Below are 288358 nucleotides of genomic sequence, written 5' to 3' on the forward strand. Positions count from 1 at the left end.
AAAGTGCAACGACGTTACCTGCTCATTAAGTTCCTGATAACCGGGCTATGCCCCGGTGAGATGCTACCTCATCCTTAATGACCTTTAAGAACACAGACGGATTAAGGGCGCGGTGCAGAGCAGGCAGCAGGCGGAGCGCCTTCCCCCCACACGGCGCACGGCCGCCCCCTGGGGGTCAGCGCCGCACGCTGCGCTCCGAACCAGCGAGGCTTCTGTTGGCTTCCAATACAGCTGTAAACGAGAACAGCCAGCGCCCAGCTCGCTTCGGTGACATAGAAGCGAGCTAGCTACCACCAGGCAGCGACCACCGCCTCCTCGAACCCACGTTCACCTTTCGGGACAGCCCCCCCCTTCAGAGTAAAGTTACACGAGTGCCGCGCATGCGCCAGCCCCGCCTTACCGCTGCCGATGACGGAGACCGACGGCGCCGGCTGCCGCAATGGCGGCCCGCGTGCTGATGGCGCCGCGCAGGTAACGGCCGGCTTGTTCCCGCGCTCCCGCCTGAGGGCAGCGGCGCCCCGCGGTCTCCCCCGCCCGGGTACTGCCGGGCGGCGGCTGTAGGGCCGGCCGCCCCTCTAGAGCTGAGGAGGGGTGGGAGTGTAGGTGTCTAGCTCGGGTTCGGCTCGCTTGGCTGCGTGCGCTGCAGCAGGGTGCCGATGGCAGTCGGCTGAACTCTGAGGTTGGGGGACCGTGACCTCGAAGGGGCCATAACATGCGTGCGTGCTAGCTTGCTACAGCTGAGTCCGGTCCCAAAAGATGACCTTGTGGAGGACGGCAGGCCGCCAGAGTGTGCTGCCGCTGCACGAGCTCAGCCGGGCTGCTCTGTGTGTACACAAGGTGCTGAGAGACAACGCTTTTGTCTAATGTTAACATAAGCCCGGCGCCTATAGTCAAAGTCCAGCGAATGCAATAGCTCTAAATCATTAGAGATGCTGCTACTTAGCAGAAATAGCCCCCGGACTCCTACTTTCCTTATTAGAACCCAGACTTGCAACTTCAGAGCTTGAAGCTGGTTAAATACACAAAAAGCATATACTGCTGTCTGCCATCTATATAACAGCATACAGTGACATCTCCAACCAGTTTGATCTCAAGATTGTTCTTGATTAAGCAAAACTAGAACATAAAACAATCCTGACTAGGAAGTTTTCAGAAAACTCCTGAGCTATGCAAAGTTCTGCGTGCTTGGGGATTGTATAGCTATTTTATAGCTACAGCTCTTAACATTTCTCTTTCAGACTGAAGCCATTTAACAGACTGCAAGTAATATTACAGCACTTGGTAAGAACAGCGTGTTGTTTGACCAAGGTGGGAGCTTTTGGGACTCACTCCTGAGACAGACAGCATGTGCAACTTAAAACACGTCTGTCCAGAATGCTCATGCATACCATTTGAGCATAACCTTGCCCATATCTTTGAGAACTCTCTTATAACTGCCTATTAAATCATAACTCAAAGTCCAGTTATTTTGGCCTTACCTAATTTTGTGCTTTGTTTCCATGCTGCCTGCCTTGTATTTTCCCCTTAAATATCATTCCACTTAGAAATCAACCATGAAAACAGTTTAGTGAGCAATTCTCTGCTGTTAGAAATTATACACAGTCAAAGCTGTGTGCACATGCTGGCAGTTTAATACCACAAACCTGAAAGATACTTGGAATTCTTACTGTAATTGTTGCAGATATTTTCAAAATGTCTGACTTATACAACCATAGATTTTTGCTTATTTGTTTGGTTTTTAAGTATCCTCAGATGTCTTTGTCAAACAATGTATCACTCAAGATCTTGTGGGAGGTTTTTTGCATTAAGTGGTTTCAAGAGAACTTTGTAACAAGTACCAATACTTTAAGTACAGTGGGAAAGCCTTAGCAGGGAATTCAAAGTGTATATTTTTAAATCTTAAACTGTGAGCTTTGAGTATGTTTCCATGAACACTCTTGTATGCTACTTAAGATATCAAAGACATTTGCTTTACGTAGTGTTTTTGCACTTACAGAAAACATGTCAGCATACCGATTCTGCAGCTGATGTTCTGTTGCAAAAGAGAGGAGGCGCAGGAATAATAACTTTGAACAGACCCAAGGTTCTCAATGCACTAAGTTTGAGAATGATCCAACAAATTTATCCACAAATAAAGGTGAGTAGCTGTTACATTATCAGATGCCAGTTTTAAGATTCAGCCTGACATTTCTCACACATACTTTGTGAGATCACTGTCCAATGAGCTCAGGTCTATAGGATGGAAACCAACAGACAATTTTAAGCACATTAGAAAAAGATGTCAAAGCAAAAAACTGTCTGACAAAAAGTTAAGTTCTAGCATCTACACAAATAAGACACCCATAATAACACCAGGTCTGAATCAAAGGCAAGCAGCTGTCAGCATTCATACATTCCTGTTGGCTACACCCAGCTGGTTCATGCATGTGTTCCAAGCTATACATATTCCTAGCCAAGCTCTTAATTGAATGCATGCTTGACTGGGAGGCTGCATAGTTGAAACAAAAGATACAAGTCATTAGTAAGGAAGTTGCTTTTAGTTTTGTTCCTTAAAGAGTAGCTTTATGGAGTTACAGGCTGTGTTTCTAAAGATAGTGAAGTAATGTGACATTTTAAGCACGCAAGTAATCCTTTTTTAGTTGAGTTATGTTATTTATCATATTCAGGAAGTCAGACATGAAATACCAGTGTAGGTTAGTTACCTGCATTTGTATCTTGGTAGATGGTTTCATTGCTAATTTATGCATTCTTTGAAGAACATTTATAGAAATACTGTATCTGTAGTACTGCATACTGACTTGATTTGAAGCACAACCTTTAAAGATAGCATTATTTTCAGTACAGTTGCTGGTACACAGAAATATCCTGTCACAAATATGTCTGTGCACAAAATTGACTCGATCCAGTCCATGGCTGGCACTGATTGCCATCATTTTGACAGTGCTACACATCTTCAGTTCAACAGAACTGACTAATTTGAAACACAGTTACTGTATCTCCTGCATTCCTAGTTTTCTCCCTCATCATTGCATTCCCCTTGAGATTTCCATAAGGCCCTGCTTTAGGGCGAGCTGCATGTCTTCACAGATTAGGAGCTCTCCATAAGCAGCTGTGCTGATCTCCGGAACCAAGGCTGAACATGACAATGGAGAGGGAATCAGAGATTCCTAAACAAACACATATTGCCCTCTGACTTGCTTTTAAAACAAACTACTTGAAGTATGTTATTTTTTCATAAAGCAAATCATTATCATGTACTGTCCATAGACAGTATATTTTTATGCATAGCCTTTAATCTAATGTGGGAACATTTACATCTCTTTAGGCTTGGGAGCAAGATCCTGAGACTTTTCTAATAATTATAAAGGGAACTGGAGAAAAAGCTTTTTGTGCTGGCGGTGATGTTAGAGGTAAGGACTCTGAAACCAATTCCTATTCCTTCATACGCTGTTCTAACAGCTCTCTCATGATAGCACAGCAAGATGTCAGAAGTCAGCAAGGCTCGTCTCTCACTGTTTTGTAACACGGGTCCGTTTACCTGAGTCACAGTAAATAAAGGAATTCAATCCACACAAAGTAGTAGCTGTGAAGGATGTGTCAAATGCTTGCTTATGAATAACTGGCAATAGTAGCCAATCAGTACTGGAAAGAGAGGGTTCTTATCTTTTCCTTCCCAGTGTTTCCTTATTGACTGCTTCTCTACAAGACATTTGAAGCGTCTCAATAGGTAGCTCTGTTGCTATTGAATAATTTGTGTCTGACATTTGACTCAGAGATGGGAAGATACATAGCTGAATCAATGTATTCATGACTGTTCTGTAACTACATACAATATGAAGTCTCTAAACAGTAAGAAATGGTTGTTTAAAAGTTTATGTAAACGAGCAACACAGGTGGTTGTTAAATTACACCCCACTCTTAACATTTTTTTCCATTTTTAGTATCCAGTCTTCAGTTTTAAGTGGCTGGTCCACATAGTGATATAAGATCACTGCAAGCAAGGTTGCCGACCATGACAAGAGGTCTTATAGTGCAGCAAGTATACTGTACTCTCTCAAGAAGTACGTGACAAATTCCCCATCATAATGGAAGGCACTCTATTTTGATAGTTTATTTTCATATTTCAGTTTGGTAATTTTGGTTGCCCAGGTAAAATAAAGCAGGATTATGTTGTTGTTTGCTGTCAGATAAAAAAATTCTCATGTAGTACTTATTTTTGTGCTTTTTTTTTTTAATGTTCTATTAATCCTGCAGTGTTCTTAAGAACTTTTATTTCTCTTAAGCTATTGCAGATGCAGGAAAAGCTGGAGACAGAATGACACAAGATTACTTCAGAGAAGAGTATACACTGAACAATGCCGTTGGTATGTCTTATAGCTAATTTTAATGCAATATAGCTTTTCTGACAATGGCTTAGAATTTAAGTTCACTTTCTCTCTTTTCTCATCCATGAGTGATAGCATAATAGAATGTCATTTTATTAAAAAATGAAGTTCAATACTAGTTACTAGTAATGTAACATGTCATTTTGATATTTTGCATGCAGTTTCTTGTGTATAACCTTTCACAGCTACCCCATCCCATCCCATCGTTCTTGGTAGTTACAGTTCAGCAACGGGTGATCTAACTGTTAGATTCAGACAGATCAGTTCTGGATTACTTATCCTTGATCTACTTCAAAGGCATAAAGAGATAAAAATATACACATGGAAATATCATTAACACTCCAGTAGACAGCAGAAGATCAAGTTATTTTAAACCTTTCCATTTAAGTAGGCTTCTCAAAGGAATGGACAAGCTACGAGATTGCCTTAGTTAACTGCAAAGAACCTGGGGCTAAGCAGTTTTACAAGTTAGAGAATAATCAAGTAAAGGAATATTGATATTAAAGGATACTAATTCTTTTGGGAGGAAAAAAAATTAATGTAATAGTTAGAAAAAAACTAATCAGAACACATTTTAATTGAATACAATTTGGTTTTTAAACATCTGGAGTATCTAGTATTAGCCACTAGAGGAGAGGAGGTGAAGATGTTGGAGAATAAACTTACGTTGCTAGAAAAGTATAGGATAATAGTTACTAGAATAAGAATGTCTGAAAAGCTGTTTTTATTTCATTTGCCATGGTTTAGCATTTTTTACCATGCTTTCTTGCTTTCAGCTTGAGGCTTCTTGTAAAAGCTTAGTATTGGTATAGCAAACATTGCAAGAACACGTATTCAAATGCTTGTTTGTTTGTTTTAAGTGATTAGGATCTTTTATACCTGAAGTGCATATAGTTACAAAACCTAGATTTTAGGTAATTCTAGCATGATTGTATTCCTTTAGGATTGAGATTTCTACCAGAAATAAATACTTTGTGTTGCACTCTACGACTTCAAATAGACAGGGAAGCTGCTTTCATTGCAATTGTTATTGGGAAGACATACCTTTAGGGAAATTTAGTTCAAAGACTATCATCTGGAGCCTATGTGCTATCTTATATGTTCATGCAAGAGCAAAGTTAAAGATTCAGTTCTCTTATTTTGTGAATAATAACCTTAAAGACTGAAGTGCCTCATAGCATATTTTGTTTGTTTTTAAACATGGGTGTAGAGTTGCAGCAGATACTTGTATCAGCAATCTGATCGATTCTGAGAATGAATTTGAGTTGTTCCATAAACAGTAATTGAAAGCATCAGGTCATCAGTTTCTTACCTCCTAGAAGCTCCAACAACATGAACAGATAAAGTCACAGTGCTTTAGGATAGCATCTTGACTTGCACCACATTAGGACAGGAGCACGCAGCAGAATTGGCAAGACAGAACACGTTCGCATTGCAGTAGCTGGTAGTCACGTTTTAGCTTAAACCTACTCGGGCTTTGTGCTCAACTACTGGTACACACACTGTACTCTTAATCCAAGTGTAATATAGGGTGAAAGGGGAACTGTTGTGTTCAGCTTCCTACAAGGCCACTTACGATAGCGAGGTAAAGCTGAATTATCCGGAGCTCAAACTGACACTTCATGTTCTCTTACAACACTAGGAGTGTACTAAGTCAGCTGCTTGGCTTTTCTTCATATTGCTTAATAATCACATGGAGCAGCTTCACTGTAAGAAATATATTTTAATAACGATTTTCTGTCACTCCTGCTGAATTAAGACATGGGGAAATGTATAGTTAACCACATTCTATTTTTTTTTTTTGGAGAAAAACCAATTTTGTACATTTCTTGTAGGCACTTGCAAGAAGCCATATGTTGCACTTATTGATGGCATTACAATGGGAGGGGTAAGTTATGTACCCTGGTATTATACCTGGTATAGATTGTTTTAAAGTAATATAATGTCATGTACCTGAGTTGCATGAAGTACACACAGTATTTCAAATATTGCAGTTGAAAAACATTTATATCTAAACTTTTTGCATCTAGCTTGTCAGACTCAATTGCTGCTCTTCTACCACTTCTGTTCTGTGATCTCTAGTGCAAGTAAATCCTCTGAGGATCTGGCAGCAGTCTTGTCATTGCAGCAAACACCACCCCACGGTTTTTGAAACACGAGTTTAGTTTTCCACTCCATTTTTAATTTTATTTTTATATAGTTGTATTTTCTAGTAAAGGACGGTTTTGAAAACACTAGGAAAACCTCATTCAAAGCTTTATTTTAACAGATGTCCATACCGTCAGTTCTGCATTTTTCTATCAAGTGACCTGGAAGTGCTTTTACTGTCTCACCACTCCATTACTTTCAAATAATGAGTTACAATACCCTGATTTTCTGTTCCAAAGTTGCACCTTATTTTTAAAGCGTATGACTGGAAGAGGCTCCATCACACTGTGTGCTACACTCAGTGCTAATAGTTGTTTTAGCAGTTGCTGGTACTAAATAGTGTGAGTAGGCAAAACCATGCTTTTCTACTTCTGTGTGGCAACCATTTGATCCATGTGCATCATAGCAGGGAAGAGAGTACAATAACTCAGAGTTAATTTCAACAATGACTTGACAGTGATGGCTGTATGCCATTTTGTCACATAGATTTACAGGTGCTGACAAGTATTTCTGGACTGCTAATTACAATTGCTTCAATACAGTTCTTGATAGAGACTCTTCTTTTTCCTGAAAGTTAAGATTTGAAGGGGCTCTGTGTTATGGACTATCAGTAATTATGCTGGAAAGCTGCTTCAGTGTTTCTGCTGCCTCTTCACTCAGTCAGTGAAATTGTTCATTTGTTTTCATTTTGAATGTTATAGGCCAACTTATTTCATGAAATTGACCGTTTTTATTGGGTTGGATCATAGAGTTCAAACCCCCTCAGATTCAGATTATTGCCTGATGTACACTGAGTTAGAGGGAACATTCCTTCCAAGAAAGAAATTGCTCTTTCTATCTGCAGAGGTCTATATAGCTGTTTTAACTTGGATATTTGAAACATGGCCTATGACTTAGGTTCTGTGTAACCGCTCACATCTGAAGAGGACCTTTCACTGCAGAACCTGTTAACTACAAGTATTTGTTGTCTTACTGGGAGAGAGAAAGTCAGGCTAGCTGTCTAGACACTGTTTTGGTTATTTGTTTGGATTTCTTTCTTTTTGAGACCAACTCTTCAGGCGTTTTTGTTTTACCCTTTTCTATGCTGCAGTCTATTCCTCTGCACTCCTTATTGCTCTAAGAAATTATGTCATCAAGTAACTTGGCTTTAGGCAAAGTTTAGCACAAGTACGGGGTGAGCATTGAAGACCTGTGAAGCTTGACATTAATTGCTTTTGTCTCCCACCTGTCTGAAAACATTAGTGTGGTAATAACAGCCTAAACCACTACTTTGCAAAAGGCGTTTTGCCTTTTCTTACCTCAGGCCTTATGAAATAAAAATAAATAAAAAGATGAGATGAACCACATAGTTGCAAAGCCTGTATGCTTTGATGGTAATGAAGTGTGTGTATTAAGAGTTTTGTTCACTCATCGTTCTGGTCTGCCAGGATTTTGGTTCTCATTGCTCTATTTGAGCCTTTGCAGTACCACTTCAAGGTCTCAGACTCGGATTATAGTTGACTTTCATGTTACTACAATAAAGCCACCCAACATAGTCTATTTAAATTAAGTTCATCAGAGACAAGGTGCAAGAAATAGAACACAGCATGGTCCTTCACCTGTTGTGACTCTTAAATTTCTCTTTCCTTGCTCATTTTGTCCATTTTGGTTCTGGACTTTTCAGTTAATGATCTGAATAACTGACATTTGGTCTATTTACTCATTTATTCTCTGCTGCTTAGCCCCAATGATCTTGCTAGATGCTTTTATTAAGAAAAGCCAACTATGAGGAGCTATGAAAATAAAACTGACCAGCAGCCTAAGTATTTTAGAGGTCCCATAGATTGCTCAATATGATTGTGAGCTACATGCAAATGGAGTGTTCAAAAGGCAAAGTAACCTTGAGTGCTGTTTTGCCCATGCTAGTAGAGATGCAGTTCACTCCAAGATAATGGCCTCCCTGCAAGAGTGCACCTTGTCATCAACACTTATTTTTCTCCTCTCATTTGCAGTCCATGGAGGTATCTGCTGATAGTTTAATAAAGGAGGCACAAAGTTGTATTCCATAATACCTATCTGGATTTGTGTGTTGTGTTAGTTTTGAGTTGCCTTCCTTTCAGACAACTGTTCTGATTGGAGCAAGATCAGGTTTCATTTGTCTAAACGAACCAATGCTTTTCCAAGAGAAATATGTTAACTGCCATCATATTTAACCCTCTTCCCTACTGCTTCCAGCGTTGGCAACCCAATGAGTAATGACCTTAAACTTGAGGCTGCAGTGGCTGTTTTCTGTTGTGGTACAAAGGCTTTCACTGTAGCAAGATTTTTAGATTAGGCCCACCAGAACAGCCCTTTAAGTTGCCATATTCATAGTACTATCCTGTTCTGCTCCTACTGTAATTATTCACTGTGACTGCATTCATACAAAGGGGCTATTCATGTTATAATTAGATACTCTGTTTTAAATTATTCTGATGCCAGTGATCCGTGTTTTTGACACAATCAGGTCATACTTAATCTATTTCATATGCTCACAGTCTGACTGTCTTAGTCCTACAAGGGGGAGGGAGCACTGGTCACTGACAAACCACAGTAAACAAACAAGGAAATAAAGCTAATGACTCACATTTTATTTAGAAGCTAGTGGTTGAGGTTTGGGCTTAATAATCATGAAACCTTCAAACACTTCAGATTGACTCTAGGCTGCTTATCTATGAATAGACATGCAAGAAATCAATGTTAGCTGTATTTAAGAATGCAAGTGCTCTTTTTGTGTCACTATGATTACGTAGTGCACTGGTGTTCTGATTACTACTTCAAAAACTAGTCGTGTATTAAAAACTCAGTTACTGTGTGCTCAGATAGTTCAAGTTGCTGTTGATTCTTAACTAGCTTATATTTGTAATAGAACCTGGAATTCTATCTTCTGAATGCAACTGGTTCCACTTCAACACTGCTTAGAAGCTGCTAAGTGGCACATGGGGGAGCTAAGCAGCCATCAGGTGGGGCTATGGAGTTTATTTTCTGCACTTTCTACCAAGTCCTAGAGCTCATTAGAAACTGAATTCCATCTAAATGTGTTCTTTAATCTTTTACCTATTTAGCTTCAGGATTGTAGGCTCAACTGATAATATCTGATGAAGCAGATTTGGTGGCATTTTACTAGTAAAAATAGTTAAACAGTCTGTGAATACTACATTTACTGTTAAAGGGTGGATGCTGTTGAAGGGCATGGCAGGCATATACTTGTGTTGCTACAAATCAATAATCAAATTGTAGCTGCCCTTTATCCAGTCTTTTTAATTCAAAGAGAACAACCTGAGCAGAATATTTAACAACTAACTGAGATATTTTTAATTGTCTGTAAATAAATTTCTAAAATTAAGCTGCTTGGTTCTATTAAAGTCCCAGTCTTCTGGAGACGAATAGAATGCTTTAAGCCCCATCAAAAAAGCCTGTTTTTAACTAGGGTTTTGTCACTTAAGTTGCTGAGTTGGAGAGGAATATTTTTAACCTGTTTCCTAGCCAAATGAAATGAGTTAGATTGATTAGAGTATTGGCTTGGCAATGTTAGAACTTAAAATTTAAGGGGAATACTTGTTAGCATTCAGTAAGGAAATTGAGTAAGAGTAGATGGTGGTACATCCTATTCAAAAGGACTCAAGAGGACACTGCTGTTAGTTTATTGAGTAATCTGTAAAGGCAAATACAGAGCACTGTCTTCCTTAAATAAGATGATTTTGAAACCACTTCAGCTAGGCTTCATTTCAGAACCAGTGCTAACACTAGTTATTATAGTTACCTCTGTATGCATCTATGTTTTTCATGTTAATTAGGCACAATCGTTAGAAAGGCCTGCAGTAGTTGGGCAGTTGAATTACCCATCACTCAGTACTGTTGCAGGTTTGTGAGCTTAATTATTTCTAAGGCCAAAGTAGGTCCTAAAGTATTTCCTAGTAAAAGCTGTTGCTCATGTGGAAGTATTTGTGCCTTTGAACCTCTATATACAGGATTTAAGCCTTCAGTCTGACCTGATACACAGTTTATTTGCTAGGTTTATATTAGGAAGTTAGACTTAAACTAAGAAGTGTAACCTAACCCTTCACAATTAAGGCCTTGAGTTTAAGCATAAGAAAACAACTTACTGTTGAACAAATCTACTTAATACAGTAACATGCAAAACTTTAAGGTTGGAGGTAGAGTTTGGCAGGGATTCCAGTTCACTTAAGCCCTTTCTGCAGCCCTCTTCTTCGAGTTATTCTGACAATCTTATTTCCTGCTAATCACATATGGAGAGATTAATGGGAGGTTAGAATTAGAACATAGCTTACAACTTGGAGATTTCTCAGCCTTGTTTCCACTCTCACTCCCCCAGGTACCAGGTGACATGGTGATAGCATGCAGTGCTGACTGCTTTATTCTCAGCATGGAGAGACCTCACACGTACTTACTGTCAGTATAAGAAAGCAACTTGTGAATTGACTCTTTGGGCTCTTGAGTGGCTTTCCATTAGTTTTGTCAATACATCACATATCACATATCTTTTTTTTTTTTTTGCAAGGGCCTATCAAGTGAGAGTCTACATCTAAGGAACCTATATAAAGCATCCTTAAGGTAACCTGAAACAACTCAAATAGTTTTCTTCAAGCCCGTGTTAGTCACTCAGGTAGCAGTGTCCAGTTTGTTAAACTTAGACTACAGAAGAGCTTTATTATTTTGCACTTAAAGAAGGGCTAGACATAGCTTGAAGACGGATTAGCAGATTTTCAACTAATGCATTTACAAGTCTCCAACATCAAGAATAGATTTTTTTCTAGACATCCCACCCTAATGGTTCATTTTTCTCCCACAACTTCCCTCATGCCTGATTTAAAACTTAAGTGCTTGTAGTCAACTCATTCCTGTCTTACTCACAACTCATTAAGAACCTTTTGAGGTACTTTTATTCCTTTCTCCTAGCCACTCTACTTTCACTGGATAAGACTAGTTGTTTGCTCTTTATTATAGATAAAATGCATTGGCCTTCTTGCAAACCGCTGGAATCACTCCAATTCCTGCACTTAACAGTTCATTACCAAAAACCAGACCATATTTCAGCTGGGGGACTCATCAGCACCAAATAGAGCAGAATAATTATCCCTCATGCATTATAGAGGTATTCTATCCCAGATAGCTCATGCAAATCACAAATGCTAGGAGGCCACTGCATCTTCGTATTCTTTAAACCATTACTCTTGCATTGCAATGCTATTTACTCTTTTCCTTACTAGGCAATTCCTAGCTCTTCCTTGAATAGAATTTGTACATCAAAGAGTTAATCCTGTTGAATTACCCTTTACCTGATACACAACACCAAAATACGTTTCCTCCATTTGCCATTGCCTTTTATAGCCCCAACACAAACAGGTTAGGCTTCCCAGGTATATTAAACATAGAGGCTACACTTCTGCCCTTTGGTGCCCTCTGTGGCATGATATCCTAATAAGCTCTTTCTGCAACAGCATTGCATTATTACTTATATTAAATTTATGGTTGCTGTATGATCTGGAAAACATCAAGTCATCTGTTGCATAGAAAACAGGCTTGCAGTCTCTGTATTTGATTTTACTTCATTAAACGTAGCTGCTTTCATTTTGTTAATTTGTTTTATCTTTATTCCAGTTTCTCTTAAATGAGATTAAATCCTTATCCCACCTCAGTCTTTATCCTCTCAAAAATGTAACCTCAGAGTTAAATAGAAAACTCAGTATTTCATCATCCAAGCAGCTAATGAAAAATATGAATTAAGCTTTTCTTAATGGTAGGCTTCCACAGTGCCTCAGATGAGGTGCCTTCTCTTAGGCTGAGAACTGCTGATATCTTAAACATTTTGATGTCATTGTGCCTTCTGTTCCATAGCGATATCATCTAGGCTGTGTTTTGTTAGTTTGTTTACTTGAGGAAACTGCTGTGTAAGAGGAGATATCATCAACTCCACAGCTCAGAACAGGAAGCTTTTCTATGATTTTTTCTGAGCAATAACATCATTTTAACTTAGACCACAGCCATTTACCAAGTGGCCAGCATTACAGATAGGAACAACTCCTTCCATTGCGGAGGAGTTCTTCCTTTCTGGATTACACATTCAGTATCACAACTGCAGGTTGTATAAGGTGTAAACTGAGTACCTCACATACAGCTTTAACTTCTCATTCTGTCTGCACAGTTTGCTTTTCAGCGGAAGATTCTAATGACTTCTATTGTTAGAGGAGTCAGAGTCCTCTTTTGAGTCAAAACCCAGTACATACATCTTTAAGGCAGAAAACCTCTGAGCTGACTTTGGCACATCAGCGACATAATTATCTGCTGCATCACATAGGGCCTATTTGTCTTAATGAAGATTAGGATAGGATCTAGGAGAAACATACCGTTTTACTGCTCTTCCATAAAGAGGAATACTTCTTTTAGGTTTTTACTTGGCCTTAAGCAATAGACTCATCAAAATTCTGAATTAATTTTTTTGGACGAGTTTGTAGTGTTTATTTCAACTCAAGCCTGGCATCTTATTGAAACTACCTTAAATGTTCTCACAAGTTACAGTCCCACAAAGGAGACCCTTCACACTACCTAAGTATCTACAGTCAGTTTTAGTTTAATTTATACCCTAAAAGCTGCCCTGAAGTAACTGTCACACTAAATCTGGATAAGCTGCTTTCCAGTTCTCTCTGCCCTGCTCATCTAATTCATGTGCATGTACTGCAGAAAAAAAAAAATACACAACTTGTGGCCTGTTTGTTGCAGTTACTGCAAAACAGAACAGATTTCGCAAACAAGTATCTCTTGTACCCTGAAACAAACCTTTCTGATACTTACTGGCATACTGCTTAGCTTTTGTAATATAGGATGTTGAAAACAGCACTGGAAGAACTAAATGAGATTCCCTCTCTGCTGAAATTACAGTGTCCTTACCATCTGGCATGTAGTTCTGCCTGCTAAGCTCCTCTGACTGATCCTGGACAAATGGCACTCTTGGCTTTGTAACTAATTGAACCAACACAGCAGCAGTTTTTGACATCAGTAAGAAATAACTACTGAATTCTCTGTGATTTGCACATAGCATTATTCCTCAAAGGGCTAATTACAAAGCACCGTATCTTAAATTATAGATTTGATAATCATAATGCTACAGCAAGTAAAACTCCACTTCCCTCTCACACCTGCAATGACTGAAATATTTCATGTAAAAATACAAAAAGGAATGATACAATTATTTTACACCTAGAAAGGAAAGGAGACTTACTTAACCGACATGGCACAGGTGTTATTATACAGTTGTACTGCACTTAATTTTTTCGTATCACAGATTAAATGCCCTTTGAATTTCTGTGCAGTGTAACAAGGTAGTGATCATATCATAGAGCAAACATCTGAGGCTCAAGTTGAGGTTTTAAGGTATACTTCCTAAAGAGGTTTGTGTGCGAGTGTGAAGCCTCTGCACGTTTGCATGAGGTTTCACCCATAGCTTTACGGAAAGCTTTCCAGCCCTTGCACTGCTCAGTGTCTTAGTGGAGATCTGCACACTTCTGCATGGATTATTCTTTCCACTGGATACCACTTGCTCTTGCTAGAAGTTCCACTACTTACCTTATTTCTAGGCCTTCACATAGGGTCTCATATTGAATGTGTTTTCTCATATCATTATTTCCCCTCTCCTTCCCTTTGTTGTAGATCAAGAAGTAATCGGAAGAGAATCACTCTTCCCTACTTCTTCATCCTTTCATAATCCTGATAAGCTTTCCCTCTTCTTAGAAGAAAGTAAATATAGGTTTTCTCCTTCAGTTAGTTTTCATGTCTGTTTACAAATCATTTTTTGTTCCCAGAGAAGCAATCCATTGTGTCAAAACTCTCTTAAAGTGTGCTTGTTCCCTAAATAACTATGCTCCTGATTAAATAAAGCTCTGCTGCATGAGTAGAACACCACAAGTAGTATTTCTTCAGTTTCAACAGAAAACTGAAAAGCTGAGTTGTTTGTTGGTTACACCTTTCTACACCCCAGCCTTCACTGCAGATATTAAGAGGTGCATATTAAACCCTCTACAATTATTTTTTGCAGCAGCTGCATTTTTAGGTGATTCAAGGGAACCGAGGGACATCTTGTTTCCCAGAATTTTAGAAATAATTTTAAAATCAAGCTGGTCACTAAATTTAAGTCTTAAAAAATAAAATACAGTTGTGAACAAACAACAAGATCAGCCTCCTTACTGCAAAGGTACATGTTTGACTGCCCCTACTGCTTGTAAGTATTTGGCATTTGCCATCAGAAGGCTGGATGCATACTAGGGGATTAACTGCAGGTGTTAATAACAGCTGCTGCAGACAACTACCCTAATAGAAATAGTTCAAGTTAATCATAAGTTTCAGTTTGTGATAAGAAAACAAAAAAAAGAACATTTTGAAAGCATTATCTAAATTCCACTCCTAAAGGACAGGCATTGATGTGCAACATTGTCTGTTTGCTTAGATTTCAAGTTACATGGTAAAAAAAAAAGTTGAACTACATAATTATTATTAAAGTAGTTGAATCAAGTTTGTTTAAATAACTAGGAGTCAGGATAGCAAACTAGACTCATAGATAACAGCTCTGCTCACAAAGAAACAAAACAGTTTCTAACAGGCTCTCAGCAACACCGGGCAAAGCATTTACAAGTAGGCCAACACATACAGAAAGAAGAGTCAGACTCACCAGCAGACGAAGGAACTATCTAACCACACAGCACATCTCAAGAAGCAACCCAAGAGATGCTTTCCCTTCAGTGGCTGGCCTTTATATGAGCCATGGGGTGTGCTCCACTCTCAGCTCACCCCTTCTGGGTGATCACAGGTGCAAACAATTTGTGCTCCCTGGGTCAGACACAGCCCTTCACCAGGTGCTCCATCCCCACTTCAAGCCCTAAACTAACAGTTCCCCTAAATCACCATGCAAAATATTCGTAAATTAGAGTGGTTTTTTTTTATTGTCATATTTGAATCTGTGGCACTGATATAAGTAAGCTTTTGGAAACATGCAGTGTCCTGTGCCATGAGGCATCAGAGTATTCACCAAATACTGGCTAGCATTCATAGCACAGACTACCTTATCGGTTTGACCTTTTCCAGGCCATCAATCCAGCATGTCCGGATCCCTCTGTAGGTCCTTCCTAATCTCAGGCAGATCAGCACTTCCTACCAATTTGGTGTCACCTGCAAACTTACTGAGGGTGCACTCAATCCCCTTGTCCAGGTCATCAGTGAAGATATTAGGTGACTCCAGACCCAATATTGCCCACTAGAAACACCATCAGTGACTGGTTGCCAGCTGGATTTAACTCTGTTCACCACCACTCCCTGGGCCTGGTGCTCCAGCCAGCTTTTTACTCAGTGAACAGTACATTTGTCCAAGGCTATGGGCTGCCAGCTTCTCCAGCAGAATGCTATGGGAGACAGCATTTGTTGAAGTCTAGCCTTTCCCTCATCCACCAGGCAGGTCACCTGGTCATAGAAGGAAATGAGGTTGCTCAGGCAGGACCAATTTTCATGAAACTTTGCTGGCCGGTCCTGATCCCCTGATTGTCCCGCACATGGCACATTTCTCTGATTCACTAAGTCATCTTGCCCATATCTATGGATAAAAAATGAACTATATCATTAGAAATGGTCCATAACATTAATGATGAACGAAGACTAATTTTGTATTTTTTTTTTTATATCTCTTGTGCTTTCTTAGGCAGTGATTCCTTTGCAGTATTAGTAGTCCCTACACGGGGAAGTGTCATTTATGTTTTTGCTGTGAGACAGGTCTGCTTTTCTGTCTGTGAACAGATGCTTATTCAGTCAGTAACTCCAGTGCGCGATGCTGCAGGTGAATATAAGCACCACTGAGTTGTGATATGTTTCAGTGGGATTTTGTTGTGGTACTGGTTTCTGCAGTATCTTCCTTAAGTACGGTGTGTTCTCTGACTGACTAACCTGGGTCGTCATTCTCAATTGGAGATAATAGAGCCTCTCATCTACAACTTAGCTTTGAAGATTTATAGTAGCTGTATCTCATTGCTCAATTTATATCAGTAATTATAACTTTTATTCCACTAGAAGAATATTAAGGTTTTGTATTCACCATAAAAAATGGAAATCAATTCTAGATTTTCCAAACAGTGCCACATAATGACATTAGAAATACGGCATTGAGTAGGAAATCATGTGTATTGAAAGTAAAATTCAGGTATCTTATTGGCTTTTTCAGAAACCAGTTTATGAATTTGACCAGAAATATGTAGAAGATTTGTTTATATTATTATATTATTATATGCCTTTTTCAGATACACTGACTCTAGTAGACAAGGTGTAACACACTGTATTTATTAGTATTAAGATATTAATAGCTACGCCTATCTATCTGTAACAATACATTTTCAGACCACTATTTCTGCTTTTATGTCTGCTTTTGATTCAACCATATAGAAACACTACAGAAAGGTCAATTAAATAGGTTGGTTGTTACTTAACTCCGTCTCTTTATGATACAAGTTTTAAGTGTCTCTTGCAAAATGAAAGCATTCGGTTGCCAGTGGGGGAAAAGTTTCTAGCCGGAATTAAGGTAAATCATCTGGATTAAGAATCAAGCCTGATTCACCATAGAAATATAATGACAAAGTCATTTACGTTGGAAAAGAACTTAAAGATTCTCCAGCCCAACCATCACCTAATACTTCTCAGTCCACCACTAACCCACACCCCTAAGCACCACATTCCCTCGTCCCTTCCATGCCTCCAGGGATGGGGATCCCACCTCCTGCCTGGGCAGCCCATTTCAATGCCCAGCCTGCACTTCCATGAAGAAATTCTTCCTGGCTGCCAATTTAAACCTTTGCTGACGCAACAATTTGAGGCTGTTGCCTGATGTCCTTTAAACTAATACACGTCTGTCCTCTGGATTAGACAGAGAAGGTGAATCACGTGCAGTGAATGCATTAACTGTGTGGGAAGCTGCACATAAACATATAACATACAAAAGCACACGATCATCAGTTTAAGAAATCACTGGGCTTTGTACTGCACCTTCAAAGTGTTAACTCGTTTTTATCTCCTAGTTTTATCTTAACGTTGGATTATTTTGAAGTGGTCTTCAAAGAAGTATAGATGTACGTGTGCCATTTTCTTTACAGTGAATAAGGAGAAAATGCAATTTTAAACATTTAAATATGCATCTGAATTAAACTCTTATCTGTGCTATAAAACTTGAGGGCTATCTCAAAAAGAAAACAAATCCAATTATGGCCAAGTCACATGAGAGAGTGAAATCAGATTTAATTACTTCTTTCAAAAGAAAATTACTTCTTTCAACCTTCTATTAGCAAAACTCTACAGTTATTTTTATCACTATGAAAAGGAACAAGTTGGAAGAGAGGCTGTCTTCATGGAGTTTGCACTCCATTCTTTATTACTTAGTTCTCAGCTGAACATGGCAGTCCTTCCTCTTATGCAAACTTCTGATTGCCCAAAACATAGGCCAGAAAATGTTTTATGATAGAAGGTGCTTGTACTCAGGATTAGAAAAAAACCCACAAGGTTATCATTAGAAAAATCAAAATGGACTTGATTTATTTTATTTCAAGTTACCTTTATAAAAATATTGTCATTATTGCTGAACACGCATAAAAATAACAGCAGAAGTATTGTGCTTTCTCTTGCTGTAGGAAGGGCTTTACTCAATGCAGTGGAAATAATGCTGCTATGACCTTCAAAGTATTGGAAGTGTTGAAGGCACAATTCCACTTGATTCATGAATTCCAGAGCTTTTTTATGAGTGAATGAAGCTTCACACAGAGGGCTGCTTTTCCTTTGCTCCTCAGATGAGATCTACAACCAGTCAAGTTAGAGAGGGACAGGTAAAGGATAAGACATTGATTGTACCCTATGCAAGTAAGATTGAAGTATTTGTCTCCTTGAAAAAGAAGTTCCTCATGTATGGACTTGGCTTAGTCTCTGGATATCACATAAAATACAAGGGCCAGCAACCTTAAGTGTCTGTTTCTCAGGAAATTAGACTGGAAGCTTAAAAGCTTCATAAATTCATATTAAAATCTGAGATTGGCAGTTACTCATTTTACAGGGAAAAAAAAAGAAGCTTGAAGATGTTTTCAAATTTAATCATACATCACCCTGATGGAATAAATGGTGGCAATTAATTTCTTGCTGGGCAGAACTGTACGGGAGGCCTGGAAAGAATGCTTGAGAATGATGCAAGGAAATGGATGTCGTTTTTATTAGCATGAGATAACTTGAACATTGTAATGCAAAACTCATCCAAAGAACTCTAGAAAAAGTGAAATGAAAATACATTCTACTCACTCCTTAAAAGCGTATCAAATATGTAATGCTGGTCCAAGCCGGTCTTAGAGTCCTGAGGGAACTGGCTGATATTCGTGAAGTCATGGCAGTCATGTGAAGGCCCTGGTGACTGGAAAAAGGGCAGTGTCACTCCTGTTTTTAAGAAGGGTAGAAGGGATGACCCAGGGAACTGCCAGCCTGGGAAGAGTGATACAAAACAGCCAGCATGATTCTGTCACCCAATTAATCTCACTGTTTTTGCTGGAAAGTACAACATATCGTGAAGATGAAGAACCCTAGCTGCATAATGTGCTGTTTTTCTTAATATCTAAACAACTGGTGATGTTACTTAAAACTTGATAACGGAAATTTATCAGTGAGAGGAAATTAAGTAAGCTGAAACAGTGGAAATAAAGAAATATTGGTATAAAGACACTTCTCTTGAAATATTCAAAAGATAGCATTTGTCTCTAAGTAGAATCTAATGCAGATTTTATATTGATATGTGTCCTGTAGATGGTTTTAAAAAGTGAGACTCCTTTACCCAATTGTGGTTGTGTCAAGTATTGCCAGTATTCTTGATGGAAGTGACCTGAAAAGTTGTAATTGTTTCAGATAACTGTTTCTCTTTAAATATGTCACTTTGCCTGTCGAGCACTTCTCTGAATGAAATTCACCTTTTGTGAAATGAAAATGCAACTTTTTCTTGTGCCTTGCTGCTGCTTTCTGCCTAAATGAGGCAAAGGGAGTTTGATACTTAGCACTGTGGGTTCTCTTTGTGACTTGAAGAGCTGCAGTCCCCAGGTTAAGCTGATTTGAGTTTCTAACCACAGACTTGGAGTTTGAATGGGTAATGACTGAAGACTTTTCCTGCTTAGAATATTTCTGTATTGATAAAGTTGGTAATCATCACATAATAATAATAATAATAATAATAATAATAATAATAATAAAATATTGTTCATTTTAAAGGCGTTATAGTTACAACTTCAAGCAACTCACATACATTCCAAAAGCAGTGGTTTTTTTTGTTGTTGATAGTTTGAAGCATGTGCAAAAAATGATAGATGAGAGAACACAAGCAAAAGAACGGCGTCTCCCTGAGTTGTCAAATGGACAAAGATTCACAGTTACTGTCACTTTGGGCTACTTGTAGTTAATCTCCATATGAGTCAGCAATCTTTTAAAGCACAGAAAGCTATTTCAGTCAAATCCTAGAGGCAGTATAATGCTTTGTCTTTGAACCCGAAAAGGCCTTTTAATATTTTGTCGAGATGTGCATGGAAATCTAACATTATTTAGTTGTAGAGGTAGCATAGGATAATGGTTGTGATTATTTTTCCTGGTTGTAACCATTTCCTTGGTTTGGGTTCCATGTGCAGGGAGTTGGCCTCTCGGTCCATGGACATTTCCGAGTTGCGACTGAAAAGACAGTTTTTGCAATGCCAGAAACAGCAATAGGTAAGTAGATTTTAACAGGTTATCATACATCAATGTGAGATCACCTTCATGTGAGATCATTCATGTTCCCCTTGAAGGCAATACTGGTAGCATCAGACATGTACATCCACATAGACTGTATTACTGTCTGTCTTCTGGACACTTGTTAATTCTTTCTCTGTGTCTAATTCCCACCTCCCTGCTTAGCTGCAAAGTTTCAAGTTATACCCCTCATGTAATTAGGATGAGATGCAGTTGACTGAAACTAACGGCTGTATTGTAAGTATTTTATAAAGGAGCTGGAAATGACCACATTTTGAAAGTATTTTTTCTTTTAAATCGATAAGAACTTGTCTCAATTTTGTTGGTCACTGAGGTTCTTGAAACAGGCTCTAAATGTCTAGCTTGACAAAAACTATCAGGATGCAATTTGTTAAAAATAGAAGTAGATGTGAGGAACTAAGGATTTGCTATAACGTGAAAGCAGATAAAGTCAGAAGATCCCAGTGCAAATGAGTTAAACCTTATTATAATTGGGGCTCAGCATGAGACAAACCACCTGATCTGCACTGTTAATGAAACAAATGTTGACATTCTCTTTTTTCTCGTGGACTATCACTGTGAGGTCCATTATAGTTGTGTACAGATTATGTACAAGATAACACAGTTAGATTGTTCCTTTTAAGTAGCATCCTATAACTTTTACTTTCTGATGTTTGACCCTACAAAAGCTTAGTCAACTTTGAGATGTGTGATAGAAAATTTTATGTCCCTGAGCTATGTAAACAGAGCGATAGGCTTCAAGAAAAGTCAGATCACAGTGAACCTTCATGTGAGATCATTCATGTTCCCCTTGAAGGCAATACTGGTAGCATCAGAGTATCCACATAGAATGTATTACTGTCTGCCTTCTGGACACTTGTTAATTCTTTCTCTGTGTCTAATTCCCACCTCCCTGCTTAGCTGCAAAGTTTACAAAGATTGCTTAAGAAAGACTAACGGTGCAGTTCTTTTGCATATAAAATTATTCTAATAATAAAGACACCTTCATTTTCTTCTTCAAAGGTAAATACGCACGTAGTCTTATGCTAACAAAGATGATCTACTTTACATACATTTTCTGTGTATTCAAGGACTTATTTAAGCAAAAACAGACTGTGAAGATGCATAAAGTAAAAGCTTAGATCTTGCTTACGAGGGAAAGTAATTAAAACCCTTTTAGAATCAATTAAAGTAAAACCACTGAAATCTGTTTGGATTTAAGGGCTTAGCTGTTTTGATCTTTGTGGTGTATGTTTAAAATGTCTGGCTGCTGAGGGACTGTATTAGTGGAATTGTTTGTACGTTCACTTTCAGAAGACATTGTACCTTTCTAGTGAAATGAAAACAGTGCTCATTGAGCTGCTACATTTTCACAGCTACTTACACACACCACCGTAAATAAAAAGTGACATTTATATGCCATTTTGGAAATAAGAATAAAAGTTCTAGATGGTAGGCATTTCCTGCTGATTGATAGAGATAATGTTGGAATGCAGATTAAATGTGGGGGGGTGTGGACAAACCTTCCCTGGTGGGAAGAACAACAGATGAAAGTATATTGTCAGAAATGGGCTGCTGGAGTACTAGCATGTTCTTGGATATTTAACCATTCTATAACTTTCTGCAACTCATTTACAAACAAAACTCCAAGAAAAGGTGAGGCGTCAGAGCTCAAGTTGCAGGTCGGTGTTACAGACATGGGCCTCTGGCCTGGCCTGCCCAGTGCACATTCATTTTCTTTTCAGACAGGGATGTGAGGATCCCAATAGCTAGCACAAAGATCTGGGAAGCAGTATTGAGAGAATTAAGGGAAATACTACAGGGACAAGAGGAATAAAGAGGAAAGGAAGAATTTGAAGAGGAAAGGAAGATGGGATCCTTGCATGGGGTACAGCAGAGGCTCTCGTGGACTGCTCTTAAGCAGGTTTAAGTGGATTAGCTGCACTCTTAACTAACCCTGCTTGTCCATACTGCTCTAATTAAAGAGATCTTCATTTAGTTTAGTTTTACTCACCTCTAAAGTGACTTCAATCAATCAAATTATTTAGAATTAACTTTCCCGCGTATAAATCATGAAGATGGGTTTTCCTCTGAAACCTTAAGGAAATTCATGGGACCACAGGGAGAATAATGCTTCAGCACTGATGCTAAAGCATGGGTATTTTAATGGCAGCAAAGAAGAAAAGATTGTTACAGCCCTGATGGATAGGGAGAATGATGTAACTGACGTTTTTTCTTTGCAATGGATTTGTGAGAGAATTTTCATTTTGAAATGAAGGAGTTTTTTTGCAATAGTAGGGAATCCAAGAGGAGACAGATGAGTAGAAATATGAAATGAAATGACGGTCTTTGCATCAACATGTCTCAAACTGAGGAAGGACGATGCAGAGTAGCCTATTCATAAAGTGACTATAAGCGAGAAAGAACGTAGGTGATGAAATAGAGGTAATACAGCTTAGGGCTCTGAAAGGCTGCCAACGAGACAGTGAGTATTTTAGAAGAGCTGCAAATAGAATGAAGACAGTTGTCTGGCACATCTGTAAGTTATGTGCCAGTAGAAATGATGCAGTTTGGAAGGTGTTCAAGAGTTTGCTTTTGGGAAGGGTTTAGATGATAGAGAAATTTGCAACCAAGTCAGAGAGAAATCGTGACAGGAGAGCTGTGCCCAAGTTAGAGGTGGAAGTGAGACAAGCAGAAATGCGTGCTGAGTTAGGTGCACGTCTGGGACAAGTTCTTCTCCCCTCATTTTCTTTTTTGTTTTGTTCTGTTTTATTACAGGCCTTTTCCCTGATGTAGGTGGAGGTTATTTCTTGCCAAGGCTTTCAGGAAAGATCGGCTATCTCCTCGCACTGACAGGATTCAGGCTGAAAGGAAGAGATGTGCTAAAAGCCGGCATCGCCACGCATTTCGTGGAATCAGAAAAGGTAAGCTGCCAACTGGAGCTCAGCAGGGCTCAGCCTGGCACCGCCGTGACAAGTTGGAGTGGCTCAGCACACCGGTATGCACTTAGCAACTTGTGCAGAGGTACAGTCACTGTAGCTGGCCCTGCTCTGTGAATGGAACTGGAAGGTACTCTCAGGTGTCACTGCAGTGCTTGCTGGCTTGTGACAGCTTTGCTTGAAGAGGGAGCAAATGCCGCTGTCATCACGATTCTGCTGTTTAAGGGCATGATTTACTGGGCATAACTTTGTCACTTCAAAAGTGGTACCATATGTCTTCATCTTGTCTTACTATCTCTATCACATCCGTCGTTTGCTTTCTGGACGCAATCTAGACAATGGTATCTGAAATAAGAGGTTATTTACACAACTGCAGAGTCTCTAATTTAGATAACGGCCAATTAATGTGTTCCTTATCAGTCTCCTTAATAACATCCTGTTTCTTACAGTGGCTGTAAGAAAACGTAAAAATCAGCATATTTGATAAAGTCGGTCATCATGTTCCTGTACTTCAAGTGGTTATAAGTGTAGGAGAAAAGACATCTGGTTCTCTTTTGCCAAGAAAAGACCAATGACTGTCAGTGTGGCTGCACCGTTGGAGCTGGCTAGGTACGCAGGCTGGCAGATACCACTTGGAGCACTATGTGGTTGCCAGGCTTCCTGCTCTCAGGATGGCTTTACCTGCCCCAGCTGCAGCATCAGGAGCAGAGCTTTTTGCTAATCACTGCAGACATACCTAAACCTAGGATCAGCACTTCTGAAAAGTGAACTCCAGCTCACTTGGTACTTCTTTAAGACTTGGCAAAAAGATTGTGTGCTTTTTAAATTATTATTATTACTATTTATTTTAATTTTTTGTAATAGCTGCATAGTTACAGATGTATATGTAATACACACGTGTATTTATACTATATTGTACTATTGTCATAGCAGTAGTAATTCAGAAAGTACATTCTATTTTACTTACTCTTAATTCTTATTTTCCATAGCTACCTGACTTAGAGAAAGACCTGATAGCATTGAAATCTCCTTCAAAAGAAAATATTGCAGACTTGCTGAGCTCTTACCACAATCAGGTAATCCAATTAGTTACTGAAATCAAGTAGAAATGCTACTTAAGTGTATGTAAGTACAAATTCTTTTTTATGCTCCTGATTATTTGTTCTGTGGTGACAAGATAATAGGTTTCTGAACTCCTTGTACTCTATGAAATAATACTTTGCAGCACAAACACCCACAGAAAATGTCTGCCTTTTCTTTTCACTTTTTATTCATTTTGTATCCTGGAAATTCCTACTGTGGTCAGCAAGCTTTCTCTTTCAGTGTGTATATGTGGGTTCTCAGCTGGTAGCATGATGATGCAGAAAAAACATTGCTGCTTATTTTTTTCTGTTATCTGATTTTTGGCATTTGCAATTTTACCTTGCAGAAGGTAAAATACATAGCCAGTAGCAAAACGTGATGGCAAGCACAGGCTGGGGAGTTATCCTCAAATGAGACAAATACAAACATAATGGGAAGAACCACGGTTGTTCTCCAGAGGCTGCAGGAGTCACAGAGCCAGATATGAAATGCTAGGCTGCTTGCTTGGAAGTGGATGTTTTCTCTTTGTTGGCCTGAAGAATTGTGCTACCTTGATGCCTTTGATGTGAATTTTAGCATTCCTGTGATACAGACCATCTGCAGACAGGGTTTGAAGCCTGAACTTAAGGGCTTAAGTTGTCCCATTAATTCTTCAAATATTTTATATGTGTGTAACCTTGAAATAAGTAAAAGTCTAAATGAGTACAGCACTTATTTGGAGGATATTTATTAGCAGAGTGCTGATCTGTCCTCTTGAAAGCATTTGAGATCTTTAAAGCAACATTTTCAGGGAGAAAAATGTGCTGTTTTCCCAGTGGACAAACCCATCATTTTTGGAGGCAAATTGAAGTAGATTGCTAACATGTAATTGGTATTTGTATTAGTGTCATGGAACCGTGGGCATGACAATGAATGGGTTTATCCAGTGGCTGCTTATTTCAAAAGGAAGGGAACTTCTGGAGTCTCGCTGGGTTTCCCTTTCATCAGTCATCCTGTCTTGCTGCCCAGTTGATTGGATTTAAAATGAGCAGTGCCTGCTCCTCCTGCTTCTCTTTCGGAATTGCTACGTTCATAAGTAAAGATTAAATAGAAAAGTAATGTAGATAAGCTCATTTCCATAGTGGCACCGAATATTTTGCTAAATTGAAAGCCCTGAAAGAGGAGTGATTCTGCATTGCAGTGTGCTGCTTTACAAGATGACATTTAGTGCTTGAGAGAAGAACCATACGTGCATTTTTCCTGCTTTGCTCTTTTCTATGTGTAAATACATACGTGTCTGTCTGGGAAACCAGACATCTCTTTTTCCTGTCTTCAGTATTCCCTGTTTTTTGAGGAGACTTATCAACATGTCTTGGTCTATTTGATAGAAACGTATCGATAGGATAACCATGATTACCCGTGTACAAGATGACCATGCAGTCAAATGCGTGTATGTCACAGCTCAGAACCAGCCCTGCAGTGAGATGACACCTCTAACACTCACAACATGAAGCAGGAAGATCAGTATGCATATTGTAAAACAAATTCATTAAAAACAGCTTACAAACATTACATGTTCATTTATCTTTCCATATTTCTGACGTTTTTCACTACTGGTGGGCTTTTCAGACAACTGATAACCAAGTCAAATATGTATTTGCTTTTTAAATAGACCAAAATTGACCAAGAAAAGGAGTTTGTCCTTGATGAACATATGGAGAAGATTAACAGGTATCCAAAAATCTTCTCTTTTGTTCTTTTGGGTAGGAAGCATGAAGATAGATCCAGAAACAGTGTTCTCCAGATAAGGTGAAAGAGATGCCATGTAAAGATTTGCTTTTGGTGTGCCTTGTGTGAAGCTCATTAAATATTTCAGTCTTCAGCATATTAAATACTTGAACATAGTAGCCTGAGTCATACACCATTCTTTTAAACAACATAGCATATTAAAATAGATGTTTTGTTTTGAAGGTGGATGGAGTTTTGTGGGAGTAATTTTTCAGTTGGAAGGGAAATGTTACACGGTACATTCATGTTCACTGGTAGAAGGTCGTTTCTGTTTCTCATTTCTCTGTTCCTAGCATTTCATAGGAGGGAGGAGGGCTGAAGCAGTGAGACAGATAACTTATTAATAATTTTTATTCTTCTTTTAGTATTTTTTCAGCAAATAGCATGGAAGAAATTGTTCAAAAGTTAAAGCAAGATGGTTCTCCTTTTGCCATGAAGCAGTTAGAGGTAATGCCTTCTCTGTTATTTTTGTTAGAGGTTTAAGCTGGTTCTGTGCTTTCCTGCTGCAGAGCAGTCAGTCTATAGCTGCCTTAGTAATGCAAAAATGAACAAAAGAAACCAACACTCCGTAACCATAACCAGCAAGACACTGACTGTGATCCTCAAGTTCTCGTGTGCGGTTGGTTATGTGGGATTTCCTGTCTTTTCCTCTGACAGGAATATTCGTATGTGAAATGACAAACTGTAAATGCCATTGTGTGTTGTACAGAAGTGCAATCTAGTGAAAAACAAATGCCCTTTTCCCTTTTTTCCCACGATCGGGGGATGATGGTAACAAAGGTTCCTTTTATAGCTTCTCATTTTATTGCCAGGGGTTGGAATAAAACAGTGCCAGCACAGTGTTGTTCATTTACTTCCATTTCAGATATCTCATCTGGGCAAATAGCACGCCATTTATCATCTAAGGTTTGTTGGTGGTGGTGTTGTTGTTTTTAATCTTCTTTAATGCCCCTTGACTATAGTCGTCAGTCACAAAATACACGGTATTAGTGCAAGCTTCCTGCAAGCCTCAAAAGCAAGAAGCAGCTTACATGTAATCTCTGTGTTTTCTCTTTCTCCTGTTACGTACCTGGATGTAGGTGCTTTGTGAAAGTCTGTCGTCAGGCTGTTCAAATACTACTTACAGTGGGACAGAACACAAGCATTTCTCAGGAAAAGCTTTGTTTAAACTGTCATTACTTCTTACAGTATCATTATGTCTTACAGAGCCCTGATTCGTAGTAAAACAAAACATGTCCATCATCTACAGGCTTTCATTTGGACAGGAGTATAATTCTGTGATGCAGTATTGTTAGAATTAGGCATCCTGTCCCCACTCCTTTCAGGATGGTCCCGGAGCAGCAGTGTGTTCTAGAATTACTCAAAGTAACACATACATTTCTGTTCTTCATTAAAGATTAATATCTTGCTGTTGGAACTCTCAGACATTTGTGAGAAGGGAATTTTGGAATTATCTTTGTGCCAGGCAGCACGGCTATTACTTTGCACCCTTATGGTGCGGATTACAGAAGCAAAATAGGATGAAAGAGGAAGCTATTTAACACTTGTATTCATATTCTGTTAACTATCAAACATATTTTTGGATATATTGTTGCATACTTAGTTTTATTTCTTAGGACCCTATTGCAGACTTTTTCTATTATACGATTAATAAATGAATGGCTGTCACTCCTGAACAGTTCTCTGAACAGCAGTATTTGCTCCATATAAGACATCAGATTTTGTTAACATAAATTGCTTCTGTCCACTCAGAAAGCTGAGAAAAAATACTTTCTGGTAGGGACAAGGTTTGGCAGTGTAAACACGTATGTTAACTTCAGACAAATTTCTAACATCTTCTGTACTAAGCAAGAAATTGTTTGTAGAATTAAATACTTACCTTATCCTTGTGGATGTGCTCTGATGTGTTTCTCTTTGGTGTCCAGGTGCAGGAACAGCAGCGTTCTGCTGTTAAATGCAGAGACCGGGAATGATTCAGAAATAGGAATGTTTATTTTGTTTCTTTTTTCCTGCTATTTCTTTTGATATGCATTAGCCAGCTTATTGAATAGGCCACAACTGAAAGCTTAGTTTGGAGTTACTCACTGGCACATCCACACCTTGGACATAGGGATACTTTTGAGCATTCATAAAGTGGAATTTCTGCATCTGCTGTAATTCATGTACGCTGTGAGTTGTGCCATCCTTGCTATCCTCTTCTGTCCACACTACAATACTGTTGTTTTTTATTTCCAGATGTGCCTGCTTGGTGGGCTCCCACCTGTCTGATACTAAAATAGACTGCACAAATAAGGAGCATGTAAAGTTGTTAAGCCAGTCACAGTGAAGTACTGACTTCATCCGACCAGAAGTGCTAAGTGGGATCAAAATCTGCAAAGCATCACATTTGAGTTCCTCTTCACACGATGCTTTTATAGAGCTTTTCGGGGGGCAGGTCAGTGCAGCTACTGATCACCTTCATTGTTAGTGAAGGACTTCCAGGGCAGCACGCAGAACACTGCAGAGACTGTAAGAAGGAACAGACACCATGCTGACAGCAGCTGGCTTGCAGGGATGTAGACACCAATCCCTGAAACTCTAAATGAGTGTGCAGTAGGTGGGTGAGATAGATGGTAGGGATGAAGCTGGCTGGTTTCCTAATAGCAGCGAATTCAAGAAAAGAAGCATTTGCACTGTTACAGACCAGTAAGTGATATATCTGTCCCTGTGTAGCTTTCCAGCAATGCTTTGGCTAGAGCTCCTTTTGTCAGAGCTTATCCAGAGTCACTGTTCAGCACAGACCAAGGAACGCTTTGGTATTTCAGGAAGTGAGTGATAAATGTATTCACCTATTGCAAGACAGGTGATACATTGGACCTCTGGGGTTTCTGTTTCTTTTAACTTACAACAAGCCTTCCCCAGGGACCCTCAATAGCTCAGGTTCAGGTCAGAAACTGTGATGGCCTCGGAGACAAAGATGTTCCAGCTGTTTTTTCTTGTAAGGCACTCCACTGAGTCAGAGCCAATTTGGTCATCTTAATTTGCTAGTATCTTATTGGAACTCAGATATGTTGTAAATTCAGCTTTGTAGCTTTCAGGTTCGTTAACACTGAAATCAAGATGGTCTCAGAGATGCTGATACAGAGATGCATAGATGTCAGATACTTCTATGACAACTCCTTTGCATTTTTGTACTCCCTCTCCCACGCCAGCCTATCCTGTCTCCTTTTCAGGTCTGTTCCCAAGCACCAGTCCCCTCCTCCTCTTTGTACAGAGGATTTATTTATAGATACACACTGACTCATTTTTCTGCATTACCACCTACCCATTTTCTTCCCTTCTTCCTCTTCCTTCAGTTTGATTTGTAGCAGTGTCTCCTCCACCTCCAGCCTCATTGATATGCTGAGATAGGCAGTGCTGTGTGCACATGACTAGTTAAGTTAATCTTCCCCTTTTCAGTTTTTTCCCCCTCATTTCATCTACAGAAGCAATGTGTTGCCTTGTGCACACCACTTGGCTTGGTCTGAGCAAACACATTCTGATACAGCTTGAAACCAAGCAAAGGAGAAAAGACGCAGTTCAAGGGTAAAGCCAGCAGGCATGCATTAAGGGAAGAAAGGAGTCCTGTTAGGAATTGCTACACATCTGAGACCTCTATCATGACGTAATTAAACAGGCATAGCTGGGTTCTTTATCTGCTGAAAGGATGCTACTTGTTAGCTTCACCAGGATTGGTTCTTTCTTAACTATTTTCTCCCTCAAAAATGGTCAACATCAGCATCAAGGAGAACAATAGAACCAATGCTTTTAAGTCTCAATTCCACAGCGCCCTGCTCGTACAGCAATCACATGTTTTCCAGCTTAACTGGGCTAAATGGGTCACTGCTGTATCAGCTGGTGTCTGGAGAGGGATGAAGAGTAATTGAGAGCCAGAAAAAATGTTGATGTTGATGACTGGAAAGCTGCCATTCCAGTCTGTGGGTAAGGAGTCTAATGTCTGCAATGAAAATAATGTTAAGAGGCAAGTCTTCCATCTGCCACTTCTCAGTAGAGTGGTAAAAATGTCGTAATTAACTGGAAATGTCTTTTATACTGTGAATAATAAAGAGGTTTTAGTTGGGCTTGCAGGAGAAGGAGGCACGTTTAGATTAATAAGCTGAAGATCAGCAACCATAAAATGTAGCTTCTTTCCTCAACAGACCTGAAGGCTTTGAAGCTAAGTACTGTTTTATTAACCAGGTTTTTGTCCTTCTCCCCACCTCTTTCACTGTTTACTGGCACGCTGTTAATTGAAGGATAGTCATGAGAGCCAGATTTACAGCATTTGTTTGTATGCTTTAGACGGATCCTGCCTGTTGTGTAATATTTATAGCCTGTAGCTCTGTCAGAAGAAGGAAGAACTCCAGGCTTTCTGTCAGCAGAGCAGGGTAGGGCTGAATTACTGCACTGTCTGCTGATCCCATACAAGAAGCCTGTAGAAGACAGACATGCACCTTGGTTTGATATCTTTTGTGTCATTTCCCCTCTCCCCAAGATTTTCTTCTTGTTATACTGCAGATAGTCATAAAACAAATACATAAGTTCGTGGCTAACCTTGATGGTATTACCTTGCTATTCTATCAAACAGCTTATATGTTACACCACAGTAATATCAGCTACAGCATCAGTAACATCTAAGAGCTATTCAGACTGTATGTATATAAATATATTCTCCAAAAAAGAATACAATTGCTTGTAGCAGTCGCCTCCACTTCTAAAAAGATAGACGTTAGGAAACGTCTTTCAAACTGCGCTAGATCCTGTAGCTGGCAGTAGTTGGATCAGAAGCGATGGGAAGAGTTCTCGGCCTCCCAGAGGTGCTGGCCTGCTTCCCAGAGACCTTGGTGTAAAGACTGTGCAGGTCAATTCACTGAGGATGACAGCATGGTGGCAGGGAGCAGGAGGACTGCGCAGCCTGTAGAGGAGAGCTCAGGCAAGAGTGCCATCCTACAAAGTTCGAAATGCAAAAGAAGGATTTTCAAATGCATCTAAGTTGAAGAGTATGGAAATAATTGTTCATGTCTTCCCCAGACTATGAATAAGATGTCGCCTACATCCCTAAAGCTGGCTCTCAGACAACTCAGAGAAGGTGCTTCCATGAGTTTACAAGACGTGTTCACAATGGAGTACAGACTGAGCCAGGCGTGCATGGTAAGCAGGAAGCAGAGAGCTGGCTCTGCAGCCAGGGTTGGGGCAGATCTGTCAGAAACAAGTTTTACATAGCTTACACCAAGGGCTCCCATTTATTTCCAGCAAGTTACTTTAAAATAACATTTTTATGCATGTTATTAAATGAATCAGATGTATGTGAGAATGTGGTGTATCCAATTCTGTTACATTTGAGTGCCTGCTGGTATCTTCACCAGCTGCTTCCTGATAATGGTATTGTTGCTCCATGACCAGTATAGCATCCTTAGCGATTTAAATGTTTTCTCTTCATCAGAAAGAACTGGATATTTCCAGGATTCCTTTAACTGCAAGGTGTTCTAAGTGTGCAGAATACATACAGCATTGCTGAAGGTGAGCTTCTCTCTGAAGATCCCTTCGTCCTGCAGTGCATGAAAGCTGCTTGCTCAATAAGAGATGGATGTTAGGAGTTCTGGCTGTGTTTAAGCAGATTATGTAACTTTTTAATGAAGAAAGCATGAGTAGGAAATAATTGCACAAGTAGAAATTAACTGAATCCTGAGAACTCACATGACAGACAGAAGTGGGAAAAGGAAAGAGGGGATCAGTAGTTTATTCTGTTACAGCTTGGTCCTTTGTCTTTCAGAGAGGCCATGACTTCTATGAAGGGGTTCGAGCAGGTAAGTGCACATACCTGCACCTTTAGTTACCCAAACTAAATATTCTACCACCTCACTGTTGTGTTAACCTCTGGAGATAGAAGCGTATGCAGCAACAGCCCGAGAACACTTGCCAGCTTGCTTTATTTTGGCTTTTCTTGGTCAAAAGGTTTCACTTGGTACAAACTAACAACTACGTTTCCTCTGTGATCTCACTGTCCTTAAGGGTTGTATCCACCGATTAACACAGCACTGTGAGAAGGTTTCAGGAGGGCATTGGGAAAGTTCTTAAGCATATTTAATGCCAAGACTAGTGATTGCTAAGCTGGTCCCTTCTGTGCCAAGTGGTAGTGCTGCTACACTACTGTGGTTTAAGAAACGAAGACTGAAAGTCAGTAACAAGTATTTGCATAGAATGCAGTTACAACAGAGATTGCTTTTGGCCGTGTCAAAAATTCCTCTCAGTGAAGGTGTCTCACTGCAATAAAACTACGTCTGTTAAATAATTCAGCATTTTACAGCAGTGTTCAAGATAGATAGCAGTAAGAGCAGAGCAGCAGTTCAGCAGGTTCATTCAGGGGACAGATGCCCTTGATTCTGCTGCTGATTCAATGCGCAGTTTGTCAAACCCAATGTCACATCTATTAGAAACTGCAGGAATTATTTATGTACTATTCAGCACAAGATGAAACAAAACAAAAGCATTTTCTTCTCCAAGGAGCTTACAGTACAAGACATTTGTATAACGCTTTGGGAATAAGAGGTGGGAACCTGGCTTTTAGTTTTCACACAGTTATGCACTCAAGTATGTACTGTCACCTCCTCCTCACTCTTCATATTTGTCTTTAAAATCTACTTGCATAGCAAAGGTTAGTTTGAGTATTTCATGTCAGTAACGCTGTATTAAAGACAGCCTAGGGATGAGAGATTCAAAGTTTTGCACGACACAGGACAAGCTTCTTTTATTAATTAGTCCTTAGCACTCATTAACAGGCACTCCTTTTAGGATTTTATCACACGTTGAGAAGTATGTACTTTTCATTGTGTGGTAATGGGGATAATGATATCTTTAGGAGAGAATATTCCTACAATATATTCTGAATCACCATATAGGTTTTCACAGCTGCTGAAATGAAGCAATTTTGGAAGACACAAACCTCAAAGGCTGGGAGTTGGGTGAACACCAAATCAACTCCTGATTTGTAACTCACAGTGCCATTAAACCATCTGGGGACAGGCAGAGGACAAAAGGAGATTGCTTCTCACCATGCAGACTGTAAATCCCACATGGGGCTGTAAAGAAAGCAGCTGCAGGAGCAGTGGTTGGGTACCTTTCCTTCTGACGTGGGATGATGAAGCAAAGGCATAATTGTGTCAGAAATGGGGAAGGAGAACAGATTCAGCTGCGCTGACCGGATGGCTGAGAATAAGCACTTGAAGCACTTCTGAACTCGTTGTATATATGTTCTCAGATTTGTCTTACATTTGTTGCTTTTTTAGTAAGATCTTTCTCTTGTTTAAGAGTCAAGGAGAATCTGACTGTCATTATTGCAGCTAGGTCTGATCTCATAAAAATCATTATCCAACAAGGTGCCAAGCACCCCATCTTTGATTTGCAAGTGACTTCGCTGTGCACTTCACAGGATCAAGCAGATTGAGTGAAAATGAACGCATGTGTTTGTTCTTTGAATTCCAAGCACTTCATAGCCAACTGTTGACCCCCACAGAAGGATCTACCCACAAAGTGGACTTAAAATATAATCATCAGATTTTAGTTTTTGAAGAGGGTCTTTCAGTAACTGTGGCTATAGGTCATGTTTTAATGACAGCTTTTACCTACTTCAAGCCACGTTTTTAAACAAAATACTTCCCTAGCATATGTAGTAAAAGCTGACACAAAGGTTTTTAAACCTACTCTGATCTGAGGTCAGAATTGTATTTCTCTTTTTGCCCAATTTCCTTTCAGACGGGCTGAGAACCTGCTGCAAACCATCTCTTCATTTATGTTTCTTGTTGTTCGTGCTACTGAAGAAAAGCCAAAACCTTAAAGCATTTAATACGTGGATCATGCTTCATCCGTAGGGCATGGGATCTTCCCACATACCAGTAAATGTGGTCTTTGAACACTTCAGGGATCTGTAGTTCCCTTCAATGTACAGAACAGTACATAAATTAAGGAATGCACAGCTCTGGGTGACTGCCAAGGACCCGGAGGTCTTTCTTCGTCAGAAGGGCAGGCACTTTTGGAGTCAATACCTTGAACACATCCAGGTGACTACAGCCTCAGCAGTCTGGGAGGACCAAAATGTCTGAAGTTACCCTCCTATTTGTGCACTCTAGGTGAAACTGTGAAGGCCTTTATACAGTGCTGATCTTGCAGAGATGGTATTTCTGCACGCAGCAGCGGGGTGCTGCTTCTGCCCTGCAGTGCTGGCAGCTGCCAGCCTCACCCCCGTAGGAGGGAGCAGGCAGACAGTTTTCATAGCAGCTCATAGAATCTCAGGTGCTTAGAAATACCAGTGTTTTGACTGTGCTGAGTGAACATAAGCAGTCGAACACAAAGTCTTGCAAACTCATTCCTACCTTTTTTCTTTTTCCTTAAGGAACACAGGAGCAAATCCATAACCATAGCACTGTGTTACTTTTATCTTAACGAGCTTCCCTCCACCTACCTCAGAAGTCCCCAGAATTCCTGTTCCATTCTCGTGCAGAAATCTCAAGCTGGAGAAGAACAAAATATAGAGAAGTTATTGCAGTAAAGGAGAGCATTCATAACACTGTTAGATAATAAGTACTGGAATTTAAGAAAGGTGAAACATCTCATAGGAGGTAGCATTAGGATCATTCAGTGTGACCAGCTGTCAGCCTGGCTGCTGACCCAAACAGATCATTCTGTCTGACTGCACAGTGCTGCCGTGCCAGTGAGAATTACCAGCAGTGACTGTGGTGTCTCAGATCTGAAGCTGTAGCAGTGTGCAATGGACTTTTCCCCTATTGCTCTCTAATGTAAAGCATCTCCAGTCAGTGCTGTCTTTTGTAGGGGACAGATGATTTCCGCCAGTCTGTGATTGTGAATTGAAGAAAATAATAAGTGCTATTCCAGTGCAATAAACATAAGTGATTTGGGATGGTTTTGACCCAGACCAATCAATGGCTTCACATCACCACACGTGAAAAGGAAAGAAGTGTGAAAAAGTGTAAAAAAGTTTGTAGAATCGTAACTTTTCAGTAAGAAAGTAAATTAATTATAAAATAAAAGCACACTGCTTTTGAAGAATTACCCACATCACTTCTACTACAGCTATGTAATGAACTTCTACTCAGTGCTTATTTGCATCCAAAGAGCCCTCAGTCCTGAACTTGAGGAAGAATGGGGTCAATGCTTCATTCACAGCTCCTCCTTTCTTTGAAAGCTGTAAGAGGAAAAGTTGCAGTGTCCTCAGCCTCAGCAATTACTGCAAGTTGTCCTTTGAATGAGACTTACTTTCTGGGTGTTCTCTGAGTGGTGCTCAATAGAGGGAGAAATGTTTCTTCTGCAGAGCAGTCTTGATGCCATGCCTTCTGCAGCTGTGACACAAGGAATGCACTTTGAGAATCGTGTACCTCATTGCACTTTCCCATGCAGATCGTTCATTGATGATTTTCATTTTCAGCGGTGCATTTCCCAGCATACAGCGCAAACTATATATATACACAGTTGTACAAATCCTCACAGTTGGATCTATACAGCTCTGCAGCACTGTCAGTATTCACAATACTCCTGAATTTCCCACAATGATTCTGTGCTGTGCTACTTTCTCATTGATTATTTCAATGATCAGTTTATCTGGTGCATTTAAATTAGCCACAGGAATCTTCTGTTCTCTACAGAGTCCAGTTTGGCACTGGAAATCCTAACACTATTGGAGCAGTTCTTCTGGGGTGGTCCAGCACTCCTTGTGGCTGGCAGCCCTCAGCTCCCTCTCTGCACGGGTGACAACTCAGTAGAGTAGGAGGGTGCATTCCAACTGCTCTGTCTTTTGTGAAGCACGCTGACTTTTCTCTCTGGTGTATCTCTGTAGATCTGGGTGCAACCAGAACTCATCTCAGTTACAGAACGTAACTGTTGTGTTTCTCTCCCCACTCCACAGTGCTGATTGACAAGGACCAGTCCCCCCGCTGGAAGCCTGCTGCTCTGGAAGAAGTCAGCGATGAATTCGTGGACAATTGTTTCAAGCCTCTGGGAAACAACGACCTCAAGTTGTAGAGATCATATCTACTGACATCTTACACATCTGCTTCATTTTATGCTATAAAAACTAAGAACAGCGTGATGAAGTATGACGAAGCTCTTAGCCAGCCTGACTTGTAACTATTTTTCACTTTCAGTACCATTCTCTTTTGTTATGTAGCTGTAACGACAACATGATTACATCTCTGGTTAATAAGGGGAAAAATGACTTGAAGGCAAATAGTTATTCTGACTGCTGTTAGACAATGATTAATGTTCAGCTTTGGGCCTCAGCCATTGAGGGGAATCTTGCGGGGAGACAGTGCGGCTCAGGGATGGGCTGCAGAGCAGGAGCTGAGGAACCCATGGTGTTCCTGGCTCTGTTGCTGGGCTGTTGAAGCAAGATTGGGCCTCTGATTCTTCTCTGTGCAATGAAATTAAGATATACTTAAAGCATTAAAACAGTCGGAGCTACAAATGCCAGACATGCTAATTTCATGGCGTTAAGTAGTCTTTTAAATCAAAGGTCAGACTGACGTATGATTATTAGTCTGAGAGCAAGGAATTATTCTATTGATTTAACATTTGGTCTGTGTTCAGCATTGCCACGTGATGCAGACGATGTTTCAAATGTCATAATAGCGTCAGAGCCCCGAGCACTTTTCTTTCCGCTGGTAAAATCTATTTTGTAAAAACGCCATTGATTGAATTGCATAATGAGCTTCTCACGATTTCGAGCATTGTTGGAGCTTTTCCTGCTCTCCCAGTGGCAAAGAAGTCACTGTCTCCAGCCTCCTCTGCCTGCAAAGGAGCACGTTGGCTGCTGGTGGTCCAGCAATTCCAAAGGCAGTGGCCCTGATGCTCACGTGGCTGCAGCGTGGCTGCACCATGCCGGCTGGCTTCATTTCTCCTTGTGCCCAGCAGCGTCCTGAGCTGGAGCCGTCCCTGACTGCTGGGTGGGAAACTTGGGACAGGTAGGAGGAATGCAGCAGGATGCACTGGTGATAGAGAATAGTGGCAAACAGAATGCCTCCTGCCACACAGACCCTGAAGTTCTTTAACACAACAAATCTTCACAGGTGTGTCTGTGGGGACCAACATTTAAACATTCATCAAAAAAACACTCAATGTTCATTAAAGGTCACTGAATTCTGTCAGTAACAGTGTTTAAAGTTCTGTGATACAACCAGAGCCCCTTGATACTACTAACATACTGTAGAGAGGGGACAAGACTTATTTTTCTATTGTGCATGCAAAGCACAGCTACAGATCTTTGTTCAGTATGAAGGCTGCACGCTTTTATATACTCAAGCAAATTGTACATCGGTACCTCTTCTGACTTGTTTCCACAGTTAGAGACAGGTTACAAATGCACAATTTGGGAAGAGGAACCACTGACATTAAGGAAAAATCAGTCTTGCTCAATACCATCAGTTATCAGCACTGGGACTAAAATCAGAGCCATGGAATGGTTACAGAGCTCCCAGCATTTGGCAGCTTCTGTTACCAGCAGCACTGGTCAGTGCTGGCTAAGAGCTCTTTCCTTCCTAATGCTGTTGCCTGGAAACAAAGTTCAGGAAATTCAAGCATCAAGGTGAACTAGAGTGTCTTTCAGAGAATTAAAGGTGAGCACAATAAAGAAAAATGGCTCTTTGCATTGTCACTAGAATCTGGAAAGTAAAATTAGGAACATGTCAGCTGCCATGTAACATTGCTCTGTACATATTTACAAGAGAGACCCTGGGTTTATTATTAAAAGTAGCTGAGAGGCTTTGTTAACACCTTTGGGATAGCTTCTAAAAATACGACTCAAATTTCTCACTTACCTGTGCCGTAAGAAATACAGACCTTCCTCTTCTTTTAAAATTCTAGATTCTTAAACAACTACTGTATTTTAAAAAGAACTGGTCCATGCCTCTATTCCTGTACAAACACTACAACTGTCAGCTGCTGCATTCATGGAATAACACAGTGATCCCCGTGGTGTAGAGATTGTCCCTTCTGTGCCTGAGAGGGACCTGCAGTATTTTAGCTGCTGCTGAACCAGGAAACAGTGATGTGCACATCTGTGTGCTTCCGAACTTGACGTGAATCATCTGGAGCTCACAGTAATGAGACCCTCTCCAACTTGTGCCTTTTTACCAAATAAAAGTCGTATAAGCAGATGGCCATTTTCATTTTATTTGGTTCACAAGAAAATATTTTCCACAAAAAATCTTGTAAAAATATAATGTAGTATGTTTTATTTGAGAGTACGGATGTATTGTACTACAGAAAGGTCAGTGGTACAAAGTTGTGCTGCAGTTAGTGTGCTCCAAAGCATTCCTAGGATGTTGTCAGTCACACACAACCCACTCAGACCCTGCGTGTGTTCCACAGAGAAAACACAAAGCACACAGACACTGAACTCCAAACAGAAGGACGTGTGTATGTCAGAGCACACCAGTCCCCTGCCAGAGTGCCTTTATTGTACTAAATCGAAGAATTGGTGGCAACTTTGCACTAAGAGTGGCTTTTGAAGACTGCAGAATAGTTTCATCTAAAGGTAAGCAGACAGATGGAATTCCATTGAGGTGAAGAAACCTTTATTATTACCCATTTAGCATTAGGCCTGTTGGCACAGCAGCACGGCCTTTCCAGTCACTGCCACCTATGGCATGTGCACAGCCCAGTGGCCGGGCCCAGCCTGGCCAGTGCGAGTCAGCAGCAGTCGTGTGCTGAGCTACCAAGAAGTACTTCTGATCATTCCTTCTGGATACACTTCCCACCAGCTGAATTTCAAGTGATGCTGTTTGTCAGAAAGTTTGCAAAACAGCTGAGCTCTCTCTCAATTCACATCTGAGAGTAAGCTGAAACACTGCAATGGTCCTCCTTCTGCTGCTTACCGCTGCTTCAGAATCGTACTTGTATCAGTCACGAGGACTGTGTGTGCCTTTTAAAAATAGTAACAGTGTTTGCCAGTATGGAAAGCAGTTTCCTTCTGCAAAATGAAAACATGAAATTGGAAGCACTTGGATGCAGGAAAAAATGACATGGCTGATACGTTGGCCTTAACAGAAGAAGGAGCAAATGGGTGCTGAAACAACACAAGCTTCCTACGAGGCATTCACTTTGCCTAAGATGGCAGTGGAGCGGTAGGAGATCAGTTTGTTTCCTCCTCCCAACCCCAGAGAGCAGAGCAATAGAGGTCAGGCCCAAGGCCCCAGAGAAGAGTGGGGCTGTGAGTTCTGCAGCACTGCTGATGAGTGCAGCAGCCGCTAGCCTGGGGCCCAAGGCTCGCTCACAGCCCTATGTTCTGCTCAGGCCTGAGGCTCCCACAGCTCAGCTGTGCCTCAGTGCACGTGGCTCTACCCGTGGGGATGTGCTCAGCCTACGGGAGCAGAAGCAAGGCAAAGGCCAGCAGTTCTGAGGGTGTGATGCTGGATTGAAAGCTCAGCGCAGTGCAGCTGTAGTCCCATGAAATCAATACAGCCCCCTGACCAAAAAAAAAGTAAAAAAAATACAAAGCAAACAGCTTTGGCCTGAACGCAGCAATTAGATGTGATTAAACTCTTACTGCAAGATTTTAGAGAATAGCCTTCATGCATTCGCAGAAGCCAGAGCATCTGTTAACTTAATTACAATGCACTATTTATCAATATCGTAATGTTTCTCATCGGTTCTGTTAAGAGTGGAAGTTGAATAGGATCATAATCCATATGGTTCCCTGAATACTATTTGGTTTTATAAAACGCTTCTCACCGCCTTCGTCGTTTTGTGGTTTGTGGGCCTGCTCGGGTCAGAGAATCAAAGTGAAGGTTACAACAGCAGCTGCCTTTGCTACATAGAGGTCCTGCTTTCGCTTCAGCAGAACACAGACAAGTTTGCCAGGCGTACCATTCTCGTCACCTACAAACAGGCCATATATTTTTTATGCAGTACATAAATATAATCCATGCTTCGTTCTTAAGCATCTCGGGGGCCCCTGCGGCAGTGCTCCTGCAGTTGCAAGGCAGTTGCATTCTTCCCGTTTTCTTTTTTAACACTACTTTCTGATCACTCAACACGTACAAAGACAGACAACACTCATCATATGGCTGATAACGAACAACACGTGATTAATAGGTTCTACTGTATTCCACAGGGTTTCTTAGCAATATAGATTAAAAGGCAATTTTTTCCAGCCTCTCCTTGCAAACACACCCAGAGGAGCACTCTGCTCGGTCACAGCTGACTTTACTCAACTTGCACCAGCACCAAACACGACCTGCTGGCAGACAGACGCTCGCTGAAGCCAGACCAGGCTCAGGGCACATCGCTCTCAATGAAAGGGATGTCGCTGTATTTGCTCTCTGTCACTGCCCACTGCTTCACTGCCTGATCGAGAATCTCATGGGAGAGGCGGTGTGCGTAGTCCAGCACTATGGCGCTCGACGGACCTTTCTCATCCACCATCCCTGCTATCAGCGACGATTTCTCCCCGGTGCACCCTTCGTCACCTTCCCTGCTCCCTTCCACACGGATAGCGTTTGATCCCGCAAAGGCATCTTTGGATTTGATGCATCCCATGGTACATTTGAAAACCCAGCTGCAAAATTCAGTTCAACAGCATGTTTTCATAACCTGGAAGTGGCTCCTTCCTTAGTTGCACAGCGTTGCTCCTTCTTGCCAGGGGTTGCACTGTCTCCACCAGTGCTTCTTTACTTCTGGATAAATCTGTCAAAACAGTGTTTCACAGAAATGCAGTAAATAGTTCACCATTTTCAGTGAGCTCAAAGAGGAGCTAAAGTGGTTGCAGAAGCTGTAAAACCAACTCCAATACATCTGTGCACGGAGCATCTAAAACGTGTTTTATCAGTACTACAGTCACCAGGCAGAGTCCAACTCGAATTCAAGCTTCCCTGGAATGCAGTTCCCAGAGTGTGGCATGAGCTGTAAGCCATCTATAACAGTCTGTCTGCAATATAACCATACAGGTCTTGGGAATAACATCTGTTTCTTCCAAACAGATGAGATAGTGCTGCTTTCCTCAGTCTGTACACAAATACCATTTAACTGCAGCGACTGCTGCTGCTGCTAAGAAAGTAAAACAAAGAAGAGCCTCACACAGACAAAAGCAGCAGGTAACCACCACCTGAAAGGACTCGAGTTACATAAATGCCAGATCTGCTCACCTTGCCAGAACAAGCGCTGTACGAAGCACACGCTGACATGACCTCCAGGTCTGCTTCACCAGAACGTGCCAGCAGAAAACTCTGCCTTTTTCCCCACACCTGAGCGGGTCCTTCAGTCGAACTGATTGAGAATCTGAACTGCTGAGCCCCACATTCCACTACATGCAGCTTTGTTACTAACCTACAGAGCAGTTTCTCAGGCTCTTTCCTCTAGAGGGGCACAGCAGAACTGTACAATTTGCCTGACGTCGCTTGGCATGAGCTTACCATTCCCCAGAGTTAGTAGACTGCCAGCCAAAATAAAGACTGTGCTGCACAGAAACCAACTGTTCCCTACGGTTTCACCCAATGACGTCATACTGAGGTCAGCCAAAGTTAAACATTTTTTTGTAAATAGCCTTTGAAAACATAATTATGGCAAAGATATTAAGCTTTGTTTATTTCCTTTATGTACTGAGGGAAACAGGGGCTCCAATCCAGTAACCTGATGCCAGGCAAATACTGAGAGAGGAAATCCCATTTGCAGGCAGGTGACCACAGAATGGCTTAGGTTGGAAGAAGCCTCAAAGATCATCTAGTTCCAACCCTCTGCCATGGGCAGGGCTGCCATTCATCAGATCAGGCTGCTCACCCAGAGCCCCATCCAACCTTGACTACCTCGAGAAATGGAGCCTTCTCTGCTCAAGGCCCACAGGTAGGACAGCACTGCCCCAGCCCCAGCCCAGCAGCTGGCATGTGCGAGTCAGGCTCATGGTGACAAGCTTCTGTCCTCCTACAGGAGAGGACACTCGTGAGAAGGCCCCTACCTCTAGAAGGCAGCTTTTGGAAGCAGCTGTGAAACTGGCAGCCCCAAGCACTGCAGTGGTGGTTGGTGCTCCTGGAGTCAAGTCAGACCTGTGGGACTTCCGAAGCCACAAAACATTTTCACACCTTTTGCTTGTTCTCAGAACATCTCAGCACTTTAAAGAAACATCTGTAAATCACTTAAATCAGTGCAGTGTTTATTTTGACAATAACGACATGATGCAGCAGGTACCAGTGTGTTTTAAGACTAAGCGATATGGCCATCAGACCTGTAACATAGACCCTGCCTCAAGCATTACTAGTTTGACCCAACACAGAAGATAGTTTAACTATCGTTGAGGTTTATATTTTAAGAACTTGTTATTAAATGGGTAAAAGAAAGGATTATCTTAAGTGCAAAAGAAACTGAATATATATCCCTGAGGAGGTTTATGAAAATCCAAGAGATTCATACCCGTGTCTTTCAGCCACGTGCACCAATGCAACTTATAATGCTGACAGAACGTGCTTACAGACCAGAGGCCAAGGAGATGTCTGAAAGCCATTCAGACTCTGAATAATTCAAATCTTCTAAATAGTTTTGTCTCGTACATTTCTAATTTCAATATTTATCATTAATAAAATATAAATGAAGTAATTTGCACTTGCAGTTCTCAAGCTCTACATAGCTCAGAGCATCTCACATGGTAAGGAATCACTAGACAGCACTGCTGATCCCTGAGTTGCAACCTTTAACCAGACCAAGGAATACACAGGCTTCTCCCATGGTGCACAGATACCCTGCCTAATCCCTTCTCATTATACTCTGCTGGTGACAGTCAGAAGTTTCAGATTAGATCTCATGACACCCCTAGACTTGGCCAGAACTATAAATACTATAAATTTAAAACTCAGCTTCCCCTCGCCATAGTTTGAGCGCTGTCCAAATACTCTATGCCATAGGTGATATATTAGCATATTTTTGTCACTTTCATCTCTCACATTTTATCTAATGACTATCTGAATTATCTACGGTTATAACCCAATCCTTTTCTATATAATCCTTTTTTTGGTGCTCTTTAGAGAAGGTCTGTTAAATATCAACCAGTTCTTCTACTTTATCCTGGTATTAAGATGTGTCGGCCCTATAGCTGGAGATTTCCTTTCCTCTTTTTGAGCGACTCCAGCAAATGAGTTAGATGGAGGAAATGAGAGTATAAGGACAAGCATCTCCTAAAGCAGATATGGAGGGATTCTGTAGGCCAGGATCTTCTCCTCGAGGACTTCCCACCTTCTTACCTCCACCTTTCATTTGGGCTAACTCAGATATGGGTGTGACTGTCTGACATGGAGGAAGGAGCAGGCTAGAAAACAGCTGTATAGCAAGACATGCAAGACAATGAAATTGTTTCCTATTGATTACTAGTTAGGCTTAAAAGCAAAGTTATTGACCGTGGTTTCAATCGTGGACTGTTGCTCGTTTCATTATTCATGGGGTGCAGTACTTTCTAAGTCAGCGCAGTAGGTTTTATTGTTTGTCTGCTCTACTCTAGTTAATAATTGTTGGCACATAAACGCTTGTAAATGAAGTTGTCCTCCATCTCCTGACTGATTTCCCATTTTTCTGACAGCCACTGCTTGCACACGTAGGATAAAGCACTGTTTAAATCCTCTCTGCCTACCTCATCTCCACCATTGTTCTGATAGGGATTTTAACGCCTCTGGCTGTCTCACAAAGCACACATCTTTGGTAGAGGTGAGTTCACGTTACTGCTGGCACAATGTTGCACTCAGTAGCTGCACAAGGCAAAGCTGGCTGACTAGAGTCTGTTTCAGCACCCAAGCTCTTGCCTGTGGCTGGCTGTGTTTCAGAAAGCACTGCAGGGATGGTTCCAGGCTCAGGCCAAAACCTCTGTGGATACAGCTGCTCACCTGAGAAGCTCTTGTGCTTAGCTCGAGGCAGAAGTTAGTGTGCTGCTACCTGCTCTGCTGTACTGTCATCCAGGAATTAAAGCAGCACTGCTGCAAATCTTAACAAAGATTCTCTTCTTAAGGATCAGTTTTACAATAAGTGAAATGTTAGTTTGTTTTTCAGACAAACTAAACCAACAGGTTGCTGGTTCTGCTAAATTTCAGTCAAGCTCTGATCAGTAAGGTCTTAAATACCTCATATTTAACTTCAATACTGCAAATGCCATGCGTTGTTTTAAAAAGGGCCTTGAGAACACAGCCCTGGAATTTCAAGTACAAGTTCAGGTGTGGTTTCCCATTAGTTCCTACACGCTCACACACTGCAGTAATACAAAGAAGGAAAGTCCTGCGGGAGCCGTGCTGTGCAGTTGAACTCACCTCGCATGCAAGGACCACGCTGCCTCTCTGCCAGTCTTCCTCAGTGCTTCCTGCCAAACCGAGCTCATTTCTAATCACTGAAGGAAAGAAAGCAATGTTAGAAAGATGCCTACCGTTTCCTACCATACCACAAGAACAATGGAAAAATGTTAATAGCACATACACGGTCTTATTTTGATAAAAATGTTCCAGTATTAAAATCTTCACTCAGAAATAATCACAAAAGGATAAGCATAAGCCATCCACCACTAAGAGTTTTGTTAGCCTCCCTTCATACAATGAAGGGAGGCATAAAAGGAAGTTTTTGTGGCTTGCAGCAGCTCAAGCTGCCACAGGCAAATAAGTCCCAGCTCCCGTGTACATGGTTTCCCTTGGTTAGACCACTGAAATATCTCCCTGAAGAGCAGTGCTACACTGCAAGGAATCACCCTCTCCAATGCTGTTTTATCAGTCAGCTGATTAAAAACAAGTCCTACTTTTGGAAACAGCTCTGCGTAGCTGCACCCAGTGGAGCACAGTGGGTGATTTCTGCTGCCAGAGAACTGGGCTCCTCACTTCCCAACGTCCCCACGTAACGCCCTGTAACAGGGAGGCTCGTAGGTCCTTCTCCAGCACCCGTGAGGAAGGAAGCTCTGTGTGCTACTTACCAGGGACCTGTCTGCTCTGAACAAATCATCCCCCTCGTCCACAGCACAGATCGCTTCACGACTGGGACTCTGCAAAAAGAAGCCAGACATAAAACACTGCTCTTATCAAGTCAAAGTTCTGTATTACCACAGAGTTAAACGAATCCCTCAGTGCTGGCCCTGCGGAACTATGCTCGCCTGTTCACCCACAGCGTTTGACTTTCTCAAAGGCAGAAGGATGACGCAGCACTTCAGACATCAGGCTGAATGGCAGGCTGCAAGAATTTATGCCCGGCTCCCAACCCCAGGGCCACTGCGGGTGGGTGGCTCCCGTCCCCAAGGACAGGTTGGGCAGGGTGTGGGACGAGCGCTGTGCCAGGCAGCCAGTGCCCTGCCTGCTGCTGAGCTTAGAGCCCTTTTCTCTCTTCCCCCTCTCCAGGTTTCTGCAGGGAGCCAGGCCTCTATCACTGGGCACAGAGGGACAGTGGTCAAATCATCACAGTGATTTCAGCAGGGCACCGTAGTACCCCGGTGTAACTAAGTCCAGCGGGAATCTCTTGCTTCCTTGGACTGTTCAGACATAGCAGCTACACAGTTTTCTGTGCTGATGGGAAAAAAGGGAAGTTTAATGTTTATTATAAATGGTGCAGAATAGGGATAGAAATGCTGGGAAGCGTTCAACACAAGTTCTCCCTGTTATCAATAATAAAAATAAGCAATAGGACCTCTAGTACTACCCAAAAGCACACACCTGCAGAGATATCCAGCAACTGCTTACGCATACCAGCTGGATGCACAGCTACACTTAGCAGAAGTTCTCAACCTTCCAAAAAACGGCACGTGATTCTTTCACTCCTCCTAAAGAGACTGGAACATTACATACAAAGGGAACCAAATTCCCCTCTGTTTCCAGCTGAGTGTCTTTTCCCAAACTCAGGTAGGAGCACAGCAGAACACGCTGCTCAGACCACGGTTGAGCTGAGCAATGTTCACCCAGGATGCAAACCGGCAGCACCTGGGCAGCCAGATCTCCATACTGCATCTCATGGCAGCAAAGTTCAGGCCCTCCATGAGATCCAGCAGTGAGACAGAGCACAACCAGCCTGCCTTCCCTCTGCCCAGCAAGGCAGGACCTCATGCTCTGAGGCACAAGATGTGATGCTCATGTATATTCTGCCCTCCTCCCTCGCGGTGCTTGCTGCTGGAGGAGATAAGCGTTGCAGGTTGGGAAGGGCTGGATGCTGGAGACAAGCCGCTGCTGAGCAGGATTAACATGTCAGTGAAAGTTTTCTCCTTATCTCCCTTATGGTACACGCTGGAATTTCAAAGCCTTCCCCCCTACTGTGGCTGGAACTGATTAACTCCAGCAGGCGTCTAAGCTGGTCTGCAGCTGAATGGGGCGGCAGCGCAGGCCGGGGGAGCGCTTTCCTTCCTATCTCCCTTTTGAGAGCCAGGCGTGACCACCAGCTTATCCTAAACGGCTTTTCAGTAAGAGGATGGCTGATGGAGCGAGCAGAGGCAAAGGAAGGAACCTTTTGGTCAAAACAGCAGTAATTCAGAAAACGACAGTCAGGCAGCAAGTGCAGCTCTCGGCAGCCAAAAGGTTAGGTTTCATCCAGGAAAAGCCTCGTTGGAGATATTGAATGCTGCGTGCATGGTAGCTCTGTCCTCAAAGGCTCCTTTGCCTTAGCACAGCAGCGGGTTGGGTTCAGCTGGGAGACGGCCTGAAGGTGAGGTGAGGAAGACGTTGAAAGCTTCTTACAGGCTCACTTAATGTCGCTGCTTGCCCAAGCAACGATAGAAGAAAAGGTAGGAAGAACCTGATGCTGCTGAGCTCCTCAGGAGCCCCGTCTGCAGGAAGCCTGGCCAAAGCTGCGGGAACCCAACTGTCGGAGTCACAGAGGAGCGCCTCCTTCAGGGGAAGGAGTAGCCGATGGCTGCGGAGATCTTCAACTCCTCAAGAACCCAGACCCAAATCCCAAATGATGCTCAAAGGGGCGAACGGAGACACGACGTAGTAAATGGATGTTATGTTTTCAGCACGGGTGTAGAGCTGTTTCCTCGAGCAGTGTGCAAAGAAACGCATGTTCGAATCCCCTCTCGGCAAAGCCCAGAGCACCGCGAGCATCGGCAAAACCCCACACGCGTCAGGCTGCCGCCCCAGAGCCGGTGGAGACCCCAGCAGGACACGCGTGGGGCACTCGCCGAGAGCCCTGCAGGAAGGGCAAGGCCCGGGGAACCCGAGGCGGGGACCGCCGTCAGGTACCTGCGGCAACACCAGGCTGCCGGGGCGGTGAGCTCAACAGAAGAGCCGCTTTCCGATCCCACGCAGCACGGCACGAGGCGACGCAGCCCCGCGTCCGCAGCCCCAGCAGCGAGGAGCCGAGCAGGCGGCCGGCAGGGCGGGGCGCGGCCGCATTCCCCGCCGCCGTGGCATTCCCCGGAGCCCTCCTGCACCTGGCGGAAAGCAGGGCAGGGCAGGGTCGGCCCGAGGAAGAGCCACCGGCGAGGCAGGGGGTCGCAGCGCGGTGCTCGGAGCGGCCGCAGGCTCGGAACGCCGCTTCGCTAACGGAGCGATACCAACCTCTGTAGTTTCCGCTTTTTATTACTATATTTAGAAACCCGAATCCGACTCCCACCTCCCGAACCGCGAGGAAGCACGAGCTGCCGCTCAGCTCCCCGCGATTCCCGGCGCGGCTTACCGGGCACCGCCGCACCCCGCCAGGCGCTGGATCGGGGCTGCCCTCGCCCCGCCGCCGCCCGTCCCGGCTCCCTCCGCAGGAGCTCGGCGATCCCCCCCCGGCCCCGCTCTCAGCGCCCCGCGGCGCTCCGAGACCCGCCCGCAGCTCGGCGCCGGCCCGCCCCGCGCACACCCCACGGGCGCAGGGAGCGCCCCGCGGCCACCTGCCGGCGGGCGGCGGGCAGGGAGGCGGCGGCGCGGCCCGGCCCCGCCCCTCGGTGGGAGCGGGCGCCTCCCCGCCTCCGGCTTTGCCGGTCCGGGATGAGCGCGGGGGAACGCGGCGTCCCTGCGAGGCCGGGACGGTAGGGATGCGCGGGCTGCGGAGAGCCGGGCCTGACCGCACGCAGCCCCCAGCTCAACCCGTCTCGGGCCGCGGGCTCTACCGCTTCGCGCTCGCTCCGTTTCTCCCTGTGTTTTTAACCCGAGTACGTAAGCTGCGTTAAACGGGGCTGTATGAAGACAGCGCTGAAGGACCACGGGAGCCAGCAGCCCTCTCCAACCGGCACCTGCCACACCGTGCCCCCACCAACTCCATCTGTGCACGCAGCCATGCACCGACCCTACGGGTTGGAAACAGGTGCGTGGTCTGAACGTGGAGATTCTTAAGAGCTAACACAGACAGCGACCGGAACCCCCAGTGGGCGAAGCGCCTACCCGGCACAGCCTGTCTGCCTGCCCTGGGCCGGGGGATACACTTCATAACCAGAACACAGAACCGGTATTACAAAATTACATGTTTCTGTACAGCACAGTTTTTAGTCAATTGAAGGCGACGGCTCAAAGAAACTTTTGTTTCAACATGTGCTAGCTGCTCATCTGGAAATGGAGATAAGATCTGGGAAATCTGTCAAGATCAAGCTTAGGAATGTCTCGAACGAGTTAATTCACAACTTCAGTATTCATTGCTTGAAGAAACACAAAGTATTTTCAATAAATTATGTCATACCACGTCTCATTGAAATACTATTGAAAATCCCACATTTAGAAGACAAGCTGGTGTTTTAGGGAGGAACAGGGATGAAAAAGTTAACAAAAAACCATTAAGCTAGAAAGAGCGTAATGATGCTTTTGTCCTCTCTTTTCTGCTGTGTAAGGCCTGAGAGTGCTTCCCTCTCCCCTCTTCCCACCCTTTCGGTCAGAAACCAAGGCCTGCCTGAAACAAACCTTGCCTCCATCATGTTTATACGAATTCTGTCTTCTGCCATTCTTCAGTAGTCTTATCTGCAACCACCGATAAGATGAATGCTAAGAAGTGAAAAGCACAGCTATCTGACTTAGGTTCTACCTTTGGTAGTGCTTTTGTCATAGCTAACAGATGCTGAGGTAAAAGCTGGCCTAAGGGAAAAGACTTAAGGACTGAAGGATGGCACCAAGCAGCCTTTTACACAAAGGGCAAGAGGAAGGCAGAGATTCATTGCCATTGGCATTTCTAGTCACACCAGAAATAGGAGCTTGGCAGGTTGGGATGCTTTTGTAATGTAAAACCTCATTCAATAAGCACTGTGTGCTCCAGACACACAACTAAAGGAAAAATTGTTTTCAAGAGGAAAAAAATTACTGACAATTCAAGACTATTTTTATGTCTTGTGTCACATACCAAGTAGTTTCATTGTAGTGGACCCTCTCTGAGACTATAACATCATAAAAACCTAATGGTTTCCTGATGCTTCCATAGCTGTTTGCCATGGGGAACACAGTGTTGGCTGCTTGGGTCTCTCTGGATTGCAAAGGCAGCTTATGGGCACATGCCCTTAAGTGAAGGCAGAGCAAAGGCTTTTGAAGAACTCAGAAATAGCCAAAATAGCTTTTAAAATAATTCTGTGAATTAATTCTCAATCAAAATGACAGTATGCTTGAAAGGGGGTAACTTCTTTCAATTGAAAATTGTTAAGCACTTCAATTAATAGAGACTTGTTTGTGACAGTCCGTGTCAAGAGAAGTCAACTGTCTCAAACACCGGCCTCCATCTTGGTGCCACGGCAATACAGAGGCATCTTCTCCCTTCTTTTTAAGAACATTTCCTAAACGCTGACTCTATGTCAGCGGTCTGTGTAGAAGCCAAGTGCTCAAGCATCACATTCATCATGAAGGAAAACCAAAAGCACAGTGATAAACACACCCCAGGAGCTGAGGGAAAAAGGCAGCAATACCTTTTGCCTTTGTGCCTGAATGAAGCAGGAGGTGACGTTTGCAGCAGCTCTGAGCCTGACCATCGGTGGTCATGAGAGGTGGTGGGGATGCTCCGTGTCAGCCTTCCATTGCCCTGCAGCTCGGTGTGGTTGGAGGCGGCCTGTGCAGTCCTGTACAGTCAGGCACGTACCCTGCAAGCACACACCATCCTCACCCTGCAGCCACTGCTAGAAAACATAAAGCATGGAAACAGAAAATACCAGATATTATTATATTTTTTGCTAATAAGGCAGTGTACCAGCCAGAGACATATTTCTGATTTATATGCAAGACTTTTTTTCCTCGTTTGCTCCACTTCCGAGCCCAGTAACACAATGCAGGCCTGCAGCACGGCGAGGAGATTAACTGAGCATGAGGCATTAGAATATTGCAAAGAGGATCAGAAGAGATTTGTGGCTGAAAAGCCACACACCAGAATTACAGTCAGCTGAGAAGCTGGGCAGACAGAAAGTGCGTAAATAGCTTAAATTTAGAGATCTTCTAAAATAAATCCAAACGTTGGGGTATGTGCTGCAGTGTGTCACATCAGCCCTCCACATGATATGAAGCTGCACACAACACCAGCTTCCTTCAAAATGGAAAACGGTATTTTTGTGACAATCAAATGTTACCCAGCAAAAAAGCAAAGTCACAGTAAACATGGCCACGGATGTGCCAAAACCTGAGAGCCCTGAGACAGCAACAGACAAAGCAGCAGCCTTGCATCATTTGCCACACAGTAGTAAATAATACAGAGAAATAACAGCGATGGAAGTATCCCATCTTCTCATAGCACTCCCTTCTCCAAAGCAAAAAACCACTACCAGGGTTCCCAGGACAAAAGATTTTGAAATAGAATTCAAAATAGGAAATTACATCTCAATTGAGATAAAAGCGTACTTCACTACTGCAGCCAAAGCCACGGATCAGCAGTGACATGCTAAGTCCCCGCTCCTCCCAATCCTCTAGCAGCTCCGGGCATTCACATGCTTAAAACAGAGAAGTAATGTGTTTCAGAGGATTATCATACCAACATCTGTACTCAGCCTTCAAATTTTCACACTGAGATAAACCATTACAAACAACAAACAAAGAACAAGCGTAAGTACAGAAAACAAAGAGCAAGTACAGAATGAGAACAGATTTTGTACTGTATGGGACCTAGCTGGGATGGAGAAAACTGTTTGCAGTCACAGGCAGGGTGCTGCATTTTGGATTTGTAGCTACAGCAGTGTCAGTAACTCGCCAGCAGGCAGGAGCCTGGGAGAGGACAGCCTAAGGGCCCCAACTGTATTGTGCCATCCAACCCAAACAGCGCACCAATGAAACAGGCAGGCAAATGGCCTCCTTTAGAGCACAGGGCGAATGGATTTGCGAATAGGAAATATGGCAAAGATGCCTTGAAAAGGAGCCGGGGAAGGCATTTGCTCATTAGGGCACAGACCGAGGACTGGAGGAGGAGAGTGCTATGGAAACATCCCTCAGGGAGGCGTATGGGCGGCTGGATCAGAGCTACTGCTGCAAAGGATGGTTTCATTCTCTTAGATTGCCTTGTTGGCTGAGATCAAGTCCTGTGTACATTCTCTCCTACACCAAGAGTACCTTCTGCAGTGCAAATGTCAAATAGATTCCTTTATGAAGCCACAAATTGTCTTCTACTGACACCAAAGTGGAAAGATAAATTTGGAATTCATTTTCAGAAGAGTCTAATTTACTAAGAACTGACATCATGATTACCATGCATAATTAGTGTGTTGTTATCTGCAGATATTATCCAATATCTAAACAATCTAGCTCATCTTATCTGAGGCTACTGTCCCATATTTTGTATCCTTGCCAGCATATCAAGAGGTTTTCAGTTGCATCATATTAAAAATCAGCATTCTTGCACAAAGTGAAATTTAGAGAGCAGACATTAAGCAGCAAGAGAAAAGATAATGTTAAGGGCATAAAGTGAAATATACACCTGCATACAGATTTAACAACAAGGTACTTTTCTGGTGGCACATATAGAAATATTACCTATAACCACATGGCAAAGAAGAAAATAAAATTGATTTCATGTGTGGTATATGTAAGTCCCCTAATTGTGCAGTTTGGTGTCAGGAGAATAAAAAACCTTGAACACGGTAGAAGTGATGCTCTTTGGGGAATAAGTATCTTGAGGAATCACGAGCATGAAAGAGCAATTTAGTTGAAATAAAGGGTAGTTATGGACAGCTTATGTCAGGTTACTCTCTACTGAGAGGTTCAGCAGAGCATGAGTACTTGGCTCAGAAGCCCATTTTTTGGATATGACCCAGAGTTCTGCTTTTAAACCTCAGTTTGCCCGATTTCCAGTTAATTTTGTGACACCCAGTTCTACAGCAGATATGAACATTTTGTGGGGCGAACACTGGGTGAGGATAAAGCTGGGATTAAGACCTGAGCTGCTGTGGTCAGTGACAGGGGCTCCTTAACTGAGCCAGGGCTTGAGCATGTCTGTCAGGAAGTGTCAGACATCCTGTATTCACTATGGGATGGAGTCCCAGGCCTGAAGAAGGAAACACATACACATATCTATAGTTTTGTACACAGCTAATATGCAAAATACAAATAATAACTCATGCCTTTTAAACCTGAGTGTTGTCTTTCACGTAGTTTCAGCACATTCATACATGGTGACATTTTCTGATTTGTTAATGTACTTAACATAGGAAAGATAATACCATCTCCAAGACGCAAACAGATTGTAAAAAATCCAGCAAAACCAATACAAACCCAGGTGGTCTGACAACAACACCAGAGTTTAATGTTGGAAATTAACTCCTATTAACTGGAATAACTTGTAGTTCTTCTTTTAGCTCTCCCTCCTTCTCCTCCCCCACAAGTCAGAAGTCAGCTCTTTGATGTCTGAATTTGACACTGTTGGTCCCACATAGTTCCAAGTTCAAGATCCCACTGGTGGGCTGCACAGCATCTTAGTCGCTGGAAAAAGTGCAATTTCCACTGCTAACTTGTGTCACTTAGCACCAAAACAAGCCTGCATTTAGTGAATGAAAGGAGTCATTCCAGGAGCTCAGCAAAGAGCCCAAAAACACACAGTCTGACAAATTCTTTTCAGCAAGCGTCAATAGTACAGACAGACACATTATTTCAAGGCTCAGTTCTCTTGAATCAGAGAGAATGAAATGGAATGAATTGCTTCAGCCAAACAAGAGTATTTAGTATTTATATCTATTTCATCCATGAACAACATCACATAATATCAGCAATTAAATACCAGCTTAATTTCTCCAACCGCTGCCACATGTCTCTGCTTATGTCGCTACTTAGTGGCTTGCAAAGGTCTCATCCCTGCAGCATCTTAGCACACCACTGATTTTGCTCTCAAAACTGTCCTGCAAGTGGAAAATTATATTTTATTTTTAATGGTTGAGAGGGGAGGGACAGCAAAGGGGAACAGGTGGGGAAATCTGCAAAACACATAGGCTTCAGTCTGTGCGTACACACGGAGCGCTGAACTGTTCTGGACACGCAGGGGTACCACTGCTTTTATCTATAAAATAACAAAGGCTATTTAACAATTACTCCTTTTATGTGGATTTGTTCATGTCTCACACAGTCTGAGAACAGAACCAGAAAATCATGCTTTCATTTTTTCATAACTGCTCCTTATGGCAAGATTTCATATCATGAAGCAATGAGTTTACATCTGTGTAAGTGAATAACAAAATTCTCACTGACATATTAGTCAAGACCCAAGCTTTAAGATTCCTAAAACAAATAACCTTTCCTCATTGTCCAATCTGAACACCTCTGAACTTTGTTAATCAGCTTTTTCTATGCTGAAAGATTGATCCTAGGCAACTGCAACACGCTTACATTTGCAAACAACTTGTTACTCATTTTAGTATTGGCGTGATTTTAATTAAGGGTTTTGTAATTTTCTTTCTAAACTATTTGGACAGAATTCATTTAAAATACACTGGATAAAAAGCTGCTATAAATAAAAATACTATTTAATGAAGATGGATTATTAAATTGACTTTCAAGATTATTCAAGCAACCTGTTCCAAATACATCAACAGTGACAAAAAAACTTAATGACTGTACTAGTGAATGGCATGTATTATTGCATGGATACCACGTCATGCTGTTATGATATTTGTTTGGTTTTCAGGTGATTACAGTTAAGTGGAAAATATTCCTCAACTTTTCATTAAAGGGAGGAAAGAATGAGAAACATCTGCTGTTTGGAAGGATGCTTGTTTGGAAATGATCTTCAAATGTTAGCCTTCCCAGGAGCGGTAGCGAAAATCTCTCTTCTGTCTCTTTGCAAAAGCAGCCTGTGAGCCACGTACATTATCTCGGCCTGAAATTTGTAAGAGGGAAGACTTACTTCAGTGTTATTAGAAGTTTCAAGTTTCATATGTGTTCTTCAACTAATTTCAGGTTCGGTTCTGCTGTGAACATTGTGCACCAGTACCAGGAACGGTGCTGGAGTGTTTCATTTAGGAAATTATTATTGAAAGAAGGTCCTGCTTGATGCAAAAAGGGCGAAGGGCACTAGGATTTGAAGACTGATATCTGTTCAGATCAACAGATTTCATTATTTCAGTACTTCTGGGTCAGGCTACCTTTGGAATACGTTGCCTTTTGCGATATCTTAACTCTCTGTATGTCTGCTTGTTGGAACATAGAGTTGCACAAAAGATTTGGTTTCTTCAATCAGCACTATAATTGCTTTTGAGTTTTCATCATGCTTCATATTTATTATGATTACCCAGTCTTCGAAACAAAGGTGCTTTACATTCTCTGCATTTGACTCTGTCTGTATTGCAGGCATGAATTAAGACTTCCGTCAAAAGATGTTTACATCCTTTTGGATATTGCTACAGCTTCTTTATTCTCCCTAGCAGAAAACAAATCAGATTTTAATGCTTTTTTCCCCTTGTCTATGGATTTCATGATGGTAGAAACGTTTACAAGGGCATGTCAGTGAACTTCCTAATGAAAATGAGTACAACAGCATCTATAACCTCCACTCCCAAAACATAGATCCCAAGGACTCAGTGCTACAATATTCTCTAGAAGGCTCTTTGAAGATTCTCAACCACTTTTTAGAGTGATCCCTGAATGCTCATCAAATGAACAAAGCCTGTTTGAGCTTCTTTTTTTTTTTCCCCCTTTTTCCTTATATACACTTTCACCGCTCTTGTGCATATAGCAAATGGAAAATCAACTAATTCTGACTTCGTCCCTGAAGTCTTTGCTGCACGGCTGGCAATATTATAGGTGTTATTAAGTATAACCACCACCACACAGTACTAAAAACATCAGCTTTTTCTGATTTTACCTTGTAAGGAAATGTAGATTTAAGACCTAATGTAGAAAACCAAAGTCTATGCGATACAACATCACATCTCAGAAATTTGGATTTCAGTTCTTATACACCGTTAAATTACACTTAAGGAATCTCACCACTACAAGTGCTTACTATTGGAATTATCACCACAGTAAACTCATAGTATTTAAAGCAGTGCAGTATTAAAAACTATTGCATATACGTATTTTTAACTTAATATTCTACTTTTTAGGTAAATATAATCTGCTTAGATACAAGACACTTTCATCTCATGAAAAAAGCCACAACCAGCGCCAAAAAAACCAGCTTGGTGTTCTTTTTAAGATCTGAAGTTCTCACCATGTTTAACAGTGGCTAAACTGGAAATGATTCCTCAGTGATAGCTTCCTTCTGCAGACTTGCAGAGCAAATAACTCAGCTGAGATGGTTGAATATACAGTCAGTCAGAGAAAAGAATTGTTTGCAAAGCTTATAGGTTTTTATGTATTATTATTATATTATTTCATATATATATATGAATGTGTATGTGTGTATGTATAAATAAATATATGTGTATATATATGTAAGATCTATATCTATATATCTCTTAACTGATGTGTAGGTTTGTTTTTTTTTTTTGAAGTTTTCAAATACCTATAAGCACAATGAGTAAATAAAAGGCAATTGTAGTTGGTCTGTATTTGTAATCAATACATTCAATCAATCAATACAATCAATCAATACTGTAGTTTGTAATCAATGGATTCCCTGAAATATCACAGACAATTACACAGAATTGATGGCTATTCTATCTCAAAACAAACAAACAAAAACCTTACATGACTGGAGCAGTTTTGGAAACTGAGGAGAATGGAAGCAAAAAGGATACAGAACTGGATCAGTCTGCCTAAAGTCGAACAAATGGAGGTACTTATTAAAGATAAGAAAACACAATGTAAAAACTAGATCATGCTCTGCTTTGGACAGAGAAGATGTTTTCTATTTTGCATAGTAAATGTATAATAGATGGAATATAATACAATAATACTATACAATAAAATGGAAAGGAAGAAGTCCATAGTGGTAACGAGGTGTCTTTACGTAACACCTAATTAGACGTCAGAAGGTGCTGCCTTCAGAATGGATTCAGAACACCCAGGTTTACTGTAATATGCAAAATGAAGTTCGGAAGGGCTAACTGGTCTCATGATTTCACGCAGAAGCCAAGCCTTAGCAGAGACTGCAGAGATGTATGAAGCAGCAGACAATTTTGCATGCTTACACAGTTTGAGGATTTTATTCTGTGTTAGATACATAGGCGTTATCTCTGATTCACAGCCTCACCAGTCTTATTCTGCAGGCTTACCAGGCTTCTTTAAATTAGTATGAGCAAAAAAAAAAAATCCAACAATCTAAATTCTTCAATCTTGTCTGATTTCCTCATAGGGATGCAAAACCTGCTCTGGAGGCATATGACTACTTCGACACTCCTGAGAATTACACTGAGCTCCATCAGCTTTCTTATCAATTACCACTTGTTAAAAAGATTCATGTTTAATTTTGGTTCTTTATTACAATACATGCTCTTCGTAAGACCACGGGTAGAACGACAAAACAGGTTTTCATAGACAAAACAAGCAGAAAAAACCACAAACCTAAATGGACATTATTTTACAGTGACTACTACTATTGAATTTTTTGATCTGCAACTGATATTTCAACTTCACTGTTTAAGTAAATTTGCCGTGGAAGTAAAACGAATAGGAGTAGATACAATAAAAATGATTGATTTTATTTACCATGCCCAAAAACTGACCCAAACCCTTTTGTGACAAATCAAAAGCGTGCACTTACCACAGTAGAAGCGCTGGCAGCTCTGAGCAGCTCTTCCTGTCAGCACAAATCACACATTAGATTGTGACTCCTCTATAATTCAACACTGGCTGAAATCATGCAGCGTTAGTCCACTTGGGCAAGCTTCTTCCAGTTCCTTGCCTTTTTTGCTGCCTTTGTTACCCTTTTGTAATTCTGTGGAAGAAAGAATGTGATAAACGTTACCATAAAGCAATATCCTGACGGGAAATCTGACCTACCCCAAATTCAGATTTACATATAATGCTTCAGGCTTAGCCCTGTATTGGTGGAAGAGAGATAAATATTCATTTACCACTGCTGCAGCCTGGGAGAAGCAGAAAGCTACCACTCTCATGCTCAGTGAATAATACTTTAGAAATAACTTCTTGTAGCAACTCTGTCTATTAGCGCTGGTTCTCAAAAAGCAACTCTTCCCCAACAACCAGCTCCAGTGGGTCAGCTCAGAAAGTTTGCTGGTTTACAGGAAATAATACCTTCTCTGAAAATCATAACGTAAACATTAGGAGTAGTTTAGGACTTAAACACTATATAATCTAATTGAAAGGAACACGTCATGTTTGCCTGCATGGAGAAATTACGGAACGTAGTGGGGACTGTCCCACTATCTAAAAACTAGGTGGTCCTACTACAGTGAAAAATATGTTTTGATTAAATGCTCTCCAGAAAATCGAAATAAAACTGTGCTATGCACTGGTTGTTACTGCTACTATTAAGAATTCCTGTGAGTTTGTACGTGCAGCTCTTTGCCGTGTTTCACGAAGGGCTAACACAGCTCCAGGCTTCCATTCAAAGGCCTCTTGAAACAAAGAGCATCTTATCTGCTTGGTAGAGCTTTCCAAGGTGCTATGCAAATAACATCCTTCCCATTGTCTTCTGGCTGCTTGTGTTCAGTATGACACAAAGTACAAGCTACAAAACTGGCTATCAATTTTTCCCTTTCGGATCCACTTTAGTAGTACTGAATGCCTGTACGATAAGTCTAAAATTAACCTTATATAGTAATGGTCAGATAATGAGCTGTTAATTTCACTGATGACTGGCAAACCATTTTTGTGTTATTTTTTAAGTACAACATCCTGAAAGAGGATTAATATTAAGTTGTTCCGAAAATCATGCCTCCTATTTATTTCCATGGAAACTACAACAGATGCAAAGAGCACAATAACACTCTCTGATAGTGCAAATTCTCGGCTACAAAACATGGTTTTTCAACATGGTCACCACCAGTAGCTGTACGTTCTCAGGCTGCCCCTCTGCTGCCATCTGCTGCACAGCAACAAAAGAATATTGGCAGTAAGGTTCAGTCCCTACTGCCGTACCACCAACATTCACCTCTAGCTTCATGGGCCGGCACAGTTGAAAGTAGTAATGTTAATGTTGCTCTAGCTAGTAGGAAGGGATATACATGAAGGAAATCTCTTTTATTACATCAATAAGTGAAGTATCCACACCACTCAAAATATCCTGGTGCAAAGTTCACTGGGCATAAAACAAGCTTTGTGCACTTACCACAAAATCAGCAGTATACAAACAACTCTTTCTATTAATCTGCGTATCCTAGAATATTATTTCTATTAACTCTTCCAGATCTACTCACAAAAAGCCCTTCTTAAAGTTAGCACATACAGCATGCCTATTTTGGCTAACATCATGCCAGCACAACTTAACACAGAACTCTGGAGGAACACTCACTGTTGTATTTCAGATCTGTTACATGAATTAAGTTTGGTAAGCATTCTTTCAATTATTTGCATAGCTGGTGAAGAATATGAGACGGTCTCATCATTTCCATGAGTCCACGATGCATGTCCATTCAGGCAATGGCAGGCAGCTATTCAGTACCAAGTGCTGAGTCCTAAGTTGTTCTACGTATCTGCAGAATGGGTAAGATGTTTTGAAAGTCTATTACTGAAGGTGAAAAAAAAAAAAAAAAAAACACAAATCAGTCAATTTCTTTGTGGTTAATCCTGATTTCTCGTCAACCACTTGGCTTGTGCTGCAAATTAGGGTGCTTGATGAGAAAGAGCTTGAACACATCAAAAAAAAAAAGTTGTAAGTTTTTAAAGCAGCAGCCTTTAATGTGAGAAATTGGACCTGTCTGCAAAAGGAGCCAGAGACAGTTCCCAAGAGAAAGGGGCAGGCTAATGCTCTAACCAGTGCAGGTTATTTTCCTTGAGTTGGTGCTCTTATGGGAAGCTTCATAATGGAGCTCATAAATAAGAAACATCTTTATTACATCAACAGGAAACAAGCAACAGAGAAGAAAACATTTATAAAAGGAGAGACAGTAAAAGCTGAGTTTTTATTCCTATAGAGCAGACAATATTAAAAATATTCTACAAACAATGTCATAAGACCTCTGGAGTTAAGTTAACTTCTAAAATATTTATGTTTACAACAGCTAAATCAAAGCATTACAGATGAAACCCTGAGGCTTGACCAGCCAGCTTCTCTGGTAGTTATGTCAGCAGCCAGGACAGAACTCCGCAGTGCATTCCGAGTGTCTATTTCAATATAAAATGACTGCACTGCATTGCTATTGAGAGCATTACAGCATGACTTGTTATGTTCCATTCAAAAAGGTTCCATTCAAAAAGAGTTCTGTGAATGCATTGCCACCACGGATGCACAATGCTGGAGCAATATGCCAGGCCTGCAATCACAGAAAGCTCTTTTATTTTAACCACTGGAATTTGGCACATGCATACACATTCACTGTCCAAAGTTGCAGAACATTTACAAGACTTGATTTCAAAGCCAGCTTTTCCATTTGCTAAAAAATAAAAAAAAACAAAAAAAAAACACAAGTAAAAGTTGTCTTCACCACTGCTTATCATACTGCTATGGTTATGCTTATCACCTACAGACAAGTGGGTACTCAGCCTTGCAGGCTGTCCCCCTTCTGCCTACACCTGAGTTCAGCAGAGACGAAGTCATGGAGTGGGGCCTGTAGCAGAGGCGGAGCACAAACACAGGGAGATCTGGCAGAGAATAGCTAGAGGTGGACCCACAGTGATCTCATATGAAGCCATCTTCAGATCAGAAGGGTTAATTCATTCAATTATGGCAGTGGGCAAGATTAAGGACAGTCACTCTAATGTTGCATTATGCAAAACTTCATTTTCCTGGATTTCTTATAACATCTCCTAAGTTTTAACTTCACGTGTACTAGGGAAAAGGAAGAGATGAGACAGGCAAGAGGGAAAGGAAGAAGAGGGAAAGGAAGAAGAGGGAAAGGAAGAAGAGGGAAAGGAAGAAGAGGGAAAACAGGGAAAAGTGTAGAAAAAAAAAATAAATAAGAAAAAAACTCTTCAGACCCAGAGCAGTCTGGATCTCCGGGTCCCAGTGGGTGCCATTCCCGCAGAGCCCAGCAGAGGACAGGCCGCACACAGCAAACGACTGATTGCCAGCCCGAAAATCCCCTCTTCACTTTAGGGAAGAGAGTTGTTACCGTTAGATAACAAAAGGAAGGGCTTTGGTGCTTCATACGCCTTGGTTGTGCATAAGGGAAACTCTCCCCCGTCCGCACCGGCTCCTAATAGGAACAGCACGTTTCCCAGCACACGGTGGCCACGCTCCAAGCAGAGTGCTAGCATCTCACTGGGAGGGCTCCCGGCTTCACACCTCCCAGGCTGGCGATGACAATCCCACCACCACCTGCAGGTTTCTGCAAGGATTCCATTGTTTTCCTCAATGCCCAGGAGATGACGTTCCCTACTTGTTAGATGGCACTGAAAGCTGCCTTGGACAACGACTGAACAGGCACATGGATTTCAATCGCATGCCTGCACCTGGGGTCATTCTGGTACCATTCCCTCCATTGCTCTGTGACTTAGGCCTGGTTTTCCTCAAGTATTTCAGTAAACATTGAATATTTACGTCAGGAACACTGGGTAGAAGTATAAAAGATTCAAGGCTAAAGAGAGCGTCTTGTTACAGGGAGGGAGCCTTCAGAAATAAACATGTTTAACAGGGCACTACTGTAGGATTTGTTTTAAGACTGATAATTAAACACCGTAGTGAAGGCTGCAGAATAAAAAGCTGAAAACAGAACTCAGAAAAACTGGAAGCATTCACTTTAAGTGCATCCTCCCTTAAATGTTTTTAAGAAGTCCAATGGGAATACATTTCCCTATCTGCTCCTAAAATTCATTTCCACTAGCATATCTGGTCAGTTCCGCAGCAATGATGTGGGTTAATGAGCACTGGAATACGCAGAAGAGAAAAACACAACAAGAACATTCTAGCCCTGCACAAACATCCAGCCCTAACTCGCAATCAGGAGAAGATAGTGAAAAAAGAAAGCTGTCGGACACCAGCTGAAGGAGACCCAATGTCATTTCCCTAAACTGTACTAAATTCAGCTCCTGGGCAAGCTGAGAGGTACATCAAAGGCAAGCATTGCTGCAGAACCAGTTTCCCACCCACTTCATCCACTGCGTACTTACATACCGCTGCTGGTGAGGAAGTCCTGAGCAGGTAGGACTCCCTACCTCTCTAAGCTCCTGAAGTGAGGAAATCATCTGCCAGGCAGAGTGAAGTTTTGCCTTGGTATTTAAAATGCAGACGCAGACCCAAGTATGCCTTGAGAGGAGACTCCGCACAACTCCAGATCCATGAACATCTTGGTTTTCCTGGGAAAACAATGGGAGAGCAGGAATTGAGGAGTTGCAGCAGATCCCATTCAGATGCCAGAGCACCATGGCATCTGTATCCAGCATCACGCTCTTACGTGAATCCTGCTCTCTATTACGTGGAACTCAAAATTGGTGAAAAGACAGTGAACTTTCTTTTTTTTAAGTTAAAGCAATTAAATGTCCCTACCATCAAGCAGCTGATGTAGCAGAATGTTTAGAAGGTTATTTATGACCACATCTGTAGGAAAACATACAGAGAATAACAAACTATTCTAGGGCTTTTGTTGCCAAGATTTCTTCCTAGCTACAGATTTCATATTTTAGTTAATGGTATTAAGTACAACTAAAAGTGTGGTTATTTATGCCTTACGGTAGCTGCAGCTTTAATTCACTTAATGCAATTTTGGTGATGTTTTTACAGCTTTTTGTTATTGTGTTATCTCTGTTTCATTAGACACTATCTCATATGTACTATCAAGTTCTATAAAACCCCTTACATTTCAGGTGCCTGAGAGAAGGCATCTGGTGAGTTAAGACAGTTGGGCTCATACCTCATACTTAAGCACTTAAGATATCTCAACTCCATTACATTTCATTGTATGTCTAATTTTTCCTATTTAGTAGTAACTGTTCTAACCAAAATGATTTCACAACCATTATGCACAGCTATAATAGCAAATAAGTGAGAAATGTATCTAGTAAAAAATAATTTAAATGGATTTTCTCTCCCTTTTGATACTTTATTATAGAAGCTGGAGGTTGGATTCTGCAACTTCTAGAAGTCCTTTCTTACACCTACAATTCTGTGATTCTAAAAAGTGATATAAGGTGACTGAATGGTTATCGCAGCCAGACGTCCAGGAACTTCCTCATAATATTTGTTTCAAATTAGGAGTAGAATCCAACTGGTTCTGAAGTAAAACAAAAATCATTGTGAGCAACAAGTTGCATGTTTACAGTGCATTTAACAACTTTTGAGTTTTCATTCAAGTTCTACCTTTCGCAGTAAACCTATTATGGGAATAATTTCATGTAATTTAAATAACAGAAAAATGATGAGTGAATTTCAAGTATTCTAGTCTGTAAGGCTGTTTGACAATCTAGCCTACAACAGAAGGAAGATGCCTGATCTCTGGCACCGTTATAACCTACATCCTTCTCCTTCCCTGCCACGAGCTTCCTCATACTCTTGTAAACTCTTTCTCAGAAATGGTCTGGTTCCCCTTCATTGCCATTGGGTCCACCCCTGTAACAGGCTCAAATCCCATCCTGTCCTAACTACCTTTTCTGGGTTGCTGGCCAGGCAAGGGATGATACAGTGTAGATAGTCCAGAACTATCAGTGCGTTGACTAATGACTACTCGCATGCTGACTGGCTAATTAAAGGCTGCCAAAAAGGATGGGTAATGGTTGGGCTCTGCTTGCCTTCTCCTCGGGGAGGGCATTAGTAATCTCCTTTTCCTCTACACAGTCACTGTTTTTCCACCAAACTCACAGTAACACAGCGTCTTCAAAACCTCTGTATCAGTCATGTTTGGATTTGGATTATATTTTTTTTTAATTTTCTTTAGGTTTTCCAACGAGTATGAAAACTACTGGTGTAAAGCAGAAAGCCAGAAGGCAGCTGACAGACGAATGTGTGACTTTTCTCTTTTGAAAGAGACGCATTCTTATGTTGTTTGATTTTGGGGGCCTGAGTCATGATCTTTGAATAGCCAGGGTTGGGAATACTGTTCACTATTGGCAGGCACAGCGGGTAGAATGACACAAATCCCAAAGATAATATTAAAATGCCATAAAGTTCAGTAAGATGTGCATTTCATTTTTAACTCTTCGGTTTTGCTGATGTTAACGGGCTGCTTATTTTTAAATCATTTTTGTAAAATAATTTTTTTGGGAAATAATTTTATCTGGTTACTTACATTTCACTTATTACTTACTTTTGTCACCTACATCTGTAGCCAGCATTATCCTTCAATGCCACAATGAAAGTCATAAAGAAAAACCCTTTCTGTATGCATTGTTAAAAAAATTGAGTGCTTCAGTACCTTCTAATCAAATGCTATGCCTTAAGCTCTCTCCAAATTCTTTAAGTCTCATAGAAAAGAAAAAGCAACAAGTAAAGATGAAGACTAAGTTATTCTACTAACAACCGTGCATCACCATGGTGGCTGAGAGTAAGCTCTGCTCTTGCTCAGAGCTCAGTGGCATTTTCAGGCATGAAAAATAAAGTATTTTCATCCTGCAGTCATAAACAAATGCATTATTGAGGGAAAAAGAGTGGCTTTTTTGTTTTCTTTTTTCCAGAATCGTTACGCAACATGGACAGAAAATCACGCATTAGTTCACAACAAGCCACAGTCAATGGAAGACCTTGAAGGAGAAGGAGGAGGCCAGGTACAGCACCAGGCAAGCTGCTGCACAGCACAAAGAGGAGACATGCTGATAGAGGCATTTCTCAACAGCCACTTCTCTTGTCCCTTCTCAAACATGATGAATGGCTCCCAGCCAGTCTGTCAGAGCATTTAATGATTCTGATTTTAATGACTGCATCAGTGTTCCTACTACCTGTTTATTGATGGATCATCATTCCCTTTGGAACTGAATCTACTGTGAAACTTGGCACTATTGTTAAGGTTTCCACTTGGTTAAGGTTTCCACTTGGGGGTAGATTCCCTTTTATATTCAGCTCTCTAGTCATTCTGATTAAAATAAAATAGCTTCATTATGATATGCATTGTTATAATACGTTAAAAAGAACACCACGACCCAAAACAAATCCCTTTTATAAACCTTATAAGTTGATAAACCTTATAAATAGTCTGAAACTGGGTTAGCGATTTTCAAGATTCTTTACGTCAATCATCCTATCCACCATTCATAAAGATGTTTTTCCAGCACTTGTAGCGTACTAGCCTCTTACAAGTGCAAGAATACTAAAAGTCTGTTTAAAACAGCATGCTGTGAACATGGCATTGCAAACTCAGATCTCTCCTAACTAGTAGTTCCAGTGAACCATGAGCCCATTGATGTTACCATACACTGAGAGCACTGACAGGAGCACCTTGTATGAAAATAAACGCTCAGGATATAAGGAGTCAAAATGCTTGCTCAACCCATGGATTTGGCTGAAATGAAAACATCACAGTTAGACCCTAAAGCTGTAGCAAGGAACACGTGAGCACATTACATTTATTCCTTGCATCAACTCTACACCATGAAAAGACCATCAGTTTAAATGGAATAAACAAGATTTACGTCACTGGCCGTGAGCTGAATATTAGGCTCAGTTCTGTACCATGCAGTGAATTTTTGTGCCCTGGAAAGGTAATGCAAAGTAACACAAATGTCCAGGCAGAAAAAGAGCTCTTGGATTGTTCTGTGAAGTAACATTCTTCCTATATGAACATATGCAAACAAAACCCCATATGTGCCACGCTTTCAGGTGTACTCATTATGGAAAAGAAACAAAGAAAAAAAAAATCAGTGAAAAACTGACAGATGGTCCCAATTTAAATAGGCAAACTGTGACTTTTTGCATGCAATTCTGGAATTTGTTTTTGTTCTAACATATAGACTCCTCAATTCCCCAAATGAAAATGAATTCCATTTTTTGTTTGTTTATTTGCTAGCAGCATGTCTAGCATCATCTACATTCATCTAAAATATTACAAGCCATGACCTGTAATTATACAATGCTGTCTAGGTGTATGTCATGCAGAAAGTATATTAAAACCGTAATTTTAAAAATATAAGTGGGATATAGAAAACCTACAGATGCTTGAATAGAAAGCAAAGCACACTATCACTTCAGTTGGCATAATACAGAGGTATACTGAACTGAAATAAAATAGGATATGAAAAATGAAGATTTATTGACAGAAGGAATTTAAACAGTTCATGTAATTTACAAATTTCAGTAACAATGGAAAAAACAAGCTCTGTAATATTAAAATTGAGTAGCTAATGATATTCCTTAAAAATACCTTTGCTACTGAAGGTCTTTCAGTATTTCATTTGCTGCCCAGGATTTTGCTGACAAGGCAAACTTCCTTTACTTAAGAAGTGTCTACACACTTCAGTAATTCATTTTGATACTAAAGAGTCAAATAATTACCCCTTAGTTTTAGTCATACGTGTACAAAATCTTTTATTCCTGCTTATCTAGCATCTATCAGAAACACCTATTACAGTTTTCTGAAATTTTAACTGCTTAATACACTTAAACTGTTGAACAGCACAGATTCCTAATGTTTGCAGTGTGTTTATTATGTACTTATTCCTCTTCTTTACAGAAATCCCTCAGAATTTTACTTGAGATAGTACAAACCTTCAGTCAAAATAGTGACAGAATCCTAAAGCAACTCTAAAGAAAGCTCTGCCTCAATTCATAGTGCAGCTATGTGTTCAGTGTTTATTTAAGAATGATAGTGCTGTCTTCCAGCACTGCTGCCCATAGTACTTGGAAACATATCCTTTCAGTATGTGAAGACGTATCCTCTATGAAACCACCAGATAAATCAGTTCACCCTTGGCTGTAACTAAATGCTGTCTAGTGACTTGTGATCGACAGGGCTTTAACCTCTGACAGCTAGATTCATTGTTGGGACAACAACCAATCGTCGGTTTTGACGACATGAGCCTAATCAAAGTTGGAGTATAAAAGCCCCCTTGGCATATATAAGGCACACCAGTGTGGCAAGCCGTCTCTCAGATTGCATTTGCTTTCACGGATCTGTTTAGAACTGAAAGAAAAAGGGAAAGAGGGAGAGGGGAGGAAAAAAAAAAAAGAAAAAAAAAAAGGAAAAGCTGCAGTGACTTTAAGATCATGCAAAAGCTAGCAGTCTATGTTTATATTTACCTGTTCATGCAGATTTTAGTTCATCCGGTGGCTCTTGATGGCAGTAGTCAGCCCACAGAGAACGCTGAAAAAGACGGACTGTGCAATGCTTGTACGTGGAGACAGAATACTAAATCCTCCAGAATAGAAGCCATAAAAATTCAAATCCTCAGCAAACTGCGCCTGGAACAAGCACCTAACATTAGCAGGGACGTTATTAAACAACTTTTACCCAAAGCTCCTCCGCTGCAGGAACTGATTGATCAGTATGACGTCCAGAGAGACGACAGTAGCGATGGCTCTTTGGAAGACGATGACTATCATGCCACAACCGAAACGATTATCACAATGCCTACGGAGTGTAAGTAATAACCCTGCTGCTTTCGTCTCGCACCGCTCCTCCGAGAGTTGTCTCCGTGCTGTAGAGCCACACAACTCCTTCTCAGGCTCTCCCAACAGGCTGCTGGCTGGAGTCTGCGGAGGGAGGGAGGAGAGTGTATTTCTAAAGAATTTGAGTCAGGTTCAAATGACCGTGTTGCGAGCCTTTGTTTTACTGTTCATTTTTTCGGCTCCTTGTAATGTGTGTGCCCTGTAGCACGCTTAGGATTTGCCTAAGTGTGCTTAGAAAGCAGAAGGACATCTGCACAGTTGGCTCTGTTACGTGCAGCATTCAGGATGTACCCTATTGCAGATAGAAAGTGCAAGTGCAGCTAATAAGATAACTTGATTTTCTGCATGGCATTCCACCCGCTAGTGTGTTTGAAAGCAATAGAAGTGAGTAGAAATACAGCTTAGAGTAGGAGACTTACCTAACTACAGCATGTTACAGCAAGTGTAAGCATAGAGTTAAATTCTTGCTTCTTTGCTGATCCCACAGGCTAGCACCACCCACCTCTGAGTTAAAACTGTATACTTGAAGCAAATCTACGTGTAACCGATTTAAATGTTAAAATGTCCACATTATAGCTATCAGCTCCAGTACTCGTGCCAAGGAAGAATGAAGGCATTTACTGAATGAGCAGATTCTAAGTTATCTTCTGAGTGCTAAACATCTGCTACGGCTCCTATCAAGTATCTTTTGCACAGCTAATACTATAGTATCTTATGTTCTTCATCAGCTGAAGTATTTGGCTATGGCAGCTGTTTTTTAAAGTAACGCTTAAGAATATGATGTCAAAAAGGAAAAAGATGTCAGGACATAAGGCAGGTTAGCAGTTACAGATGCCTACGGAGTGTAAGTAATGACCATCATTACCATACGTACACTAGAATAATATCTGCTCCTGTAGTCAGCTAAAATGGACAAAAAATTAACTTCATCTGAAACCCTTTTTTTAACTTTAGTAAGATGCATACTTAAACAGGAATACATTACTGCAGCCTTATCGCTAACTGCTAGCCGTTTTATTCTAGCCTATTATGTACAAAATTTCAAAACTATTTTAATTAAACCTCTATATAGTCAAAATGACTGGGGGAAAGTCATTGTGCTTTATTGCTCTATTTTCTTCTTTTTATAAGAAGCGTTTAAACTACTATAAATGTGCTACAGAGGCAGTTATCTTAAGTTATCTGATTTATGAGTGTCAAAGACCTGTACCATTTAAGATGAGTATTATCTGTTTTATCCTGGCATGGAGATACGCTATCATGACTAGGTAGGACAGCTGCATTACAGGCTACAGCAAAGTGGAACGAAGCATTGCACGTGACTTTCCTTTACTAATGTTGAAATGCAAACAAATATTCAGATTAGCACTTGTAATTTTCTTTCCACTCAGAAAAGAAAACGAAGTGTTAAGGTAGTTTGCACATAGTTGCCCCTACCTGCACGATACACAGCACCCTAAATTTATTTAGTAACCTAGAAATTGCTAGAGGTGACAAATGTTGAGTCAGCTCATGCTAAGTTGCTGTTGCCTTATGAAGGTCCTCAGACAAACAGCAGAAGTGGGCTTGCAGTAGTCACCATGAAGTTGCATTGGCTGTGCCCTGTCCTCTGACAAAATTTGTCTGGGAAAGAGACTTCTCTGCAGCTGCATGGGTCAGCCCACAGTGCTAGTGTGATGATCAGATCCTTGAGGACCAAAGGAGTCCCTTAGCTTTTCTTCTCTTGCCTACCATTCCTGAATTTCTGCCCGTGCACATTGCTCAACTCTGCATACCTTCGAAGTGCAAGGGATCACCTACAGTTACTTAGTAAACAGTTAGCCAAACCATCTTCTAGCCTGCTGACAAAACAACCATCAATTCCTTGTCACGTTATGTTACTTATAGGTGACAGTATAATGATTATATTTGCTGTAGGATGTGAAGTGCAGAAATGGAATGATATTGCATCCACTTTGTTACCAATACTGTTTATATAATATTGTAAGACATCCTACATGATCTAGAAAAAAAAATGGGTTTATATATGCATATTACTTTTTGTTCCCTGTTCAGTAATTTGTTCTTTCCATTCATTTATAGCTGATTTTCTTGTACAAATGGAGGGAAAACCAAAATGTTGCTTCTTTAAGTTTAGCTCTAAAATACAATATAACAAAGTAGTAAAGGCACAATTATGGATATACTTGAGGCAAGTCCAAAAACCTACAACGGTGTTTGTGCAGATCCTGAGACTCATTAAACCCATGAAAGACGGTACAAGATATACTGGAATTCGATCTTTGAAACTTGACATGAACCCAGGCACTGGTATCTGGCAGAGTATTGATGTGAAGACAGTGTTGCAAAATTGGCTCAAACAGCCTGAATCCAATTTAGGCATCGAAATAAAAGCTTTTGATGAGAATGGACGAGATCTTGCTGTAACATTCCCAGGACCAGGTGAAGATGGACTGGTAAGTCTTTTTTAAAAAAATCTCATTTGAATACCCTGGATTTTTTTTTTTTTTTTAAATCATTGCAAAGTGATTCAGTTGTCTTTTAAGGATAAAAATGGAAATACTGCTTAGCGAATGTAAGATAAAGGTTCTATATACCCAATTCTTTCACACTTTGCTCTCAATTAATGGCAAAATCATTCTGACATTCCCGTGCCTCCATTTTCCTGTTTGAAAAATTAAGATGAATTGCATTACCTCAGGGTCATGTTGCAAGGCACCGACTGGAAAACGTTACTTAACAATGGATGGTACTATCGGAGTTACACTATTTCCAAACTTGAGAGCAAATACTGCTTAATGTGAAGATATTTTACATAAAGAAGATAAAAGCAATTCAACTCTTTCTGTGATAAGAAATTGCTCTAAGTAGCATGAAAAGATTTTTCATTCAACACATAAGAGAATTTCTCCCTATTCTGTATGCGTTTGTTTTCCATTAATGACAGTGAGAATTATCTATGTTTATGAATCCTAAATTGCGCATCTTTTATCAAGGGACAGAATGATTAATTCCTCCTACTAGAAATGTAGGAGTACATAAATTCTGCTTGATACAATAAATCCATCATAATGATGAGAAAGCATAAAATAACTTGTGGTTTCTTTCTGCATGATGAACATAATAAATCTAAAGCATACCAGTTTAACCACAGCATTTCCCTTGTTGCTTCCCCAAATTGCTAATCTACAATCACAGCTGAACTTACCAAAACAGCTGAAACAACTAAGAAATTTCTGCTTTTGAATAAAGTACTAAGAAGGTAGTTTTGCTTTTACTGCTACACAATAGATCATTCTGTTCAAGTAGCTATGAGATGTTTAACTTCATAGCAGTGTAATGCAGTGAAAAGAATCAAGAGGAAAAGCACATCTTAATTGTAGATCCATCACAAATCTGAGTCTTCCATAGTTCGAAGAGGCCACTGAGATATCAATAATGGCCATACCACTTCCACCCATTCAATAGTACCCAACAAGGCATTTTCACACATGTGGATAAGCTAAGGCTTTTCCAGAGCTATCATCATCTGTAAAAACAAACAGAATCAAGAGCAACACAGCGATAGATGCTTTGCAGTCCACAGCAGAGGACGTGTATTTTCTCATTCCTCCAGCTCCTCTCCAGCCACTCTCTGTAGTGGGATGCCCCTCTCCATCACACCCCTCTCCAAATTGGTTACTTTTGGAAAAAGGTTTTCCAGCAGCTGGACAATGTACTGCCCTAAAGGTGTGCGTCTTGAAAGGAACCAACCTGAGCAGCAGTTAGCTGGGCTGTTATTTACTCTGGAGGCAACAGCCTGGTCAGTGGCAAACAGGCATATTGCTGAAATGGGGCAGAAGAAACTTTGGGAACTTTTTCAAACTTATGATTACGAAAGTTGCTGTTTATTTCTATTCTCAGTTAAGGACAAAGACATCTTCAGTAGGAAGCATGTGGCTCAGAGATCTGCCCAAAATGCCCTCCTGGCCACAAGTCTCTCTCAGCAGTCAAAATATCATCTGTCCCTCCAAAGCCAGTGCAGCATGTCCAGCCCTCTGAGTAAAAGCTGTGAAGTGGAAATAATCTGCACTAGCAGGTGAAACTTCTTTCTACCACCCCTCCAATCACTCCACCAAAATCTAATTAGAGAGATTTCCTATTCTCCTTGGTCTGGAGGAGAGGCCTTCCCTGATATCCAGAAAACTCCAATAGAATAATGTTTGAATGGAGGACATTTCTGACAGACTCACAAAAGGAATCGAGCACACATTGGATCCTGCCCTTTAAATGTGTGGGGTTTTTTTGTTTGTTTGTTTTGAGTTTTCTCCTCTATAGGAGAACTCCCAAAAGGAGAAAGAAAAGCTCTTACTGTAACAGTAAGAACAACAACAGCTTAAGTAGAAGCCCAAGATCCTCATCATTTCTGAAACTTACTCCTAGCAGTTAATAAGATACAACGATAATGGTGATTTCAGGAAGAGATAGGCAGAAATTAACTCTCTTTGTGGAAAAGCAGCAGGGAAATGCTGGTCTTCAGAATGAAGAAAAGAAACTATCCCTGAGCAGGGAACAAACGTAGAAGCCCTGGATGAGGACAAAGTTCTCAGAAGGGTAGAAGTTCAAAAACGTTTGCAGATGTTATTTGAGAGTATTAATTTGATACGTTTGTGTCAGAAATATCTATCTGCATGTTCTTACTCAAATTACATACGCCTACCTTGTTAATACTTCCGATTCCTTTTCCTCTTCTCTCAGAACCCATTTTTAGAGGTCAGAGTTACAGACACACCAAAACGGTCCCGCAGAGATTTTGGCCTTGACTGCGACGAGCACTCAACGGAATCTCGATGTTGTCGCTACCCGCTGACAGTGGATTTTGAAGCTTTTGGATGGGACTGGATTATAGCACCTAAAAGATACAAAGCCAATTACTGCTCTGGAGAATGTGAATTCGTATTTCTACAGAAATACCCGCACACTCACCTGGTACACCAAGCAAATCCAAGAGGCTCAGCAGGCCCTTGCTGCACACCCACCAAGATGTCCCCTATAAACATGCTGTATTTCAATGGAAAAGAACAAATAATATATGGAAAGATACCAGCCATGGTTGTAGATCGTTGCGGGTGCTCATGAGACCATCGTGAGATCCTCCACCTCGTAAATTGTGGAAGCCACCAAAAAAAGCTATATCCCCTCATCCAACTTATCAACTGTGAAATTACGTACGCTAGGCGTTGCCAACATCCATATACTGTACAATCATACAGACCACATATAGCACAACACGAGCTGCAGAATGTGAACTAAAAGACAATAGAATTACCTAAGGGCTGGCTTTGAAACAACGGACAAAGAAGCTACAATCAAAATAATGGGATTTAACAAATCAGTTTCTTACAATGTGAGGGAATCAATATTCAGTCATTCAGATACAAATTTATACGCAGTTTTCAACATATGTTGGTAATCAAAAGTAAGCTCCTTCTCATCTGAGGACAGAAGGAGCAGGCTACTAAATCAACTTCTTCACAGCTTCACTTAATATTGTATTTACAGAAAAATATATACCGGTAACATATACACCACTACACAATACCACCAGAAGCATCCTTGAACACTTGAATATATAGTGCAGAGTTGTGATAAGATGAAATTCCATGTAAATGGACAAATCCTGAAGTTAGGGATGGTATATTGTATTTAGCGTGTTTCCATTCCTTTTTTTCATTAGTATGTTAGTAATCAATGGCAATGGTGCTACGTAAGCAGGCTGAGTAAATAGAAAGATAGTTATCTAAGTGAAAGAATTTGGAGTAATAATGAATTTGCCCTATCCTCAGGTACACTATTCAACATTCGCAAGAAAAAGTTATTTTTTAAAGGAAGGTGAACAGTTTTCTAAATGTAGTAAAACAAAAGGCAGCACAGAAGTCTAACGTTCAAACCATAATCCCATATTGTAATCTGCCTTTGCAACATCACCGTTTGCACTATGATAAGGCCAATGCAAATAGTTGGTTGCTACAGACATTGTTAAAAAAACACTTTGATATAACTGACTTGTGTAATATGTATGCATCAATATTTTGTAAATAAATGTTTATTTTTTAATCACTGTTGGTATATGTTCATTACGAAAAGAGTTATGTTAATCTGTACGTTAGTTTAATAAACAAAAACCAGTATTCTCTTCATAACATAATTTCCTGGTTTTTAACAGTAATATGAAGGAATAATGTTGAATGCTATACCCATAAGTAATTATACCACAAAAGACTGCTGCTAAATGCCTATTATTATAGTGTAAATTTCGCAGCCAACTATTATCTTCATTTGGGTAAACATAGCAAACAGATTTCCACCCAAATTCTATATTTTTCCCTGGTGATAAAAGGATTGATTGAAATTAAAATGTTTTTGTGCTTATGTAACACTTTTTGCTATATTGTAGAAATCCATTTTTAACTTTTCTTTGTGCGAAGCCATCGTAGAATTGCAACAATAATTCATTTTCCCCTATGATGTATTTTTTGCATGGGCGGTAAATATTTTTTAAAAGGCAAACAATTTTGCTACAAAGAAATCATACAAGGATAAAATTTTAAGTTTGAGTGATAAAGTTTGAAACTTAAACTATGAGCAGATTTTCAAGCATTTCTTTTGAACTACGAGGAGTTCTGCTAACGCTGTGCCCAAGCATCGCACAGATGTTCACCTTCTAATGTAGTTCATCTCAACAGACCTCTGGAGCCCTTACGTACACCGTCAGTTTAGATTCCCAGAAGACACAGAGTAAAAACAGTCTCAAGCAAGCAGTCAGCCCACCAGCAGTGTGCAGGATGTGAGCCCTAAGGCACACCAAAAGCCTGCTGCACTGCTCAGAGCTTTCCATAGCACAGCACACAGTCGTTAGCTGAGCTTGTTCATATGGCAGCAGCTGCAGAGGTGGCAGCACGTTGGAGCTGATGGCAAACAAGACACGGCCAGACTGCACTGCAGTGCTGATACAGCACCCACGTACTGACTTCTAATCACAGTAGCTAAACTGAAGCTAAAGCAAATGCAGTTACCTGATATAAGGACATCCTTGGCTGTACCCTGCTGGTCCAGACCCTGCCATTGCTGCCCTCCTGCCTGCTCCTCAGCTCCTGCTGAAAACCGTGCTCTGAAGGGAAATGCTTCCAATATGCTTAAATGGAGCTCACGGGGAGCTTAACTGCTGGCAAAGGAGCCATCACCACCAGGCACGTGTAAACTGCAGCTTTTCACAGAGGTACTGGTTTGCTAGCTATGGGCAGATCTCAACAGAACAGCTACAGCTCAATCACATTCACAGTTTCAGGTCTATTTTCCAGTTCCATAGAGTCTAGGTTCATTCTTCTGTGGTAGTTGGCTGGTGGTTTTATTTTCCTTCCCCCCTTTTTTTTTTTTTTTTTTTTTTTTTTAAAAATCAGAGATTACTAAATTGTCTCATTCTTGGATGCAAACAAGTTCTTTTGGCCAAACGCCTTAAAAAAAGAAGTTGGCCTGAGACTTGGACAGCCCAATCCAGGCGGTTACATTTTGTTAAAGATACAGCAAGAGAAAACATGGCATTATAAAATGAAGTACCCAACAAACCCAATAGCCAAACGATCCCAAGTCCACTTAAATATTTAGTGAAAAAAATTAGAAGTTAGGATATAGTAGGTAGGTAGAAGGCACTAACTAAAAATGTTATTTATATTACCTATGAATTTCATCAAAAATGTCACCAATAACCTCAGTCTAATGATCCAAGCTAGCTGGCATGTTAACTTCATCCCAAGAACAACACTTAAAGCAGCAGCATCTCTGCACATCACAGCTATCTGTGCACTGATGCAATAAGACACGCAGCAAAGATGTGCTCATCAAACCACTCCTGCCACTGCAGCTGCCCTGTGAGCAGTCTGGCCATAACGCTCCCTTGAAGTGTGTGTGTTTCGTGTTTTGAATCAATCCAATTGGATGTTAACAAACTCTGGAAATGCTAAAGCTCCAGTTTTCTCTCCTTCTTAGCAAAGAAAAGCCCTGACAAGATTCAAAGGCCAGTTTATTACTTCGTATAGGCATGAAGTACTGCTCTGCTCACGCTTTGCTGTTTATATAAAATAAGATCTGACAGTGCCAGCATCTCCTGAAGCTAACTTGTATGAAAAACAATAGAAAAAAGCATACAGTTCATTCAGCATTAAGCAGCTATGAAGCTAAACTGCAGTGAATCTTCTACAGCCTCTTGTTTGGTACACCAGAAGCACCGACATCAAGAAGCCTGGAAGCCATCTGTAGGTCAGGTGAAAAGATGGGCAGTGAGCTTTGCAGCACTTTGGGTGTAAATCTGTCTGACCTTCTTCAGCCTTGTCTGCTCAAGCTCGTTTTGAAGCTACAGGAGAGACTTCATTTTCTTCTGAAGTGGACATGATTCATTTTATGTCTGTTTTCAAAACGGTACAGCTTCCAGGGAAAATAAACCAGCTGAGTGCCCGTAAGTCAACCTGTAACACATCAGTTCATAACCTAAAGGCCATCTCTCGCCACACTCTCTAAATCTAATTATCTATGCAAACAGCTCCTGCACAGAAATATCTTCCACTAGAAGTCAAAAACCAAATTAATTTCCAACCTGTTGCTTTTCTATTATGTATCATTCTGCACTGAGCCATTAGAAGCAGAGGTAATCCCTCCAAGCACTGAAAGGATTCAGCCAAGATGAATCCTAGCTGAGAAAGGCAATGAGAGGTGAGCTGATTTGATCTGGGGGCTTTTCCTGCAGAAATATCACCACTTTTTTTTTTTTTTTTTCCCCCCCTTCACCAGTTTTTCACCTGAGAGAAAACAAAGGACAGTTCTAGCTGAGCAATGATATTATGGAGATCACACTGTGAATTCTGGTGCTACGGAGCACTCTGAAGTAACGCTCACCTTCGGACAGCACACACAACAGCACACAGACAGCACCTTTGAATGAGAGGCTTATCTCACTTTTGGCCAACGTTGAGCCTCCCTCCCGCCAGCACATTCGTCACCATTTTTCATGTCGTTATCCGTCAAGTTCGGCCCCGCTGACATACGAACCAGGCAAACCGAACACCTGGCTGTCACGCATTATAGCATCAGGTTGCAGCGCGGCGCCAGGTGGTCCCACGTCAGGCAGATGCCTGCAGGCTGAGGTCAGCTGCCTACTGTATGCCGCGGGCCGGCTGCGCTGACACGTGGGCAGTGCAGCGAGGTGCTGAGGAAACAGCCTTCTCCTTGGCTGTGCCTGGCACCTACCGCGGTAGGCAGGAGCTCCACCTCGCCCATCGGTTTCTGGCGTGTTGCTCACATGTCACTGCTGGAACGGCATCTGAAACGTTTTTGCTGCTTGGAGTGCTTTGGAAACACGACGCTTTAAAAATTTCTCCAACTCAAATCCTGTAAGTTTTTTCCCTCTTATGAGTTTCAAGAGTCTTCTGCACTTGTGATCATGTATATAGGAATGTTTAGGAGGAGAGCATTGATTTTTATGCTGCATTTACGCTGCTGCCTAGAAGTCAGTATGGCAAAACCTATTTCCTGGCTTGTGGACACACCCTCTGTCAGAATCAGAGTATCAGTCTGTGGGTACCAGGCTTCACACCCAGCTTGTCAGTCACCAGAAAGGTGCAGAAGAACCCACAGCATTCCTGTGACCACCTCTGTATGAGTAGGGGCATCCACTAGCAAGGTCACACCAACCAACACTAGCAGAACCTCCTCTTTTGTATGACAGCTTATTTCAGTTCTCCCATACCTTATCAAAACTGGAAATGCTATCAAAGCATCCTTGCAGATTTAACTTCTCATTTCTAAAAGGATCTTACCCCTCTGGGTCATACAACTGCCTCAGCTTTCCTTGTCAACCAGTCCTGATGTAGATCCAAGCTCTAGTTGACTCAATGATAATCTCTTTTGAACTTATCAACACCTTAGATTTGTTCATTTCTGTCAAAAATATTATCTGCTAGCAACTTTGTTCTCTTTTTTTTTTTTTTAACTCCTTTGTTCATGAAAAAAAAAAAGCAGTAAAACTTTCAAAAGCCAACCAAATTTAAGCAAAGACAAAACCTGAACATGCACAGAAAGTCCCGGGTTCCAGGGAAAGAAAAGTATCCCCAAAAGCCCTTATTTTAACTGCTTCATTCTCACAAAAAAAGGGGAAAAAAAATCTGAATGGATTCATTTCCTGTCTTTCTTTAAAAACAGCTGTCTGAGGAATATAGAATTAAAAATAAAAAAGGAAAAAGGTCTTTTACTGAAAAATGTATCAACTATTAGCAAAATGACCTGTTTTAATGATTTTTCTTAAGTATTCTTTCATCATACGTAATCTGCAATAGGGAACAACATTTTTCTTGGTTTTATTTCAAAGCACAGATTTTAGGCAACACAGTATTGGCCTGGTAACAGATCCTAGGCAGCCCTGTGTTCTTTTTGTGCCATCAGTGACAGTGGCTCTACTGGCACATTACCATTACCTGCACGTGTTAAGACTGCTGGCCTTTAGAAAGATGCTGCCAAAATCTCTCACTGTTCATTAATTTCCATTCTGTTACGTCTCTACTGCTGTAAGTCCATCACTTGTACGGGAAGCCATCTCATTAAACGTGTGCCAAACTGTCATTGCCCCATAATCGTATACAACAGTCCTTTTTGTTTGTACAGCGGATCTCTAAGTAAATTAAGCCTACAGTAGGTACAGTGCAACCCTTTCTATCTGTTGTTTGGTTTAGATACGACTAAACTTCAGATCTTCAGCTGAAAAACAACTAAAAATTGGTTCCACAAATTTCTTTCGACTGTGATTCAGCAGGAGCTTAGTTAGAACCAAATGTGATTACTCGGTTTTGGCTATGCAGCCTTCACAAGGCTTTCCCAGATCCGCTCCCACGGACACTAACGCTGATTCAGAAGCCAATTGTTCCCTGGCAATGTTGCCATGGGTCTTGGTTAGCAGCAAACACCGATGTGTCACACACCAGTATCTCTCTTTTAACATAATTTTAAAGTCATAGAACTCAAAAGCATTTGAGTTGAGAGGGACTCTTAAAGATCATTTAGTCCAATTTCCCCACAGTGAAGCGGGATACCTACACCTAGATCACCTAGATCAGGGTGCTCAGAGATCTATCTAGCCTGACCTGGAATGGCTCCAAGGATGGGGCACCCAACCACCTCTCTGAGCTACCTGTTCCAGCACTGCACCGTCCTTACTGTAAACTTCTTCCTTATATCCAATCTAAATATCCCCTCTTTTAGTTTGAAACCATTTCCCCTTGTCCTGTCACCACAGAACCTATGAAAGAGTCAGTCCCCTTATTTCTTATAGCCCCCGTTCAGATACTGAAAGGCCACCCTAAGATCTCCCCAGAGCTTTCCCTTCTCCAGGCTCAACAGCCCCCACTCTTTCAGCCTGTCCTTGTAGGGAAGGTGCTCCATCCCTTCAATCGTTTATGTGGCTCTCCTCCAGACATGCTCCAACAGGTCCATGTTTCTCTTGTGCTGAGGACTCCACATGTGGGCATCGTACTCCAGATGAGGTCTCATCAGCACAGAGTAGAGGAGCAGGGTTACCTCCCTTGCCCTGCCAGCCAAGTTTCTTCTCATGTAGCCCAGGATACAGTTGGCTTTCTAGCTTGCAAGGACACATTGCAGCCTCATATCCAAGTTGCCGTCGATCGGTACCCCCCAAGTCCTTTTTGGCAGGGCTGTGCTCCATCCTTACATCCCCCAGCTTGCAAGGGGGGTTGCCACAACCCAGATGCAAGACCCTGCATTGAATTTGTTAAACCTCATGAGGCTCTCCAGGGCCCAATGCTTGAGCCTGCCTAGATCCCTCCCATCTTCATTATGATGGAGGAAAAAGTGGCATTCTGTGCCACTTGAGAGGTCCTCTAACTGTATCCTCTGCTGTATTATCGCTATAAATATTAAGACTTGTTCTAAGTAGAAATGCAACTTCAGTCTAGATAGAAATATCTGATGTGAACACAAACTAATTTACAATAGCGATGATGGAGCAGCAAGAAGCTGGATGTATGCCTGCAAGTCAGCTGATCAGGACCAAGCCCTTGAGCTTCTCCCAGTAGAGCTGGTGAGGCTGAATCTGCTGGGCTGGCTCAGCTTCTCTCCACAAGCCTCACACTTCATTCTCTCTGCTCCTTCAGAGAGCAGAGTTGCATAAGGTACATGTTAAGGGCTTAACAACGTGGTTAGTACTTCTGCAGCAAGGAAAGCAAGTCTTCAAAGCAAAATCCATTCCCAAATATGCCACTACATTCAGACAAGGAGCTGAGCCCCCGTAGATATTTGACCTACCAAATTGCTTGTTTATCTAGAAGAAGTACCCGAGTTGCATTTAACCAGTTCAAACAATTATATTTTTATGAGGCTTATGCAGAAAGAGCGATCCTTTTTTCTGATAGAGAGAAGCAGGAAGAGAAAGGACTGCTGTGAAATCCCCCTCAGCTATCACTGGGGTTCAGCAGCTGGCTGCACAGCTGCCTGTGGACAGGTATGAGTTCCTGTGATGGCAGGGCTCTCTTTGTAGGGCAGCTGTAGCACCTACCTGACAAAGAGACCACAAGCATGTTTGCCAGCAGTCTTGCAAAGCAATGAAGATTTGAACCAGATTATTTGGAAGGTGGAGAATGTGGGAATAGGAGAAATACCCTTAAGTGCGGGGCTGTTACAGCTCCTGAGCAAGCTGCAAGGCCATAGGGTCCATCTCAAGTGCCTGTACCAAAACATCATGCGTAATCCAAAAATATACAGGCAGATGAGGACTCCCCAAGCATTGTTGGTGTCAAAGAGATGCCTCCTCACACTGGAGACATCATGGTGAGTGTCTGTCGTGGACTGTCTGCTTAACATGTGAAGAAGCCTGATTTTAAGAACTTGAGGAAGCGTCATGGCCACAAGTTTATGGGGGTACTTGAACCACTCCACACCTGCTGCTAGAAACAGCGCAGCCAGGCACCAGCTATCCCAGGGATTGCTGGCCTGTGGCACCAAGTGGGCTCACAGTATAAAGCCAACCTGAAAGGCAAAGTTGCCCGAGAGGACTCACTGATTCCCACACTGCCTTGAACTGTCCTGCCTGATGGGCAGCATGGACAGGAAAAAAACCATTTAATAAGTCAGCTCATTATTTTGATAGCTATTTCTTTACTTCTTGTGGCTGCAACACTTCTGAGCTGTTTCCTGCAGTGAAGACGGCAGAACTGATGTCTGAAATCAGTGAAGTGCTTTAAAACCTTCCCTTTCAGAGTATTGCTTTCTGTGTTTTACCTGTTCAAGATGTGCTAAGCAAATAGAAATACGCATTAAACTGAGCAACGTAGCTAGGAACAGTTAAGCTCAAAGACAATTTCAATAATGGCCTCCTGTCTCTTTCTTAAGCCAAAGCATAAGGTTTCTGTGTCCACAGCAGCCTTCATCCATCCATGCAAATACAACAGGATGATAACAGAAAGCCAAATCAGACAGTTGGCATTCAGTGACAGCATCTTTCGCACTTTCCTGTATTGCCTCTGTACTGCCAACTTCCTGGAAAAAGAATCACCAAGTTTTCATCCATAATAGTTATTTATCTATAACAACAAAAACAAGCAAACAAAAAAAACTCCACTTGCTTCCCTGTAAACTTGGGAAAACGTGGCAGAAACCAAGATCTTACGGTACTAACTTTACTAACTTGCTAATGAGATTCAGGGACCTGGCACTGACACTATTTTTTATTACTGAAATTAAGATAGAAGTCACCACGTACTAGATCTACGAGAGGCCTCATTCTACTGGCCATTGCAGTGTGCTGGCACCCCCGGCTTTCAACTTCTTCTGTTCAAGAGAGTGACACACTTCACATTCGTTACAGAATGCACTCTACATAAGAACTTAAGTTGTCAAATATCCTACAGGTAGCATCCAGAAAGTCAGGTGGAAAAAGCATAATGAATTCATGAGACAACTGACCTCTTACATATTAAATTATTTTTTCTATAAAATAAGGCAAACCACATCTCAAGCAGTATTCTCCTTTAGATAGTAAATAACTTGGTAACTGCTCCTTTGGGACATGATAAGGTGATATATTCATGGATTAGCACCGCTGAAACCCTCCCAGAATTCCCAGATTTCTCCTAGACTCCTATCCATTGTAATAAATACAGTAGATTGGTATTTTCCAAAAAGTTATTCCTTAAATTTTATTTTTCAACCAAAAATTTGGCAACATATAAAAATTCAACTCAAAAAAGAAAAAGTCAATTTGAAACAGAATCATAGAATCACAGAATATCCTGAATTGAAAGGGACCTGCAAGAATAATGAAATATAACACTTGATTCCAGAAAGAACCACCCAAATCTCAAACCCTATGTCTAAGAACATTGCCAAGCTCTCCATGAACTCTAGCAGGGCTGGGGCTGAGTCCATTGCCCCGGGGAGACATTTTATAGAGTGCCATGTAACACATGGGTGCCAATCACAAGCATCCACTTGTCTGAGTCCTGTAACTGCCTATGTCTTGTTACCCCTAGCACTAAAACACTCCAGCAGAAGCACAGCTGTATTTTTGGAATAAAAGCTTCCTTTGGTTGTTCAACCTTTTACCCTAAGTTTTAAGTTCTGTACTTCTTTTCTTTTGGATGAGTACATTCTTAACAGGGCAGTTCTGCTAGAACACTGCAATCCAAAAATCAAATAGGACTACGTTGTTTAGAGCAGTGAGAAAATGATACAGCTCCATTCATTAGGTAGGAAGAGAAATATTTTTTTTTTTTCAGCCTTTCTTTCAGTTAATTTTTAAGCCTTCTCAAGTATGATGGTTCATAGGTGGCTCAGGTCACAAAACTTCTGACATGGCCCAGGCTCAGCGTTAGACACTGTATTGTAATCTTTCTGGAAAAATTATTTTGAAACAATTGCACTGAAATGTTTGAAGTTTATTTATGTTACTTAACGAATAATACTTTTTAATGCTTGACCTCTTGCAATAATGCTTGGCCGGCTTGATTAACTGGAAGAGTTACTGGCACCTCTACAAAAAAGTTACAGAGAGATACCTTCTTTTGTTTGACCAGATGGTCATATCCCGTTGAACAGTAAAACAACAAATAAAATCCATTGGACTCAATGACAAAATCATGGGCTGGAATCTGAATTTCATGATCAGTTTTTCTAAGGGAGGTGAAAGCCTTCAATCCCAGATTCCAGTTGTGCTAAAGTAATCGGATAATCTTTATTCTTATACATATGGAAAGAATGTAAGAGAAGACTGCCGTTACAGCTGCTTGCTTTAGCACACTATGGAGATGACTACTAATAAAGTGTAGTTCACCCCAGTAACTTAGTTGAGAATATCAGGAAAGCTACACAGCCAAGTGGATGGAAAGACACAAATAATTATTTGGTCTGTACTTCAGAAACCAGGCATCTAGATTTCTGGTTAGAGCTCACAGTATACCCACACAGTTTTCATATAACTGAAAACTGAACTGGACACATCTGTTAACAAAAATCAATTTTCATTCACTCTCACTGCCAGCAAGGCAGTAGAATGTGGCTGCCCAAAGACAAGTGTCCAATTGGCCTTCTTTAAATGCTTTTTTGGTATTTTCTATATTTGGTATTAAAATCTGATTATACATAAACTCGCAGGTGAAGAAGTGGCTTTGCAGGAGGCCTCGTGTTCAGTGCCACACCATAGCCTCCTCCCTCATTAAGAGCTCAACAAATTAAGAGTAGGCTATAATTCACATTAAATGATGCTTACAGAGCAAAGTTCTGTCAGGTTTACTCACGCGTTGTTCAGTGCACTAGAACAACGCTATTTGGAGACTATTGATTGAGTATTCCCTGAGGAACACATACTTATCTGAGTTGACACATGGCCTCAGAGACCTTTTTCAAAAAAGGGGCAAAAAAATGAACCTACGTTCCATTTACCATCAACAGTGCTACACAAATAAAGATCTCAGTACTTGCAGATCTCACTGCAAGGACACAGTGTCTAACCTTACTGTCATTTCTGATGATACAGTGAATATGCTTCCTAACATGTTCTCCTCCCTTGCATAAGTTAAGACAGTAAGTGCTCCTGAAACAAACATATTTGGTTACGCAGAATAACATGTTTTATTTAACTGTACCCCCAAAATATTCCATCCTCTTTGGTAAACAGTAAAATGAAGCAGCAGGAGAAGGGAAGGCTAAGAAAAACTACCGTGCTCAAATTTTATCTTTCAGTGCAACGAAGCAGAACCAGCAAGATCCAAATATAAGCAAGCATCTTTATCTTTAGGATAGCGCAGATAAGTAACAAAAATCATTCCTCCCATATTAAAGCATTATGCTTGCCCTTCAAAGTACTATTCAAAAGGTAAATTGGCTCCTAGAGCAGTAGTAATTGACCAAATCCTATTAAAGCTCTTATTTTTTCCTCTTTCCTCCACACAATTATTTGTTGTTTAATATAGCATACGTTTACTGTAGAGGCAACATAACCATGTGCAACAGAGACACTGACTGTTCAAGTCAGGTTATATAGTTTTCAGATGGACTAAGTCATGTCAGGGCAAGCCCAGTATCATTCCTCAGAGCAATACATCTATCCCAAGCACACCAAGGATAAGATTATCCAAGGATTTTCACTCTCTTTGAAACTTCCTTTGCAATTTAGGTCAAAGCCTGCCACGATGCTTTCCCTCTTCACATCACCTCAATGGTGCTGACACCTAATCTGATTGCACAGAGAAGTAAGAACTTGCCAGTCTATTTTTCTGAACCTGTTTGTCACCAACTGATCACTAGCTTACATTCAATTGGAAATCCAGTTTCCATCCCTAGAGAAAAAGAAAAACAACACAAACCTATCAAGTGATAAATTAACTACGAGAACAGTGCTGCCAATAGCCCACTAACAGCAGAGGCTCAGCGCTACTTGTCAAGAAGAACTGTAACCATTTCTTCAGAATAAAGCATTAGCAGAGAGCTATAACAGAATAAACTATGGAGGCCAACACTTGTTTATAAAACTAAGTGTACCTCTGTTCTGGAAGAATTACTCCTTTCATATACAAAAAAGAAAAATAAACTCTAAAAAAATACTAGAGTATAAAGCACTCCTTGCTTTAACAAAGGTGAGTAATGCCTTATCACCATCCCTTTGCAATAGCTTTTTTCCTTTCACAGTAAAGGACCGATACAAACAGAAGCCACAAAATAGAAGCCTTTTTTGTACTGCTGCCAGCTGATTTGCCTTTGTTCATGACCTGTGCATTTTATTGGGTTACTTCTGCCTTTCTCAATCTCCTGATCCATAAAGACACCCACAATTAGTAGCCCTGATGGACTGCTTCCTATGATTTGCAGTTTTTAATCTCATCTTTTTTTGCTATCCACCATGATTTCTCCAAGAGAGGCACAGCCCAGGGATCTCCTTCAGTTCTGGGCAGCACAGGCTTGGAAGGCTGAGACATGAGCAACTTTCAACTTCACCCATGAAGCCACCAACACACCCACATCTCCCAGGCCTCACGACTGCCCTTGCCTGGGGACCAACTTACTCCACAAAGAGCTATGCAGCAGTTACCTCTAAACCCCAAAACAACTTGCTCCTCTAATTTTCACTGTCCTGTTACTTCCATAAGATGTGTTTTATTTCAGCCTTTGATTTTTGCCATTCTGCTGTAAGCTTGGAGGCCAGCCGTTAGGAAGGATGGTAAGCAAATGACTCTGAATGAGATAGGTACAAGAATTAATTGAATGTGGCTAATTTGGAAGCAGTTAGTATGGTTTTATTATTACATACTGTTTTTAATGAAAAGGAAAGAAACAGAGGGAAAAACAAATAATGAATTTTTACATTAATAGCAAAGCTTCTGACTCCCCCTAAAAAAATTACTTGAAAGAGGTCATGATTTTGACATGTCAGTACAAAACTCAAGTAAACATGATTTGGCCTCATCTAGCCAAAAGCTTGTTGAAAAAGGATGGAAAGTATCAGGAAGTAGAGATTTTTAGTATCCTGCAGGCATCCATTTGTTGCTCCAAATCCTGTTCCTGTAATGTGAAGCATTCCTAGTGAAAGAAGACACCTGCTTTTCCACGAGGCAGTTCCCCTATGGGCCGTGAATAATCTGATACACTTCAGCAGGGTTTTTCATCCTTCTGAATCCAGCAGTAATCCAATTTAAAATACAGAGTGGATTTTCCAGGGTAATAAATTATATCTGTTATTAACATAATGTTTTGGACAAACTTCTCTTTACCAAGTTAACTGGAGTTTTTTAAGGACCTGCATAATTCATCAACGTGGTTTTGGCATCCTCCTTTCTCAGTACTGATAACGAGTATTCCAAGCTGAAATATCACTCTGAAATAAGCCGACGTGATATATTGTATTAGAAAAGTTCTTATCATGAGACATTAGCACTGTTATGTACAGAACCAACACTCTGAAACAGCTGTAGAACTGAAAACAGAAAGCTAAACCATGTCACATACTTATTATTAGTAAATTCAGTATATGGCAAAACAAATTTCAAAATCCAGAAATCCAAGGATAGAAGAAATGCATGTTAAAAATTATCTCTACTTACACTTTTAAACCAAGTGATCCTGTTCAAGTTTGTTTAAGTGTTCTACACTGAACTGAAAGCAATAATCTTCTGTTAGCAAATGATACTTTTACTTTCTTGTTCTTCTGGCCTAAGAAATATTACAAACTTGCATATCTTTCTAAGATGTATAGATCAGATGCGTGGTTACAGATGCTCTGCATATAAGGCAGTGACAAAAAGAAGCTACATCTGTGTTATTACCACACCAAAACTAAGCACGTTTACAGACTGCATGACCACAGTGAGTCCACCAAAAGTAATTTGAGAATAAAATACTGTTAAAGTTTTCTTAATGAACACAATGTAAGCATATGTCACAAACCACCCTGGATTAGAGGCTGCAGTTTTGCTGCGTGTTCATGAAGCATCTGAAAGCAACTGGTGCTATCACAGTGATGCTAAAGAGAATTCAGAGCTGATGCTGGACTGTCCCGCAGAGCACTCCATTTTCAAGGCCAACATCAGAAAGCAGCAATGGTGACAAGCTCAGGAGTGTGCCCTTTTATAACAACTGTGGCTTGGCACTCTAAGTGAATTTTCAAGTAACTGTTTTTAAATCTGCATCAAGCAGTAGCCCAGAGCTTCTACACAGCTTCCAAAAGAGTAAAATCGTTTGCAAAAAAATATATATTCCTTTTTGAAGTTCTTTTTTGTGAAGCTTCTTGCGAAATCTATTTGATGATGTTTTTTAAAGTATTACTTTACATGACTACATCCATTTCAGCAATGCAGAACAGATAATGAAAATCACTCAATATCATTGCCTTTCCAGCTGCAGTTCAAGCTGAAATATTAAGCTATCACATAACCCTGGCCACTCTCCAGGCAGAAAAAAAATGCTTTGCACCTGTTTACAAATGTATGTAGTCATTATTCATCATTACCTTGAGTCTACATCTGATTAAATACATTTGAGCCAGCCTTCTTTTCCACTACACCCGTTTCACGGCCCTCTTACAGTCTAGATGAATCCTTAGTTCCTAAATGGCAGAGAATCCCAGCTGCACTTGCCATTTTATTTTCCTGCAACAGTCCAATATCTGTATATCAATCCCTATATGCATTCATCCAACATCTCCTTGAAAATCTCTGAAGCTCTCCCCACTGCAAACCTACCTCCAACGTACATAAAAGCCTCTCAGATGTCTTTTACCAACAGAAACCGCCGCACTGAAGATCACTACTATTGATCACACTCCCCAGTCTCACTGTTTTACAAAAGCATCCCATCAAGTACAAGCATGAAGAAAAATGACATCTTTATTTAACTGGGAAGAATTCACAGAAATGCTGACCAGTTACACTTCGCATTGTCAGCATAACAACTGTTCTAGAAGTTTAAGTCAGGCTTCGAGTATTTTGGAAGCATTACACAACTTGAGAATTGAACTCAATTGCACAAACCAAACATGATGACAATATTTAGTTACTTTGGAATCATAATATGACATAAGGAACTACTGGGAAAATTTAAAACAAATGCAGTTCCTTTGCTGAACACCATCCAAGATGCTGACATCGCTGCTTTAACCAAAAAACATTGGAGGCTTCTTGAGAAATAAACAGGACCATATGGAAACTGTGTGAATCTGACAACATGAAGATATGAATTATTCCAATCATCATTTACCAGCTATAATCAACCTACTTTCCCTTCATTTGTCAGATTGTCTTCTGATCTTAAGGAATACCATCAAAGACTGTATTCACAGAATAGATCTCGGAAATAAATTTTTCCCATACAGCTTGTGCTTAAACTGCATACTTGCTGTATACCTGCAATCAGATTTCTAGGAATAAGTTTCAACTCCGTATTACTTGGAAAGCAGGATATGAACTGCACTTCAACAGGGTTTTTGTTTGTCTTTTAACTGTACTTCAGATTTTTGAATAAACATTGCTTCAGTTAATTGGGATAGAGAAGTCAGAAGAGGAATCATTGTAATTCTACAACTGCATATAGGCACTTATTAGTACAGGAGTGAGTGCCCTGGATTCCTCAAGTGACTGCCCACAAAAACTCTCATCCATGTAACTAAAAGGTATTTACACTAAGCTTCAAGATAGAGCTCGCTCCTACTTCAAGACTGAGGGTAGAAAGAACTAAGAGTCTCTCCTACAGCTCTGCCTCAACAGGTACTTGGAAATAGCAAATAATGGTTTTCTCTGCATTGAGCCATAAAACAAAAAGGCATTTACATAGGAAGTGACATCTGGATCCTTTCCAGATCACTTCTTCTGATGCAAAGCCCCAGTCAAGGCTGTATCTTTTTGCAATTTGCAGAAACAGTCAGAGGTTTCCCAGTAAAGGTACGGTGACATAAGGGACACAAGGCTCCTTATAAGTGCCCATGGGCAGCTGTTGGGAGCACAGGAAGGTGCACCACGCAGAGATCCAGAAAGGACACATACAACAGCCTTCTACCAGATGCTCTGTCCTACACCTATGCTGATCAGGAGGGACAAAACAGGCTGCATAGACAATGATGAACTATTAAGGGAACGTTTCCTTTAGATGTTGTATGGGAAAGAGCCAAAAAAGCCAATCCCTTTTAAACCTGCTGGTGCTTGAACCGCCAACAAAGGCGAAGAGAAGACTTGTAAGGAGATAATCAGTCCCAGGGGCAATGCAGTCCATGATATGCCTGGTAGTCCATAATATGCATGGTAGGAGAGCATGAAGCACTGCTAAGGTGAGTTGGAAGAGGAGAATAAAATGTGGCTGAAGCTACTTATCTTCAATTCTTCAGTTACGGAAGAGAAAAGGGCACTCAGTGCAGGTGGAGGCAGTGTTATTTTGAAATCGCCAGCCTTAAGTCTGTGCAACTTAGATCAAGAAAATTATGTTCACATATATAGTAACACTAGAAACTGCACATTTCCAGAGTGAGGTGCACACTATTATACTTGAGCAAAGCAGGGATTTACCAGATTTTACTTACGAAGCTAAAGGAAAACAGATGACTGAAGCATGTGAGAGGAGCATAACATTTGTTTTATTGATGCCTGTCTACAAAAGTCAAGGTTGAATTTAAATTGGTGGGTGACCAGTTAAAGAAAAAGAACCGAAAGAAATCCCAAAGATACTCTCAAGGAGAAAGAGAATAGCTTTTGGACAAGATGACAAAACAGTCTACAAAATTTACTCGACATCACTTAGTTTGTGATGAAGTCTTCAGAGCATGATTTCTCGTTCAGATCTGGGATCTGGCTCTGAAGAAAATCAGCAGAAATCATTTATATATGAGGGAAAAAAAGCCAAGTCACAGTAGGGTCCGGGAGCCACGCTGCTCCCACTTCTGCAATTGGTGGCTTGGCCGTGGCCGCTGCTTGCCCTCAGTGGAAAGATAAGATTGGAAGAGTGGGAAGAAACAGGAAGGTTTTGCATTATGCTGTTATTTGCAGTGCCAGCAACAGCCAAAACAGATTAGTCGGTGTCCAAATTCAAGAGCACGTGCTTCAGAGCCAGCTTCCCAGTTGTTCACCATTTATCTACCCCTCATCTCCTCCTAACATAGTGTTAACTATTTCAAAACTTGATTAAGTCACCCTCAAATTACTTAGCTCCATTTCAGCTGAAGTGAGTATTCCTGGTATGACTGGTTTTCTCAAGAGCGCAACTAATTCTCAGTGTAAATACCCACCTGTCTCCACAACCAATTTCACAAAACGGTTGTAAAAAAAGGGGAATTTAGAACAGTCATTAAAGACAACATCCCCTAATGATGTTGAAATTTTGGACTATATACAGAGTTCTGTACACAGAACAGTTGTTCCAGTGAATGGCAATAATAGTACACTCTTCTGGGTAGAATAAACAGTCTTCAGAACATGAGGAGGTTGGGGCTCTAAGAAGAAATTAGTTTCAATGCTTGTTTTTTGTTAAAAATTTTTTCCCCCCACATTGACTAGCACAGTAATACTGAAAACTACGTCCCCTAAAAGTTTAATGCAAATCTGCTGAACTGAATTTTGCAGTTACTTTAGAATATTCGTTTAGGAACCCATCTCTTAAATTACATGCAAACACAGAAGGAAATTGTTGAGTGAGGAGCGCTAAAACAAGCAGGGAAAGAGGTGTAACGATATAAATAGGATGGTTGGGGGGGGGGGGGGGAGAAATGGTAGGAACTTGCAAGGAACAGAAAAGAAGCCCAACATGGTCTTTCAACCTCAGATTAAAGACTTAAAAAACTGGATTTATATTTCAACAAAAAGATATTTCCAATTTGAAGTTGCTCTTAATAGCAGTGAATGCAGGGGAAGAAGGAAGCTGTAGCTAGAAGGAAGGATGGAGAAAAGGCAGCTGCGGGTAACTAAAAGAAAGCAAGAGTGAAAAAGCCATGCATGGGTGGAAGAATCAACTCCTTTCTAAAGGAAGAGGCTGCAAGGGATGAAGAAAGCAGCAGGAAAAAGCAGGAAAAAAAAGAAGTCAGGAAGCTGGAAAAGAAATTGTATGAACAGTAGAGACTATTTGCTGAAGTAACTGAAACATCAGAATTTAAAAGTTTACAATAAGGATAAATCTAATATACTCTTCGGATATTGACTTGTGACAAAATAAATATGGTGCTTAAACTAAAGGAATACAGACACTCAAAAGTTATGTGGGTGTCAAGCAGTGAAAAAAGTTAAAAGGAAAAGTGAAGAAAATGAAACAGATGCCCAAAATAATGGGATATGTACCTCCACTTTAACTAGCTATGAATCATCTTCCACTTAAATAAAACCTTTCAAGCTCATATTGGAAATAGAAGCCGGTATAAAACTTAAAAGGATGCTGATCTGCCAAAGATAAGACAAACATGTTCAGACACAGAGAAAGATGCTTAGAAATCTCAAGTACTTTTGAAAACTAACAGCAAGAGAAAGTAACATTATGCCTTATGGGAGAGCATCAGCATGAATAAAGCTGTTTAGATTTACTAACACAAACTGATTGGAAATTGCAGGTTTCCTTTCATAACAGAATAACAGCTAAGTGCAACTCAAAACTGCATTGCTGAAATTAACTTCAAATGAACATAAGAGAAACTTTTCACAGCACAGTCATATTTTATGCAAATGTTTACCATTATACATTTAAATTACACTGGTAAATTAATACTATCACATTATCATAGGGGTCAAAAGGGACCTCTGGAGACCACCTAGTCCAACCATCTGCTACAGCAGGTACAGCAGGAAAGTATCCAGGAAGATGTTTAGCATCTCCAGAGAAGGAGACTTCACAACCTCTCTGGGCAGTCTGTTCCAGTGCTCTGTCATCATCATAGTGAAGAAGTTCTTTCACATGTTTATATGGAACTTCTTGTGTTCCACTTTTTGCCTGTCGTCCCTTGTCCTATGGCTGCACACCGCTGAAAAGAGCCCCATCCATTTGACTCGTGCATTTTAGGTATCCATAAATAGTTATGAGATCCCCCCAGCCTTCTCTTCTCAAAGTTGAGCAGCCCCAGGTCTCTCAGCCTTTCCTTGTACAGGAGGTGCTCCAGGCCCCTACTCATATACTTACGGCCCTCCACTGGACTCTCTCTAGGAGATCACTGTCTTTGTCTTACTGAGGAGCCCAGAACTGGAGACAGGTGTATCATTACCATGGCAGAGTACAGGGTGAAGGTTCACCTGCCTGACCTGCTGGCCATGCTCTTTTTAGCACACCCCAGGGTACCATTGGCTTTCTTAGCCACAAGGGCACACTGCTGGCTGACGGCTAAACTGTTGCTCAGCAGGCAGCCAGGTCCTTCTCCGCCGAGCTCCTCTCCAGCAGATCAGACCCAAACCTGTACTGAGGCACACGGTTCTTCCTCCCCACGTAGAGGATTTCACAGTTGCTTCTATTGAATCTCATCAGGTTTCTCCCTGCTCAACTTAACATTCTGTCAAGGTCCCATTGAAGGGCAGCACTTACTTCTGGTGTGTTAGCCCCTACTCCCAGCTTCGTACTGCCAACAAACTTGGTGAGGATTAACTCTATCCCCCTCTGTCCAGGTCACTGATGAAGATGTCAAAACAAGACTGAACCGAGTACCAACCCAGAAGGAACACCACTAGTTACAGGCCAAAAATAATTGTCAGGAGTGGGATTTGAACCCACGCCTCCAGGGGAGACTGCGACCTGAACGCAGCGCCTTAGACCGCTCGGCCATCCTGACTCATAGAAGTTATAGTACTAATTTTTTTTTTTTTAAATTCTAAATCGTAAATTGTTTCTAAATTATAATATATTTGAACTGGTCAGGGCAAGAAAACTAAGCTTCCCTTTGGAGTTAAAAGAAATAAAAATAAAATCTATTAAACCTTGACCAAGTAGGGTTACATTTAATCCTGACTACATAGTGAGTATAGTCTGCTTTCTCTGCAACAAATGAGCTGTAGAGTACATTGAGCTACATGTGGTATCAGCTACTTAATTCAATTTATTTGAGCTTTCTTCACAGCTTAAAAAGAAGGATAAAGCTCATGGCATTTTCTTTCACTGACACGCTATGAAAGATTACACAAGATTTTCCACTTAAACTTTTCTAACTTACTGAGTCACAGCAGGCTCCTATTTATTATTATTCTTGTTATTATTATTTTACATAGTGAGGGTTTTTTTTTTTTCTTCAGTTCGGTGATAGTCTTTCCTTGTTTTTGTTTCCTCACTTTAGAACTTCCAAAACGCTCCGGAAAACAACAGCCTGAGGCAGGAGCCAAGACACAGAGATCCACACCGACTGAGGAAATAACACCAGGAACCTCTCAGAAGCTTGAGGAGTGCTTCATATTCACTTAGATAGAGTCATGTATCTATTTCTGAGTTTCTGGCACAGCAATCACATTTCCTGTGCTATAGGAAAGATCACCTACAAAGTCTTCAGCTTTCCCTAACGCCTGGGGAGCAGCTTTCCTGCTTCTGAGACCACCTCAAACTATCTCCTTGAGTTGGTCCCTTAGCAGAACAGGACACCAAAGCAAAGATGATCAGGGATCTTCCGTTTCTACTCACAGCATATGTGCTGTCAGGTGTAGGAGTGGAATACCTAACCTAAACAAGTACTAACGCCAGAAGCATGTGAAATGCAGTGGCTATCATATACAAAAGAAAAGGCAAAGCCATTTTGTATGCTTTCTGAAATAGAAGCTCAGTTCATTCTGCTTGATTATGCCCTGTCCCTGGAGATGTTTGAGGCCAGGTTGGATAGGGCTCTGGGCAGCCTGGTGTAGTATTAGATGTGAGGTCGGTGGCCCTGCCTGTGGCAGGGGGGTTGGAGATTCACGATCCTTGAGGTCCCTTCCAACTCTGGCCAGTGATCCTGTGCTTGTTGACTGTACAGAGACTTCCTGTGAAACACACGTTTGTGATGGGCCACTCCATGACTGAAGGGAAGAGATGAACTAACTTTCAACTAAATAAATACCAAGAAATTATCATGTGTCATTTCCATCACGGACACACGTTAAAGAAAATCCCATATTTAGGCAACACTGGTTTTGCACATTTTACATATAAAAAGATTACTTCTCTCTTTTCCTAAAAGCTGAGTACTAACTCCATATTTGTCTGCATAGAGATAATATTAAAATTCATACCAATACACTTCCAATCAGTATGCATTAATTTAATTAAACTTAACACTGTTTTTACAATAGAAGCCATTTCTGGTGTACAACGACTGTAGAGAAAACCAGCAACTGTTTCAGAAGAGTGTTTGGATGATATTCTGAAGGTCACAACAAAATTCCTAAGCACAGAGTGCATCATATACAGATGCTTCAGTTGAGGCAAAGCTCACATTAGCCTTGCTATGTAGTCCATATTCTTCCTATTTTACAGACTTCCTGTAGTTTGACCTTTTCTATCTGAAAACCTCTGGAAAGAAGTTCAAGAAGGAATCGGAGCAGTTGTTGATCCTATCTCAATTCTAGGTCTGTTGCACGCAGTTTACATGCATTCAAGGCTGAGATTAACCTACTGCACTTTAGAAAGCAGATAATTAAAAAAAAAATTAAGCATCATAAATTACATTCCATCCCAAAGGATCTTAAAATGCTTTATAGGCTATGCACACAGAGCACTCCATCTGTCACCCAAGGCAAGTACCTCTGGGATGAAATGCAACAACTGTTGCACGGCGAATGGCAGCAGAGAGGAAGTGAGGAATACCAGCGCATCGAATCGGAATTGCAGGGGGAATTTAGGTAGGAAGAATGCAATTACCCACTTTGGAGCCCGGCCAGACCATGGGGGTTAAAGTCTAATAAAGAACCCTATGAGAATTTTAACAACCCCTCGTGCTCAGGACCTTCAATTTACATTAGCCTTCAGGAACAAGGTTAACAGCTCCGCTCAACTGGTTTCACACGCTGCCACAGGACACGGGGAAAAACCAACTTCTGCTCCTTCCCTGCAGCTTCCACCCAACTACTAAGCAGATTAATACTACTTAGTCTGCAATGTGATGAAAACGCAGTGGAAGGCAACGTGATTGAAAGCTGCAATGAATCAGAGTACTTCTTACTGATCCTTCAAAAGCTCTACAGGAGGAAAATACTTTCTATTCCACTAAGTCCTCAAATCCTTGTAATGAAACCATCTGAGGTCATCTCAGCAGGTATGATAATGTTTGTGAAGGTGCAGAGAGAGGAAGATTCACAGTGCTAACATCAGAAACAGATATTCTTGCTCCAACAGCAACGACTGAGAAAGAGCACATATGCAGATCAGGTCCTATCACATACAAAGGAAGCAATTGTCACAGATAACGCTTTTAAAATGTATCTCGTGTAACCACATACAGAGGTGATGCTCAAGTAAGCCTGAAAATAAAAAGCAACAATGAAAGTGAGAAAGATGAGCAGGTAAGAAGCAACACAAGCACATGGCTCATCTGACTTCCTCTCAGACCAATGGCATTTTTGGGCTATAAAAAAAAATTGCAGATGGGCTTCCAAATTTCCTTCCTCCGAAACAACGTATCGAGTGAGGCTGTAATAGAGCACAGCCCTTCACTCCCATTGAACTGAAAGTATTAGGAACAAATTCCAAGGCACCGCCAAACACCCTTTGAAACTGTTTACATTATGTACCCATAACCCACAGAAGTATCTTATTTCTTCAGTGAGGTTACACACAATTTAGAGATATTTAACCTCTTAGCTACAGACTAATGCAACACATCACACATATTTTCATGTCATTGTTTTGAAACTTTTACAGTTTGCAAGGGTGCATTTTATTTGCCTTTGGCTAATTTGTTTTGTTCAATGAGATGAATGAGGAAAGTATCGTGGTATTGTTGACAAGTTCCCATCAGAAATCCTTACTCGCTTCATCTTATTACTTATTACTGTGAAAGAAGTGAGGTAAAGAAGCAGCAACCCAAGGCAGAGCATTTGTGGCAGTAAATATCCCTCGGCAATAGCAGAAGCGCTGCGTATCACACGGACAACGCTACTGCTGCAAGAGCTCTGTGATTTATGCTAATGAGAAAAGCCACCTTGACGAACAGAAAGCTAAGGACAGACCAGCTCAGTGCTGATGCAGATTTTGAACATTAGGTTTAGATTTCACAGGAAATACCGAAGACCAGTGGTTTCAGGAATCTTGCAACGCTGGTACATAGCTGGGAGTCTTCACTGGAGAGATGTCAGTCAGAGGCACAAATCACTTACGTGCCATTTGTACCATGTGGTTTTATCCCAGGTCTTAGCAGCTCTCCTGCATCCTCTGTTGAAGATGGGATGGTTCCTGCTTTTTAGAGAGGATTTGCAGACCAATCCTTCCACTACAAGGGCGCTCTTGAATAAGCACATAATTCAGCCTCCTCTGTAAGATCATCATGCACAAGTACTCCACAATACTGCAGTTGCAGGAGAGGCTTGCCTTGCTCTAAGCTGACATTTAAGCAGGTCTTGCCACAGAGTTCGTGTGATCTTTTCCTCCACAAGCACCTCTGGTACAACTTCCAAGAGGTAAACAAGCATTCACGAGTCTATTCCTTCGCTGACTTTCAAGGTTAAATGAGTTCCCCAGTCCTTAAGGATCAAATTTTCAAAAACACTTGGGAACTTACTGAGATTTCATGTGCTCTTTCCCTATAGATTTCAAAGCAATGAGAAAAATACTAGCTCTGGTTTAAAACCTGTGTCCTTAGTACATTCAAAGAAAATCAAAACCAATGAGGTCTCTTCTGGAAGGCCACAGAAGCAGAATTTTAAAGCAACACTTGCACAATTTCAAAGTTAATCTGAGCCAAACAAGAATACAGAACAGCTAGTACTCACATACAGCAATGAGCACACTTGCACTTATTAGGTCTTGAAAGAATCTGCTTGGCATTGCCAGAAGTATCTCCAACTCTAATGCTCATTCGTCAATTCACCTGAAATACGGAGAATTTTATTGGTCATAAGCCCACCGAGTGTCTCTTCCTGCTGACTTCCAGAGAACAGCGGGGATCCATTCAGATCGGAAGGCTGACCAGCTTTGCTACTATTATTTCACATTAAAATACTGTCAAGCTCTTCATGCATTTGGCCTGAACTGCATTTTCTTTCAGTACATACCACTTACATTTTGTACACGCAAGTTCATAATTCATGATCTTTTAGCTTGATACAGATCTGCTCCACCTGAAGGTCTAAATCCATTCTAGCCCAGAAACTGGTTTAAGTAGGTATGTTACTTCCAGAGGTAAGCATCTTTCAGACCTTATAAAAAACGGGTCTCAAATTATTAACTCAGGTCCTGTCCATATTGACTACAAAGAGATAATGTCAACTCACTGGCTTTTTTGCCATCAATAGTGATTCGAAGAAGGATTTATTTATTTATATCTGCAAATGGTCATATCCATCAATTAATCTCATGCTTAAGATTTTACTTGACTAAACAGAGTGCTAAGGGCCAATGAGCCCATTTGCCATTACTCAAAATGCCCTCCCTCTCCAGCATCTGAAAGGAGAACTGTACTCACACGTATTGCTTATTCATAAGCTTTATTCATGCCTCACATTAAATGCAACAAATATACTTACGTCAAGTGCTACAGGATTGAAAAACACTAGTTATGCACAGAAAATAAAACCTAAATCCATATGGAGATAACTCCAGCTTGGATTTAGGGAAGGCTTCTACTTAGGCTGCCAAGCAGAAGACTAGTAAGTGTTCCCACAATCATGAAATAGATGATTAAAATAAAAGTGATTAGAAAATGTTGCTGCTGACTGTCTGGCTAAACTGTAGAAATATATATGCTGCTGAAACCTAAGTAAATGGTTTAAAAAAAAAAACCCCACTTCTGAATTTGCAGGGTCAGCACTGCTAATTCATAGCAAGACCATGGCACACTGAGGAGGACTTTTTTTAATTCTCTAAATATATACCACCATACAGATGCTGCACACTATGACACGTACGTACAATAACTAAAGAACTTGGACACCTTCATCTAGTTATTTGCAGTGACATCTCAAACAAAATCACACAAAATAACCCTTTTTGGGTTTAGTAGAAGGTGGGGTAGAACAAGCAATGTATTCTGCCCCATTGATTAGAGTGAACAAAAGTGGCCATGATCTTAACACCTGGGAAAAGTCAGGGCATGCACAGCTGGCCGCGAGCTGGTCACACATTCCTGAGGTTACAATTACTACCAGTGTTCTCAAACCGGGCTCACTGACGAGCAGTTGCAGATGGCCAAAATGCTTATGTGTGGAAATAGCTTTACTCAGCAAAATCTTAGAAAAATAACGTATCAATAGGAACACTTGTATATGTAGATGTAGCATTTTTCTCAGTGATGTTTTCGTCAGTTAGCCCACAGGTCATGTAATATAAACTGAAAACAGGAAATCTTTTGTGTTGCATGCCATATACATCACTCGGTACCAGAGTATCACTTTCTGCAGCAAGCAGGCTTCCCGTGCAGTTAAAGGAGGGAAACAGGCTGCACACAAGGTCCCATTCCCAGGTCTGCTAGCACTGGGACAGATCAGGGCTCCACGTGTTGGCTTCCTGATGGGTCAAATGGGTGTAGTGCTGCTCCCACCCATGTACACAGCGCCGTGGTGCAGACACGGGGGTGAGCAGCACTGAAAGCCATCAAGTACAATTTCAGAATCTTTACAAGTACCTACGTGTTCCCCCTTCAGTAATGACATTCTACAAAGATGTTACAAAAACTGCAGTGATCAAAACTCAACTGAGGTAAAATCAGAAACACGGCCTGCTGAGGCACAATTACATCGAGCTTAATTTCAAGCTATTTACTGAACCATCCCTGCAAGATGCTCCTTCAGTCAGGTTACTTGGGAGCCACTCAACCAGGTGATATGTTTTTATACGCAAGTTTGGACATTTTGTATTTAAGAAAGGATAAAAGCTCTCACTGTGCTAAAGAAGTACCTCGATGCAGCACATAACTTGAATTTGATGTTTTCAAACTCCTTAGTTGAATGTCCAGCAGAATCTATATCAGAGTTATACCTTGTACCTACAAATTAGCAGGCTTGCCACCAGTGGAGCCAGAGCAGGTAACCATGGAAGAATTATCAATTGAGATTTCAACCCATAGACACCAATGCCTATTTGGACCACTAAATGCAATCTTGTTTTCCAGACAATGGAACAGCTACCTTTTCCAACACTAAATATGACAAAAAGTCATCATCTGAGTACAATTACAAACATTCTGATCGCAGAATTTTCCCTGTAAAAACACAGGAGAGCCAACGTACAAGAACATCTCTCATCTCTGCTGTCCTCTAAGCCAGCACCTTGTTGCTGGGATTACTACGACCCACATCTTTATGCACACGGTCAGCAAGACCAAAAGGTCACTATGGTTTTAATTTACTATTTGCTATAAAACTCGTATCGCAAGCAGACTTGGCATTCATTTCTCAGGTATTGCACATAACTTCAAGTCAACAAACGGCAAAGTTAGGTTACAAATCACTCAGTGCCAAGTCCTATTAGTAATTTCTGATCCAAACCAGCGCAAAGCTCACCTCCCCAGGTGTCACCACACCCTACATTGCACTTTCACAGAGACAGCTCTATAAAGATTAAGGTATTTTGCTAGGATCAAGTGAGCAAGACAAGACTGTTGGACAGCCATAGTCATAATATTCTCCTAAATGAGCAGAGCCTGCACACAATCCTTGTTATCATTTCACTTACAAATCTTTTTAATAAAGTCGTTTTAGTTCAAAATGTATTTCCTAAATTTCAAGGTTAATAACCGTGAGCATCAAAACCTCCTCAAAGAGTTTGCTGTGAGATGAATTTTAACTGGTCTATTCCCTTCTGCATATTGAGATTTTCAGAGATAATTTTATTCAGCTTGTAACTACCAGCACAAATGCTGATTCTAAATATATCTGCTGAACTCTAAATGACTTCTGTTTATAGAAATAGGACATAACAAGCCATTAAACGCTCCTTACAACAAACTGCCCTGTGCCAAAAAACTTGTTGCAAGTTTTTAAGTTAAGGACTTAGGCTGACAATGTTAAGAAAACTACTAAGACAGTTGTTATTGCAATATACTGTACCTTACAAGTCTTAGTTAAGAATTTTAGTTTTAATTCTGTATCCACACAGGCTTGCCAATAAAGAAAAAACCTGCTGGTGCTTGAGACCATCATTGCTTAGCGTGATTTAAGGAATCAGCACAACACTTTGTTGCTATACAGCATCCAGGTAAGTACAGAAGGATGAGGGCACACCTAGTAACAAAAGACTGCAAAGTTCTTGGTGACTCTTAGTACTATTTGTTCTAAAACTTCAGTCCAAAGGACTCTACAAGGAGTTCCTGATTAGGTGAGAGTTAAGCACAGCCAACTATTAGCCATTAAGTTCATGCTAATTAAACCCAAAAACCTGAAAGCAGAAGCTTAGCTGCAAGAATTGGGTTTTCTGTTCCCCCACCGCAACTCTGCCTCCAACTCAAGCTGCTGATGGTGTAGGAACTTCCATAACCTAACAGCAGTCAGTGCCCTTCTCAGCTTATAGAATCATTAAGGTTGGAAAAGATCTGCAAGACCGTCTCCCGCAAGCGTCCACCTACCACCAATACCGCCCCCTAAACCGTGGTCCTTCATATCACATCTACAGTAAAGTTTGCTAATAGTATAAAAGGCCGCAATTCTGAAAGGGTGGAGTCCACCTTATTGCTCTCTTGTAGTCGATGCAAAAATCGCATTTACTTATATGCAGATGTAGATGGAAACTGTCAGCTCAAATCCATGCTCTCTGAAGGAGCTGGCAGTCTTTTCACACGCTCAGAGGTGGGAGCAAACAGCAGAGTTACAGCTCTCTTAAGTGGCAACAGATCACAAGCAAATAGTTTTCAAATGCAACGTTTTAGGAGCAATAATGGCAGCTATCCTGTATAAAGGAGGATGCTACCTTGTGAGAGAGGTAACTGAAGCCCTCTGAAGAGGGAACATTTTCTAAGAACTAGTTTCACACGTCTGAGTAACTACAAACAGGTTCTTATAGTAACTTATACATACCTACGCTGTCAGGGAACAATAGAAATTTAACTGACTAAGTAAGAGTCAAACTCTGTTTGTTTTAAGTGAAGAAGAACAGAAATCCCACAGCACATTGCTTTGAAACAATCTATTTATTACTAGTCAGTTCTGGCCCAAAGTTTGACAAGAATCACTCCTCACAGCTGAAACCATTTGCCTTTCAACAACTACTTTACATGAAATAAACTCAAATTGTTTCCAAAAGGATTTTCCTTTACTTTCTCCAGAAGTTAGATGACAGGACTTACTCTAAACCTACTGAATGAATACAAGAGGGTTCCTCTTATTATTTAATCAAGACAAATTCTCTCAACTCTTCTTAAGACCACTCATTCACCTAGTAGAAGCAGTACCGGGCTAATAAGAACAGAGAAAAACATAACATCTTCATTATTTTATATCCTCTCAAATCATTTTATGACTGAGCATCTTTAAAATCCTCCAAAAATGAGTGCAAACTGCACTTCTACCAACGTCATTTTCTCACTGACGACCTGAGAAATGAACACTCCTATAAAATCACCTCTAGCGAAATGGTTGCTCCTCACACGAATATTCTAATTTGAACAGGCATTTTAAGTGTAGAGACATGAAATATCGGTGATTTAAAACAACTAAAAATGTTATGATCCAATTACTGCCGAGTTACTCCATGCATGAATGAACAAATTGACCTGAGTTTGAATACAGTATTTTAATAATGCAGCTGCCATATTCATTGGTCTCTACGTTTCCTGAAAGCTAATCTGCCAAATAAGTTAGAGTATTAATCTCCTGTGCTTCCGTTCTTGGAGTGCTGAGTTAATAATGCTCCACACTTCCATGTTATTTCTCTGAAATGTTGTTTTTTAGAAATATATATAACATACACAGATACCATAACTACAACATAAACACATTTTCATTTGAGGAACTATCCACTCTGAGGAGGTGAGTGGCAAGTACCCATTTCTGCACAACCTCAAGTCAATTTAGGCACTGACTTTTAAATACTTGTTTTAGCTACACGTGGTGTCTGCAGTTGTGAGTTATTTTTTCCAATAAGCCGTCAAAATCATAGTCGTTCTGTACTTCAAAACCTCAGTAACATGACACATCTGTCTCAAGGCATACAGAAAATAAACTAGGGTTGAAGCTATTTTCACACCAAACAAAAATTTCCATGAGCTACTTAAAAGCCTCATTTGTACCACCTTATGAGTGCAGCTCCAATATGCAGTGATTTGAAGTGCTGGATCTGATTGAGTCTGCTCTGGCAAAGCTTTACCCACGATGCCAAGCAACAAAGGAGAGTGAAATTACCAAGAAAGAAAAAACCATTCAAAAATTCAAAATTCAAGGTTGTTTTGGCTGAGTAATTCCAACAGAATCAACAGTAAGTAAAATTACTGATGTGCAAAAAGATATGCCATCAATTGATAAAAATTATGGTACCATTGGATAAACATTCACATCAGATACGTAGATAATTAAAAACCCCTAAGAATTCTGTAGCTGCAGATGACAGCACTATTACAGTTAATATTTAATCATGAGATTGTGAGAATGTTCAGTAGTGGGGGACAGGATTAACATATTGCTTTAAAACATTCCATTACTTTCTGCATCTGTTTACTGATAATAAAAGAAACAGCTGTTCTAAATGTAACATTAACAGGTGTAAACCATTCATTTGAGATTTTAAAACAATAATTCTAATCTATTTCCTCTTTAGCTATTTTGAAATGACATTACGAGCACCCCTCCTATTAGCTTACACAATTAACTAGTAATTGTTTAAACTCTTCTCATGTCCGCAAAACATATACATGTGGAGTTAGCTTCCTTCTCGTTTTGTGCTAAAGGCTCTGTTCTTATGCAGCGCACATCCTGAACTAATTCACCAGATGTGTTCCATAAAATGTTTGGTCACACTATTCAGCAGCTTTCCTTTAGCAACTGTTCTATATCAAATTTACTGTAAAAAAAGCATCATAATTATGAAGTAACACTGTATCAAATTCACAGACCTAATACCTCACTATGCGTAGTTAAACTATGAATGATAATTGAGCTTGAAATTGTATATTTACTTTAAATAAGTCCTCCAAATCATCTGCAACAATGTGTGCTTAATTCGAAGCCATTAACAAAAGATTTAACATTTCCACCTTTATACTCTTCATAATTTTAGATATGATACTCCGTGCTTAAGGGAAAGAGAAAGAGAAATTAAAAGCCACCTCTGGTAGGTTTCCATTTGAAACATTAAATGAACATCCCTTCATCTTATTATAGGTCTTAACCCAGTCTGCTAAGTGATGAATATAGAAGAAACAGATTTTTAAACTCTTCAATACTGCTATTGTAGCAAAACAAACAAACAAAAAGAAAACCAACAATGAAAAAAAACAAATGCAAAGCTATAGGTTTGCCTAAGAAACATGCACACAAAACCCAATCAACCAGAAACTAGGCCAGATTACAAAAGATACAACAATCTCTGAAGACCAAATATTAACAAACCTTTTCAAAAAAAAACAAAAAAACAAAAAACCCTGTTGACCTTGATGCTTACTTGCATGAAAGTAATACCAGTACATTTTTTTTTAATTTTCTTATAAAAACACAACAAAAACACTTGAAAACATGCAACTGAAGAATTATCAGCTGTGTAACTAGAGCGTTGTTTGAAGGTATTGATTCAATTGCTAGATACTTTCTGTATCATACTGAAATACAGAAAAGCCCATTTTAACAACATGTGTCATAGAATTTTCTACCAATTACTGGCTAAGTGCTCCTAAAATAAGTCACCATTCCCTGTGTTTTGCAGTTATTCTCTGCACTGGTACTGCTCATACTGAAAAAATGGAAACATGTATATCCATGGAAATAATCCAATCCCTTCACATGCACACTTCTTAACCAACAGGAAGCAGAAACTTCATTATTAAGACTCTTCAGACATTTAGCAAAGAAACAAGTAGAAGGTATTACTTTCATTGTGTGCTTATATTTACAAGCAGGAAATATTCTTCCTTCAGTAAGGTTCTCCTTTATTTAAAAATTGTTTAAGTATTTAAATATTGTTCATGGTTTCATATTAAGACACAACTTCTGAGAATTTGGGGGAGGTGGACACTAGAGCTGGAAGTGCACCAGCATAACCAGCCAAAAAACACCATACACACAGTCCTTCTGAGAAAAGAGGAAAGCTACAGTGAGCCAGATGATTAAAAAACCAAATAAACAAAAAAGCTTTAGCCTGGAAAGCCCTATGTTACTGGACAGGAAACGCTGCTACCTGCACTAGGCTGATTTGGGGAAGGGGAGAAGAGCACTCCATGAGAAGTTTCCCACATGGAAACACTTTGCCACACTGATGACTGGAAGGAGAGCAAGATGCTCCTTCATAACCAGCCCCAGAGCTGTCAGTTGACCATTTTGTTAGGCAAATTTACACAAGAATGGAATGCCAGCAGAGGGCAGTGCAAATATTGGAACTCCCCTGAGATGCCCAGAGAGGGGCAGGTCTGAGGTGCCCTGCCTGCTTCACTGCAACCTGTCCTGCTCCAGCTGATCCTTTAAGTTGAGAGCCTACTAGTAACCAAGCTTCTACACCTCTTTGAGTCTTTCACCTCTCAAGCATTTGTTCTTCCCTCCAGATAGGGAGCACAGTTCAGGGCTGCTGCCCACCAATACTCTTGGTGCTCTAAGGAGACCCTCACAGCCTGTCACATCACCCAAGGGCTAAAAGACACCAAAGGATAATAGGCCTTTCAACGCAAGAACCACTGCAACAAAAACACTGTTTGGCTTCTCCTAAACGATCTAAAGCCATCACCAACTTCCCCTCAGCACAGCATCAGAACAACTCCCCATTTTAACTCGCAGTGCCGCAGCCGCCATTACTGAGATGAGGTTCAGCCTCGTCCCCACAGCGCCATCCTGGAGCACTTACTGCCAGCACCCAGCCTCAGCACCCCACAAAGACTAAAAGAAGTTGACCAACTACCTCAGGGCAATATCACGAGGTACCTTCAGAGCAGAGAACAACCAGCCTGGTCAGGAAGGCAAGAAAGAAGCACACCTGCACTAAAGAAATGCCTGCTGCTCGTTTGTTGTCATGGCGACGGAGCCCAGCTCAGCACCTGTGCAGATGCTGGCCATATCAACTTACCACCCACCTCAGCAACTGTTAAACTCAGGAACTGCTATACAGGCTAATTGAGATTTATATTTATATATATATATCACTTATTGAGATTAACGCACATACAATTAATTACTCTTCCTAACTAATTAAAATCAGTGTACATATTCATTTAATTTCTAGGAGACTCCACTTGGTGATCCATTCTCTGGATTCACTTTGGCATTTCTCATGGCTAGGGCTGCTCTTTCAACACTTAACAGTTTGTTTCCAAACAAGGGTAAAAATAAACTGTAACCTTCCGCATCCACTGCCACACTGGGATCCTGTTTTCTCCTCAGAGCCAAGAGTCACATCTAATTCCTGTGCCTCCATACACCTACTCACTTTCACTCTGAAAATTCACATTTTCTGCAGTGAGTGGCATTTACAGATAACGTGTACCTAGTTTTCCACTCATGTTCTCGTTACAAATTAAAATACCTTGCTTGTACACTCTCTTGGTCCCTGCTCTGTTCTCCTCTGCCAGTCCTTGTCCTGCTGACCCCACCTTCTCTAATGACTTCCTGCCCACGGGGTTTGTCTTCAGTGTGAGTATAACCAGTTATGCAGTGTACTGCTAGTCCTTTGATGGGGCTCTTAACTCTCTCTTTCAAGTCATCCCAACACACCAAAACCTGTTAAGATCTTTCACAGCTGGGAAACATAATGCTAAACCAAAAGAAAGGTGGCAGCTGCTTGATCACCCCAGGTTTTGGATGCATGATCCTCTTGCTGGTTTTTCAGTCAAGCACATCAACCCCATGCCTTCTGCAGGTGTCTCCAGGCCAGGATATTCATAGCTATGTCTTAAGACTCCCTCAGCTTGACAGCAGGTATCAAACCTTCCCCAGAAAGAGACTACTGCTTTCCCCTTTACACTTAATTACTTCTCTTGAAGGCTCTCATTGCCTAGTTTTTCAGCTGTTCTCAAACTAACATACGACAGGTGCATGAGAGGTAGGGAGCAGCAAAAGAGGAACTCACATATTCCTTCTGCTCATATTCTCACTAAGATGGCAATAGGAAGGGAGTACCTTGTTTGTTACTGCACTTCTGCTGTTGCAGTTGTACTATCCTCCCATCTATCAGGGGAGGTAATAAATACTACTTGCTGTTGCTTCGTTCATTAGTTCATCGCTGTTTGGTACAGAGCAATATATCAGTAATTTACCTTTTCACAGTAAGCATTTCCTTCGCTGATACTCTGATATTCTTGTCCATAAACCAGTGTTTAATCAATGGATATACAGATAGTGTGTGTGTGTGTGTGTGTGTGTATGTATGTACGTACATTATACATATTAGCAGGAGCTTGACTAATAGATTTTATGTTGGAGAAATAAGAGAAAATCACTCACCCTGTCTTGGGCTCATGAAATAAACTCCTGATGGAGCAGATCTCCACAGAGCGATCTTTCTGCATTGGCAGTCGGCTCTTAAATGGGTCTAGGAGAGGTGGAGCCAGGCTCCACCCGTTCCTGCAGCACAGGTGAATTGCCTTCACCTGTGCTCCCATGGCTGACTCATTGCTTGCCTCAGGTGATCAATCAAAGGTTCAGGCCTTGATTCAGCAGCCCCATACAACCAGCTTAGATTCAGGCTTTTCAGCAACCTTTTAACCACTTACTTAGCAGCCACAGAAACACTGCAAAGTTAGGTTAACTCCCATACTTACACACTACTGAAATGTGCTGTGACAAAACAATTAGGGATATACACAAATTTACAGGTCATCTTTTTTGAAACTTTTAAACATACTCTTCCAGAAACATGTTGCAAAGAAGGCATAATCTAGTAAAATTATGGAAGTAGCCTACTGATTGAAATGTAGGAATAAACGCTACGTTATGGTAGAAACAGAATGAACAAGTTTACCACCGTCAGCAGCTCTTTATATAGCAGATTTCTCCCTAATTATGCCATCCTCTTCTCAACTGAGGACTATTTGCTTCCAAATGGCAAATGGTTTATGCATAGCATTGCACTATCACAGGTGTGTTGACATCTGCTTTCAGTGCTAACCTGTACTCTCAGGACTCTGATCTTTTAAATAATAAGCCAGTTTTCGTTAATCTTAAGTTTTAGCACTGTGCTGAACTTCTAAGAATCACAACTTTGCACCTGAAGGTTAGAAATAATTGGAGTTATTTGCATAGTTAATAGAAAAGCTTTTCAGAGATTGAACTCTAGGACTTCAATACTCACAAAATCTAACAGTTTACAGATAGAAATGCAACAACATAAGTATATGCCAATAACAACCATATATGGTAGGGCCACATTTAAATGCTTAAATAACTTACTGCTACCTGGCTTCCTTTAAAAATTAACATATCTTGTCATAGTGCAATAAATTTTGCCACGCTCTGTTGAGAGCAGCTTATAACCATATCTAAAAGATTCTGATATACTGATATTTTCTAAATCTGCAGTAGTGAGAAAAGCATCAAACCAGTTGAGAACATTTCTTTAATAAATTCTTTTAAAAAATAGTGGATCTTTTCTCTACAATATTAATTTATTTCCATTTCTCAAGTAGCATTTGAATTTAAATTAAAAAAAAAAATCAAGAAGGTGAACTTCGATAATGAAAAGTAACTATACAAAAGCTTCACACAAAACGTGCTGAAGTTACAGAATAACAATCAAAATTAAGCAAGAGAAATCTGATCCCAAACAAAATGTTCCATTTACTGAATAATTTCCTTGGAGTTATGGCTTGTTAACTTCTGGAATATCTGTTAAGTGATGAAAAAAAGGACGACCATGAACACAGCCTTTATTTTCCCTTCCAAGCTGTTGCTTCATCCTGTAAATTGTGTTTTCTACATCTTCTTTTGACAAATGTAAGGGCAGCTGCCGAGCTAAACGCACTGCTTCTCCCTGTGGAAAGGAAAAACAAAACAAAAAACCCAACAGTTTTAAAGTTCTGCTTTGTAATATGTTAACCTGGGGCTATCAGAAAGCATGAATTAAGCACTCACTGTTGAAAAGTCACTGTTTTCTTTTACATTTATATACTCTGAATCCCAGAAACACAAATTAAACTCTAAACATATCATACTGGTCATTTCATGCTCTTCTGTGACAGTCACACACAGCCTACTGGTTACGTTTGCACTTTTTCTGTTAGGGTCCCTGTGTTTCTGAATAGCTCAGTTTTTCTGTTGGTGACAGTACTGCCTGAAAAGATTTAGCAGTTCACAAGATGCATTCGACACCACAAAATTGTGAACTGGTATAAATTAAACAAATAGTTAAACAGAGTATTAAAAATACTATCGTGAAATATTAGGTCAATGCTGTATTAAATATATACTACATGCTATCATCTCACTGTACTAGAAATCAAAAGTGACAGCTAAACACTGCACTACTAGCAAATATCCTCAAAGAATCAGTAGACTCAAAATTAGTTTGTTTCCTGCTGTTATCTTAGGCTGTCATGCTTTCACAAGGCATGAAACCAACATTTATCATTTTTTAATATGAATCTTTTCAGCGGTTCCCTCCCAGCCCTCTCTTCCAAACAGAAAAACGATCACTGTGGACCATTCTCTACTTAGGAAGGCTTTTTCTTTGACCATTTCTCTCTTTTTGCTTCTGGGTTTGCCAGAAGATAGCCAAAGAAGAAGATATGCCGATTACTCCAACTTAGGACAGAAACTGCATCTTTGAACATGAAGTGATGGTAAAAAAAAAAATAATCCAGGGCTTACTTTTAAAATTTTTCTTTTTCACGAATGCAAGCCATATATTTTCCAGGGAATAAGCACTTTCCAGCTACTATTGCTGCTGAAAATTCTTTTGAACTGTTCCTCACAAGATGGCCAATTGCTTTTAATAATGCTTTGATAGTCTCTTGAGATACACCTTTACTGTACCTTCATACACACACACGCGCTCTCCTTTTAAACACTAGCATTCACGCAGATCGACTCCATCCCAACTTCACCTGACAGACAGGTATTTGTAAGTAGAGAACTTAAAGCTTCCACCTCCAAAGGAGGTTACATCCCTGTCTCAATGTTTAACTGACTCTTTCTTTAAGAGTACATGACAATAGCTCACCTGCTGCAAAGGCAGCTGTACATTTACTGACCCCAAAAAGCAGCAAAAGATTCGTATAATGAATGTTCAAAAGGTTAAGTACATATTCCATGTAAATGTCTGGGCCTCACTATGTACCCTAATTCAGAAAAACACATAGGCAAGAGCTTGTATAAAAACAAGCTTAACGTATACTTCGGTATTCTTTTGAACAGATATCTCAAGAACTGTGGCTTAAGATGGCATTAGTAAACTATCGAGAAATAAGATAAGAAATTATGGAAAATTACTTCTTTTAGTTATTCCAGCTCTTACTAGTACCATATTTATTAGCCATCTCTGTAAATTCATGCCTATTATTGTCTCTGGGCAGACAATTTTATCTACTGCATATCAAACATTAAAAAAAAAAAAAAAAAAGTAATTCTGGTTCCAACTGTTGCATAACAACATCTGAAAGAAAACAGCTTAAAGATTCTTTTAGTAAAGTACGGTTTCTCTGGCTGCTTGTGAATAGTGCTGGCTGCTGGTAAAGAACACATGGTTTCCTGCAAAACTTAGTCACTAGTGCCTTGAGTAGAGTGGACTTCTGAGACTGTCAGTTGTCAGCATGCGCTGCCCTTAACTTCAGAAGTTATTGATGCTAACTAAATACAAACATTTGCAGAAGCATATGGGTTTCACTACATGTGAGACTTCATTTTTTCACTTCAATGTCTTAATTCCAGTGACAGCTTGCTTTTTTGGCAAAGAAGATTCCCTTTGTCTCTTATCCCTTTCTGGAATGAATCATAGGAATTATTCTTCGTCAAGTGGAAATGGTGCACTTTCTGCTTTTCAGGACATGCAACTCTTTGAGGTTCACACAAGAATTAAGTTTCCGTCAATGCTTACTCTTCATAAACTAATAACTTAAATCATGTTATTATTCCTTCACGGATCTACTTAGGAGGGAATAAAAGGTTGATTACTGTTCTGGGTTCAACTGCATTGAAGAGCTTGAAAGCGATTTTATGACTTCTCTGTATTCTAACAAGGAGAAATGCCTTTCCAGTATGAAAACTGCATATGCAGAAAAACCCTGTGAGCATAAACTCTCAGCATGTATTAGATTACAATGGATGACTGTTTTGTGGCATGTCTGATGGAAGTATTTTGGTAAGCAATGCAGAGCCCATAGACCTCAGCGAGGACCTGGCATTCTCCTTTTCTAAAGTAACTTCTGTTCAGACAAGAACTACATTAATTAAAACGGAAAATTGAAAAAAAGAATCTCAAGCTTCAAGATTTTAAAGACTTGCTATGAGCTTAGCTAGCCAATCTTTACAAGTAAATTGTTATGTCTTACCTCCAAGTAGTTTATCACTTTGAGAGGTCTGCATTCATATACTTCCTTTGCATTTCTATTAACTACTGCATTCAGAATTTCTTTCAAATCAGAAACACCGTAATAGGACAGACAATTAGCCATTCCTTCTATTTCCATATGGCTTTCTGTAGCTGAAGCACCTGAAAATACAAAAAATAAAACAGCTTTGATTTCCACTCTGGAGCAATTCAGAGAAAGTTAAATGGATCTAAAATGGCTTAATAGATTAGTACAATGAATTCAATGCAATTAGGAAACCTTTTTTACTTCTCCTCTGAGAAGTATTTCTTTGTTCAAGGTTTCAAAATGATGGTTTGTCCATATTGACATCACAAGCCTATCAGGTCAATTTAATTCAAATCCTAGCTGGTGCTGTTGAAATGCTTAAAACCTTCTGCAGCATTTCCAGCTTTGAGCATAGCTTTAATTAAAGCTTCTATAGCTTTGATTAAAACATACGTTAAATTAAATTAGAAGCTTATAATAAAATACAATTTAATTTGAAAATAATTAAAACAATGTTGGCCCTATTTTCTCCGCAACTGGTTTAAACATCTGTACAGTTCAATTTCCATCATAACAAATTCAACTTCTACTAAAACAAAAAGCACTGCAGAGAAAGATCTGAAGCCTGCATATCTAAAGTCTCGATGACAGACTTCATATACACTCACGTGACACCACTACAATTTAAAATGAGATTAAATCCTCCCTTTGTTTTGGCTTAAGGTGGGAAAATCACATACATTCAGCCTGGATCATGAACGACTTTGTGAAGTCAAAGAAGGAGGAAACAAACAGACTGGTATAATCTGGACTAAACTAAAGAACTGCAACAAGGGATCGTTGATATTCCTAATAATACACAAGCTATAGCACTAGAAGTATCTGGAGATTTTAGACATTATACAAAAATATACATACAATGTAAGTCAAGACAATGTATCAGCTATTGCAATTACACCGTTATTATCCACGACTGGTCATTGTTAATGTGACAGTAATTAAATGAGATTGTAGATGAACAGAAGGACTGTATAGTTTAAAAAAAAGTTGTCTAAATATGGGTATGTCAGAAAGGTAAATAATGCTGATGGAGTTCTTCAGGCTTTGTGGCAAGAGATATTTTGATCAGAATGGGAATTTGACACAAGGAACTAAGAATCACATAATCTCATTCCAGCAACGTATTTAGCACCACTTCAAATTTGGAACTTGACTTCCTTTTTCATCCAGTATTGTTGTCATCCTCTTCCTCAAGCTGTCTTTCCCTAATCTTAGCTAGTAAAGCCCGACATTTTTACGCACTGCTGTGAGCCTGCAATCAGAACCAGCTGAAAGCAACACTACTGAAAGTTGGCCAATTTTTAAAGACGAGGTAGGATCACACACAACGCCAGTATTTCTCCATAAGAAAGGCTGCAAGAGACCGCAGCAAAGATAATCTGTTCTTAATCTCCTTCACCACTTCTCTTCATTTTTATGCAATTTTTGTTTTAATTTAAGTAAGACTAACCTTGTGTTGCCGTTTCAGATCACTTGCTTACGCTAATCTCTCTGCAATAACAGCACATCCTACCTCACAGCTTTTCAATAATTTGCAATATAGGCTACCAAATGCAGGACACAGACCTTCGTTGCATTTAAGATTTTCAGCTAAAAAGTTTGAATCCCCAGAGCTACCCTTAAAATTTCACGACAATCAGATTCTGGACTTGCAAAGCAAATTTTTGCAAACGCAGAAAACCAGTCAGACATGCTTCCTAATGAGACTGCTTGGAACTCACAGGTTTTACCAATAACAATTTCTCTGTATGTAAATTTTGACAGTCAGATTTAGCTTCACAATACTGTTCATTTATTTATGAGTCAAATCAGACTTTAGAGCACACCACGAGAACAAATACAAACTCTGAAGTCTCCTTCTCTGGTATCTTCTATTTCTCCCTTTCTGCTTACGTTCTTCAGACTGAGAAGTAGCGCACCGCATGCTGACTAACATATATTTATCTGCAAGTCTTTGCAGGAATTCAGACATTGGCAACGTTTGATGATATAAGCAGATGTCCAAACCTCAATATACTTGTAAATTTTTGACAAAATATACATTAAAATTTTTGAGTACTCAAACAGCAGTCTTCAAGCAGTTTCCATAGTGATTTCTGTGAAATGCTTTCCAACTTCCACGGAAAATATTTCAATGAACAAATAAACTAGTTTTCAACTGACTAAAAATGTGGATTTCTCATTGCTAAAAATTTCCCCTTTGTCTGTCCAAACAAAACATTCACAATCACCTTTGGATAATTCCTTTTCGATGGCCAGGAAAATTTGTTCTCTTCCAGCTGCCACCTAGATTAGGTGACACCATAAGACTACCTAGCTTACAGACTTTGATCAAAATCAAACTGAAGTAAAGTAGCAGCATGATTTTCCACCGGTTGTGTACAAGCAGCAGCTTGTATTACCAAAGGAGGCAGGTTGTTTGTCTGTTACAGCTCTTTGAAATCTTGTAAACACAGCCCTTGTATACGCGTAGTTTGGGTATGTGTATTCTATTAAGATTACAGCTCGACTCTAAAATTTTGCCTTAGTTCAAGGCACATAGATAAAAAAGGGTAAGACACGGTGCCAGTTCTCAGTTCATTTCCACCTAAGCATTTACACCTATCTCAAGTTTTCACAGAGGGAACAGATTTGTTGTGAACATCTGTATACCATAAATATGATAAGAAGAACTGGATGGAAAGTAATCCTTCTTACTTCCTGAAATGGTTCTCTGTACATAGCGACCACTGCAAGCTATAATCAGCAAACAAATGCCAGGAGGAACCCAGAAGTAAAAGCAGTGAGAGCATTCTCTCAAAGGCAGCATCACTTGAAGTCTCAGCAGGGCCAGAACATTGAGTGGGCGGGAGGGTGGTGAAGGAGGACTGGAGCTCAGCGTCACCACTTAAGAGGATCACAATTGGCATGTTCTACAAAGAAACCATTGATTTTGCCTAAGTGACATTTATGGCAAGAAACTTTTTCTGAGTTATTTCACAACATGTTTTTCACTGTCAGCTATCCAGAGAAAAATCTAGTTAAAAACTCTTTAGAGTGCTGAGTAATCAATATAGAGGGAACAAAGAAACAAAAATATTGGTCTACCAAACAAGACAACATGGCACATCCAATATCTAGAACACTTAAAACAGCTTTGGTTGCAATCACTCAAACCAAAGGTAAGCTACCTTCTCATTTTACAGCAAGAGAACATTGAAAGGACAGACGTAGCCATAAAAGAAACCATACCCAAGCATGGTCTGAAACTCCTGCACTCTTGGAGAAACTACTGTCCAAAGGCTGGACTCGTGAAAAAAGAAAATGTTGCCAGAAGTTCAATGACTTCCTAATAAAACGGTAGAACAAAATCAGACACAGAGTCCTTGTTAGGAAGAACAAGGGTATGAAGTTATCACAGGAGTTGAATCAAGTCTACATTAAGAAACAGCAATTAAAAGAAGATTTATGAGAGCTGACAAATTGGACAGTAATAGGGTTAAGGACCAACTGATGGCATCACAGACTTATTCAGAAATATTAATTAAAAGACTTGTTTGTTTGCAAGAAAATATTATTAGGGATACAACCGTCACATTCAAGTGCAAAGATAAAGAAAGGAAACCTTTGCTTGTAAAAAAAGAGAATTTCTGTATATTAATACATACTCAAGAAACAAAAGCCTGAAGCAACTTCAAGTTCAAAAACAACTGAGCGTCCTGTTCATAGGCTGTGTCTGAGTTAAACAAACAAAAAGCAAAAAACAAACCACAAGACAAAACAAAGGACACTGTAGAATGTTTAATGAAATGAACTTGCTCCCAAAGTTATCAAGTCCCACAGAATATTCAGGTGGAAGTTTTACATCAAGATTATACAAGGATATTTAAATTAAAGAACCTCAAACTACACAGACAAATTTTCCAGGACAGACAGTTAAGGAGCGTTGATAATTAATATTCATGTTTCTGAAAAAGAACTTTAATCAAGTGTTTGTAACAGAAGTAGATAGTAGTGCATTTCAGGGCTAAGTTTAAGGGAAAATAATAAGGAAAAGAAGAAAAAAAAAAGAGGAACTGATGAAGTATTAAGTAAAAATCCATAGGTCAGTTGGAAAAAATGGCTGGGTGAAATTCCATTTTTTCTGTCGGCATTTCTACCTTCATCTGCAATAACATGCTATAACAGAGGCTGTAACTGCCATAACATCATTAACAGAAGCTTATAAATATGACTGACAAGCCTCAAATGTTATTAATGTCTCATTCAAGTAGCTAAAATATAAGACTGTGACTAAGAACTGAAATAGATTACCATTCCTCAGATGTGCCGGCCATATAGTAACCATCAAGTCCTTGATTAAATGGTTCCTCAACCTGTATAGTGCACGTAAAACCAACAGAGCACTGTGTGTACTTTCATCAAACTACAAACTAAACAAGGACAAGGTTCCTCACGTGACTTCACTTACTTAATTTTATGCAGTTAGGGACGCAGGAAAATGATTATTATTTCCTGGTTACTACGCTGAGTCCTATAATGTTATATCATACAATTTCACTCTTGTACTACACAAACTATTTTAAAAGTAGTTTGCATTTTCCAGCTCCACAAGACTGCTCAGCAACTCTCTTCTCTTGTTATCTGGAAACACTCTTCAAAAATGTTAACAACAGATTTATTCACATCCAGCTTAGAAGGATGGGAAAAAATAGGAAGGTACGTGAGCAAAAAGGCCTCCAAAGCCTTCCTCCCGTATTTGTCTAGAGACAAGTTGTTGACCTGCTCAGTTTTTTATTTGCCTGACTGACAGCTTCTTAAGAGCTGTCTCTTACCACAAGTACTTGATTCCCTTAATGATTGAATCTAATTGCTTTCATGAGCACTTCTAGACAGCTCGTATTATTTATCGCAGGATTTAGCCACTCAGAAGGAAGCATCCTTGTTTTTGCTGTACATGGTTCAGAAAAGAAAATAGCTTAGGCTCTGTTCTTCCTAAGAGCCTGCCTCTGACAGAAGGAGTTACTGTACATCCCTTTTTGGTACCTACTCTTAAAAGATCCCATATGTTTGAGCAGATCTGTCATCACTGTACATATGCGGGGATCTGTAACACATGAAGCTATAGCATTTCTAACAGCTCTTATAGTGAACCTTTTTCTCTGAGCTGTCACAGCTAGGTACTGCCCCCAAGGAAGTTTGCTTTTCTTGGAATTCTGCTGGAGAAATCCTGCCGCTCAGAACTGATTCTGGGTGGGTTGCCTCTGGATTTCAAACAGCATCACTGTAAATTATTCTTCAGAAAAAAAATCTATAAGCACTTAATTTTTACTGCTAAGCTGAAAGAATCTCAGAGAGGAGACCAACCTCTATCAGAACAGCTGATGATCCTCTGACCCACTCTTTACTGGCCCCTTTGGGCATTGTGCTACAATCCTGATATGAAAGAAGGCCTGTAACCAGTTCCATCTCCTTATTGGACCTCCTCAGCTGCTGAACAGAAGAGGGACAATCAGCTGAAGCACTCGCTCACATAAGATTCTGCAATTAACTATCATCTTGGAAGAAGCTGCCTTGACTGCAGAAGTCTGATCAGTTTAATCATTCTGCCAGAATGGCAATTCAGCATTTTGAGAAAAGAAATAAAAATGTCATGAGATGTTTACGTGTAAAGAGGAGGTTATACCACCAGCTACATACACTTCCTTTTTTATTTATGTTTTCTGTTATCAGTTTCCATTAATCACTATTGTATATAGACGAATAAATCTCTGGCAAAGTAATATAATCTTAATGTTTAGGAAAACAGGATCTCGGTGCTTTCAATGATAATGGAATGCAGCATAACAAAATAGACGTCAATTAAATCATTAAATCAGAAGAAAAAAAGTTCAGTAAGACTAAAAGACATTAAAACCGTCATACCTTCTATCACTTTTATCTTGAAGCCATTTGCTACAAGCCTTGGATCTGACAAATAACTTGATCCATTTAACGTCTGGTAATCCTTCTGCATTTTGTGAAGAGCATCCATATAGTGAGATTCACCAAGAAGACTAGGAAAAAAAGCAACACCGCACAAACCAACACCCGAAGGGATAAAAAAAATCGTTAATTTTAAAATTAAAACTGCTCAGAAAAATACATTACAAATGTCAGATATCAAGAGTGATTATGATTTTGAAAAGTATTCAGGAAAAAAAGCAGTCTTTTTAAAGAAGAAATACAGAATATCAACTATTTACATATCTTACAGAATGACCAAGTTTAGACAAATAGTAATAATTATGTCAGCCATTCCATAATCCATGGGGAAAGTCAGCTAGAGTGAAGCTGTGACAATGTCGAGCATTCACTTCCCCCCTCTGGGAGAAGACATTTGTCTTCACTACATTTCCAAGTGTACTCATTTCTACTGGAAAATGACCAGACTTGCTCATTATTTGTTCTTTTGTTAATCTGTAAGAGCATATTTTTATGTTTTGTACACTTAGAGATTCAAAGATTCATAGTCACAGAATTCGTGAACAGGGCCTTACCAGCCTACTCTAAGTAATTATAAATAACGAAAAGTACAATTTTTTCCTTATTTGTACTCTACCTGTCTGATAACACAACTGGCTCGTCCAGTTTCTCTACTGGAAGCATATGGTTCATCAGCAATCTTTTACGCAGCAGGGCTTCTTCCAATCTGTATGGATTCAGCAACATTAGCTTTTTTTCAGTAGCAAGTATCCAGATATCAGGAAAACTCTGGCGACGGATCAGGCAAAGCTCATGTTTATCCGAATCACTCTTCTCATGCCTCTGAAACTGAGGTCTACAGGAACTCAGAGAAAAAGGCACTGTAACAACTTTCACAGGCTGAATACACTTTGATTTCTTATCAATTCGAAAATGCAACATGTTGTCAAGCTTCTGCTGGTTGGGTGGAGGAGTCTTCAGCCTGGGCTTCTGTTTTTCTGTCTCCTTTACAGGTCTGTTTGCTGCTTCCTGCATGGCTTTGCTAGCCTCTCTGTTGTACCGCTCCAGGTCTCTAGCAGCTTTTATTTCATACCTTAAAAAAGAGAAGAAATGATTTGAACTAATCAAGAAATCACAGACTGCAACCGCTAACACACGAAACCAAAAGACAAGGCAACTACTCCTAGCAAGGTAAGAACTCCCATGGGTCACTCAAGTAGCCACATCAGTACACTTTCCACTATGACTGGGGTGGAAAAGAGATCAGGGACTGTACACCTACACCTCTACCCAGTGAGGATGATGAGTTTGAAATTTTCCTTCATTATGACAGCCAGGAAAATTTGAATTGTTGAAGGGGGATACATAAACTTCATTGTACAATCAACTACAACAGATTGTCTTCAACCTCAATCCCAGAACTGTGTTTAACTTGAATTTGCAGTGAGACATGTCGTTTCAGAAGTTTTGTCACAGGCACATCCAATCCTATTCACAAGGCCGCTTGAGCTTCCAGAGCTCTGCAAATTTCAAGTGGAGTCCTCGCATTTAACTACGAGTTTGGAGGTTAAATAATTTCATAAGCCTTGGGCTTTATTTAAGGTAAAGAAGCACACTGACTTCAAATAAGATCAGCCACATGAATAAAAAGCATTCAAATCCAGAGTAGATATGATTATCACAGAATTCTAAATAATAAACTTTCAGATTTTTCAAAAAGTGACTTGATAATGAGCCATTCTAAATGCTGTCTTGATAGTTAAATCACTATACATACTAAAGCTCTAAAACCTGAAGGGATTCTTAATGAGCCTGTAAACATCAAGATGATAGCTAAAGCTTTATAGATGGTTTATGCTCACCTCCTACGTATGAGCCTCACTTTTTTGAAGGACAAAGGAGCAATGTGCTACCTCCTCCTTTTGCACTGATTTGATACTCCACATTCTGTCAGGTTATTCGTACCAATCTGACCTCCAATAAAAGGCAGCGCTATCATACGTAAGTATTGGAAATAAATATTTTAACTAGTCATATTTATTTATTGCTACTTGCTGGAACAGTTTGATTCAATTATGTGTATGCGTGCTGGAAAATTAAGGTCAACAAAAAGGTCACCATTTGCAATTAATTATGATGTGCTAGCATTCACATATGGTACCAATATTTAGTTAACTAAAAAAAGTCAGCTCAAATAGTTTCTTGCAATAAATCATGTCCTAGAAAATATGGAGTAAACGCTAAGACAAAAAACATCTGCTCCTTTTAAAATGTATCGATGAAATCACTTGACCAGAACTTTTTCTAATACAGAATACATTCATACTATTGACCAGATCAATAAATACTCTGTTTTGAACAGACACATTTGGAACACGTGACAATATTTAACTACAAGAGTACTGGTAAAGATCATCCAGAACCAAAACAATTCCAAAGTAAGTCCCACATGCTTTCATTTTAGGCCACCACCAGAAAAATTCTAATCTCGCAAGATCTGACTGCGAGGGTTTTGCCTAACTAATATACAAAAATAACACAAGGTCTCTCAGACTGTTACACTGCGTAGACAAATAAAACAGAATAAATCTGAATTTGTCTATTTGGAGTAACTTCTGAGCAGCAATTGTCACTTGCACTGACTTAGACAAGCTGAGAAAAGAGGCATCACATTCTGAACGTAATACCTCTCAGCTTCAGCCTCTTCATAATATGAAACCCAACCAACTCACCAATAACCAATAAACTCAACTACCATATCAAGTAAACGATACATTCTATTTCTGTGTTTCCTGTCTTTGTGAAGGGAAAAGGCAATTAAGGTTTTAGTTGCTTGTATCAGCTTTTCACTGTTTCCGAAATGCCTTGGTTCTAGGTGACTAGTGTACTTTCCTAAGAGTGAAAGGGTTAAAATACAGTGACAAACAATACTTTTTTAGAATTACTAATTGCTAACTTATTCCCCAACAGCTGCAAATAATGCAATCACAAAAGCCATGAGATGCATGAAAAACTTATGAGGCAACAAAAAAGTGCCAGACAGGAGCTAGCTATTGCTAGTCACTAATGAGAGTCCATGCGCCGCACACTCCCATCTGTCATCCGAAAGCAAAGGCCATGCTACCTAAAATGATATTTCTCCCAAGGTACAAATATACCTATGAAGCATTACCATACAGCACTGACAAGGTATTCTGTTAGCCCATGATAACGTGTGTATCTCCGGACCTCTCTTAGACCTTCAGGACATACGCTGCTGCTGCTGCCATTGCAGTCGCATGGAGTTCTCCCACTGCTACCTGAGCCTGATAAGCAAGAAATATTAAGGCCAGACACAAGCACAAGCTGTATTAAGAAAGAGCAGAGTGAGTATAAGAAATTAAATTCTGGCTTTGCAAAGCAAGGGGATAGGCAATGCTGCCAGTATGGACAGGCATGGAAGCTTTCCTCTTCTGTTACAACATAAAAACCACAAAATTTAACCTTCTGGTTGTGTAATAAGCGCTGGCTTGTTTTGAATAGGCTATTTCATGTAATTATGTGACATCTGTTGGTTGTGCTGCTCCCAAAAGGGATTTAAATTCATTTAGACCTGCTCGAGAAGCCACAGAGACAAACAGAAATGCCGAAGCCGAGCATATCTACTGTCACCTAAACATGGGACTTCGTAGCAGAAGGACAGAGGTCTAGAGCCCAGAAAAGTGATGTCTTGCCAGGAAGGCTGCCTGAACCTGGAGGCACAGTGGGAGCACGGCCCTTTGGCTGCCCTGTTCTATACACAGTTGTTGTTACCTCTAGGTGGCCCAATTCATCCAGAGTGTCTGGTAGGCAAAGACATGCTCTCTGGCAGACTTGGAACTTTGGGATTGTTGCCTTGAAGGAAAACTTAACAGCAGTCTCTTTACAGTTATTATTTTCTGGGGCTATTTTAAAAGATTGAAAGTGAAACAGAGACATACCAAAGCTGAAAAGCATTGATACATCTAGTGCTAAATCTTTCAGTGACTCCAACATCTACTGGGCTGTACTGCATTCATTTCTATAGGTAAGAAAAATTCCACTACCAGAGAGGTCTCCGTTCTGAACTAACATAATCTGTAGGCACGCTCTTAAACATAACAGTTGTACCAGGAAAGCAACCATGAAATCCCAAAAGCTAAAGCAGAGCAAATTAAAATTTTCTGAAGCAGCTGGCAGAACCTTTTGTTTTGTTTCATTAAAAGCATGAATATAATTGGAGTAGATTTCTATTAGTACGTTAATACTCCTACTGAAGGAGAGGTGGGCAAAACACCATTTCTCACGTGCATGGTTTTGTGATCGGAACACACTGCTTGCTCAAATAATTCTACAGCTATAGCTTTTTTTTTGCACCACTCTCCTCATCAAATCTCTCAACAGTGTGAAAATTACATTATTTTGTCTTGTGGCTTCCTTAATCCCCTCTCTTCACTTCTGTACCATTAAAAAAAAACACATTTTCACTTAACACTTAAGTGATTCTTTCGACAATAAGCACGTAAAACTGCTGAAGAACTATTATTTTCTCCTCTGTATGATTCTATCTCTCACAACACTGAAAGAACCTTCCACATTTTGCACTGTCTTAGAATGCCTTAAAATCTGTTATTCTAATTGATCTTGCCCGGCAATATAAATTCCACATATATTTTAACTAACTGACCAACAGATCCCCACTCCAAAAAAAAAAAAAAAAAAAAAAAAAAGAAGGATACCAGAAAACCCAAATTAAAGAAGGCTACAATATTTTCCTGACTTGCAGATGAATTTCAAAAATTCACTGATAGAACAGTCTAGAATAGGAAACGTTGATATGTTGATATTCAGACTGTAATCTGAACAGAGGTTTGATTTAGAGTGAAACAAAGGACCCACTAGCATTTGAACTGCACTATATTCTCTCAGCAGGCACTGGAATAGCTGTTGGGGGGAAGGAAATTCCTTGTGTCATTTGACTGGGTTTTATACATACAATAACGGGGTAGACTGTGTTGGGATACTTACTAAATATAGGGGAAAGGAGTTTTCCAAATGTTCAAGTACTAAAGATCCTAAAAGAGAATTCTCACTTTAAAGCAATAAAAAGAGAACTGCTGGTTGGAAAAAGTTCTGCAGGAACGATACAGTGCCTCATTCATCACTGCGCCGGTTTTCATTGACAGTGCTTCTGAGTGACGATACACAGGCAAGCCCTTAAAAAGCTGATGTTTGTATGATTCACAAAGCACAGTTCTTGCCTGTTATTTCTAAATAACAATTCAGGGAAATTGTCCCTACTTAACTGCTGCACGGCAAATACAGTGGCCAAACAAGTAACTCAAAGCAGCAGTGCACGTCTGACAATACCATTACTGACCTTGAAAAGACAAAAATAATTTTCTGTTCTGTTTTTCATAAATAACTGGGAAGTTATAATCTTTCTCCCGCTCACGACAGATGACTCATTTGCTCATTGCTAACTACTAGATTTAGAAGCAAGATGAAGCCTGGAAACTTACTTGTGCTTTTCTTCTTCATTTAAATTCTTCCACAGCTCTTCAATTTTCAATAGGATGTCCTTCATGCTACACCTCGGATTTTCAGAAAATAATTTTGAACGATATTCTTGGATGAAGTGTTCAAATGCAGACTTTGATTTCCTTATTGTTCGACCATGAATTAAGTCATAACCCGTTACTTGTCCTGTTTTCTCATCTATTACATTTCTTTTCTTTACAGTTTGATTTGGGATTTGTGGATCGTGGCTTTGTTCATCACTGCGTTCACTTTGCTTATTAATTGCTCCTCCAGCTTCAGGAATTAAAACCTTAACAGGTTCCAGGTTGTCTCCTGAGGAGTTTTTAAATGCATTTCCCATACTCCAATTATCAGCAGAGATTTCAGGTAAGTCTTCAGGGACTAAGGCTTCTTCAGCGTTAGCAGAACTCAAAAGGTGCCCACCATCTTTTTTAGACCCAGGATCTATAGGAGCACTGTTACTTGGAATACCAGTTGTATTTTGTCCGTTCTGCTCCTCCTCACACAATAAACGCAAGGAACCTTCTTGAAAGGCATCCTTCTTAGAAGCCTCTTTTTCTTCTAGGCGACTATGTACAGTATCACCAGAGAATATCTGATGGTTTAAACAGATCTCTGTGTTTTTTCCTGCTTGACAACTTTGCACATCACTGCTGAATGAAAGGAATGAAGTATGAGCATGTAGATCATTGTTTCCAGATGGTTCCTTTTCATTAACGACCACATCTGTTTGTCCTGCTTTATGAACAAACATGTCTTCTGAGGTAACATCTGTTTTATTAGCTTCGCCAGAGACTGTAGCAGGTAGTGGCCCATACAAAGATTTCAACACATGTTCAACAGCAAGTAAGACACAGTCCTGGGAAGAAAAAACAAACAAACAAAACAAATGAATAAAAATAACAACCAGAAAAAAAGACACATAGAAGCATGAGTAAAAACCTAAATACATAACTGACAGGTATCGAGAATACAGAGCAAAGTGATCTTATTCAGAATATTTTTCAAACAAATCTGGAGAGATTATGGAATATTTCTTTTTTTACACATGGTAAAAAAGGCTGAAATGGACAAATTTCACCTCAAATATTTGGGATAGGTGTTTTGCTTCACTGGTTTACACTGAAATCATGGAAGTGATTAACTGCTTTCTTTATACCACAGTGGACTGACTGCTGAAAACCATATCAAGTAGAGCTATTCCCACTTCATACAGCGTCAAAAGCTCACAGTAAAGACAGAAGTACCAGCAACACTCCAACTGACGTAAGCATGTTTGTAAAGGTGTTGTCAAGACAGTTCTGCAGCAAATGATGGAAATAAGGAACAGACAAGAAAACCCCAACCCTCTTTCTAATACCAAAGAAAAGTTTTAAACTAGAACAGGTGTGAGAATGCTATGTTAATTTTGATATAAATGGCACTTCATCGCCAACGCATTTTCAAGATGAACATAAACAACTACAAGAACTTTAATTGAAAAGGATAAATTTACCTGTGTGACTGCCTTCGTGCAATGTGAATAGCTTTGTTAATTTCTGTGGCATTACTTTTTATGCGAATTACCAAAAAATGGAAGTAGATTTACACAACGTATAGCACTAGATAACCTTCAAAATGTGGGCACATATTGTTTAGTTAGATTTCAGGTCTTGATAGTATCAACAGGATACCCCAAAACTTAAGTGATGTCAACAATTATGTAAGCACATAACAGCAAACAGTGCATTCAGCAGAAATCAACTTCCCCTTCATAATGTGTGCAGTGTTATAAATGTTTATTACTCAGTGCACTGAGAATCTAAGCTAAGAGATTCTAAGAGATTTATTAAAGGACACACATCACAATTACATTGAGCTTTGGTCACTATAAAGCTATCTGGAAACAAACACGTGTGTGAAAGCACATAAATGATCTTCAAAATCAACTAGGAAATGAGTTTTGAATAATCCTCCTAAAAACTTCAGCAGCACTGTTTACCTTCACACATTTCAGCAGTTCCAGAAGCCCTTATTACCTGTGCATAAGTAAAACTTGTCAACTCAACAGCAGAATAAGACATTAGTTACCTTATACTGCAGCAGAACTTCAGTTTTATCAGGTGTTAAATTCACATCCACAGCAGAGGCAGGTACAGTAATATTCAGAAAGAACACAGGGTATAAGCGTGCGCTGTCCTTTTGCATCAGCACACTGTAGTACTGTCGAATTAACTACAGATTAATTTAGTAAAGAGATGTCAGTAAAGGCAACAAAATAGAAACAAAGGCACAGGAACAAAATTTGATGTTATAAAATTATAACTGTATTTTTTCCCCAAATTAATAGAATGCTAAAAAGATATTTGAATACACATGTGTGACAAAATAATCACCAAAAGGAGCTTACTAGTGGTTCCCATGTATTCACAGCTAAATAAACATAAAAATAGAACAAAAAAAGATCAAATTCCAAGAAACAAATGGAAGCTGCTTTGACCTTCTGAATAAATACATCGATCATATTTGGAAAAACACACTTGATATGCTTGTACTTAAAAATGACCAAATTGGACTGCAATTCTAACACTTACTTCCTCACTCAACCCAAATGCTATTATTTCCGTGTTTGTTTTTTTAAAAACAATCTACTTACACAGCTTGCAACTACATTACTGTCTCTTTCAGCCAAACCAAAATCTGTTTGAGAAAGTAACACTTGCACCACAGAGCCGACCTTTTCCCAGAACAGGATTAGTCTGTTCCTTTTGTTAACCCAACTATAAATTTACAACTTTTCACAAACTTTGCTTCCCCTTACTGCTTTCTCTATAATCCCCTTGAAAACTGCCAACAAACAACCAAAAAATTCATTAGTTGTTTCAGAATTTAGGTCAAAATAAAAGGAATCGCCACTCCAAGAACAGCCCTAAACGAAGGGCAATGCATTTTTACTTTGTATTACAGTGCCCTGAGCCCCATCCAGCCCCTGCTCAAGAAGCGGTCTCTTTTATGGGATCCAAACTGAACCTTACGCTGCAGCAAGAAATAGGGATATCAAATACTGTGTGGAGATGTAGCACAGGATTAGCCTTGGTTGTCGCTTACAACACAAACACAAGTTCAAGGCTTATATCTACCAAACTCTGAGTGTAGACTGAAAATGAATTCATTTTCTCCACTTTGAACCCTACGTGTACACTTCAGCATGAGTTGAATATTCTTTTCTGGGAGGTGCGAGGATTAGAACAGCAATGCTGCTCCAAGTGGGGTGCTGCAAGGTTCAGCGGTGTGAGAAACCCAAGAGTATCAAATTCTGCCTACACAATGCCTAGCTGCAGCCAGTGCTTCTGCACTATCACTTTCATTTTTATTCAACGCAAACACAGATTTAAAGTGCAAGTGTATAAAAGCCTGATAAGCCCTCAGTATGAAGTGCACAAAATTATGATTTTTATTTCAGAAAAAATGTCTTATGGGAAACCACAAAGAGTTCCTGCATGAAAAACTGCGCGGGTCTAATTCTGCTGGGCTAATAGTAAAAAAAGATCAACTATCCTGGGCTCCTGTATATCTGAAATTCATTTTTTTCAAGCAGCTGTAACTACAGCCTTCAGCTCTGTGGTTGTAAATGCTAGAGGGTGTTACCTTTAATATTTCCTTCTGATGAACTGGACGATCATTTATAAAAATAAAACTCCGTTCTGAGCTTGAGAGACTTGTCAAAGAGCTGTCTGACTCAGCTTTTGGAAGAAATCCAGAAAGATTTATCTGTAATGATACAACAAATACAGCACAAAGGTCTTTAAAAGACAACGTCAAAAAATATTTTTTTGAGGTGGGAAATGATAGTGAAACAAGCAGGAGGCCCAGCCATTTGAATACATGCATTGCTTTGTCAGAGCTGTGATGGTTTAGTAGGAAATACTGGTGGTTGGACTGGATGATCTCGGAGGTCTTTCTCAACCTCGGTGGTTCTGTGACTCTATGATTCAAGCGATGCACGCGCTTTAAGGAAAAGAGGTTGAGAAGGATACTTCTGTCTCTATTACCCCTCATCAACTGAGGCATTTCCTATTGGGACTGCAGGTTCACCAGGTTGCTGTCTGCAGCTGGGGGTTGGAGTTGGTTGGAGCCAACAAACCAACGCCAGCTAACTGCGTACTTGCTGACCGCAGGGCTGCCAACTACCGTCAGTATAAGCTCAAGGCACACACTGCTGTCCAGCCTGGAGAAGGTGGAAGCGAGCTCATTCTAAGGTAGAAAATCAAAACATGAACTTCCTCTCTTTCCACACTCAGGACATCTTAAGTAGCCTGTAGTCAGGCCTTTATTCAGGACACCAAAATTTACCTACACCACGGGCAAGCAAAGCATCTGCCTTCAGCCTCGAGCAGAACCTGCACGCATCCAACCCTGACAAGGAGCCCAGGAACACATCACACAACTCAAGTACCTAACATTAAGCACAAATTTTATAACTTCTCCATTAAGCCTTTTTAGCTTTGTTGTTTTTGTTTTTTTTTTCCTCAGCTGAAACGAGGCCGATGACTTGTGCTGCTTGCCTCATCAGTTCCTCCTCTCTTCCACCAAACAACTTGAGAGCCTTTAAAACGATTTCAATTATATCTGGTGAAGAAGCAGAAATCCCAAAGATACTGTATTTCCACAATTTCTGTCATAACTGACAGCTGTTTGGAGAGGACACCCTTGAAATAACGACCCTTCTGCAGAAAAGGCAATGGTACCTTCTCCAAAGACAGGATCCACCAGCACTGACATGTGCCAGCCAGCACAATTACTGCCCCACGTGCTGCCCCACTGTAGTTTGCCCAGACAAATAGCTAAGGGCTCAGCGTGGGGCAAAGCAAAGACTGAAGTCTGGGTACGTGGGAAAGTATGGAGAACATTCTGGTAGCAGGGTGGATCACAGAATACAGAAATCAGATCTCTCTGGTTTTTCTTTTGGCAGAATCTCTTGCACATACTAAGACCCAAGCTATCATGCATTTGAAACGGGACTTAAAATCCCTGGGACTTGGCCTATCCTCCCCACTCACCTACGTCACACCAGCTATCTGCCCATGTGCTCCCTTATTCCCTCCTGACCTTGTAACAAGCATTCTGTGCTAAAGCTGGAGTGTTCTGGTCAGCAACGTTGCACATAACCAAACACCACTGGTCAAGTTAAAGAGGTGTCAAATATCTGCTGGATCATTATCAAAAAACAACATGCAGCACTTCTTGATTTTATCCTGCAGCTTTAGCACATCCTCTCTGAACGTCCCTTCTTTATGCTTCAAAATTCTTTTCCAGTTTCCAAACATCTGTATTAGTGTTTCACTTCGAACAGCATTTCGATATACAGACAACATTAAAACAAAACTGAAAGTCTCTAAATAAGTCGCTTAAGAAGCTGCCAGACTAAGAAATGGCTGACTGCTGTTACTATTTAAAGACACGTGGAATATCAAGTATGCTCATTAGAAGTTAGTAATGAGCTCCCAAACTAATCTTAATTATTAAAATGATAATGTATGAAAATATTTTCTTAAATTCAGGCAAAATTACAGAGACTGGAGAATATTAAATGTACGTAAATATATATTAAAATATAGCTGTGTTGATTGGACAGTAAGCCTTTCTTCGGTGCTTACCCTTTTCCCAGCAGCTCGTATACCCGCCAAACGTAACCCTCACAGAATATAGGAAAATTCCTAGGAATTCCATAGGAATTCCTTTCTCTGTAAAAATTTCCTGAGTGAAACTTTTCAGCCAAATTGGAGCCACCCATTTCCAAGAATGGGGATGCAAAAAGCATAGATGATGCTTTGCACATGACAAACTGTCCGTTCTTTATTTTCTTTGGTTCTCTTTCTACTTTGTGAGTACTTCCCAACTTTTCCATGCCTTGGAGCCAACTTGAACTGTGTTCTTGTTTCATGCAGTGCTCGTAATAGGGAAGTTTTGAAGAAGGCGAGCTTCAAAATGCATGAATCACTTGTCGCAGAACATTTAAATGTGCAGTTAGTAAGGAACAGCTTGCAAAAGGTTTATAGCAACACCGATTTCGTATTCAGAGTCGACTTTGCAGTAAAGGAGTAGGAAGCTGCACAATGGACAAGGAGGAAATGAAGAATTAGTGCTGCTCTCATCTGCGCACTAAATGAGGCATAGACTGCATGGAAAGGAAAAGTGGCACACACGTTGTCATCAAATAGCTAGCCCAATTCCTGCACGCAAAGGAAAGAGACAAGGGCTACACAGGCAGCCTTAATTCTGTCATTTCATTGTGTTTGCCTGCTTAAATGAGAAATATCCATAGCTTCTGAATGTGAATCTGTGCACACACAACATGCACGGATCACTTACACACCTATAAATGATGCACGTGGTATTTTACACACTATTTAGAGACAGAGAGAGAGATGGAATGTTCCCCAACTTCTATTCAAGGAATATGGATGCCTCATGATATAGCAAAGAGGTAACGTGAGAAGCTGAGTGCCTCCCTCAAGCTAGTCCCTTTTAAATACCCCCTGGTCCTCCCTGCAGAGCCCCCTGCACTTGCCATATGGGGCACAGCCAGCGAGCACTCAGGTATGAACAGAACATCTGTGCTTGTTCTGACATAAACATGAAAACTTTGTAAGCTATGAGAAGCAACTTTGCCTCCCCCCCCCGTCGAATCCATGTTTATATATATTATAAGCATTCTTACAAACTCCATATTTAAGACTGACTAAACAAATTCTTGCAGCACAGACATTTGTGTTCGGTACTCTCACATTACCGAAGGTGATTCATCTCATCTACATGACTATGGGCAAGATCCACTACTACAGGATACAGAAAAAAAGTTAACTCTGCAGTCTCAGCAGGAGTGTGACTCTCCTCTGTAAGAGTGTCTGCAACAAAAACAGAAGCAGAATTTTTTAAAAAGTGAAAATGTTAGACTTTGAACAGCAGCAAAAGACTTTCATGCTCTTAATTTTTTTGAAAGCTAACAAGCATTTCCTCCAAATGCAGGCTTGTTATAAATCTTACAAAATTTGCCCTCTGAACATGTGCTTATTTTGCTCTTCTGGTGTCCCTGACTGAAATTGAGAGAATATTTAGAAGATAAGGCTAAGAGGCCATGAGGATAAGAACGATATAGCTATTTAGTTATTAATCAGAGCACAACCTGCCCGCAGGCCAGGAATCCCAACTTAGACAGCTCTGAGCAATCAGCAATTCTGCATTTGTCATCACAACTGTTTTTACTGCCATTTGATCAGTGCCACATGAGTCCCGACGAGATGATTCTGGGAGTGCATTTTCAATCACCAAACCAATTAATTTTACAGAGGCAAGTAACAGAATCAAATGTATTAATCAGATGTCAGTCTGGAGATAATATTCCCTATTTCAAAGTCTCTTTTTTGAGTACTGACTTAGCTCTTCATCGACGGGCTGTAAGTGGATTTGGGAGAAGGAAGCTTAAACTCACCTCAGGATCCTCACAGCGGTGTTGAAAAGGTACCATACTGCCCATAACGGCTGTTCCCAGAACTGACATGCAGGCCATTTTGTGATCTGACACCCTGTTCTTCTGCCAAATAGCTGCCTGAAACAAGTGGCACAGAGTCAAATTTTTGACATTATATTTATATTTGTTGAACTTAAGTCATGTCTATGAACATGTATATGCAACTGCACACATACTGTATATGTAACATTCTGTACTTTGACCCTCTTACATTCACAACTTTCTCTGTTAACACACACGATATGGTACTTTTTGGTAAGGTTTCTCATGTCGTATTACTTATTTAGACTTGTAGCTATCAGCAAATTAAGTAAAGTTTGTGTTCTTTAATGTTACGTAGCTAACCTGAACTTCTGCACTTAACAATTGTTAAACAGCAAACCAGTGAAAATACTACTTCTCCTCTTAGAGATATTGCAGCGAGCTACATGTCTTTCACTGCGTACACATATTAAAGGTTTATAATATCTTTCTGGCATGATGGTCAGCATTTGAAAGTGGGCACTGTAATGCATATGGAATTTCATTTCCATTCATACCTCCCATCTGGATGCTCTAGGTCTACAAGTCTGTATTTTTAGGAAGAAATGCAGTTTGTAAGGAACTATCCATGGGTGTTTGTCTACTGAAAATTGAAGTTAGAAGCACATGTGCTCTATTAGATACATACCTTTTGTAAAGAATTAGCCAATACAGTAAGGCTGCATGAACTGCAACTTGCATGAGAGAAATTTTCCTGTTAAATCCTCTTACATACTTAGGAAGTTTTAACAACCTTGGGAAGTGAAATTTTGCCTTTCTAATGTGAGGTGCCCTCACTAACATGAACCCCTATATTGAACAGCCACAAATTTAACCCTGAATCTGCTTACCTTTGACTTACCACTATATACCAACAACAACAATTGTGCTTAGCTGGCTTTCTGCTCCTAAGCAACTTATAGATTCACACTGGCTTTGTATCTACTTCTGTCATCATTAGCTGACTGAGTCTATTTCGGTGTGCAACATTCAAACATAAAAGGAAAAAAATGCAGGAAGTCGCCCATTAAATCTGACATTATGGTGCTGGTTTAAAAATAGATGTTTAAATAGGTGCTAGGTGTCCAATAAATTCAAGATAAGTTCACAGTACTCTGGCACAGGATGTTATGTGAAAGCATGGTGAGCAAACAAAGAATATGCCACGCGCCAATCTCAAGAAATGCAATACAGAGCCTTAAAATTCCACCTGTCCTGTAGGATATTCGCTGGTATCGAAGGGTGGATTGCACTGAAGAATGCAGCACTCCTGTAAAACAATATCCTCTTCTTACGGAACAGGTGAGATTTTTAAAGCTTTGAGACTGGTAATCCCAAAACTTTTCCCCAATCCTTAACTATTTATTTCCAAACTCCCTCCTGCCTGAAACCAACTCACTTTCTGCACACCGCTGACACTGTGCACGCTGCCCTACCGACCCACAGCCACCCGGAAGCCCCCAGATGCAGAAGACAACCTAAGTCAGGGAGGACAGGGCACGCACAAAGGGGCGAAGGAGAAGGGGTGCAGAGGGCAGTGTGCCTGCAGCTCGGTGCTCCGCAGGCGGCGGAGGAGGATGGAGCCCCGTGGCGCTCGGCCTCCCTGCTCTACACCTGCTGCACATCTCCTCAGAGACATTTGGGAGTGATGAAAGAATCTGTCCTCTTCCTCAGAGCTCATCTTATAAAACATATCCTGTACTGCTGCTATTTTAAAGTTGATTACTTAAAATGGAAACACGGAGTGCCAAACGATTTTTTTCTTTACTGGATACATTTTAAATTAAACACTTGTGACAAACAGAGAAAGACACTTGTTACGTGACTAGTATAAACACCCCGCTGTTTATTTTAGGTTATCCTAGTGTGATGCCACAGGTACAGATATAAATCCTAGCTGCTGATTAATGCAAGGCTGCTATTACCCTGCCCGGCCTGCTGAACGCTGGTACGTGGGACTGTAAAAAGATCACTGCGGTGAAGTGCTTTTAGAAAAGCCATGGAACATGAGAACTTATTAAATGCAAACTTGCTAAAAGTAGACACTGCTAAGAAGTTCAGAGTTTATTTATTTATTTGTACTTTTTTCCACAAAACAGACATAGAATGGATTGTGTGCTCTTTTTTAGCCTTGACTGCATATTATGAAGCCACAATGTAAGAACAGCCGGTTAATTTGAAAGAATGTATTTTCTAGACTCTCCACACGTATTAACGAGCTGTAAAAAGGAATCCATTAAGAAACAATGATAACTCCATTTTATTTATTTTAAAAAGTCCCCGTTTCCATGAGGTTCCTGCTATAGCCTCATTTTTTAACCTTGATTATACCCTTTAGTTCAGCTAAAAATACATACCCACACACCCCCCTCGTATTTTTTTTTTCTAGGTCATATAAACCTGGTGTCCAGGATGAGCCAAGGAAGAATCCGACTCTGCTCAGTATGATGACACTGCAAAAACAGCCTACTCAAAGATATATTATTACATACGGACCATCTTAGGGTTTGTTAGAGCCAGCCAAATATATCTCACCTTCCTCTTGGCTTCATTGAAGGAGATTACATGATCTTGGCCTTATTTTAAAAGTCCCAATGTATATGAAAGTCTATTGCACAGAAGATAAACACATGTATGTGTGAGTACGTATTTCCTTGGCCCCATCCAGCTCTAGAACGTGTGGATATCCACCTTTTTTTGCAGTATGTTAACACACACATGCCTGGAACAGCAATCTCTCTTTTATACTACACATAGCCTAGAAGGATTCCTCGAAAAATGTGCAATGACTGGAAAAAGAGTAGGCAACCTCTTCCCATCAGGGTGCCTAATATCACTAATGTCACTGAGGAGAATAACAGCTATTCACCATGTCTCCTCAAAGATCCCAAGGAAGGACAATGGAACAACTGCAGCCATTCCTCATCCCAACCCATCTTTCACGTTCTAGATCTCCTCTGAGCAGCCACAGCAATATGCAATCACAAAAACAAAAATCCCAGTTAGAGCTGAGGACTGAACGCTGTTGCTGGTGATGGTAATGCAGAACAATTACTATGCTGAGATGAATTCCTCCTGCTTACCTTACTACTACCTAACGGCTGTACTCAACCAGCCTGCCTTAGCACAACTGAGATACTTGAATTAAGGTGATGTGGACTTTCAGCACCCAAATCCCATCTTTTTTCTTCATTTATTTTGTGATAGTCATTGTGGTTTTTTATTTCCATCTCGAAAAGTTCGAGAGTGTGAAAGTCTAGTAGAGCAAGCTCTGTTCCTGATCTGCAGGTTGGTAAAATCCATTTGCTCTGTTAACAAGAGCTGCATTTCACAGCCTAACTTTGTTTTACATGCTCCAAAAATCCCATTCCTCTGGCACCTGAGATCTTACTTCAGACAGTTATCTCTTTGGGGCAGTGTCTTTCTTAGCTTTCCTGACTTAAAACGGCTTATTAGGCTCCCTCACAACCAAAAACACATCAGCTGTTTCTTAGGAGGGCACACAAACAGGAAGCAAGCCAGGCAGCAATATCACAAGTGTAAAATCAGTCAAAGGGAAATAAAAAACCCATCACCGTGAAAGCGAGCTTTTGCTCATGCTGCACAGCCACCTGGTTGCAAGGGGAGGCACATTCCTGCAGTGGAAGAAAAGCTATCACCTAAGATCAAGAACATAGCAAGATAAAGGCTTGGCCACGTAGTTTAAAATCCCAGCCTTGAAGCATCAGTGCCGTTTGATCTGCTCCAGGCCATAGTTGGTGTCTTGGTTTAAAAGCCATGCTAAGTTACCCTAATGAGAGAGCTCTGGTGTTCAAGAAACCTTTAGATGTTGTACTAAGGGACATGGCTTAGTGGGAAATACTGGTGATAAGTGAATGCTTGGATTGGATGATCTTAGAGGTCTTTTCCTACCTTGGTGATTCTCTGACTATGATTCTCTTGCACAATCTTCCCTTAATAACAGAGATTATGGCAGTTTCTCAGTTAACCTTAGAGAGAAAACAACTCTTTACCAAATCGTAACTGTTTTCCCCAAATATTTTGCATTTGCTTCTGAGGAATCAGCTACCTCATCCACTTTATAACTGACTGTGATTCAGTCACTGCTGGAAGCACAGAATAGAGAAACTTGAGGCACTGCTGTCCCCCATCGTAAGATGCACTCAACGAACCTCTCCCAAAGGCATCAGACATCACAGCTATCAACGGAGTTTGATGAAAGGTAGTTATTTTCCACTGCACCGTTCATTCTACAAATTCTTCAGTATTTCCTGCTCAAATTTCCCACTTGTGGTATGAGAGCACCCTCCCAGCAAAGAGGCACTCCTGAGCATCGTGCACTACAGAAGTGTTGGCCTGGGGACTGGAGGGTAAGTTAGGAAAGGAATCAAAAGGTACTGCAGGGAGCCACAGGCCTTCTTCTCTGAATGGATCTTTCAAAGCTTTCACGAATTACAAAGACAGAAGAATGTTCAGGGTTTTTTCGGCTGCTTTTACCACGCACAGTCAGCAAGCGGTTGGTTAGAGAAATCACACTTCCATAACAGAAACAAGAAAAACAATAAAAATCTAAACTGTCCTTCAGCAACATCATCACAGCAACTTCCACATTAAAAAAGAGAGTTTAAAAGCCTTCTGCGGCACAGTAATTAGCAGAAATAACAGAGGGCATACTTAACCCTGACAAAGCTCACTGCTAAGGAAGAAGGAAAGCTCCCACGCAGCTTTGGAAATGCCCTTTTGGCACTAACCTGTATCAAGCCTGTAAGGGAAATGTGCAGACTTTACAAGAGCCAGAGGCACATCTCAGATACTGCAGCCCAGGCTGCCTATATGAAGCAGTAATTGTTTTGAGATTTCAGACATATACTGGGCTGTCATTTGAAAAAAGTGATGGATGGGAAACTGGAAACCTCAGGGAATTAGTAATAGGATATAAAGCATTTCACCTCTAGGTCACCAGTTCAAATTCAACCAGGTTGGTAGTGACCAAAAGTAGTTACCATCTGGCAGCTGTTCTCTGGCTGATGTAAGCTGAGTTGAGGGTCTCAGCGCATTTCCTAGTGGACAGGTGGCCACATCACAAAAAACATCAGAATTAACTCTCTGTTGGGCTTTCTCAGCAAAGCCACTTAACAGTGAACAGAAGAAAAGACTGAATTTCAGATCAACTTGAATGCTTGTTGCTTGCAGAGCACTGCTGATTTTTACTCATTCCCCTTCATATTTTAAAGCACAAATGAGGGAGTCAATCATCATCACTACATTAAATAAAATAGCCTTTCCAACTGAAAAAAGAGCTTACGTGCTGCTGTTAATGCTCAACATAGATTTCTTTTCAACACGCAGCTAACAAGAGTTTGGAAGGAGAATGGATAAAGGTGAAGTATGATCCCATTATTAAAAAATAAAATTGAAAACTTACCCTAATGCGTAATTCTGGTTTATTCCATCTCTGAAGGAAAAAAACCCCACAGTTACTATGGAAAGTTCAAAGACAGAAAACAAACTGTTGTTGGACTAATGGATACAGACTGTAGGAGGTCAAGACTTCTCCAAAATCTTACATAAAACTAATTCAGATAATGAAGCAGCAGCATTTCCTCACAAAGTACATACTTAGCACCTGGAGGCACCATTTAGGTCAATACCAACCACTACCACAAAAGGGCTTTGGCTAAGAAAGAATGCCAACCACAGGTAAAGAAGCAGCTGTAGGACAGACCACCTGCATCCCGAGGTTCTTTTTTCCCAGAAGCAAACAGCAAACAGTCCTAGACGAAGGCTTCAAAACGCTATGCCTGAAAAGCACTTGGGAAAAAAAACAACAAACACTCCCTTTTGCAGATTTTTCTCAATAGAAACTGGAAAACATATTGAGCCTTAAGGCCCACCCGTGCTTTGTGTATGGCAGCAGTTGTGTATGACGTTACCTGTTGATAGGCACACTAAAATTAACTGTTGTCATGATTTATTCAGCCTTTCTATGTCTGAAATTGTTCAAAAAGGTAGAACTACCAGGTGTCCTCTCTCCTCTTGGCGTTCATGGAAGACAGCTAACAAGAACGGAGTTGAAGTATACAACCTTTCAACATGCCAAGGTATCCCTTAAACATCACCAGCTTGGGTGATGGGCCACAGACATGAAGTGGGAAGGAGCAGGTGAAGAGTTGCCCCAGGCAGAGCCCAGCAGCACTGCTCGTACAATGCAGCCCAAGCTTATGAGGGGCTAAAACGTGGCATTTCGGGCTGAGGGCTTTGACGTGGCTTCAGCAGTAGCTGACTTTGGAATGTTCTTAGCACGCTTTCAGATAATGTTAACTTTAAATAAACTTGCTGAATACTCGTGTAAATTATTTCCATTTGGCTGTCTCATTATTCAATATGCTTTCAAGGAACATGGTGATGAAAGAAGAAAAATACCTTTCTAACATAACCATACTGGCAAGAGGATCGACATTATCAGTATTCAAAGAATGTCTTGGCAGGATAAACCTTCATAAAAAGAAGGAGCACTAGCTAATCCAAGTTGTCAAAACAGCAATAGTACTTCAAGGGTTGATCTGCAAAGTGATTCATTATTTATTGCTAATGCAAACAAAACATTCTGAGCAGAAACAGGAATTGACTATTCTTTATCAGAAATTCACTGACAGAGTACACCAGTGAATAAACCCTAGGAGGACTGAAAAAGGATATCCGTTTTTCTTACGTACTGGAAAACTACCCTAAGGCAGTAAGAGCATCACTCTCAACAGAAAACAAATGGAACAATTAATGGCAATATTTTCATTTGTACTAACACAGACACACTGTGTGCCACAACCACAAGAAATCAAAAACAGAAATGTCAGTCAGAAGCATAAGGCACACGCTATTAATAAAAAAACAACACACACAAAACCAAGACAGTGGAAATACAGCATGAATCAATGTGTTGGGGATACTAAAAATGCATATGCACCTCAAGAATACACCTGACTTCCCAAAATAGATTTAATCCAGAATCTGTTACACAACCATTTTCAGGCGCCTAACTTCAGATACATTAATGAAAGTTTCTTCCTCATCGCACAATATATTCTTCCTCAGTGTGGTGAGAGCTGTGCTTTCTTCCATTCTCATTCCTTATATAGTACAGGAATTTAAGAAGGATTATCTTAAAAGGCACTGGCTTACTGCCTTTCAAACTTATTTTCAAGAGCTTTCTGAAATGCACTGTACTGCACTACCCTTTCTACATCTTCAAGCCACCTTTCCTTGTCTCCTTCTGCAGTACCTAATATCTCTGCTACCTCTTTGCTCTTTTAAGTCTTGGAACCTGATCTTACTCCTGACGTCTATCATCTTCTAATGCAGCAGAAAGTATTGGCTCAGCCTCAGGAATCTGAGATTCTAGGAACTCGTTTGAATAACTGGACATACACATTTTTTAAAACTAATAAATAATCCATGAGCTCCATGACAAACAAAGCTATTTGAAAAAGGCAATTCATTTTCCATACGTCAAACAGAAATACAACAGGCACTGCCAAAAATAATAATAAAAAAAAAAATAAAAAAATCACAGACAACCCCATTCAGCGGTGCATCCCAGCATACATACCCTATGGGATTGTTAAGGGAAAACCACCTTCCAATTTTACTTAATAATGCTAATGACAAAAGCACTTATCATCTGAAGGAAAATGAATTAAAATTCACATGCTACGATATAATGGCAAAACAAATGCATGTGAACCTGTTGAAAGTAATGCACTTAAATCACAGCATTTCAAATTTCTGAAAAGGTATGGTGCAATAGGCAGGTTTTATTTTGCAAGAAATGGCAATAGCATTAGAAATACGAGAATGTGTATTCAAACGGTGTTTTTTTTCCTGTTTTTGTTTGGTTTTTAGACTTTTCAGACTATTTTAAAGCAGTTACACGTGCACAGACAAACCACATTCCCCATATGACGTCTCGGCCCTTTGATTCTCGCAGCTCAACAACAGCTACTGAGCGACCTCTTGTGTTTAAACCTATCTGAGCAGCTTCTCTTTTTATTTTTTACTTCTTTGTGAATAAGTTAAATGCACACAAGGGCAGCAGAGCAAAATCTCTGTCATCACAGTGGACACATGCTGCCTGCAGATAACATACGTACTGATTTGTTCTACCAAACTTGGCATTGAAGAATTTACCTCTGAAGCAAAGAGGATGGGCAGACCTTGTGTATTCCCAGCAAACAGAGAGATTGATTTGTAATATGGAGGTGCCACTTCCTGAGCTGGGCTGCTGAGGCTACCACCTGGAAAGAGCCTCAGTTGGCTGCTACATGAGTTTGGTTTTCAGCTCTTACTACCCTCCCTCATCCAAGTACGCAGTGGCAGCTGAAACAATCCTCTGGTCTCTTCCTCTTCACACCAGAAAACCACGCAATAACCTCTATTTGTAAGACTGCTGGTCTACAGAAGCATCACATATGTCAATAGGTAATACCCATTCATGGTATTTTCTCCATGGTTTTGTTTACATGATGACAACCGCAGGCTCTCACAGTGTACATTCTCATCACTATTTTTCCCTCCTAAACATTCTCATTTTCAGCTTGCTGTTTTCCTCTACTTCAGTGTACAATTTCAACTGTTAAAAATACTTTCAACTTTCAGAATCTGAACAAAATGTTTGTATGAGAGAATGTACAGAGATAATTTGATGACAAAACATCCCTATAAGGCATTTCACAACCATCACCTTCAACATAACCAAGACAGTCTGGAGGACATTGGCTGCACTCTTTCTTCATCAGCAGCAACAGGATAGATTGGTAGAACAGAGGCTCTAACATCTCTGTGCACCTCAACAGGAATTTCCAAACAGCCAGGAACACACAAAATCTGCATCAACCATGCAAAAGGCGTCTGGTTCAAGAAGGTCAACTGAACAACCACATTCAAACATCAAAAAGATGTTTCCTCACCACAGTATGTGAAACTTCAGATGTGTGATAGAAGATAAACTATAGTCAAACAGGGAAAAAAGAGGTTCACAAAGATACAGTTGATGTATTGTACTAAGACCTTGCAGCAATCGACAACAACAGTAAATAAAAGCCCCAGTTAACCACAGAAAAATTTCACCACACCCATCAAAGAGGGAAAAGCCACACCACCAATTAAATACAAAACTAGTTTTATTCACCAATACTTAACACCAATTCTGTGAAGCACTGCTAGATATGTTAGAGTGCTTAATGCAACCTAAGAAGTGCAAAACCCTGCAGTCTATGGTTTCAAACTTTCTGTAGTCTCAGTGAGATAAGACTGAAAGCAGTCACTCAGCTTTGGAATACAAATTCAGTAACTACAAAGCTGGCTTTTTGGTTTTGTTTTTTTTTCTTCACAATATCTACACTTATGTAAATATGTAGAAGAGGTATGTAGAAGAGGTATGTAGAAGAGGTATGTAGAAGAGATATGTAGAAGTACATGTATATACACCATCAGAGCATGTAAGAGAAATCCAGAAACAGGCAGACAACCTATTGGCTTTTTAAGAAAGCACAGAGGCACTCATCATTCCCACTGAGAGGGAACTCAACTGTGAATGTTTGGTAGTAAAGAGAAACTGCTTAAAACAGATTAATAGATATGGAAAATAAGAGGGTCAAAAACAAAAGTAGTCTAGAACAGGGAAAGAATTGCTGAGGTGTCTGGCCAGGAGATGTCACTCTATACTTTGTAGCAACTTCAGAATTCATTAGCCTAACTTTCCTCCCATGTCTCAAAAGCAGGAGCACAGCCAATAAAATGAGCTACGTGCAATTAAGGGCCAGCTAAAGGAGAATCACCCAACATGTCACTTCTGTACCTTTATGTTTTAGTGACTGTTCATTCACCCATGAGGCCAAAGCAGTCCCCAGGAAGCCTCCAAATTCGATCCACCCCTCAACAGCAAACAACTGGCTCAATTAGCTTAAACTACTAGCATACGAGACAACATTTATACTTCATACATCTATCCACAGTATCTGCTGGAGCAGACCAAAAGGCAGATCTGAGCCTGGGTCTTAGAAATTTTTAAGATGAAAAATCTGTAACCATCCTAAAACATACAAATACAGAATGAAGAAAGAAGTAAAAGTCCAAAACTAATCTATGATGAAAGACAGTTCCTAGGGATGAAGTATTTTACGTATTATACTAATTGCACACATTCATCAGAAAAAGACCCTTAACACAGCTGACAGAGAAATAACGATTATTACCTTATTATGCACAAAGGTTATTCTCAGTTCTGGCTTTATGATGCCATATGCTATCAGGAGGTCCTGGACTTTTTTCAGTTCTTCCTTACATTTTTTATTTGTTGAGTAAAACTGTTTTCTCACAGGAAGATTCTTAAACAACTTGAGGACTGTTACTGTTGTACCTACAGCATGTGACAAAAAAACAAGCAGAAATTATACTGAAAGCATATCACCATCTGGATAGTGAAGAAATTTTGTGTATCCTTGAAGAGTCTGTATACCACTGCATGCAAATAAACCCTAGCTACACCAAATTAGATTACTAGATTAAATTAGCTGAAGGAAAAGAAACATCAGTTAGCAGTCACCTCATGAAAACAAGTACCAACATAAGCTTGGATTCCCCTCCTTTGTCTAGAGTCATGATTGCACCTTTAAGCATTCATTTGTACACACTGAGAGTACTTAGAATCAGCCATTAATTAAAGCCAAAGACTCTCTGAGTGCACATTAAGTTAACCACTTTATTAATGAAGGTTAACAAACTTAGAAACCAATTAGAGACGTCTGGAGGCAAAGGAATATTGAGCTCCACTAAGGTCTTTTGCTGGCATTCCCATTAGGGTATACCGGAAAGGCCAGGTACCTCTGTTCAAAGCATATACGTGGTGAGAAGAGGGCTATTAATCTACCAATACAATCATGCAAATTCTTATCCTACAAAGATATTGCAAAGTACTAAAGAGATGCCATGGAATTCATTTTTCAATACCAATCATTAAACAATCCTGACAAAACACAAAGCCATGCAATTCACAGGCTCCATAAGGGGCTCTCTGGCTGTGGAAAAGCCTGAATCTTAAAAAGATTCTCTTGTTAAAATTAACTGTCCATATTGTAGAGTTTTCAGATTCAGCTCTTTCTACAGGAATTGCTCATTAACTAGCTCTAGGCAGCTTTTTCTGAATCAAGGGCTCCCTGCTGCCAGTCAGCCAACCGAGTAGGAGCTAGGTCTGGCAGGCAGGCTTTGCTCTGGATTTACAAGGCACTGCACCCATCATGGGACAGAATACTGACAAGGAGCTTCTGAGGCTCAACCAGATTGTGCTAAGGATGATAACAGATGTATTGTTAGAGGAAAGCAGCAACTGCTTTCTCCTAAGTCCACCTTAATGACAAGGAAGGAGCAATCACCTCTTCTGGGAACACAGATCTGTTAAGAGTATGAACGCGAGGTTACAGCGTGGCCCTATGGGGCAACAAATAGCTGAACAGAGTACAAAGAAAGACCAATGCTACCCCAAACCCACATCAGATCTGAGCACTAAGGCCACTTGTGAGGTGAGAGCAACCTTGATCTTTCACACACCCGAATTTCTAGAGACATGACTTTACTGGGTTGGTCCAACAATCATGCTGCTTCCAGGTACTCCCTCACATAGGAGTAGGGCAACTGTTTCTCTCTCCAGAATTTTTACAGGTTTTTCATTTCCACTCTGTTGGCTTGAAGAAGACAGTCAGATAAGGCAGAACTAGTTTAAAATTACTATCTAAGGCAACTTCTGAGATGTTATTTCTCACGCTAACAACACATACTTGGCTGACAGACGTAAGGCAAGAGATGTTTACAGCTGCCAAGATCTCATACACAGCCTCCAAATACAGAACAGATATTTTGACATGAAACAGAGCCCCAAAGAAACAAAATCCGTGTCAGAACACAGCAGCAGAACACAATATCCTACCTTGGCCAAGATGGGAAGGCTTTTGGGAAGTTACATGCCCGTTACTATCCAAAACATACTGAGTGCTGATATCATCATCAGCTGTCTTTGTTGTGACCAAAACCTGTGAACAGTAAAAATAAAATCATGTTAATCAAGGATTCAAAAAGATCAGAATGAGCTTAGATAAGCTTTGCTATCACTCTTAACAGCATATTATTTCAGTCACCACAACTACACAACTACACAACTACATGTAAGTAGTTTCTAAAATTCTTCTCCTTTGGGTGTTTTCTTAGTCACAGAAAACATTCTGCATTATCACTCATTTTCCCACCCATTTAGTCAAAAGCTACACATTTCCATCACAATGCTACACAGTATAAGCTGTTCCTAATAGCTGCAACACATACTTCTTTGTCTTCTACTCTGAACACAACGTAAACAAACAACTAAGTCAACTGATAATTTTGCATTTTCAACCTTCAAGAGACGACATACTGTGACGGCTTCTTAAATTCGGGTGAGGTTACACAAACGTAATTACTATCAAAGAGTGCATTAATTTTCCACACCCAGTGTATCTGGCAATCGTGAAGCCCTATGTTTTGTAAACTGCTAAGGTAAGACATAGATCATCTTTAGTAAGACCAGTTACACTCCAGTAGTTCAATAAAGTTGCAGCTCTGTGAGTTCAGCTACCAATACTTTGAACAAAGAGTCACTATGTGTTAAGCACCCGGGAGACATAAAGGTTATAACTCATAGAGAGCTTCAGGATGTTTTGGTTTATTTCAGTTTCCTCATATGAATCATTCTGAATTCCGCCATGCCTCTGGAGAGAAAAACAGTAATTGATTAATTGGAAACAACAATATTACAGGTCTAGTTATGGGCTGGTAGTAATGCACCTCTTACCTGAAACTTCAGGGGGCAGTTTGGGTAGGCAGAATGCAATTAACGCCAGGAGCGTTTCATTAACATAATTACTGATCCCCACATTAACGTAATACCTACTATAGTACTTACTAGACCAGTCAGACCAACTCCTGTTCTTATGAAATGCAACACAGGCTGATTAAATGCTCAGTACAGATGGCATCCTGCCCTGACAACTCATCAGGACCACTGATCTATAATCATCTGCCAGCACATCACCACTTCTGAAAGCCTCTTTGTAAACCTCCATCCAAACACACAACCCACTCCTGCTTAGTGCAACGCGAATGTAGCCCAAGGTAGCAAGGAGTCTGACTCTCTCACCCTCTGACACCTCTCCTGACCTCGAGAGCTGACAGTTCCCATCAGACACTGATCTCAGTATCTTCCTGCAGTATCTAACCCTTGGGAGACAGAAAAAAAAAGTCCAAACTTGACCTTGTCTCAGCGCAAAGACAGAAAGGCAGAAAACCATGGAACAGGTAAATGCTGCGTGCTTCACAGTCTGAACATCTCTCAGATGGTTTTGAACCAGCTTCCTTTTAGCCTACAAGTTAAATCTTAAATATCAGTACACTGTCAATGTCGGCCCTGCTAACACAGATATATGGATCAGACTCAGGTAGGCCAGGGAGCAGGTTCCTGTTTACTCATAAAAACAATCGTTTGTGCAACTGCAGTCATAAGCATGTCAAGGAACAATATGGACTGCAACAAGATCCCATGACTGCTGATCACTTAGATAACATCAAGGCTGAAATCCTTACTAGAACTGCAGCTATGTGGGCCATCCACGTCCTGAAGTGATATCTCCTGGCCACCGTCTGCTGCTTCTTATTTTGAGTTAGCTCACTTCAAGTAGCAAACTCAGCCAAGCTTTTAGACATCATAACACTAAGGCGGGGGCAAAGCATCATTCCAAGGAATCACATATCTATACCCTGATATAGCAGAAAAAGACAAGGAAACACTAAACTGTCTCTGATGCATTCTTGCTGAGGAAAACAAACGCAGCACTGGTACAACCAGTATGACAGTATGCAGGACACTAGCAAGAAATCTATACTGCTTCCTAACCTTTATGATATGACTTAGGGGTGGGGAAAGACAGCACACACAAACCAGACTGTTCCAAAAACAAGTTCCCAGTGGCTGCCAGAACAATTTAAAGACCTTGCAGTGATACTTTATTAAAACTTTCACAGGCACACGCAAATCACAACACAGCAGTCCAGCCACTCACCTCTGATACGCAACAAATTGATCCCAGGGCTTCCCCACGGAAACCATATGTGGTCAACCTTTCGAGATCCTCAGAAGAGTTTATTTTTGAGGTGTAGTGTTTAACTGCCATAACAGGAACATCAGCAACCTTGATGCCATTGCCATTGTCTCTTACTTCTATTTTGTCAAACCCGTAATTCTCCTAAATATAAAAAAAACAACAGTAATGAATTGCTAAAGTGGAGTAATATATTAAGGTACAAACAAAGCAACTGCAAGCACTGCTTCTCTTTCAATATTTGAGTGTATGTGATTACTTGTCGTTTCAGTAAACATCTGCATAAGCAGATAAAACTCCAACAACCCACGTAATTAGGAGAGCAGATAAGTGAAAGATGAACTTCAGATTGCCTAATATCTCAAACTCAGACACAGCAAAGAAATGCTTCCTTCCAGCAACACTACAATCCGCACATATGAATGACATCCAAAAAAGAAAAAAAAACACGAGCAGGAGGAGACAGTGAGTAGAACTGCAGGATCACTAAGTAAGCTTCTTTCCCAGAAGCCACGTGTGGCTCTTTGAAAAGATTATGATCTATCATCCAGAAAAGCGTGCTGTAGCGTGTGGTACGTTGTGGCAATCATACAACTGGTTGGCTTACAAAAAATGCCTCGACTGAGCAGCTCCCGTGTTCCCATAGCGCACTGATGTTGTGCAGAGCACACGAGGGGCGATCCCAAAGGATGACTGATTGAACAAACTCACCATGTTGCTCCACAGCCTGGAGGCAGGTAAGGAAAACGTAATGTACTTACAGGCTATTTCTCAAAGAAAAATGAATGCAATGCAAAACAAACTAAAGAGAGTAGGTGTATTTGCACACAATCTGTGCTACGAAACATCAAAAGCTTCTGAGGTAGGCTGAAAACTATAATATTTAGTTGATATGCACTACAAATGTGGATATATGTTTTCCATTGCATATTTATCAATGATGCTCTGTTCAGATTACGTTCAGATTGAAAAACAATGTTTTTGCTAATATTTGAATCAACCTCCTGCTGGAAAACAACATGGAAACTATAATATACCCAAACTGGGCATAAAATCATGTCAAGACATAGAAAAAGAAAAAGTCCTACTCTGCTGTAGTATGCTACAATGCATGGTTTCTGCATTTTACTACAGACAACTGTGTTCCACTTTAATTTTTACAACCATGCCATTTATCTATCTTGGAAAAAAGAGTGAGCAGATTTATCTTCCTCAACTTGAATCAAAATGTTACTGAAAAAAATTTCCATTTCAATCCTAATATTATTCATTACTCAAGCACATTTTCTTAAAATATTATAGTGTTAAAACTTTGTGCTCTGTAACATCACTCTCATGGTAAATGGCCTAAATACCACATGATGCTATAAGATCTTTAAGTTCCTCTAACAGATCACTGCCGCCAAGACACGCAACTCCCTCTTCTTTTAATCACAGCTTCATGGTCCCATGTCTGCTACCCATTAGAACTCACGGAATCGCGCAATCGTAGAATCATTTGAGTTGGAAGGGACCTTTAAAGGTCATCTGGTCCAACTTCCCTGTAATGAACAGGGACATTTACACTAGATTGGGTTGCTCAGAGCCTGGTCCAGCCTGGCCTCGAATGCCTTCGGGGAGGGGGCTTCCACACCTCTGTGGGCTGCCTGTTCCAGTGCCTCACTGCAACTCTCTGCAAATCAATTCAGATCAATTCAGCCTGTTAAAATGGCACAAACAATCCACTTTTCTCATTGGTCTTCAGCATTAGCAGGATGAACAGAACATGAAAGGTAGAAAGGCCTAGCAATGCCAAGCATGTGGTTTTAGGTCTTAACTTTTCAGGCAACCAGATGGATCAGCTGTTCAGTGAAACTTCTCATCCTGAGCTCAACTTCCTCTGAGAAGAACGTAAGAATTAAAGCTTCCACTTTCTGCACTGGGAAAGAGAAGCAGAAACAACTGTCTGCCTTTTACAACAACCACTTCATGCAACATTAAGAAACCTGTAGCTGAGATCCCTGCTTCCTGAATCCTATTTCTGCTCTAAATAATAACAAAGGCTGTTGCTCCTCTACTCCATGACTCCATATGCTTACTGCACAGTCATGCTACTGGGGTAGCTGACCCTGCTGTTAAGAAAGCAAGTTCCAGCCTGTCTTTCTAATAGCAGCACAGTGGAGGCTGAAATTAACAAATAGATATCATGTAATGCCCTGGCCACAGTTCAATTTTTAATCAAATGACTGGGTTTATATTGTAATGGAAGCAATATCACATTATCTAAAGCTATACTACAAGCTCACATGTTTCCCTGTCTTATGTAAAAGCTGGCTAACACATCAGGCAAAGACACTAAATAACATCACCCATCAGAGTTTGGTTAACCAAGTTAGCAAGGATACAAACCTGTCCAAGACTTGAAGCTATACCTTGCCACTACAATGGCTTCTGAGAAATACCTCACCTGCAGGTCAACTCCTGTATGCCCGTCTCCTGACTTATCAGGGAACTGATTTTGGACTATTTTTGTTTGAGGTTAAAATAGATACTTATAAAGAACACTAAGTTCTCTCACACCAGAGCAGTGATAGCCTGAAAAATACATTGGCAGAGGAACAACTTTCCCAGCCCCTTCATTCATACACGAGTGTACAAGAAGGAAAGGGGCCTTACCAGTCTAATGTCAATAGTTGTGGCACAGGCATCCAAGGAGTTTTCTATCAGCTCCTTCACCACACTGACAACGGATGTAATCACTTGAGAACTCGAAAGCAGACGAACAGTTTCTGCTGACAGCTGCTTCATAGTGGAACTAGAGAAGCTGCATAGAAAGATACAAGAAATAGAATGGAAAAGACACATTACAAATACACATTTCTAAATATGTGAAACATAACATTAAGGCTAAAGGATAATGTTGTAAAGACTCATTTGGACAGTGCTTCCTCTGCAGTTAATGGCAGGTTGTCTTGTGGAAGGAACAGTAGACCAAAGTCCAGAATAGAAAATACTTTCTGAAGCAGACTAAACGTCTACCTCCAAAAAAGTTCAAGAATTCAGAGACATATTGAGCAAAACAGTATACTACCCCACGTTTACCAAGCCATTCCTCTAAACTACTATAACAAGTGGTTATGCTCTTGTGATTATGACAGAAAAGACAGATTGCGTGGTAACCCACAGTACTAATCAGAAACATCTTCAGGCAGCGTATCTATCTGCACCATGTCTAATTCTAGCACTGATGACAAAATCAAGGAATCTTCACTATTTTTTCCCCAAACTCCTGGCTTTATTTTTTCCCTGCTTTTGAAATTTCTGAGCTCAGCTCTACTGTGTTCTGCATACAGTTCCCAGCAGCCAAAAATTCAAGAAGCATGACCTCTTTCTGCTTTAGGGGGGGGAAGAAGGTGGGGACAACACAGTGAGAAAAAGATGCATTAACTGGCATTGTGACCTCTTGGCAATGAGGAAAAAAAGCCAAATCTTCTGCACTGTAACCTTACCTTTCTTACCAGACTTACTGCATGCCCTCAGGTGGGTCACTTTATTCCTGTGTATTCCACATGAAAATAAAGATGCCCCATATTATAATAGAGACGCTCTTCTCAAAGGAAACACTTACAAAGGGCTACAAAATTCCAGCTGTGTTATACACGGTAACACTGCCGTGAAGATGGTAAGTGGATCTGCAAATTTTTGCAGGTATTAAACATTAAGTATGTACATAGGCCTAATTAACCAATCTCCAACTGAAGTCTTTGGTGATCCTTGTAGTATGACACAAAGAACTCAACCATAGTCTTTCATACATATGAGAAAGGTGGCAGAAAGAACATGACTAGCTCTTTGCATCTCAAGAAGGGTTTGAGCACTATACCACCCTGACCTTCAAGGAATACCTCGCTTTTGTATCCAACAGCCCCCTAGTGTGAGACATGGAAGGCCATTATTTGTACTGAAAGGCAAACAAAGCCCACAACGCTGGGCTCCTATTGCATCCCTTCAAGCAACCTAGCGGAGGACAGCCTGACTGGTCCTCTGACTGCACAACCAGCATCCAGCCTGAGGCTATGAGCACGTGGGGAGGAATGGAGCAGATCCAGCCAGGATAGCAGGAAGGTGTGCAGGCAGGGCACTGCAACCAGCCCCCAGAGCAGGACTATCCTGCAGGGGTCTGTGCTGCTGGCACAACAAGCACACAACACTTCTCTGCCTTGAGAGCCTTCTCAGAAGCACTACTGGACATAAAGGGCCAAGCACACACACGGCTACTTGGGCAAAACAAATAAACTCAACCTACAGTGTTTGAAGAGGAAGCAGAATGAGCGCTTTTCTGAGAGCAGCTGCAAAATTTTTCTTTTTATACGTAGTAGCTACATTGCAAAGAGAATTTGCCCTTCAGATGTGGCAAAATGATCTGTCAAATCAGTTTTCCATCAAACAGTCAAAGAGAAGGAACACAGGATGAGGTGTGTTGCTGAATACAGGCCAGCATTAATCATTCACACAACTTCTGCACACATCCACACTTCACAAAGGACTCCTGCACAAAATGTTTGATGATTTATTGACAAGAGCCAGCCTGGAGCCGGGTATCTCCGTGAAAAGATGCTGACAACGGGGAGGGAGGAGCTGAAAACAACAACGCTGCAGATCACAGAGACAAATGCTCTGCGAGCTGTTCGCGATGCAGGGCTGAGAGGCAGGAAGCGGCTCTGAGCCTTTTCCCCTGTCCCAAACCTCACCGTCAGCGGGCGTGAGCAGCACACAGCCACGCCTGCTGCCTCTCGGGTACCACTTCTGGGGCTCGTCGTGTCGGAAGCAGGAAAATAAACATAGAAGCACGCATGCACAGAGCTCAGAACACCCGCAGCAAGCAAGGATGAGGGCAAGATGGGGTGACGGATCTCCAGGTTTGTCCGGCGGCAGGCTGCGTTCCAGCAGGCGCTTTCCCTAACGGCTCACTACACTCACGTTCGTTTTCAGCTGCCTGTGTCAGAAAAGAGGCAAACCCCCGCCCGCATCCCCAGCCCGCGCCCTGCCGCACACAGAGGCCCTTCCCGCCCTCACCGCGCTCCGCCCCGCGGCTGCAGGCCCGGGCCTAGGCCCAGCGGCAAGGGAGGCGGCAGCTCCCGCGCTCCGAGAAGCGCCCTTCTTCTCCTTCTTCTTCTTCTTCTCTTTCTCCTCCTCCTCCTCATCCTTCCCTCCTCCCGGCCGACAGCCCGCCCGGCCCCGCCGCGTCCCTCCCGGCCCCGCAGCGCCCCGTACCTGCCCGTCCCGCTGCCCCGTGGGCGGCCCGGCCCGGCCCGGCCCCTCCCCGCGCGGAGCCCTGCCCACGGGGCGGCCGCCCGGCTCTACCTGCGGCCGCGCTTCTCCTCCTCGGCGGCCGCGGTCGGAGAGCGGGCGGCGGAGCTCCCGCAGCGCCGGAAAGGTGGGGCGGCGACCGGGACGAGCGGGGGGGACGCTGGCCGTCGGTTACGCGCGGCCGGTGGCGGCGGACGGGAGCCGGGGCCGTTCTTCTGCGCTCGCGGTGCCGGCGGGGCGGCGAGCCGAGGCTGTCCGTGTCGCGGTGCTCCCGTCCTGCGGGATCGGAGGTCGGGCTTTGCGACTGTGTGTGAGAGCGGGACACCGGGTTTGCTGCGGGCCTTCGTCCAGAGAGCCCGAGTCATGGGACGTGGAATGACGGAACGGCAGGGTTGGAAGGGAGCTCTCAGCCCTACCGGCCCCGGCTCAGCCTGCCCGGCGCCCATCCGGCCTGGCTTTGGGCACCTCCACGGACGGGGCACCGCAGCAACCTGTGCTGTTCTGTCACGCTGTGTCTAAAAGTCCACGGTGAGGTGGGATGACAGGCTGTGAGACGCTTTCTGCTCGTGCCCTGTTCGGCACGGCCGCGTCACCTCACGCCTTCTCATCTTTCTGCCGATTCCACGCACATCACGTAGCAGCACACGCTTCCTACCCTGCGGCTGGTGCCTGCAGCCCTGCAAAGCAGCTGTGCTGTGGCAGTCCTGGGTGCGCAGGTGTGTTTGGACACAGAGATCTGTCTGTAGGGGGCCTTGAATGAGCACCGTCTGGTGGAAGTAGAGGAGCTGGTTCCAATTTCTTAAGCCAAAATACAGCTGGGTTTCTGGCAGTAGGAATCAGTAGATGAAGAATGTGTCCGGCTGATTAACTGAGAGATGCTGAGGAAAAAATAGGTTCATTATATCAAAATACAGTACTGACTAACTATGAAATGCTTTGCAACAAAGGGTGATTATAATTGGCATCACCACAGTTCAATTTCAGGTTCCTCTCATGTATTTTCATACTACCAACTACTGTTAATATGTATTTTACACACATAATACACACATTATAGTGCATTAATCTGTGGTGTTACAGATATGATGGTGCTCTGCAATACTGAACAAGTACCAGAAACAAACTTACTTCACAAAAAAAAAAAAAATGCCAACTATTTCTGCCAGTTAATGTTCCTGTCAACTGATTCAGAAAGCAGTTAATTCTCCATCCCAGTCCTGTAAACGTTTATAAATGGTCTGAAATAATCATGAAATGACTATTTATGTTGAAATGACTATTTATGTTTCAAGAAATGAAACAAACTTTTTTCTAGTACTTAATACAAATAGTAGCACACCAGGCTAATCTCCTAAAGAAAAGGGGATTAAAAATTGCGTTGTATATGTTTGTGTATGTCTGTCAAGTAGAAACCTTCTGAGCTTTTGGCTATTATCAGATAAAAACAGCAAGGTAAGAGTTCCGAAACCTGCAGGGGTTGGAAATCTGAGATCTGATCTCATGCTACAAAAAAAGTAGGAATAAATTCAGTCTTCCTAGCAACAGGTTGCCAGGCAGGCAGTATATGCAAAATTCCCAAATAGCTGTAATGTGAGTGAGATGAGGGAAAACTGTTTGATGAGAACTGGAAAGAACAGTGGATACTAGTGGCAGAAGAAAGGAACTTAAGGGATAAAAGTTACAAAGATTGGTGTCCTTCTTGGTTTACGCCTTGCCCTTGTGTCAGCACAATTCACTAATCCCACATCATCCCTGTTGTGGCAGACCTGGTGGTGTTTGTATTTGGTTGGTTGGTTGTTTGTGAACAAACAGTCCCAACAGCCCTTTTGTCTTGATTTCTTTATAAATCGTGCTTCACTTGAAGCTCTTGAGTTATGCCTTAGCTTGTGTGCAGCGTTCATTCCAGACCTACTTATTTAAACCAGCATCTTTCCTAATTTGGAGCTGCATGTATTAGATACCTCTACAATACGGTAGTCTCACTTTCGGAACAGTTCTGTTCTGCAGGGTAAAAAATGAATGTCGGAGTTGCCCACAGCGAGGTGAATCCAAACACACGGGTGATGAGCAGCCGTGGAATGTGGCTGACGTACACGCTTGGAGTTGGCCTGCTTCACATCGTCCTGCTCAGCATTCCTTTCTTTAGTGTCCCTGTCGCATGGACTTTGACAAATGTGATTCACAACCTGGTGAGTACCCTGTCTTGTTGAAAAAGTTGTTCACACATGCTTAATTTTAAAAGCAGGCGAAAAGAGGAATAGCTGGGCTGAAACCAAAACCACCTGTATGTGGCTTAGCCACTGTTGAATGGGTTGGCTCATTTGGGGAGGAGGAGTGATAGAGGATCACTTTGGATTTAAGCATAAGGGCTTTGAGATATTTCTTGTTTATCAATCCACTAAATGTAATATATAAAAAGAGTATTATCTATTAATGTTTCCATATAAATCTGTTTGTATCTCAAGATGTTTCATTTCAGTGCTTTAGATGATTCTTTTCCTTAGACGGAAGCACTTGTGTTCTTTTTCTTGCTTCGATTTCTAGTCAAACCAGACCAATTTTAGCTGAATGACTTGTGTGCAGAACTCTGTCATATGCATGACATGGAAAAAAACTAAAACTTTGTATTTGGGAAGATCTCGATCACACTGAGTCAAGCCCTGAAACCATTTCTTATTTAGTGGATTGTGATATGAATTATGACTTCAGCCTCCAGAGGCTTTTGCATACAGAAGATCTTGAAAATCTTTCTCTCTCTTCTGCCCATGGTGCTATAATTCTGTTGTAATCATTCAAATAGTAAGAATTAATTTATATTTCCCAAATGTCTTATGAAATTCACGTAGGTTGCTATAATGACAGCAGGGATGATAGCATGCACTTGCCAAGTTGTTTTCTAGTGAAATGCAGAAGATGGATATAAACTGTACTTTGGGTATTGAAGCATTTAAATGGCACTTTTTGCTTAAAATTATATTTATATATGTTTATCTTTGAATGTGGAAAACTTTTAGCTGACATTGAAAGCAATTTTAGAGGTTCTTTCTGCACGTATCAGTGCAAAATGAAATGTGGAGTAAGCATTGGGATGTCCTGAAAGTGCCTTTTTGGTTATTAAAATTGAGGTGCTGGAAAAAGCACGAATCAGATAATTAATTAAGCAAAATAATTCTCGAGTAGACCTCCAGACAAGAGGCTGTTTCAAAAACTTGATACTTGGTCAGCTTTCACCTCCTTCATAAGACTTCAGAAAAGTGAGATTTTTTTTCTGGATAAAGCTTTCCATCTCTGTGCATGAGAAGTGAATGCACCTGGAAGACTGCTGAACTCTTTGATACCTTCTGGTAGAGACTCTTGCTTGGAGTTGGCAAATAAAAGACAAATGAGTGTTAAAATTGGAAGCTTTGCTCATTTGTTGAAACTGGGCTCTCCTACTGGAATTGACAGCTGCTACTTGATCTTTCAGAGCAGCCTAGCCATAGCATCTTTCCATCAAACAGTAACAAAGAAACCAACATGGTTAAGGAGATGGACAGATGGTATTCAACAGGTTGCTGGTATTCAGCTTCCAAGCATCTGAAGCGAGTGGGAAGTTGAGGAAGCTTTCAGAAGTTCTTGTAATATTGCCGGTATTCACCAGGCGTAGATTTCTACTTTGTGCAAACTCTGCCTCATAACTCAGTTTCATACTGTGCTAGGAAAGCAGTAACATAAATCATCAGCCCAGAACTTGCTACAGTGCTTGTGTGAATTCTGTTGGCTTCATGTGATCTTTGCCATCTAATGCAGACGATGAAGCACTGCGCTGTGGCTCACATAGACTTTGGCTTTAATGCCAGATGTGCCACTGACTGCGTAACTTCAAGCAAAGCACTTCTTGGCTTTTCTTTGCTCTCCTATAATTTGTTATTTCAGGTTAGCAGCTCTTTAAGGTGAGAATTCATTTACTCTTTTTTCTTTGTTTTGTTTATCTGTTTGTTTTTTGCAATGCATTGAACAATGTAGCAATTATGTAACAGCTAAAAGTATCAATGTATTCATTTATTTTCCTTCAGGGAACGTATGTCTTCTTGCATGCAGTAAAGGGGACTCCTTTTGAAACACCTGATCAGGGGAAAGCGAGGCTCCTGACACACTGGGAACAACTGGATTATGGAGTACAATTTACATCTTCAAGAAAATTCTTCACCATCTCTCCTATAATTCTGTGAGTTCTAAACTATATTATGAATGAAGTGAGTCATAAAACCATGGCTTCAAAAGCCTCCGTTAAATGAGTTGCAATTTACTTTTCTTTTTTTTCACTTGTATCTACTTCAAAGATGTAGGGAGTACTTATTTACAGGCCGCGTAGTCAACACTCTTCCTTCAGTTTTCAACGCTAATTCAAAGCACTGAAGTTGAAGTTCGTAAATAGTTATTAATGGAATGGGTTTTAAAGATTAGAAACCTTATGAGAAAACCTATCAACTCTTGAAATTCTTTAGAAGAAGATTGTGAAGTCATAAATATTGAAAAGCTAAGCTAATTGTTAGTGCATGTCCATTACTTTGCAGTAGTTGCTAACCATTCTGTAACTTGTCATTTGTGAGGAACGCGGCAGTCCTCACCGAAGGGGATCCAAGGTATTACAGATTGCCTTTCTGTTTACACTAGTTATGTAAATAGGCTGATTGGAAATTCTGCACCACCTGTCTCTGTTGACAAAAGTATGGTTGCATAACTGAAAGAAATCTGATACGTATTTAATATACAGTTCTAAAAAATCATTCTGTTTTTCCTAAAAGGAAGATGTCTGCTTGCTTGGCAGGGTCAAGGGGTGAGAGGGAAGATACACTATTCTGTATAGGAAGTTAAAGAAATGGGAATAAATACGTGTAACTGCTAAAAAAAAAATCCTCTCTCTTTCTTCAAAGATAGTTTCCTGTAGGAATGCTCTACTTACAACACTTGTACACAACTCTTCAAACACCAGTAATGCCTAAGAAGCTGAATAACTGTTTCCTGTTTGCTGTAGGGAAAACAACGCACTACTGTGACGTTTCTGTAGAGTTGTTTTTCAGCACTCTGAGGAGTATTGGAAGAAGATACTTAGTCTACAGTACTGTTGTATAACATTGTAGAACCTAAGATGAGGTATTTAATACAAGAACACATCTGTAGTTAATGGGTAAAATATAACTGATCACAAAGCATCTTTTTCCAGCCATGCTTTGTTGGTGTGTTTGTGGATAAGGGTGTCAGCAGTTAAGCTTGCTCCCTTTTCTCCTGCAGGTACTTCCTGGCGAGTTTCTACACAAAGTATGATCCGGCACACTTTATCTTCAACACCACCTCTCTTCTGACGGTGCTTATCCCCAAGCTACCACAGTTGCACGGTGTTCGAATCTTTGGCATCAATAAATACTAGACAGAAGGTGTGATGCTGACTGATCCTGACACAGATTCTGCTTCTTGGGCAAAGGAAACGAATAATCTGCTGTTATCTAATTGTATTCAGTGAAAGATGCGTTTACATCTGAGATCAATTACTGCTTCCTTGCAGCACTGTCTGGGGTGAAAGTTGAGTTTCTAAGACGCCTTCAAATACTGAAATGTGGATAGATGGAAGATTTCCCGATGTTGAAGGCAGGCCCAGCTCTACGGTGTAATCAGCACTACGAGTAGATGTAGGTCTGGCTGAGGCAGGTAAGGGAGGTGTGAATAGCTGCTGAAATGGGGAGTGATGTTTCACCAGCGCCAGTCAGCCGTGACGCAAATGGTAACTTACTGTATAAATCCAGCAGCCTCCATTCAAAGGACTGGCAACATTTTGTAAATAGGTTAAAGTAGCTGGTTCCTGCTCTGTGGATTGTGAACGGGTGTGTTTGTTACTGCATTATACAAGATTGTCTCAGTAAATACCATGACAGTTGGTAAAAAGGGACGGTATGATTCATGCCTTATCTGTCCTTGTAATTTTTGTCACAGAGACTGGAGAAAGTCCGTAACTGTCTGCTCAGGGATTGCTACATGCACTCGATAGCTCAGTTTAGGTATGCTTTTGCAAGCTGCCACTGTTGTGTTTATTTCAGTTTGCTAACAAAACATTGACTTTTCTATCTGTAATTAGGACTTGCTGAGCCGTGCCACGCCGGAGGGAGGGACTTGTAAGAGAAGCAGCTTCACCATAAACAAATGAGAGGAATAAGAGAAATTCTGTGTGGATCGTAGGTTAGAACAGAAGTGGTGCTAGCAGCAAGTGAAGAGACAGATTACACGACCTGACTGTTTACAGTTTGCAGAAAAAGACAGAAAGGACTTGCACGGAGGCATGCGGGAACGGCACCGCTGTGTGACCCATGTGAGCTGCCCTGGCAGCAGACGGGAGAAGGCGCAGAGCTCCTGTGCCAGACGCGGGCGGCTCGGAGCTGGCAGAAGGCTCGCTTTGTCTTCTGGGTGCAGGGAGGGGAGAGAAGGAAAAATCTTTGTTTTCCTGCCGGGATAATTTACCAACGTGTGATGAAGATGCTGTTCAAAAAGCGTGACTTTTCTTTTTTGAGTTATTGGAAGTAAATAATTCCTTTGTGCAAGAAGCGTTACCTGGCTCCTTTTTACTGACATCCCTCACACGGTTACCTCAGCGCTCTACAGCGTTCGTGTAAGCCACCCTTCATTGCGCGGGTGGCGGTGACGCGGGTGGCTGGGAGCCGTGCTGCCGGTAGGGGGCGCGCTGCCGCCCGGCACCAAGATGGCGCCGCCGCCACGGAACAGCGCAGCGTCACTTCCGGGATTTGCCCCACCCCGTGATGGCGGCTGGGGACGGCGGGAAGGCTGGGGTTACGGCTGCCGAGTTGCCCCGGGCTGGGGCAGCCGACGTTGTAGCTGTTTGCGCGCCGTGCGCGGTTTCTAGGCTTTAAAAATCAGGCTGGGGGCAGCGAAATATCACGAGGAACAGTCGAAGGTAAAGCTCATCGCAAGCAGAAATTGGGCTACGGAGGCAGCGACGCGAGGCTGCTCGGATCGCGGTGCGAAGCGTTCCCTTCCTCGGGGCTGCGGCAGGGCGGTAGGCGGGGCAGATCCCGAAGGCATCGTCCTGGGGCACGACTCAGGTAAAGCAAAGTCATAGGCCACCACCTCCTCCCACAACAACGCCAGTTCTCGTTAAGCCCTTAAAAACCGCGGGGTATTCCGTAGCTTTAATGGTAACGGCACCTTTCCACAGCAATCGTAGAATCGCTCAGGTTGGAAAACACCTTAACGATCAACGAGTCCAACCACGACCTTACCATACCCCCCTAACTCTTACAGTCCTCTGCTAAACCACGTCCCTGAGCACCACATCCAAACGGTTTCTCAGCCCATTCGGGGATGATGACTCAACATGGTGTACTGTATTTTTAATTACTTTAGTTCTGTAGTAGTACGTACTTGGAAAGCCCTCTATGAAGATCCTTGTTTTTTGTGCAGCTCCTTTCCAGACATCACCACGAGACCAGCTGCTGCCAATGGGCAGCGCAGCCATGCGCCTCCTGCAGCCTGCGAGGCACGGCCCAGCTGCATGGCTGAGCAGCAGCTCCGCGCGCTGTGCGAGGCTCCCCAGACTTGTGCTGGGCATCGAAACGAGCTGCGATGACACGGGCGCGGCGGTGCTGGACGAGGCGGGCAGGGTGCTGGGAGAAGCGCTACAGAGCCAAAAGGACGTGCACCTGAAGTAAGTGCAGACAGCTTCATAGCACCTTCTTATGCAGCTGCAGTTGTGGCTGAAGGTGCTCAGTAGTGATGCTACTGTTATCTGTAATATCATCTGTATGAAAGCGTCTCAGGAAAACTGTTGTGAAGAGCCAAGTCCTCCAAGATCAAGTCCAGCCATCAGCCCATCCCCACTGTGCTCACTAACGCTGTCCCTCAGTGCCACATCCACCCTTTCTATGAACACCTCCTGGGACAGTGACCCCACCACCTCCCTGCGCAGCCTGGGCCAATGCCTCACCACTCCTGAGAAGAATCATTTCCTAATATCCAATCTGAACCTCCCTTGGCATGACTTCAGGCCATTATCTCTGATATGAAGACCCACCTTTCTTTGTCTCCAGCTCGCTCTGCAAGTCTGTGGAAAGAAATGGTGTGCATTTTTTAAGGTTCATCTTCTTGTGCTAATTTCTTTCTACAAAAGTACATAAATTCTTCATGAATTTTGATTAAACATTGCAGTAGTACTACTAAAACCACAAAATATTTTCAGTTAAGTGAAAATTATTCAGAAATAGGCATTGGTTGATAAGTACATCAACTGGCCGGTGGAGGACTATGTTCAGTTTCAGCCATTGCTTTGGAATGGCATGGAGGTAGATTTAAGAGGAGTAGCAGATTTAAGAGGAACTCATGCCAAGAAAGGTAAAGTTGGATTCTTTCCTGATGTCCCAGTGATAATTATGCTCTATTCAGTACACAGATATAGTTCATGTCATTTAGACTAAACAAGGCATTTGAAAACATCCTAAAAAAAATGGGCAGGGTGTGGCAAGTTTACAAGATGTTGAAAAAGCTATTGTTGTGATTGCGTTATGAAATACTAATATATTGCAATTACTTGTTTCTAACTAGAGCAGGTGGAATAATTCCTCACGTAGCTCAACAGCTTCACAGAGAAAACATCCAGCAAGTAGTAAAGGAAGCGCTTAGTGCCAGCGGAGTTTCTGTAAATGAACTCGCTGCTATTGCAACTACAGTGAAACCAGGACTTGCGCTGAGCCTGGAGGTGGGACTGCAGTACAGCTTACAGCTGGTGGACAGGTACCAGAAGCCTTTCATCCCCATTCATCACATGGAGGCTCACGCACTTACCATCAGACTGACAGAGCAAGTGGAATTTCCCTTCTTAGTTCTTTTACTCTCCGGAGGTCATTGCATCTTGGCAGTAGCACGAGGAGTTTCAGATTTCCTTCTGCTTGGACAGACCATAGATATAGCACCAGGTGACATGCTAGATAAGGTAATACTTCAACACACATGCGAATCTACTTGTTTTCCTCTATTGCAGATAAGCTACTTAAGCATAGTATTAGCATTAGCCTGAGTACAGCAATATAATGTGATAGGAGTTTTACATATAGTTATACATATAGTTATTTTTGTTATTTGTTCTTTTAGTAGTTTGAAAAGCCCGATTTGGCTTTGACAGTCTATATTGCTTGGTTACTGAGTGCATTCTATAAAATCAGGCACTTGCTATTTTGTTTTCCAACAAGCATATTTTTCAAAAAAAATGATACCTTTGTTCATGCGTTGAAAGAGGAGGGGTGGAATGGGAAATTGCTTAAAATTGAAAACAACTTTGCTCCCCTTTACCTAGTAATACAGTATGAGAGTCTGCGTGTGTTTCCTAGAATTTGAGTAATTAACATTTCCTGCAAGATCTGCTGGTCCTCCTGCTTTCTCAACTTGTTCAGGAATTGTATTTCTCATTGCTGTAACAAAAAAGTCCACTGACTGCATAAAATGATGCGGAAAACTGCATTAAGTCCTCCTGTAACTATTTTGAGTCTGTTTTCTCCTTAGGTAGCAAGAAGGCTCTCTTTAATAAAGCACCCAGAGTGCCGTGGCATGGCTGGGGGAAAGGCAATAGAGCACCTGGCTCAAACTGGAGACTGGCAAAGGTACACATTCAGACTTCCCATGCAGCAGTATCGTAACTGTGATTTTTCTTTTTCTGGACTTCAGAGCCTTGTCAACAAATCCATTATTCAGAAAGAAAAAGAAGAAGGTATTCTTAAAGTCAGATACAAACCATGTACTTCATGAGCTATACTCAGGAAAACCCATCTGATCATACATTTTTATAGGTATTCAAGAAGGTGAACTCCTGTCCTGTGTTGAGGACATTGCTGCAGCTGTACAGCACGTAGTGGCTGCTCATATTATCCAGCGGACACACCGAGCCATGCTTTTCTGCATAAAAAATAGCATATTACTACCAAAAACTGCAACTCTGGTGGGTATACATCATTTTTGTATCATTTTGCATGTTGCTTTTCATATTTAAACGTAACGTCATTCAGGATGCTGATTTCCTTGTACTTTTCCCCATGACAGAACTAATCGTAGTGATAGATAACATACATGTCAGTATGTATTAAACTTAGCTAAAATACAAGGATTCAAGTAATATTAACTTCAGGTATTTATATGACATCTTTCATAGTTAGATTTTAAGCTAGAAGGGTATTTTCACATCAACTAACCTGACCTTTTCTAATAGCTCATGTCAGACAGTTTGATCTAGGGCAGCCAAGTACTTGATAGCTGATCTATTTATAGCATGCTTTCACTCAGGAATAGTTTTTAGCCATAATACACTCACATTCTTTTCTGATAGGTTTCAGTCTTTAAAAATGGTTTTAGCTTTATATACTTGCTTTTTATTGCAGTCTTCAAAACTTTATCTGATATATTTGTTTTTAGGTAGGATGCTAATTTAGTTTGACCTACGAGGCCTTTCTTTTGAGTTGATACCTTTTTTCTTTTCTTTTTTTTTTTTCCCCTCCATCCTTAAAACTCCTGTTAGGTCGTATCAGGAGGAGTTGCAAGTAATCAGTCTATCAGAAAAGACCTGCAAACTCTGGCAGATGCAAATGGTTTTGCTTTTCTGTCTCCTCCTCCAAGACTGTGCACTGATAATGGTGTTATGATTGCATGGTAAGGGCTGTTTTTCTTTGTGTGTTTCTGTTACATTCTTTTAAATCATCAGAATCGAGCATTTCTGTATATGGTGACTAAACCATATATTTATAAATTCAGACAGTTATGACACACTTATACATAATTGCTTTCTCACTTAGGAATGGCATTGAAAGGTTGCATGCAGGATGTGGTATTTTACACAGTACTGATGGCATCCGCTATGAACCAAAGTAAGTGACTCAGTTCATTCAGTCTTTTTCTTCATTAATTCACTGTACTCAGTCAAAGTGGAAGTATAGACTAGCACAAAGTCATGAGGAATGTCTCTAGAGAGCATATAAGCTTGAAAAGTTACCATCACTTCCTTTTCTATGTAGTTGTTAAGTAAATGTCATCCTCTTCCAGTACTCTAGGGAAGCTTATTAATAGGAGGGAGAGCAGCTTTTAAAATGATCTGTTAGCGATGGGATAAGGGGGAATAGCTTGAAACTAAAAGAGGTAAAATTTAGATTAGATGTTAGCTGCAAATTCTTTACTCAAAGAGGTGGTGAGTCACTGGACTAATTCCCAGAGTGACTGTGAATGCCCCATCTCTGAAGGTGTTCAAGGCCAGATTGGACTGGGCTCTGAGCAACCTTATCTGGTGCTTGATTTAGTGGTTGGCAATCCTGCACACAGCTGAGGATTGGAACTAGATGCTCTTTGAGGTCCCTTCCAACACAAACCATTCAGTGGTTCTATTATCTTCAGCATTTAAGTTAGTTTTGAGTCAGAGATTTTAATCGCCATACATCATAAAGTTTTATGTATTTACCTGTTACTGTGGTAGTATGGAAAACAGGAGCAAGTTAAGTAGTACGTTCTCCCTAGCTTCTTAGTTGTTACAGTCATAAATCTAAATGCTCTGAGTCCAACTGCATTTTCATAATCATAGAATGGTTTGGACTGGGAGAGACCTTTAAGATCATCTGGTTCCAGTCCCCTGCTAGGCAAGGAAACCTCCTTCTGGACCAGGCTGCTCACAGCCCCATTCAGCCTGGCCTTGAATGCTTCCAGGGAGGGAGCATCCACAACCTCTCTGGGCAACCTGTTCCAGTGTCTCACCACTCTCACAGTAAAGAATGTCTTTCTAATAGCTGGTCTAAATCTACTCTCTTGCAGTTCAAAGCCAACTCTTCCTTTCACTACCTGCCCTTATATGAAGTCCCTTAGCAGCATTCCTGTAGGTCCTCTTCAGGTACTGGAAGGCTGCTTTAAGGTCTTCCAGAGCCTTCTCCAGGCTGAAGAGCCCCAGAGGGACAGCCCTCTGATCATCAGATAATTTTAAATTAAAAAAAAAAAAATCACATATGACATAATTTTTTAATGGCTTATTAAATATGGTTTGTTTTCTGCATTCAAGTAGACCCTGGGCTTAGGGCTGAACAAAACGCCAGGTATGCTTTTGAATTGTCAGTATGTTAGAAATACCAGCTGGTCTTTAACTCTTAAGTTTTAATCCAGTTTGTGCCTTTTCCAGTGCCAAGAAAACACACACTTGGAGGGTTTCAGGATGGAAATTTTACCATTTTCACATAAGAAATGGTAAAATACTGTTTTCAGAAATACGTTTATATATATATATATATATAAAAATATATAAAATATATATATATATATATATATAAAAATATATATATATATATATAAAACTCAATGAATAAAATACCAAGTTAGCTTTGCTGTTACTATATATACACCATACAAATACCAGAGAAAAATACCTGTGAATCTCTAACGTGTCTTGCGTTCATTACTGGGATGTAAAATTATTTATCAGCTCAAATCAGAATCTGAATAACATCCTCAAAAGATAGCTGTGAAGTCACAGAACTTCATGGGTTAGGAATAGCTAAAAATGTAGACAACTCCCCATTTTAGAGATGGTTTTGGGCACAGGCTCAAGCAGACCATTTTCACAGTTAGTCTTACAGTGCTAAGAATTTGTGAAAATGCTGCCCAATTCTCAGCATTTGGGAATTGGGCAGCATTTACTAAACTTATTACTGGGAATTTCCCAATTTGATGGTAGAAAAGGGCTTTGAATCTGCCCATCTGAGTGACAGGGGACTATCATCTTACCACAGCGGTAATGCTACTTACCTTTTAACATAGGGATCACTTTATTTTCTAGAGCTCCCCTTGGAATTGACATTTCAAAAAGAGTTGAAGAGGATGCCATCAAAGTGCCAAGACTAAGGAAGATAAAATAGTCAGCATGTTGAGCACTTAACTAATACAATAAATGCAGCTCAAACTTATTCACTGTAACAGCACTGAGACAGTTGTCATGTACTGACTTTATGTGGCTTATATTGTTGAAATAACACCCATCAGAGAAATAAATACATCTTCACGTGGAAGCTGTGCCAACAGAACTGAGTTTCAACAGCACCTACTTTTCTCTGCTAGTGCAAGAAGATGATTCCTACTAACAAAAATTAACATCTGGGGTTAAATGGCGAGCACTAATTATTATTATTATATTTTTTAGTAAAAAGAATAACAGTTTAATGTCGGTAACAGGACAAATGAGCTGTTAAGATCCAAGTTCTGGGTTTTTATGCTCATGTGTTACTTCACCTTGCCTTTTGACAATCTGTACTAGGTGATTGTGAGCAGTCTGGTATCTAAGCTTGCGCCTGGGGTTGTTCAAACGTAGAAGAAATACAGTTCTCATTCTTACTTAAAATGTCTTTTCTAATTCAACTAAGCATTTCATCAAAACAAAATGTATTATTTAAGTTTATACAACAATTTGTCACTTCAGCAACAAGTTTCAAAAAACAGACAAAATGAAGATTGAGAAAGAGATGTGCACAGAATTGATGAAAATATAATCAAGAGAAGAGACAGCACCCACAGAAATGAGAACAACTGCAAGAAAATAGGCCTCCAATACTAGCTAAAAAGCAGAAATCTTTATAATTGGTAATTCAGCATCACTGTTGCTCAGAACCACATCTCTCCAGGAGGTGGAGTAGCAGCTGTACAGATATTGCTTCAACCTAATGTTACCTTGTAAAACCTTAATCGTCTCTTTGCATCAGAGCAAATGATGGCTTTTTTTTATTTTTATTTTACTTCTTCATACAATGGTTTCTTAAATATGGAATAATTTCATCAGTGTTTATGATGGTGATGTCAAGTGCTTTCTTGAATCTCCCCACAAGCAGACTAATGGAAAAGGCTGTGTGGGCAACCAGCTCACCAAGAATTTTGTATCACATTACTCTGTTAAGTAAATACCTTTCTGAAAAGCCATTCCTAGTAGTGCGGAGATGATCTTCTTGAACCTGGGGCCTAGAAGCCATACATTTGTTGTGTGCTAGACTATAACAGCAGTTATGCCTTTTAAGTCTTCTGCAAACATACTAGACTGCTAATTACTTTTTTAATCTCAAAAGATATCTAAAACCAGATGAACCAAATTTAGTTATGCACCAGGCCACTTAAGAGACATTTTCGTTAACGACTTAACAAATTCATATAGATATTCAAGAAATATTCATTTTAATGCTTGCAACTTTATATAATACCCCTTTTATAATGTTAAGTTATTGCTCCTAAACTGAAATTGTTACTTTTTATATTATTTGGAGGCTGAATCCTAAGGCCATCAGAATAAACAAAACTCTTCCTCTTATAATACATCCTGCAAATCACTGTTCCTATGAACACTGAAGACTGATGAATGCTTAACTACAGCCTGGATGTTATAGGAAAGGACAGTTACTCTTAATCATAAATTAATTTCTCACATTTACAAGGAGGTAAGTAATGTCTTTTTTATTGCAAATGTGTGCCTGCATTCAAGTACATCACTATTTCTAGTATAGAAGATATATCTCACATTGGAAAAAATTGAGAATGAACAACAATGCATGATTTACTGGCAATTGCACAAGCCTTACCCATGTTTTGGGAACAGAAAGTGAAGCTCAAGAGGAATGATAGACATACTAAACATACAGAAATGATAAGCCTAGCGATCTATTCTTTCACACATAGAGGTAAGGATAGTTAAGAGAACAAGTTCCTCAATCCCTGGGTGTTAGGAAGTAAAGGAATCGCTAGTGATGTTCTGCACATAGTTCATCATCTAGAATAAAGACATAGGCCAGCTGACGTGCAGATACCTTGCAGCCCTGCACTGCTAGCATGTACACAAATAGGTATGCCTCGTCTTCACCCCATGCTAACCTTCAGGATATTGTTATAATACATAGAATATAATCAGTTTATGTCACCTCATTAGTCATTTTGCTTTTCAAGTTGAACCAATTAAGTAAACAAAATCCATCATAAAGTTTTATCTTTGTTAAATATGTTTGAATTGTATAGTTGTTAATACAACAATGAAGTTGTTCTCTTTGGGTATGCATGTCTCATACTTGCACTTTGTACTGAGTCCTGATTAAAATTAGTCCAACTTTAATATCCATGTATTCTGAAGGAAACTGACAAGTGCTGTGCTATTTTGCATCTAAACAGCTGAAGGGTTTAGCCAGCAAATTCCACCAGCCATCGTCTCTCAAAAGTCCAGTGGGTTTCTTAACCTTACAAGGGCATACCTGAAACCACCAGTGCTAGCAATGATGCTGTCAGGGAACATACTTACTTTTTAGCTGGCCCAGCAGTTCAGTGGGAAGCTCTAGGAGATAGCATTTTGTCTCTGCTTAAAGCCAGCCAAGTAAGGGGACATGATAAAGTTGTGCTGCTTGCTCTTGTCACAACAAACAAGGCACAAGAGTTTTCCTGCGCTGCCACGTTTGACCACTAGGTCGCGTCATCAGCTCATTCAGCTCTACATAACACTTTTGTCAGGCCCCAGTATCCCTCAAGAATATTCTGCAGTGTTTAAAATGCAGTATTTCGAGATGCTATTAACAACAAGAACAGAGTATTATTTAACCAAAAAGTTACAGCACTATTTGCACGTAACCACTACATTTCCTAAGGACAAGATAAAAAACACAAACATTCCTGCAGGTTCCTCTGGTACATAGTCATTTTTTCCCCTTATAGAAACAAATATTTGGTCAAGAAACTGCAAATAATAGTGATAAGCATACTTTAAGGAATAATGATGAATTTATTGTTTGTAAGTAATAGGTTAAACTGAAAACAAAAATGCTAAAACCAAATTGCATGCTGTGAAGTGATAACATAACAGTGACAGCAGAGCAGCAAGATACCAGGCTGCAGGGAGCAAGGATTTGCTCAAATCCAACAGCAATACACACAGAAATAAGGGAAAGAAGCTGCTTACCTTCAGAAGGCCTCAGGTATGCATGGACCTCCAGACAGATGCCCTCATCTGCCAGTCCTTAAATGGGCTCTGGCAAGGGGTGGATCCTGGCTCCACCCTTCACTCAGATACACTGCATGCACTTGAGTTCCCCTGTGTTGGCCCTGCCTTCCCATCAGATGCTCCATCACTGTTTCAGGTCATGGCTTGACAACTACACATAGTTTCTTAAGGCTAATACCTAAAAGTACCTAGAACACTTCCCAAATTATTTCTCACGTACATATGTATTTGTAAAAATTGAAAGACTTATTTTGGAAAAGAAACTATTTTCCTGGGTATAAAATACACAACTTTTTTCTAGGAATCCTAAATGAGGCACCATAGCGCCACTACAGAGTTAACAAATTATGGTCACATTTAGTCAGATTAATGGTCCTTGAATCTAATCTCTCTCTGCTATCAGTGATGGAATAAATCTTGCCAATGTCAAAGAACATACAAGCAAGTCAATTTTCCTCAGAGCACCAGAAAACTGCCCGTGTTCTGAAGCATTCTGTAGTAATGCTTCTGTAGTAATTCTCCCCAGTCCCAAATTGATGTAAAATTTTATTTGCACCATTACAACAGATTATTTGTAGAAACAGCTAAATACTGCTTTGCGCAAAACTAGATTTTATGCTAGTATGAATATTTGTATTTCCACCATATGATTACATCCAGATAAAAAGCTCAGGTGCTTTTTTTGAAGCTAGATATTCTGCATTTGCTTTCTTTTAGCAATCTTCCTTGAAAAACACAAGGGATGCCTTGTAGCTGTAGAAGCAGCAGAGCTCAAGCTAAAAGAAGCAGCAAGATGTTAGGGAACCAGCTATGACAAAGAAGATATTGCAGAGATCATCCCAGAGATCTCCTGGGAGCAGAGGGAGCCTTAGTCCTGTGGCCACCAATCAACCCAGTACAGGAGCACAGGCCTCACTGGGCAGCTCTCAACAGCTGAGGCAAGGGCAGCCTGTTCCTCAAAAAACAAAAGGTTAAGTGTGATGCATAGGGGACAGCTCCTAAGAGGCAGTGTGGCCCAGAACCCTCAGCTCTCAGTGGCTCTAGCAATCCAGGTCAGCTCCTCACCGCATTCTCCCTTCTAAAACCATAACCTGACAGACTGAAGGATTCAGTAGGCACTTTGCTGAGGAAGGGGGAGAAGAAATGCCAACCTCTGGCTATCTTCTATTCCACAGAGACCAGCTTTCCCTTCTCCCCTAAGGATACATTCATAATGTGTCTAGGACAAGTATGTACTATGTGTATTATTCTATTGATTGTAACAATGCCCAAATGCATAAAACAAACAAACTAAGCCAAACTTGTTAAAAAAATCCCAAAGATTTACTAAATTTACAAATAGGATAAATAGTATCTTAAGATATAGCTTTATAATTCATCTACTAAAATAACTTCAGTCTGTTGCATGTGTGGTGTGCTTTTTCATTGTTGCTCTCCAGTTTTGCAATCCGAGATCCAAACTGTACAGCCCTTTTTGGCAAAATGCTTGAAGCTTTAAGGCCAAGTTCCTTGGCTCCAAGGCGCAGAATCAGTTTCTCACCAATTCCTCGAGGTAAAGTCAAGTCTGCTTTTTCTGAGATGGGCAGCGAATTGAGGAACGAAACGACATCTTCATCAATAAAAGGAAACCTGAAGACATTGGGAGAAACAGATTGTGCCTTAAACATTAGTGGTATGGTACTGAGGGAAGTCTCCAAAGCAGCTATGTTGACTGAGAGAGTAGGTAAAAGATACTACAATTTAACTCTGAAGCCCACAAGTTCCCAAATTTTGAAGTAACAAGATAACTTTAAAGCATTAAAAAAAAAAAAAATTGTTATATAAAGCCACACCATAACTTTGAAACAAAAACGTTGACAAAAAAGATCCTCACAACCATCTGAATGCCAGGCATTTATATCGATTCACAAGCACAATTAACACCTGCCCATCACTGCAACCACTTCCTGCTAAAATGAAAATGTATCATTAAGAACATGCCTGGAAAGACACTGTTGGGCACAAAAACCTTCATGCACTTGAGCAGCCTCAGCTATTAGACAACAACTAAAGGGATTTTTTTTTGCAAGTCAGTGAGTGGTAGTGTGGAGGAGGTAAACTCAAAAAACCCAATTCTTTAAGTATTCTGACTTAATGACATGGAAATGCATAGGGTGTCTATCTTGCTTTTATCGCATTGACAGGAATATGCAGCCTTGATGCTGGTCCTTCACAGCCTCTCCAAGGCTGTGTTAGGAAGCTGTCATTCTCCAGAGTCACTCCCCAAGTTACCTCAACAGAACTACAAAGCTGAGAAGACTGCTGTACTTCAAATGATAAAACCCACTTGATTTTGCTTTATCCAACATCTGTTGCTGCTTCTTAAAACATCCAGGTGGAAATCCAATTTTCATGTTGCTAGATTTCCTTAAGTAACTACCATGGCATTAAAGATTACATTTTTTTTTCCCCCCAGAGAGTGCATCCTAATACAAGTGGAACACAATTTGGAGACAAAAAACGTGCCAACAAGTTCCAAATAAAGCTTTTTCTTGGACCGATAAAACTAGAGCCTAACCAGTAAAACCAGCTTTGTTTCATGGTACTATTACCTGGCTTCTTTTCCATGATCTCCAATAATCCTGTCATCTCTACCAAGATTCCTAGAAGAAATGCGACCTAACTCCATTTCAAGTTCCTTATTCAGACCTTCTAGGCCATATTTTCTGAAGCAAACGCGATGTCGGGAATACCCAGCAAGCTGTTCATCTGCTCCAATTCCTGTAAGCACAACCTAAGAAAAAAGAACAAAAGAAATCTTTGTTAATACCTAGTGAGGCTAATAATACTTAACGGATCTTAGAACTACATATGTGAAAACAACATACAAGAAGAAATATTCTTTGTAGCTTTAACAGTCATTCAATCAGACTATAATTACATAAGATTGCAAGCAGTCATCTTGTCTGGCATTACTAACAGCTACTTTGTCACCTAAGTCGTGTACCTGAAGAATACACTAAGTTTATAGATTTGTTCAACTGGATTAATAGCACTTGCCTACTACTGAGTTACAGCATTGAGAATCATAGGCGTTGACTTTTTTCCTAGTCACTACTGCTTATCAAGCTTATTGAAAAGCCATTCACATAATGAAAGAACTGAACGCAGGCTTTAATTCTAGAACTACAGAAAGATTATCGGTATTCTATTCTGCCACTGAATTTCAGAAGCCTTGTGAATATTTAAGAGCTCTGCTAATTGCTGAAACAGGGCTGTTCTCACATTCACAAATTAAGTTTAAGAAAAAAACAAAAGATTTAAGAAACAATCAGTACCTTTGCAGGACTTCTGTATGGTTTCATTTCTCCTTTCTTATTAATATAACCCTGTCCTCTGGAAGCAAACCAGATTGCACATCCAATGCTGTCATCCAAAACTGTATCCAGAGGATAAATCAAGTGATTTATGAATTGTTGTCTCATTTCTTGCAATTCCTTTAATGTGACATTAATTTCCACAAAGTTCCAGGTTCTTGAAGGGTTAAGGGCTTCTAATTCTTTCAGTCCTGCCCTACCAGTAATTCTGTCAGGAACATCAAAGCAAGACAAACGATCACCAATTTTAGCATCAAGGTCTTCATGATTTTCTTGAACACGACGCAAATCAAGCTGCATTTCCTGGCTGATACAGGATTTAGGGGTACGTGTTTGCTTAGTTTGTTCTTTTGGCATGAAAGCTACATTGAGAAGGTCAATTGGTTCCTCCAAAGGAACATGTCGATCAGCAAGGGCTGCAATAACCATAGAGTCAACGCCACCAGAAAAGAGCACTGCAACGTGAGCCTTCCTGGGAGAAGCACCCTCAACTTCTCTTGTTCTCTGATCTTCACCTCTAACTAGTAGTAAAACTCGTCTCTTTACTGCCTCATCTAGAACATCAATGAACTGATGGACTAGTTTTCTCTTGTGCTCCTCTGCAAGATATCCCTGAAGAGTTTCTATGGAAGCCACGTGGCTCGTGTTGCTAGTATCAGTTCTTGCAGACTCAGCTGAGGCTTCAGAAATGGCTCTGTTTAAGGGCATTACTGGTGTGCTGAGACATAGTTTTGACTCATTCATCACAACCGTGATGTGATTTGGTAAGTCTTTTGAAACTTGATCCAGAATATCAATGAATATTTCTTCTTGAGTTTTCTCTGTGCAACTGTACTTCCATGGAAACAACGTTAAAGACAATAATTTAGTTGTCACACAGCTTTTGAGATCAATTTTGAAAATTCCAGATGCTGGGATTTCTTGACATCGGTTACAAGATTCCAAATTCACACTTACAGATGTGAGACAGAAAACACTATCACTCACATTACTGAACTGCCAAAGCAAACTACGACGACCAAAATAATCTCTACCAAACCATAAGCTGTGTCCAGATGCTTGGTAATAAATAAAAGACCATGGACCCCGAAGTGATGAGAAGAGTGTTAAGAAGTCAGCGTCACTACTGCATAGCGCAAGATGACGAAACATAACTTCAGTGTCGTTCTCTGAATCTCCTACATGCACTCCATTGAAAATTTCTCCATTCCAGAGCAAAATATTATTATTGACATCTTCCAGAGGCTGAGGAGTCATCAGTCCCCTCAGGTGAAGCACATGGCCAGAAAAAAGACACTTATAGGACGGCTCAGACACAGTCTTTATCAATTGTTGGCTGCTGTCTGGTCCTCTTCTTCTAAGATGGCAGTACAGGTCCTCATTGAAGTAATCACAAATACTATGCTGGCTAGACAAGGCAACAACACAACAAATACCACACATGGCAACTTGAAATTCAGATAGACTATTTCTTGACTTTATTCTTGTCTGAATTTTCCAACTCTTGATGTGCTTTCTTCAATTGATCTAATGTATCTGTGTGATAAAAATACCAGAATAAAGAGTAAATGAGTTTATACCTAAGAAATGAGTGTCAGCTGTACAATTAAAGATAGGAAAACAAAGTAAGAAACAGATGTGCCACAGTATTGATCTATCACAACCATATCTCACTGCAGTCTATTCGACTTCAATTATACAAACATCTTTTCACCCTCAAGGAAATCCATACTACAAGTTTAGTAACGTAAAGAAAAAGCCAATCATTTCCTAGATAATCAATATGATTTACACATTTGTAGTAAGAAAGTGAATAGACAACGTGTCAACATTGTAAACTCCAATCAAAAAAGATATTGACAGCTGTTCAATCCAGGAAGTAATTTCATACTTTTAAATTTTTTTTCTAACACCTTTGTTCAATTATCACGTCTCTTTATCTTCCATTCCCATATCTTGATAAACCCAAAAATTCATTCTCTCAACCGCCTAAAGACTTTTAGACTTCTAGCTTTACTTCCAGTTCCACACTCATATTTCGTACTCATCCCATGAAATTTTAAGGGTTAACAATTAAAAAAAAAAAAAGAAGAACTGAGCATGTACAGCTTCCCAAAGGGTGCTAAGAAAAGCGATTCCTCTGTGGGACGACTCCTTCATGTATCTTCAGCATTTACTGTTTTACCACTCTTGCAAATCAAGCTGAAACCATGTTTATCCAACTCAGAAAAGCAGGCACATCTCAAGTCCGCTTGGTATCTAACACGCAGTTGCCAGTTCTACTTAACTACAACTTTGAAATTCTTAACAGCTACAAAGAGAGCTTTTAAACAGTTAAACTATTACCTTTTGCACTGCAAACTTACTTTTGCATTGAGACAGTGTTTCTGTTCGGTCTACAAGGAAGAAAATATTGCTATTGGGTTGCTGCCTATAAACTTTCTGTAAAATAAAAAGAATGCTGCATTAAGTGAAAGTAACATACATAGGCAAACACAATACAGCAGAAATGCATGTAAGTCCACTGAGATACCCTTCCCTTTTATGTCAGAAGGCTACGTTCTACTCTGCCATGAGCAACATCCTCATGTTGGACCAAAACATTTCAGGATTGACCCACAGCCACTCTACATTTTTCCTTTCCTCATAGTTGGGGAATCATATTTTATTTTACATCATACACACACAAAAAGTAGGAAGATTTTAACATAATCTGACCTACTCAAATATTATCATATAAAAATTCAGCTAAAACAAAAAGTAAAGTCATCCGACATCATACTGTGTTATACTGCACAAGTGTAAATAAACTCTCAAGTGATGTGGAGAACAAAACATTTTGACACCGGACCACATGTGCATTAAAATCTTTAGCAAAACAATTGAAGATAACATATTTATTTATGATTTTTTTGCCCTCTTGCCTCTGTACAAATACATCTGAAGCTAAAATGAAGTAGCCAAAAGAAATTTCATAATTACTTACCCTATTCTTCTTCAAATTAGAAAGCTCATCAACCACAACCTTCTGTTCTTTAATCTAGAAGACCAAAGACACGTATCAATGTAATTATTAACAACAAGCTGCTGTGTTGCAATCCTGAAGATGAAAACCTTCACCCATATTTTAAAGACAGCTAGAAGAATCAAGGTCACTGTTCCCTGAACAGACTACTAAAGTGAATGTGCACATAAGAATGAAAAAGGTATTCAATTAGCCATTATCCCAAGCATACTACAACTCTTCAGACTACATAACTGAATTACAGTTAGCATGCTACTTTTGAATTCTAAGTTATGAATTCAACAATAAGCAGTCTAAGTAGCTGCTTTGGAAAGCTGTTATCTTATATGGGTAGGCATTGCTCCCATACCCCAAAAGCAGTCATTACTGGGTAGCCAGAGTATCCCTAGTTGTTTCAAATCTGAAATTATTTCCCTCCCATCCTTCTCAGGAGGAACCAAGCAAACATTTATATAACTATAAATAAAAACATCAAGCTTTGAGAAACAAAATTTACCTCCACAATACACTTCATAATCTGATATTTTCCAGATTCAGAATGAAAACAGTAAAAGAAAGAAACAAAAAAATCCACAAAATCAACCCCCCCCCCAAAAACAAACAAACAAACCAGCACCCTAAGAGAATTGTAAACAATTGTACTATACTGGAGTTTTAGCACAAAGTTGTAATGCTGGATCTACACCACCAGTTCAGCTGCACTGACAGAAGCAGCCCGGTGTTCCTGTTCTCCAGCAGCCACCAATGACAAAGAGCGAGCAGGGGCCCTCCAAAAAACCTGAAACACAGAGCTGAAGAGGTTCAGCACTTACTGCTTTCTACAAGCATCAATCACACAGCTTGCTCTGCTCCTCCTTTCTACCACCTGGAACTGGGGCAGCTAAAAACAACTACAGGACTGGATTAGCCAAACTGAATGGCTGCTTCATCAGCAACTACACCAGCCTGTGGCATTTGTTACTGCAACAGACAAGACAGCAGTGCTGCCTTCTGATGCACAATAAAGCCCCGCACCTCAACCATGCAACATACAAGCTGTGCCGTGCTGATGTCCTCACCCTCTTGAGCCTCCTAAGTAACCAAGAAACTATAGAAAACCACTAATCGGTTATGATACGAGTGCAGGGGAAGGAAATCACTTTCCGGTGGTGAGCAGCTCCCCAGGAACTGACAGATCTCAACCCGAATAAAGCTGAGGGCACCGCTTTACAGGAGAACCGGACCACCGACCTCCTCACCGACCTCCCTCACGATTTGCTCAGCGCACACAAACGAAACAGACACTTCTTCAGTCGATCACACCAAGCCCATCTCGGAGCAGTAAAAGCAAAAGGGCAGATTGCTAGAAGGGCTCACAGCCACTGAGCTCTCCACAGGACAAATGCTCCTAACAGAGCCACAGCTCAAACACAGACAGGCCCTTCTCTTTTCCACACAATACATAACAGGCTTCATTTTATTCTCTTCTCCGAATCTAAGGAACACCGAAACAACACCTAAGGTTAACCTGAACTCACCCTCCGACTCAGCTCCTCCTTATGGCCCAGCTCGGCGCTCTCCTCCTCCTCCCGTCGCGACATAACCCCGCTTCTCCGGCCGGGCCGCAGCACAGCATCACACGCACAACGCCTGCGCCTCCTGCCGCAGAACTTCCTGGCGCGGAACTTCCTGTTGCTACAGTGTACGCACCATTAACAGAACTGTGGTGGGTGCGCATGCGCGATGGGGGAGCAACCGTTTGCGTGTTGCGCGCCGCAGTCGTTAGGCGCGCACGCCTGAGGTGGTGTTGCCACTGCTGCGGCTGTGACGGCGGCTTCACCTGGTGCTGGTTGTTGTCCGGTCGGATCGCTGGCAGTAATTTGGTACAGGGAAGGTCTTCTCGTTAGTCTCTTGCTTGTTGTCATCCGCCATGTGGTCTGTGAGGGCCCCAGTGGGAAAGCTTTTTGGAATGAAAGGTGAAAAATGATTCTCTTACAAGTAACAAAGCAGAAAATGAAGTGCTTTTTTCTGAAATAGTGCAGTGCTGGCTCTGGAGTGGAACGAGGTGGTATAATTTAGTTGCTCTGTGTGGAGACTGCAAAACAAGCCAGGTTTTGGAATTTTCGTTAATGGTATGTTACAGTAAGCAAAGACGCTGAGTAAATGCTTTATCTTTCTGTGTTGTCTTTGAAATTGTGTTGGTGTATTGGTTTATGGTACAAATTAGATATTGTGCAAGTAGCAGGGTATCCTCTCAAAGCTGACTTGGAAGCAGAAGTAAAGAGTTGAGACCACCCAGCCTGAGTGTTTCAAAACGCACTGAAATGACAGGACTAAAAGAGAGTGATACATTGTGTGAGTCAGTGCTGCCATCATGAGTAGAACAGAGAAGTGCTTCAAGTCCAGCCTGTGTAGTCAAGCAGTGAGAGAAGCAGCCTGCTGCAAAACCATGGAGTGGAATGGGGTGGAGAGCACCTGGACAGGCTGATAGAGGGCATCATCCAACTTCCTATCTCTTTGTGCTGAGGCGAAATTGGTAAGTATACAGTAAGAGTTTGAGACGCTGTGATAGGTAGTAGTAGATGGAGGTGTAAGAGATCTCTGACACAGGTGGTGCTATATGGATGATGTGGCAGAACTTAAGAATATGAAAATGTTTTGTGCTCATTGCAATCTTTTTTTGTTTTTATTTTTCTTGATTGCAGTCTTTGTAACCAAAAATCAATTAGGTAAGTTCATTGTTCTGAGCATTATAAAATAAAACTGTGTAATCACTCGCACTGGAGTGTGTGTGATGCTTGCTGAGCTCATGCTTTGCTGGCAGGAAAGGGACTCCTAAATTACTTGTGTTGGGGTTTCCTAAGTCCGTGGAATTGTCAGAGCTGTTGTGTTCAGTTGTTCAGTTGAACTATTCCAATTTTATGTCAGTGATGACTGGAATCCAACTCTTTGGTGTGTTGTATGTTACTGCAGCATTGGACTTTATTAGGCCCCTGAGCACATTGTTCTTACCTATCCTGGGAGTGCCAGCCCTCTATTAAGGAAAAGCTGTTTGAGAAACAGCAGCAAACTTGGAGCTCTTTGAGTAAAAGCTGGAAGAAGCTATAGCAGAGCATCCTCAACTAGATGCCCTAGGAAGCCTGAGTCAGGCCCTGCACCTCCTCTTGTAATTTTTTCCCTGTTGCTTTGAAGCAGAGCCTCTTGTGTTTGGCTTTCACCCAAGCCCCTCTTGTAGTTCTGGGGCTGTTTAGGCAGGACGTGCACCTGGACCCTGATCCATTGACTTGTTTCCCAGCTGACCCCACACTCATCTTGTCTTTGGGACCTCTAGGCCCTGGTTACTCTGTCTAGACTTGACCCTGACTTGTTGATGACTTATCTTCTCGTTTTTACCTTGGCCTGCCTCATCACTGTGTAGTTGTCTGGTGAATTGGACTTTGTGTCAAGCCTGGTGGCTGCTGCTGGGTCTACCCTGCTTGCCATGCGTATATATTGTTGAGGCCATGACCCCTGCTCACCCTTGTTACCACCCTCAGTTCCTCCTTCCTAACACCTGTAAGGTTACCTAAAGTAACATTCTAGGAAGGGCTAATAACATTAACAAACATATAGAGCAAAATGGCATGATTGAGACAATGAAACACATAAAACAGGTAGATTATGTTATTCAGTATCTAGAATAAAAGAACAACTAGACTGTAGCTCACACATTTTTTATGAATTTCTGCGGTGTCATTCTGGATTAGTTGATGCCAAAATAGATACAAGTTTACCACAAGTTTCACCATCTCTTCATGCAGTCCATCTTACATTTTACCAGGCTGCTGATCAGTTGACATACAACATTATGGCTTCCAAGGAAAAAATTACTATCTGCTATATTTTTTGTTTGACAGGCTAAGTAGTTTTTGTTCTGCTGTGATTCTGTTAGCATGATGCAGGGAATATGAGCAGTGAGGGAGTGGTGAATCCATCTTGCTTCAGACATCAAGCCTGTTACTTAACTTCCAGTCACATAATCGTTATCATATTTAAGACAAAAAGAATTAAGCTTGGCTGTAGTTTCTGAAGCGTTACTTTTTTTAGTCTAGATACTTGTGAATGAACATTGTTTTATCAGTGATCAGATTTGTGATTTACAAGTGATGATGTATTTAGTAGAGGAGATGATTTATTTATCTTCATTTTCTGTAACTTGTTGAATCTGATGCTGTTCTTGTTCTTTTCAGTGAGTTGCTGTAGGTAATAGCTTCTTGTCCTTTCTATTACACATAAGTACAAATGAGACTAGCATCATAAGGATACTTGAAATACTCAAATAAATTGGATTGCAAGTAGTTCAGCGTCCTGGGATAATCCAACAGTTACAACTTTTTGTTTAAGAAAAAACAGGAGAGGAAAAATCCAAGAAAAATACTTCAGGAAGTTGATGTGTTGATACCTTGCTTCCAGGAAATTGTTATATAACGTAAAAAGATGTCTATCTTTAGAATGGTGATTATTTCCTAAGATAGCTCTGAAATAAATTAGTTCAGTCTGAATTGACTAAACCTTTTTCGTGTGAATTTAATATTGGGACAGTCTGAAGGCATTCTTACTTAAGATAGTGTAACAATCTCTACTGTAGGAAAAGCAATTGTTTACATTGAGAAGGTAAAAAGGGAAAACAGACAAATGCTTCCTTGTGAGCCTATCAATGCACTTAAAGGTATTCCAAAGGAGACATGAATTATATAATACCTACGGATCGTGAGATTATCTAATTGACTCTCTGATTCTGTGATCATAATTCTCAGTCTTTTTAATTCTAGTATAGATATATTGCAGTGATACATCTGTCTTTCAGTTTTTGTGAAAACATCATGGAAGGAGAGAGTTGTTGAAGTGGTAGGATGAAATAGCACAAGGACAAATAATGCTATCACGGTTTAATATCATAAACAAATTTAGGCTGAGAAATGAAGCAAGGAGCCAAATTGCTAAAACAAGAAGGATCTGAAAATGTCTTTTAATAGCACCTCTTTTTAAGTATCAAATTCTAAGACAGAATTTGATTTAGTTACGAAATCCATGTTAAGTTCTGATCTCATAATAGGTTGGTGAATTTAATCAGAATTTTCTCATTCCTGCACATATACTTATCAATGTGTATCAGTGGGCATTGTTGAGGAATTTGGGTAAGAATTCTTTAAGAAGATTGATGTAGGAATGTCACAATGTTTTTCTTTGTCTCATTTTATCCCCCTTTCTCTTTTAAAATCTTTTAACTCATTTCAAAGACTCAAGTGCCATTCCGAACTTAGCTACTTATAGTTCAGTTTCTTTAGAAATTTCATGAAATCTCACAAGTCTTCTTGCTATTGACACTGCAAACACTGTGCTGATGTCTGTGAATTGTCTGAAACATTTGTTACTTTAATACATAGGATTATTGACTTTTGCTACCTAATAATTTACATCTTATGTAATCGTGTGTGTTTTTATACAACAGGTATTATAATAACACTTTCAGCTTGTGAGCAACCTTGTTTCAATGGTGTCCGTGAGCTTCACTGACGTTGACTGGAATTTTTGGCAGTGGTAGAAGAATAAGGATTCTTGTTCCTTAGCAGAGTTATGTAAAAAGACAATTAGGTTGTAAGAATAATTATCAGTATAGTAATTTACAAGCCCGTGTTTGCCTTCAAGGGGAAGAGAAACAGGGTACAGTTTCATAAGGAGTGAGTCCTGCTCCTCCCTCTGCTTTCAGCCCTACTGCTGCCTCCATCCTGGCATCAGTGTAGCTCTTTGTGGGATTGTGTGGTGGTGTGAGTTCAGCCAGCTGAGTGCTTGTGTGATCTGAACTGTCCAGAAGTGGGCTAACTGAAGATGCTGCAGAACTGTTGTCTAAGGGTTGGAAGAGTTCAGGGGCTTATCCTTCCGATTCTAGAAAAAATACCCACATCTGGCTCACATAGAAGAGTTTTGATGTTATTGCTTAGTGCACTTGGTAGTTTGTCACTCTTGTTCTTTGGAGCAATTCGTTTAATCTGAGCGCCTCTCAGCAATCTGCTTCCTGAGTGTTTATTTGCTATTACGTTACAAAGGTTGATGATTAAGTAACCCAGTAGTCAGAATATGATTTCTGTAATTATGATCCTTTTACAGTTCAGTAATAAAAACAGTTAATGTTTATTAATCAAAAATTCCTCACCGCGTTTCTGAGATGGTTTCATTGGTTGGTTCGTGAGAGTGACAGTAGTGGGTTTGAGGCATACTTATGAAATATGTGCTATGTTCTAAAATTCTGATCTTACCACAGACTGTGGATACGCACTCCTGGGATGTACTTCTGATAAGTCAGTTTAATAAACAAGTGGACTCCTACTATGTGGTCACTCCTGAACTCACTCATTCATATCCACAATAAGAGTAGCTGTGTTTAAAACTCAGTGGAGGAAAAGATCTTCACCTTTCCTCTCCTCATGCAAGTCTGTGAGGCTTTAAATCAACTTTGCTTCAGGGCTGCTGCAGCTCTGTTGTTTACTATCTGCTCGCACTGAAATTTATGAGGAGGGTGCTGTAGGTAATTATTTTATCTCAACAGCAGCCTTGAGAAATAACTAAACGTGAGAGTTAGTTAATACTTTTCTCTTGCTCTAAGAGGTGAGTAGTGGCTGGAGACTAGGAAAGGATTTGGTTTGTTGCAGATAGGCAGCAGCCAAGGCAGCCTTCACATGTGTTTTCCCTTAGCTTTCTTTCTACCCCACCGATTACTCTTCCTACCCAGCATGCTCTTTCACAAGTGAAAGAATAGGAACTGCAGTCTGCATAGGTCACAAGAGCTGAGCAGGCAGGGCAATTAGAAGGTATTTTACTCTTCTGCCTAGCTGAGTTAGACAGGATAAAACCATTTATTTTCTGTCTTGAAAACACTGGTAACTACTAGCAGTTACATTTAATTTGCCATTATGGCTCTTAAAAATAGTCGGAACTGAAGACTACTAGGGCTATTGTAACTCTAATGTTGGCCACAAGAGAGCAAGCTGGAATTGAGTTGGCTGCTCAGGAAATCCAGAGCTGCTCAAAGAAAGAATGCAGATTTGGATATAAGACGGCTAGATGGAGTCGCCAAAAGAGGGGAGAAAGTTGTCTGAGGGTATTTGTGTTTGCCTTGTTTGGAATAGTTTCCACTGTGATCCTGGGTTATTTTGTATGTAGATGTTGCAAATTCAAAATCCATGTGAGTAAATTCTGAGGTATAACAATGATTTCTACATTAACTTACCTGTTAGATCTATATTTTAATGGCTTACTAACTCACAACAAGAGCATTGAAATTGCTGAAATCAATCAGTTTTGCTTTATAATAACCTTTCTACTAATTTGATTGAGGCACTGGGATATGAAGAGAGTTAGATTAGTTCACACAACCAGGAATCTGAATCTTTGTACCTGAATCTATGTAAATCTGTGGTTTGTCTCCTTAGGTTAAGTATCTGGATTATAAATTGCACAAGAAACCTTGCAAACCCTCTAACCATTCTGTTTTAAATGTCTTATTACTGCAAACAAAACAAGAACTCTGAACTTGTTGTAAGCTTGTAGTGCAGTCAGATCTTTTCAGTTTTTACTTCTGATGAATTTTCAAGGCAATCAGAAAACTTTTTTGCACAAAAATTCTGTGTAGGTCGGATGCATGCAATTCTTCATTTTCTAAGTAAAAGCAGATTTTCATCACTTCCACATGAAATAGTTTTAGGCTAGTGTAAAAAATAGCTAAGAAGTTGCATAGCATTGGTCTATCAGTAAAGGTAAAGATAGTCCCACCATAGTGTTTCATCTGATGATTTAAATTAAATCTATATCCACTCTGTGTTCTCTGGTATAAAATTGAGGCAGCTAATGAATACAAGGGCCTTACTCCAGGTCTTATGCCACTGAAGCTGAAAATATAGTCTGAATTTTAGTTCTCATAATCTTTGCTTCATTAGCACAGAAAACCTTGTTGTACGCTGTTGAGAAGTTAATGTGAGCTGTAGTTGTACTTAGAAAAGTGGAAGAAAAAGACTTCTTTGTCAGATTGGTTTTACAGACTTAATAAACTGATGTAGCGGTTATTCCTCAAATATGTTGAGTAACTGATACACAGGTTTACTTTTAAAGTGTTTGTACTTCTATGATTAGCATTGAATGTCTAGGTGTCTTAAATAATCAAGTGCTCTGTCTTACAATAACAATCATTTTGTTTGCAGTACAAAGCTGGAAGTTTGGTGTCTGGAAGCTGGACGCCCCACTTTTGATGCAGTCAAAAAGCAGGAATATGAGCTGCTTGGAACTGCTTGTGGCACCAGATACAGCTGTGCCTCCTTCACATTACCCTGGGCTGGGACATCTTGATGCAAAATCGGATTACTGCCAATGTATCCGCCTAATAAAAAAAGGAAAAGAGAACTGCACCAAACACACACCGAGTGATGAGGCAACCTGACCAGTACTCTGTTCTTTCGCAAGTTGAGCTGGGAAGCCTGGAGAAGATTAGAGAGTAAATTATGTGCTTGTTTCTATTTCCTGTTGGGAGTGCCTCTCTGTTGGTAAGTACTGTGTTTAAAATATTTTGTACAACTGGTATTTTCTTGAAGATAAAACACAGATTAGATTGTTTTGGAAGATTAGGCAGACCCAAGGAGTATGGGCTGAAGATACCAAACTAGCAGCCTGCTTCTAGGAGACATATGTCTTCTAGAATCAGAAACATTGATTGTTTCAGAAGACATCTATTTCCATTAGTTACAGTCAGTCCTGTAAGTTATGTTCCCTCAGACATAAAATGACCCACTTAAATGTGAACTTTAGCAAACCAAAACATGTATGAGTAGGTTGGAGAGAGAGGGCAATGTTTAATATCTGTGTTAAGCTTTCTGAGCCAAGAATCAAGATTAGACTGCTCTCAGGCACCCAGGTGTATTAGGATTTTACCTAGACTGATTTATTAAGTATGTTGCTCATGAGTACTTTCTGTTCCTTTGCTCTCTTTGTAACAAACATTTGGACTTTGTACTTGCTTGTGAGAAGATAGGACAAATGTTTATAATTAGTTTTGTTTGTTGCTGCTACAGTTACATGAAATGTAGTAATGTTAACCTAGTTTCCAGTATTTGCAGTACTGAGTTTTGAATATGATAGTTAAACATTTGGAGCAATAACAACCACCAGAGAAGGAGAGGCATTGCTATGTAATTTCTGTTATATTTTTTAACTGGTGGATGTTCAGCAAAACAGTGACGATGGCTCGGAGTTTTAAGAGTAGTTGAGAGAACAGAAAACTTCAAGGAGATCTTTCTGCCAGTCAAATACATTAGTTTATGTGATAAAGGTAACCTAGACAAATAATGCAATTTTACAACATTGAACACTAGAGTAATGTATAATTTTTATAAGCATTCAAACATTTGTTTAACGCAAGTTACTAGTGTTTAGCACTTATGAAATCAAGATGCTAAGGTAGCATCTGGAGAATAAGCTAAAAGCTCCTGTAAGTTAGAATCTCAGCCAGCACACATTGAGAGTTCAGTTTATGTTGTTAGAGCAGGCTTTTAAAACTTGATAAAAAGAATAATATGAGAATATCAGTGTAACTTCACACACTCACAAGTAGTGATCCTTCTTCATGGTGAAAGTCAGTAATAAAACCTGCAAATGTAGAATAAATAAACGGTCTTTGTCAAATTCTCCTAATTCTGCTTGCAGCCTTTATAGGCTGAAAATGGCAGTAGGATCCATGTTCAGATCACACAGGCATAAAGAGGGAGAATTCACGGTGACCTAACAGTAGGAACATAAGAAAGTGAACGATAGAGCTACCCTTTGGCACAACTACAAGCGGTCTGAGCAACATGAGGCTACATTTGATTCTCCTTGGACTAGAACGGAGAAAAACAATGGCAGTAAATTGTAGTGGAAGAACAGAAATTCCTAGAATTATATCAGTCCTGAAGGATGAAACTTTTCTCAAAAACAGAGAAAACTGGCAAATATTTTTCACACTCTTTGTATCTTCTGAGCTTTCTCAGATGATTTCCATCCTCCCAGTGAAAGCGGAAAAATTATCAGGGAGATGATGATTTTCAGTCTTAAATACAGAAGTTTAGAAGTGGTATTTGGGGAATGTGGTAGCCTTTTTTAGTGTGGGCATGTATGTGGTACGTAGAGATGGCTCTTCCTTATAATGCATTGAAAATAGTTAACAATATTATCTTAGTCGTAAAACTATTTCAGTCTACTTGTATCTGAATTACTGTACTAAACTGATACAATGGAAATTGCGCTGCTACTGATACACGGTAATACTCAGCGGAAAAGGTAAGCTAGAGCCTAAGGTAGGACACATGGAGTCGGATCAAAGGTCCATCTGGGTCTATAGGCTGTCTCGGTCTGCATACAACAGCTGATGCCCAGGAAAGGATATACAAAGAGGTACAAACGTGAACAACTGATATCTTTCAAGTGCTGATTATACTAAAAAGGTTAGCTATATGGCAGAAATTCTTTCCTTTTTGAAATCGTACTTCCTTCTTTAATGAGTTGAGGTGCATTTTCCTACTGTTTCCTACTGTTGGCTAACAAGGAAGAGTCAGATGTGTGCTTTCTCAGGATACAGAATGTCTATAAAAACTCTCATGGGTTCTTGTCAGTTGTTACAGGTAGACAGCTAAACGTTTGAGAGGAATTTTTAAGGATTTTTTCTTTGCTTTTACTTTGTTAGACTAGGAGAATTATAGTTTTACAGCACAAGTGCATGGCCCAAAGGAAAAGAAAGCCACTTTTTCTCTCTTCAACCATCTGCGAAAGAAGTTATATTGCAGAAACCTCTTTATAGATGTTAGAAGTATGTATAATCCTGTGTTTATAATGAAAGTAGTAAATGGCAAGTAATTAATCCCCAAAATGGCTGCTGAAGACCCTACTGCATAGCTGAATAGGGACAGTGGTAAATTGATTTGCTTCATTCTCCTTGTTTGTGTCAAAGCTAGGATTCTAATCTGGCATTTGGTTTGTTAACATGCAGAACACACAAAGCTGTGCTGCTACTTGAGGATTTATCTGCAAATTAATCAAAATCCTCTTACTGATTTTGTTCGAAACTCACAAAAAAAAAAAAAAATCAAAATTTAAAGCATCCTCGGACATATAGCTTAGCATGGTTCAATTGCTGATATCTCAAAAGAAGAAGCTCTTCACCTGATAATTACAGAGGCAGCTGGATTCCACGGGTCCCTGTGACATCTGTCCCAGGGAAAAAGAAACCTACCCTGAACAGCGGTGTTACAGCCTGTGCCTGGCATGTTGGTGAACAGAATTTAAATGATACATTTGTCTCCACTGCTAAATAATTTACACTGTATTGGAGATGATTGAAGAGCAAATCAAACTGATTTGACTAATATCTTCCCAAAGGCTTTTTAGAAAAATAAACGAAACACAATAACCAGGCCTTACAACTATCAGATTTGCTCCATTAGTTAGACAGCTATGGCAGAAATTATGTTAAGATGTTAATGATGCTATGTTAAAAAATGGTGTTAACTAGGAGAATATCATGATCATCTTACAAGTCAGGCTAAGATGAGATAATTATTCTCTTTTTTTTTTTCTGTAGTTTACCTAATTTTTATCTGACATTTTTAACTGACTTTTAACTGTCTATTAAACAAGTCCACTAAATACACTCTTACGCAGGTTGTATGCTAACTGAAGTGCAGTAACAGCCCCTTTACACTACACAGAACAATTAAAAATATTTTTGGATAAGAAGGAAAGGTTCTCTCTTTCAGTTACTGTGCACATAGCTTACACTTATTTGTTTACTGTATCTTTACACAACCTTGCCAGGAGGTTGCCATGCTTCTTTTTAGTCACACACTTGAAAAGACTCTTGCACGTTGTGTTTCCTCCTCTGCTTTTATTTTTGCAAGGAAAGCTAACACCTTGGGGAGTGAAATGTATCTTTGCTCTTTGGCTGTCAGAGCTGTGACAGCCGCGTGAGAAGACATGCTGAAGGTAGTTTTTAAGTCCTGCTGGGAACGTAAGCTTTGAAGCTTCGCCAGTAACTATCAAGGGTCTGTGAAGTACGTGCTCTTTTGTCTTCATTGTTTTCATAAGTAGACTTGTACCAAATTAGTTTTCAGACTAATTAAAACCTGAAATCACAGGCATTTTCATGAACTTTGTGGGAATACAAGGAACAGCCTTGAAAGTCTTGCTTTTCCCATTGGCTTAATGGAACTTTGAGTTAGCTTGTGAGTGAGCTGAGAGATATAAGTTTGTGTGTGTGTACATAAACATACTGTATTAGATAGTAAGTATCCTAGATATTCTAGTAATTCTATTAATAACATTTCTTTATATTGCAGAATTATATAATACATGTATATGTATGACACCAAATAAAGATACTGTTGTTAAATTCTAAAAAATCATTTCCAAGTTTATCATTTCTAGGGAAGAGTGAAGCAAAGAAAGATAAAATATTTTAAGTGTACATAGAGAAGCATAAGAAATTGTTAGTGAAAATGAAATATGAAAATGTAAAACATTGGCAACGATTGAATTAACTTAAAGAAAACAGTTTGGGAGATGAGAACTGTGTAGGAAAATTACATGCTAAAAAGAAGAATCTTTAGAAACCAAAATGGAGATGACTGTATAATACAGGTGCTGAACCTGTGCATTTCCTCTTACGTAGTTGTAGATTCACGTGGATTTTTGGTCAGGTCTCAGTGTAAATCACTAGGAATCAGTGGAAAAGAGATCACATGTTTGTGCAAGATCTTCTGTAGAAACCCAGCTTCAGAATTAAGTTTGAACTTGATCAGGTTATGTTGATACATCATGTTTAAATAGCGTATCTAATGTCAATTATTTGGAAAATACTGTATGGGCAGTGGAGTACATTAAAATGATTGGTGTCGAGTGTAGGTGACAAGGTTAAACAACCTAGATAAACTCATTTCAGGATGAAGTGGAGATACTGAAGTAAGGAATAGCTGTTCCCATTATGAAGAACCGAGAAGATACTCATGGGAAGAGTCTGGCTTTCTCAGTCGACCAACATTTTTTAAGGCAATTAACAATCAATTTTAGAGGTTTCAGAAGGAAGTCAGGTGCTGCTAAATTGTTTTTAAAAATGTGAAGGAAAATAGGAAGATGAAAAATGATTTCATACCTTCATATCTTACTCCTCTTTAACCTGCCTTGCATAGTGGTAACATTTTTCTTGTAGGTTTCATTTCATTAAGATGCCAGATCCTATTTTGAAACAGCTTCTTAAAGTGTCATGGATAACTCAGCTAATTATTTTTTTTTCAAGTTTGTCAAAACCATTAAAAACCATAATCAGGTGAAATTGAACATTAATAGAAATGAAGCAGCCAAGTGAGCTGTTTTCACATCACACGTAATGAATCAGACCTGAATATGCATCTAACATAAGTTTACTGTTTTCTTCTAGGCACTACTCCCTTCCAGTAACACACAGAATCTGTTACTATTTATCTTGATATTTAGAGTTATTCAAGCTGTATTTAGATTTTTCAAAACTGAAGATAGAACACGTGACTGTGTTATGTCCTGAGCTGATGAGGTAGTTGAAGATTTATCTTTAGTTACTGGGTGATTCCTTTTCTAGCCATTACATCACTGCAAGTGTGTTTCATATGCTGATGCTGAGAACAAAGCTGGGGATATTGGTGGGAAAGATTTTCTGTACTAATGCCCAGATAGGGAAGTGACTTGGGGGAGTGAAGGGAGGAGAAAACTTGTAGCATTCAGCCCCTTCCCGGCAGTGTTTCTAATGACAGGTTGCGCCACCTATTCTGCCCAAATATCTGGCAGTACACAAAACAGCAGTGAGGAAATACTTGCTAGGTGACTGACAAGATAACCAGTAACAGTGTTGACATTAATTATGTTTCTGATCTCATGTCTCGTCGTTACACTGAGATTGATGTGTGGGAGAATTTATTTACAAGCATATTAGAACTGAAAAGTTGTAGAATGTGACGTGCAAAATTGGATGGCTACCTCTTTTAGATTTAACTAAATAACAAATAGGACCTATGGATAGTAGAAAAGTAATTGCAAACTGGAAGTGTTTGTGTTGCACGTGGTGGGTGAAATGCCACAGGAATTGTAAGTTAAAAATGCTGGCTTTTTAAAGAGACTAATTTTATGAGCACTAATAGCATTTTTTGTCATAGTATGCAGTAGGATAACGGTAACAGGGTATAAAGATGCTTCAGGGTATAAGGATTTTTTTTAAGCCTTTAAGTATTCTTCTGCATTGGTGAGTGCAAATGCAGCAGTGCATTGTACATTGGGCTGTGCTGAAATCTGCTTCTACAGCACTGGCTGTTAATCAGACACTTAGATTGATTATGATAGATTTTTATGCTCCATTACCAATTTTTCCTTTTAAGAAGTCAACAACACCACCAAAATGGTGCAGGCTCCTGTGCTATTCCTATCTACTGCTAGTTACCAAGTACTAGAAGTAAAACAGTTTCACAAATGCCGGTATAGTCTGACTTGTTGACTTGCATGCTAAGACAGGCAGTAGGCAATCCTAAGTTTCAGTTATCAGGTTCAGTACTATGCTTTTCTATACTATTGTTTTTACTATTTAGAATAATTAATTTAAAATATCTTGATTCAAGTTAACTTCTTTGCGTTTCCATTTGAACATTAGCATGATCTTTCTTTTTTCTGAAGCGTTTGTTACCATTTTTATTAAGAGAGATAACAAAAGGAAATTGTGCTTAGACATTACTGTGATACATTCTAAATTACTTTCTGACTAGTTCATCTTCAGAAGTATGACTTTATCATCTAACTGTAGGCAATAAATAGGTCTTTTTTGCAAGTGTTTCTCATACATCTCTCAATTTCTGCTCAACAGAAGAGGTGGTGGTTGTTTTGGAATTGTACTTAATTCCTGCCTGGAAAAATGATTTTGCAGCTTTTCATTATTTAATTCTTAACAGAAAATAGTGTGTGTTTGAATCAAATACTTATTACTGCTTATGGAACAGCTTGTGTACAGTTCAGTACTGGACTAAATGTTTTTGTTAAATACAGCAGCTAAAGCAAATAGACTGAGAATATTTTTGTTTGTTCTTTGTGTTACTATTATTTTATGTTAGACCATATTTTAGTCCTTGGAACTTTAAAATAGCTAAGCATGTGTCCTGCTTAACTTCAATACCATCGCTTCATTTATTTCCTTATCGTTTTGATGTGAAGTGAAACTTTACCTCTGAGAATTTTTAAAAACCATAATCTAGCTCTGCATCAGTATGAAGCAATCACCATTTCCTGGCCAAAATTATTGCATGGTACTGCTGTGCACAGTGAAACAGCTGCAACATCCGGACTGAAAATTTTGTATGAGAGGAGAAAGTGGAGTAATGAGTCCTACATTCTGCTCTTGAATTCCCTGCACGCTCTACAGCTTTACCCAACAAACAAACAAACAAAAAAATCTTCAAAAAGGAAGGATTACTATTTTGAGGAAATTTCCTGGGTTACCCTGACAAGTTCAGAGTGTGCATTTGTGAAAGCTTTTACTATGGCGAGGCTGTCAAGCTTTTGACAGATATCAGCTTTCCTACATGGAGATAGAGACCTGATGAAAGTCTGGAGTGCCTTCCCTCCCCACACATGTGTGGGAAGGGCATTTACCATTGCTTGTCTGAGACTCAAATGGCACTGTTGATTTTTAATTTTCTGAGGTGGTTGGCCCCTGTTTCAGAAGGCAGACACACAAAATAAAGATCTGTATCATGGAGCAGGTCACTGACCTTTTCTTTTTCTGTAACTGCTTCATGCACAGCTGTTGATCTTACTCTGATTACTTGTGGTTCTCAGGGTACAAAATATACAGCCTCGCACTCCAGTTGCTGTTAGTTCATGTTTTCCGCATTGTTTTGGCAGGAATGCTTGCACAGCTGCTTCTGGTTTTTTAAATCATAAAGCATCACTGGGGACTGAAATCCTTGTTCTGATGACATAATATTGTTAGCCTGTACTGATGGAACTCCTAAAATCCCTGTGCAAGCACCTCTTACCCTACAGGATTTAGGTACAACAACTATGAAAACTGTTCATCACACAGCAGTGCTACCTGCTAATGCACTACAATCTCCTGAGCAAGAGTGGGTTTTCTTAAGTTTGTAATGCAATGTCATCTCCCTTCCATTTTTTTTTCTCATCACATTGCCAATGCTGTAATATATGAATTCTGAAAAATGCCAACCACATTTCTCCTAGTTACGCCTTATTAGCAGAATAAAAACAATTCTGAGCTGTCAATAAGAATGAAAATGAAACAGGAACAGATGCAGGAGATAGTGTTCCAAGTCGCAAACTAATTCATTCCTCAGGTAAGATAAAAGAAGATGCAGATGAGGGCAGTCAAGCAGTGGAACAAGTTCGCTAGAGAGGTTTTTTTAGTCTTGAATCTTAGAGGTTTTCAAGATTAGCCTGGATAAAGTTCTGATTAACCTGTTCTCATAGCTGACTTTGCTTGGAGCAGGAGATTAAACAAGAGACCTGAGGTCTCTTCCAACCCAAATTATCCTGTTATTCAAATCTGTGAGTTCAAGAAAAGCTTAAAGGCATCTAACACAAGGCTGATAAAACCTGCCACAATCTGGCCTGCTGTTTACCTGCATCCTCCTCATTTCTTGGCCCTTCTTTCTAATCAGACTGCTTCCATCTCTTTTTTCTGTGAGTTGACCTGTGTTTGTGTGGAGTGCTATCCAAACGAATAACAGAATGACTGAAGTTGTAAAGGACCTCTGTGTCCAAATCTTGTCCACCCTTCTTCTCGAGCAGGGCCACCTAGAGCAGGTTGCCCAGGAGCATGTCCAGGCAGGTTTTTGAAGGAGAGAGACTCTACAGTGTTTCTGGGCAGCCTGTACCATTGCTCCGTCACCCTCACAGTACAAGAAGTATTTTCTGATGTTTGGGTAGAACCTCATGTGTCTCAGTTTGTGCTCATGGTCTCCTGTCCTGTCGCTCTGCACCACTAAAAAGAGCCTGGCCCTCACCTTTTTGCATTCTTCCTTTAGGTATTCATGGACATTGCCGAGTTCTCCCTGAGCCTCCTTTTCTCCCCACTGAACAGTCCTAGCTCTTTCAGCCTTTTCTCATGGGAGACGTGCTCCAGTCCCTTTGTAAGATTTATGATCTTTTGTTGGATTTTCTCCAGTATTTCTATGTCTCTCTAGTTCTAAAGAGCCCAGAAGTAGACTCAGCACTCTAGGTATGGCCTTGCCAGTGCTGAGAGGATCAGCTCCGTTGAGCTGCTGGTAGTACTTGAGTTACTGTACCCCAAGATATCATTTACATTCTTAGTGGCGAGAGCACATTGCTGGCTCGTTTGCAGCTTGGCTTCCACCAGGACCTCCAGGTCTTTTCTGCTTGGCAGCTTTCCAGCTGAGTAGCCCCCAGCATATACTTGTGCATAGGGTTGTTCCTTCTCAGATGCAGGACTTAAGTTTCATGTTGAACTTCAGTGAGTTCCCATCAGCCTATTTCTCAGAACCCTCTCAGCCCGTTTCTCAAATGAGTTCCTGTCAGTCCATTTCTCAAAATGCACTTCTCAAATCCAGTGACGGGCCCCTACACTCCAGTACAAAGATCGTACTGATGAATTCTCCCAAGACCATTCACAAACTTTCACGAAGTTTTCCTGGGGAGAGAAGTGAACAGGGACAATGTGTTCGATGTTATACTTTCAGGAAGTCTTGCTGTTTCCTTTCATGTGCTCATATGCTGAGGCTAATTTCCTTGCCTTTTTCATACTGATAATAATACTGTAGGTGATTGGTTAACCTGTTTTCCTAATTTTTATGCTTTTTTTTTCATTGCTTTTGATAGAATAGCCTTTTTGACCTGCCCAGTCAAGCCATTTTCAGCCTCTTAATCTGGCCATTCTTTAATCCTTGTGTTTACTCAAACACTTTCAGTAAATGAATCACACCTTGTATTTCATACTTTAATTACTTTAATTCCACTTTTCCTCCTGTCTCTTCCATTTAGTAGATATGCATTGTTTGTACCTGCGCTTGATCTCTTTTCTGTACTACTGCACACTCAATCTTTAAGTCATTTTAATTGATCCCACATTTCTAATTCAGACTGGTCATCAAAAAGCTGTATCAAATCAGAAAGCAGGTAACAAGCACATTGGAAAGGCGTGATGTGAAGAGGTGGCTCTGAAGACATTCGAGGGAGGTGCCCTGAGGAGAACCCAGTGCTATGGACAGAGTACACGTGTGTTTTAGATATGAACGTGACTTTTCCTCCCAGAGAACTAATTATGGCTTGTGAATTCTGCGAATAGTATACATTCCCCTGGGATTTTAAAAGTCCTCAATATCTTGCTGTAGTAATCTGCAACAGGAACCTGGTGGATATTGCGAGAGAAGGAGCTCAGCTGAGTTTTGACTCATTTGAGTTTCTCATCTGTAGAATAGTAGATCTGAAAACTGAGCCACACATTTTTTTCCATATAAACAATTCTCAACAAATAGCCAAACACAATTAACTCTGAGAATTGACCTCCTTTTTATGAACTCTCTAATTTATAATGTCACAACTGATAGAGTACTGGGTGCTAAGCCTCAGCTGTTGTTTCACTCAGTTAATTGAGTATAATTGGCTTAAAATGGTCATTGTTCTAACATCGGTCAGGGCACAATAACACCACTGTTCTCCGACTCCTGTTCCGTGGCCTCTCTGTAGAATTACTCTTTATGCAATATGCATGTGGTGAAAGTAATAATAATTTTCTTTGAATGTTGCCTCCCTTTTTATGTTTTCAGAATACTTAACCGACATACATGAATTAACCTCTTAGTGACCCATTAATTATAACACAGGTAGTAATTGCCTTTTTACAAATGAGGGAACTGGAAGTTATGAACTAAACATGACTGTATATGGCAGCAGTCTGAATTTACTATGTACAATACTATTCATCTGCAAATTTTAAAAGACTGCAGACATAACTCCATTTTTCACTGCATGGGACATGAAGACAAAATATGCCCTTGTTTAGGACTACACAAAAGAGCTGTACTAAGAACAAAAATAGTCTCTAACTAGTGGATTGCCACAATATTGCTATCAAACTGCTGACAAAGCATAAAGGAAAATGGGACATGCTATTGATGTGTTCCTCCTGGAGTTCATAGCACTTGCAGTATTAGTTGAGTACGTGTACCAGTAGAGGTGCTGCTTAAAGCTTGGCACGGACAAAGCATCTGAGCATATACCCCATTTCCTATGTAGACTGTGCAGCTTTTGCTGAGCTCTCCTACCATAACTGGATGGATTTTAGCTACTGCAGTATAGGTGCACCCTGCATTACTCAAAAAGCTGGAGAGGATGGATTCAACTTGCTGATTAGCAAGGTACTATACTGTCCAGTTTTGGCATCAGTAAGGAGAGAGCAAGCGGTCTCATCCAGTTTTCAGTTAAGGCATACACATGGGTATTTTTTTCTTTTTTCATATTCAGATGTAAATATTTCGATCTAATGTCGCTTTAAGAAGTTTCTTGAGCTGTGTTATATGTGGTGCTCTCAGATGTTAGAGATTGTGTTCATTTGTGTTCAGAGATACAGCCCATGTTTATTTTTAAGTTGTCTGATATTTTGTTTTGCTAAACAATTGTATCAGCTGCAGGCAGATGTTCTGGTTCTGTTCTCTCCCAGCTCCTTAGGAGCTCCTTGCTGGCAGTGCCATAGGAGAAACTGAAATGTCGTTGGGTCTATGTAAGCACTGTTCAGCAGGGACTGACGCATCGCTGTGTTATCAATATTATTCTCATCCTAAATCCACAACGCAGCAGCAGATCAGCTACTAGGAGGAAAATTAGTTCTATCCCAGCTGAGACCAGGAAAATCGCTTAGTAAGCTATTATTTGTGTTTGAATAAGTATTTATCAGATCTTCCTGTAGATATATGATAAAAGATCATCACTTTACACACACGCCACTTACAGCAGAGATTCTAGTCTGACAATCAGTTGGGCATGTGAATAGCTTTAGCTGATAAATAGATGCGTATGTATGATTTTCTTGAATCAAACATTAGCTAAATACCAAGAGTAATCACGGAGAAAATAAATAGAGGACGGAGTAGACAGCAGAAACAGTATGTTTTGAATTCTTTCTGTAAGAATAGGCTATTTTTGCCGAAAAGGAGTAAGCAAGTAAATTCATTGTCTCCTGGCCTTTACTGCCAGTTTGGCCTTTTATCTTCCAAGTGCTTTCCAAACATTTATTAATTAATCTTTACAACACTCGATGAGATTGATAGATAAATACCACTGTGTTTATGAGAAATTGAGACATTAAGGTGGAGTCATTTGTTCGCAGCCACATAGTGACTCAGTGATGAGTTTGAGATCAGAATCCAGAATTGCCTGGCACCCGGCCAGTCAGTCACTGGATGCAGCCTCTTTCTCAGTCTTGTCTTCCTGTGTGCCAAAGCCTTATTGTTTTCCCTTGCTTTCTTCCCATGTGCCTTCTACTTCTCCCAGGCTATGCTGGGAGGACGGATCACATCCACATTGGGAACTACTGTCTTGAATTTTATTTTTTTCCTCATCAGTTCCTGCTTTAGTAAATGGCCGGTCTTCCTGTTCTTTTAGGTGCTGTCTTTGGTCTCTGCAATTTAGAGAAGGTAATAAACCTAATTGAATGTATCTTTCATTTGTTAATTTGATATATCAGAACATAATTATATATATTTTCCTAATTAAATGCCAGGATGTAGCAAAACTTAATCACAAGAATGAATCTCATGTCTTGAATTAATTAATGAAATACTTTTTAATATGCCTTCCTTTATATCTCTAAGTCTATCTGCTTAAAATCACAAGAAATGTAGCAGCTGTATTCTGAATAGTCATTCCCAAAGCCCGTGCATTTAATTGCATGCATTTAATTAACTAGAAAACAATAATTGTGAAGACAGACATATTCCCCTGCCCACTTTGAAATGATTCTCTCCATCCTGGTAAGTAACTCCTGCCTTGTAACAGCACAAGATCATGTGTTTCAGAATCCCCATTCTTTCCCTTCAGTTCTGATGGCTCCAAGCAGTCATCCTGGAGGAAGTTCCGTATGTCCAAACCCAGTAGGTCCAAACTAAAGATTTAATATGTCTCCAACAGCCCTAGTAAGGTCTGTGGTGAGTAAGGGTTTGAACTGTTCTTCTAAATTTGGACGTTTAAACATCTGCCATGCAGTTAATACTCCAGAAGGGCAAAGATTTCTTATAGAACCTATTGTGTATTTGCCATTTTGGTGTTTCGGGCACACAGGAGTGTCTCAAACTAAGTGCCTGTGTTTAGGCAGCCTAATTTGGGCCTACATAGTGTGTAGTCATTTCTGTTTCTCAGCTAAATTAATCGCCATTTTAAAACTTGTGATGTAGAAGAGCATAAACAAAATAGTTGTTTTGCAATGGGAGGTATGAAATTGATTGCTAACAATAAGAATGTGATCAAAACAGACCACAGAAGAAAGGAATTCACAAACAAAATACCTGTGCTCCTCAGGATGGATGTAAATATTGTGCAAATAGACACTGAACTTAGAGGTTTAATTGTGTCAATGTTTTCTTCAAAATTATATGATACATCAACTCTTCTGTTTGTTCACAAGGTTAACTACATCACAACAGCACTTCTGACCGTGTCTGACATCTAGGGTTGCAGATTCACTTAAGAAACATTCTCTGCCTGTTTGTGCTGTGGAATTTCCCAACCACTTTGTTATGACTGTGTTATGGACTCATCCATAAAACACTTGGAAGCATGTGCATAATAAATACCTATTTGTACTGAATACAATAATGGACAATTATATGTTTTTGTAGGACAGAAGACTTTATTAGGGAGCAGCTTGTTGTTAAAAGACTACTTACTTGAAATTTACCTTAAGAAGCAACTTATGACAGTCTTTGATGCAGTGAAGCAAGAGTCCTGCCTCAGCTGCAATTAAAGCCAGAAAAAAAAAAATCAACATACCATTTTTGAGAGGCAATTTGTAATCCATTGGTCCTGCTGTTTTTTTACTTTTCTGTCTGCAAACCCATGCAGTGTAGCTGGAGAATACAGCTAATGAACAACTGTCCTTCACAGTATCAGAGATATCTAGACATCATGATATTGTTTTCTTCTCACTGTCTGGAAATATTTTATCTTCTTTTCTGCCACAAGCACTGTAGGAAAGGTGTCTTGCCAATTCATGCTTGACTTTCTTGCCAGGCTATGTATATATTTAGACCAAACCCCCCCCGGTGTTACTGACTTTTCAAATCAGTTCCCTTAGTTGATTGATCTACCAATGTGCAAAATCTTAAGGATCTGATTCTGTTTATTATTACGCTAGCTTAAACTTGGTTTAAATGGAATTGACTCATGAGCATCGAATATAGATTTATTTTTCATGAGCAGTTTATCTATAAGATGTAGTCATTTAGAACCTTTCCCTCAAAATCAAATCAACAGTGATTTTTCAAACAAACCATATATTTTTGACCGTTTCTTCTTAACATATACCGATGCTACTTGGTGGATCCGTAATGGGATTATTTAAATTTTCTCCAGAAGAGTGGTTCACAGCCTGCAGTTTGAGAAATTTAACTTTTGAGATGGTAAAATTTCTGTGATTGTAAAATAATTTAAGTTGGAAGGAACTCTGGATGTCATCTCCCCAACTCCTTGTTCAAAGCCAGTCCCAGTGCAGGTTAGTCCATATAGTGTAGTGAATACCTTAATGATGGGAATTCCACTGGCTCTTTGGGTGATGAATTCCAGGTTTTGACCACCTTTGTGCTAAAAAAAAATATTGTGGTTATTAGAATTTCTCATGTTCCTACTTTTATTTTCTCTCATCCCATTACTGGGCATCTAGAAGAGTCAGGCACTGTCTTCTCTGTCTCCTCTGACAATATTAAAGTCTCTTCTGAGTTTTCATTCCTCCGGGATCAGCCTCTCCTTTTGCGTTGTGTGCTGTAGCTTCGTGACCATCTTGGTGGCCCTTTGCTGGACTCACTCCTGTATCTCAGTGTCTTTCTTCTCTGGAGAAGACGAAAACCGATCACAGTACTCCAGATGCAGTCTCACAAGTGCCAAATAGAAAGTAAACAATCATTTACTTTTCTGGGCCTGCTGGCTACACTCTTATTACAACAACCCAGGATGGAGAGGACCTTTTCTGCTGCAGTGATGTGCTTCTTCATGCTCAGTTGCCTCATGTTCAACTTCTAATGCCATCCATTTGGGAGAGCTGGCCATAATAATAGGGTGGAGAAGTATTATAGTAAGATAACAACAAGCTATCAGCCATATTTATGTTTTTTTCTTGGCTCTATTTCAGCTAATAAGTAAATTTGTGCTTAAGATATTGATTGGAAAAAAACTGCAAATACTGCAAGCCACATTTTCAGCTCTGATGGACAAGTGCCTGCAGAAAGCTGAAAGTGAGAGCTAAGACCACCATTCTGGCTAGAGGCTACATCCTTGAAAAACATCCTGAGGCAGTGAGAATTTTCCCTTGTCACTGAGCACAGCTGCTGAAATATGTGGTGCCAACAGACTCTGCAGACTGCTTTGGATATTAGCAGGGATCTTCCAGGCAGCACCTCTGGAATATGATTGAAACCATTGGTCTCAGTAAGGGAACAGAGAGTGAGTGCTTTCCCTGGTACTTAATTCCTTTAACTTCTCAGATAAATTAGAGAATTAACTATTTACGTGTATATTCTAGTTAGAGCCACTATAAAAGAAATTGTAGAACAAATTTACTTTCTCGGGCTTTCTATTTAATTTTTTCCAATGCTTATAATGATAAATATGTTTCTAGAAAAAAATCCTGAGAATGGGCAGAGCTTTCTACAGGAATAACGGAAACAATAGCTGATCATTAGTAGTGTTAATGAAGTCATCTGCCAGGTGACAAGAAGGTATCAGATGGGGCCTGGTGAATAAAACTACTTTTTCGAAAGCTATGGCTAGAATTTGTTAGAGTTGAAAGCTAAGTAATTGTAGAATGATAGTTAATTAATAGGTGGGTTATTATGAATAATCAGTGTAGCACTAGCTCCAAGGGATTATACTAATGATCTTGCAAAGTGGGAAAAGACTGACTTATTAATTCCTAATAAGATACAGCAGCTTAGTTGATCATGGTCTAACATCAAGTACACTCAGGTGGTAGCACAAGTCGTTTTTCTCATACCTATAAATGCACACTAAAATCTTCTGTGCAGGTTTTGCTAAAATGGATTTGGTTAAGTATTGTGTCCCACTGCAGTCCTGTTCATGTAGGGTACTCCAAATGGGCCTCACTCATCTTCATCCACCTGCAGCACCGCTGCTGACAAAACTGATGGCTTTTGAGGTTGATGGTAGTTTTATAATTGCAGAGCGGATTATTTTATTTCCAGGCGTAATCTTATTTTCTCATTTAATTTAATGTTTTTCTTGTACTTTCTGCTTTGCCTTCCAAAAAATTAGTTTAAAACTATGGCTAATTTAGATATAAGAGACTGTCAGCTCCAAAGACTGAACATGTTTATGTAAGGATGGGCAGCACACTCAGAAACTGAAATTGATAGTGCACATGGATGTCACAGAAGAAGCTCTTCTGAAGGATTTCCTTTTTTCTGCTGTGGGATCACTCATACCACAGACAGTTCAGTTCCAACTAATGCAGGTCATAAGAAGCTTTTATTCTCCAGTTCACTTCTGTTCTGAAAAGTCTTTCAACATTCTTAAATCTAGGATTTTGTTTTTTTCCTTGAAACCAGTAGATGTTAAATACAGAGAGGTGAACAAGGATGTCAAAATCTGACTATCTTAAGGATGTGAAGTGTAATCTTCCATGGGAGTTGCACAAGAGAATACCTTCTGCTTGCAATAGGGTGTTTTTTAAGAGATACCAGTACTTTCTGACTTTCTTTCACATTTGATTTAATTGCATGTGTCAGAATTCCTGAATGCCGAACTAAAAGGTGAAACCAAAATTCATAGGTGTTAGATGGCTGTAGGGAAAATAACAAATCTAAATGTTTTCTTATTGCCTACTGAAATATGGACAGGAAACCAAATACTGTTTCTTCAACATCATCGCATTGTTCAGTAACAGAACAGTGACACCCTGGAGGTGACGGATTGCAACAAGTTATAATTAAGAAAACTAAACCATATGAGCTTGGCTTGCAAATAGGCCATTATCTCACTCCTGAGAGTCATTTCAGACTCCTGCTCAGTACAAAGTGTTCAAATTCAAGTCAATAATTTTGCACTCATGAGAGTTAATGTTCAGTACGTTAGAAGGAGTTTGCAGAAATGTCACTGCTGTCATTTAAGTGTGAAACATTCACTTGTTATTAGTAGATCAGGTGTTTTCCTTTATTTTGATTTCTTTTTTTTTTCTCAGTTGGTAAAAGATGCTGTTTGTGTTTTGGGTACAGTGTTTGCTTATGACTGAAAATGATCTGACAAAAGGAGTCTCTAAAACACGTTGTCACAGGTAACAGCATTTTAAACAAGTTATTTTGTTCACTATCTAGGCCATTACTTCCATTACACGCCTCACTTCCATTACTTATGTCTTGGATTTAGCCTTCTCATTGGGAATTTCATATAAACGACATCAATCATATCCCACCCAAATAAACTGCTACATTCTGAGTTTGCTAGAGCCTCTAAATGGTTCCCCTACAAGGGTTTGTCACAAGCATCCATCACTGGTAGTGAGGTACCGGTAGACACATAACACCATGAATCTTAGAGAAAGGTGGGAGAGATTAGACATTTCCTTAATGTAGATATGTGTAGATATTCAAGTTACCTAGATATTAGTGAAAATAATGGTTTTTGAGTCAAAAGCTCTCTGTCTGAATGGGAGCATGAAACCTAAGAAACTTAAGAGACTTTTCTCCAGCTCATCCCCACCTGATTCTCGGTGCAAATGTTGTGCGAGTTCTGGACTCTGAGTGTCAGCCAGTACGGAGATGTTAGTTCTGAGAGCTGGATGGATGAGCTTGTAAGCAAGAGAGCCACGGTGCTCCACTCCTGAGTCACAGCAGGGACCAGCTTGGTCAGGGGTTCTGTGCTTCAGCCTCTAAAAAACCTTCTTGTGTAAACTAATGAGTAAAAAAACCACTTTGCACACTAAGAGGGGAGACTTTATGAAGAATGGTAGCATCACAATAATTAAACATCATGAAACCTCTCAGCTGAGTGTAATATCTGAGCTTACATGAGTTCTTTCACTATTATTCACACCTCTTTGGTTGAATCCAAGATGACATTTGTTGGAAGTATTTTGTAAAATTGCTGTTGCTCTAGATTTGGAAGGTCTATTGCAAGTACAGAAACCTGCTGCCACTGATGTGGGCAGTGGTTTAATGCCAAACATATTATTTCTTATTTTTCAAGACGTGTCTTTCCTGGAAGTGTATCTTTGAGTATTCTTTGCATCATTGTTATGCACCTACCCGCTGCTAAAACCTTTTCTGTTGTTGACATCTTGTAGTTGAGTTGTCCTTTCTGCCAGGCGGGTTAAATGTAGGATGACTTTCTTACTTATGGACAGGTGTCTCGTTAGAAACATTCTGAAGAACAGTTGTGTCTTCTGAATTAAAATCTTGGTAGATTTAATCTGAAGCTTAAAAATTTTAAACTATTCCAATAGTTAGATTTCTTTATTCTTCATAATTAGAGAGACAACATTTATCATATTCTGAAGAAAGCAGAAGGAATTAAAGATTTTTTTTTTCAATGAAAAACTTTGACTGGGCAGGCTATAACATAAATACAGGTTTTGTTGATTCATGCACATCTCCAGATGGAGGCTGTAAAGATTTGAGAGATTTCTACTAGGAATGAAATGCCTTTATAATAGCTACAATCACAGCTAATAGAAATTCTGAAAGGGTTTTCCTCACTTGAAAAACAAACAAATCAAAGATAAATTATTTTGGGGTTGTCTAATAATCTGGAAAAGGCAATAATGAAATAAGTAATTACATCTTCCTAGGGAAAAGCAGAGATGTAGGTAAGTTAATAAGTAGGCTGGGGTTGGCCTTGCAATAGAAGAGGCTCCTGGGTTGCCCACAAACGTGTACATTCCAGTGAATGGTGGAAAGCCGGCATTATCTGCATAGTAAGGTTGTCCCATAGTTTTGGTCAACCCTTGCAAACATAATCCATGGTTTTACACATACTGGTTGCCCTTGTTGTAAAGGAAAATTTGAACCCTACTGTTTATAACCTCTGGAAACTGAGTAACTATTATTTGCAGACTTTCTGCATCTACAAACATCTTTCAGCATCTCATGTCTCCAAAATCTCAATTTTTTTTGGTCTCCAATTCCACTCTGTGAGTGACAATTAGTCAGGCCTGGGCTCAAATCCACTGCTTTCCAATTATGTAAATTACTGCCGTAAGAATGCTGAGTCTGGTCTATACCAAGTAAAACAGGTAACTCCTCTTGCATGCCTTCCAGCTATAAAACACCTCCCTAAATGTATCTGAAATCTGTAAATACTGTGGTGCAAAACTCCTGGGAGCCAGTCCTCCAGTAGCAAGACTTGCCTCTTTAAGAACAGTCACAAATTCATTTGAAAATATTCGCAAAGAAATCTAATAACATTTGGAGTTATTGGAGATGTAAGTCCAAGTATAAGAATCTTTGGGTTTTAGCATCTTTGTAGATGTAAAAATCAAGGGGCTTAAGCTAATGTCTGAGGTCAGCATTGTAAGGAATGTTGTGTGATTCCCATCTTATGGAAAAAAAAACCTGGGCACAGACAGTGTAACGAGCACCTGGAGAAAGATCATGTAGGGGCAAACTCAGGAGAACTGTGTGATTTCAGCTACAGAAAGGTATAACCAGCAGTGCTTTTCTGGTCTGCATTCCTGTTGTTACTGTACAGAGGGTAAATCTCTTCAAGATCCAGTTCTGCTGCTGCTGTGTTAGGTACAATAGCAGGCAGGCTAGGTAAGAGCCCAGATCCATCTCATTCAGTTACTAGACTGTATCAGCAACCAGAAATGCCACCGGGCATCACACAGGCATCTCTCAGTGCTGCCACGGAGCTCGCTGCTTAAGGTGCAAGGCACCTAGATGCCAGAAGAACACAGAGCTCGTTCAGTGCCTCTGCTTGCAGATACACTTGAACTGCCAGCAAAGGTGCAAGGACAGGCAGTTGAGAAATGGACGTGACACTAGCTCAGTACCAGGTGATTTTAATATACTCTAGATTATTTATCTAATATGGGAGTTTAAAATGTGAAGTTTCAAGAAAACCTTAGGAAAGATTTTAGGATTTTTTTTTTTATCTGTTAGTAAAGGAGAATACAGTTTAAGCAGCCTGACTATATGAGACAAGCAATCAGGAACATTTTTTAAGCCAATGTGAGAAAAGGCGTTGTGCTTTTTCTAAGGAGAACTCCATGGGAAGAAGCACTTAACTTGTCTGGGATGGCCAGTCCCATGAAAGTAGTAATTTCAGGCTTCCTCTGTTTATATGAATTTTTATTTGTGTTATTTTTTACCAAGATAATTCCCCTTTATGCAAAGGATAAACTGTGATTCATGCGTAGAAAGTCATCTAATTAATACAACGAATACTTTGAACAGGGTCACAAGAGTGGCAAAACCAGAACAGACTATTGGTCTATTATGTAAGACATTTGGCGGCCTATAGAGTAGGGGAAAGGGAGAGAAAAGATTTCACACACAGAGGAAGGAACTTTGCAGTTCTACACAATGAAAAATGTATTTCAGCCCTGGTGAGCAGGAACAGTCACAAAGTTTTTAGAAGGACAGAACAGATACTCCTCAAATATTTTCTGAGGATCCTCAGGTTCTGACTATTTTTGACCATTTCCTAAGTCTATAAAAACGCTGGTTTTGCTGGTGGGGAGAGGAGAGGAGAGGAGAGGAGAGGAGAGGAGAGGAGAGGAGAGGAGAGGAGAGGAGAGGAGAGGAGAGGAGAGGAGAGGAGAGGAGAGGAGAGGAGAGGAGAGGAGAGGAGAGGAGAGGAGAGGAGAGGAGAGGAGAGGAGAGGAGAGGAGAGGAGAGGAGAGGAGAGGAGAGGAGAGGAGAGGAGGGATCTCATGGTAGGAAATAGGCTACTTGATCTAAGCTAGCATTAAACTAAGGATTCACCATCTTCATTATAAGAGCAGCTTCTTTCAGTGAAATAGGCTTTGTTAGTTTAATTTGCCTTTTGAAAGCAAACAATTGGGAGCACTGTCATTTACAGGCGTGCGAGCCATAGTCTTGCGATACTCGGTGCTCATCTCACAACTTCAGCTTCATGAAGCGTTCGAATGTTTGAGAATCTGGCGTTCTGAAAGATGTCAGGAAAAGGGGACAAAGAAAGAGCGAACCGAACGAGAACGCCGCGAGCCACGGCCGCTGTGGCTTCCCGGCCCGCCGCGGAGCAGTGAGCGGGGCCGCCCCGGGGCGGGGCGGAGCGGGGCGGTGCTCGCCGCCGCCGCCTACAAAACGCGGCGCGGCTCCGAGCCCGCAGCCTTCGCGCTTCCGGCAGAGCCGCGTCGAGCCCCCCGGGCCGGCGCTGGGCTTCTCCGCGCCGCAGGGTCCCGCCGGCAGCGGCGCATAAGGCTAGCGCTTTCCGACTTCAGCTACAGTGCTAGCTAAGTCGGGGAAGGCAACACGGAGAGAAGCCGCGCGTCCCCCCTTTTCTCCTTTCGGCGTCGCGTTCCGGCGGAGCGGGCCGGCATGGCGCGGGAAGCCGGGCCGGCGGGCGAGCGGCGGCGGCGCTGCGGTCAGTGCGCGGCGGCGGCTCCGCTCGGCTGTCGGGAGCGGAGGGGCGGGGGGCGGGCGAAGTGCCGCGGCGGATCCCGAGCGGCGAGGGCGGGGAGCCGCTGCCGGCCGGCCTCAGCCTCTGTCTCTTTCTCGTTTAGGAGCCTTGGTTGGCTATTTCACGTCTGCCAAGTTTCTGCTTTACCTTGGACATGCGCTGTCCACTTGGGTAAGTGGGACACCGGCCTGCCGGAGGTGGGGTGCTGCTGATCCGGCTCTGACTTACCTGCGCGTTTTCGGCACTTAGCGAGAAAGGGTCGCGGAACAGCGCTACGCCTCCGAGACAGAGGATTTGCTACTGCACTTTGTCGTCGAAAGCTTTTGTAGTCCTTATAAGATACGGAGCTCAGCTTCTAGTTGCGCAGAAGAGCAATACTCACTGTTTTATGAGGGCCCGATTCGATATCTGCAGAATTCTGCTTTCCTTTATGCTTTAAATAACTGCAGAACCAGTCAGGTTCCTTGTGGTGTTAAGTTCAGAGTGTGAGGCGTGAGGTGTGGTCCACTGTAGGATGCAAATGGCAGCCCACTGTGCTTGGACTCAGAGGGCTCCTTCTGCCTGCACTTATTGATAGGAAACACTTTGTTTCAGTAGCAAACCTATTGAGTGCCAGTTTGCTCTGTCAAAACACTTACCTGCTGAAATGCTTTCTTTGTGTACTAAAGCAGCTTAGTATGCCAGTTCTTACTAACTTGAGGTTACAGTTCAATAATCTTAAACTACAAATAAAAAAATAGAGAATCTGATTCTATGTAATAAAATCAAGAATCCGTATAACCTTGTAATATAATCGTAAGTCTGCTTCAGTTGGATTGATTCAAGAAGAAGTGGGTGATTTCCCCTATCATTTCCTGCTCTCTTTCCAGCCCTGGCTGCGGGCTGGATGGTGGTGTGCGCTGTGCAGCATAGGGCAGCTTGCTGCTGCACAGCTGTGCTACCATGTGCCCCATTGGCAGCACCATGCTTCTACCAGCTCGACAGATCATGTTGGTGCTTCTGTTAATGGGAGGATTTTTCTGCTTGGTGCAGAATTGGATGCTTTTTAAAGTAAGGACAGTATCTTAGCAAGTAATGCTATTGAAGAAGCAATGTGGCAGTGTTTGATTGGTTTGCTCTTCTGTAGAGTCCAGGGCTGTTATCTGCAGCAGCTTGTTGGTAATGCCAGCAAGTTACTTAGCTGGAAGTGCTGGAAGCCCGGCTGAGAGCCTGCTGGAGCTGGGCAGTGAGGCTACTCCCAGTGTGCCAGGAGAGGTGACAGAGGGGAGCTGGGAAGCAGTGGTATGTGCCCTGACAGATACGGGCGGCAGGGTGGCTGTTCTGCTGGTTAGCAATGTTAGTACTGTACTCCTCATTCCTGTGTGTTTTCCTTTGTGCTGAAAACCTTGACTTAAAACAAACACTCTCCCCCCCCCCCCCCCCCCCCCCCCAAAAGGAGGAAAAAAAAAAAAAAAGAAGGGAAGAGAGAGAACCAAATCTGCCGAAACAGCAGAAACATGGCTTGTTTTGGCAGCACTGTTGCAGGACTGCACCTTCTATATCTTCAAAACTTTAGTGTAACAGCGTTAACAGGAACAGCAAGTAAGCACCTTTTTCTTCAGAACTTAAACCACTGTGTTTTTTTGTTCTAAACTATGTCCCCAAGTGGAAATGTTGTTTTGCTGTGATTGAGAGAGCTTATTTGGTTTCTTTGTTACTAAGCCATTCCCAAATACAGAGAAGCTGTAAATGATTACATGTCACCTCTTCAAATTTGAGCAATCTGCATATCTTTTTGGCTCTTGTAAGTAGAACGTTTGAATGTGTGTTTGGCTTTGCTGAACTGGTGTGTGAGACCTCCTGTTGCTGCCTTTAGGTACTTAACTCATTCCTGTCTGTTGCTCAGGACTAAAGGAACAGAATCAAACTGTCTCTACTGGGTGATGCTGGGCCTCGCGCTTGTCAAGAGTTTTGTGGTGACTCCTCAGCACAGCCCATGGCTCCGCTGGCCTCAGGAGCATTGTCAGCAGGCTGCTGCTTGTCCTCAGGTTTGGGGCAGTGTTACAGACATTCCGTCTGGCTGGGTAACAAAATTCTAACAGAAGAGCAAGACATGTCTTTGAGAGGCTGGTGAAGCTGATCAGCCATAGTTGAAATTAGAAATTAGAATTAGACATTAGAGTTGACATTTTCACATTACGGCAAGTAGGATTTAATTATTTAAGGTTTTACTAATTTCTGAAGGCAGTACTTACTGTTGTAAGTAAATTTTAGCTTGAAATCGGATCCCAGCTTAAAACCTTTGTAATTTGCTAATAATGTTCTTCTGCAGTGCTGACTTATCTTGCTTGCTCTTCAAACATTTTAGTTCCTGAAGAAAACCTGTGTTTCCAGGTAGGGATAGCTGTAGTTGTCTGGAAGTTTGCACTGTGGCTGGCCTGGCCACATTGCTCTGGGTGAGTGTTGGTTAGGGATGAAGAGAGTTCATAGACTCTGTAAATGAGTTGTGGAGCAGAATCATGATCTAACTGGGGTCAGGGTAATCTTCCTATGAATATGGCATGAAATTGGGTTTCTCCCTCTGATAGTAATGCCTGTTGCTGCTACCTTTCATGCACTTCAGTGCTTGCTAAGTTAATTTCTCTTCAAAATTCAGCAACAGAAACATCTCTGCGTAAAGAAAAAGACAGCAACTTCTATTAGGAAATTTGAATGTAAGCATATTATTTCGACTCTTTCTTCCAGCTTAAGAAAGAGGTAATCACACTAATCAAAATGGCATGAAATTTGGTTCTCATGTAATTGGGGTACCGCTCTTTTTCTGCCCATGGCAAAGGAAATGTGTTTACACAGGTTGAAGAAACCTCCTTCAGGTTACTCCATTAACATTACAAGCCAAAGTATTTGCATGTCTCTGTGCTACACTGAAGACTTGAATCTAACTATCTGCAATTATTTTGACCCTTAAAATAGCACGTATCTTATATCTCTTTATTGCTGCGTTACTTGATGGTTAGATGTGTCAGACTTCTGCTTTGTAGGAGGTTTTCTATTGCATCTTCCAACCTTTTAGTATAACCTTTTAGCTTTTTTAGTCTGGAAAGAGGAGGCTCAGGGGAGACCTTATTGCCATCTATAGCGACCTGGAAGGAAGCTGTGGTGAGGTGGGGGTTGGCCTCTGCTCCCAGGTAACGGCATTAAGACAACAGGGAATAGCCTCAGGTTGTGCAAAGAGGTTTGGATTGGGTTTTAGGAAAAACTGCTTCTTTAAAAGAGAGGTCAGGCACTGGAATAGGCTGTCTGGGGAGGTAATGGAGTTACTGTCTCTGCAGGTGTTTAAGAAACATTTAGATGTTATACGAAGCGACATGGTTTGGTGGGGAAATATTGGTGGTGGGTGGACAATTGGACTTGATGATCTCAGAGATCTTTTCTGACCTTAATGATTCTATGATACTATTTGAGGTTCTTAGAAATTTGTGCTATTTGCTATTTCACATAGCAATTGCTTCCTTTAGATAAGACAACAGAAGAAAAGAGTTTTGTCTCTTATCTACGTAAGATCAGTGCTAGGTATCCTTATGAAACAAACAGCCTTAGAGTAAATAAAGCACTTCTGTAGTGTACTTATAGATGCTTAGAAATGTGAGATTCCAACTCCCACCATATGACAATGTGAAAATCTTTATGTATTCATTAGCAAGCCACAGTTATCTTTGGTAACAGATCTGAAGGTGTTTTGAATAGTATGGAAACTATGTCATGTACACAAATTCAGCTTTTGGAGTTTCTTTTCTGCCTGCTGTTTTGGTACCAGTAACGTACAAATTTTGTACTACAAGCGAAAGTGTTGCTATAGGCCAAACAAGCTCTGGTATTCAATTTCTTAGTAATACACCAGTGTTGGCCATGGCTGAAGAAACTGAAGTTAACTTTTAGGGATGTTGAGGACAACACTGAACCCTTGATTTGTGACTTGCTTTGACTTGACTTGCTGCTGTTGCTTAAAAAAGGTTTGAATGAGTATTATCAAGTATTACGTTATGTTGATAATCATTAAATCTGTTGGTGAGGTGAGCTCTGCTGGATGCTTTGTGCAAGTTTTGAGTCTTGTTAGGTGTGGCTGGTTGCACATGGCATGGTTGTGTATTATCAAGAATTTCAAATATATAGATTTTTTTCTATTTGAGCTTAAGTTTACCTCATTTGCTTAAGCTTAAGCTACATTTGAATAGGACAGATGATCTTATTGATGCTGTGATAAAAGCAATGATAATAGGATGCATTTATCAAAAAAGCCCACCCCTGTGTGTGTAACGCACCTGATACTTTCATACAGTTATTTTTCAGGGCATTAATAAAATATTCAAATAGTACGAATGTTAATGCTGTGTGTGTACTTTCTGTTACTCTTCAAGGGAGATCGTATGTGGCATTTTGCTGTGTCTGTATTCCTGGTTGAACTTTATGGAAACAGCTTGCTCCTGACTGCAGTCTATGGACTGGTTGTGGCGGGATCAGTTCTTCTTCTGGGAGCCATTATTGGAGACTGGGTGGACAAGAACTCGAGGCTCAAAGGTTAGATGTCCGAAGAAGGCTGTTTACTTAAGGACAGACTCAATTAGTGTCAAAAGGCAAAGCTGTTAGAGTTAACTTCTGAAATTGCTGAGCTTATTGAGTATAGTGATTGAGAGTGGTAATAATCATAAAAAAAAAAGTTTCAAAGACAGGAGGTGGGTGGTTTTGATTGTGATATTTGCTATTTAGGTAAGCTTGTACATTATGTAGAGTTACAGAAATACAGGAGATAGAAGCCATGGGTTAAAGTAAAAACTACTGCTCAAGTTATTTACAGTCTAGTACTAGCATGGCGTGTGTTACTTGTCTTCTATCTAGATAAAAAGACCTTGCACTTAATGCAAGTGTTTTCTCTTAGTTAGAAGTATTTTTTTAAACTGGACTAGAGTGTAATGGCACGTTCTTCATACGTGCTGGCACTTGCCAAGGGTTCACACGATAGAATCACTTCCATGCTACGCTGACAGTAAATTATAGAAGCTTAAGCTAAGCCTTTTATCCCCTTAAAATAGTGTCAGCACCTAAATAGTTGTTTCTTGTTTTGTTTTGTTTTTGGGTGGGAAGGCTTAATTGGATACTGCTTTAGCTGTGAAGTTGCATCAGACATAAGCTGATTTTCTAAAACAATTGAAAATTCAAAATCAAGAATGTAAGACATTTGTATCTCATATTTGAGTGAGCAGAATAGGAAGCTAAAAATGCCTAAAGAATCTTTACATGTTTCTTAGAATTTGTCTAAGTTTAATTTTTTATGTTAATGACTGTTATTCTCTGTTTTGATTTAAAACAGTGGCCCAGACATCCTTGGTTGTTCAGAATGCATCCGTCATCCTGTGTGGTATTATCCTGATGATTGTCTTCTTGTTTAAGACACAGCTTTTGACCTTATACCACGGATGGCTTCTTGTGAGTGCTCAAATTTGCTAATAAGGAAATAATGTGTGAAGAACTCTACTGGAGTGTGGGAGACTGAGTTTTTATTTTTCTACTCTGTTTTGTTCCTGCGGGCTGTAAGTGACAAATAGAACTTGCAGCTAATTAGGGAAACAAATGACTCTTTGCTTTTAGTAACTATAACGCAGGCTTGATCACGCTGTCTGAAGAGTAACAGTCGAACAGTAAGAGTGGAATATATGATTCAAATGTAAAAGCCTTTTCTGGTTTTACAAGCTAGGAGCGAAGATCCCTTTATCGCTTTTCTCACCTTCTGACTTTTCCCCCCCATTTCTCTAGACGATGTGCTATATCCTGGTTATCACGATAGCAAATATTGCTAATTTGGCCAGCACTGCCACAGCGATCACAATTCAGAGGGACTGGATTGTTGTGGTTGCAGGGGAAGACAGAAGCAAACTGGCAGGTGAAATACATTGCCTTTCTAATACTTTAAATTGTCTTACTTTCCAAGATTGACTTCAGACTAGAATTTTATGAAGGATAGAACATCTTTGAGTTCCTGGTACTATGAGAAAACAGCAAGTAAAAAAAGGGCCTTTATTTCAGCCCATGCTCTGAACTATTTTTACAGACATCAGAAGTTGCTGTTGTGACTAAAACAGTTTGGTAGCCCTCAACTTCTTTTGTCCTTGTTTTAGTCCAACTGCAGCTTTGTCAGAGGAAATCTTTCTTGTTGTTGACTAAATAAACATGCACCGCACTCTTAAATCAAATACCCAGTGTTTAATAGGAAAGCTATTTAACTTTCAGGAACTGAAAGCCAAGTGTTGCAATACTTTATTTTTAGGTCCCTGGAATAAACTGTGTTGTGTAACTGGGCTCCTTACATAGGGATCAAAGAGAGATATATAGGAATGAAGTCCAGAACAGTGAAGTAGGTGGATCAGGAAGCTGCAGATAAGAGATACTGTGCATACAGCTGCATCTGAAACTTCATGTTCAGTGTTGAACTCCCTAAGAAAACTTCTTCACTTGTATCTGAAGACTCTGTATTTCTTTGATATCTGTTATCTTTGATACTAAGAGTCGAGACTTCATCTTTTTCGGCATTGTAAATATTTTTCCTTTTTTTCCCCCCCTCTCTTGCACAGTGGTGTGGCAGTATTAGGGGAGTGAAAGAGTTCCTCTGCAAATTCTGCTGCAGTTTGGTGTTCATTACGCTGTGCTGTGTAAATAATGATAAATCATGTAAGCCTGGGAAGTGGCATCTTTTGTGATGAACTTGGGTGTGCTCTAAATTTTTGCAATTCAGAGGCAAAAGCCTTCCCAGACAGAGGAACTGATACTGAAGTGCCAGCAAGGCATAGAGCAGCTTGACCTCCTAAGGCATTTATAGATCCTTGAGGTAACAAGGGAACTGAAAGTTCCAAGTCTGAGATGCTTCTGGAGCTTGGATACCTCTAAGCTTGGCAACATTTCAGCTTCTGGACTTTAATATTGCTGCAAACTGCCTAAATTACTCATAAAGAATAAATCTCTAATATATCTCTAAGGAAGGAATTTTACTTTACCAAAGCATCCAGGAGAGGTCAGCCCTTAGGTGCATCAAGTGTATACTTTGAAATGAAAGGGAGACAAGTTCTCCACTGAAGTCTTACGTTGCCCTTGCAGTGCCTTTTTAGATCATGAGTTTTGCAGAGCAGCAGTACTGTTAACTTTGTTTATGTGTGTGAATCACAAATGGAAAAATCTGATCTGTCCTTAGGAGCTTTGAAGTTCCAGTGGTTCTCATTAACCTTTCTTCTTGTGTTAATTCTTATTCAGCAAATCGTGTATCCAAACCCTGTACTCCTGCACATGAGATAAGGTACAGGCCACACCTGCAGAGAACTGCTGCATGGGAGGCAGTTCTGCCTCTGTGTTACTTCACAGCTTCACACACTTTCATGACCACTGTGTCTGGTACTGAAGATACAGGCAAGATGTTACAGGAAATTTTCTTGCAACGCAATTAAAAAAAAAAACAATACAAGAAAGCAAAGACTAAGCAGCTTGGTTCACCAAATCTGTTTAAAAGCAAGTTTCTCTCAGGCTGGATAGGGTTGCTTTATCTTGAATCGTAAGGGATCTTCAATTTACATTTAATTGAACTAAAGAAGTGCCAGTGTTGACTTTGCAGAAGATGTTGTTCAACTCGGCACTGTTAGGTTTCCTCAAAGAGCAGTCCTGGTTAAAAAAAAAAAAAAAAAATCAGTAAAGGAGGCAAGTATTAATTGCCTTGGCTGCCCCTTCTTCCTTCTTACTCGTTATTTTTTTCGTTCAGCCAGGTTACTTTGTAGCTCTCCTGAGTTTGGAAGTACTAACCTTATCCAAATATAAGACAGCTTTGTTATTGGAGCTTCTGAAGCCAAATAGTTTGCAAGACTCGAACTTGTTCATCTCAATTAATATCAGTGAAATTGTTTGAATTCCAAGTCCATTCAATACTATCTTGAATAACCTAACTGTTTATTTGAATGACAAGGAACAAATCTTGACAGATTTAGTAAAGCAGCTTTGTACTGTTAATTTCATCTTCGCTTCGTAAGCTTTATTTTCACAATAGGACTCTAAAATCAGTTACTTCTAAGCAGCCCGAAGCCCTAGTGTGCAAGAAAACATAGAGCCTTCAGCAGCTCTTAAGGGCAGAGCAGTGGCACCGTTCAGTGGAAGCCTGAAGCAACTTAGAGGGTGTGATGGCTGAAGTTGATTTGCAGGCAGAAATCTCATCCTTCGCAGCCAAATGTAAGATGTATTCATGCTAAGAATGGACTACTTGTTTTGACCATAGGCATCCAGATGTGGAACAGAAGGGAGGGAGGACTTTGCTCAGTAAGTTCTGAGTAAGTGTACAGCTGCCATCTAGCAATGTGACTCGATAAGAAAATTGAAAGCCATTTCAAAGGTCTGCAGCTATCACATTGGGTGCTGTGGTCACCAGTTATTAGAAATAAATGGAGGGAGACTGTAGTTTCTCAAATTATCTTTTCGGGGATGAATTCTACCGTGTATGGTTTCTGGAGTCATGTATATTGTGTTTGCGTGTTAGAGAGACTCAGGATTTCATAGCGCCACTTGAATGTAGGGCTGGCTGGTGGTCTTGTGAAATACTCATTTGCCTGCAAGAAAATGCTTCCGCTCTAAACCCAGAATCCTGAACGTGGATTTAGGCAAAACTGAAAGCGGAGAGATCTGGCTCAGGAACACCTAGATTGGCCTCGATATTAATTCTGATCCTGGAACACTTTAAAGGAGTTCCAGCAAGTCTTTATTCTCACTGAAATCACTTGAAATTGAGTCACGGCTGTTTAGCTTGATGTGTGTATTTTTGTAATTCTCAAATATGTTGGTGAATATTTTGCGATAAGTGTTCAGCAACTTATACAATCGTTCTGACAGATATGAATGCCACGATACGAAGAATTGATCAGCTGACCAATATCTTGGCCCCGATGGCAGTTGGTCAGATAATGACATTTGGCTCCCCAATGATTGGCTGTGGATTCATTTCTGGCTGGAACCTGATGTCGATGTGCGTGGAATACCTGCTGCTATGGAAGGTTTATCAGAAAACTCCTACTCTGGCTCTCAAGTGTTCAAAAGTTGAAGAATCAGAACTGAAACAACTGAATGTAAAGAAAGGTATCGAAAGTACAAATGTAACTGTTCAAGTCCACACTGTTCTCGCGACATCATTCAATGCTATACGATCATAACATGATATTCACCGATGCTTAAATATTTCCTACTTTCTCTGGTTACAAAACTGTATTAAAATACCATCTAATGCTAGCTGAAGTGCGTGAAGAATGAATAAGGAATCCATTCCTTATGGAAACAGGATTCAGTAACAAGTTTGTCAGTTGAAGCATTCTTCCATGTGCTTCGTTCTTAGCGGTGTTGCACTGAAGAAGCAGAAATTTAAACTGGTAAAGAAACTTGGCTTGATCATACTGTATGGGTCAGATTTAAGACCCTTATCTAAGTAGGGGAATACTGATTGATTACCAAATTTAACTGATTTAACTTCTGAAACGGTGAACTTATTGCAAACACTTGTCTTGCAGTTCATACTCTGCAGTTTTGGGGGCAGGAATGTATCTAACGGTTGCATTTCTGTTTGCAGAGAATGACATGAAACCTGCTGAAGGAGTGCAGTTAATTGTTGAGAAAGATGTAACTGGCTTTGAGTCCCAGCAGGAGAAGGAAGTCGGCTGCGCTGCCCGAGTTGCTGAACCTTTCATCACATTTCGTGATGGATGGGTTGCATACTACAACCAGCCTGTGTTTCTTGCAGGCATGGGTCTTGCATTTCTGTATATGACTGTTCTGGGCTTTGATTGCATTACTACGGGCTATGCATACACTCAGGGTTTGAGTGGTTCTGTGCTAAGCCTCCTGATGGGTGCCTCAGCAATCACTGGAATCATGGGAACGGTAGCTTTCACCTGGCTTCGTCGCAAATGTGGCCTGATCCGTACAGGCCTTATTTCTGGAATTGCCCAGTTATCCTGTCTGGTTTTATGTGTCGTCTCTGTGTTCATGCCTGGAAGTCCTCTGGATTTGACTGTTTCCCCATTTGCTGACATCAGTGCCAGGCTGTTTGAAAATGAGCCATTACCTACTATGGCATCTCTAGGAGGTGAGCCTGAAGTGGCTTCTGCAACTGGAATGCCCAACTTGTTAAACGGGTCTGCTACTCCTGCTAACACTGACCCAGAGATGAGTCCCGAGCCAGTGCCTTTAATCTCTGTTAGTCTCCTATTTGCAGGAGTCATTGCTGCTAGAGTTGGTGAGTATTTTGTCACTATTGACATCTGACATTGAGTGTTTTAAATTCTAGAATTTAGAAAACCTGTCCATGAAATGCAAATCTGAGTTTAGAACTGTAGGCTACGGTGTAAGTTTTGCATTACAAATCTAAGATGAATTAATTACGTTTAACATGCAAATGAAACTATCTTCTATTAGCATTGCTGGTGCAAAGGTTGCACATCTAACTCCTTGTGCATGATTCTGCTCCAGTGTGAGAAAATGTCACACTTGGAGGTGACTTTTTTTTTTGTTAACTCATCTCTGAAAAGATCTTCTTCTTTTTTTTTTTTTCCAATCAAATGAAACTATTTGTTGATAGGAAACAGATCCAAACATCTATGCAACAAATACCTTCAATTTTCACAGTTCACCAAGTTAGTCCACAGAATAAATGGTCAAATCTTTAAACTTGTGACCAACAAAAGAGTTCAGAAGAGGCAACTCTGATTTGTATGTTAGCTTTTTTTTTAATTTTATTTTTTTTAATTAAATTAATTGACAAGTAATCTAGTGTTAGTATTGTAGAACCTTTGTACCCTATAAGAATTTCTGTGGCTTTTGGTGAGTTTTGCAGGAGGAAAATACTAGGGTCGTGTGTAAGAATTGTTTTGCAAGGTAAACTTGCTGTAAAATAGCTATTACTGATGAGCAAAACGTTGTTAATAGATGTGATGAAGGAAGATGTGACAGGAAAGTTGGTGTGTTGATCTGTTAGTACTAGTTCAGGAGACGTTACTCAAGGAAAATAAATGGCTCACAGCTGTGCAAGTGTGAAATCCATTCTACTCTGAAGGGAGGTTAGTTTGACCTGACTTGTGTATTTTTAGCAGTAGTGATTATTCTGAAGCATAAATTAGGTTGTATCATTAATGAAAGCTTACCTTGAGAAGCTCTGTTAGATCGATAACTCTGTTTTTCTTCCATAGGCCTTTGGTCCTTTGATTTGACTGTCACACAGTTGCTCCAAGAAAATGTGGCAGAATCTGAAAGAGGCATCATAAACGGTGTCCAAAACTCCATGAATTATCTTCTCGATCTGCTGCACTTCATCATGGTCATCTTGGCCCCCAATCCAGAAGCTTTTGGTTTATTGGTGCTTATTTCTGTGTCTTTTGTTGCGATGGGCCACATAATGTACTTCAGATTTGCTCAGAAAAGCTTGGGAAAACAACTTCTTGCTTGTTGCACTCCTGATCCCAAAGCAGTTTCTGATAGTTCACTGCCTGGTAATACCTCTACTGTCTGAAAGGATCCACTTCTCGTACTAACTTCATACATTAATATCATGGTTAAGCACATATTGCCTTTTGTAACCGTGCCTAAGGCGTTTCTGTAGAGTTGAATGCGTAACTTAAACATAAAAGGAAGCCTTCCCAAGAGAACTCATTGGTCTTAAAGGAGCCCACACAAGTGTTTTCATTTTTGGCCAGGGACAACTCCATTGCATCTTAACATCTGGTGTTCCAAAGCAAAGCTGGATATCATATCCAATATTTGATTGTGAGACAATGTTGAATCTGTTCTTCTGTCCTGCCCCTCGTGATAACCATCAGCAGTTAAACATAGGTACTTTTCCTTGAATTCCAAACAGTTATTTTGCTCATTGAGCAAAAAAGACTGTTTAGTTGCTTTAAAAAAGCTTGATGTACCATGTTTGGTTTTGTGTTCTTCCCTTTTCCATAAGCGTCTCCCATTCCATGTATTGCCCCCCCTGCCTTCTCAAAAGGCTTAAAATGTCCTTCTTGGTTTCCTGAAGGCATCCATTTGTTCTGACGCTTTCTTGGAACAGATGTCTAGTATTGTATTTCTTATGGTTTAACTCTACAGAAACACCTGTGTAGGTTTTTTTTTTTTGCATGTTTCCTCAAAGTTAGAGTAACTATAGGTACAAGATATTGTATTACAGTGTTGCACTTCATAAAGTAGAACATAAACTCACTTTAGCAGAAGCTACTAATATACTGTAACATTATAAAGCATGGCTTTTTTTTTTTTTTTTTTCCTAGTTGCAAATGAATAGTCTGCTCAGTTTTGATGTAGCAGAGAGTACTAAGGTCAGGAGTACTGGTACAGAAAAGCTCAAGTCTGGGCTAATTTAGCCTTTGCCTCAGAGTACAACAGCTTGAGTTTATTTCAAAAGCTATTGTATTCAGAAACCCTATTCAAGTGTTAGTTATTGGAAAATAATGTGTATTCCAGGCAGAAGAGATGGATTGCTTGCGTTTATCTGTTTTACATTTATGTGAGCTTTCACTTGTTTTGAACAAACTGGTGAGATGTTGGATTGTGTGGCCCTCTAAAGCAGCTTAAGAGAAACAGAGAATGATTCGTCCTGTGATTTAGAAGTTCTTGTGTTAGTTGACCCTACATGTGTACTAACACAATGCTTTTGGAGTCACTAGCCATTTGTGCACTTTTGTGAAAAATATTCTAAGCACTTTTTCAGTACAGTTGAACCTTCTAGCGTTCTGAGCTTTCCTACGGTAGGACAGTATGGCTCTAAATATAAATCTTTGTGAAATGTTCCTTTGCAAAGTTATAAGAAATGTGCAAAACCTCGAAGGATATTGTTCACTTGTTGCTGACACAACTTGTAAGTGGCATCACTTTGAAGGTTTTTATTTTAGGTACCGTCCTTAGCGCAGTCATCTGTGTTGCCAAACCTCAACCCTGGGATGTAAGACTGTAAACTCCGTTACCGTTCAAGCATTACATCGGGCTGGATCTGGGCCATCTCAAAATTTGTCACAATTACCTAAATGGAATGTAAAAAAAACCTCTAGTGGCTTTTGTCTCACGGTATTCTGCAAGGGGAATGAAAATGAATGAATGGGAATCCAATATAAAACCCAATTGTAGCCCTCGGAGTTCTAGAACTGTGAAGGAGTAAATTTTCTCTTCTAATGGACCAAAACCAATCATTACTGATATGTCACTGAAATGTTCTCAGGGATATTTTCACTAGGTTTATAATTGTTTATATTTTGACCAAGCTTTTGGATTTTCTTCTGTTGTAATAAAGGTAAAATCTGTAAATTAGAAGAGCTTTATGTGACTCAATCCTGTATGTAAATTGGTAAAAGGGAATAGGGAAAAAGGAATAGGCAAAAGGGAACTTTGCTGTCAGCAAAGCTTGAGTCAGAAGTAAAATAAAGCAAGCTTATCTAGATTTGTAAAATACAGATGCCCAAAGAATTAGCTTTACAGTGTGTGGTAGAAGAGTAGGGTTGAACCAGTAAGGAATTTCCAAGTAGTAAATGTCTGATTTTTCCAAATTTGTTGTCTTGTTTATATAATATAAATTTGGATCAATTTTTAATATTGCTTGATATAAACAAAGGTAGCCTGGGTTTTTCTGTACTGTACTTGGAGGAAAATCTAAATGCCAGCATATATATGGACTAGCTGTCCTGCAGGGAAACAAAGGTAGAAATGCAGTTCCCTGGAGGCTGCCCCCCAGGAATACACAGGGAAATAGATCTGGGGGCTTCTTTCCTATTGTCAAAGTGGTGTTTTTGTTTTTAAGATGATTGTAGCCTTATTTCAGTAGAACAGTGGTTTGTTTCACAAATAGTCCCACTAGGTATTGTAGCCTGGATCTCAAACCAAAGAAGTAGTATTGGGAGGGGGCTGGTCCTTCATATTTTGTATGCATACTGTTCCTAGGATTTGTATGTGCAGGTATATGACTGGAAGGCAAGACAATCTTAAAGGACAGAATAGCAACATGGATGCTAGCTTTTGTGAGGAGTAATGAGGTCCAAATTGGAGATGTATGCTTTGGACCGAATCGGGAATGAGATGTTGAAGAAGCAAACGCTGCTTGGGCACAACAATGTCTATGTCTTAAAAATGTACACAGACACCTGTACTGATTAGTGCTTTGAAGCGATGTGGAGCCTGAAGTCTTACTTAGCAAGACTTTCATTAAGTAAGCATTTTGGCCTTGTATTTATTTATTTTTTTTAAATATGTCCAATTTGGATGGATACTGCCCTTAAAATGTACACACTAGAAATCAATATTTCCAAAATAGCCTATTTTGTTATACAACCTTATGCTGGACATAGTTTTGATTTATGTATTAATCTTGTTAAAGCTAATGAATAAATTTGCATTAAAGAAATATTTGTCCTGTGTTATTCAGTTTGCATTCATCTTGGTGTGCTACATCTAATACTCTTCCCATAGATGAAGGTTTTCCATAGCGATGGGATGGAAACACTAACAGAAAGCACTGAGGAGAAAGGAAACAGCAAGTTGTGGTATTAATCTTGAAAAATACTTCAGCTGATTATTTTGTGCAGGACTTGTGCTTGCCACATAAGGTGTATGATCGCTTGTAGTCAGCCATGGGAAGGATACTGCACTTGTTAAATAGGATTTTCCTGAACCAATTCCATTTTACCCTGCAGAGTTGTTTAGAAAGATATCTTTGTTTGTCTTCAGTTATGTTATTCCACTGGGAAAATTAGAATTATTAGTTATTTGGTATTAAAATACTTAGTTACTGCTATGTGGAAATTAGAATGTAGGGGATTAAAAGTACAGGCTTTGCATGTATCAGACTTGGTAGTGGCAGGCTAAGTGACTTGTCACTTCATAGTGGGAGCTGCCGAAATGTCAGTGCTCAAGTTGAGGTATTGACTTCCATTTCAAGGATTGCTCATCTTCACTGCCATTGAGAACGTTAGTCAAGTGTTAGAATACTCTGTAGTACTCTGTTGTAGGTGTACTCCTGCAGGTACGGCAAAAGAATTCTAACGGTATTGTTTAATATATTTTGTGGTTTAATAACATCATCTTGGCTGAAAGGAGTCCTTAATTTTTCATCTGATGGTGCCAGTGTTTTTCATGATTTATATGTTCACATTTGGAAAAGCTGAGTTTTCCAAGGTTCTGTGGAAATCAGTGCTCAGCAGCCAAAGGTAGGATGATTGAAGATAGGGTCTGCTCCACTTGTTCGGTGTGCTGCCTTGCTCACTAGGTAGTGGAGTTGTAAGGCATGCCCGTGGAAGGCCAAGAATATCGTCTACTACACACTTCATTGTTTTGCCTTGGAATATTCAATTGCTTTTATTTTTCAAATAGTTTTTTCAAACCTAGCATTGATGTTTCAGAGACTGAAAATTGAATCGTAGTGCCAGATGACTATCAGAGTGGATTCCATCCCTACCGTTTAAATGAGCTAACTCACTTGCTTAAATTGGCCAAGTGTTCATTTCCTGTTGTTCTCAAAGACCACATATTTTCGTGTAGTGTTATGTTCTTTTCATACTGAGCAGAGGCTTCTTTCAGAGCCTTTTTTGGTAGTGTCGCAATGCGTGGTTTTTAAACTTGGTCTACAAAAGATTACAATTTGCAGATAAATCTTCCTAAAGAAACCAAGAAGTTTGTAACAGAAATGCACAGCCAATTCCAGTCTTTCATTTCAAATCTCTTATACTGCTGTTCAGCATTAAAAACTAGCAGGTATTACTGAGTCAGTGCCAAGTCATAGGCACAGCAGAAGATTACTGGAAGACCTGAAGTACTTGAAAGTAAAGACTATTATTTTTTCTGAAGAGAAGTGCAACTAATGGATTGAAAAGACTGAATGACTGTTCTGAAACTGGTTCTGTGGACATAATAATGTTTTTCTATCTGCTTTCAAGTCAGCCGCTTTTCACGTCCTGCAGGACTTGTATTTGCCATCCGTACATTTCTCTGGCACTTAATCCTGGAAAATGTAGTGGTTCATATTAGTGTGCTGGTACTTAGTACTCTCTTACCTCCTGTACTCATGTTCTTCTTCCTCTGTGCTGGTGCTGTTAACTGCATGCTGTAGTAAGCACTGTAGGATTAAGTAAGAGGATTTTGCTCCCGGAGTAAGGCTGTGCCTCGAGCTTCTGCTTTAAATTTTGTAATGCTGAGGAGCAGAAAAAACTGGACAAAGATGTTTGCTTAAAGACTTGCAAAGTGTATGGACAAAGTGCAAACTATTCAGTAATGCTTTTTCAAATACTTTGGCTTGTCCTGTCCTTGTGTGGGTCAATATTTCTTTCTAGTTAAAGTTTTATTGCATTTGGTCATAAGCATGCAGCCACGTGCCTTCCAGTCTTATTCTGGGTAGAGAGTGATGGAGCAATCTGTTTTCACACAGAGTTTGAGTTCTTACTCCTTTGTAAATGTTCAGAAAGTTACTTGACTTACATTTAGATAGTAAATTTTACTCCTTTGGCAGATAAGGGAAGGGGAATGTACAGTAGATGTTGTCGATAGGGCTTCTGCAGAAAACTATGCATCACTCCTTTAGACAAAATAAACAATCTCTCCAAATAACAGCAAAATGTTTTTTAAAGATGCGTGGTTTGGTTCAGAAAACACAGCAAGCTGTTGGTTCACAATACAATTTATTGCATATCGGCATCCCTATGAGACCATGTCAGAGCCTGGAAATGAGTTTTCCTTGAGCAGTCAAACTAACAAAGCATGGCTTTCTATGTCTGCGTGTCCTAGGCAGTAGCTGTAGCTCTTAGCCCATGTTGTGCAATCCCTGCTCTTCCCCCAGCTCTCACAGCTCTCCCCTGGGCCCCGTGCTATCAGCAGGGCCAAGCAGGGCACACACTCATCCCTCATTTGGGAGCGTTGTGCCTGCAACGGACACACGAGTGCTTGTGGGCTGATTAGCCAGCAGCCAGCACAAACAGGGCAGAGTCCTGTGCTTGTACCTCTCTGGGAAGGGAAATGTCCCATACCCACTCCCTCCTCGGCCACTGATTTTCACAAAACTGCTAACGGGTTTGGATATCGTTCATCCCATGTAGTTGAAATTATCCAATTGGTTCAAGAGATGTTTGTTAGGAAGTGGTAGAGGAGTGTGGTTGTGTAAGTCCCACATCCTTAGAAAATGTTTAAAAACACAATATGCTTTTAATGGGCTGTGTGATATGGCTTTAATTGGTCTGTTGTCAACAGCACATCTTAACAAATGGATAAAATGAACTGAAAGAGAACTAAGATGAAATCAGTGCAGGCAAGTGCAAAGCACTGCAGTTAGGCTGGAACAACAGACTGCTCCAATACCGGCCAGGGAACACCTGTCTGTTTTTGTAGAAATGAACTGCATGTTTATAGCAACGAGGCTAAATATAAGTCAGCTCCATAACATGAAAAGAGCAGTGGGAACAGATGCGTTTTATTTGTGAAGTGAACCATAGAGGCTCTTTGGAACTGAAAGACTGAAGTACAGCAGCTCATTTTTCCTTCATTTCTTTATTAGCAGCGGTGCTAACTGAGGAGGAACCAGAGGAGTGCGACAGTTGCAATTAGAGCTCTACAAAACAAGACGGCAGTGAAATACTTGCGGTCATTTAAGTACTGAGAGGTGATGTATTTAACAGTATCAGAGTACGTAAAGGGGAATGGGAAGAATATATAATTTTGCTTGAGAAGACAGACATTAGCAAGACAGCTCACACTATGCTTACAGCTCTGGGAGCTGTGTTCTTTTTTTACTGGTTATCTTTCGGGTGCATGTACTGTTTTTCCAGCTCTGCTCTTCTCTCATTACACATAATGTATGTTCTCAGTTGGTTCACTTCAGTATTTCCCTTAGAGCACAACTGAGACAGTAGACAAACGCACAGCGACTTCTGTCACCAAGAAATCGCCAGTTAATTGCCTTCCTACAGATCTCTTCAATGGATAGCTTACCATCAAAAGATCTTTTCGTGTAATGACTGAATGTTGGCTTTCTGTTTATGAGCAATCTCTGTATTCAGTGTCACAAGCTGCTCTGCAGTGTTGTTAAAATCTTCAGGCAGCTTCTATGAGAATTACAGCGTTTTTGGTGGATGCTCAGTCAAAGCTCCACGCCAGTTACCAGAGTCAGCTCTCACAGAACAACAATTCAGCAGGTCCGTCAAGGGATCCTGCTGAATTCAGAAGGCAGAATTCTGAAATATGTTGCTGAAAGAACAAAACGCTAAGTGTGAAAATTCTCTTTATGCTTAGAAAGTAACACGGGCTCAACACCTTTTCATCTAAGGATCCCTTTAAATTAGGACTCCTAAAGCAAGGATAACATACATTCCTTACATTAGCACTTTTAATACAGTTCAACTATTTCAGATATTTTATCTTGAACAAAGGAATCAAAACAATGCCTCTTTATTAATGTTCATATTATTTCAGCAGATAATTCTAAAGTGTTCAACTATAATTATTTAGCATGACAATTAGGAGTATGAGATTTTCCCTCACAATATTTTGGTACAACAGTGCAAACAAACCTGTTTGGTTTAAGCAGACTTACCCAGACTGTTTTCAAAAGGCTCACGTGCTGTAATAACCCTATGCAGAGCCTGCTGACATATGTATTCATCTCCTATACAGTCTGCTTCTTGAAGCTCTCTTAGCTGTCGGCAGCCTATTGACCTTAACTTGGAGAGTTCAGAATGGGTCCTCTGGGGATGCTCCTAGGAAGGTACATTCTGGTTAAGGCTACTGAAAAGGTAGCTGTGATGTTTGAATTCTTTCCTTTCTGGGAGCTTCCCTCCACAAGCTGACCACATTAGACATGAGAACTGACAGGGAGTTATAAAAATATGCGGTCTGTCCATCTGAGAAAGAGGAGTTGTCCATATTAGAAATATTTGTTCAGCTGCTGCTGGAGTAAGGCCACTCAGAGTCACTGTTTACAGTATGAAGTGTGCTGCAGTCCATTTTTATTCTAAAGATAACAAAATAAGATAAAGAACCCGTTATTTGGGATGGTTTTGACAAAAGTTTCAGAGAAATAAAAGTAAGTCAACTGAAACTTGATGAGTACAGATATTTTTATTTGCTTGGCTGCAAAGTACTTGTTCCATGTCAGCTTATGGTGACTTGGCATTGCTCAGTCATGCCCAAAAGGAGCAAACTGTGACACAGCCGTGGACCAGAGAAACCTTAAACAGCCCCTCTGGACTGCAGAGTTTCCTTGCTGAGGGCCTAAGGACAGGGCAGCTTCATGCAACGTTTTCTTTCAAGAGGTTGTGATTGAGCTGGCAGAACTGCTCTGCAAAAACCCACTGCAAATTTTGGTAGCTTAAGCTCAGGATTTTGGAAGACTGAAGGGATGGCACTGGAAACAAACTCCGCCAGGGCCCCAGCATATCGTGAGGCAGTGGGAACACAACCGGTGTCTGGAGAGAAACACACAGAATAGCACCAGAGGTAACATATCTCCGTGGAAGGAAATATGAAAACAAGAAAAAAAATAAATACTTCTCCCAGGAAAAAAAGTTTTGTAGAAAAAAGCCTCCTAAATGTGTTCTGAAAAGTTCCTTCCTCATCTGAAATTATGTAGAATCTTTATATTAATATAATCAGGAAATGTGTATTAATGTTTTTGGTTTTAGGTTACACTATTTCTCTTCATTTTGTGCAGAGTTGCAGTCCTAGAAATTGTCTTACAATAAAGAAATTGCTGTTTTTGTCAGAGAGTTCACGACCTTCACTGCACTTTTACTGCCTTTTCTGTGCCTTTGGCCTTTCCAAAGATTTCCAGTTGTCTGAGAAGTAGAGTCACGTTTGGCTTCTTTGTTTTCTGCTATTTTCTGTGCTTTGATTAGTGCCTGAACTTGGCAAATAGCACAAATCTCAATGCAAAACCACTGCGTCTACAGAAGACTGAAACACATCTCAGCACCTTTAGATCCTTGCCCTGATTCCCAGTCAATTGTTCTCGTTTTGCCATAAGAGGCAAACAAGAAATTTGTGCTCCCACTGTTTCTTTAATTCAGTGGGACTATGTGGACAGATGGAGGAATACATTTTCTGAACAGAGGATTTCAGAGAACAGAGGAACCGGTCTCTTTGGAATCACAGCAAGTGCAGCCTGATAGGCTGATAAGAGCAAGACTTCTTTGAAGAGGAATACATAGGTTTCTTCTCTCTCCACTGATAACGAGTTCTTTTCCAGTTCTGCTTTGCTCACTGAGATTGTTTTCAGTAATGAAATGACAACTTGACTTAAATTGCTTGGGCGTTAACTTAGAGTACCGGTTCAAATTCAGAGTTATAAAGGAATGTAAGGTTTCATTTTATTTGTTTAGCTGAGGCAAAATCTAAATGTTTTTCTTATCTAAACGGAAGAGGCCCGGGCCAATAACTGGCTCTTTAGCAGAAAGCTGTAACTTCAAACCGGTTTTCATATTTCTTTCTGAAGTTCCACCTGCTGTCTGGTTGACATTCCCCATTCAGATGCTGAGGACGTAGGTCAGGTAAGTAACAGAGCTTGGAAACTGAAGCACCAGAAGATGATATGAATAAACACTGCATTTTCTGGCAAGTATAAATCCTTTTAAATGCGAAAAGAAATTGAAATACAGATCCGCATTCTTCTTTCCACTGGCCATGCACCTCCACATCCATGCAGCTCCAAACCACAGAACACTGCCTGTGTCTTCTGGATATGTGCATTTTCAATGTATCACTTACTGGCTGAGGGTAATTTTGTATTCACAAACAAATTTGACATCAGAAAAGAGGAATCTGGAGGAGCTACCCTCTCAGCAGCATTTTATCAGGGTTCTCAGGAGCTTTCATGGACTAAGTTTCAAGGTGCAGACTGTATTTGGGGCCTAGTGCCAAACAAGATGTTGAGGGCAGCTGCAAATTTTGTTTTTGTAGCTTCTGAATGTGTGCAACGTTTCTTGAGGCCGTGCACTGCTATTATAAATTCCAGTGACCTTCATCTCTGGAAAACACAGCAAGCAAATGTCGTACTGAATTAATAAAGATATATTCAGAGAAAGATTTCTTCATTTGGACTTCTAATTCTCTTCATTAAAAGGCCTGTTAATAAAAAAATGCATTTCTAATCATTCTCACTAACCCTGCAAGACATCAGTGTGTTATACTGTTTTCATTAGTCAAGTTTCAAACAATTTAATGGTGATATATTGATGCCTGCACACAGTGTTACCAACTAAAAATGTAAGGAATAATATAGATACAAATTATTCAGTTCAGTTGGACTGCATACATTTCTTACAGTGTGTTCTTATCTACGAGTAACATAGCTCAAAAATAAATAAATAAAATAAATAAATAAATAAAAGACCTAACAGTTTTGCAAGACCTCTCAGAGGAAGCGATACAAGGCATTATTAGATGTACTTGAGGATGAGTCAGCAATTCTTGTCTTACATCATGCCGGATAAATATGCCAGAAGTCTGGTTACAATCATAAAGCGATAGAATGGGGAAAATGAATGCATTCTGGAAGCCTTAAGCACAACCCCTGTTTAGAAATGGAGAAGGTACTTCTAACTAGTAACTAACTTTTGGGGAGCTTCCCTTCTCCCTCACCACAGGCTGTACTCTTGCTTCTGGACTCATGTAGAGTGAGATGGCTTTGCACCATCCTCATGGTGCTGACTGAGGCTTAGTTAACACGGGTTAGTTATCTTGGGCTTGGTGGCTGCAGGGAAACACTATTTCTAGACTTGGATAGTCTCAGTCATTCGTTGTTAAAATCTAAAAAGGTCTGAATTTCTGGGGAAATTGGCCAGTAGGCCAAGAAGAATTGCTGTGTGGAACTTCTGAGACCTACGTAGTACAAGTGGAAAAGCTAACTAGGCAAGAATAGTAACTACAATATCTTGTGCACTGTGGGCGCTGCAGATGGCCTGTGCTGGGCAGCACTGCTAAAACAGCAAACTAACTCAGCGTGTCTCTGCAACAGCCCCCAGGTGTCCAACCTACCACAGTCTGAAGCTTTGTAAAAGAAACACCAGAAGCACCATTCCCTGCTTTCTGAGTAAACGACCCTCCCTGGAGACTGAGACACAAGGCTGCCCACGCTTCCTGCCTGGAAAACTTTCTTGTTTTACAAAGGTGGAAAAACTACACAATTATCTTTAAGTTACAGGCAAAAATGCTTCGTTTTCACATGGCTATCTCACCACAGACATTTTACTTTCCATTTCAGTAACATGAAATTCGCGGGAACTTTTCATTATGTGATACTCAGACTCCTACATAACAAGGCAAATGGTTAAGGAGTAGTATACTTTCTGTTGTATTAGAATGGTCAGATTTTAAATGGTCAGTAGAATCCTTATATCACTATCAATCCTCATGTCTGATCACACTGTTTTCAGAGAATCAGCACAGACTCAGCAGAAGCAGATGATGCCCTGGTGTGAGCACACTTGGTGGGTTCAGTGCTGGTCAGCCACTGCACGGAGGTCAGGTCAGGACACATGCAGGGAGTGGTGCTCCCAGACTGAGCAGAGACAACTGCGGCCATCTTCCTTCCTTACAGTTTCTTGATGTTTGTCCCCTTGCAGTTCTGATGAAGGGGCCGCTCTGCACAACCTTTCTCTCCAGCAAGGCGAAGGCACCCAGGTGAGGCCAGCAGCATCCGGGCTGGCATCAAGCACACGACCGTGGGGGCCAGTGGACAAAGAGGAGATGAATCTTGGGCTGTGAAAGAAGAACATCGGTCTGTCTTAAATGGACTTTGCTAAGTTCATGCCAGCAGCCCACACTGCACTCGTTATGCTGATAAACCCAGGACTTCAGCCTGGGGCTCCATCATGCCAGGGCAGAAGGAATAAGGGAGGAGGTCACTACAAATCCAGAGATAAACTCACAGGGCAGTTCTTGTCTTTCCCTCCGCCTGTGGGACGCCAGTGGTAGGGAAACAGTCATTACAAAGCCTATTGGAGATCATAATTAACTCCAGCTGGAACTTTTGAACTCGACTTTTAAAAACCTCTCACCTCTCATTAAAGGCATTAAGCAATCACCTTTTCAAAGATCTCAGTGAGCTCCACTTCCCTCACATTAATTCAATCTTTAATTGTTATTGAGAAGTTCTTTTTTCCTTCGAGTCTGAAAAATAACGGGCTCTGTACAGAAAGTATTACCCTCGCCAGAGAGAACTGTAACTAAGAGATGAGCAGTATTTGGTACCCCTCTGTGTATGAAAAGGTAAGTGAGATTTGTTCCGAGGTGTCTCAAGCTCAGAAAACTCAGAAAGCTTTGAAAATATTTAGGAGACCTTTTCTTTTCCCTGTTTAAAAACTAATGTTGTGAAAGGAAAAATTGCTGTAGGAGATGAAACACTTGCCGTTCTTTTCTTCTCAAGAAGATAGCAAAGACAGCAAAGATAGGAGAATGCTTTCTCATTCTTACTGATCAGCAGCTACTCAGCAGACATTAGACAATAGGGAATGTTAGTAGCTTACAAGTGCTTTGCCAAATCAAATGCTATTTTCGGTATGACTCAATGGGAATGATTCAGCAGTTTCCTAGCCAGCAAATAGTTCAGACCTGTCCCAGAGTATTTTAAGCTTTGTTGTCACATGTTTCTTAGTTGCAGCTTTCCCATTTTAGTTTATCTCTGATTATATGGTAACTCCATTAATGTATCACCCATTAGAAGTATGAAAGTACATGAGGCTACGCAAAGTAATGAGAGGATTCAGTTGTCACTAAAAGTATTCTTATTGAACGCAGTTATCTTTGACACTCTTTATGGTACTTCAGTTCTTGTAAGAAAACTCTATTTGAGCTAAAGATACTCCACTCCCATGAAATACAATTGTGGCAGAGTGACCTCATTTGTATTACACCATATAGCTTTATGTCACTTTGTACATAGGTAGGAGAGCAACTGCACAATAGAATAATTAGAAGTCATCTGTAAGACTGGAAACTTGAAATGACAAGGCAGAAACACAATCAAAAAAGTAGGATTTGGCTATCTTGAAATGCAGGATGTGTGTTGAAGGATACTTTTGTTCTTTAATGTACAGTCGGGTGTGCATTACTGTAAGTATTACTGTAGGTAGCTGTTGAGGGTTCATTCTGTGCAGCAGAAACCCAGCATCACGAGCAACAAGCAATGTTGTTGCTGTCTGTGCATTAGAAATTGTGATTAGAATTAAAAAGGAAACAAAACTCACGTGATGGATGGTTCAGCAGTTTGTAAATCCCCTTTCCTTATTCACACAAGAGCGCCTTGCTCTTATCCCCTTCCCCTGTCATCTATTTTGGCTGACATCGTGTGCAGGAGTATCTCCTCCACCAGCTTTGCCAGGAAGTCCTGCTGCGGTGCTCTCCTGTGGGCCACTATTTGGAGCTCCCTGCACCAGTGGCCCACCTGGCCTCTAAGCTGAGCTTTCACGGTCCTCTCTCGGTTTTCCAACAGAAAATAGAGTGCGGTGCATTAGATGCCCCTGCGTGCATCCACCTCGGTGCTTGCAGACAAAAGAAAAGCCTGTGTATTAAGAAGCAGTCTCTGGAAACTGCTATGGCCCGTAGAGTTGTGAGGTAGCCGTGGGCCCAAGAAGCGTCCATGGAGCTTCCTGCAGAAGCAACCCTATTAGGGACTGCTCAGCAGATTTGTTTTCTGTGGGGCATTTAGGTTGCTGGGAAAGTGTGGAGCAACCTCCAGCATCTTTGTAATTGAATGTGTTCCTCTGAAAAAAATTTTCTTGGTATTTCTTTTGCAGGGAGGGGCAGGGAACAAGAGCAGGAAAGAATTTGACCTGATAGCAGTGCCCTCTGGCAAAACAGAGTGTGATCAGCACAGTTTGTGGGAGAGTTGGTGAGAATTCACGTGGCTTCTTTTGTTTCTGTGGGAGTCAGTACCTAAATGCCTTTGTAAAGTCTATGTGTGATCTTGAACTGTGAGTTTTCCAGCTGGGTGGTAAAACTAGATAGTGGCTTACAGTGATTGAGATGGGGGAAAAAAGGAATTACTGAGGCAAGAAAAAGCATGGATCTCAATCAGCCTCAAAAACCTGAATGTTCTTGGCAGAGCCAACAAAAAATAACAAAAGAACATACACACTACAATGTATATTGGGAAAGCCAAAGTACTGAGCCTTCTCCAAAATCTGACATACAAAACATCATTGTCTGAACATAAGTAACTGCAAAGTAGAACATTTGAAATGCTTTTAAATGTCAAACCCAAAACATTTCTTTAATTTAACTCAAGAAGAAAATCTATTTATTTTAGTTGAAGCAGTTCAGTGTTTTTTTTTGTTGTTTTTTTTCTCTCCAATTCACAACACAATTTCCTTGTGGTCATCATGCTTTTATTTTGGGCTGGGGGGGTTGGATTTGTGATGTGTGAAGATGAAATGGTAACAATTAGTGCCCTGTGGCATCAAGGCCCCAGGTTAGCAACAAACCAACTAATGAAGAAAACGAAGCCCTCCAAGAACGGATCCAATGTCCTTTGCATAGATAGCAGCAGGAAAATCACCACTGGATGTTCTGGAGCTTCTGTGTTCACTTAGCCTCTCATGGGCAAGATGAAACATTTTGGCAGGAAAATACAAATGCAAAGCACATTCTGTGAGTTTTTCTCCAGGCTGTTTCTGGCACAGCAGGAGCCTGTATGTCAAGATGAGATGAATAAAGCCAATTATCAGTCATTGTAAGGGGGAAAAAAAGGTGTCTATGAGAAGATTTATATTAAAAAGAAATCTGCAGGGGCTGCATATTGTAGCAAAAGCTGACCTGTGACTACAGGCTTAACACAGTATGAATTAGTACCTTAAAATGGAAGCTTTCTTTTCGCTGGATTCCCACAGAGCTGATACTGTTGTGTGTGAGTAGAGCCTGATGAAGGTCTGAAAGGCAAACAGAGCTCAGGCCGTCAGGCCCTATGTAAGGCAAAGTTCAGCTTTCTGCTTGCTGCCGCTGGGTTTGCTGGCAGGCACAGCGGAGCTTCCTTCCATCTCACCACTGCTGGAAACTTGCCACGCTGCTCTGAACCTCTCCCCATCATAGGCTCCGAGCAGCCGACGGACTCACTGAGCATTATGACCTGTACCTGCTGGGACGGGGCTGGAACTGGTGCGTTAATTCCCTAAGAAATGGCTTAGGTTCTGAAATGTTACTGAGTAGTTCCAAACAGCAATGCAAACAAGCAGTTCTGGTAAACAGAAACCCATGGTAATCCTGAGCACTGGTAAAGGTAACAATTTTAAATGCCTTGTCCTTAGCTGACATTCCTTTAGGAAGGTGCTCGTGAGATTCCCTGATAGTGAGAGTTTTCTTTCTGATTTTTCACCAAGTAGGAAAGTTCTTTGCCAACACAGTTTCTTTTTTTGAATGGAGATATTACTTAAATGCTGTAATTCATCCTTCTACCCAATGCATCATGCTGATTGAGCTGTACACGTGAGTGGCTCCTGGAAAATTGGCCTGGGAAACTAAATGCCTTCTGAGATAAGGCTTTGAAATCTGTTTGCCCAGACAGTACTGTTAATGAAAACAAAGAGAGATGAACAAGGGCCTCCACCCTTTAAAAGATGAAAAAATATCATCTTTACCACCCACCACCTATTTCAGATTCTGAAAAGTTTTTTAGTGAATAAGAAGATACAAACTTTGGATGCCACAAATCTGATTAGGCTGACGACTTGAGGCATAAACTTTAATTTTCGCTTCAAGCTATTAACACATGCAGCAAGCGCTTTACACAAACCCGCATGGATTCCCTGTGTCGATTACTGCTGTTCAGAATGAGGAGGAGCTAACAAATGTTGCTTTTCTTGATAATAAAGCATAATCAGAATGACGGTTGCAGCTGGTCACAGAATAACAGTCCACCTCTCCAGCTGCAAGTACTGATTCTCTACTGACACAAACCGAAGATCTGTTCGAATGGCCAGGAGATGGATACGGTCTCCTCTAAGACAAGTTCATACCCACTAGTGTGTATTCTGAATTGCACTAAATCCCAAGTTTGAGTTCTGATCATCAATTTACAAAACAGCTATTGCTCCAGATGGCAACATAGCTCATTAGGTAAGAAACCATGTATTGCCCTGAGGTAAAATTTTAATCCACTTAGGAGGCTTACATTTTTTGGAAGGTTCAAGTTTCTCTTCTTAGTTATGCTTATCATGCAAATATGGGTGCGGACCTATCAACGGAAGGATTTTAGCTTTCTAAACTTGGTGATACTCCAGTGCTAATAATTATTACTTCCTTGACCTGCGATAGTGCTCGCTGTTGATTTTACTTTGTGTATTAAGCAGGAGTGCAATTGAAGCTGAGAGTCTACAAGTGAGAAATGTGCATGTAAGATGTTTTCCAAAGCGACCTAGGTCCCGCTGACCAGCTGGCATACAGGAGCGGGCACAAGTAACTGCCAGGTTCTCTGTGATAACAATGCCCTGAGAGCAGAGTGCTACTACCCTGCCATTCAGACCTGTGGGGCACCTTTAGGCTGATGTCCTCGCTTGGGCTTCTTCTTCCCTTGAGTCTGAGTCCTGTAGTCTCTTCCACTGTCTCGAGGCTAGAGCCACTGAGTGGCTCCCTTTTTATGCCACAGTCCTCTCACAGTGCATCTGCTACCAGAAATTTTTAAGCCTAGGCTTAATTTAATCCAATAAACCTCAACCACGGAACATTTGTAACTGTCTTTCATGCTGCCACTGATATGGAAGAAATGAGTGCTGGAGAACAGATTATTCTGCTTGTCCATAGACTTTGTATAGTACAAATGCTCTAGCTGCTGAACAGCCTGCTCCAGTGTTCAACTTCAGGAGAGTTTGCCATGACATTTAGTACAATGGGCTGTCAACTCCGAAACTTTATGTGGGATCCAGAAACTTCACGTGATGCCTCCTTCCTTAACAAGGATCACTTGTTGGAATATTTGCTATTACTTCTGTACTTAGAAGTAAAAAGTCACGTTTCTCAAAACATGCAGCAAATGCAATCGTGCTGATACTTGAAGCTGAGGAGTTTCATTTCCTCGAAAATCTTTTCTTTCCCCTGTCCTTGGAAAAGCAGAAATGCAATTAGGAAGTCAAATTGTTGTCTATTAGTTATCTGTGGAAAGTTGGCACATTGCTCACATGACCTTTATTTTTGTCTTGAAAAGCGCTAATGTGCTTCTTTGGCCTTGCTTGTGGTCTGGAATGGATCTCTGTAGCTCCTATTTGTATTCTTTCAGAGTTGGGTTGTTTGTTTTTTTTTTTAACATCAATATTTTATGAATAATACATATGCGTATAGTATTAATTTCAAGTAATTTTACCTGATAGGATAAGAAGGGATTATTAAATAACATTTTAATTTGAAAGTGAGTTTTGCAGGAATTGGTATTACTGGCTGAATGCTATTGGTCACATCAGAGAGGCACTTGCCAGAAATGTAAGGATGAGAGGTAGCAGCTGAGAAACGACTGTGAACTGCCAAGAGATGCTGAGCAAAGCTGTGCAGGCATGTTGAGAGGTGTGTGGAGAAAGCTGAACTAGAACAGGAAAAAATCCAGCAATGGATGTGAAAGCTTATATGCTGTCCATACAGCTGTGACTGAGAACACATCTTTTCAAGTCACCTGCACATTTCTACCCTTTCGTGAATGAAAGTTAATTTTCATTCAATGTTTTTTTTTTTTTTACTATATCTTTAGAAATACAATTGTTCTTTTTGAGTCCTGAACATACCTGGGCTTGCCTGGGGAGAATTGGTTTTTTGACCAACTTTGTATGGCTCATACTGTTACATGTTGAAGAGAAAAACAGTTTATGCAGCATCAGCTTTTGCTATTTGGTTAAAACAATCCAAGAGAAAAATTGCTGTATCTTCCTGTATCTTTCACATGCTAATGAAAATTATCAGTACCAAAACCATAGTATGTGCATGATGCATAACGGCACATTCTTGTAGAAGCATACATGTAATGTGAAGCTCTAAATGTGGAAAAAAAAAAAAAAAAAGAAAAGACTTCAGAAGGGCAAGTTTCTTCAAAATGGACCCTTAAGCTGTAAATAGTCTATTTTAATAGATCAAAATCTGTGTTCAGTGCATTGTGATTCTAGCAAGAAGCATGCTCTGAGATCCGCTGCTGGGAGCAATCATGTTCATTGTGCTCCTGATGTGTACAAATATACAAGAACCAGTACTTCTGAGGTTTCACATCCTTCTACAGAGTAATCAGAAGACACAGCAGGAGATGTCTGAGCAGTGATGGGGTACTGCGGAGTCATATGTTTCCCATGGAAATTATTTGTGACTTCCCGCTCTTTATTGCCATTCATCTTCAAAGTGAAAAAAAACAAAACTTGTCTGGTGGGCAGGACAATTACTTGCTTTGCATCAAAGTTTTATGTAGCTTCTAATTCAAACTAGATTTCAAAGGAGTGAAGCTAGCAGCAGCAGAGATATGCAATACTGAGGATAAATGATCTTTCTTCATGGTTCCGCTATGCCCAGAGGGAAACCTCAACCCCCAGCACAAACCTCCATCTCAAGCAGAATCCTTTAGGGAATAAAAACTAAATGTATCATCTTAGTGCTTGACTACAGTGCCATTAAGACCTCTACTTTATATTTTTATTTTAAATTTCCATGTTTTCTTTTTTCTGATTGCAAACACTCAAGTTCTCCAGCAAGATGCATTTCCTTCAGGGCCAGCCTTAGAGAGAAGTCTTGGAAAAAAAAATAAAACTCGAAGCTGGTTTTAACACTGTGCTTTCTTCTTACTTCTTCGGTTGCCCTCAGACATCTCTGCCTGCTTTCAGACTGCTGAACTTGCTGGAGTCAGACCTGAGGGGAATAACATGAACTCTGCTAACCCTGATGCCGAGTCTGTCTTCCTCACGCTGAACTCCTTAGCTCTTCGTGCCTCTGCTGGCAAGATCCCGAGGCTAATTTGTACTGTAAGATGCCAGAAAAGGCTTGAAAATTAGTTTTGTTTTGCTAGCTACCAGAGCTTAATGGGTTCCGCCACTCTCTTAAGCTGCAAGCAGGATGAATTTACATATTTTACTTTTTTTTCCCTTCTTTTCACACTGTTTTCAGTGGGGACGGTGTGTTGTATTGCAGGAAAGCTGCTTCTGTTTCTGTATGAAATACATGCCATCTCATGAAGGAAGTCAGCTTGCAGAAATGAGAGGAAGGAAATGCTTTTCCTGTTTCATATTATCTCCAGAGCCCAGGAAGCTCCCTTTGTGTTTAATCCAACTGAGCAGCGGTTTGTTGGTCTGAAAAGAGATGCGTGTGTTGCTAATATCTGATAATCTTTCCTCTTTGGTAGTTGAACATGGGTTAAAATCGTCGGCATAGGTATGTTATTAAAAGGATAAGTAGTATATTTTTCTTCCAGTCATACAGTTTGCTGTAGATCGGAAATAGAAAATAAAAGCACTCGGGGCGAGAGATGTATTTCAAGCTTTCTGCATCTCAGCTATTTTATAATTCTTTTCTAAATATATTTGTTATCTAGACTGAAAGCTCCATTTTGAGACAGTATAAACGATGCTTCAGCTGAATGAGGCCACATACGTGGCCACAAATGCGGTACACGTGGCAAGGTATGCCTTGAAGGAAGTCAGGATGGCTTCTGTGGCCCTACAGGTCCTTGTGTGGACGTGTTCCAGTGGGACTGAGACCACAGCTTGCTTCCTTTGTCTCCTGGGTGGTTTCTTCTTTGTCAGGATACTTAAATAAGTGCTATGTGAAAATGTAAAGGTTAAGCTGAAAATCATTATAAACTGGAAGTAATGAGAGTGCTACCAGAAGACACTGCATTACTCAAGAGTTGTTTTTTGTGGTTAGTCTGACTGGCTTTTCTCTGCACAACTGTGGGGATTAGTAAGCATGAAAGATCCACTTCTGTAAACCATCCAAGCCACAACAGTTTTGCTCTGTCAGCTCTGTCATCGGTTTAGGTGCTGAGAGCAGGAGAGAAGTGCTCTTACTTGTGACTGGTTCAAAGACCAGACATGTCTGAAGCAACTTTTAAGGCATAAAAATCAAATTATTTTGATTTGGGGAATGTGCTTTTGGGATTTAGGCGAAGTTTAGCATGTTCTTCAGCTTTTATTTACTTTAAGTCAAGTTATGTCACATGGCAAAGTATGTATTTTAGAACCATGCACGAGAAACTAAAAACCACAAAATATTAAGCTGTTCTCCAGTGTCACTGCCCAGTGACATGTGTCAGCTTCCCTGATGGTGCAGGAAGGCGATATCAAACCATATGTGATTTCTCTGCCATGCAGCAAGAGTCCTTATCATTTTGGTGGCAAGCTCATGTTTGAGCTGGTGGGTGCTAGACACAAGGACACGAGCCCTCTCTTTCAGTTAGACGTTTGGGGTTTCCTTGTTCAGGAACTACTGCAGCAGATAACTGCTTGTGCTGCACAAATGCACAGTTTGATAACTGGTGTCATTAGGAGACAGTGCAGCCCAGGAGCGTGAGGTAATCTCATGACTTTTATTGAGTAGGGTAACTGCCTTTAGATGCTATCACATCATGAAATGTTCCATATGCATAGAATTAGGAGGGTATATTTGTGATGGAAAATGTGGAAAAGTGCCTATTGGTAGCACTTTTACTTCAAGGCTGTACGTTCTTTTAAGTCATGCAGCCTTAGGAAACACAACGTCGAAATATAATTACATTCTTAATTACCGTGAGTTGTTCTTATAGACTGCAGTCCTGAAGCTAGAAAGATTACGCACACGTTTCTTCAGGTGATGCCTTTTTTCAGTAGAAGGGTAATGTCTGCTGAACTTTTACATGGGGTTGACCTCATGGGCTCCAGTGGGATTATCTTAATCTTATAGATGGATGTGTGCTCGACTAGCTGAATTCCTGTCCAAGGAAGCTCTTCTACTTTTAATTTAATTTAATTTTAGTTTTTGTAAAGCTAGGAAGTCAGGTCTTTGGGGAAATAAAGAATGTCATTAAACTTAATCGGCTTAATCTTTTGGTACCTCTTCAACTTGTGTCCTTGGAAACCCAAAGCTCAGTAAGAATACCCGCTACTTCTTTGACGTGAAATTTCTGCCTCCTCTCCTACCACCAAGGCTTGATTTGCAAGAATATTTAGTGCGCTAAACTACCATAATTGCATACTACATTTGATTAGAGTTTCTTTTAATTCTTTTAAATGGTAGTATTTGCTTCAGGGTTTTGAAAGATTAACCCAATTATCAACGCTCTGTGTAGAACATCTGGTTTAGATTGCCTGCTTTATTTTCGAAATAAACTTATTCAATAAATAAATGAACAGTCCAGAAGCATGCTATTGATTAATGAGAGATGTTTTGGGCTTAGCTGGCAACCAGCTCTCAGGTGTCTGGGTGCATTGGTGTAATTTAGATGTTTTCCCTGATTTCTCATGTCAGCAGACAGTTGGGAATTAGTTGGGAATTAGTGCTTAAACTGCAGACGAGAGAAAGCACTGAAAAGGAGTAGGTTCTTTGCTATCGAGTAGGACTCTGTATTGTATTGCTGGAGCCTTTAAAGGATCCTTTTACATAAATTACGCTTTCCACTGAAGAAAGTCAGATAGAAATTGCTCAATTATTGTGGGAATGTAAATTAATTTCGGTATGAAAGATAAGGTATATCAATAGAATTGTGTTTCCTACTAACTTCCTCGGGTTAAGATGTTCAGAAAAGTAGATGAATTAAAAACTAAATGGCCCCAAAGTCACATTTTTTCTTTTTAGATGACCAGTTGTTTTCATGATTGTCACAATACATGCTATTGGAAGAGTTGAATGGAACAAGCGATGAATAAAGTATGTCTGACCTCCCAAGAATGACACTTGATAGAGGATATGGCATAAAATAATTGTCTTGTTCTATGGAATATATCATTAGTACATCAAATTCCCTCAAAGCTCAAACCTTGTTTCTCAGGTTTGAAAGTGTTCTCCCTTTCCTTTTATCTTGTAATTTCCTACAGTGGAGCCCAGCAATAGGATAATATTCTATCAGTAGCAGGTGCTATGGTTCCTTCCCAAGCTTTCTTGGCCCTCCCAGCAGTAACTGTTCGTCTTGTCTGAGATGTTGCTTAGCTCTTGGCGTGTCTCTTTAAAGACGGTGTGCTAAAAAACCTAACATCTGCTTGGTGTGTGTGTGTGTGTAGGACATTTCAGTATGCTTGTAGGAGAAGAAGTAATGTGACAAACCGGAGGCAGAGCTGCCAGGTTATTTCTGCAATAATTTTTCCTTTCTTTTGTCTATCTTGAAAGAGTGAAAGAGCAAAAGCAGCACTGAACTATGACAGCTGGAAACTTGGGCTGAAGGTAGATTTACTGTAAAGACAATTTTTCAAAGCATTGCACTCACCTGCTATCTTTTTTTATTTCGGTCCCTTATCCTCAGGTGTCCAAGTGTGATGCACCAAAGAGTTCATTCCCCTCATAATAGAAGATAGCACATAAATGATTAAGTAGTTAAATTCTACTGGTCTACAAATACGAGCTTTCTGAAGCGGTTTTTAGTTACTCATTACTTTAATCAATTAATGTTTGTTTAAATGCAAACACAGCTGTTTCATATGTTTGTTTGGTTTCTGTTTCTTTCATGAGGGACTCATGAGAGGAGCAAATAAATCGCATTGGATTGGCAAATCTTATTTCTTCAGAACACACAACCCAAAATGACAAACATTTTGTTCTCCAAATGGCAGGGAAGGGTAAGAATTGTTAATTTATTAGCTGGCTTTTGGTTTGCAATTTAGACTCAAAGCTGTAAATGTGAACAAAATTGAACTCCCAGCATCTGCTTATAAGATGCATCCTGTCTCCATCAATGAGATGCCAAAAGGCATGGACTTTTCTCCCCTTAAGAGGTTTTCTATGAAATAGCACCAGAAAGGCCTGCTTCTCTCCAGTGACTGTTTCTTCCTACAGAGTACTTCTGCATTTTTGATTTAAGTTACCTAGTTTTCTCTCTTTAAATATATATTTCCCTCATTTCATGCTATTCTTTCTTTATGAGCACCTTCTTGGTAGTTTGAACAAGTTGTAAATGCAGAATTAGCAAACTGGCACAGTGGGCTGGTTCACATTTCTTCCTTTGCAGTGTGATCTCACTAATGAATAGTCAAAATGAATTTGGAAAATGAACGTGGGATTAAAAAAAGGCTGCTTTGTACCTCTCAGATTCTACTTAAGAAATGATTAATGTTGACCGGGTTTCATTTAGTAGCTTTTAATTTATTACTTTAAACTGAATGTTTACTCTGAAAGTCTTTGTTCTTCTAATTTCTTGAGAAATAATAATACCTAAAGATTCCAAAATCACTGCTGTGGGATCCTGCTGCTTTTGTTCTTAATAAATTCTATAGATGAGAGCGTACAGCTATTCTGAAACTTGAAAGAAAGTGGCAATTAAAGTGATTACTTAAGTAAACTATTAAGAAAATTCACCTGATCTCTACTGTTAAGTGAATAGATTTTCTCTTCCCCTATGGAGAAAACATTTTAACAAACGCCTCATTAAAATATTTTGTTTTCTGAGTTCTGTCAAGCTGTTTCTTTTTTAAATTTTATTCAGATTGAAACTAAGTTTGCATTAGTCAATACGTGTGGGTTTTTTTCAGTAGCTCTTGGATCTTAAATAAAAAATGTCAAAAACTACCATAGGGATTAGGTTCCATAATGGAAGCAACCCACTTCCAGGGCCCCATTCTGTTTTGTTGGTGAAGAATATTGGCACATCTAACAGGCTATAGGTCTGTGTTTGATGATGGCCGTCCAGCACCAAGTGAACACTCGTAAATACTTTGTGGCTATGGCAATTGGCTTGATCAGTACAACACAGGTGCTTGTGCATGGGAAAGGTTTGCATGCTTTGAGAACAGAAGTTTGCTATTTCTGGCAGGTCTTTGATTGTGCAGGGGCAACTTGCTCATTGATTACAAGTACTACAGATAGGAGCTTGATTCTATGCAGGCGTTAAAAGAAAATCAAAACGCAATGATTCCCAGATGCAATCTGTACCTTCCTTTGGAGACCCTTTTCTTCTCTGCAATGTTTTTCCTCTTCTGAAGATCACTATTTTGGTTTTTGTTCCTACGATGATCAACTGGAGGACTGCAGACCTGATAGTTATTTCCTGCAAATGGGCTGAGGTGCCATACGTTTCCTATGCTGCACCCTGAGAAGAACTCTGCTCTGGGAGCAAAATCCCCTGTAAACCTTTCCAAAATAATAAGTCACTCATCATGGTTTTGGGTCACTTCTGGCTGAACACCTTGATGTTCCTGTGAGCACAGGTCAGCTGGGACTTGAGATGGGACTCTGGTCCCCACGCAGTAGCATATGATCGTGCTGGCGCTGCAGGCGGCCCTGTGCGTGAGTGCAGGGTGAGGCACAACAGCCTCTGGCTTGATATGACTGCTTCGTAGGGAATTACATAAAAAGAGAGAAAACTGATTTCTACATTGGTTCCATTCAGAAAAGTGAAACTTTGTTCAATTTGTCCGTGCGCCTCTCCCTCTTCTCCCCACCCAAATAACTTTGGAACCCTTTGGTCACTCGTTTGATTGAGAGGCTGCACTCCTCCATGCTCGTTGGGATGAGCACTCGGTGAGAGGAAAGGTTCTGTGAGCGTGCTGCTCACCAGAATATTCAGATGGAGAGCGCGAATGTTCTGTGTAAAGAAGCAGCAGCTTAGAGAGCAAATGAAGCTCGAGAGCTCAAAACTACAACGCTAGGGGAAAACCAGCAGCACGTTGTCGTGCACTGAGTTTCTCTTTTCTTGAAGCTTTTAGGCATTGGTCTCTTATTTTGTCTGTTGCCCTCTACTGTTCCTTCTCCTGCCAACACCCTTGCAATGAGGGCAGGTATCTGTGGGTCTCCGCAGGTATGTTCTTGATTGATTTACAAAGAGTTAAGCCTACAACCTGCATAAAATATATTCGTTTGGGTGTTGAATTTCTGTATTGTACGTCACACAATCGTATGTAGTTTGAGAAACTGCTTTACAACTCAGGAATATTTTTTGTTGCAGGTAGGCAGCTCTCTGAATTGTTCATATTTGAACAGATGGCCACTTTTAAGTTGAAATCTCAAGCCCAACTGTGGTATTTACATAGCGTAAGATATCTTTGCAGGGTTATTGCCAACTCTACTGGACTATTTCCCTTTACTATGTAGCTGGCCTGTTGTCTGACTAAGCTGAGAAGGGCTGCAGGAAGCCTCCACCATTTGTATATCATAGCCCATCTTGAAATGGTTTGTAACTCATTCTACTTACAGTGCATTATTTAAAGTTGGAATGTTTTTGGAACATTCTTTGCTGGTTAAATGGAAATGTTTTATTTATTGCATCCAGGTGATTTTTAGTGATGCACGTCCAGGGTGGTTTTCTGGGTTCAACTAAACCTGTTGATTTAGAAGTGGCTTTTTATTTTGCAAATATGTTTCTCTTTCCATTCAGTCCTTGAGATCAGCTAGTAGATTTCACATACTGGCAGCTAAACTTTCTTTTTCTGTATCCCCAGTCAGCTTGCCGTTTGCAGTCCAGAAATAACATAATGATGGAGAAAGCAATGCAAACTTTCCTACCATATGTGATAGTTCTCAGAAACCCAGCTTTCCTTTCCTCTATGGCAAGTGAAAAAGGGCTCTTTTCAGCATAGGATATTTTGGGTTTTAAATAGTCTCTTTGTACTGACAGTGTATGTGCTCCTTTTTACATTTGTTCGTACTTGAGGTAATTTACATCTGATGATTTTGAAGTTGCATGGGAAACACAGCAATTTGCAGTCAGTCCGTGAAAAATAAGGAGTAGAGACTGAGTCAGGGCAAAGTGGTGCTTGCACATCCTGACCTTTGCTATCTTGATTACAGCAGAGCATTGCTGTCGGTCTGTCTCTCGCACAGCAGAAGGTGGCAATTCCTCCTTTCTTTCAAGTCAGGCCTCTGATTCTAGGAGACGGCTGCCTTTCATCCTAGGAAGTATTATTTAGCGTAATTTTAGCGTAATAAATCCGCTAGACCTCTTGAGAAATTTAGCTGAATTTTCTAAGGGCCAAAGTAGGAGGACAGTAACAGATCTCTCCTCCCCCCACATCTCTTCCTTACTAGAACCCGAGCTCAACAAGCTCAAAGCAGGAGAACCCACAGCCGTAAGATACTCTAAGGACAGAGGAAACTTAACCTGAACAAAACCTTTGAGTGCAGAAGCAATCCACTTTGGATAAAATTGGATACTGCCTTCGAGAAACTAACTAACTGCAAGACTACCCGGTTGCTCTTTCCTTTTGCATTTGTTTAGTGGTGCTAAAAATGAAAGAGATGACATATCAGATAATACCGATGGCTTTGTTTGTTTATTCTGCCAGCTTGGGGCAGAATTGAGACCTCCTTTGGTCAGTAAAGGAAATAAAATGACGAAGGTATCTGAGGCTTTGATCACAGTACTGAGTCTGAAATACGATAAACAAAGTAGCATTACTAAGTAGCATTACAAACAGACAAGTTGAGGCATGAACAGCATCAAGTGATAGTCAGTTTTTATTATTAAGGTATTTTCAACTCTGCTTTTTATAAATAAAGGAATTAGAAGCATAAGCAAGGCATTTTGAAAAGTAGGCAATAGAACTGGCTTTTCTGGGTAGTGCCTTCTTTCCTCAAACCCGCTTCATGAAGAAATTAGACAAGATTATGGCTGTTCTTGCAAGATAAACCTAATTCTTAACAATACAGATGGATTGGTGTAGGTTAGTAGAGGACAAAGGTCACAACTCCAATACACTAGATACTTCATTACATGTTTAAAACCTCATAACTGCTTAGCTCATTTTGTTTTTAGTAGCCAAGAAAAGACTCCCTCTCAGAAGTTTAATGCTGTGATAGCATCAAATTATCTGCTTTGAATGACAAGCTGCCGCTCTGTATGAAATTTATTTCTCTTCCTCGTTAGTGCAGCTAAGGTAGAAGAGGATACAAAGGCAGCTGAGCTTTGCTGCAGTGCTGGGCTGTCCCCTCACACAGATGTCCTGGGAACAGCTTGGCCACGGGTCTCCAGTAGCACAGTGGAGTGTGACACAGGACTCTGTCTCCTTGAGAAAGGAGTGGGATTTTGCATGCTTAGCATGGGAACATCATCACCTGAGCACACAATCAGTTGTTGAAGCCAACTCCTCTGTTGTTCTCAGTGGAATTCAGCTGCAGCTCAGTGACCACCTTCAACGTCTTATTTGTGTATCATCCAGGATAGTTCAAAGCCAGATTTCTTCTGCTGCTCTAGCTCAGTGCAAGGCAAGGGAAGCTTGAGCCAGCACACAGCTGGCAGTGATACAAGAGCAGAAACAAACTGGCTAGAAGGTGAAAAGGCTTCTTTCCATGGCAGCCGTTCAAAACATCTGAGAAACCTGTAACCTCCGAAAGTGCTGAGCAGCACATTCCCAGAGCTGTGGTAACTTCCTTACACCTACATCTTATTTACTTAAAGGGCTTCAGTCAGTATAAGCAACTTTTCCTTAACATAAGTAGTCGGACCCTATATGTTTAAGCAGCATTTAAGAATTCAGTACTTGCTACGTGTTTTTTGTGCCCCTGGGGTGTAAAGTCAAACTGGGCTTTGTCACAGATTTTTGAAGGAGTCAGGATTTCACACAGTACAGCTTCACAGTAAAACAATGTCCCCAGAGGAGCTCCAGAGGAGCATTACTGTGCTTCTCAGGGCCTAACAGTCAACAACACTGAAGGGCTGAGGAGCTCATTTTCCCCCTTGTTGCTCTTGTTTAAAGGAAACTTAGAAGTATAGTGCCTACTTCTACTTTTTAAAAATTAGTAACGAAGTTTACAACAAAAAGATGAAAGGAAATACGTTTCGCAGGGGAAACTACTACTTTTCTCAGAGAAAACATCATTGGAATAGGTAAGCATTGAACAGATTACATACACTGTAGAATGTCTTCCAGAAGAGGTTCACAAAATTAGTCAATTCTCTATCAGAACTAAGTATTCACCTCTATTTTCTGCTTCGGGGCAACTTACAGCAGTTTCCTGTCTACCTGAATTGTATTTCAGGCTCTTATTGTCTTCGGATTCTCCTGCTGGTTGTTACCTCTTGCCTGTACAGACTCCATCTCTATCTGCCCAATCCCAGTACTTAGCATCCCCAAGAGGCTCCCCAAGGTCAAATAACCCAGCAATTGTTAGGCAGAAACGCATATAAAACACAGTTCTGGATGATGCTAAAACATCCACACACAAATCGTAGTTAGAAGTTTAGCCCTGTTCTTGAACAACTGGAAAAAAAAAACGAACTCTGCAGCCACAGTTTAGTAATACCTATTAATAATCTCCTGGGAAAAACGTAGATAAAGCTCTGGAAGCGAAATGGTAGCCACATAATCTCTTAACCCTTCACGAAAGGGATACCACTGTAGGAACAATACTTATCAGCCTCAGTGCAAACTAGGCTTGCAGGGAAAAAAACTACCAAGCAAATTAACATCGCATTTGTTTAGGGCGACATCTGAGCAGTGCTGCAGGAAGGCAGCACCGCACTCAAATCCTGTTGGTGCAGCCTCAGGAATCCATTCATTTTTTATCATACTTTTTATAACTACTGTGGCTTCAGGTCCCAGTGTTTAGCTGACCACTTGTCTCAGTGGAAAACGTTGGAGGAAGGCAATTCCTGCCCTGGGCTTCTGCCCACGCTCTCTGGTCTATGCCTCAGCCCAAGTGAAGATATGACTATTTCTGTGACAATCTCTGACTGGGAAGGATGCCAGAGCTACTTCAGAGTTACAGAACACTGACCTCTACATAACACAGAGCTATTTGGTCACTTGTGATGTTTCTGGTGTAATTCAAGTCACGAGGTTAAAACTCAGTATCTTTCTCTATGTTCTTTTGTGTGCAATCTTTCTGATAAAGAGTAACAACATACTTAGAAAACCCTAACAAGAAAACAAACCAACTGTGGAAGAACAACAAAAAAACCTTATTTTTCAAATTAATACATTCTAAAGCAGCCACATTCAGAGCAGACCAGGCATTGAAGTTCCAGCTGTCCCTGTGCATTCTTCATTCACATAATTGCAATTTCTTTCAATAGGCATTTTCAAATTAAGACAGTACAATGTGGCTACTCAATGTGGTAGAGCTCTGAACAGACACGTACTTACAACAGTACAAACTAAGTATGTTCTGTGATCCCAGTACATGCAAAGTGCAGATTTAAACAGAAGTCAACAGGAAAAAATAAAAATAGATAAGATATTCCTTAATGAAGATTCCTGATACGCCTCCTTAACCTGAATGCCATCTAAGTTGTCTCCTGATCATACCTGATTATTTAACAACATGACACTTCACTTCCACAAGAATACGCAAACTTCAGAAGACAACCAACAACTTGCTAACAAATATTCAGATCTCCTTCTCACCTCTGAAGCCTCACCTGTTGTCAGCACAAAATAGCACTGGGCTGTGATGCAGCAAGATTTTTTGAAATAATGCGGGTAGATTTCTCTACTCAACTTCCACCCGTTTTTCCCCCCGATCTCATACCTGTTATTTAAGAACAAGACCCTGCAGGCTTCTACAGTATAGTGCATGCTTTGAAAAGGGGAAACACGTTGACTTCACTTTCTTTTCTCTGCACTTCCTAATTTTTAAAACTCCAAACTATCAAAAATCCTGCCCTTTGTCAGTTGGGCACCAAACACACTTCCCCTATTTGTTCTGTTGAAAATTTTAGTTAGTAAATAAAAACTGTTGGGCCCAAGGTTCCGAAAAAGAAACATCATCTGTCCCAGATCTGTAAATAAAGGATATAGGATTGAAAACTGCAGAGAATATGGGGAGCTGAGATTTTTCTTTTTGAGAAGCTGCACCTGACAGTTACTAAACAGCTAATATTAAAAGGAAGAAAACCACAATAGAGAAATAGCCTTAGCTATGCTGTATCTAACAGCAGTGTTGTGGTCCCTTTCTCTCCCTGTAAGTTTTTAAGATAAAAATAATGATACGTAAACCTTCAGCAAACAGAACTTGAAAAACCTCTACAGATCCTGAACTGTACTACTTCCCTGCCATACCAAGGGCTGTCAACAACTCTCAATGCCTAAAATTTGAAAAATTCTCTTGAGTTTTCTAATTCATAGTAATTCCAGTGTAAATCATCTCTGGTACGAGAGAACACATTGTCTGCTGCCCCTCACAGCCATAAGTAACATATGGTCTGAAGAGCTACAGTGTACAACTTCGGTATGAGGATGCAGAAGCACTTTGCTGCAAAGGAACAAAGTTAATTCCAGGCAATTTAGTCCAAAACTGTAACAAAAAAATCACGGTTTTATCACATTACTCTGAGGAGAAGAAACTGTAACTAGCATATAGTGTGCTGTTGGACACTTCATTGAAGTTCCACAGAACTCTTAATAGCACTCTAGGCAAAGCTGTGCCTTTATGCAAAACATTTGTATTTTCCACATTCACCAGTTGACACCCAACAGACTCAATTTGCAGAATTAAAAAATGCAGCCATTTTTCCATTTATCTAAACTAATCGATTTTAAAGTACATTTGACTTAGATTCAGCCAGTACCCAGATTTATTGGCAGATTTATTTTCAATGGTTGTTTTCAGTTCACAAGTGATTACCATGGAGCATGTAGTTTTGTCTCCACCTGCTCTGAAACCAACACAGTGCTCATATTCATAGAATCACTCAGGTTAGAAAAGACCTTAAAGATGGAGTCCAACCACCACCTAACCATACTACCCTAACTCTAACAACCCTCTGCTGAGCACCGCATCCAAACGGATTGTAGACACATCCAGAGATGGTGACTCAACCACCTCCCTGGGGAGCCTATTGCAGTGCTTAAGAATCCTTTCTATAAAGAAGTGTTTCCTTATGCTCAACCTAAACCTACCCTGGCACAACTTGAGGCCATATCCCCTTGTCCTGTCACCAGTAAGAAGGGACCAGGACCAACCCTACTCTCACTGTGAGCACCTTTCAGGTACTGGAAAAGAGCAATAAGGTCTCCCCTCAGCCTCCTCCCCAGACTGAACATATCCAGTTAGTTCCTTCAGTCTCTCCTCATAGGAGATGTTCTCCAAGCCCTTCACAAGCCTTACTGCCCTTCTTTGGACCTGCTCCAGCACCTCAATGTCTTTTCTGCATTGAGGTGCCCAAATGTGAACACAGGACTAGAGTAAAGGCCTCACCAAGGCCGAATACAAGGGCAGGATGACTTGCCTGGTCCTGCTCACCACACCATTCCTGATACGAGCCCGTTGGTCTTCCAGGGCCACATGCTTTGTTTGCTAGGGGTTACTGCATTTTCTGCGCAAACATGTGGCTTCTTATTTTCGTAAACTTCTTTCCTGTTGTAATTACACACAGATCACATAGCCTTACTAATACTACTGTCCTCATCTACCGCAAGGACAAGCTTAGGACATGAAGATCAGCAAGCTGTACACACCAAGGCTCAGCGAACAGCCCTGGCTGTATAGCATAGCTGGCAGGCAGAGGATCTGTCCTTGCTGCTGAGCAGGCAGTACAGTTACTGGCCAGCTGGTGAGGCCCCAGCTTATACATAACCCTTACTGCCCCAACATCCCCACAAGGGACAAGGAGCCTGCCTACCTTGAGGTAATCCTGCAATACTGCTATGTGGGGAAGGGGAGTACCTGACTGCAGCTGTTCCTTTACAGAACTCTGGTGAGTTGCAAATTCTGCCAGAACAGCTTCTGTACTAGATTGACCAGGAATCACAGAATCACAGAATTGTAGGGGTTGGAAGGGACCTCTAGAGATCATTGAGACCAACCCCCCTGCCAAAGCAGGTTCCCTACACCAGGTCCCACAGGTAGGCATCCAGGCGAGACTTGAATATCTCCAGAGAAGGAGACTCCACAACCTCCCTGGGCAGCCTGTTCCAGTGCTCCGTCACCCTCACCGTGAAGAAGTTCTTACGCACATTCGTGCGAAACTTCCTATGCTGCAGCTTATGTCCGTTTCCCCTCGTCCTGTCTCCACGTACCACTGAAAAGAGACTGGCCTCACCGCTATGGCCGCCACACCTCAGACATTTATAAACCTGGATCAGGTTCCCTCTCAGTCTTCTTTTCTCAAGGCTAAACAGACCCAGTTCACTTAGCCTTTCTTCATAGGGGAGATGCTCCAGGCCCTTCACCATCTTTGTGGCCCTCCGCTGGACTCTTTCCAAGAGATCCCTGTCTTTTTTGTATTGGGGAGCCCAGAACTGGACACAGTACTCCAGATGAGGCCTTACCAGGGCAGAGTAGAGGGGGAGGATCACCTCCCTCGACCTGCTGGACACGCTCTTTTTAATGCACCCCAGAATGCCATAGGTCTTTTTGGCCACGAGGGCACACTGCTGGCTCATGGCCAACAAGACAAGGGCAAAGAAAAGAGTAACAAGACAATGTGTTTCAACTACATGATAAAAGAAAATACTTGAACTGCTACTGCTGTGCTTCAGCCCAGGTTTCTGATAGTTAATTGTATCAAATCTGTTCTCCCACATGCAAGCTCTTTTTAACAGAGAAACTAAGCAAATCACCATGTAACATTTTCCATTTTTCAGGATGAAGAGCTCTGTAGAAGGGGATCCTGACAGCCTTCTCCCCAGGTCAGCTGGCTGTCTACCTGCAGGTCGACATACCTGAGGAATAACACACAATTCAGAGTGACCTGGGCAGGCTTGAGCAGAAAGCCCAGGTGAATAACAATACTTAGAGACATAATTCAAGTAGCTTTAAGACTTCATTTGTCCTCTTAAAACTGGGCTCAGAACAGAGTACTCATCCCTGCCAGGAGCATTCCTGCATACAGAATCACAGAATGACCAGGGTTCAAAGGGACCACAAGGATCAGCAAACTCCAACCCCTCTGCCACATACAAGGCCACCAACCTCCCCATTTAGTACTAGACCAGGCTGCCCAGGGCCCCATCCAGTCTGGCCTTAAACACTTAGAGGGATAGGGCATCCACAACCTGTCTGGGCAGCCTGTTCCAGCACCTCACCACTCTCTCTATGAAGAGCTTCCCCCTCACATCCAACCTCAATCTTACCTCCCTGAAATTAAAACCATTTCCCCCTCGTCCTGCTGTTATCAACCCTTTCAAAGAGTTGATTCCCCTCCTGTTTATAGGCTCCCTTTAGGTACTGAAAGGCTGCAATGAGGTGACCCCTCAGCCTTCCTTTCTCCATGCTGAACGAGCCCAGCTCCCTCAGCCTGTCTTAGGAGGAAGGCGCTCCAGCCCCCTGATCATCTTTGTGGCTCTCCTCTGGACCCTCTCCAACAGCTCCCTGTTTTTCTTGTACTGGGGGCTCCAGACCTGGACGCAGCACTCCAGACGGGGCCTCACAAGAGCAGAGTAGAGGGGGACAATCACCTCCCTGTGCCTGCTGGCCACCCTCTTTTGATGGAGCCCAGGATACCATTTGCCTTCTGAGCCGCAAGGACACATTGCTAGCTCACCTTAAGTTTTTCATCTATCAAGACCCCCAAGTCCTTCTCACAGGGCTGTTCTCAAGGACTGCTCCTTTCAGTCTGTATGGATGCCTGGGATTCCTCCGGCCCAAGTACCAAACTCTGCACTTAACTGTGTTGAACCTTATCAGGTACGCCCAGGCCCACCTTTCCAGCCTCTAGAGGTCCCTCTGAATGGCATCCCTTCCTTCTACCATGTGTACCACACCACTCAGTTTGATGTTGTCACAAACCTGCTGAGGGTGCACTTGATTCCTTCATTGAGGGAATTGATAAAGATCTTAAAGAGCACCAATCCCAAAACATTGCTCTGTCAAGTTCTAGGGAATCCTACAACGTTTACCAAATGCTTTAAACAGATGCAAATGATTGCTCATAGTAAATAGTGCTGACCAAACAACTACATACATATTCAAGTAGGGAAAATAATCCTTACAGCAAAATCAGCATACTGTCCTTCATGCTTGATCAAGAATTAGTGTAGTCCATGCACGTAATAAAATGTAAGCTTTCGTCCAAAGAAAGTTAGCACTTGATATTTCTGGGGTTAGAAAAGAAGATTGTGTCGTCCACTTTATTTTCAATGCAGTACTCAAGTCAGGAGCTAAGTAGGGAGAGCATCACTTTTACTGCCAAAGAACATTTGAAGTATCGTTCCTGTTTCCAATAGTTAATCTGAGTATTCTTCAGCAAAACACTTCCTCCACAGCTTCTAGTGATTAACCTTACCTCCAGCAGCTTGCTGTCATATTGCAATAGGACCGGTTACCATATCTGTGCTTAGCACCACACCATAGAAGCTGCAGCTACAGTGTGAGAGGCTCAGTAGTGCAGTGGTCAGGAGATGAAACTTGTTGCAAGGTACGCAATTTTCTTGATGACTAGAATATACTTTTCATTATGGCCAAATACACAAGCCCTATAAACACCAGTAAACACATTAAGACCACAAAATGTGAGGTAAATACTTTCTAGACTCAGAGGTATTAAATCACCTGTCAACCATCTCAGAAGCAGACGGACCTCTAGGGAGACTTGTTACTCATCCACATACAGCACTTTCAAGAACTATCCCTGATTGCCCTACCAGATCTTGATTAAGTAGTCCATGAACTCAAATTGTTTGCTGCTCTTCCCTGGGCCTCAGCTGACCTTATTTGTTAACTGATCACAAGTGACATAATAAATTCAGCTTTACTTGTAGCCTTTTAAATGCAGTTAAAAGGGGAAAAATACAGGTTAAACATTTTCTAAGCTCAGAGAGAATCAATAATGAAGATCAGAACCCTTTTTTCCAAACTTAAATCCCTCCCCTCAGTTCTCTTAGGGCAGTAAAGGTTGCTAAAATTAACAGCCAAACGACTTAAAGATTTCTGGAAGAGCATTTAATCCAAAGCTTCAACTTACACTATTAAAAAAGAGCACATTTAGAAAACTGATACCCAACTGTAGTCTGTTTTTCTTATTTTCCGTAGTTCTTTTTCCTCAGATTTAGACAGTTTCTGTGTTCTCTCTCCTAATGATTCTACAGGCATTGTATCTTCTTGTTTCATTTCAGTAACAGTGGTTTCCTTATCTGAATCATCCTCTGCTTCTTCACTTTCCATTTCTACTTCAGCAGGAGCTTCTTCCGCACTGTATAAGGATATGATAGGCAACAAAAGCAACATTAATGGATAGTTGTGATACTAGAGACTAAGTTATTACTTAACTAACTTAAAGTGAGCACTAGAATTTTTGTTTTTCAATATAAGACTTCGGAGAAACTACTGTACTTCTCCTGCCATCTCAATTACAAGCTATTTTTTCCATTAAGTAAATTTAACAAGTGTACATTTTCTTTCTCTAAATCCAAAACAACACCATCAGAACATGCAAGGTTAGTATTACATAGAATACTATCAATTCACACCCCTATAGGATTAAAAACAGAATAAATCAGCAGATGAGACAAATAAGAAGGCCAGTCTCCTCACTCAGACCTGAAAAAGATTTCGTCTTAAAGATAAATGCAGTACCTAGCATGTTCTCAGGAATTTTTCTTTTTCTTTTTTTTTTTAAAAACAGTAGCTTTTTAAGCAGCAGTTACCTTCTGACTTGGCATACTCAAGATAATTAGACAGAAAACTGACCATTTGCTATGTGTTAATTATACACTATTTATTCAACTATCTGTTGCTTACGTCTTATTGTTGATACCATTAAAGATGCTCTACATGATTGAAAAGTGCTCCTAAATATCATCTGTTCTAATAGACTCATTTACCACGTGTAAAATCTAAACTGAAGGTACACAATATATTATAATTATACTTAGATGGAAAAGAGCAACATAAATCAGGAAGTTATTCATCATAGTTGCCCAACCCTCCAGTTCTTAGACTCATATGCAACTTAAAATGCACTGGTGACACTAATCACCAGTGTCAAAGTACGAGCTCTAGAGCAGCAAATATTTGCACAGGCCACTGAACTCCTAAATTCTTCAATTCTTCAATCCTGAAGCTGCATGCAGATTACTACATCATCTTTGTATGTACTTGTTACCACTTTTGTTGTTATCACGCAAGTTTTACTTGGGTCATCTCGTAAGAAAGCTAGCAATACCAGCTAACACATCACAGCAGAACTTATCACACTGCTGTAGAAGCAGAATACAATGTACACTTCAGACGTACTCAAACCAGCATTTCTTCTGACTATGTCAACCATCCTTTCATCTGCCTTAGCAAATTTCAGATGGCAGCTGACATGAGTAACATTTTCATCTCCAGCTTGGTAGCAGATTACAAAACACTTTAAAGAATAGACCTCACAAGCAAGTAACAAAACCACCTAGTGGCATTCAGTCTAAGTGTCAAGATATTAAGGTAGCCTTATATTTGGATTAATAACCTTTGTGTTGGCATCCATTTTCTAGAACTTTATGTCGATCTCAAAGGAGCAGGCATCCACACATTTTAAGTACTTATCAGATGACTGCATTAAACTGGAATCAAAGCACTGTCAGACAAGCTTGCCTGTTTTCACAATCTTACTTTGTAGTTTCATTAGGAATGATATTTGAATTCTAAACCAACTGTTAAGTGTAGACCTTAGGTTTAGGAATAGCATTATTTAACATCTTCTTTACAAGGCAGTCAGCAAGAACGAATAGATGCTTGGCAAGTTTGCAGTCAACACTAAGCTGTGCGACGTTGACATCCTGGAACAAAGAGAAGCCATCCTAAGAGATCTCAACTGACCTAAAAGCTGGGCCCACGCAAACCTCATGCAGTTCTACAAGGCCAAATGCATGGTACCGTGCCTGACTTGGAGCAAACCCAGACATGAGTACAGCCTGAGCAGAGAATGCATGAAAAGCAACACTCCAGAGGAGGACTTGGAGGTATCAATGACTGAAAAATCTGCTACGAGATGAGCATGTGCGCTTTCGGCCCGGAAGGCCAACTGTATTCTGGGCTGCATCAAAAGATAAGAGACCAGCAGGGAGGAAGGTAAATTCTTCCTCTACTCTGTTCTCAGGAGACTCCACCTGGAGAACTGCATCTGGGTCTGGTGACACCAGCATAAGAAGGGCATGGATGGACCTGTCAGAATGAATCCTGAGGAAGCCGTGAAGATGATCAGAGGGCTGGAGAACCTCTCTTATGGAGAAAGGTTGAAGGAGCTGGGATTTTTCAGACAGGAGAACAGAAGGGAATAACTTGTTGCAGTCTTCCAGTACTTGAGGGGAGCTTATAAACAGAAGGGAGAATAAGCTTTTCCACAGTCTGATAATAAGGTAAGGGGGAATGGCTTTGAACTAAAAGAGGGGAGATTTAGATTAGTTGCCAGGTGGCAATTCTTCTCTCACAAGGTGGTGAGGCACTGGCACAGACTGCCCAGAGAAGAAGTTCATGTCCCATCCCTGTAAGTGTACAGGACAAGGCTGGATGGGGCCACAGCCTGACCTGATGAATGGCAGCCCTGCCCATGGCAGCAAGGTTGAAAATTCATGATTTTAAGGTCCCTTTCAACTCAAGCCATTCTAGCCTTCTACAATGCTTACCTGAAAATAAAGTTAGATTTACAAAGAACTTTCCAGTATCAAAGTACAAGTCTTGCTTAAGAATACATTATGCCAAATGACAGGATAACTAACAACAGCAACAATAAGGCCAATATCTTAAGCAACTGGCCTTGCACATCAGAACTTTTTTGTTTGTTATACGTTGCCTCTATTAAGTGCTCTACTCGTCTATATTAGCAGAACATAGAAGCATGCTAGAAGACTAGTCTTACGCTTAAAATAAATATGTATTTCATCTCAAATAACATGGAAGAGTCCTGCCAATTTCTCTTACCTCTTATTCTCTTTGGAGACAAGCAATGAATTAATAAATATGGGACACAAGAAGGAAGCAGATGGCAAAACATGTGCTGGAGTGTGCAGGAGCTGAAGAAAAAAAAAAAAAGACATTTCAGGAAAGTTTTTGCTTGCCATTATTTTGCTTGTTGTTTTACTGTAATGACTCCTACCTCTTTGACAGCAGGGGAATCTTGCTCATGGTGATGGCGAACAGGTTTTCCAAGGTCTACATCCCCCTGTGATTGTTGATGTCTATGCTTTCCCAACAGCAAGCTAAATGGGGTCACTGGAAGACTTTCTTCTACTGCCAGCTTGAATAAAAAAAAAAACACATCTTGTAATTGAGAAAGGATTAAGTCTTAACTAGAACTTACTAACACAGATTTAAGTTCCATCTCATTTTCTGTTACCAAAACTCAAGTAGAATTTAGAGTTAACCCAAGTGACAGAGTTTTACACTCAGGTTTAACTCAGCTGAACTGTATGACAGAGCTCTTTGTACTCATACTCTCCCAGACATCCTTTCCAACAAATTCCTCGCAGAGCTAACAGAACTCAGTAGAATCCAAGTTTTTGCTCTTTTAGAAGAACGAACACCATGTGAGTTCACTAATACACCAACTAACTTCCAAAACCAGAAGCTGGCACATGTGCCAGAAAAACTGAAATATGGCTTTCATAAGCCACTTCTGACTAAGAAGATCGCTCAGACCCCAGTATCTGCTGAATGACCTAACTGTCTATCTTGAGGTAGAACACAGTAACTTAACTTCTGATATTTTACTAGATCAGCAACCCTCAAAAATAAACTCATTACTTATATATTACATTCCAATTCAATTTTGTCTAAGCAAGACATTAGCTTCTTTTTTATCTACTAACCTAACCAATCACTCAATCGAGTGCCACTGTATTATTCCTCTCACAAGGCATAGAACAATTCTTCAGTGGGAATTTTCATGACTGAATTTCCCACACTACCTCTTCATGTAAGTACACACTGAAATTTTACATCTTCAAACAGATAAAACAAAATGGACTGACAACATTTCCACCATCACTACGAAGTTGCAAATGGACCATATTCTTGATTCCAAGCATTTAAGAGACCATAATAAAGAGCTTGCTTTAGATCAGGGAAATGAGAAAACGAGGGTGTAGCTTACTAGTACTTCATTTTGTTAAGTTTTTATGAACACTAATTCTGCCAAAACTGAAGAAGTGCTAACTCTTCAGATAATTGCCTGTGCCTTTATGCCAGGATGTGGTATGTCTTTCCATGATGAAAGGCAATTTGAATCTGACAATTAAACACTAAGAATTCAGACCTGCTCCACCTACTCCTAAAAGAACTTTCTCAAAAGTTACCTGTTTGCTTGACAGCGTAAGTCTGTCTTCCAGAGGCTTCGTGCTAACTGTCATTAGCTCCTAAAATAAAGAATGATGCAGCAGAATTGAAATGCACAAAACTGCTTTGTGTATTTCAGTACCTTGTATACAGAAATTTGGCCTTTTGTTGGTCAAGCAGAAGCAGCAAACATCTTCATTTTATAAAGAACCCAAAGGAAGCATGAATGGATCTAAAGGCTCTGAATAGCCTTTCTGGGTGGAATAGAAAGCAAACAAACAGCTATCACCCAAACAAAACAGATAAAATTGATTATCATATGAATCATTTACTTAACTAGCATTACAACAGCTTCTACAGATTTAAGTTAAACAGGATAATGCTATAAAAAGGAAAATAATAGCAGGGTGGCAAAGTCTCTAGCTACAGACAATGAGAACAACCCCAAAGACAGCACAACAGATTCAGAAATGAAATAAAAGAGCTGCTTACCTTTAGGAGGCCTCAGGCAGGCAGGGAACTCCAGCAAAAGACACCCATACCTCCACACCAGCCCTTAAAATGAGGTCTGGGAAGGGGTGGATCCTCCCCTCCCAGTCACTCAGGTGTATTGCTTACACCTGATCTCCCCTGGGTTGGCCCTGCCTTCCCACCAGGTGCTCAATCACTATTTCAGCCCATAATTTAGCACTTCCACTACAAAAAGGATACACAGCATTCCCACATTACTTAGTTTCCTGCATCCATAAAGCAGTAGAAACTGACTAGCAGAAAACCAGTAAGTAATTGATGTTCAAGTGAAGCTATTTTAGCACTGGAAAGCTTTTACTGAAAAATTAAATATAGCTTTTTCTTTTCTGAAATCAAAGGAAATGCTTACGCTTGGCAGCAGCTGTGTAGCAATCCACATTTAGGTTACGTACCCCCCAGGAACCACCTTCCCCACCAGTGACTATTTCTTACTTGTTTTTCTGTAAGAAAAAATAGTTGGGATCTCCTTAGCCAAAGGTACTTCTCTGAGCCAACTGCTTCAGGTACATCTCTTGGAACAAAGGCAGCAAATTGGATCCTTTCTTTACAAAATTTTCTCTGGATACAGATTGGCCGCGGCTCATTTGGCTTAAATACAAACACTGCAAATAAAAGAACGACTTCCCTTAGAGTCATGGCATTCTTACCCTTCCGGATGGCTATCAAAGCACTAGGCATCAAGCCAGAAAGTGCTGGACAGGACTGCCTTTAAGCAGGCATTATACTCAAATACACCTAACACATAATTTATGTTACTTGTATAATCAACGAATACACAGGTGTTATAATTAAGAAATATACTAGAGAGTTTGGCTAAGCAGGTTATTACACCAAAAATGAATAGGTAGAGGGCTTACCCTTGTCCTGGGCTCACTGGCAAACTCCAAAAGAAGGGATCTCCAGAAGAGATCCTTTTCCACTGGCAGTCAGCTCTTAAATGGGTCTAGGAGAGGCAGAGCCAAACTCCACCCCTTCCGGCAGCACAGGTGAATTGCCCTCACCTGTGCTCCCAGGGCTGACTCATTGATGGCCTCAGGTGATCAGAGGTTCAGGCCCTGATTCAGCAGTTCCTATATAGTACTTTTCACAGTATTCCAATTCCAAGAATACACTTGGAAATTAAGTTTCCTGTAGAACAGTAGTTCTGGAAAGATTCATTCTTCACTTACATCAGAAGTCAAATACAAAGCTATTTAGTTCAACCACGATTTTGTGCTTCGAGGCGAGAGTTGAGATCATGCAAGACCCTCATCCTGAGGACAGGTAATTTTACACTGTATTCTGTGCTGGAGACGAACTATTGAAAGTAAAGATGGGGAGCGTGTTGTTTAAATAGTGGAATTTATCTGTACTTAATTACTGCTGCAAAACATAGCTCAGTTTTCCCTGGGTCAGACACAGACTCAGGTCTGTCTAATGGCTTTAATGGAGCTGAATTCTAAGAAAACCTTTTATATAAATCATACTTTCCCAGTTTTAAGTTCCACTGACTAGTACTTGTCAAAAAAGCCTTTGTACTCACAGCTGGACTCTCTAAAGAGACAGGAGAAAGCAGCAATATATTCTGAAAGGGGATCAGGTTGCAGAACTACGACATTGAGGTGAGCGCTCCATTCCACTGAAAAGCAAACACAGCAATAGCTAGATGTGAAAAATAATTCTATTCAGGTGCTTTGCTAAATAAAACTTCAAATGGCAAAGACCCACAAGGCTTAACCTCTGCAAGAGGCATATAACTTCAGTTTTTCTCAGATAAATAAAACACACAAACATTAACAACTATCATTAAAAATGAAGGAAATAATAGCTGTTATTGTGTTATCCATCATCTAAAACACAATTTACTACGTACACGCTTGCTAAGCACATGCATACTGGGCGAGATATTATCTATACTCAAGTACAAAAAACATTTCAAGTCAACACACCATTTTACAGTGGGTCAATCTAGAATTAAACTGGAATTATTTTAAGGTATCATAGTATACCCAAAGGTTAAACATCATTACTTTCACTCTAGCACGCATTTAAGCTCATCTTACATGCGCAACTGAGCAGATTCCAGCAACAGAGAAAGCCGTGATCAGTGGCACCAACCAGGTATTTGGAACACGTTAGTCTCCCAAAGCAGATGGTCCTGCAGAAGTAAATAGTCAAAACTAGTTCACTACCTTCAACTTCTGTTTCTCTATGCAGTTTTGATTCACAAGTCACAAAAAATTCATTGAAGATCTAGCTCTGATATTTAATCAGGACAAGTTTGCATTTTGCTTTCACCTCTAGTAGCAAGGAACTTTCACACACAACTACTAAACATAGAGCTGGGAGACGTCAAGTATGCATGAATCTGTACATTTAATTTCAAGCTGTTCATAAATCACTCTGACTTTAGGCAGCAATTTTAAGCTCATAAATGAGTAACAGATCTTTAATTCCTACGTGTTAACACCAAGGGTGGGGAAAAAAAAAAAAAACACCTCTAGAATGTCTGGGACTGTGCTGAACACCAGAAGAAGGGAAGTGGAAGCAGAAAGAAAATCAGTTACATTCTCACAGGTTGCTCTGACTGAAAACGCGTGATTTGTTTTCAATCACATGAATTTCTTCTTCTTGTTTCAGATTCAAACAACAGATTTCTAATGCTAAAACATGAGAATGCTTTCATAAAGGCAATTGAAGAAATTCTCTTCATCAAAGCATAGCCATTTGAATTTACATAACAGTCATTTAATTGAGTACACAGAGTACCTTATTTCATTTTAATATAGCATATAGCAAAGGCTTCAAAAGGAACAACTCACAAGGGAAAAACTTGTCTCCTTTGACAGCTTGGTACAGTGGCAATTCCCTCAGATGCAATGGGGAGCTAACATGCACTCATGATTTGCCTGCAGACCCATTTTAGAATCATACTTCTAAATTTCTACTCTTGGAGAATCACTATGAATGGACTTGTATCAAAACTTAAAACAAATCTCTTCTTTCAGAGTCTTTAAAACATTGCAAACATGCAGTGTTTTACTTTTCATTTTCTATACTCTCTGTATTTATTTAGAACCTTTCACATTAGTCCAGCAACCGTGTGGAGAGCTAGGCAACAACTCCAAGAGAACACTACCATTTAGTTGAAGCATCTTCCTCATACGGGATTTGTTTAGGTACAGAGATCTGGCACAGAGCTTAACCAGATGAAGCAGCGAGGCCACCTACTGGCCTATTTTTATAAGACAACTGCTAAAAATCAATACTCCACCTGGATCACAAAGCACTGCAATATCTGCACAGCCCTAAAAAGCTTATATCGAGATTGTCCTTTTTGCTTCTCTACCTTTTCCCCCTCACCACAGATCAATGCCGTCCCTCATTATCTTTATACAACAAAATGATCACTAGACCTTCTGGATATATATTCTTATTGTAGCACCACACCCAGTAGAATGTGCTGCGGTGGTCTGCCAGGCAAACACAGACTTTCCAGCAAAAGCTATCAACAGTTAAGACACATGCCTTGTAACGCAGACAATCATGTCAGTACAGGTTTACAGTTAAGCAATACAACTCCTATTTGAATTCAAGAATAAATCACTAACAAAGAGTATAAGTTTAAGTTAGATTTTTATTTTTATTCTTTCATTACTTGGATTCATCTCCAGATTAATGGGGAACTTTTAATTATGCTTTGCTATATACGAACTTAGACTATAAACTCAATGCTTGTATGAACATATTCAATCTAAAAATACTATAAATAAATTCTTTTCATTTTGACAAGTTCAAGAAAGAAAGAATAAGCCAGATGAAAAACATACCTTATTTTTCCTGGTGGGTGACAAAACGTACACTTCAGATCCCAAGTACTCGAATCCCATACAGTGACAGTTTCTTCAAAGCTAACAGCAAGCAAAGAGCCATCTTCTGAGAAACAGCAGTTGGTAGCCTGGTAGCCATGGTAGCTGCCAACGAAGTCACAGCTCCAACTCAAACTATGCTGTGCTGCATTGAATAATTGAATTAATTACATTCAGGTCTCTACACTAAGAGAAGAATTCAAATAGTAGCGATGCAAAATTGGCTCCAGCAAGCAAGTTTACTTTCAGAAGGCATAACTTCCTGTGAAGTAGAAAGAATCTGTAAGAAGCATCTAATAGGTTTTGCATCTCAACAGTGAATCCCATGATTGATATGGTACAGTATAGGGGTTTACTTTGCCAACAGGCATACAGATTAAAAAAGATACTCAAATACTCCAGTTCAAAGTCTAGTATTTCTAAATACTTCGTTCTTACAGAACTGTAGCAAGAACACAAGCATTACTGTTTGAACTCAGGTTGCATTTGATTCCAAGAAAGCTTGCGACTCATTTACACCAAGTTTCAGGAGAGCAAAACAACCTGTCAGTCTGCTCTCTTATCTTGTTTAACCTGCCAGCCTGTTCTACTTAAGTCCTTCTCCTGTTGATAATTACTATAAAGTAACAGAAACCTAACACACATTTTGCAGTATAAACAAACAGGATAAAGAAAGTGAGGAAAGTAAGTACAGCCCACACTGAGATGTCCTTTTTGTTTATGTAAAAGCTGTGAGTTGGTGCTGAAAAGACCTACAGGGCCAGACCAGTTCACTTCTTTAAAAGGCACAGCGCCATCTAGCGGCACAGTGAGCAATTAGCTCCGAATAAAAACGTCAAAATGCAGTCTACATATTTATTAGTTAGTCATTTGCTGGAAAAAAAAAGCTGTGGCATTTCAAATCCTTTCAGCTACACATTCCTCTCCTTCCCTGGACAAATACAAGGGAATTCAACATCAATTTGTACTTTTACATATGCCATGGAATTTAACTCTGTCCTGTTCCTACCTTTTTTTTTTTTTTTTTTTAAATCAGGATTCTAAAACATGATACCCACAGAAAAATTAACTCCAGTTTTCTAGAGAGGAAAAATCATGCTAAAAATCACCCTTTAAATAATCAATATAGACTGTCATTCCCTTCTGCAGCAAGCTCTGTGAAGTCTTTATATGGAGATTTCTTACACTGCAAGTCTCATATTGCAAAACTATGGTAGAAATCCATGGCAGAGGATGCTCAGGACAACATGCATAAGCATAAGTAAGTAAACGGATAGGAACAGATGACCTAGTTTTGAAGGGATTAATTTTGGGTCAGCATTTCTATAGCGTGTTATAAGGTGACAAATAAGGGCATATTATGCTCTGACCATACTTACCCTCCGGATCAGTGTCTTCTACTATCACCCAGACCTTAAACACACAATCTCTCCCAGTTGTTACCAGCATCAGAGAGTCATCTTCAATTTCGTCCATGTCACGGAAGCACATCGCTGTTATGCGATCCTCATGAGGCATACTTACTCTAGTATTCAGCCTAAAGCTGCAAATGACGAATCAAAGAAGCTTCTAATTAGATAGCTCAAGTGGTATGGCATTTACACTTCCATCTTCTCTAATTAGTTTCACACCTCTATAGATAGCATCCCAGCAGCCAAAATTAGTACTTAAATGAACACCAGTCTCAAACATTCAGCCTGAAATCAGAGCAAGCTTTTCCTTATTTAGTTTATCAGTCACACTTCTACTACTACTACTACTACTACTACTACTACTACATGTGTCAGCTTAATTTTGCTTTGCTTTCTCTTTAAGTTAACTTTAAGACTAAAATAATTAAGTTGGGGAAACGTATGAACCAGAAGCATACTAGCTAAAAAAAAAAAAAACCCAAAAAGTAATTATTTCATGTAATCTAAAGGGACTGATTACTTTGAGAGGGCTTGGAAAACCAAATAGATCCATTTTATGCAGTTCACTGTTTTAATATCAAATAAATACAGGAATTAAAGCCCCCGAATAGCCTATGTAATTCATAAAAGCAAATTAAATTCAGAGCAACTATTCCCAATTGCAATTAGTTATGTTTAATACAAATGTGTGTGACACACACAGTAATCCCCTTCCCTTCCTCAAGTCTTCTCTACCATGTTACAGTTCATTTGGAAAACCTTGCCTTTTCAAGACAAAGACTGTATAGACATTTGCAAGATACCTAAGATACCAACTTTGACACTCAGAGGGCCAGCTCTAATAATCATTACCTTTGTGTTTCCTCATCAAAGAGCCACAGCTTCAACTGTAACTCCAGGTCCGTTTCTTCTCTCTCTTCTACTGTTGCTAACCACTTGCCTTGAGGACTAAATGCAACTCTGGCCAAGTCAAATTGGTTTAAACCTGCTTGATGGATGTGTTCTTGTTGAACAATATCCAACTACAAAACAAAAGGAAGTTTTCAAGTTTAAGTGCAGATTTATAGATACCGTTCACAAATCTAAGTAGTAAGGATGCCCAGAAAGCACCGATTAGAACTGAGGGGGCTGTGGTATAAAAAAGAAGCAACAAAACAACTTGGGAAAAACAATACTATAACAACATTAAAGGCATACTGCATGGGAATTTTAATTACAAGTTTGTTTGTTGGTTTGTTTTATATTTAACTTATGAGAGGAACAGGACATTAGCAGATGAATATAGTAAAACTTGTTTGGAAAGATTTAAATATTCTTCTATAAGATTCTAATAAAGAAAAAAATCCTCAGGCTGGAATCCAGTCCTATAGTACAGTTAATGGCTTCTCCTTGTTTGCTATATACAGCACTCCAAGTAATTCTGATGTATAACTTGAATTAAGAAATGATAAGTTCAGCACAGGACTGCCCAACTTACACTGTATAGTTGTTTGTCACTTTGGAGACAGTAAAACTGCAAGTGGCCAGGCTCTCCATTCAGGACCAAAGCTTTGGTTCTAGGATCAACCACTAGACCTGTCTTGACATCCTTGGCTGGGAACAAAAACAAGATGAAAATGACCGATGACTTGAAGTGACGCATTCTACACCCTAAGCAGGAAATAAACTTCAGTGCACATACCTTTAATTAGCCCTTGAATGGTTTTGGAAAATCTCAGGTTGCTGTTTATTATTGTAATTCCTGAAAGGAAAAGCATATAAGGTCTTGCAAAAAGCTTTCACAAAGTAACCGCATCAGTGGTGGGGAAGGGGCCTTAGTCAACTCTATTTAATCAAACACATATACGTGTCTATGTGGGAGAGAGATCTATCTTCTCACAATCTGTCAGACTCCTAAATCAAGATGGAAAGCCAAGCTACAAGCAGACCTCAGACAAATTTGCACAATTAATGAAAAAGCCAAAGACTGCAGTAAACATCTATACCTAACACCTTGTTAATTTATCTGACACTAACAAAACAGAGCTCATAAAGATTTGCAGTAAGTGGTACTTAAAATATTAGCATACTGTTGTCTGTATGCGAGGTGCAATAGCAAGTGCCATCAGGTGAAATGGAGATGTATTCAATAGAAGATCCCAAGCGAGGAAGAAAATACTTCTTGCAGTCTGATCCACTGTACCACTGAACTAGAACAGATTCCACTCCTCCACTCAGCAAGCTGGTTCCTTTTCAGATAATAAACATGCAGTTAGAGGTTTTGTTTTAATATCATCAGTATATACATTACAATGACAGACACACATAGATTACTGAAAAATGTTTCTTTAACTGTCACACACAGATGTATTATTCTTCCTATCTAGGCTGGGCAATATACATCGGTACGTTTCTTGTTATCCCAAGAAAAACTGATACAGACTACGTAATTATATGTACAGAATTACGTAAATAACAGGAACTTCTGCCTACAGAAAAACTTAATAAAAAAAAGCTTTGAGAATACTAAATTCCATCAATTGTTGAATCTGTTGAGTACTGTGTTAGAATACAGCTTGTTTTCCTTCTACATTATGTATTTTGCGTTAAGAAGTATGCTAAGAAATACATTCACATGAAAACTAAGTGGATTTTTGCCACTAGGTTTAAGCTCAGTCAAGCCTGACTTATTTGGATTCAGACAGACTCTGGCAAGGACTCATGAGTATTACTGGTGAACAAGAAGAAGGCAGTAGGCAGGGTGGAAGACATAACAAGACAGGTTAGATTTTACATTCTGTTAAAGGACAGTGTAATGCTATCATGGGATGATAATAGCAGGGTGGCAAAGTCTCTGGCTATAGAAAACAAGAATGAGCCCAAATGCAGCAGCCACAGATGCACAAGTGAACAAAGAGAGCTACTTACTTTTGGATAACCTCAGATAAGCCAAGATCTCCAGCAGGAGATGCCCTCACCTCCACTGCCAGCCCTTAAATGAGGTCTGGGAAGGGGTGGATCCTGGCTCCTCCCCTTCCAATCAGTCAGATGCATTGCATGTACCTGAGCTCCCCCCGGTTGGCCCTGCCTTCCCACCAGGTGCTCAATCACTTAAGCAGACTGAGCATTTCTATTACAGGCAGCTATTTGACATTATGAATGTCAATCAAGTATTATCAAGAAAGCACAGCTGCTCTCACTTACTTCAGATCCACCCTGGAAGTACTTAGAATACTAGAAATTAGTTTGTTAGTAAGTGGATTATCTTGAACTTCTGTTGATTTCTCTGTTCCCAAATCTGTCTTTTAACGATTTTTGTACTCACCTTCTATAGAAAAAGTTAGATCCAGGACTTTATCATGATGCCAGTGCAGTGTAGAGAATGTGTACTCTTTTTTGTGGTTGAAATTCCTCCTGTGGAGAAGGAAGACAACAGTTCTTTAAAGACAGTCATTAAGTACAGAGCAAACAGATGTGAATAGTGAATGCTATCCTTTTCTCTTATCTCTTGACTACAGTTTCACGTATGCACGTGGTACAAAAAGAAGGAATCACACCAGTAGCTTTCCTGATGCACCCTGTACATCACTACCATACTTGGCAAACTGATAATTCTTCACCACAGTTTCCCTAGTGTGCTGTTACTAGGACTCCACATGTCCACAACCACTTATTCACTGCTCTTGCCTTTCTATGTATGTTTTAAAAAAGCAGTGTAGCTTAAAAGGAATATTTTCCCACTTGACATTGAACTGAAGCTGTACTCTGAAGTCAACATCAGTATTACAGGCCAAAGGATTTGCCATTCTTTCTTTTTTTTGATTTCTGAAATATCACAACAGTAAGAACTAACGACTGCTCTGCTCAGGTTTCAATTAATTCCCATAGTCAAGGTACAAAGGTAAATGAAAACAAGCATACCAGAGACGAATCTTCCCATCAGCATGGCCAGTTGCAATACAATCCTCCTGAGGATGGCAGACTACGCAAGTAAAGACATTATTTCCACCTTTTTTATTTGTTGCTCTCAGAGAAAACCTTCAGAAGTTAGGAAAACAACTTCAATTATACGCTTTTTTTTTTCTTTTTTAAAAACAAAGCTTCAAAAGGACAACTGATGCATAAATACACACAAAAATAATTTTGAGTAGCAAAATAAAGCGTCTCCAAGTTGTTATAAATGTACATACATACTGAAAAAGAATGAAGTAGTGACAGACTTCCTCTTTTTTTGTTTTACTAGATCTCTGTCCTCAATCAAGCTGCAAGCCTTTTATTTGTTCCACCTTTTCTGCCTGCTTCTCCTTGGCCAAACCATCACTTGTTTCAGCCCAACATAAACTTAACTATTTACATGGAAAGCTACCAACACAAGTGCTGTGAATACCCTCTGACTCTTTAAGAGAACTTTCTTATACACTATACGTCTATGTCCAGCTGTGCATACACATCACCAGTTAATGTGAACATTATTAATATATCAGGTTGAAGCAATACTTCTGTAACTATCAGAAACATCAACACAATAGAAAGGCGACACAGGAAGCGTAATGAAAAAGAAACTAACATCATAGAAAGATGCTACAAAAAAAAAAGGAAAAGAGAACTGCTCACCCATCACTGAAGACCAAGGCTTGCACAAAAAACCTCCACAAAAGAGAAAACTCAAGAAAGAGAACCTTCTCCTGTGGCAGTCAGCCCTTAAGTGAGGTCTAAGAGGTGTAGCCAGGCTCCACCCCTTTTAGTCACACAGCTAAATTGCCTTCACCTGTGCTCCCAGGGCTGACAGAGTCCTTTCCCCCGTGCTCAATCAGTAGTTCAGGCCCTGACTCAACAATTACCATACAACTTGACATTTTCTTTCTTACCTGTTCAATTGCTTCTGTTTAAAGAAGTAAACTTGGAGAGTAACATCCTTAACTGATGCCACATATTCACCCTGTTACAATAAAACATTGTTCAAGAAGTTAGAACATACAGATTGTGTTCTTAGGTGTGAAAGAAAAAAAAAAGAGAAAACTGTGTTTCACTACAAAGTACTTAAAAATGGAGATAACATAAAAGCTGATGTTAAACAAATCATTTCCTGTTATATTGATTTTTTTTCTTTAAAGAAAACACAGTACTTACAGATTACAAAGTCATTTATTTTGTCAAATGGATCTTAAAAAGCTTGTGCTGAAATCAGAGCATGCAAATAACAGAATAGGGCCAAAAAAAGTTCATAAAGTTATTATTTAAAAAAAAAAAATTGATTAATGAGTCTGAAGTTCTGCTGTACTTCTTTAAAAACATAAATAGTATATAGGTTACTAGAAAAGTAAAGAAAGAAGCCAATCCCCCCCAAAGGTGAATATACCTCTCTTCCAAATGCAGTACACTTTGGCGACGCATCCACACCATCCAAAACCACAGACAATTCCTTGGTTACCATGTCTTGGCCTGCTGCTTTTGTCAGCTTAACTAAGACCAGTTGGTACTTATCTGGCCAAAGGAAAATGTGTTATCCAAGTCTTCTACAAACAAAGTTCACTATAAAGGAGATTTGCAACCATTCTACTGTAACACATTAGTACATTCAGTATTTCTGAACAGAATACTTTTTCAAAAAATAATTGTGTTGGATATTCTAATTCAAGCAACAGTATTGAAGTTCAAGGTCAAGACACTGGATGCTGGTGCAGCTGTGAGCAGGAAGCAAGAAACACTGCATAACACGCTCTGAAGTGACATTTGCAGAAACAGAGGAAGGCCAAGGTACGTTTATGTTTATTTCAGGAAAATCCCAGGAAAAAACTATCCACACATGCTGTTAAATTGAGAGGAGTCTCAAATACTGCGTGTACGTAATGGCGCAGTAAGGACTGCGTAAAGATTAGTCACGTCTCCAACATCACATGTGTGTGCTGTGTGCTTTAGAAGTGAGAATAAGACTCTTCGAGGCAGGTACAGAATGCAGATCGCACAGAACAAAACCAAAACACGATACACAGAATATAGAACCGCAGCTGTTCTACTCTTCACAGAACATCAGGACTAATGCATGGAAGCGCCAGGCAGCGTACCGCTCAGCCAAGTGCCACAGGTGAGGCTGACAGCAGCACTGTAAGGATAAGCCAAAGCACAGCGTACCTCTTGCACCCCACTTTGGAATGATAACGAACACAGAGTCCTCGGAAGCAGGCAGCACATACAGCGCGAGCAGCTGATGTCCTATGGTGAACGTCTGCGGGAGAAATACACGTCCAACAATTACCACACGAGAGCACATCATCTTCTACAGAGTAACACTGATAGTTACTCAACAGGAACAGCTCAACATACTTTAATGAGAATCCCATCTGTGAAGTCCCACAGCTTAATGGTGCCATCAAGGGAGGAAGAATAGAGCTGAAAAAAAAGCCAAGCAAACAACCAATAAACAAAATGCAAGTTACAACAATACACCAAAGTCAGATTTTACATCAAATCCCCGCTTCGTGCTGAAGCACCGATCAACAGCACCGCAAACTGGACACGAAAAGCTCCGAGCCGCCATCGCAAAGCATTCCTGACCGCACAGCGGCCCGGCCCGCGGCTGCCAGCGGCACGGCACGGCGCCCCTCCCGGGCACGGCCTCTGCCCACCTGCAGGTGGTTGTGCGGGGCGAGCTGCACGCCGGTCACCAGGTTGCTGTGGCCTCGCAACAGCCGCACCAGCTCCTCGGTGGCCACGCTGTACATCTTCACGAAGTCGCCGGAGGCGCACAGCAGGAACCTGCGAGGGAAGAAAGCCGTCAGCGTCCCGCGGGGTCGCTCGGACCCGGAGTCCCGGCCCCCCGCCGCCCCGCTTGCCTGGCGCCGACGGAGAAGACGGCCCGGGCGCTATGCAGGGCGCCGCCGCCGCATCGCACCACGCGGAGCGCCGCCGGCGCCACCATCTTCCTCGAGCGGAACCGCCCGGCCGCCCTTCCGCCGCGGAGCTCCGCCCCCTGCACGCGCGGCGCTGCTGCACGCGCGGCGATCGTTAACAGGTGCGGGCATGTTGTGCCGCGCGACCCTTTAATGGTCGTCTCTGGGTGAGAGGTGGCCGGGCGGGTTCGGCGTCCCCAGCAGCCCCGCGCGATAGCTGCGTACGCGGTGAGGGACGAGGTGAGCGGGGCTCGCAGCTCGTGTACGGCCGTGCGGGACGCCGCTGTTGCAGATCTCTGGTACGCTTTAGTTGGTTGTTAAACATTCGGAGGTAAAGTAACGCTCGAACTGGAACACGGGAAGTTCCACACCAACACAAAGAGGGACTTCGTTGCCAATAACAGCCCAGGAACGGGCTGCCCGCGGGCTTTGGGTCCGTTCTCTGGAGATATTCAGGCCCGCCTGCGAGCAGCTGTGGGGAGCTTCTGCAGTAGGGGATGCACGGGGTGATCCCGGAGCTCCCTTCTGACCGCTACTCAACTGTGATTCTGTCAAGTTTTTATTATTAAACGTGTGCTAAAGCAATATAACCCCATCATTTTATGATGTTAGTCATAAACTCCAAAGATCTTGAGTAATAGAGTACACAGAGCTCCCAAAACCCATTAAGCTGAGGTGACAAATAGCAGGCAGGGGCACAAGCAGACCAGTGCAGTGCATGGTCAGAGCAGCCCTGTATGTGGGCCACATTACTTAGCAGTTAGTGTGACTACATTCAAAAATCTTCGTATCAGAGCTACCACACGCTGTGGAAACAATGTAAACAGTGACACTGTTACCCTCTGAGTAGTGGGGGGTGACCAAATTGTACTTGTGGAATTGGGGCAACCCTGCGCTGACTGCACTGAGAGCAGTGACTGCACCCTGGGAGCACACATTCCATACCAGTGGCTAGTGCTGCTGTCATTCCTCTTACCTCATGCTTTTTTTTTCCCCCTCTACTTTCTCCTGTTTTTACACCTTGCACTGACATCTTTCATCCGCTTGGAAGTCCTATTACCATGCTATGAATCAAGAAATCTGATCCTGAAAGCCTCACCTCTTAAATTAGAACAGAAGATTGTGCGTGGTACCTGTGGTCGAGTCTCACTTTGTGAAACCACTGATATTTTCCCAAAGTTTCCATATTAAAAAAATAATAAGTGAAGAATTTCGTGTTCCAAGTTTAAGTGGTTGCCATTAGTTCTCTGGTAGTCCTGTAAAAAGTTTAGCGTGTCTTTGTTAAATCTGTGTCATCTGACTTTTTAGTTCAGTGTCATAAAGTTTGTTTTTTTTTTCAAGAGGCCAAAACCTGGCTCAGTGCACAGATTTATAAATTTAAACAGGCACATGTAAACAACCAGAAGAGCTCCTTAGAATTTTGGGGAGATTTGGGGAGTAAGAGTTGCCAAGAAGTATCTGGTTTGTGGTTTTCAAATGAGCGAGGAGCAAAATCAATCTCAGCTGTTGACCGTTCTAATTTGTGTTCATTTGGTTGAAGTGGGGCCTTTGTGTGGTTCTCTAATTTGTTCAAATTTACATACAGAACATAAAATTTGTAGGCATGTCTGCGCAAAGCCAAAGGAATCTGCTAATGTTTCTTCTAAAATAATGTCTTAGTTCTGTGAGGGACTGCAGTGTTTCAGCGTGTTGCTTATTTATGAGGAGCTGCGATTGCCAGAATGAAGTGCTACAAGGTAGATCATTTTATTGTATGCACTGCAGTGAATCAAGAGAGTAGTTGATACAGGAAATTGCCATTTGCGTTTAGAATTCCTCACAGAACTTAGTGAGAAATGTTCAATAAACCAACTGGAGAAGAAAATGCATTTGTTCTGAAACCCTAAACATTATATGGAGAAGTAATTGTATTTCTTTGTCAACTTACATGAAAACCCATTGAAGCAAAGGCACATTCTGAACAGATAACACTAGATAGTTTGCTTTACCTACTGAGTCTCGATTGTGTATTTGTTCTCCGTTTGCAAACTCACTACATTGACACCAAAACCCATGTTAATAGTACAGTGGACAACCCTGACTCTGGACAGCAGAATGAAGTTGCTCAAGGCAACCACTGCACCATTTCAATGCATGAAGTCAGTAATACAGTTTAGGGTGGAAGCTTTTGAAATAATTTTGCACTCCAGTTACCATTCAGCAGGTTTGCTTGTTTGAAAAGTCGCTTTATTTCAGTCACGCAGCTTAATAGGATGTCTGATTTTCTGCCTCTCTTTGCTTAAGAGCACTCAGAATTGGCTACAAAAAGCTCCCTGCTTGTAGCCTGCATGCTGCTTTTAAGTTTGAGCATGAAGGTGAGGTAGTTAACACACCTCAGAATGTGATCTACTGTTCTTAAACTTCACAGTAGATCTTAGGTATCTTATTGTCATAAATCAAGATCATAGGAAGATATACCTAATATTGACCGGTCTTCTATACCTTTTTTTTTGTACTAGTTCATGGACTGTAATGAGTGGGAGACAAACTTAGGCTTTGCAGTCTTCATCATGCCCTCCTCCCTGGAAGCATCCAAAGCCAGGGTAGATGGGGCTGTGAGCAGCTTGGTCTGGAGGGACATATCCCTGCCTGTAGCAGGGGGTTGCACCCAGATGGCCTTGAAGGTCCCTTCCAACCCAAACCATTCCATGGTTCTGTGATTATCTCTTGTAATTGCGTTAGTAAGGTGGAGAGGCCTAATTCCTTTTTCGTGCTGTATGAAAACTAGAACTTCATTGCCTTACTGAAAGAAAATATAACATGACAGATTAGAACTCATGTGTTCATGGGTATGTGATGTTCTAAGAAGCTCCTACAGTGGGGTAAATCAGTAGTTTTTAAGTGGGAGAAACAGATTTCAGACAAGATCACGATCTTTGTAACTGTGCTACAGGACTACTAGGAACACTAGAGGGTGCTAGAGGAACGACTGCAGTTTTACGACTGCGGTAGTTAAAACTAAAAAGGTAAAACTGACTTGGGATGTCCCACAAGGATCTCTGTGCTAATGCAGTCTTACCACATGCAGCATTTTTTTCTTTATGCTATTAGATCTGTCACTGTCACAGGAAGGCAAAACCATGGTACCATGTAATGATTTGGTCATACCAAGTGCTCTGCTTCCTTAATGTTCAAGAGGTGATATAGAGTTTTGACTGAGACCATGAAAACAGCAACAACTCATCAAAATGAAAAAGCATAGGAAAAATTAAACCGCAAATACTCACTGCAACCCTTATAACACGCAATGCTTTTGGCTGGGCTTAGTGATCCACCTAACAGGTGCCTGAGACAGTTTCACAGTGGCAAGATGAACTCAGCAGGCAAATGCAGTCCAAAAGCCTGCAGATAATAGCACCAATTGAGTGTCTGTGCCTTTAGAAGTACAGCAGTAAGTTCTCATGAGAGCCTTGCTACTTTGCATTTTTGCTACACTTCTGAAAAAGGACAATATGTTCAAAATTTTTTAATATAGACCTGAACTACCAATTACTCTATTACACAGTTTACCGGAGACCAAAGGAAATTAAGAGATGTTTGGTTGCTGTAGTTCAAATGCTGAGTCACAGCCTGAAGCACTGCATTGAGCACCTGGTGGGAAGGCAGGGCCAACCCAGGGGAGCTCAGATGCATGCAATGCATCTGACTGATTGGAAGGGGAGGAGCCAGGATCCATCCCTTCCCAGACCGCATTTAAGGGCTGGCAATGCAGATAGGGGATTCTCACTGGTTGTTTCTGTATAGTTGAGGTCTTTGAAGGTAAGTGAATCTTTTTATTTGTTTCTATTGTTGTTGCATTTGTTTATGTCTTTGTTTGCTGTAGTTTGGGGTTTTGTTGGCTTGCTTTTATTGCTGTGTTTTCCATCGTTTCATTGTGTTGGAGAAGGAAATGGTGATATTGATTTGTTGCAGTGTTTTGGTTTATGATGTTTTCTTATAGTAAGTTCTATTATTGTGTTAGTTTTGTGATAGTATTGTCTAGTGAAGTATAATATTGAAGTGGGCTCATACAGTTTATAGTGCTGATTACGTGTTTTTTTTTAATGTTGATGTACTGGTTACTCATTAAAAAGATGATGTAGTGAGAAGTTTTGTGAGCAAACAATAAAGAATCCCTGTTGAAGTCTGCTAGTGTGCAATTGACTGAATCATTTTTCATTATTTTCAATTTCTTAACTTTTTTAAATAATCAGTAGGAATATGGAAATAGAACTGATTTTTACGTAAAGGGTAAATAGCAATTTATCTGGTGATGATGCTCAGATATGTGTGATCTGAGATCCTTTCTTTCAGTGAATTGTGTTGTTTCTTTTAGGATTGACTTTCTGTTGAGATTTCTGATTAACTGTGAGAAGTGCTGAACCTGTTTTGTGTCTTGAGCAGAGATAAAATTAAGTGGAGAATAGCTTGTCTTGTTTTTTTAGTAAGGTGTATGTTTCCATATATGCATGCATCATCCCATAGAGCTGCTTCTTACAAAGCCACTATGCTTTATTTGGTTGTTGTGCATCTGTATGTGTTTTATAGTCTTAACAGTGTGAACATACAGAACTATGAGAGCTTCACGTGGGGAAACAAATGTCTGGTAGAAAAAGATGCTCTTTTTCTGCCTTTACTCTGTGGGGACTGGAGTCAGGCATCATCCTCAGTGTCCTTATAGCTTTTTTTTGTTCACCAAGAAAGCAATTGTGTGTGTTGAATGCCTTTGTAATATTAATGTTTTTCAAATCCTGTTGTTGCTGCTGGACTATTTTCCTTTACATAAAAATGAAATCAGAGCAACTTTTACTTGCTAAACAGATGTTAAGTATTCCAAAGGCATGTTAGAGAAGACCACTGGGTTTCCATCTTTGATTTCTTTGTGAAATCAAGCTGCAAGGAAAACATGGTGTGAGAGGCAACAGAGATGTGAGAACGCGTGTGTCTGTGTAAGAATCTTGTTTTGAGGTTTTGTTCTCTCGAAGTAGTGACTGTTAGTAAGTAATAATACTGCTTGAATAGAGTGAGGACCAAATAGCCTTGTGAGCATATTTACCTTGAGCAGCTGCTGGATCTCCAGTGCTTTGAAATGGTTTTCATTGTCCTTACCAGTAATAAAGTAGGCCAAGCTTTGTCTGTCTAGGGAAAGTGAGTGCTGCTCTATAGACTAAGAATTCTGGATGAAAAAAAGCTTTTAGTCACTTTAACTTTCTACTTGTAGTCCAACAAATGTTCATAGCCTTTACTGTGATACAAACCAGCTGTTACTATGTGTAAACAGTATTTGCTTGCTCCTAGCGTTACCAGCCGCAAAGCAACAGATTTCAAGCTGTACTGTTCTTTTTTCACTTGGCTTGTGTTCTTCCTTACTCCCAGTAATCACGGTCTTCTTTAAATCCCATCCCATTCTTGCTGAAAACAGCAGTAGTGGGGCCCAGTAGTGACTTGTGCCCAGTTGCTGGGGGAAGCAGGCCAGAGTTGTTATGGTTTGGGTGGAGCTTTTAGTGTTGAGGAAAGTCTTGCTGGTTAAAAAAATAAAAATCGTTAAAAAATGGAAAAATGGTTAAAAAAATGAAACTCCTGGAGAAAAAAGAAGTTACTTGCATTAGGTCATTAGGATTAGCTTTCTCTACTGCTTTCTGAGGGGCATTTCAGGAAGTTGCTATAAGATTTAGTTTTTCAGTGTTCTTGAAAAATACTCTGTTGTGAGAGCTGTCTTTGGGAGAGAAAACTGAGCTGGACCTCAAAGACTGACAGGAAACATCAGAGGTGAAGCCTCAGTACTGAGGTTGCTCTGACTCAAGTTATGTAATATAATGTCAGGTCAGAACCTACTTTCCCTGATCGGATATTGCAGTTAATAAGAAGAACTGTTTTTTTTTTCTTGCACATTAATTTCTCATGAGAAATGTATCCTGTGACTTCTGTCACGGTTTCACACAAACGTTTCTTTCATGCCCTGGTATTTGCCTAGCAGGCGTTGATGCTTGTCTGAAGGGGATGTGTCGTTTCCCATTGCGGATCTCCTCAGAGATAAGCAGTGCCAACAAAACTAATTTGTAAATGTGTTCTAGCTGACGTAGAACTCAGTTTTTCAAATGATTTCCAAAGGTTCAAGTTCAGATACCTATCAGTAAGGGTTGTCTTCCTGCTGCTGATAGCTAGGTTTTTAACGGTTGCATTGAGTTCCATTGGGGCAGTCGGTTTTGTTACTTCGTGTTTGTTACTGTGATCTCCCTTGAGAGGAATACTGATAAGAACAGGAGTCCAAGCTTACTGTTTCAGGGTTGTGATGTTTGTAATGCATGGTATTATTTTTATTCTGAGTAACTGCTTCTAAATATGAGGAGAAGAACAACACCTCATACGATGAAATAATAGGAACAGGGCTTTTTTGGCTATTAGAAACAATCCAATTATTATGGATTAGAGTTAGGTTTTAAAATATATTGGGCTGACAAACATAAACTAACAGGCGTGTATTACCTTGCTTACATGCAATGAAACAGGCTGAAGGGAATGTGGAAGTGTTTAAGCATACGGTGCAGATTTCTCTTGTGTACATCCCAGGCAGTTACTGAGTTGTCCTGCTGCATACCAGACTCATTCTCAAGTGTAAGTTTTTAGGCATTAATTCTGTCAAATGACCTTATTAAATCTTGTGCATGTATTAATCCACTAGGTACTTACCAAGCTATTTCCCAAAGCTTGTTTACTGCAGCTGGAGAGCTGTAAGAGAAATCCTCTATTGGGAATTACAGAGCTGGTGGAATTTAACATGTAGTTAATTAAACCTGTGTATTTTTTAAGTGGTGAGGATGCCAAATGTGCTCTGTGGAACCAAGCATGTAATTGGGACACCTTTGTTTATGAACACTGTCAGTTTCCTGTTCTAAATTATACTTAATCTAGTCTGTTTTTTCTCTTAGATTTACATGTCTTGATTTTATGAGTAATCACCTCAGATTGTGCTCTCTGAGACATCATAGGCAGTATACTGCAGTAAAGCAGTCTCAAATTAAAAATAGCAGTCTTTTTTTCTGGAGCTTACTGTTTTTACTGTGCTACTATTGCTTGTTTTCTGCTTAGGGTAGACTTCTGTATTTCCTGGTAGTTTTCTTTCAGATTTTGAGTAGTTCGTTGGAAAACATGGGAATGAAATGAACTGACACCCCTCACAATTTGCTCTTCTTAAGAAAATGTCCCTACCACCTTGTACAGATCAGTGGATGGTTGCAATCTATGGTAGGGAACGGCTTCATCAGGATTTAAAATCCTATGATTTTGTGACTATACTGCTCTTAAGCCTTTATAATGGGTATGTATGTAGCTTAAGTCCTTTAACTACAGTCTGATTCTGCCACGTGCCTGTTCTTTTCAGTTTTGTGAACATTAGGCTGGTATTACCTACTACTAAATAACCATGTGTTTAAGAATGGCAGTTATGGGTAGACATTTTGGCACTGCAGCTGTCATCAGAACTTGAAGACTGGCTGTGAAAGGGCAGACAGGGTTCCTGCTGGAGCCTTTCTAGTTTTTTGTTTGGGCAGCCGGCAGACTTTGCTCTTCAGCAATCTGAGGCCCACCCTTTCCCCAGAGACTGGGTATGTTTTTACTGCAGTGCTGCAGTCACTTCTGCATGGAGAAAAAGGGATCAGAACTGCTTTGTCTCTTGCATGGAAATATAGGAGGATCTGAAGTACTTGGCTGGTGCTGCACAGGTTTTGATAAGTACTCCATGTAAGATATATTGCTTGTTAGCTACATGATGAGTTCTGTGAAACGTGTGCTTAAAGTAATTAGGAGGTCAGAGGAGCAGAACCAAAAGGTTACTTTATGGTATTAAATAATCTTAGAGAAGATGTATAGCTTTTGAAATAACCAAAATAATCCAGGCTGTGAAAGAAAAATAGTGAAAAGTTCTGCAACTTCGTCAGCTAACTTTTCTTCTTCCATTGAGCAACTGTGTAGACAAAAACCCCTGACATCGCCACAAAAGAATGGGTGCCAAATACAGCAAAGGTTTCGTGTCAAAATCTAGAAAGCTGGGCTTCAGACCGCTTATGGCAAGTGTTCAAGTTTACGTGCACTGCTTTTTATTTGTGTGGGTGTGTTGCAGGCCTGTGGAAGTAACTAGCTGTTAACTTAGTGGATTGTGTTTTTAGTTTAAATTTAATAAAATCATGAAAGAGAACACAGTATAAAATGCTTTGATTTCCAGCAGTTGGCTTGGATACTGTTACTACTTGCATTGTAGTTCATTACTGAGAAGCCAAATAAAATGTCCTGTAGTATTGCTGCTTTTCTGTTCCTGTGGGCAATGCTGCATGTTACGTTGTTACATGTGAGGTGGCAGGTGATGTCTTTGTGTCATTCTTTAATGGTAGTTAACCATTACACAAGAAGTGTTTTGGTTTCTGTCATGGTAGTTACTGAGCTGTGAGACTCACTTTGCAAAGCGAGTGTTTTGTTAAATTGTGAGGTCTTGGTGGCTTCTTTGACTGTCAGGATGGCTGTGTTTCTCAGCAGCAGCACGAGGGACATGAAAGGGAGGAAGCTGGATGAGGAGGTTAGGAATGAATTATTTTCTAATATTGAAAAGGCAACAGGTGAGTAGATGTTCATGTATTACGAAGGGAGCAAGAAGTCCTGATGTGTATAGCAGTTGTCTCTGATACTTTAACAGCACTATAAATTCTTAAATGATCCTTAACAAAACAATGTATCTGGGGAAAAAGATGGTGCTTTTCTTAAAAAACAAACAAACAAACAAATGTTCAGAACTGAACATATTAAGCTGTAATTACAGTATGAAAAGGAAGGCCTTGGGCTGAGACTTCCAGAGACTTAACTACAAGGAATGGCTTTCCTGGAGTGTCATCAGCCTATCAAGATGCAGTTTGTTGCTGATGTGCAGAATCAGCAGAAGCATGAAGGACTAGAAGTGCTTGAAGCTGAACTGCTTGCATTTGACTTATTTTATTAGGAATGCTGACTTTCCCAGGGTTTTGAGAATCTGTGGGCAGAGCACTACTGCTAACTGGCATGTATATTTATGTATTTGCACATAGTGCCTCTGCAGTTTGGGCTGTCCTGGATGGAACAGGAAAACAGAAGAAGGATTGCAGAGGATTTTTTCTAAAGCTCAGTCTATTGCTTGCTGATGATGCTATTTACATAGAGGAAAGTAGAATGACTTCTTTGGTACTACTGAAAGAGCTTGGTGATTATCCCTTTGGGGAAACAACTTTGCCATTGATGTGCCAGTGTCTATTTTAGAGAATAATACAGGAAGTGTCTGTTCTCAGGTCATTCCAATAGAAATAGAAGTGCTGGAAGTGTTTTGACTGGAAATTATGCAGAGGGAAAAAGAATGCTGTTCTGGTTTATCTATAAAATAGCTCAATTCAAACAAATTTAAGTAATGGAAAGTGGGACTACTAAATATGGGGAATCAAGCTTTTAAGTGTGAACATCAAACTACAAGTGGACTTCATCACTGCATCTGCAGTCATAGTAAGATTTCTTGGTCTTAATAGTCCTAGTTCCTGTTTAAGTTGTTACAACTAAGTATAGGGACTTGATAAAGTCAGGTACTCTCAGTGGAATAGATGCTGGCTCAACTGCTTTGAAAGTGGCAAGGGAGTGCAATTTGGTTGCTGCTCTTTTTTTCTCCAGCTTTTGCTGATAGTTGTGTTGTCCTTGCAGGAACTGTAGGGCATAAGCCATGCACATAGCTGGTGTGTGCTTCTGCAGCAGGCTTTGGAAAAGGCAGGCAAATGAGCGAGGTCACTGGTTTTTCCTTTTAAGCTGATTGTTGAGCACTTTGTTTTACACTGATTATTACAGTGAGCTTGTGGAAGTTGAAATATATTGGCAGTGATAGGGTATATGTTTAAGTAGACACTGTGTAGGCACTGATGGCTGCTCAGTAATTTGGCACCATAGCAAATGCAAAAGGACATCCCAAGTGTCTGAGCTTTAGGAAAAGCATACCTGTGTTCGATGTCATGGAGCACGTGTCAGATCATACCTGATGTTTATTAGTTCATTTTTCTGTTTACAGGACTTAAGAATTGGTTCGTCTGCTTGCTTTGTGCCAGTTCCTGTTTTTGGTTTCAGGAGGCAATCCTTAGAATGAATTTTAGAACGAATTTTATATAAATTCAGCTACTCAGTTGTCATCTTCACTGGAGCCAGACAGTAAGACTTATGTAGATAGTAAATTGAATACAAAATAGTGGCGTTTTTGTTTTGAATTAAATTGTCTTTTCATTTTTACAGTTGTGTTCTTAGCATTTTATAGTGGGTGATTTAAATTCCAAGAGATGCTGCCATAAGTAAGGAGAATATTGGGGCTGATTTGCTCGTTGTGGAAGCACTTAACTTCACTCTAAGCTTGTCTGCTGGCAAATTCAGGATCCACTTTCCATTATGTGACAGCATATCTTTTTTTAAGGGAAAGAAAGTGCTTATTGCTGACTGCTTAAGCAAGAGATCTTGAAGGTAGTCTCCACATAACATAACTGATTTCCTATTAGTCCTCTCCTTACGAGATTTCTGTATCTTAGAAAACGTCAAGGGAGTTTACAAACCCTGTGTAGTTGCGTTTTGAGATTATGCATTTCATTTTGAAGAAAGGTCTCCTAAAAACAGAAGCTCTGCGTATGTCTGTGGACAAGACTAAAATAAGTGTGCTTCCATTCAGCCTTTAGGAGAACGGCTGTGGTTTACTTCTGTAAGCCAAAATGCTTTTGGTAGGAGAAGTAGATTACTTTTCTCTCTACTGAGATGTAAATGTCAGATGGTTCAAACTTCAAATGTTCAGTGTTGAGGGAAGAGAAGGGCGAAGCCTCTGTCTCATCCTAGGTAAACCAGCTGCTTCTAGGTGTGCATTACTGTTTTCCACAATAAGTCCTTTTGAGGTTGATGAGCTGCAGTAGCTGTTAAAAAAAATGGTATTCAATTGCTTAAGGTTCTCTTGTATCTGTTCTGTTCCTTCTGTTACAGGTGAGTTAAAACCAATTATTTTCGAATGAGAAAAACAGCACAGTTCATCATTTCTTTAACTTTCAAGTAAAATTTCCAAGTAAACTTAAATTGGGAGCCTGTAGCTACACTGTTTAAAGTATTTAGTGAAACAGCATGCATTCTGCAAAGGCAGTTACCTATGTCAGCTGTATGTGCATCTCTGAGTGAAATATGCAGATTACCAGTATTGTATGTGTATAGGTTACTTAGGCCTAAAAACAGTTTCTTAGGATGCTGGTTGTAGTAATTGTAAGCATTTTAAAGCTTGATTCTGTTTCCAGTGGTTACTGAGAGCGTATGCCTGCTAGAACTGAACTTATCAGAGAGCAAAAGAAGTACCAGCCTATTTTTAACGTGGTGCTGAAACACATTTCAAAGCCAGTTCTTCAGAGGAAAATGAAGTCATAATTCATATACTGAACTGGAATACTTTTTCTCTAGTTACAGTGGAAAAAGCATTTCATCATGTTGTTAGACCAGCCAAGTGTATCTGACACATAATTAATCAAAATAATACGCAGGCTTTTTCAGTAGGAAAAAGAGAGAACTTGAATTCCTCCTGCTCAGGAAAGTGTCCCAGTGTTATAGCCACACAACAAAATAGTGTTTTGTTTCTTTGACTGTAACAATGAGTGTGTAGGGGCTTAGGAGTCTGTTGCTTTTTTTCCTGGATATCAGAAAGAAGTCTAGACACCAGCATATTAGTGGAAAAAATGTTTTGCTTACTTTGTGTAGTCTAGGTGTATACCAAGTAACATCCTGTATCAATCACAACAAGGCAAGGTTTTTTCAAGCGGGTAGGTTAACTATGCCAAGTGATGCTTTTCTCACCCATACTAGGTGTGTTTCCAACTGTGTATTCACTGAGACTTAAGTGATACACCTATTCTGAGAACAAGGCTCTTTGACTTAAGATTTCAAATAGGGATTCTGGTTCATAATATTGAACTTTTGTGAGTACCAAATTGCTATTCCAATATTGTTGATCCACATAAGTAGCTTTTCTGACTTCACTGCACTTTACAGCAGTTAGCTGATTGTTTAAACAAATCGCTGCATGTGTTTTGGGATCTGATACTAGAGATGACACTACATGTGTTAAGGATGGGAGTTGTCAACATCTGCACTCTGCATCTGCTAAATGACATCAGTAATGCTAGATTAAGTGTAGTACAGTAGGCAAACTGAATGCAAAAATGTGTACTTTGCAAACTTCAGAGTAGCTCAGTTGTAAGGGCAGTTCTATGGGTTGTATTTGTGAACAAACTCAAAAGAAATAACATTTAGGAGAAGCCAGACAGACTCATGATGCTATGTTGCTACTTTCATCTTGCTATGCTATTCTCTAAACTGCTCAAGTGACTGAAAGCAATGCTTCCTTATTATTTCTGTGAACTACAACAGACTGTATGATCACAATAGCACTATTGGTTAGAGCAAATTCTCAGCTGCAAAGTACACTTGCCCAACGTAGTCACCGCCACTCATGATGCTTTTTTGCCAATGAGAAACAAGAGCCTGTATGCTGTGTTTGTGAACATACGCACTGCTGTCCAGAATATGCCTTGTCTTTAATGTTACTGTTGTGCAATACCCATAATTGCTGTGCTCACATCCCGTGTTTGGTCTCCATAAACATTGACAAGAATTGATGAATGTCACTGGCTGCCATTTTTTCAGCATGGAAGAATTAAATTCCAGTGCTTTGCTTCAGATGCACTTCGATATCAGCCACCATTTTGTTAGACTGCACCTCTGCTGCCACCTGTCCCATGGCAGCATGTTGCGGGCTATTGAGAAGGTTCGGCCTCTGCTACCATACCAGTCAGAGACTTCATGGCCATGTAATAAAATCAGAGGCGCTACTTTTGGGGCAGCCCTCTTATGTGTGTGACCTTTGCAGTTCATAGATTGTGTCTTACTTTTTGTGAAGTGGTTTGGGGTTTTTCCAGCGATATGCTCTTAACACAAATACTTGGCGTACTTGTTTCCATCTGGCGTTGGTCAGCAGTGGGGTTATCTTCTCTTAATCCCTCACGCTTCTCTCTGAAAATATGGTGTTTTTAAAAGGGCTCTACATATTAGATACCTAAAAGAAAAGCCTCATTTTATATTTGAGAAATTATTTCTAATTCATTACTTGGTCTCTAAGGAATTATTTTGGCTGATATCTGAATTTTTCTTAGTTAAAAGCCCACAAAAATACAGTTGACTACAGGTAATAATGCATGTCACTTGCTTCAGCTGCTCTATTTGTACTGAGTGATTGAAAGTCTCCCACAAAGAGCAGTTTTGTCTCATGATCACACAGTAGGTTAATAAGATTGTACCTGCGATTATTTTGAGACACGTGCTCGTGGTTTTGTTGTTGACAGGATAGATAGAGCAATATGTATTTCTGTATTTTTGTGTAGTTGAAAATAATAGAAAAATGAACAATCCGTATCTCTGAAGAATCTTTAATATCAAGTCTGTATTTATTAGTATTACTTCACTCTTTTTTAGCCAGCTGCCCCTGAGATTTAGAATCCAGAAACAATTTAGTTGTATCTCCTTGAAAGTTGTTCTTAGCTTAGTATGCAGAATGTGAGTCGTGTCGATTCCTTATCAGCACCTGTTTAAGCTTTTGTACTGTAGGAAGCAGTATGTTTTGCTTGTTTCTTGCTTAAGCTGGTATTCTACAATAGGAGGAAGACAGGTTAACAGGTGAGCAGGGTTAGCTGTTTAGTTGGCCTTATCATGGTTGAGACCTGTTCATGATATTTCTTCCAACTTTAAGGAAGCATAATCACCAACCATTTGCCAACCATGCTTCTGAGTTATTTCTGTCTGTCTCTCTCAAATATGTATGTGCAAAGAAATGAGTGCTTAATGAATGAAAATGGATTTTTGGTAATTAGTTTATTGATCTGCATCAGGTGCATTTTTTGAAGTCTTTTAGTCTTTATGCAACATTCCTTAAAAGATTCCAATCTGAAAGACCTGAATTTTCTGTTGTATTTTGGATCCAGATTGATTCCTGACTTAAGTATTTTTAAGCAGAATGTGTTGTTTTTTTTATAATTTTGTGTTATGACTTAAAATAACTAACATTGTCTCGACAGTAAAATAAATAGTACTTCTCTTAGATTGCATTATTGATTATTTTTACAGCTACAGTTGCAATCAGAATGTCTAAAGGAGAACTGCTATGCTTCTAGTGCTGCAGCGTTGTTCTGGAGTTTAAAAGCTCTTAAACTGTGTGCAGTTTGGCTAATGCAAAGCACTGCTCTGTAAGCAGATGGTGCAAAGCAGAGTCGGTTTATAAGGTGTAGCTTACTTTTACAATTGTGTATTCCTGCTGTGGATAGCAGCTGAGGCTTTTCAATGACTGCCTTATTTTTAGTGGGTCTTATGGAGTGGCAGCCGTGACATCAGTCCATAGCAGGGTTACACAGTCACTGGAAAAGGCATGCAGCAAACTGGCCAGCAGTGAGTGTGTTAGATGGTCAGTGCTGTGGAACAGATAAAAGGCCAAGTGTAGCAGCTGCCAGATAATTAACTTAGAAAATAAAGTGGTAGACTTTTTCAACAGCAGAGTCTGTTTTTCCTTAACTTTTCTACTCTGTAGTTTGTTTTCAAAACACTACTGCAAAACAGGCAGCAATACATGTTCCAAATGTGATCATCTAATGGAGTTGATATTACTGTTTTTCAGAGCACTACTTACTGTTAGTCTACCCAAATCTTTGTGAAACAAATCGCAGTGCATTTCTTTATTAGACCTCTCTGAAGAGGTTTGGGTATCTGTGACATCTGAGATGCTGCTGCTAGATAATGAAAATGGGAGTGAGAGTCCTGGAGCTAGAGATGGCTTCTGAAGAAGAAAAAGTGGGCTGCCTGTGCATGTCTGTAATCACTGGTGTAGAACACCTGGCAATTTTCCCTCCCTTGTTCTGGATGGAGTGACCCATGGAGCTCTCAATCTTTACAGTTTATGGGTAGTTTTCCTCTGAACTTAGAAGTTAAGCTTTTTTTTTTTTCATGTGGAAATTATCCAACTCCATCTAGAATCTATAGGACTATTTGTGTTACTGTGACCTTTTGTGTTGCTGGAAATGGATGTTATGGAAAGGAAGTTGCCTTTCTTTCTGAATAGTGAATCAATTCAGATCAAGCACTTAAAAAACCAAACACATTTCACTTAGGATTCAAATTCTATGTGGTTCTTAATCAACTGCAACTTGCTCATGTTTTTGGCTGTGCTTGCAAAGAAAGCTTAGTTAGTAGCAGAAGAAACACCACGTTTTCTTCTTTACCAGCTTTTTGAACATGCTGTGCTATTTATTAAACTTTTTCCATCCACAGCATGTTCAGTGGCACAACATGTGGTGTTACAGCTAAAAAAAAAAAACAACCTGATTTTGAAATCCCACTTTTGATTCCAGCAAAAATCTCCATAGAGATGAGAATCCAAATGTTAGAAGTTTGTGAGAGAGTCAGATGTGAAAATAAATATTATTTAATAACTGAGTCTCTTGCTCCTTCAGAACCAGTTTCTGAGACGTCTTTCAAGTCCAAATTGAGAGCTATGGCTAATAGTCTCTCATACCTGTTTTCTTGTATCTAGATTCATAGGCTTGATGATGCTGTTTTGCTCACATTAGTGTTTATTAAAGAACAAGGCATTCAGGAGTTGTATCAGCTGACAGTGAAATCCCTTAACTTAGTTATAAAGAAGCATGTGCACCTGTGAACTTCATAGCAGTGCTTCAGTATTTCCAGTCTTTCCCCTTCATTGTTTAAATCCTTGTATATCTTGATTCTTATTCTACTTGCTTCCTTGGTTTCTCTTACAAGAAAGTCTAGTGAGTTTTTTTTCCTATAGAAAAAAACTGAGTTGACTGAGTTGAGGTTGTTTTTGTCTGCTTCTTTGAAATTCCACTCCCAGTTTATTTGCTGTTGTGCCAAAGCTGAACTGGGATTTCCGTGTGACATTTTGCCAGAAAACAATGAGGCTAGCAAAATTGCTACAATGATTTAGTTTCATCTTGCAAGTAGAACAACACATGCCACATTGGTGTTTCCATGGGATTACCATGATGTGTTCTTTATTTTAACATGTATCTTTATATGTATGACTGCTCACTATGCTAAATGTGAATATTCAGTTGTTGCAGAATTGTGGGAGCAAGCTACAGATCAGTTTAAACATTACTGAGCAGAGGATGCCTTTTATTTCTTAGCTTTTCTATAGGTATGTTTTACAATAGAGCTAATTCTGCTGTTTTGAGCAAGCGTCTTAAATGGCATAAACAGTGTTTCTGGCTTTTGATGTGTTATTTGAAAAATGCAAATGTCTGCTCACACAATACAGCTTTTTAGGGCATGATGGATCCTCCATGTGAAACTTCCGAGCTACAAACAGACTTGTATAAATGTTCATACACTGTGGCTTTAACTTCCATCAGTTTAGTCTACGAAGCAGGAAAACTTGATTAGGTAGATACCAGCAGCTTTGGAAGACATGAAAATGAAACAGGCTTTGTACCTCTCTGGTGAGCTCCTTTATTTAACTTTTCTATTGTCTTGCCCAACTTCTTGGCTCTTTTAAGGGCTTATTTTTTAACTACAGTTCATTTACTTTAGTGCAAGTAACATAAACACTGCAGTGGCATGCTTTTCCCTGCTTCTAAGTTGCCTCACAAATAATTCAGATCTGAAGCTCAGCACATGGAAAAGCTTTGTTATGGGGGAATGGAAAGGAGTGGTTGGTTTTTCTTTATTCCTCAAGAGGGACTATAGAACTACGGCAGGAGAGGGAAAAAACAACCAAACTTACATAAACACTTGTTGCTATTCCAGAAATTATATCCAACTGGTTTTGAACCCATAAAAAGAAATGGAAGAACCATCTGAAGATCTTTGCATTCTGAGAAAAACACTCTGAAGTTCAGCTCTGATTTTCAGTGGTACTCCTTTGAACAAGTTGCTTTGTAAATAAATTAGTTAATTTTCATCTTGTCATCCAACTTCTTTAAGTGTTTGTGTCTGGAACAGCAGAAAAAATTTCCATGGGCTTCTGTCGATCTTGCTCTAAATCTTCAGTGTGCCAGTTGATGCCTAGGAGAGGTGCTTACATCTCTTCACCTTCTGTGCTGTCTCCCTTTGCCACGTAAGGGCTACAATTCTGAGTTGATTTGAGGACTCACTAACTATTTTTATTGTGCTTGTTATGAAAGGAAGTACTTTACCTTTGCTTAGAATGAAACTGATTTCAATATAAAAAGCTGTGGTGATGATTGCTGCTGGCTTGTCAGAAAAGTTCATTGCAGGACCATTTCTTGCAAAAATAGATTTGCCATCAGAAAGACTGGGTAGCTAATTACTGAACTGCCACCATAGTAAATGATACTGTGAGAAAGAATAATACAGGCACTTCCGGCAGATCTCTCCATCTGGTTATGCTTACCATCCTTTTTTGACAGTAAAACAACAAAATTCTTTCATGTTAAAGTTTTCTGGGACAAAACCAGCTTAGTAACATTTGTAAGACTATATTTCTGCTACTGGAAATAATTGCCGACCTATTAGAAACAAGCAGTTTCATATGGATATAATACACTGTAATTATACTACACTAATAAGAAATCATCTCTGGATCAGAATCACAGCTTTGAAATAATTGTTTTAAGAAATTTTGTCACTAGCTAGCCCAAGAAAACCAATAATTATAAAGCTTAGCTTGTGGAAGTACCCGGTGGTATGAAGCATTACCAATCATATGAAATAATTTCTGAAATGTAAGGTGGGATTCCTAGTATGTGAAATTGTGATTTTTGACATGAGATGAATGCTTCAGTGACAGTGTGTTAGTGTAGTAGGTACATGAAGAACTTTGCTTAGTTAGTTTGTGGAGATACTAACAATCTTAACAGTAAATGTAGGCTGAGTTCTTCTGCGCAAGACAACTCATTTGCCAACTCAGAAACAAACTGTTGGTTCATCTACCCCAAAACCATTTACTGATAATGATGGAGAGGAGATAAAAACGTTACAGTATGAAAGAACATAAACGTCCCTGAATTCCTTGACTTTTGCAGCCATTTGTGAAATTTGCCACCAAAGACATGTCTGTGCCTTACTGAGTATTAGCAATGGAAACTGTATGGATAAGTGCTTAGCTGTGTAAACTCTCATAGTCCTGGAATAAGTGAGACACGGATAATTTCTGCTATCTATGGGACTACTTATAGAAGTATCTAGAGGCAGAAGTTGTTTTCGCCTGTTCTTTGTGCTCTAAGAAGAACTGTTGATCAGATTCCCTCTGCATTGCTACTCGGTATCTGAATGTGCATAAGAATGCAAATAATTGCCTGGTTCTTGTTGACTTAATTTTAGTTTCAACTTCAGTCTGTTTTTTTGAAGACTGAACTTTTTCTAGGGAAGTAATATGAAGGCTTCATAGAAGATATTCTCCAGAATTCCTTCACTGTTAGTCTTCGTTTCCTATGTTACTGATACTTTAATGAATGCTTCATAAATTGACCACAGTGAAATAGTAATGCTGCAATAGGGCAGGAAAAGGTTTAAAAATTAGACTGTGCTTACATGCCAGATGACTAGGGTCTGTCCTCATTATTAATGTGGCACATGGTGTATTTGGGTTTTCTCTTAAAACAAACAAATGGAACTCTAACTACAAAGCTGTGAAATAACTGATCTGCAAACCTTATGTTGGATTTTTTTGACGTTGTGTTTTTACAAGTAGAACACTAATCTATAAGAGAATGTTTGTAGAGACATTGCAGAGCAATCAGCTAAAATAATACTTATTAATCTGAATTGATTTCCTTTTTTGGTTCTCAGTGAAGTTAAGCTCTAGCATTGATAAAATTTGTTTTAACTGGCTTTCTTAAGTCAGAAGCTTATGATGGCTTGCTGACTTGACTACTACGTCACTTACGTTTTGGTTGAAAGTCTCTTACGTATTTCAGCTTATTCTGTCGGTTCTTCTCCAGGCAGCCTACAATCATGTGTAGGTAAAAGTGTTTTAATCTCTGTTATTTCTGAAGTGATAAATTTCTGATGTGTGCTTGAGAAAGCATGTGTGTGTATAACATGGGTGAAGAGGAAATGCAAGTCACAGCTTGAGCCGTGATTGAGCACCTGGTGGGAAGGCAGGGCCAACCCAGGGGAGCTCAGGTGCATGCAAAGCATCTGATTGACTGGAAGGGGAGAAGCCAGGATCCACCCTTCCCAGACCTCATTTAAGGGTTGGCAAAGGAGGTAAGCAGGTCTTGCTGGAGACCCTTGTGTACTTGAGGCCTTCTCAAGGTAAACAACTTCTTTCTTTTATTTCTGTGTCTGTGGCATTTGAGCAAGTCCTCACTTGCTGTTGCCTAGGACTTTGCCACTGTGCTGTCATTGTTGTGCCTTCTGTTCTGTTACAGTATTACAACAGGAAAAACAGATATGCTGTTTTTTTCTGCTTTTAATACAAAGCAGCATAACATATTCATTTTTCACAGCCTGGATTGCAATGTCAACCGTAATAACTTTACGAACTTGATTAAACTTCATGCAGTAGCACACTTCACTTATAGGTTTGAAACTCTTGATTTTTTTGTTAGTAGAATACGGGTGTAGTAGTGGTATATTCAAACAGAACAATTATTGGTGTCTTTATTTAGCTTGACTTGGATCACCACTTGCCTTAACAGTGTGGACTGTTAAGAAAGCAGCCTTCAAGTTCGTACTTTTTTTAGGCAACAGAAGTAGTTTTTTTTTTCTGTGGACTGATAATTAGCAAATGGGGAAACGTTAAGAGATGTGTCTGGACTTGAGAAACAAAGTAAATGAAGTGGTTGTTTTTGTACATGATCAGATTTTGCTAACTTAATTTTATATTTAAAGCCATCAGAATGCTTTTGGGCTTGAGTAGTGTGTTGAACTTAAACTTGAAATCCTTTATAGAAAGATGGAATGGCTTAAAAATTACCTCAAAACATGGATGATGGTAATGACTGTTGTAATAGGTGAGGGTTTCTTACTCAAGTTTTCTAATATCTGATGGCCACACAAATGTAACCCAAGCTTTCCTTTTATACTTGAAATAAAAACGTTTGTAATAGCAGTGTGCTTCAAAGTATTACTTCTCTGAAATACAGTAACAGTCTTAAGTCATTTAATTGTCAGTAACCACATAGATTTCCAGGTTACTAGCTGACAAGTTTTCAGTTAAAACTCTTGACTCTTCACAGGACTTGAATAAAAGGCCTCAAATATGTATCTCTTAAAATTCTATTTTGACCAGAGGAAATGTTGTTCATCTGTCTTAAAATATTCTCTTCTGACCCTCTCAAAGTTTACTTGAATTGCAGTATTTTTGCAGGTACTAGAAAAGTGTATTTTAATTTTTCTAAACTCTAAATTGAAACAAAAGTCACCAACAGATAATTGATGTGGAAAATGGAGTTGTTTCTGTGTGCTTAGAAATTTTGTGTGTTGTCTTGGAAGAGTCAGTTGCTGTGTTGTCCTTAATGGCTGTTCTTTGTATACATCTGTGTCAGGTAGCTTTGTGCTTCTCTATCAATTATGAGCTACTTTTCAAGGTGGTTTTAAAGCTAAGTTTGCTTGAATTCATGGTATTTTAATCTTCCATACAAAAACATGTATGCAAGTCTTTAACAGTAATCGCTGCTATATCTATGGAACAAAAAGAACTCCTGTTCATGCTGGATTACAGAGTACAACACGTATGGTTTATGTAAGGAAAAAAATCCATTGTTTTTCATGTTCTTTTATTTTTTTAGGCAGCCTATAACAAAAAAATCACAGATGTTTTTCAGGCTCCTATTCAAATGTCGGAGTAAAGCAGGAGGAATGCATGAATGGTAGAAGCAAAAAAAAAAAAAAAAAAACCAGTGTTACATTTAAGTCAGTATTCTTTAATTATAATGGAGATTCGTTTCTTGTCAGAAAGGGCAGATGTGAAGAGTTAAAGAGAGACAGATGTTCTGATAATTTCCAAATTAAACCTAGAACAACTCTAGCTATTCTGTGTCTCTGAGTTCACATGGATGTAAGAAAGCTTTTTAGGCATGGATACACTCCAGACTTTTATCCCCACCATTGAGCTTAGTACTCAAAAGTCTTGCACAGCAGATGGTTTCACAATTGCTATCAGCAATGTGGTGATATACATTGCTACAATCAGCCCACCTGTTTTGCTTGAAAGTAACAAGGAAAGACTCCACAGCTGTTGGACTTGATCAACCACCCAAACTAATTGAAGTAACTTGAAGATTTTTGTATGTACACAAGTACAGAAATATATGTATGCATATGTGTTTTTTAAATTGTTGAAATGTTAAAAAGCAAGTCTTTTAAGTATATATAAGGATGTTTAAAGTTTTGGAGGAAATGCTATGCCTCTGACATAGGTGTGCAAAGGTTTCAAGGGTGGCAGACTCCTGGTTTCCTCTGGTAATCTCTTCTAGGTTGCATATTCTTGCCACGGAAATTACAGTTGAACTGGCGTGCGTAAGGGAATGCTTGGTCTGCTGATAAAAGGTTTTGGAGGGAAAGTATTTTTATGATCTGTTTTGTATAAGTAGCCAAAGAGAAAATAGCTGCTGCTTAGTGGCTGTCAGGGATCAGCAGAGCTCTGGAAATAATTTTTGGGAATGTGACTTACAAATGAGGTTGGGCAAAGTAAGTGGTATAAATGGTAGAGGCACTGGAACCATCTCTTTGCATATAGTAACTTCTACAGCAGCACGACAGGGAGATGATCCTCCTTGAGGTTTGAGTTGGGCTGTTATTTACAGCTACTTAGAATCGATGTGGTGTCACGAAGGCTTGGTGTGGGATCACTGGGTGCCCAACCCAGTCTGATGTCTGGACTTCACAAACCATGAAAAGGCTAGAAGTGCAGATTAAGTACTCTAAGTCCTTGCTGGAATTAGATTGCTGGCTAGCAATTGTATGGACAGATGGAGCTTTATTTTCTAAAACTGATATAGAAATCTAAGTAGACTGCTGAGAAAACTGTGTATGTTTTCTGACATTTGCTTGGAACAGATATTACTGAAGTATTATATTTAGACCTAAAATCATGTCCTAGTGAACTGCACTGAAGCCCATCAATTACCTTGCTGATGACAAGTTCACATTGAACCAAAAGTAGTGTAACTTCAAGAAATTCAGTAGACTGAAGTTGGTCTTGGGATGCTTACTATGATTCCTGTAATTTTGTTTCAAACACCATTTGTGTATTTTATTTAATAGTATTTGGAAACAGGTTGTCACACTGCAGAGGCAGTAGAAGGAGCAACAATATTAATGTTTCTTTTGTAGCCCCTTCGAAAAGCTCTGGTCAGTATAAGTTATTTATGTGTATCTGTTAAACCTTAACTCGTCAAGACCTTCATTCTGTTGATTACGAACAAAAGGAGCACTTTGGGTCTTGTATTATGCTTCTGCCCTGTGTTGGTTAAAATCTTAGTCTCTTTGGTTCATCTTCATGCCATTTAGGTTTGTGGTGGCTACTGATGAGGATGCAAGCCAAAACAACATCTGTTACCATGGGGTGCTTGATGTCCCCGGAGCTGTATGAGATAGGGAAGGTCATAGAAGCTCTGTGCAAGTACCTTTGGTAAGAAGCCAAGCTTCTGTGTCACAGCAGATTCAGGAAGGAGACAATAAACAACTGTTTATTACAAATGTTGAGTGTTCAGTAACATTCTTTAGTAACCCAGGGGACTTGAAGCAAGTGAGGACAGCTTTCCCGAATGAAAACTCTTCAGAGATGAAGATGTATACTAACGCTACACACGAGGTCAACTCTGCATTCACCAAGCTTGGAGCTTTTGTACTAGAGGCTGTCCTTCTCTTTTTCTAGTGAACTCAGTTTAAGTCTGAGGACAGTTCAGAGCTAGTTTGGTGTACAGCTGGCACAAAAAGTACACTTTCCTCAACCATCAATCCTGTCCTAGTAAATGATTGGAAAAAACCCTACATTTGTTTGTCTAAGTATAGTATTTTTAAGTATAAAATCTAGCCTTAAAAACATAAAACTGTACAAGAATACTTCACTTCAGGGAGACTGCACCAATTTAAAATGAATTGTCCTGTATTTCCACATACATGGGTAGAAAAATGTGGGATGTCAAGAATATGAAAAAGAATGCAAATCTGTGGCTCACTGTTGTATTTTTTCACTGCTGTGTCCCATGTTCAGGCTCTTTTTTACTATGCTTGAGTATTGTATCACAAGGAACCTGGCCATGTGCATATATTTCTGAATATATTTATTTATTAGATTTGAAGATATAGAAGTCAACAAGCAGTGTGCAAGTGCAGGAATAATTCAAGAAGATGAGCTGCTTTGGCACTGAGGATGCAATGGGAACACTTTGTAGTGAGATGAATGATTGAATAGCCAACTGTGTCTGCTTGTTGGTTGAATAGGTCATTAAGTAAGAAAACAAATGACTTATCCAGCTTAGAAGACTGCTTGTCTGACAGTAAAAAAAAAAAAAAAAAAAAAAAATCCAGAGGAAAATAAGCCAAAGAGGAATGGTTGAGTTAAGTCTTTGTGTACTGCACTGTGAAGGATATTTTTTAAATGGTGAACTGCACAGTAAACTTATGCAGAAGATATGGTGGGTTTTTCCTTCGGTATTGCTTGCTGCCCATCTGTTTGCTGCTGATTAGTTTAATTCCTCTACTCCAATGAATTCATTGTCTTGCCTGTTAGGGTATGAGAATTTCACTTAATTTTCCACATCCTTTCAGTTAGCTATTCTAAAGAGGCTGTATAGACTTGTAACATAGGACTCAAGACCATCCATAATTCAAGTAGCATTCTTGTAAAGCCATGCTCTGAATTTGAAAAGTAGACAGTAAGATCAGCTGCTGTAAATAAAGTACCTTCTATACTTAGATTTTCTTAAAGCATAAGTTAGAGATTAGAGAACTGAAGTGTATTGGCATCTTTTGCAAGCAGGGAAATCAGAAACATCCGTAATGCCTTCTGAAGCAAATAAGGTACTAAATAAATCTTACCATCTCAGTTAAATTGAAATCACTTTGCACAGATATGACAAAGCATGCTTGGTTTTCAAGGTATATGGTGTTGTGCTCCACTTCCCTAAACACATGCTCGTATCCTTAATACTTGCCTGTGTTTTCCTCTGCAAAAGTTAGGGCTCTATGTAGTTCTGGGGTTTCACTGTTTTAACTTAACTCAATCTCAGTTGTTCTCATAATGAATGCTTTTCCGTTCATGAGACTTCCAGAGCTTCTTGCTGTTTCTGAGTTTCTGAGTAGCAGATAGGGTTACAGGAATTAACCAAAAAGTCTGCTCTGTGGGGAGGGCTGGTGTAGTTCTAGAGGTCCCAATAAGGTATTGGTTTTAAAATCTTTGCGTTTCTTAAGGGTAACACAATAACCTTTTTGTTTGAAACGCTCAACTTTCAGAAATACTGAAAGCCAAAATGCAGCTTATAAAAAGAAATAAGAAACATCTGGTTAGTTAGGATTCTTTCTGCACTGGCACAAAGATGCAGTAATAAAAGCCATTATTTTCCAAGTCTGTTCTTGCAAAAAATATTATTACAACAGTCTGGCTGCAGAGTGTCTTATGGGAATGAGAACATGCTGCAAAGATAATGCACAGAACAGCTACACTTAGGAAAGAGTTCTCCTTTGGCTAGTTACATGAGGGAAGAGTGAGGCTGGCAATGGAATTATGGCAGGGTTGTGTGTCTGTCCCAAACTT

The 288358-nt window shown here is 40.3% G+C and overlaps 10 protein-coding genes and 1 non-coding gene across 25 annotated transcripts; 5 read left to right on the forward strand and 6 right to left on the reverse strand.

The window, feature by feature from the left end:
- Positions 1 to 328: 328 nt before the first annotated feature.
- Positions 329 to 38307, forward strand: HIBCH (3-hydroxyisobutyryl-CoA hydrolase). 3 transcript variants are annotated; one of them, XM_085227520.1, is made up of 14 exons: positions 340 to 471; positions 1239 to 1308; positions 1997 to 2137; positions 3326 to 3410; positions 4284 to 4364; positions 6221 to 6273; positions 20240 to 20318; positions 23118 to 23263; positions 24268 to 24354; positions 26013 to 26071; positions 26494 to 26575; positions 31178 to 31297; positions 31920 to 31953; positions 36063 to 38307. In XM_085227520.1, the coding sequence occupies exons 1-14, from the start codon at positions 440 to 442 to the stop codon at positions 36176 to 36178; spliced, it is 1185 nt and encodes a 394-aa protein (XP_085083646.1). In that variant the 5' UTR covers positions 340 to 439; the 3' UTR covers positions 36179 to 38307. The 3 variants fall into 3 exon arrangements, with proteins under 3 accessions (XP_085083648.1, XP_085083646.1, XP_085083647.1); XM_085227521.1 differs by having other exon boundaries at positions 345 to 471; positions 1239 to 1281; XM_085227522.1 differs by lacking the exon at positions 1239 to 1308 and having other exon boundaries at positions 329 to 471.
- On the reverse strand, positions 17894 to 66799 carry AKAP19 (A-kinase anchoring protein 19). Of its 9 annotated transcripts, XM_085227526.1 has the most exons (10): positions 66662 to 66799; positions 61616 to 61797; positions 58856 to 59036; positions 57143 to 57316; positions 49944 to 50150; positions 45075 to 45143; positions 44428 to 44504; positions 34605 to 34653; positions 18879 to 18987; positions 17894 to 18386 (listed from the first exon to the last, which is right to left on the reverse strand). In XM_085227526.1, exons 7-10 carry the CDS (start codon positions 44493 to 44495, stop codon positions 18376 to 18378), a joined length of 237 nt encoding a protein of 78 aa, XP_085083652.1. In that variant the 5' UTR covers positions 44496 to 44504; positions 45075 to 45143; positions 49944 to 50150; positions 57143 to 57316; positions 58856 to 59036; positions 61616 to 61797; positions 66662 to 66799; the 3' UTR covers positions 17894 to 18375. The 9 variants fall into 9 exon arrangements, 7 of the variants coding, with proteins under 7 accessions (XP_085083652.1, XP_085083655.1, XP_085083653.1 ...); XM_085227529.1 differs by lacking the exons at positions 49944 to 50150; positions 57143 to 57316; positions 58856 to 59036; positions 61616 to 61797; positions 66662 to 66799 and adding an exon at positions 47320 to 47728; XM_085227527.1 differs by lacking the exons at positions 49944 to 50150; positions 57143 to 57316; positions 58856 to 59036; positions 61616 to 61797; positions 66662 to 66799 and adding an exon at positions 45805 to 47313.
- Positions 66629 to 72148, forward strand: MSTN (myostatin). Its single transcript, NM_001303161.1, is given in 3 exon segments — positions 66629 to 67001; positions 69113 to 69486; positions 71768 to 72148. Coding segments are annotated over 3 exon segments (1089 nt in total). The 5' UTR covers positions 66629 to 66667.
- Positions 72149 to 91749: 19601 nt separating this feature from the next.
- TRNAL-CAG (transfer RNA leucine (anticodon CAG)) lies at positions 91750 to 91832 on the reverse strand. Its single transcript has one exon. It is a non-coding gene; the product is annotated as a tRNA-Leu (tRNA).
- Positions 91833 to 106831: 14999 nt separating this feature from the next.
- PMS1 (PMS1 homolog 1, mismatch repair system component) lies at positions 106832 to 148265 on the reverse strand. The gene is made up of 13 exons (XM_085228822.1): positions 148110 to 148265; positions 145710 to 145857; positions 143016 to 143198; positions 140855 to 140957; positions 139128 to 139291; positions 128818 to 128934; positions 124974 to 125096; positions 123417 to 123560; positions 121328 to 122205; positions 116446 to 116901; positions 115770 to 115900; positions 109779 to 109939; positions 106832 to 107263 (listed from the first exon to the last, which is right to left on the reverse strand). The coding sequence occupies exons 1-13, from the start codon at positions 148235 to 148237 to the stop codon at positions 107093 to 107095; spliced, it is 2907 nt and encodes a 968-aa protein (XP_085084948.1). The 5' UTR covers positions 148238 to 148265; the 3' UTR covers positions 106832 to 107092.
- Positions 147811 to 154918, forward strand: ORMDL1 (ORMDL sphingolipid biosynthesis regulator 1). Of its 3 annotated transcripts, none has more exons than XM_010713352.4 (4): positions 147811 to 147952; positions 150338 to 150532; positions 152399 to 152550; positions 153618 to 154918. In XM_010713352.4, the coding sequence occupies exons 2-4, from the start codon at positions 150359 to 150361 to the stop codon at positions 153751 to 153753; spliced, it is 462 nt and encodes a 153-aa protein (XP_010711654.1). In that variant the 5' UTR covers positions 147811 to 147952; positions 150338 to 150358; the 3' UTR covers positions 153754 to 154918. The 3 variants fall into 3 exon arrangements, with proteins under 3 accessions (XP_010711654.1, XP_003207464.1, XP_085084953.1); XM_003207416.5 differs by having other exon boundaries at positions 147822 to 147952; positions 150351 to 150532; XM_085228827.1 differs by lacking the exon at positions 147811 to 147952 and adding an exon at positions 148337 to 148470 and having other exon boundaries at positions 150351 to 150532.
- A 163-nt stretch (positions 154919 to 155081) lies between these two features.
- OSGEPL1 (O-sialoglycoprotein endopeptidase like 1) lies at positions 155082 to 163482 on the forward strand. 2 transcript variants are annotated; one of them, XM_031554137.2, is made up of 8 exons: positions 155082 to 155286; positions 155793 to 156036; positions 156930 to 157317; positions 157884 to 158088; positions 158168 to 158316; positions 158890 to 159020; positions 159164 to 159235; positions 161179 to 163482. In XM_031554137.2, the coding sequence occupies exons 2-8, from the start codon at positions 155831 to 155833 to the stop codon at positions 161255 to 161257; spliced, it is 1230 nt and encodes a 409-aa protein (XP_031409997.2). In that variant the 5' UTR covers positions 155082 to 155286; positions 155793 to 155830; the 3' UTR covers positions 161258 to 163482. The 2 variants fall into 2 exon arrangements, with proteins under 2 accessions (XP_031409997.2, XP_003207471.3); XM_003207423.5 differs by having other exon boundaries at positions 155083 to 155434.
- Positions 163483 to 165659: 2177 nt separating this feature from the next.
- On the reverse strand, positions 165660 to 169157 carry ASNSD1 (asparagine synthetase domain containing 1). Its single transcript, XM_031554136.2, has 3 exons — positions 167676 to 169157; positions 166950 to 167131; positions 165660 to 165987 (listed from the first exon to the last, which is right to left on the reverse strand). The coding sequence occupies exons 1-3, from the start codon at positions 169155 to 169157 to the stop codon at positions 165741 to 165743; spliced, it is 1911 nt and encodes a 636-aa protein (XP_031409996.1). The 3' UTR covers positions 165660 to 165740.
- Positions 169103 to 172434, reverse strand: ASDURF (ASNSD1 upstream open reading frame). Its single transcript, XM_031554138.2, has 4 exons — positions 172257 to 172434; positions 170701 to 170754; positions 170081 to 170156; positions 169103 to 169250 (listed from the first exon to the last, which is right to left on the reverse strand). Exons 1-4 carry the CDS (start codon positions 172317 to 172319, stop codon positions 169180 to 169182), a joined length of 264 nt encoding a protein of 87 aa, XP_031409998.2. The 5' UTR covers positions 172320 to 172434; the 3' UTR covers positions 169103 to 169179.
- A 65-nt stretch (positions 172435 to 172499) lies between these two features.
- On the forward strand, positions 172500 to 215053 carry SLC40A1 (solute carrier family 40 member 1). 2 transcript variants are annotated; one of them, XM_085228826.1, is made up of 8 exons: positions 172500 to 173254; positions 178953 to 179291; positions 205017 to 205176; positions 205967 to 206082; positions 206410 to 206536; positions 209512 to 209754; positions 210239 to 210904; positions 211854 to 215053. In XM_085228826.1, exons 2-8 carry the CDS (start codon positions 179250 to 179252, stop codon positions 212171 to 212173), a joined length of 1674 nt encoding a protein of 557 aa, XP_085084952.1. In that variant the 5' UTR covers positions 172500 to 173254; positions 178953 to 179249; the 3' UTR covers positions 212174 to 215053. The 2 variants fall into 2 exon arrangements, with proteins under 2 accessions (XP_085084952.1, XP_085084951.1); XM_085228825.1 differs by lacking the exons at positions 172500 to 173254; positions 178953 to 179291 and adding exons at positions 200297 to 200583; positions 200723 to 200790.
- Positions 215054 to 246555: 31502 nt separating this feature from the next.
- Positions 246556 to 263644, reverse strand: WDR75 (WD repeat domain 75). The gene is made up of 21 exons (XM_085228824.1): positions 263488 to 263644; positions 263281 to 263410; positions 262979 to 263044; positions 262787 to 262880; positions 262014 to 262138; positions 261523 to 261593; positions 260576 to 260692; positions 259980 to 260068; positions 258745 to 258903; positions 258357 to 258416; positions 258153 to 258268; positions 257528 to 257697; positions 256643 to 256806; positions 255225 to 255408; positions 253458 to 253552; positions 252938 to 253033; positions 251848 to 252017; positions 250905 to 250964; positions 249707 to 249847; positions 249532 to 249623; positions 246556 to 246820 (listed from the first exon to the last, which is right to left on the reverse strand). The coding sequence occupies exons 1-21, from the start codon at positions 263571 to 263573 to the stop codon at positions 246613 to 246615; spliced, it is 2493 nt and encodes an 830-aa protein (XP_085084950.1). The 5' UTR covers positions 263574 to 263644; the 3' UTR covers positions 246556 to 246612.
- Between the last annotated feature and the right edge of the window lie 24714 nt (positions 263645 to 288358).

Source organism: Meleagris gallopavo, chromosome 7, assembly GCF_905368555.1.
Source record: "Meleagris gallopavo chromosome 7, MGAL_WU_HG_1.1, whole genome shotgun sequence".
NCBI lineage: Eukaryota > Metazoa > Chordata > Aves > Galliformes > Phasianidae > Meleagris > Meleagris gallopavo.

Bases quoted from the DNA above. Each gene is read 5' to 3' on its own strand.
- HIBCH (XM_085227520.1), top strand. From the start codon at position 440: ATGGCGGCCCGCGTGCTGATGGCGCCGCGCAG. The intron at 6,274-20,239 runs GTAAGTTATGTA...TTCCATGTGCAG, and splicing joins ATGGCATTACAATGGGAGGG to GGAGTTGGCCTCTCGGTCCA. The intron at 26,576-31,177 runs GTAATGCCTTCT...TGTCTTCCCCAG, and splicing joins TTGCCATGAAGCAGTTAGAG to ACTATGAATAAGATGTCGCC.
- AKAP19 (XM_085227523.1), bottom strand. From the start codon at position 35,553: ATGGGAAAGTGCAATGAGGTACACGATTCTCAAAGTGCATTCCTTGTG. The intron at 34,654-35,416 runs GTAAGTCTCATT...GTTCTTCTCCAG, and splicing joins ACTCAGAGAACACCCAGAAA to CTTGAGATTTCTGCACGAGA. The intron at 18,988-34,604 runs GTAGGTGGAGGG...CCCTTTTTCCAG, and splicing joins GAATTCTGGGGACTTCTGAG to TCACCAGGGCCTTCACATGA.
- PMS1 (XM_085228822.1), bottom strand. From the start codon at position 148,237: ATGAGGAGGAGGAGGAGAAAGAGAAGAAGAAGAAGAAGGAGAAGAAGG. The intron at 140,958-143,015 runs GTGAGTGGCTGG...TACTGTTCACAG, and splicing joins CAATTTGTTGCGTATCAGAG to GTTTTGGTCACAACAAAGAC. The intron at 116,902-121,327 runs GTAAGTTTCCAG...CTCTTTTTTAAG, and splicing joins AATGAAGAAGAAAAGCACAA to GTATGAAATAAAAGCTGCTA.
- ORMDL1 (XM_010713352.4), top strand. From the start codon at position 150,359: ATGAATGTCGGAGTTGCCCACAGCGAGGTGAATCCAAACACACGGGTG. The intron at 150,533-152,398 runs GTGAGTACCCTG...ATTTTCCTTCAG, and splicing joins CAAATGTGATTCACAACCTG to GGAACGTATGTCTTCTTGCA. The intron at 152,551-153,617 runs GTGAGTTCTAAA...TTTCTCCTGCAG, and splicing joins ACCATCTCTCCTATAATTCT to GTACTTCCTGGCGAGTTTCT.
- OSGEPL1 (XM_031554137.2), top strand. From the start codon at position 155,831: ATGGGCAGCGCAGCCATGCGCCTCCTGCAGCCTGCGAGGCACGGCCCA. The intron at 156,037-156,929 runs GTAAGTGCAGAC...GTTTCTAACTAG, and splicing joins CAAAAGGACGTGCACCTGAA to AGCAGGTGGAATAATTCCTC. The intron at 158,089-158,167 runs GTATTCTTAAAG...ACATTTTTATAG, and splicing joins TCAGAAAGAAAAAGAAGAAG to GTATTCAAGAAGGTGAACTC.
- ASNSD1 (XM_031554136.2), bottom strand. From the start codon at position 169,157: ATGTGTGGTATTTGTTGTGTTGTTGCCTTGTCTAGCCAGCATAGTATT. The intron at 167,132-167,675 runs GTACTGATTGTT...CTTTTTTCTTAG, and splicing joins CATACAGAAGTCCTGCAAAG to GTTGTGCTTACAGGAATTGG. The intron at 165,988-166,949 runs GTAATAGTACCA...CAATGTCTTCAG, and splicing joins GATCATGGAAAAGAAGCCAG to GTTTCCTTTTATTGATGAAG.
- ASDURF (XM_031554138.2), bottom strand. From the start codon at position 172,319: ATGTCGCGACGGGAGGAGGAGGAGAGCGCCGAGCTGGGCCATAAGGAG. The intron at 170,755-172,256 runs GTGAGTTCAGGT...TTGGTCTTCTAG, and splicing joins AGGAGGAGCTGAGTCGGAGG to ATTAAAGAACAGAAGGTTGT. The intron at 170,157-170,700 runs GTAAGTAATTAT...TTTATTTTACAG, and splicing joins CTAATTTGAAGAAGAATAGG to AAAGTTTATAGGCAGCAACC.
- SLC40A1 (XM_085228825.1), top strand. From the start codon at position 200,538: ATGGCGCGGGAAGCCGGGCCGGCGGGCGAGCGGCGGCGGCGCTGCG. The intron at 200,791-205,016 runs GTAAGTGGGACA...TTACTCTTCAAG, and splicing joins GACATGCGCTGTCCACTTGG to GGAGATCGTATGTGGCATTT. The intron at 206,537-209,511 runs GTGAAATACATT...TCGTTCTGACAG, and splicing joins AGACAGAAGCAAACTGGCAG to ATATGAATGCCACGATACGA.
- WDR75 (XM_085228824.1), bottom strand. From the start codon at position 263,573: ATGGTGGCGCCGGCGGCGCTCCGCGTGGTGCGATGCGGCGGCGGCGCC. The intron at 252,018-252,937 runs GTGAGTACAAAG...TTTTATTTGCAG, and splicing joins TCTCTTTAGAGAGTCCAGCT to TGTTTGTATTTAAGCCAAAT. The intron at 249,848-250,904 runs GTAACTTTTGAG...TTTTTATTCAAG, and splicing joins TTACGCTGTCAAGCAAACAG to CTGGCAGTAGAAGAAAGTCT.